Source organism: Pipra filicauda, unplaced genomic scaffold, assembly GCF_003945595.2.
Source record: "Pipra filicauda isolate LSUMZ 115617 unplaced genomic scaffold, ASM394559v2 scaffold283_size971201_pilon, whole genome shotgun sequence".
NCBI lineage: Eukaryota > Metazoa > Chordata > Aves > Passeriformes > Pipridae > Pipra > Pipra filicauda.
The window spans coordinates 554191-802998 of NW_024104402.1; the positions used below are offsets into that span (position 1 = coordinate 554191).

At 37.0% G+C, this 248808-nt stretch overlaps 4 protein-coding genes across 15 annotated transcripts; 2 read left to right on the plus strand and 2 right to left on the minus strand.

Annotated features, from left to right (window-relative positions):
* Positions 1-2733: 2733 nt before the first annotated feature.
* EML5 (EMAP like 5) lies at positions 2734-112653 on the plus strand. Of its 10 annotated transcripts, none has more exons than XM_027738607.2 (44): positions 2735-3127; positions 23299-23458; positions 27598-27696; positions 28257-28325; positions 31560-31745; positions 38983-39118; positions 40923-41124; positions 42195-42332; positions 43086-43342; positions 45779-45991; positions 47596-47763; positions 49577-49683; positions 50091-50209; positions 56294-56480; positions 58266-58371; positions 59447-59540; positions 61426-61526; positions 63402-63604; positions 64668-64779; positions 65746-65873; positions 67581-67722; positions 69498-69650; positions 70468-70599; positions 71874-71962; positions 72777-72953; positions 73805-74006; positions 75653-75779; positions 77367-77381; positions 84048-84056; positions 89544-89622; positions 90648-90777; positions 91459-91557; positions 93571-93591; positions 96454-96627; positions 97561-97769; positions 99708-99865; positions 100926-101040; positions 101534-101722; positions 101891-102063; positions 103277-103439; positions 104347-104450; positions 106053-106206; positions 107034-107134; positions 107458-112653. In XM_027738607.2, exons 1-44 carry the CDS (start codon positions 2931-2933, stop codon positions 107492-107494), a joined length of 5934 nt encoding a protein of 1977 aa, XP_027594408.1. In that variant the 5' UTR covers positions 2735-2930; the 3' UTR covers positions 107495-112653. The 10 variants fall into 10 exon arrangements, 6 of the variants coding, with proteins under 6 accessions (XP_027594408.1, XP_039238744.1, XP_027594418.1 ...); XM_039382810.1 differs by having other exon boundaries at positions 2931-3127; positions 101894-102063; XM_027738617.2 differs by lacking the exon at positions 93571-93591 and having other exon boundaries at positions 2931-3127.
* Positions 112654-116425: 3772 nt separating this feature from the next.
* ZC3H14 (zinc finger CCCH-type containing 14) lies at positions 116426-139930 on the minus strand. The gene is made up of 17 exons (XM_027738645.2): positions 139861-139930; positions 139064-139106; positions 135916-136030; positions 132960-133000; positions 132427-132622; positions 131667-132087; positions 130037-130197; positions 128834-128934; positions 126559-126714; positions 124993-125067; positions 124392-124548; positions 122621-122844; positions 120472-120592; positions 119426-119562; positions 118313-118407; positions 117316-117422; positions 116426-116703 (listed from the first exon to the last, which is right to left on the minus strand). The coding sequence occupies exons 1-17, from the start codon at positions 139894-139896 to the stop codon at positions 116697-116699; spliced, it is 2193 nt and encodes a 730-aa protein (XP_027594446.1). The 5' UTR covers positions 139897-139930; the 3' UTR covers positions 116426-116696.
* A 5003-nt stretch (positions 139931-144933) lies between these two features.
* On the plus strand, positions 144934-190292 carry PTPN21 (protein tyrosine phosphatase non-receptor type 21). Its single transcript, XM_027738529.2, has 20 exons — positions 144934-145354; positions 148752-149125; positions 158615-158784; positions 161389-161486; positions 163830-163897; positions 164352-164422; positions 165717-165804; positions 166007-166095; positions 168462-168549; positions 169111-169190; positions 170330-170431; positions 171080-171140; positions 171703-171787; positions 173914-175379; positions 177611-177748; positions 180145-180366; positions 181536-181664; positions 181980-182214; positions 182752-182912; positions 183726-190292. The coding sequence occupies exons 2-20, from the start codon at positions 148946-148948 to the stop codon at positions 183852-183854; spliced, it is 3660 nt and encodes a 1219-aa protein (XP_027594330.1). The 5' UTR covers positions 144934-145354; positions 148752-148945; the 3' UTR covers positions 183855-190292.
* Positions 190293-196326: 6034 nt separating this feature from the next.
* Positions 196327-235229, minus strand: SPATA7 (spermatogenesis associated 7). 3 transcript variants are annotated; one of them, XM_039382813.1, is made up of 13 exons: positions 235034-235229; positions 224670-224750; positions 223912-224004; positions 222879-222926; positions 211838-211968; positions 204681-205144; positions 203648-203714; positions 203121-203191; positions 202170-202223; positions 200785-200862; positions 199309-199366; positions 198812-198973; positions 198548-198722 (listed from the first exon to the last, which is right to left on the minus strand). In XM_039382813.1, the coding sequence occupies exons 1-13, from the start codon at positions 235212-235214 to the stop codon at positions 198642-198644; spliced, it is 1569 nt and encodes a 522-aa protein (XP_039238747.1). In that variant the 5' UTR covers positions 235215-235229; the 3' UTR covers positions 198548-198641. The 3 variants fall into 3 exon arrangements, with proteins under 3 accessions (XP_027594352.2, XP_027594360.1, XP_039238747.1); XM_027738551.2 differs by having other exon boundaries at positions 196327-198973; XM_027738559.2 differs by having other exon boundaries at positions 196327-198973; positions 224670-224774; positions 235034-235121.
* Positions 235230-248808: the final 13579 nt, after the last annotated feature.

The window sequence follows — 248808 nt, forward strand, 5'->3', positions numbered from 1 at the left end:
CTCGGTGATCTTTGTCCAAGATCAGAACTCAGAAGACTCCAACTCAGAATATTCTCTGAAATCCGTGAATTTTCCTTTCCCTGCGAACACCGCCCGGCCACGTGTGTCCTGCCTGCCACGATCAGCACCTTGGACAGCGCCGTACCCTTCCCGGCCGTCCCGAGTTGCGGGAAGAGGGGGAGGCTCCAGAGGATATTCATTGCCTCTGAACACAGCTTGTAGAGTACCGGCCGTGTTTAGTTTGTGCATCTGCCGAGAAAAAGAATGGAGGGGGACTGGTGTCTGAGTGCCGGTGTACATACGCAACGTATACACGAGTGCCACACTGAGGGAGGGATATCGTGAGGCCCAGTGGCTCCCGAGGCGATGACCGCCCGGTATGAGTGATGCTGCGCCGAGACATACGGGCTGCTAGAGCCAAAGGAATGGTGTGTGTCAGAGCCGAGTGGGGACGCTAGGCAGAGCAAGGATAGAGGAGGAGGTTGGGATACTGCACTGCTTCCTATTCCTGTCCAAAATAGATGCCGAGTGTGCAAACTTCTACTTGCACATTGGCCTATTCACTTTTACTAATCAAACACTCTGTTGTTCTAGTTCCTGAATTTTGAGTAAGATGACAAGACTAACGTTTTAGCTCCAATTGAAGTTAATACCACACATTAGTATTGATCTCGGGAGATCCAGAATTTCACTTTAAGTAACAACCTAAGAAAAGTATGTATTTATAGAGAGTAGAAGCAAGTAAAGACTATAATTATGTTTTTGTATATTCATATTTAAATATACATTATATATGCAGTAAGCAGAAAATGAATAAATTCTCAATTCGTACCACAAAAATACTCCCACTTTCAAATGGGCTTTTACAACAGCAGAAGTCAAATATATCAGATGCCTAATTCTGCTGATAATCAATCCAATTTCCAGAATGAGATTAAGCATCATTATAGACTTTTTCTGTAACTACCTTTCCCATGGGATAGCAACACAGAACAGCCATGCAAAGTTAACATCCAATTAGAAAGAATAATACATTTTGCACTTCTAACAGAAGCTAGCTGGGAATTTTCCAGTCTGTTTCCGTGGCTACTCTCCCATCTTGGGAACTCCTAAGAAACTGTGGTTTCTATCCAAGTTCCAAGGTGCTCTGGGTGTTTAGGAAGCAATTAGAAGAGTGGAAAACTGCTTATGATTTTTGGGGAAGTAACATTTGCTTTATCTGTTGGTTAATATATATGAATTTTTGGCCTGATAAGGAATAAAAGTCCTTTTCTTTCATTCAAAAATTTAAATTTTTTTGGCTGTAAGTTTCAGGCTGCATGAATCTGTCTGCAGATTTCTGCTCCATGCCATGTTGTTTTCAATAAACGTGTGGGACTGGAAGCTGCATCTGAGCCTGGTGTCATGAACATCCTTGTTGTAAGAGCTTGAGAAAAAATATCATCTCTTGGTGTTCTGCACTGTGAAAATATGTTAATACAAAGTTACTTGACTAAAATACTTAAATGCAGGGTTTTTTACAAAATAATTAATTTTCTAAAAAAATGATAGGACTAATATAGTATTACTCAAGTATTTATTATTAAGTATTTATTCAAGAAAGGTTTAAGAGGAAAAACTACCACTAATTAAAATGAAAATAAAGTAGAATGGAAAAATGTCTCCAACGTGAACTTACTAGTTAAAAGTAAATGTTCTGTGGAAGAAAAGTCAGTCTGGCTAATGGAATAGTAAAAGAGAAAAAGAAGTTAAAGGACTGAAGATTCAAAAATAAATCCTCACAAAATACATACAACTTGGAAAGCCAAATCTGTGTCTAAAGTAATAGGAAAAGGGTTTATTTTCAATTGTCAGACCAGAAAAGTTACCCAGGAGCTTTTAGAAGAGATATTCAACTTTATAGCACAAACCTGTTTGTATAATCATGTACTGAGGATTTATTTAGCCAGGGAGATTCTCTATAGAGTGAAAAAGCTGGGAAGGAGTACATTTTCTCGGGCAAAACTCTAGATGTGGCGGGGGGCTTTCCCCGGCACTGCTGCCTCACGCAGCACAGAGAAGTCACTCCCACACCTGTGAGGTCGGAAAGTGGCGACTTCGCCGGGTTAAAACGCTAAGGGTGAAAAGTTGTATGGGGAAATTAAGATGGGGAAGTAACTTTTGTGTGGCACACGAGTAAGGCAGTGGGCTGAAAGGGTTAAATATTCGTCATTAAAAATTACAGTTGGCATTTTCTTCTCGGTTGAAGCGGAGCTGCCGCTGGGCCCAGCGAGAGCGGGGGGTGGTTTTCACTCGCGGCTGACGAGGGGCTGGGGCTCATCCAGCCCCAGCGCTGCCGAGAGCCCGGCGGCGGCAGGGCGGCGGAAAGGCAAGGAACAGGGATGTTCCCCGGACGGGCAGTGAAAACAAAAAAAACCCTAAACTTGGGTGAGGGGGAGAAGACACAGCCGCGCTTAAAGAGAAAATAAAGTAAAATAAAATAAAAGGTAAATTAGAAAAAAACCCGCGTCATGGCAGGCGAAGGTGAAGCGCGTTACCTCCTGCCCAGTGCCCCCCACTACCGGCGGTCGGTCCCCGCCGCGCCCCCTCAGCCCCGCGGGCCCGCCCGGCCACTGACGGCGCCGCCCTCGGCGCAGGCGCAGCCGGGGCGCAGGGGGGGGGCCCGAGCGGCGCCGCGCCCTCGCTCCGCGTCCCGGGCGGTGTCTCGGCGCAGCCATGTCTGGCGGCGCGGGGCGGCGAGGCGCTCTCGGGCGGCGGCGCCCTCTGTGAGGCGGCGGCGGACGCGCGGCGGCGGCGGGCATCCATGTCGGCGGGCAGGGATTAGCGCGGCGGACACCGAGCCGAGCGGAGGGGGCGGCCGGCCCGTCGCCCCCTTCCCGCGGGGTCTCCGGCTGGGGAGAGCCGTACCCGGCCGGCGGGGGCGGGTGGACATGGCTGACCGGAGCGCGCCGAGCTGCCACCTGCGGCTGGAGTGGGTCTATGGCTACCGGGGTCACCAGTGCCGCAACAACCTCTATTACACAGCGGCCAAGGAGATCGTCTACTTCGTGGCGGGGGTCGGCGTGGTCTACAGCCCCCGGGAGCACCGGCAGAAATTCTACCTGGGGCACCAGGACGACATCATCAGGTACCGCCGGGCCGCCTCCCGCCGCGGGCCCCCGACCCCCTCTGGCTGTCCCGACCCCCGCAGCCCGGCTGTCCCAACCCCCTCCGGCTGTCCCGACCCCACAGCCCGGCTCGTTCCCTGCCCTCTCCTCCCGGTGCCCCGGAGCGGGGCGCGGGTGTCCCCACGCCGCCTCCTGCCCCCGGTGCCGTCCTGGGCAGCGCCGGCAATCCCGCGTCCCGTCAGCGCCGCGGGGACCCGGCGAGAGGACCGGGATACATCAAGGACAGTCAGCGCTCCCTCACCTCCCCCCCCGCCCGGGCATCGCCGTGGGTAAAAGCAGCCTGGGAATGGCTTTTGGCCGTCGGATTTCACGGGTCGGGTCGTGTTCCCCCCACTGCCGCCGGTGCGCGGTGCCGAAACTTGCGCGGGCGCCTGTTCCCGGCGCGGCAGCCCGAGGGTCGCGGCTCGGTCCCGGCCGCCCCTGAATGTCAAAGGGCCGGCGGGAGGAGAGGCGGTAATCGCGTGTGTGCCCCGGGCACTCGGGATGCGGAGGAGGTTAATCTGCAGCAAGGTAGACCTTTGGCTGGTGTTAAAAAGGCGACGATTACATGGGGAATTAGTGGCCTGCCTATAACTCACGCAACTTTTAGGGTGATCTTAAAAGAACAGCCTTTCTTGCGAAGTTGAGGCTTCTTCTGCAGCTCAGTAGTTCACTAGGCAGGGAATGTTATCAGGTGCTGAGTTCATAAACAAAAATTAAGAACTGATGTTGTGGAAGAGATGTGCTGGTGTCATTTCTTAAATGTGTTTCCACTCCAAGGATGCTTTCATAAGCCTAGTGGTGCTGTGAGATCAATGAGAGTATTTGACGAGTATGAAGGGCAGATGTGAGCCTGAGTCATCAATCTTTTCCCTTCCAGTAGGTGTCATTGCAGATGGATTTTGAATTCTGATTTCTTTTGCTCTTCATGTTGGGGCAAGAGCTAGCAGCCGATAGTTTTGTCGGTCTTTTGGAGGTTTAAAAGCACAAAATTTGTTTTTATGATGCTTGCTGCTCCAAACCATACCCTCTGTGTGTGTTACTCACATGAGTAACAGGTATTGCCTGCAGAGAGCATAATAGATGTTATGTCTTTCGTTTAAGCTTTTAGACACACTAGAAAAGTTGGTCATTATGGCCACTTTTTTCCTTTGTTTAAATCTTCTTGAAGAAATTTAAGTAGATTTGAAGTATGGCTGGGAATGAAGGGTGTGACTTGTGTAGTATATTTCTCCTTGGTGCTAAATATGTGAAGAAAAAAGTAGTCAGACAATGTACCCTTATAGACCCTCGTACTAGGGGTGTCGAATCAGGAGTTTGAATCACTGTTATTTGCATCATTTAATGCTTTAAAATTCTCAGTTTAATCCAGGAAAAACTGTTTTCTTAGGAACTGCTAGCCATCTATGATGTCAGGTGCTGCGGGAAATCCAGATCCGCAACTTCCTATTGTGCTAAGGAAGCGGTGGCTAACTACTTGTTCTAAGGTCGCCATAGTGTAATGTTACACATTTAATACTTTGTATTCATGAGTGCTTCTGAATGACACTGTTTGTTTCAGTAGCACTTCTATAGCATAAGAATTATATGGTTGAGCTAGGACTGTGGTAACAGTTCCTTGCTCAGTGTCTCTCAGTTTTGGTACAATGTGCTACATTTGGCCAAAATGTGACAGAACTCATTATTTAGAATAGTACTTTAAAGTAAAGAAAAAAATATCTACTGACAGTCAGCTAATCAGAGGAAAAGAGTGTACCCGGTTTGTGTGGGAATGTACTTTGAATTGTGTGATACCATGACCCAGCATACTGGAGTTTCTCCTGCTCTGAATTGTACCGATGTTGAGAGAATATAATTCTGTTAAAGCATTACAGGTTTATGCAGTTAGAATTTTGCATGCTTCTTAAGTGCAAAAGCTATATAGAAATACTAGTATGCCTTAAAAAGAATGCTTGATTTAAAAGCAGCATGGCTATTCCTAATAGTAAGATTAGAACTTGCAGTGATCGGTCTTTCACGTGCTACTTTTTCTAAAAGCAACATGGTACCATTTAAATGTCATCTCACACTTTTCATGACTAAACTTGGGTACCTAAACATACTAGTTCCCAAAATTTAAAGGACTCATAGTATTAGGTCAAGTATTAAAGGTATATAAAGGTCAAGTATTAAGAAATAAAAATTAAAATACCAAAAGGCAGGTGCAAAAATGGGATTATGTAATACAGTAAACAGTGTTACTTGATTTTCTCTCTGAGGATAACAAACTCAACTGTTGATTGCAAAAGAATTCATATGTTTGGTATTTTAATAGGCTTGGCAAGTACTGTCCAAGTGCTGGGACATTTGTGATTTTTTTTTAGTGAAAGCAATGGGAGGATTGAGTGTCTTTTTACAAGTATGGGATCTCACTTGTGAAGCTCTGGTGTCTGAAAATCTTACATGTTTAAAGAATCAAACTTTCATGAGCCCAGCTCCATAGCTACAAGGACTAAGCAGTAAATATTGCACACTACATGGTGATATTATTACTACTCTTCATTATGAGAACTTTTATACCGTTAGCATGCTTTGGATGATATTGTAATTGTGAATATCAATCAAGAAGAGAGGAACTGCAATTTTTTCAGTCAGAGACCATTTCTTTGTCTTTAGTAATAGCAAACAGTATTAGAGTAATGGACTGCTATAGGATATTTTCCATTGTAAAAATTCTTTCTTGCACCAGCAATTAGTGTTCTACTGTGAAGTTTTGCCTCCTTTTATTAAACAAAAGCCTGTAAACCTCCTGTAAGATTTTTTTATATGATTAGATGTTTTAACAAAATTTATTTTCAGTATAATAATCTCAATTTTAATTGCAGTGTGCACACCACGAATCCCTCAGCCTCAGTTAACTATGTAGTGAAAGCAAGAGAGCTCTCTTTCAGTGTTTTGTCCCTCAGTTCTATCAAACACTCTTTTGAAATAGAAGAGGATAATTAGGATCACTTAGGACCTCTATCAGTCTGTTTTTGTTGTTGTTGTTGTTTTTGTTTGTTTTAATTGGACAATCTCAGCTATAAATCCATCTTTAAAAGGACTTCTCTTGCTTTCTGGTGAGCTTTTGCTTTTTATGTTTTGGTTTTTATCTCTTCTGGGAATTACTTTCCAGAAATCAACTCACTATTCTGAAGGATAGAGAGTATCTATCTTATTTGTCTCTTATTTCTTACGCATCTGCATATTTTTATTGTTGAGGTCCAGGTTCCATGTGAACACTTATGGAACATGCCACTTAGATGCAGAAATGCTTTGGAAATTTGCATCTTTTGGGAGTGCTGATATCTGAGTTTCTTGCGTTTTCAGGAGTAAATAAGGAAAAAAATCTTGCACATGAAACCTCAGCTGACTTGCTTTGGCAGTGCTATCTGTTGCCAGCAGCATAACCTGGACATCCACTGTGTTTGCAGAAGATAAGATCCCCTGTCCAGCCTTGGCTGTGTATGTGTAGGAGATACAAATTTTGAATGAACATGCAAATTATTCCTACAGAGCTGCTGATTTAAACTTGTGTTCTCTAGGATTTCATGGGTCACAAAACTAGTTTGTGAGGTGTAGAATGGTTTGCTTTATGATAGACAAGGAAGAAACTGTGTGTTGGTGTGTTCAGGTTAGATCTTGCCGTTGTTCTCTCCATAATTTTATTGATTTAGAGGATCATAGGTTATTTAATGTAGGCTGTCCATCCTGTGTCAGAGAGACCTCAGGGGGATCATATTTAATCCTGATCTGTAGAAAGATTTCAGAAGATGCCCCCTCAGAGTATTATCTTGTCATACGGGAAACTGCTGCTCATGTTGAGGCTCCTTATTTGTCTGGGCTAAGTCCTGTTTATGTATTTTACTTTTTTAATGTAAGGTGAGAAAATTGGAAACCCTGAACTCATCCACCTTTTTAAATGGCTGTCTATTGCCAAAAGCCTTTGATGTCACCTGGTCTAGTCTCTATGTTGACGTGCTCGAAGGACACTTTTAGAATAATTTTTTTTCGTTTTTATTTATTAGCTGTGACCATCTTTTTTGTGACCTTCAGAGTATTGGAATTTTACTGGGACTTAACTTTTCATCTGGCATTGATGATGCCATTGAAAAGTAGAAGCTCAATCTGAGGTTAAACCAGTACATCTTTTTGAGATCTTTAGCAGACTTGACAAAAATGCGTATTTTGCTTTATGTGATGTCTGTTTTGAGCTCAAACTTTGCATTTATTTGTAATTATCCTTTTGTACCATTATTTCTTTGCTGGTGCAAAACAACCGCACAACTGTGCTGGTCACAGAAAGAAGAGGAATTACATTTCTCTGTCAAAAGGAGACAAATGAGGAAGGGTTATTATCTCTGTCCTACTTTTTAATATCCATCATGTGACTAAGTGGGCAAATAATAGTGCTGTTGTATATTATTCCTATAACTTTATAATCAGTAAAGTGTGACTACTTTAGTAAAATGTTTGTGGTACATTTAGGGTTTGTAGCTGGCACATTTTATACTAGTAAAAATGCTTGAATTTCTGCTGATAATGGCACCTATAGCTCTGCTGTTGAGGAGCCATAGGCTGTGTCTAATAAGTTCATTTTCTTTCTTTTCTAAAATCTATATACTTTCCTTCTCTGGGACTAAGTTGGGGGAAAGAAATCGTGTATCTTCTGCCCTAGGACTCGTGCAGAGTTGTGTTTTTAGGGCAAACATAACTTGAAGAATTATTTGGAAAACACTGAAATTCTTTACTATTAGTAATTATAGTACCAGAAACTACCAGATACCCTGCTACAAAGACAGAGGAGAAAGAAATCTTTCTACTTTGAGTTCGATTAAAACATATGGTTCTTTTCCCCCTTTATGCTTCTCTGTATCCAAGACTGTAGAGAGAGAAATTGCATGTTTACAGGGAGCAGAAGTATATGCAAGACAGGTGACAAGAATGGCAAAGCATTTATCTGTATTCTCACAGAGACAGTATTTGGCTGTTTCCAGAAAAATGGTTCACTTGTGTAAATCACAGCTTAAGACAATTTTTCTTATTTTTTTTGCTGTCAACTCTGTAGGAATCATGTTGAACTTTGTTTCCTAAGAAACAAAAAGAAGAAGCCCAACCTCTGGCCACTGAATTGTGGTCTTTCTAGACGCTTTATTTAAGACTGTCGTTTTTTTTGTATTTCAAAATTCAGCTCAATCTACACGAGATTGCCCTGCCTAAGATTCTATGATCTTGCTCCTTTATTCCAAGGCAAAAAAGCTATATCTTTTTAGTGTCAACATTTCTAAGGTTCTAGTGAAAATCAAAATCACTTCTGCTCCCTGGTGTTAGTTCTATTCACCAACTCGGATTTATCTACTTATTGTTGCACTCTCAATGTTAGTCTAACCATCATCATCTAAGAAATTCTTGTACTCTGTCAGCTGCTTTCTAAGACTGCTCCTGGATAATGCTCTCAGGGAGGCAGGTCCAGGCTTCCTCTGTGTGTCTGTCAGCTGTGGTTTGCAAACAGAAATTCTAGCAGTGCAGCAATTAGTCACATCCTAGTTTTGAATGGCAACAGATCTTTTCCTCACCCTCTCTTTTTGTTAACTATGCATTGTTATGACTTTGGATGACTAGCTGTTGGACTTTTTTAATAAAGATGCTGTGTATTTCTACCACCTCATTCTATGAGAGAGGCTTTGTGCCTCTCTTTGGTCCCTTTTCATTAGATTCTAGTAAAGAGAAAAAACTTATGAAAGAAGAGATTATCTTTTCTCAGAAAAAGAGCCAAACAGGTTTCACAAGAATGTAGAAGGAAATTGTTTTGTTTTCATCTTTTGTATTCCCCCAGTAGTCTGACACCCTAGTTCTCAAAAACCTCAACAAACAGTTGAAGTAATTGTAAGTTAAGGTATCTGCTGTCAGATTTATTTTCTTGTTCTTGTCTAGAATAAATGCTGTGTGTCTCTGCCCTAACTCCAGATGACAGTCAAGCACAAATGTTAAACAGTAGGTTCTAAGTATAGCTACAAAATTTTATCAGATGGAATTCTATTAATTGGTTTGGCAGCAGTTCTATGAATTTTCACAAGGAATTTCGTGATTAGTTGTGTATTTCGGATTTCAGGGAATGTAACTGAATGAATAGCACAGTTGCCACATAAGGAGAACTTTTTTAATTATTCATTCCATGTGCAGCCTGTTCTGTCTTTTGAATTACTTAGGTGACAGAGGAAAACCAAGCTTCAGCATGGGAGGAATTGTTTGTCTGTCCTTGAATTTTATGCAGTCCAGATCTTTCTTTCTAGAAACAAAATCTGTTGTTTATTCATTTGCAGAAAGGTAATCTCCCAAATTATTTCAATAATCATAGCCATCGATGAAGGCCATCCCCCTTTGGATCCTTTAATAACTGTGCTGGAGGAAAACAAGAGTAAAATTAATTTTAACGTTATGCTTCAAATGTGAAATGGGTCATGCATAGAAACACATGAAAATGTTGCTTGTATAATGCTTAGGAAACCTACAGCATGGATACATTCTGGATTACTAGGGACAGTGTTAGGAAACCAGTCTTTGTTCTGAAGGCCCAAAGAAAGTCTGTGGTAGGAACAGTTCCCCTCTAGAAGTACTGGTGAGGCTGTACTGTGTCCAGTTCTGGGCTCCTCATTACCTGAGAGATGTGGAGCTACAAGACAGTCCATTGAAGGGCCACTTCGAGATCCTGTCGATGGTTAGGAAACTGGACCATCTCTCCCAAGGAAAGGCTGAGAGAACTGGGACCATTTAGCCCAGAGAAGAGAAGGCTCAGAGGTCATCTGATCAATCTATATAAACAGCTGAAGGGAAAGTGTAAAGAAGATGGAATCAGGCTCTTTTCAGTGGTGCCCAGTGACAAGTCAAGTGACTTCCCAAGCAAAAATAAAAATTGTAGGCCCAAGCTGAACAGTAAGAGCTTCCAGAATTGGAAATTCTGTTCCAAAGCTTCAGTGTTTTGACTACAAACATTAATTTATGATCTTCCCACATGCAAAGTCAAATAAAAATAATTTAATGTAAGTCTAGTTAAGGAAATAATTTTTCAAATTATTTTTTCTTGATGAAAATTAGACATCGAGAAAAGATCGTGGGTTTTTGATATGCAATGGAATGTTTACTGCGAAACCAAATACTCTTAAATAGTTGATTTTTCTGTAATGAAAAACAGGCTTTGGAGTGTTTGCTGGTGGGTTCCTGCTCAAATGTGACACCTGGGGTTCATTCTCCATTTGCACTTGATGGGGGAACTGCCTTCTTCAAAGAATGAAAGCAACATAATGTTGAAACCATGTAATGTGTACCATTCCAAGAGATTTATTACAGCAACTCAAATCACTTGAATGGGTTAATTCACCAAACTGTTGCCTTAATAAGGCATTAAGGCATTTTTCTTTTCTGAATATGATATTTGGAGGGACTGATTTCTTTTTTTCCTCAGAAAGTTTAGATTTCCAACTGAAAAATCATGTCTTTCCCTTAGCCTATTCTTGGGCTTATATGGTGCAATGTTTCATTTGTTTATACTAAAGATAAATCAATTGACTCTCACTTCATCACCTCCAGATGATCTCTAAGGACATAGTTTATATTCCTCCATTGAAGAAGTCATGACTTAATAGGACCTAAATTATATCATAATTAAGCTAAGCAGTCCTCCTATAAGCCTCTAGCTTAAGTATCTTTTGTCTGTCTGTCAGTCAAAATGGCATTTTTTACAGCAGAAGCACTTGGTAGGACAAGGGGTGAGATAATTCCCCTGATGACCATTTTATGCCATGCTTCACAAGGACAAAGTCCCAGTTAAGTGCTGACCAGTTTTTCATGTTAAGTGGTCTCAAGTTGTCATATCTGTAAAAGTCTGGAGGGAAGATTCATGTTCATATCTTAAAGAGATCAGAGGGAGAGAGGAAAGAGCGTGATCTGCCTTTTCCTTGAGGAAAACCAAGTTTTCTGGGTGGTTCTAGGGCTTTTCTGGAACATGTTCTACCAGGCTGAAAGATGTTTTTTGAGGGATTTATTATTGAATCTTCATTACAATTTTTTTTTTTTTTACCAAGAGCTTTGTGCATCATCTTTTAAAAAAATATTTTGCTTGGATTTGGTTTGATAAAATGAAAATATTTTAGGAATACAGAATAAGATATTTCTTTGATTCAGTTTGAAGTGGGGCTAGAGTAAACCTGTTGCTTAATACACCTGCATACCATTAAAAACTATATTTTTCCTAATTAAAGCAACATGAATAGTAATATCAAAAATATCCAACCAGAACTGAACATCTAAACCATACTAGAAGTTGATTAAAGTAGATAACAGAGCAAGGAGCTACAGGCTTAGGAGCTTGCCTTCATGCATCGTGCTTTTCATAGCCAGCAGTCACATCACCTTCTGAACTGATTCTGTCAGCACTCACAGGCAGGGTCAGGTCAGGTCAATACTTAAATGGGAAAACGTCCTGGTGCTGTAGAAAATGCTTTTCTTGATTTGGTAGTTGGGTCTTTTTCTCATAACGGTTGCAAAAAAGTGAGGCTTTGGGACAATGTCTGAGAAGAACAGGAAATGTAACCAAAGGCTTAAGAGTATTTAATTTTTGAAAATTTTGAAGTAATTTCTGCAGAAATTTTGAGCTCTGCTCTAATCTTTCAGCTTTTCCAAATTACAGCCAAAGCAGTTATGTTTCTGTTTACCTATATTTTCAGTGTTTTAATTTGTTAGTCATCCTCTTGATATAGGTAGGAAAGTAGATTATGTTCCTGGCTGAATTTTAACAGCATTATGAGGTTAGCTTATTGTGTTAACAATGTTATTATGATAGTGATAGGCTATCTTAGCCTAGAAACTTGGCATGTTTCAATAATATAATTCTTTTGAAGGGTTTGTATGAAGTCAAATGTTTGGGGTTTTAAATGCAAAATTTGAAGTTTCAGTTAAGACATAAATTAAACTTCAGGTTTAGAAGTTAATTATTGAGAGTTCATTTTTTTCCCTCTGTAATTGTTTTAGGTTGTAAACCATAGTGTACATGTTCTGTATGACATATCAAAAAATTAGTTTAGATTTTACTGTAATTGTTAACACAAGCAATGCCGGCTTTTTAAGAGATACATACTTGAAGCAGAACCTGAAATAATTATGAAGAGATGTTTTTAGTTTTATGTCATCTACATTTTGAGGTTTTTAAAGCTTAAGCTGACACTGACATTAAGCTAAAAAAGCTGGAGAATTTAGTTTTACTTTATATAATACCTCAAGGTTTTTTTTTACTTCAAGATGTAGTTTAACCAGTTTTTCAAAATGTTATTATACCACTTACAGAGATGTGTTTCTGATTTGGGACAGCACTTTTATCTATCATTTAATTTAAATGAAAAGTAATTTATTATTCATAAAAGCGTCAAAGCTGTCTAATCTGGACTGATAAAGATTAGTCATGTGCTCATATTAAAATTTAGATTTGTTACAAACTTAAATTATTATACTGTTATAGTATTATCAAGGAAATTGGTTTATCCACAATATATTTATTTTACTTGGAATGGTTTATTGATTTTGGCATGTTCACATGGTAATCAGAACTACTGAGCACTTGAAATAGCTTTCAAAGAAAAGTTATAATTTTCCTTGAACTTAAGTGTCAGAAAGTGAAAGTTCTCATAGCCATCATTAATAATTTGGTTGAATGTTTAACTGAGATGCCACTGAATGTTCTTTTCAAAAACACGTATTCAAGATTTTCTGCCCAGGGAGATGCTGATGTGTCATCTGTAGTATGAATTTCCCCTGGTGCAATAGTGAAACACCCTACAGAATGTTATAGATATGTATAAACTACCTGCATTAGGGCACAGATTGCTCTGATTACTCCATGGGCTACAAAAGACTTTAATTTCTACAAGAAATAACCAGTATCATTATTTGCATTACTGTTGTAGCTACTGCAATAGTCATGGACTTTAAAAATGCAGTGCTTGATTTGCACAGAAAAGGTCAGAATCAGCCAAGATTGCCTTAAGTCTTGGTAGCAAAAGATATGATTGAATTCTTAAGTCAGGCTTATGATACCTATCGGTTTTATATTGTAAAAGATAGAAACCACAAAGAATTCCAGTGCGTACACCATCTGATAACACCTCTACTGTACTGCATTTAAAACAAGATGTCTCTGTGAGACCACTACTGTTTAAAAAGCAGGTTTTTTTGTTAATTTACCTAGCTGCTAGAGGATACATATATTCTTAAAACTCCAGAGAAATACTGTATTTCTTCTTCAAAATAACTGTCCTCAGCCTAGTTGCAAAAGACTCCCCTTTAACTAGGATTCCTCATCACTGCTGAGAGGCTTCCTGGTAGACTCCTTTTCTTTTGAATAGGATCTGTAAGATGGTGCCTGATGCTTATTCTTTTATGAAAGCCCTGGGTATTCAGATATTACTTCAGAAGATACAGTGAATGATCCTTCCAACCATTTTTCTTAGGGTTCTAATTTCATTTCACTGCTTGATCCTCTTAGCTTTTTCAGGGGAGTTCCTTCATAGTACCTATTGCTTTGGGCTGCAGACAGGGTGGATCTAGACCAGTATCTGTATGCCCAGGTCAGTCTGAATCTTTTGCTTTAAAAACACACATCCTCTCATGTTAGCCATGTTAGCCAAAAAAAAGCCCAAAAACCTAACCAAAACCGCAATCAATCAAACAAAAAAACCCCAAATGTGCAAAAAAAACCTCCAACCAAGCCTTCCATCCTAACAGCAATGTCCAACCTGTAATTGCTGAAATATTCATTGGATCATATTTGATAAATATTTTTGGAGACTCCGTTTTTGGAGGTCTTGGTATTGTTTGTCTGTGGATTAGCACTGTTTTGCATCAGAATGATGTTCCTATGCTGAAAAGCAGTGGATTTCTAAAATAGGAGTAATAATTCCTCTTGAGCTGTGAACTGAAATGCCTCTTTTTCTGAGCCAAGGTAAGCACATTTGTTCACAGGATTTTTTTCCTCTTTATACTGTCCAAATATAAACAGAATTACTAGGTTTTAAGACAGGTTTATGGAAATAAAAGAATGTTAAACATATGCTTTAGATTAGTTCCAAGAGATATTTCTGTGTTTGATTCAGCTGACAGACTGCTGAGACGCATATCCAGTCTCAGAACCAGGACCCTGTCTTCAGAAAATTCTTACCTATGCATCCTTCTAGAACAATCTGTGCCTAATTGGGGCATAGCTTGTAGGATTTGTAGCTGGCACAGGAAAAAACCTGAGCAGATCTTGGCATTCTGTTCAGATTTGAACTTTCCCCTTCCCAAGGACTGCTGCAACTTGGATTGGATGTTTCTCTGGGGTTTGAATTCAAGAATCAAGAGAAATGTGTCCAAAGAGTGAGTGCCATAACTTTGGAGAGAATAATGTCAGTTTGAACAAAGTGATCAGCTTTAGAGGTACCCGAAGGTGGTACTTCTACTGATGGTTTAGCCAAATCTGTGACAGATTACATTTAGGAAAATTTTTCATTTGCCTCTTACATTCTGTTGACTATAGGATCAGTTACATCTTAATTTTCCTCTGGCTTCATAAAAGGTATATTGATAAGATACTTGACATAAAGTTACATGTAAATAAAATACTTGATTAAGGTGAAGAATTTAAGTAAAAAGAAGAGAAACAACACTGAGGCAGAGGACCAGACCTAGTAATAAAGAAAATGTGTCCAAGCTGAAAATCCTGTTTATAAATTGGTCATAGTTATAGTAAAATCATTGTGTTCTCACGTCTAGCTCACACTTTTCACTCCTGATTACATATTGTATTTTTTACTTTGCCGAATTGGAGAATGAAATCTGTAGATACGACGTAGTTTTATAATAATGCTCTAAAAGACTGGATGAAAAAGTATTGCTTTACTGCTTTGATTCTTTCTGTTTATGTGGTATATTTCTTGTGACTAAATCTAGTTGTGTATAATGTTAGTTGCATATAATCTAGTTGCATATAATGTTAAAAATAAAATTTTCCAAATGATAGGATAACGTATTTTACGAACAAAGCTCCTGAAAATGTCAGACTGTGTTATAGGTGCATACAAACATTATACATACATACCACTGGGGAAAAAAACCCAAAACATACTTAAGGGTAGAAATAACTTAAAAAAATCTATGCATTTTAGTATTTTGAGGTGAGTGGTAGTCAGATGTCTCCATTTTATCAAGACAGTCTACGTGCAGAATGAGTGGATTAATTCTATGTTTTGGTTAACTGACAACTGTATAAACCTTCTCTTGACTTTTAGAACTGTGTTAATCCCTGTTCCCTGTTTATAATCTCTCTACAAGAGCAAGCAAGGTGAATGATGCTTTATCTTAGATCAAGACAAGGCATCAGACGGCATTTGGAAATTGCCTGAAGATTTACTGTGGCAAGTGTGACATTTTAAGTGAAATAGCCTTCCAGAGTACTTAAAGAAATAACAGGAATATTTGAGAACTGATAAATGTTTTGGGTTTTTTTTAGATCAAGGTTGCACATTAGATGATATTTGTGTTTTTAGTTACAAGTTCCTCTTCTACTAACTGTTTTTTCAATTGCTGTGTCTTCTGCCATAGAAATTAATACCTAGAAATACATAGAAAATGAATAGCCTTTGAAACATTATTCGATAATAAATTAATGTATGAATAACTGTGGTTTTATCTTTTGCAGGTTACAGCCTATGCTTATGGTAATAAGTATTCCATTCCATTCCCTTACTGGGGTTATTCAACTGAATCAGTATTCTGGAGATAAATATAATTTTTGAGCAGAAGAGTTGTATTTTCTTGAAAGTGTTGCACATGAATGTTCTTCATCCATCTTCTCCATTTAAGTAGTTTTTAATAATTAAGTTTGTGAGCCCACAGGGTCAACAGCTTTCATTGCCTACCAAATACACATTGACTTCTGAGTCCCTTTAGTATTGCATTTTCATATGCTTCTTTCCTGTTTTGTTTATGGGTCTGGTACATATGGGGGTTTTACTTGTTTTAGCAGATGGTCTTTTGTGTAAATACTTTTGTAGCCTCAATCCCATTTTTAGTTTTTTTTCTAAACAAGGGTTCAGATGATGTCCCAGCTTTAAGTGGTATCCTGGCTCTTCTCACCTTTCTGAGTAGGAAGTTAGATGGCGGGATGGTAAATTATAAAGTGTTATAGAGTCCTTGGCTTTCTTTTTCTGTAGGAAAACACCTCTGTCTAACTCCTGTAGAACACCTGTAGGCCTGAACTTCTCAAGAACTTGCGAAGAAATCTGGTGCATCTGCAGTCTCCAGGGTTGGCGAGATAGTGTTCTCTTCTGCTCCAAACCTTCTTTGGTTGACAATGAAATGCAGTCCATTGAAGTACAGAATGTTGTGCTTATCTCAGCTTTTTTCGCTCGCAGCTCTGCTACTGCCTTCTTCCCACTGTTCCTTATTTTAAGCCAACTGCTAATTTTATCAGGATAACCTTTCTGTATAAAAGAACCTTTCAAAAATTGTCACTGATTACTCTGTGACTTCACTCTTGAATATTCAGATGATAAGTTCTTGCACAGAGAAGTTTTTCATTAATATATCCCATAGGAGAGAAGACTGAATAGCTGTTTAATATACTTGGTCAGAAATATGAAAGAAAATTTTACATTCTGTGATTTTTTTTTTCCCCTATATAATACTAGAAGATCTAGTATAAATTTCAAAAATAGTAGATGGAAAATTAGTAGTGAAAAACTGTTGTAAATCTCCTATGGATATGCAATGACTGAGTGAAGAGTTGTTTGAAGGGTTTTAGTGATAATGAAGAAATTTTGTACCTCAAGCAAATTTAATTCATTAACTTCTGAGGTCAGAAGCATCCAAAATAACCTTTTTCTCAAAAGAAATTTTTGAAGTGGTCTTGGCTAAGTAATTTTAACTGTGGGAAGAATTTTTGTCATTCAGTTTCCCTTTCTAGCCTGAATTTTGTTACAAAATTTATTTGAAATTAATTCTGTTCTGATTTTATAGCCATAATTGTCTCAATTCTCCCATAATTAAGTGGCTACAGCATGATAATCTTTACTAAAGTAGTTTCTTAGCTTGTAAACTGTTTAGAATGGGAAATCAGTGTTTCCGCCTTGATTTTAGACTGCCTTGGTTTGTCAGTCTGTGATAGGTTTGTAGGTTTGTATGCTTTTCACCATATGTATTCCAGAGTGAAGGACTGCTTTCTAACTTTGTGACTGACAAATCCTAACCAAATGGTTTAATACTGCTTGCTGATTTGTTAAGGGATCTCTTTCAGGTCATCAGATCTAGTGACCCAAAAGAGCTGAATAGCTGGACTGCCTCCCTCCTAAGTTACTTGCAACTGATTGCACTGCCTCTTCTCTTCACAGATCCTGTGCTTCTGGGTTTTTTTCCTTTTTTTTTGGCCTCCTTTTTTTTATCTTGTTGCTAGTACTAGGGGAGTTATGTTTGTCAGTTTAATTATTTAAAGATATTATTTATTATTTATAAGATATAAACTTAAGTCCATGCATTGTCTTATGAGGAAAGAAGGAAGTTGGATATTTTTTGAGATGAGATTCCATTCCTTGGTAACTTACCTTCAGGCTTTAGTATGTCACATTATTGTACCACCAGTTATTATAATCAGAATTGTTTCTTTCATATGAATAGTTAATAAAGGATAACAGGACATTATTTGTCTCCAAACCATTCTGGAGTGTATGATATTTCTAATTTTTATGTGAGAAGATTTTTTAACTAAGAACATGCAAGTAATTTTGCTGTCTTCTTTTTCAAGGGGCATATTAGAAATTTTTTCCTCAGACTGTAAAAACCTGGTGATTAAAGTGTCAAGATCATGTAGAATTTGTAAAAAACCACCAACCCCACTCAGTTAAACCACAAGGTCTCCTATTGGCACTGGCAAAATCATTCATATTTGAAAAGAAGAGGAATATCTTTATTTTTAATAATTTTTTAATGAATGGTTACTCTTACTAGAAAACTGAAGCCAATCCCTTCCTGAGCAGTGGAGGACATGACTAAGGTAAAATGTGCATCTGTATAAAGGAGCGTACAGTTCCCGTAATCTCTTTCCTCAGTTCTCATATTGGATGAGTTGGGAACTTCACATCGGTGTTGCTGTACTCACTGTTTCACTCTTTGAAGCTCATCTGGGCTTCCCTCTCTCCCTCCACCTTGGGTTTAGGAGCAGATAGGAGCCCAAAGCAATCTTGAGGATTCTCTAGGTTGTTTATAAATGTTTCTCATTAACAAAAAAAATTCAGATCCAAGAGGGGAAAATATGGAATGGTAATGAGATAAACTGCAGCTGGGAATAATCAATGTACAGTTTCAATTCACCCTCCCTGTCTCCAGTGCAGACTCTCTTACTTTGAAGTTAGATGCTTTTGCAATTTAAGGAATCTTCAGAAAACTATATTTGACATTATTGGTGCTGTTACAATAGCTGTATGGAAGACCCAGTAGTGATGCTCTATGATGAATACTGCTTTGTTTTGTCTATGGGAAGTGTGCTCTGACTTGATCTGTTTAAACTTTGATGAGAGATGTTTGCTGATTACAGCTCTTTCTGCTCTAGAAACTTAAATAGTATGACAGAAATGGTTTGTAGTTTCCCGTTACTCTTTCTGGGGTAATGTGAATAAATGACAGCAAACAAAAAATATTCTCAACTGAATGTAAAATTCTGTAAACATACAATGAAAATGTTTTGCTGTATTGACACATAGAAAGAATTTGACAATTGAAATTAACTAATAATTAATAGATATCTGAGATGCTGTTATTTTACTGCAGCATTCTTCTGTGCATTTTTACTGGTGCCCTACTTTTATGAAGCTCAGGAGTAGTCACATGAATATATTCTTGGATTTTCATCCAATATTGTTGCTAAGGAAACATCATCTTTAATACTGTATCCTTGTCTGCAGCTTGTCTGTATTAATCAATGCCTGTTAACACTCAACACAAACCAAATAATAAAAAAAAAGCTTAATTTCTTTTATTATAAAGTAGTTTATTATTGACTATTCTCCTTCAGGATCCCCTGCCACTACAAACCTCACACAAATTGTAGGGTCTTGTCCATGGCTCTGGTCTCATCCCAAACAGACACAGCATGGACAGTTTTTATATTTTTTTTTTCCACAGGCTGCCATTAATATTTAATATAATAATCTATCATAGGTGTTGTACAGTGCACGGATCTGGTAAAAATGGTAGGAAATTCGTACATATTGCTCTAAAAGGGAGAAAGAACCTCTTCTGTATGAATTAAAAAGAGGGACTTGAATGCACCAAAGTGAGAAACATATCCCTTTTCAGTATACTGTTTAAACTCTAGCTGTATTTTCAGCCCAATTTGAATATCTATCTAGGAAAAGACCCGTCATTCAGTCATATCAGTGGAAATCTCAGTTCATTACAAGTCCAGCTATTTGGCTTTGTTGCAATAGTGACAGGCAGGTTTTTTGAATTTTCTGCTTCTGAATTCTTTCAAGAAGTACCAAATTTTATAGCCAATTTCAAAATTAATTTGACTTAGCAGTTTATTAGCCTAATACCTGTTTCATGATAATGTTTGCTTTTTGGACATGTCGTTTGGACATGTTTGGACATATCAGCCTCTTCGGAGGCACTACATTAGATCTAACATCTGTTATTCAGAAGCCTAGGTCAGAAAGGCCAGAGGCAAACAAGAAGTCCTGAAGAACTTGTGTCATTAGGGATATCTGTTTCCTTTTTCGGACAAGCAGCAATATCTCATTCATCAGCTTAGTCATCCCTCAAGGAAGAGGAAAGAAATCAGGCACCAGTTTACAGTCTAGCTGTGTGGGCTAGATGCAAGCACAGTTTCAGCAGTGTAACTTGGATAGGTCATACCAGCTTTCATTACCAGGGCAGTAAAGGGAACACAAGTCCTCTCCTCCTGAGTGCATAGCTTCTCATGCCACTAAGTAATCTCCTCCTTCTCCTTAGGAGAAAAAAATGTAAGAAAATATTCGTGAGAGAGTCAGTGTACTAAAGTCCACAGATCTCACAGTAACAGATTGGAAAGTTGCCTTAGGAGCTGAGCCACACTCACGCTTTTCTACCTGACCTCAGGAACTGATTGGATGGATGGTAAGCAGCTACTTCAGACACCATCCCAATAGTTGTATGCTGTTAACACCTCAGTAGAGGTGTGTTGAAGATCTTACCTGAGGTATGCAGAGACAACTCCAACTCATTCCATGCTTCTCTTTTCCATCTGTTCTGATAGCCTGTGAGATAAAATACTTGCAAGTAGTACTTTAACCTATCCTTCACTCCTTGGTCTGTAGGAAATGGTGAGGAAAGGTATTTTCAGGTAAGTATTTCTTCAGCCTCTGCAAACAGCTCTTTTTCTCCATGTTGACATTTTTTTTAAAAAAACTTGCTGTTTTAAAGTATTTATTGTACATTTATTTTCTTCTACTGTCTAGAAAAGTTATTAGCAATTTATAATAGAGACTGAAGTGGTAGAGGAAGGACATTGGTAATTCTAAAGTGTTGTCTGTTAGGATTAAAATACAGGCTTTGGATCTTAATTTGTGCTGCATTATCCCATATCAAGGCAGAATTTGAGCTCAGTTGTCTAAGCCTGTATTTTGCATCATGATGTAGAAAGAACTAATACTATGATATTGCTATTAGTTATTATTTTCCATTTATTACATAGAAAGAGAGGAAGCATTCTCTATATTCACTTAATATTCTTCGAATGAAATTAGTTGGCACACTTGGGCTAGGACAGTGTTTTTCTGGCCCTTGGCAGTGCCTTTACTGTTGTCCCTTCCATCTGTGATTCATTGCATTTCTTGCTTCTGGTCTTTAGTTAAAAACATGATAAGCTAACTTTTGGTTGCTGTGAAGTGTTTTCTAAGGTGTGGTGTGGGATTGCTTTTGGATGCATGTGTGCTCAAGATGGTGCCTGAGTGTTTTTCAAAGTTGCAGCTGTGGAGTGCTTTTCACTTGTCTAAAAATGCACAGTGCACTAATAGCACAGCTAAGTACAGGATTGAAGAGGTCATGAATCAGACATGAGACTGCTGTGTTTTTTTCTTTTTTCCTCTTAGCTTCTATCTCTCTCTCTTTTTTTCCTTTCCTTTTTTTTTTCTTGCTTATTCTTTCCACTTTGTTTCTCAAATTTCTTTATTGTCCATGTGGTCTAATATCTTTCTTTCTGTGGTGCCATTGTAAAAATTAGATCATTTTGGATGAAGCATTTTGTTTCCCTCTGGATGCTTTTCCTTTTTCCCCATGAGTACACCATCTGCCTGTGCGTTCTCTGGGAGATGTGCAGGTGTTGGTCAGGACTAGGTGGCAGAACTGAAGTGAAGTGTGATAAGTTTTGCCTGCCAGCTCCTTTCTGCTTTATTTTTTAATTGCAAAGTTGCTCTGCCAAATAAAGAAGAAGGGAAAAACTAGAGAAACAACTCTGGAATTGGAGTGAAGCAAAGTGGGGAAATGTTGTTTGCTTGATCCTGGTCCTGAACATAATGTGGAGTAGCAGAGGGCAGAAATTCCCATTAAAGAATTGAAAGGTTCAGAGGCTTTTTACCTTTTTAACTTTGAAATTAAAAGTTCTTCTTAGAGTTGTGCATGTGGAATTTGTCAAGTAGTATCAACCAACTGAATTGCTATATAAAAACAGAAAAAATATAGAAGTGTATATATGGTAATATGACTTCATAAAATATTAAGCATCTTCTAATGTGGTTTTTTTCTGTCTCTTTTTATATATAGAAAATGTATGCAACTTTTGAGTTAGATATTTATTTTTCTGGTAATTTCCTGGTTAGCTTTAACCTTGCTATTTCTTCAATGTTTATAAACTCCCCTTGTCTCCACCCTTTGAACTTCCCTTATTGAAATCTGTGTTCAGGTGTAAGATCATCTTAGCTTTGCAAATGGCTCAACCTTTCTCCTTTCCAAGTGATTTTGAGAAGATAAATACATTTACTATATGTTGTTAGGGGTTCTGTCCAGCAGTCTCTGAAGATCGTTCATTACCCTGTGAGTCATTAGGCTAAGAAGTTTTTTAGGCAAATTAAACAGCCAACTTAGGAAATTTTGTTTTCCTGCTTTACATGTGATATTTCTACATCATTTTGGACTGCTGTACTTAGTCTGTGTAGAATGTCATCAAGTAGCTTGTTTGGGTTTCTGTTAGAATATATTCTTACCTTTCTGTATTATGAAAGCTGACTCTTCAGACCTCCTGTCCTCCCTTGCAGCTTGCTTGCACAAACAAAATGAAGAACTATCTTGCTGACTAGTGTGCTTTCTAGCTTGGTCCCAGATTTGGCAAAATAGTTCTGATGATCCTCAAGTGGACTTTGAAAATACAAAGCTTCTTATAGCTTTGAAATACAAGCTGTAAGAAAATTCTCTACAATGTTAGAAATGCAGAAAGTAACTAGTTATTCAAAACCAACTATTCCCAATTGTTCTACATTAAAATTAAGGCATTTAGGATAATCTTTATTGCTCCTCAGTGTAGTCATCTGAAGTGTAGTTGTTGCATCCAGTCTAAGCTAGTCATGCTTTGACTTGCTGTACAGTCAGTGGAGAGACAGCTTCAGAAGACTATTCAGTCCTCTAATAAAAAGGGCATCAAATACTATGTGGAATGAAATACTTTTGGAGATGCATTGATCCATACTCCATTGGTGATAGATATGTAGATAGTTAAACACTAACTTCTGTTGCCCATTGCTTGTGTTTTTAAATGTTAAGAAAGAGAAAGAAGGGGAAAGTAAGTGTGCATGAAAATCTGACCTAATATAATAAATACTTTTGAAACAGAGGATTAATGGCTACTTTGTAATTAGTTTGAATTTAGAAGGCCTGAAGGTTTAAATTGAAGAAAGGTGGTGGTATGTACTGTATCAAGGGAATTTTACAGCTGCTGTGGAATCTGTGATAATAAATGACTTGTTAATATTTACCATCAATGAGAAAATATTGTAAAATAATTTTTAAGGGAAAATATTAGTGCAACTAACTAGGTAAATATAACTGCATGTTCCATGCAAAAATGTTTTGTATCTTTTTTTGGCAGCCTTGCTTTGCACCCTGAACGTGTGTTGGTGGCAACAGGTCAAGTTGGAAAAGAACCGTACATCTGCGTGTGGGATTCATACACTGTGCAGACTGTGTCTGTTCTGAAAGACGTTCACACACATGGTATAGCTTGCTTGGCTTTTGATTTAGATGGTCAGGTATGTGATTAATATTCTTTTTTCAAACACTTGAATAAATATTTTATCTGTTAGAAATCTTGTCATGTAGCTTTTCTTAAAAAAAGAAAGTATATTGTCTCAAGTTTTATATGCTTATTCTCAAGTTGAGGAAAATAAAATTACATTACTAATGAATGACAAATATTCACATTTGGCAAGAAAAGTATAACTTCAGAAGAGTTTTAAATGAATATAAGGTGGTAGGGAGGTTCTTGTGGTCTGTGGGCCACAGCTCAGGGTTAGACCAAATGGTTGAAGATAGTGGACCCCTATGCAGGGGCACATCATGTGCACAGAGTGGTAGCAGTACTATTGTGTTACTCATCTTGGACTCTAAATATCTTTAGGCAGTATCCCTTTCTCTGCAGGCACTGATGGCTCTCCACATTTTGGTTGGTTGCTCAGACTCATTTGTCCTGGATCTAAGAGTCAAGAAAAATGTTTTATTGGATTATAATTTTGTTACTTTAGAACATTCTCTGAGTAGTGAATTGGTTCTCAGAGCTGCTACCTATAATGGAGATTGTTTTTACCAGACCCTTGCTCCTGTGAGTAAAGAGGCTTTCTTGATTGATGTGTTAGAAATGGAAAATACACATTAGGTAGCAGCTGAAAAGGTATTAACTGTGAAAATCCTTTCTGCAGTTGTGCTTTCCTGGTCTACGAAACACTTTCCCTCCCACTCAGCCTTGCAATGGAATACTCAGATTTAGCTGTATTCTCAGTTCCTTTTGCTTGCTAAAAAGGTCAGTATCTTTTAGCAAGTGGGGAATGTATCGTAGAGACCAGTTTCTATCCTTATTAAGAGAATATCAAATGGAGCTCTATTGAACACGAACAGAAGAAAGCCTACTGATAGTATGTTTCTGTTAAAACATGCTGTAATTGTTGTAGGGAATTTTAAAGTTTGTTGGAATGATCTACAGATTTTATCATTTAGGTTTCTCACTGTTTAGAAAGTCAGCTCCCAGAGTCAGCTTCTTCTTAGAACATTATTTCAACTTCACTGCGATATCTTATCTCTTGTCTGTGTAAACTTGTGTCACTTCCTCACATAAATGGCCGTAATAATTTAAGGTCAAGATGTATCAAATTAGGATTGAAGTCCCCTAATTTTTTTTGAATGCAATTAGACATCCCCTGTGTGTATTGGAGGGTTTTGAAGGTAGATCTGTGATTTGTTCTAGGAGTACCCTGTACTGATTCTTGTGTCTACAGCCATAAATGGTCAGAATTTAGGCTGTCTGCTTTTCTCAGCATTTCTATATGATCACCTTTTTTGTTGCATTTGTTAGAATTTTGCTGTCTTGAAGGAAAGCTGGATACAGATTTTTCAAGACCTGCATCTCCAGAATTGTCTCCCTATGTGTGCTGGTTTAAAGGTAAACCAGCAGGGGAAATGAACCCAACTCAAAAGAGAGATTATAAATCAGAATAACAATTTAATAAAATAATACGATAAATACGTTTATACAGACAAACAATTGGTTTTAACCCACAAAACCCAAATGTATAACCCAGCACCCTGGGGCATGAACAGAGTGGTGTTTGTTGGGCCCCCTGAGTCCAAAGTAAAAGGAGAGGGAAAAAACCCATTGGTGAGAGTGCTGTTGCAGTCTGGTCGAGAGTGGTGGTTGCAGTCTGGTTGAAAAGTGGTGGTTGCAGTCCAGTCGAGAGTGGTGGTCTCAGTCTGGTTGAGAGTGGTGGTCACAGTCCTTCTCTGGATCCCACGAGTGGTTAAAAAAGTCCCAAGACTCCAAGATTATATATCCTCTGATTCAGGCAGGAATACCCAGTACCTCCCTCAGGGCGGAGAGTTCCACAATGGGTGTGAGGACAGGAGCATCCTCCTATCTCGCAGGCCTCTTAACACCCAGCTTATAGCCTGAGGAGTCAGGGGTGCTCTGGGCAGATGGTATAAATGATCTGTTGATAACAGTTTCTGGGAAATGGCCTGGAAGGCTATAGAATACAAGTTTTGGGTTACACCCATACAGTGATGAACTGGTCCCAGCTGTTCTAACTAGGACACTATGAAAATACTATAAACCACAAATCCAGTTCAGAAAGATCTGCAAAACACTTGTTTATATCTTGCCCATCCTTTAAAATCCAAATTTGTCAATCTTTAACCAGGTTGTTTTAGAGGTTTAATATTTGATGTTAAATATACTTATTTGGAATTATTTGGGTAAGGGTTAGGGTTTAGGGTAAGGGGTTAGTATTAGGGCGATGCAGCAATATACTAAAGTCACAACAAAAACGATTGCAATATGGATCACAAGAAAAATATGGTTCCTATTACTGATCTCTGTAGGATTATTGTCATGATGCTGGACATCTCCACTAGGAAGGAATGTATGGATTGAAGTGAGGTCAAGCCTTCTTCAAAGTTTATTTTATTAGTTGTTCAGGTTTTATCTTTCATATCGGGCTGTGCCACACACATGTTCTCCTTCTCACCGACACTGGTCTGGCACAGGAGGACATTATTTATTCTTTATTGTTCTTTGTTAATCAGGGGAACCTGATGATTCACTGGTGCAGCTGTGTTATCTAAACCTAAGGTTACCCTTCAGTCTCCCTGGTGTTGAGAGTTCAACTCACTTTATGATACTTTATTCTCCAAGCTTGCTGGTTTTTTTTTTGCTCTTCTCTGAGGTCTACTTGAGTGTGGGTGTGCTCATTAGAAACAAGATTTTCTAGTTCTTAGGAGAACCAAGAATATTGTTTAATCTCCCTTTTCGAGAGGTCGATGCCTGGAAAGGCTTCACCCACATTTTTATGATGGGTATGCAGTAATTGTAAAACTAGTCTGCATTTATACACTCATTCTGTAGTAGGACTGGAATTGAACTATTTGGAAGTGTAGCTGGAATTGAAACTGATGCTCCTTCCAACAGTGTTTTCAAAAATGGAATAGAAAGGTTAGACTTTGCAGTATTAATAAATAAGAAGCATGGATAGAAATTGTATTTAACTTTTTTATTTTTCTTTTCATAATCTCGGATTTTTTCAGACAGTAAAGAAATTGGGAATAGCTTCCTGTCTTTGGGGTTTGCTTTTGCTTTTACAAACTCACTTTGATAATCTACATAGAAATTGAAAATAAATTTGTCTTTAATGTGTGTAGATATTAACTGCTGAACAGTGAAAAAACTTTGTCTTAAAGATTTGCAAAGCTTTTATTTATCAACATTGAGGTATCACAATTCATGCATAAACTGAACAAATATACTCAATTTTCTTTAAAAACCAAACTCAAAATCACTCAACTTCTTTTTATTCAATCCTGTTAGTCTTTCTGTTGAGAATTTCTATAGGAAAAATAAAATTTTGACTGGTTAACAGATATGACAAAAGTTTTGGCTAATATGGTCAATGATTTGTATCAAGAAATCTGTTCAAGGTGTCTTCACAGTGAAGACAAGACAGGCTGCAGAGAGTAGGAAGATCTCAAACTTTTATTTTTCTGTATTTTTTTGAAAAAATCTTTTTGTCCTTCCTGGTTTTACAGTTTAACTGGTTTCAAACTCTTTCTGAGTATAAAAGACTTCATAAAGACAAATTGTATATTTGGGGTCCTGTTGGATTCTGTTTTGAGAAAAGATTCAGAAATAGTTAATCATACATGTCTTGAAGAATCAAGCAAAAGACTTTTAAGACTTTTAATTGTTTATAATATTTTGTTTGTTTCCAAGAAGATTGAAGAAAATATTTTTTCTTTGTATCTCTTGAAATTGTAATATAAATCATTAAATTCTTCAAGTTATATGCAATTAAATACATATAGTTTAATTAACTTCAGTGATTATTCAGTTTTTACAAATGTCTCCTGACTGTTCCTTGCCATGTGTGCTATATATAATTATGTATAATAAACATTATAAATCATAAATGCATTGTTATCTAAGAAGATTTTCATGATCATGATGTAACTGAAAAGATGCATCTATGGAAGCTTTTGTACAAGATGTAGCTTATGTTTTCTTCTATATCAAAATGTAGGTATTGCTTCTAACTTAAATATGTTAGGAAGTTTTTATCATTCATTCAAAATCATGATTCTATCTTTCATTAATATATTGAGTTATTTGTTTACTTTGGACATTTTTTAGCGTTTGGTCTCAGTTGGTTTGGATTCAAAAAACACAGTTTGTGTATGGGACTGGAGAAAAGGAAAATTGTTGTCAATGGCTCCTGGTCATACAGACAGAGTAAGTATAACTAAAGGATCTGAGTGTCAGTGTAATGTTAGTTTGTTAAACTACGTCCGTGTGTAATTACTAGAGCTATGTCTGAACAAAAAACATTTTGTATTTTAGAAATTAAATTTGCATAAAGTTTGGATATGTATTAAGATATATGAAGATATTTAAAATATATGCATTTATTTCTAAAATAAAATGCATAACTCAGCACTTATTTGTGTCTGGTTTGTTGAGACTGTAAGCATGTAGGAGAAGTGCAGATTTAATACACTTCCTAGACCCATATGGGAAATCAAAATGCAAATAGTTGCTTAAATTTTTCTAGTCTGTAAATGAACCTTAATGTTGTTTTATCATGTGTTTTAATTATTCTAGGGAAAAAAACCCAGAACTCACATGAGCTATACATTGCAATTTCAGTATTCAATGAGAGGATGAAAAAGTAATTCCAATAGATCCATTTAAAGCATTTCAGACTCTCTGTTAATTTGCTACAAGTTTTTACTGTTTACTGTCCCATGCTAGAAAAGCCATCTTTGCTGACATCCTTGGGTTTTTTTATGCAGATATTTGATATTTCTTGGGATTTATACCAACCAAACAAGCTCGTCAGCTGTGGCGTAAAACACATCAAGGTAATGAAATAAATGTTAATTCATAAAATATTTAAGATGCAGTAATATATACTCTATAAAATATATAAAAATAGGATCTAAAAGGAATATATGATGATAATATGGAAAGTTCTCTGTAAGAATAAGTTTACTTTTTAGGTGCAATCCATGCAATCATGGATCACACCTGACTACACTAGACATTTTATGAGATTTATATAGTTGAAAACAGACCCTCTCTGCTCAAAAGAGTTTGTGCCCTGACAGAAGGAAAGCAGTAGGAATGAAACAGTTGTTAGTAGCACTGTATGTCATGATTGCAATATAACTTAAAATTTAGATTGTCTAAAACATGCTGTTTGAAATCCCTAGTAGCATAAGACAGGATGCACATGTTTAAGGTGAGTCCAGGTACTCAAGTTTCTGATTCTTGAACAGTGAATGAATTGTTGCACTACAGAGGGGAAATGAGTTGAAAAACCTTTTCTTACCATTTGAGAGAGTACGGAGAGTAAGTGGAAGAGAAAGGAAAATGCTTGATCTTTCTTTTAATTCTTTTCCCAGCTGTTACTCATACCTTTATCATTTGGAGCACTCTGTACCTGTTACAGGATTCATAATTTGGACAGTTCATGTCTTTTTCAAGCATCCTTTGTTTGATCCATGTACCAACTACTGTGCAGAAAAAGCTTCTTTTTCAGCTTTAACTCTGCAAGCAGGTTTATCAATGATTCAGTGCCATGAAATATGGCTCCTAAAAAACGTCCCTGCACTCTCCCAGGCAGTGTCTTCTGTTTTACCACATAACAGCAGTAGATGGCAGCTTGAAAGTTCTGTATTGCTCTTATGTGTAGGTTCCCATGGTGGGGAAAATGTGTTGCTTTTTACACAATGAACTTTTAGATTAATATTTATTAGTGATTTATGGGAAAAAGTCTTCAATGTGTTGGCTAAATTGCATAAGTCTGATTTGGCAGTGTGTTTAGCATGTCAGTTACATTTTTCCATTAGCTTGGTTAATAATGACCTTTTTTTTTACTTCAGGATCTAAGAGGACTTTTATGCCAATAGTGAGCTAATATTTGCCAGCAGTGATTTAGTATATTTAAGATGGTTCTGTGATGTCAAAACATATCTATTTAGATAAGCAAAAGTTTATTTGAACAACTTTTAAAGTTCTTTGAAGGCTTTTTAAATAGCAATAGCATTTTAAGAATAATTGGTGTATCCTGTATCCTTTGAGAAAACATTAAGCAAAAATCTGAATTCTAGAGATTTATAGACATTTGGATCAGGCAAGAGATTTTTGTTGATGAATATTTTTCTTAAGCCATGCATTCTTCTTGTTCTTTCAGATATCAATAATTACTTCCATGTTTTCAGTACTATTATATTTTTCTCACATGATATTTTATACAAATTATAATACTACTTAAATTATGTAGATAATTCCAAGTGAACTGATACGTCACCTACTTCCACACTGGAGCTAAGTGTTTGATTTATGCAGTGATTGTGTGGTTACTCCTGAAGCTACAATATAATCTATGTCCTGTAGTCTGTACTTTGGTTAAAAAAATGCTGGTGTCATGGTTTAACCCCAACCAGCAGACAAACCCACACACAGTGGGATCAGAGAGAGAATTGAAAGGGTAAAAGCCAGAAAACTCATGGGTTGCGATAAAGATGGTTTGGTAGGGAAAGCAAAAGCCACACACACAAGCAAAGCAAAACAAGGAATTAATTTACAGTTTCCCACAGGCAGGCAGGTGTTCAGCCATCTCCAGGAGAGTTGGGCCCCATCACATGTAACAGTTACTTGGGAAGACAAACGCCATCACTCCAAACCCTCCCTTCCTCCTTCTTCCTCCCAGCTTTATATACTGAGCATGATGTCATCTGGTCTGGAATACCACTTTGGTCAGTTTGGGTCACCTGTCCTGGCTGTCTCTTCTCCCTACCTCCCATGCACCCCCAGCCTCCTCACCAGCATGGCAGTATGAAAAGCAGAAAAGGCCTTGGCTCTGTGTAAGCCCTGCTCAGCAATAACAAAAACATCTCTTTATTTTTAATCCTGTGTTCAGCACAAATCCAAAACACAGCCCCATACTAGCCACTGTGAAGAAAATTAGCCACCTCAGCCAAACCCAACACAACTAGTTAAGATGCAGAGATCTGTCTAATCAACACATGGTTATTTCTGAATTACAATATTGCTGGTACAAAAATTTGTTCATGTATGAACATATCAGTTCAATATTGAGCAATATCAGTTCATTGTAACTGCTTACATTATCTTGTATTAATTGAAGTCTCTGCTCAGAATTTCGAACTGATTATTAATAACGGAGTGACTTGCTGTGAAATACAGTTTCATAAACATCTATACAGAAAACATGCTGAGACAACGTAAGAGTAACTTGTCAGCAGCGATGAAATAAATGCTTTCATGTACTGTACTGTATTACTTCAGCAGCTTCTTGATTTTTTATGCGCACATTTCCATGTTTGGACAGGAGAGTTTGAAATGAATATGCAAGTGTTTCTCTTTTGCAGAGATCTCAGAAACTACAGTGTGTATCATGATATTTAGTTGGCAATTACTGTGCTCTGACAAGAGACTTTGCATGTCTTTAGTTTAGGAGTCATTAGTACATGTTGGGTCACCTAGGAGGAAATTCACCCTCGTATGATTGCTGTAATCACATGCTAACGGTTTATTAGAAGGTTCTTAAAAATCTCCCCCTTAGATGACTGCTTTGTGTGATCAGGCGTTCTGATGAGAAATGATAAGTCAATAATTAAACCAACTGTTTTCAAACAGAACAAATAGCAGCTTTATCAGAAATCTACATGCTTAGATGACATCTTTAAATGTCTAAAGTAACGTAAAGTACAAATGCAGCATTTGCAATGCGGAAGACTTACGTCAAAGAAAGATAAGACAATTCCATTGTGAAATGCTTTCAAAAAATGACTTAAAATACAACTAATTCACAAATTACTATTTGAGAGAATTTTAGTTTGATTTAGTACCACAAAACTCCTTCCCAACTAGCCTGCTATGCTGATTTTATGGAAAGATAAAGTTGGTTAATAGCATAAAAAGTTGTTAAACAACTGGAGAACTGGAGCATGGAAAAGGCTATAAATGATGATGTCTTTTGCATGGAAGGTACTTCTCTTTCAGATGTACATATTAAATTATAGGATATTAGCAAAATACCTGTCTTTCTAAATCACTTTATGTTACAGTTCTGGAGTTTGTGTGGCAATTCATTGACACCAAAACGTGGTGTTTTTGGCAAAACCGGTGATCTCCAGACTATATTGTGCCTCGCCTGTGCAAGGGATGAAGTGACATATTCTGGTGCATTGAATGGAGATATCTATGTATGGAAAGGAATCAACCTTGTACGGACAATACAGGGAGCACATGCTGTAAGTATATCTCTTTAAATTAATATAAAATGTTAAGTAGATTTCTGCAGAGCTGGAAAGGGCAATGCAAGGTCATCTTGTCTGTGTTCCTAAACAATTTCAATGATAGAGACTCAGTATGTCTTATTTGAACAGTTTTTAGAACAGTATACAGCTTTGAAAAGTGGAGACATCTCAATGAAAGTTTAATAACATTTTTCAAAAGTGCTTGGTAACATTTTAATTGAAATGTTTAATGGAACTATAAAGTGATTATAATTTGGCTATATAAGTTTTAATTATCTTTTCCATATTATTTCAAAGTATATAGTTTTGACATTAAAATAGGCAGCAAAAAAACCCACTTGGTGCATTGCAATCTGATTTGTAGATGCCAAACTATGAGAGTCCTCATTTCCTCTCCTGGTAGTAATTTGATAATGTAATGCAAAATTTGACTTAAACTTTGTCTAAGTATCACCTTAAAAAAAAAGCCAACCAATTTGTTTTACCCTGTGAGGCATGAAACTGCTAAGGTCACTTTATAAAGCTATATGATTTGCTGGATGAATGTTAATTTTTGTTTTGGAAAGCACTGTACTTTCTAGCTAATATTTGAAGTTCCCTTTTTAGCAGTTTAAAGTAGCGTGAAAATACAAGCATATGAGTTCCAATATTACGGCTTCAAACTTCTAGGTAAAAATCAATAACAGTTAATTATTCTTGCTTCTAAGAATGTTTTTGTTTTAACTGGCAGTGTTGGACTGGGTGGCATGATGTATGTAATTGAAGTATAAGATTCACTTTTTATGATTTAATCAGGTAGAAAGGAGGGGACTAAGGGATGAATGATATGGGTGTGTTGGAGAGGTTGCAGTCAGTTGTAGTGAGGAGGCTCTTGGTTTACCAAATATTTAGGAACATCATTCAGGATGGTTGCAGCTTTTTGAATGAGCTAATAATTTAAAAGCAACTGCACTGCTTATTCAGAAAGTTGTACAATGACAGTGTACCTGATTATGAATAAAAATAAAGTTATGAAGAACATATGTGTGCAAAACATCTCAGACTATCTTTTGTATTTGAGACTTCTTTATATACATATGTATATATATATATAAACACACAGATATACACACACACAAACATACTGTCCTGTATGCATCTATAGAAATATTAAATATATTCAAGAAAGCATAAATTATGAATCAGGAAGCATGAAGGGACATGTTGGTCTTCAAATATTCCTTGATTCTTACTCTATAACTTCAGTTCTTGTTTTAGTTTTCATATTTACTGTTCGGTAGTGTTCTGTTCTATATTTTCCTAAGATGATGTGGACATAGCATGTGCAGACCTGGATTCCCAGAGGAAAAAGTGCACTTTGTTTCCTATCCAAAACTGATGCCAAAATATTCTCTCCCCTGTTTGGTGCTGTAGGAGACAACTGTCCTGCGTATTAACATATTTGTTATTTGGAGGACTTAGAATTGCAACAGTTTATTTCTCAGAATAATGCAGTGCTTTTCAGCTGTTTTAGTGTGAAATGGCATAACTGGTAAATGTAGGATGATGAGAGCTTGTTGCTTCACTACCTTATGTGCTTTGTCTGTTCTTTGATGACCGCAAGATCAAACTTGAAGTGCTGTGCACCTTATCTTCTTTAGCGTCAGTGGATGGAGCTCAGGTGACCTTGGAGTAGGTCTCATCTAGCCTTCTATTTTTGGCTCTGTCCTGTAGGCTCAACGGAATTGTACTTTGCAGTACTGAAAATTAAGTAGGGACACCAGTCCATGTCTTTGAAATTCATTTTTACAAGAGATTAGAGTCAGTACAAATCTCACCAATTTCCACAGGGGAAAAAAACCCAAAAAAAACAAGAATAAAATGTTACCTTAAAAGATAATATTGACAGATTATTATAATCACAACGTGCAGCAACTTGGAATGAGAGTGCCTCTTCAGCCATACTAAATTATTATCATGATATTTTATGGTTCTTTTGTACCTAATTTTATCAATTATGTCCTTCTTGTCTGTCCTGCAAGAAAATGCAAGTGTAAATAACAGCATTTGTGATGCACATATATTGCTAAAGGGACAGTGTGCACATAGTAGGGAACTGATATAAATTTCTATTCAGTATACTAGTGTTAGAATTGTTGTCCTTGAATGCCTGTTTATCATCCTGTATCATTAGTCCTCAACAGGCTTGAAGTAAACTGTAAACTTTTTGAAGGAAGACATGTCTCAGTAATTACTTAAATACCATGTATTCCTCTCTTGCAGCATGAACAGTAAATATCTGAGATGCTGGAAAGCATTTTCTAAAGCATGTTAGTTATGTGGAGATATAGTCCATCTCCACAGTTATTAAATTATTATTAAGGAAGTTGTCTGCATTAATAAAGAAAACATGTTCTTTTTGTAGGTTGGCTATCTTTGCTACAATTATTCAAGCTAAAAAGACATTTTTTATTTTAAGAATAATTCCATGTGAAAAATAAAACATTCTCTCCCAGTATAAGCAACCAAGGAAGCGGCTAGCAACTTTAGCACTAACAAGCAAAATAAGAATTCTTGATTAAGTGAGTTTATCTGTCTTCTGTCACAGCAATACTGAAAACTGTAGAGACAGGAAAGTAGAATTTCCTGCAGTTTCCTATCTGAGTTTGAGTAGAAACAAAAAGTTGAAAGCAAATAGGTTGGCATGACTGGAGAATTAGTTGGAAAAGGATCGAAGAGTTCACTTAATATAGAAGTAGGAATGAAAAGTAGGAAAATATGGAAATGAGCAGGGCTTAGGAGTAAAGGCACACAGTTCATATGCAGGGAACAATGGATAGCAATGGGAAACTCTAACTCTAGATTTGCTGATGCCTCCTAAATAATAATACTAATAAGAAAAGTTTTAAAAGGGAGAAAGAAAACAGCAACATGAAAACCTGTGTAAATTCACTGGTAATGGTAATACTCCAGGAGGTTATTTGCAGGCAATGCATCTGACTCTGGAAAGTTAAAATATACCTTGACTAATTAAAAAAAATAAAAATATTTTACTAGATGTCTCATTTTTGTACTAGTGCAAAGAACAGACTATAGAATCTTCTACTTACTTTATCATCTTACATGTTCTAAATTCAAGGTAGTCCATGCATATAGATGTTACTTGGATATTAAAACAAAATTGTATGCTTATTTAACAACGCTGTATGTTTTAAAGATTCTTGTGTGATATGACCCTGCCTTGAATAGTAAATGTACATAAGATGCTTTTTCAACAGATGAATAATTAATTTTGAGCTAGTCTTTCAGAGGTACACATTAAAGTTGTGCGGATTGATGTCAGAAACTGAGGTTAAATAACAAGCTCGAGGTTAAATAACAGGCAGTCTGTTAAAACTATTGCACGCCTATGTCGGTTGGCTGGACACTAATTAAATATAGATGGAAACAATATAATGAACTTAAATGAATGGCTTTAAGCAGGTATCATGTACCAACACATGCAGTATTTTCTCCTACTGCTTAGAGTAATCGTTGGTTGAAACATAACTGTCCACTTACATCAGCCAATGAGAGGTGTATAGGCAACTGTTTTAAATTGTTAGAGTACTATGCGCATTTTTAGATTGTTTTATGGGTGATTTGTTAGATAGGAGGATTAAAAGGTAGTGTCTCTCCACTGTAAACTTACTGACATCTGTCTTAAATGTTTGCAATCCATTTCCTTACTATGCAGTATATATTGGGAGAGACAGTGTCTCAGAGTAAGTGCCCAACGTGCATGTTGCTGTAAATGCTTTACAAACATCCAAGTCCTATATTGTATCTGGGAGTAAAAAGGAGACATGGGAGTTCTTTTTGAATCGGTATAATGTCTCTGTTCTCCATGTTGCTCGGTAGTAGTCAGTTGCTTCTGAAGTTTCCTTATGATTTTTCAAGCTTGGTCCTAATTATAGCTGACTGCAGTCATGTGTTTTAGGAATTGTGTAGTCACAGTTAGTGTGGTGGATTTTATATAAACAATTACATTTAGATAAATTAGCACTTGATTTTTGTCCATGGGGGACAAAATAGGTCCGGCAGCAATAGAAAACCAGAAACTACCTCAGTATTGGAAACTTCTTGGATTCAAGCGGTGGCAAAATATTCATGCAGTAGAGACCATCCTTGTCAAGTTCTTCTTTCAACTATAATTTCTGGTAGATCTGGGCATTTATTTCTTTATTTGATCTCAGTCCACTCATTTTTTTTTTTTTGAATTTGAGAGAGAACACAGATGTGATACCAGCTGGTTATGTTGGAAAAAACAGGAAATATTCAGCATTCTGAGAAAACTGCTGATCAGTTTGAGATGTTATTTCCAGAATTTCAAAGTTCATTAGGAAGTGTAATGAAAATTTATAAAAGAAAATGCAGTCTGTATATCAAACTTCATAACTTTTCAGATGGAAGACTTTGATCTACACCTTTTATTTTGACTCAGAAGCACAGTTGGTCTTCGTGGCTCGTGTTCAATTGGATTTAAAGAAGTCAGCGCAATTGTTTGCCTCTCATTACTGCTAGAAGGCTTTTGACCATCAAGAATCACATTATGTTAATAAAAATTTCAGGCTAAAGGATTAAGAGAAGCATGAAGACTCCAAGGTTGATTTGCATTAATAATCTTGACAGTTTCTGAAAGCAAGGATTTAGGGGAGGAATTGGCAGGCCAAGCTACCCCAGTAAAGAATCTGTCTTTTCCCCATGAAGTGTGAGCCTAACAATTATATGAAGAATAGCAAAGCTCAGCTTTTTCCATTAAATACTTACAGTCCCCATTAATAAGGGACCTTTTTTATAGTTTTCATCTAGTTCTCTTATTCCAGTGGCACAGAGACTGAAATGAGAGCGTCCTATTGCATTTCAAGAGATTGAGCAAGCACAACATCTGCCAAATCTCCTTGACAACCAGTATGTCCTTTTCAAGATAAGGATATTCTGTGAAATGGAAAACAGATTAATGCTGGATCCACTTGATCTTATCTTCAGAACACTCAGCCAGCTTCCCACATCACCAAATGTCTGATTATTTTTTTAATACTGACTAATTAAATAATGGATTTTGGAAAGAGTTAATTAGAGAAAAGAAAATAATTCTATTATCAAGGTTGCATTCCAAAAAGAACCTTTAAAAGATTTAAACTTGGGCAGAATTCAGTATATGGTACAAAATGAGCCAAAATTTCTCTAGCCTTTTATTTGTTCCATGACACTAAAATCATAAAGGTTGGAAAAGACCTCCCAAGATCATCAAGTCCAACTGTTAACCCAGCACCACTGTGTTCACCCTATCCACAAGTGCCACATCCACATGTTTTTTGAACACTTCCAGGGATGGTCACTCCAGCACTTTCCTGGGCAGCCTGTTCCAATGCCTGGCAACCTTTTCAGTGCAGAAATTTTTACTAGTATCCAGTTGAAACCTCCCCTGGTGCAACTGGAGGCCATTTCTTCTCATTCTGTCATCCCCCACTTTGCTACAATCTCCTTTCAGGTTGTAGAGAGTGATAAGGTCTCCCATGAGCCTTATTTTCTCCAGGCTAAACACCCCCATTTCTCTCAGCTTCTCCTCATAAGACTTGTTCTCACAATATTAAAGGTTGATGGAGTAAAACAGATAGACATATATGGAGAGAAACAAATACAGTTTGTGTTGTATTTTTGAAAATCTCTAGGCTCCTAAAGAAACAGAAAGAGGATTTTCGGGACGTTGGAGATAATGGGAGTTAACCTTCTAATCTGCTTATGACTTAAAAATTCCACTACATTTCTGTTTAGACACATACTGCTCCTGAAAATGTCACCTGTCATAAAAGTCTCTTTCCTGAGGATGGACATGACATGTTAAAAAAATTGAGTTCTGTCACCACAGTCTTTCAGTTTTGATTGTCATTTGACCTTCTAGTAATGATAGGCTTTTTTTTTTGTGAAGACCAAGAGATTTCTTTTTCCTGAACTTGAAAAATTATATCCTTGTTACCTGATGTTAGAGAAGCAAACATAGTCCATATTTTCTTACGACTAGTCCATTATGATGTTTTTCTTAGTTGTAATTTAAGAAGAAAAAACATGCTGATAGGAGAGAATAGTAACGAGTACCTTGGAATTCTCATAAGTCACAACACTCCCTGATTTGTTCTTTGAGTGTACAGCTTTGTTTTCCCCCAAAAGCCAATCTCTCCTTTGCAAATTGCTTTCATCTTTAGGGTTAATGTGTATCATTACTGTAAAATCCAGACCCCTAACCAAACAATTGGAAATTTACATTTACTTCTTTACTAAACTGAAATTTCAGAACAATATTATAGAAGATATATGTATATTATTGGCTGTTCTACCTTCTTTTGGACAGGACTTAGAGACAGATTTTCTCTTTCATTGTTTCTAATGCTCTCTTGTTTATTTTTGTCATAGCTGAATATTAAATACTTTCAATAAATATGGAGCAATTTTTTTAACTTCTCATAGGCTCATCAGTTAAAGTTGCCCTTTCAGTAACTTTACTTACTGAAGTGTGAGCTACTTCTGAATTTGAGATTAGTAATTAAAAAAACCCCAACAGTGAGTGTGTAAGGTATGTATCATGTTAAATCACATATAGTGTCTATGTGACTACAATATCTTTATTTTAATATTACATATATCATCTTTGCCTCTTTATTATCCTAAAGAAAACATGGATCAATGAGTTGAAGAAAACAGGCTAGGTTTTGTTACCTATTGTTCACCTTTAAAATAACAGCTTATTATGCCTTTTCCAATGGTGTAGAGTAATCGCTGTTTTTCTTATGTTTTGTTTCTAAACTTAAGTTTAAAATCAGTCTTTGTTGGCTTAATATATAAAAAAATCCCAGATGTTTTTTGTCTTGTTTTATAGAAGCTGAGTAATAGCAATAAAGGCCCTAAACCAAGCCTAGCAGAGATCACAGGATATCTTCATGCTGACATTTGTTAGAGTTGGACCAGGTCCTAAGGCAAGAGGATATGAAACTGAGCTCTTTCTAGGAATAAAAAGCAGCATCGCTATGATGATGATTATTAGCATGAAAGCATTCTTGCAATAATTGTCTTACTGTTTGTCACTGAATATGAATTCTGCTTGTTGTGAGTTTGTTTCCGTTTCTGACTCTCTCATATTTAAAGCTTTTATTAGTTGCATACTGGTTTCTCTAATCTATGTATATTGTTAAAAATAACTTTCTTCTCTCTTTAGGCAGGAATTTTCAGCATGAATGCATGTGAAGAGGGTTTTGCCACTGGTGGCAGGGATGGCTGTGTTCGCTTGTGGGACTTAAATTTTAAACCAATTACTGTGATTGATCTCAGGGAAACAGACCAGGGATATAAAGGTAAACAGAAGTTTATCATTTTCAATATACCAATAAGGTAGGAAATTTGTCAGTGTTTTGAACAAGAAGACTTGAAAAACCAAAAAGGTTGTTTCATGTATGTTGCTGTAAACTATTTGCTAGAAATGGAATAAATCATACCCACTAATATGAAGGTCACATAGTCCTTCAAAGTCACTGTAAAACATATGATGAAGATTCAACTTTTTATGCACATTGTCTCTAGACCACAGCAGCTTTTAACAAGGAACAGTAATGCTTAAAGAGAACTTGGAAGAGACAGTAGGATCTACAATGTAAACCAACAGAGTCCAAAACTTGTGTTTGCTAGTTATTCAAATTTTTATTAAAACTATTTGGAAGTTATTTACAGTTTTGTGGTACTTAGAACACTGCTTACATAGAACACTGCTTACATATGCCTACAACTTCAGTTACAGTTTGTCATGCTAAATTTTTACATAGAGTGTTCTAGATATTGTTGCTGTAATGATTTAGGAAAAGAATGCAAACATATACTGAAGCACTAATGTCATTTATAATATTGCTTTTGTTGGAATTTGGTTATCTTTGCCCCCAGTCACTTTGTTATTTTCTAATATCTTGCCAAGAATTTGAAAATGTGGTAGAATGTCTGATGGCAATCAGATACTCAGGGTCAATACATAATATGTTAAGTCTTTGTATGCTGTAATTGACTTTGTATTCCCACCAAGATTGTGAAATACTGCAACAAGATTCAATACATTCCATTTTAAATACGCCCTGTAGTAGAGAGGCTCTGTTTTAAATTTGAATTTACTCAGCTGCTGTTTCTCAGCTCTGTCGCATGTAAATGAAAGCTGTGTTTTGTTCCCCATTTCTTTCTTTCAAACTTGATATCCGCTCTAGATTGTCTTGTTTACTTTTGATGTAACAGGATCTTGCCATGAACTCTTTTTCCTTGTCAAATGCCCATGACAGAGCTAATAGATTTTTTTGAACACTTATCTTTAATAAAATCTATTTCTTGAATTTTTCCCCTTTGCTTTTTTTTCCTTCTTGTATACTTTTGAGGATTACCATAATGACCTGTCCTTTTACTTGTTTTCTTAATTGCATTTTTTGCTGCTTCTATACCTTACCACTTGGTAATTTTTCTTGTGAACATAAACTCAAGATCTGTATCCTTGTGAATGGCTTGCAGCAATTAGCTGACTCTACACATATTCTCCAGGTAGTCACATTGTATTTCAAAATGTCTCCCTCCACCACAGGAAGTTCCAAATTACTGAAACAAGTATCTTAATCATCCTGTATCAAAGATGTTGGTTGTTTCTTTATTTTTTAATCACTGTAGAGAGAATAGCCATATAATGTCTAAATTATAGGACTGAATGACTTTCTTACATATAATGCTTGTTCCACTGATGCTTTTGTCACTTAAATAATGTAGGTTCATCTAGCTAGTACTAAGGGCCATGGTTTGATCAGAAACTGTAATTTATAGTCTCTGCTAACTTTGTTGAAACTTAGAGACATTAAAGGCATAATTTCAGCTGCAAATGTCAGTACTATATTTTTCCTTTATTGAAATAAGGCTCACATTTTATTTTAGAAATTTCTTAATACTACACTTGAAAAGTTTATGTTCCAAGTGCAATTATGTGTTATATGGAATATATAAAAGGAGTAAATGGAGGAGTAAGAGAAGGTGCGTGGATACTTCTTGACATTTTCTTGCTTTTATGTTTTGGTATGTGCTACTTTACCTTTGTTTCATGAATTCTGAGGATGTGTCTCTCAATAACAATCTCTTCTGCAGGTCTGTCTGTAAGAAGTGTTTGCTGGAGAGGAGACCATATACTCGTCGGGACACAAGATAGTGAAATTTTTGAAATTGTGGTGCATGAGCGTAATAAGCCTTTCCTGATAATGCAGGGGCACTGTGAAGGAGAGCTGTGGGCTTTGGCTGTCCATCCTACAAAACCCCTGGCAATGACTGGAAGCGATGATCGATCAGTCAGGTTAACTCTTGTTTATTTGTTTAACTGCATGCAGTTTTATACGAACAAATAATTTTGTAGATAACCTAATTGAAATGTGTGCATTTTAAAGGTATTAAAATGTGGCATTGAAGTGCTCCTACAGTTTAGGGATGCATGAAATTAGTGCTCGCCAGTAATAAAATATAGTGGAGGTATATATTTCCCCCAAAAAACCATGTACAAAATTTGAAAAAATTTCATTTAGACTAATATTGAGCACTCAGAGAGACAAGTATCCTGTAAATGTTCCCTTTCCAGGAGCTATGTTAAGCATTCATAGGTTACAATGAAAAAACTGTAATAAAAACTTGTATTTTACTCTTACCATATTCACTTCTCCACATGCTGCAAATTAACTTTTAGTTTGGGAATTTCATCAAACTTAATGCATGCATTGTAAACACAATATAAATGCTCAGAAAACCCACTAAATTAATCCCTTTTACAAGTTCATATTTTTTTTGTCAAAAACACCTTTACTTTCTTAAAAATATCTTAAGTGTAACATGGTAAAGCAAATCAGTAGTTCAGTTATTAATATTGAAATAATACTCTAAAATTCCAGTTATATCTTGTAAATGATAGATGTTGTAATGTATCTTGTAGTAAAAACTTACATATTATAATATTATTAGTTATAAGGATTTATTAGTAATGACTTGTTAGTAGAGAAAGTTATTTATACTGATCAAAGTCTTTATAATTGTTATTTAATGTTCTTGGCTAAAATGATTAGCAAAACAGTAGAATTTTCACAGGAGTGGTCTGAAAGTATATATTGTCATGTTATCATTTTTTATGTTCAAAAAATCAAACAAAATTAATCTATCCCTGCATTTTCTCATTAGATATTTTCTCACCTTTTAAAATATAAAACTATTCCTTGCTCTGTACAAAATTCACACTTTTGTCCAAGATTTTTCTGGTGGAAAATTATTTTAAAATAGGACACTGCCATGTCCGACATTCTTCAGAAATTGCGGACTTCATCTTACCTATAACAAAGCTGCAAACCCCTTTTTACATTTGAAATAATTACTTTATTTTAGAATTTGGAGTTTAATAGACCATGCTCTGATTGCCCGGTGCAACATGGAGGAACCCATTCGCTGTGCCGCAGTCAGTACTGACGGAATCCATCTCGCTCTTGGTATGAAGGATGGCTCTTTCACTGTGCTGCGAGTCAGGTATGTTACAAATTAAAAGCAGATACATTATTAACTCCTTCAAGCAGATTATCTAATTGTTTTTATAGATTGTATGTATACTGACACTCTAGTGACCATACGTGTGGTCACTTAAATTTTTGTTTTAAATTACATCCGAGCATTAAATTTTAATGCTCGGATTTTTTAAATGTGCTACATATGTTCATGTTGTTCTATAAAAACCCATTTGAAAAAGTATATTGATCTATTTACAGAGAGTGGCAGTGTTCTAGGAAATGTTTTACTTTAGGTTTTAGCTTTATTAATTATTCTTGAATTACTAAGAAATTTTCATTCATAAATTGTTTCCCTATGTTGGAATTTCGCTGTCAGCACATCATGCATATAAAACCAGTGCTGACTTGTTGCTGAAATCCCACAGTTTTAAAAGGAAAATGAGATCTCTGTCTCATGTCAGTGAAGTTTTCTTCCCTGGGTGAATAAAAATCTGGTAACCTCCCTGATGAGGTTTTCTTGTGGACCCAGTTTGAACAGTTCCTTTTGTTTGCTCTCCCTCAGCCCAGTGCAGCACCTTCTTGTGTCACTGTTCCCTTCTCTTTTTTTTGGCCATGAAACCCTAACCAACTCTTAAAAACAGCAGTTTTGTGTTTACACATGGGATAGTTAAGTTCACTTCATACTTTCACAATCTTGTCCATTTTTTAAGACTGGGAACTTGACACTGTGATAAGGCTCTTCTATGCTTATGACATGCTTTCTTTCATACTACAGAGATATGACTGAGGTTGTTCATATCAAAGACAGGAAAGAAGCTATTCATGAACTCAAATATTCTCCAGATGGGAATTTCCTAGCTGTTGGTTCCAATGACAGCTCTGTGGATATATATGGTGTTGTTCAACGATACAAGAAAGTTGGGGAATGTATTGGATCTTTAAGTTTCATTACGCATATGGATTGGTCTTCAGACAGTAAATACTTACAGACCAACGATGGCAATGGAAAGAGACTTTTTTACAGAATGCCAAGTAAGATTCTGAGTTGTCTTTATGATATTTGTTACTTACTATAGAAATAATGTATAGTAGTTTTGTAAAAAAAACCAAATGTAAATCCTAGTTCAAAGCATGTGGTTATAGTGAAAATTTTTTGTAAGTTTGTATAAATATTTGCTATATTTGAATAAGTACAGCATTTTTATGGCAAAGTTACTTAAGTATTTTTATCCTTATATGTTTACTGTCCTTTATAATGCATCTTTTCATGCCAGATATGTTGGCTTATAATTTGTTTTATTTCTTAAAAGTAAATTTTTGCTCTTACTTTTTTAGAAGGAGAAAAACGCAACATTGAAATTCAATTTTGCAATAGCTTAATAGCTTTGTACTTGTGGAGCTTGGTTATTAAAGGAATTACCACTTAATTGCGCTGTAGGTTTTTTTTAAATATGTGAAAATATGTTGCAGCTCAGGAGAGTGATTTTCCTGAACTATGTTTGCAGCAGAACTGAGGAATTTAACTTAAAAGAGCTTTTACACTGAGAAACTTTTTGATAGCCCCATTATTGTGAGTGTTTTCAAGATAACACTCTTGAAATCTTGACTGAACAATCCTTTATTGTTGAAATAATTTCCATCAAGACAGTTCCCTCTGTAGAGGACATATGCCCATATTACAATATCTCAAAGCTTCAAATTTAAGTAATCCTGATTAGAATATGCCAAGGGCAGTATTTATCACAAGGCTTGACTTCTTTCTTCTGTCTATTATATACACTCTTTACATAATGATATTTTCCCTACTCATCATATTTTTAGTAATTATGTATTATCATCACCACTTTTTACATTTTCCCTTCATTGTTGTGCAATATTTATGCTTTACACTGTACATTAGTCACAGATCCATGCAGCTTTTTGTGACTCTCTTTGCTGAAGCATCTAATTAATTTTGATTCTGTGTAATGAATGTGACAGAAGATACATAAGAAAAGATAGTAAGAACTTAGACAGTAACAAATATACACACAGAAGGAGCAATTTGAAGTTATGTAGGCAGCTTTCAGCCTGGAATTTTTTGTATGTTAGAATGTGGAATTTTAAAACTTTGTTTATGAAAAAAGTTGAGCAAAGTCAGTGGAGATAGAGGAATGTCCTAATATTTCAAAATAGTATTCAAATTGTGTAACACTTGAAATTCCACTATAAGTGAGTAAAGGAACTTAGTTTCCTGGTACAAGATCTGTAGGACTTAGTTATCGATATAACCAGTTTTAGTAGTCATTATTTATATGGATTAGTAATTGAAAGAGATTACAAGGTAAACCTTGTCAAAGGTTGCAGTTATTTTATCAGAGCTGAAGGATCTTCAAACAGGGAACTTGAGTTCCTTTCCAGCTTTTGGAGGGGTATATAGTAGTTAAAATTTTTCTTGAGTGTGGGAGGTTTGTTGTTGGTTTTTGGTTCGGTTTTTGGTTTTTTGATTGTTTGATTTGATTTTTTTTGTTTTGTTGGTTATGTTTTTTTTTTTAAGTCTTCATTTCTGATTTGTTCGCCATTTTGCTTTCTTTTCTCTAGGGCTGTTCTTTATTTACTCTGTTGAGTCCAGTACACTTGAATTCTCCCTTGCTAGGTCAATCCTTCTGTTGAAAACTTACCTTCTTACAGTGCTTGCGGCAGCTCTCCCCTGCATCTTATCCCATTCCATTTGCTTCCACTAGGCAGAATCCTAACTACAGTAAGAAAACAGGAAAAAACACAACCTAGTTGTCTTCAATTTTGTTACCACTGAAGACTGAGAAGTGAATTTTGTTGTCCCGCTCAGGTTTCGCAGTTGTGTGTTCAGTCCAGCTCACAGCTTTCGCGTTTGCTTGCGTCGTTCCTGTGTTGCTCCTGCACTCTGCTTCTGGCCCTTCCAGAAGACACACTATTTATTAAATGTGCCTTTGGTCTGACTCCGTTCTTCAACTTTTATGTGAAACTTCGTGGGATTGGATCACTGTCATTATGAATAGAGCTGGTGGTGAAATTGATGTAACAAGGATCCAAGCATAAAATTGGTGTTTTCAGGAATTTACAATGGCCAAATCTAAATGAGTTCTTCATTTTTTTCTCAAAATAATCCAGGTTTCTAGAATCATTCAGCAACAGAATTTTTCTGAACTTTATCTTAAAATGACTACATGTATTTTCTGGAAAACATTTAAAAAATAACACAGCCTCAAGAGATACCAAGAAATTATAAAAGCTGTAAAGTACCAAAACCATGATCTTCTGTTAGGTAGTCTTGAGAAGCCTTACTATTGATACTTTTGGTCAAAATAGGGAATATTAGATCAGGACAGTGTCAGAAGTCCATTTTTATTTTGTCTCACTTGGATTTGATTTCTAAAAGATTTTTAAAATGTTACATTCTTTAAAATTGCACAAGTGAACATTTAAAAGTGACTCTATTTTTGTTCTTAGGTGGAAAAGAAGTAACGAACAAGGAGGAATTAAAAGGCATTCAGTGGGCATCATGGACCTGTGTTTCTGGCCTAGAAGTTAATGGAATCTGGCCCAAATATTCAGATATAAATGATATAAATTCCGTGGATGCAAATTTTATTGGGCAAGTTATGGTTACAGCTGATGATTATGGAATAGTAAAGCTCTTTCGATACCCATGTCTAAGAAAAGGTAGTATCTTTAAGTTCAATTATAAAAGTATTTTTGAATTTTTGTTATTCAAGAAAAATTAATTAGAAGACTGGGGTTTTGAAAATTGTATAAATGGCTAATATTTATTCATGGAAGTTTAGTTAGAGCTCAGAGGTAGAGAACAATAATTAGCTGATGTATTGAGAACTGTAATGTTAACAGTATTTTGTTTGCATTTTGAATGAGCTTTACTTTTATTTTGTGAAATAGTTTTCTTTTTTTTTGGTTAGAATTCTGTGAGGTGACTCAGTATCTACCCTTTTATGAGATATATATTTTTATGTATTTCACCTTGTCATCAAGTAGTTTTCTTCCTTTCTGTGAGTGTGTGATAGAGATTTGGGCTAGGAACTAGAAAAACATAACTTTGTAAATTATTAGAGGTAATAAATAAGTGACCAGTGTATTGGTCCTGTAATCAGGGTATGCTACTGTATGTTATTTGAAATTTTAAAACTTTTCCAGTAGTTTTCTCTAATTTTTTCTAACAAGAAAGGACAAATCTTGTTAAATTGTTTAAACTGAGGCCTAAGGTGAGAGATGTAATTTTCAAGTTTACTCTTCAGGACTGAGTGAACAGAGGAGATATGCATATCTTTTTAGACAAGAAAGGCTTCATTGTTTCAGAACTGTGTGAAAAACTCCATTTTAGACACCATTCATTGGATTACCTCATGTACCAATAAAAGCCTTTTAACTTTAAACATAATCTGGAAATGAAATGGTTTTGAATATCACCTTTTACAAAAAGAGTGGAAAAAAATATGGGGGAATATCAGTCCTTAAAAACAAACAAACAAACCAACAAGCAACACCCAAACCATTTCTTTAAGTACATATTGCTTGAAGACATATCCTAAGACCCATCTGTGCAGTTGTAGCCAGCATTAAATGTGAATGGTGTCTAGAATGGAGCTCTTCAAACAGCTCTGAAACAATGAAGCCTTTCTTGTCTAAAAAGATATCTGTATAATGGAGTGCTGTTAGGAACTTCATTTTAGTAACTGACCCAATGATTGTGTTGTAATTATGTAGTAGTTGGTGAAAACGTTAACTTGATGTAGCTATACTACTACTACCAGTTCTGCTGCTAAACGTGGGAGCATAGGAATTGCTACAAGTGCTTAGCACTCAGATTGCACAGTGAGAACCAGTGCTACAACCACATACATGAGGGTGTTTTCACAGACCTAAAAATACATCATTTAAGTAACTGTATATTTTCAATGTAGAAATAATAATTGTCAAATTCTTGGTTTGTAAAAAATAAAATAAAATTAATACGATAAAATTAAAAAAATATTTAGATCTCGTACAGGATGATCATATCTCTTTTCTTCTTGAATTTGACTTGCTTAAGATATTTTATTTTGAAACCCAAATTTAAAAATTTATCTTAAAGACAGATTAAAATTTTTGAATTCTGCAAAAAGTTGCTGCTATTAATTAAAGTATTACTACTAATTAGAATATATTTATTAAGCTATTACTTGTTATAAGGGTTCATTAATGTGATTTCCTGAGGTGCTTCTGAAACATTTATTCCACAAATACTGAAAGAGATTTTTTTATTCTTGTTCTAGGAGCGAAGTTTAAAAAATATCTCGGTCATTCTGCTCATGTGACAAATGTCAGATGGTCCCATGATCACCAGTGGGTTGTTTCCATTGGGGGAGCTGATCACTCTGTCTTTCAGTGGAAGTTTGTACCTGACCGGAAGTTGAAGGATTCTCTTCATATAGCACCCCAAGGTAAGCAACTCCTTGAAAAAACCACCAACAAAAGGGTGGAAGGAGGGGAGGTTAAAAGAGAAGTAAAATTCTTTGGTGCACTATCAAAATAAATATTCAGAATTGTCAGTCTGCACAAAGTTGTTGTTCTTTAAACTTTGCCGCTGCCTGAAATACCTGATAGAGTTGCCTAATGCTTGCCAATACCCTATATGTTCAGGTTAGCAAGAATGTGAAAAATCCCTTCACTGCTGTATTTCCTGTGCAAAGGAAAATTTTAAAAGTTCAGATCATAGATACAAATTTTTGAATTCTATACATAGCATACTTTACTAAATTGACAACAATTGGATGCCCAGATATCACTGGAAAAATAGACTTTTATACTCATTTGATTAAAATTTTGAAGTGTTTAGATGATGATTTAAGCATTATAGCTGATTATTTAATTTTAGTATTTTTTTAAAGCAGCATATAGATATTTAATATTTGGGAAAAAATGAAGATCATGTTTCCACCAGTGACTAATACAATAATTATTCTCATGACTGAGTTTCCTAAAATCAAACAATTAATTGACTGCCTCCCCTGAAATTTCCTAAAGGAATTTAGAGAGAAGGGAAATAAGTATATAGAGTTACAATGAAATAGACTGTTTCACCATTTAGTTGCTAAGATCAGATGAATATATATCAGTGTGGACTCAGCAAATAGGTAAATGAATACCAATTCTGTGTTGAACTTGTCAGTGACAAATGCAGAAGGAAACAATAGTTCTCTTAATCTCCTAGACAAAGCCTTCAAAAAGCCATTAATTGCTTTTATTCTTCATGGTATGAACTCTTTTTCAACTAATTATTTCCTGTGACCTAAATTTCTCTATTAGCTGCTGCTTCTCAAGATAAAATTTCTATTTTAGTGGATTCCCTGTTCCTGGATATATAGCCTTACTTTTGCCTATCTGACAGGATGTGCAACATACATCTGCTTTGTCACATGATTGATAATTGTCCTGTTAGTGGCTTTCCTAACTCTGTAATCTTCTACCTTTTTTGGTAGCAATATTGGCTTTCTCTAAATCACTGGTAAAAATAATAAGTATTACAACTCCAAAGATAGCTCTTTATTGCATTATTCTATAAACAGTCCTTACTGAGTGGTGATTCTCTTGGCAATTACATTTCGAGACCTGTAAAATCCATTTGTGTTCTAGACTGTCTTTATGTCTGGTTTCTTAATCAAAAATTTTGCAACTTTCAATCAAAGGTTGAAGAAAGTTCAAAATAGATTATCATTTGTTGGGCAGGACATTCTTCTCAGTTTCTGGAATGGAACTCTGCTACAAGATGTAGTCTGGCTTTCCCTACATGTAAAATTTTAAATTGCTATCCTTTTTCTCAGCAGTCACCAAAAATTTTACCACTTTCTTCCCCTATGTAATTTTCTTCCCCACTTATCTATCCAAAGAATTTCTACTCACCTCAGTTGCTCACTTAACCATAAGTGTCTCTTTGGAGCCCCTCTCTTGATAGTTTTCTGCAAGTCTTAGGTTCTGCTTTGTACTCATTACTTCATTCTCTTCTGCTTTCCTTTTTTCCTAACATTAATGTTGATGAAATAATTTTAATGAAAACTAACTTGCTCCTATACCCCCAAAAATTATCATATTTAGGAGTTGGCTCATTTCTAATGTAGCAGCAGAGTTGGTCCTGTCAGTCTGCCAATTATTAGCAGTTATTGTTATAATTAATATATGCATTGATTATCAAAGCAGAAGCATTAAGGTTTGTACTTTAGGTTGCTTAATTTTCTGTTTCTGTTTTCTTGGTGACAGAGAGTCTGGTTGACTCCAATAGTGATGAATCAGATTCAGATCAGTCTGATGTTCCAGAGCTGGACTCTGAAATTGAACAAGAGACCCAGATCACCTATCGTCGACAGGTAAAGGTGTTGGTTTCAGTGGCAGTTGGAATACTTCCCAGGGTTTAAGTTGGTCTTTTATGAAGACTGTTGAAGTCTGAAAACTGGGAAGACTGAGAGCTGCATGGGAACTGACCAAAAGCTCTAGAATTGTTATTACCAGATGCATTCAAAATATTAATTAATGAATAATTAATATTAAGATTATAATTAAGATTAATATTAACAGAGAGAAAATTATTATATGTATTCCTAGCATGCTCTACTGGAGTTTTGGTTGCAATTTAAAAACAAGTTACACTGTACAATCGGTGGCTACAGGTATTGGAGGGGTTTTTCCAGTGATGTCAGGATAACATTTTTGTGGGTGATAGCTGTGCCTGAATTCTCAGAAACATGCTGATTTTTAAGTATGTTCATTCTTAAAGGTTTACAAAGAAGATCTACCTCAACTTAAAGAGCAATGCAAAGAAAAAAGAAAAAGTGCAGCTTCTAAGAGACGTGAGAGAGCTCCAGGGAACAGTATAAGACTACATTTTGTTCATGGGTATGCAAACGAGGATTCTTTAAAATATACAAGCAGACTGTTTGTGTTTTGTAGATTAGTATTTGTAATTTAATAATAAGATGAAAGACTTTCAGGTCAGTTGCTTTGTGATTTACTATTTTTGTTTATTTCTGTAAAAATAAATTCACACTAAATAAATAGAAAGCTTTGATGCCAACTTACTAATTCTGCACATAAATTCTGAAGAGAATTTGCACTGAAACTTTAGCTGATACTTACTCTTTGAATACAGGTGACTAAATAAAGTATTCAGTAGTTTCACCCATACTTTTCAGTATCTGCAAAGTAGTAGTTCTCTTTGTTGTATTATTTTGGTAGCTACAGTAGAAACTTGGTGTAGTTGAAGATGACTGGGTGCCGTATTAAGTGGTGTTTCTAGCAGTATTTTATTAAAAAAGATATATAAACTGTACCTAGTCTGAAACAACTTACATAGTCCTCTGTTAGTTTAGGAACTAAATTTAGTTTTAATAGGTCCTGTAAGTTTGTTAAAATTCAGTTTCAGTCTTTTTGGTGCTAATTTGAGTAGCAGAACGACTTTCAGATGCATCCTTGAAATCTTATGATTTTGTCTTTAGGATTGGTAGTCTCCCATAACTCCATAAGTGAAGAATGTTTATCAGAACAAAGATGTGCTGTTTTAAAGCAAACTGGCATTAGATGTTACTGCATTAGAATAATGATCAGAAATCTAAATTCGCTTGATACAAAACAAAACTAAAACCTTTATTCAATTAAGACATTGCAAATCAGGTAATACTGAGTTTTCCTTTCAAAAGATACCTCTTTGCAGGAATACAGCTTCTTTTCAGACGTAACTAAATGCATAGATAAGTTACTGATACTGTCTGTCTTTATAATGGCACTTAAAGAATTGTCAAAGGGCTCCACATGGAATGATTATTAAATTAATAGGTAATCATTCAACTCAGCAACTTGGTCTGTAGAAGACATGTAATCTGACTAATAGCTTTGGAAATAATGACAGCTGGAAAGCTTGGTGCAGAGTTGGCTTGTGGGTTTTTTTTGGTTGTTTTTTTTTTTTTTTTGTTTTTTTTTTTTTTTTAATTTCTGTTTTTGATGCTCCAGAATTCTCAGTTGAAGATTTTTATATCCATATAGAAAATGCATTAACATGGGTAACTGCTGTATATAGTCTTTAAAATTTGGTCTAAGAATAAAACCAAATGATCCTGAAGAAGATGTAGCACAAGCAAGGGTCCTGGATCTTTGGTATTATTGTTATTTCCTTCACAACAGAAGTGAAGCTTGACCAGAATATCCAGGAATGACCAGAAGTAGAATGTCCTGTTGAGTTCTGTCTGGTTACCCAATGGGCATCAAGAAAACTAATGAAGAATCCATGCTGAACAACAGATTTTTCTCAATGTCCAGGCTGTTAACTTTAAAGTGACCCACATCCAAGTGAGTAATAGGCATATTCTCTGATTCAGGAAGTCTGCTTTTCTTCATCTTTCTATAGCTGCAATGGAAATGACTTGGATGTTCCTTGAAAGTGTAAGATTAGTGGTGCTTTTTTGAATTAGGGTAATAGGAAGCTCTTTTTCCTTTCTTTGTTTTTGAGCTTGTTGGTTTTGTGTTTTGAATTTGACAACTGCCTTGAAAGATGAAATTTTAAAAATCTCTTATATCCTGTAAGAAATCTTTTAAACCTCTGGTTACTTTCTGCTTTAGAAGGGCATAAAAACAATAATACTGATCATATGCACCAGCCACTGATTACTATGGATGAGTGCATCTTTCTGTAGACGAGAGAGATCTGAGGCAGTCATGATCTTTAAGTGCTTTTTTCTGTAAGAGATATGATGCAGTCATGATCAGAAACATATTATTAAATTGGTGTACTAGTTTGGCCTCTTTTTGACTATTCCTGTATTTTAATTTTGCCATGTCTTTGGCAGTGATGGTGGTTCAGAAACATGAAAAGGATACATATTTTAAAATACTCAGAGGAACCTTTTTCTCAGGCTCAATGCTTATTATGCTTTCTTTTTGCTGTCAGGAAATAAGGATGCAAATGTAATACTTATGCCCTGTATTCTTTCAAAGCTATGCTGTTGATTTCACAAGAATGATTTTTTTCTTTAAAATTTTTTTTAAAATATTCATAGAATCATAGAATTATTTTTCAATATTCAAAGATCTAGTTTGAGTTTCAACATATTCATTGAACTACCCTTATCTTACGATGGTAATGGTTTCAAGATGACATGGAAATGCTTTTAAATGAGTCTTGCATGGATTCCTGCAAGTACCTACAAGTAGTATCTGAAGGGAATAGGCTATGAGTGGGTTTTGTTGCAAAAACACCATTGCCATGCAGAATAAGTTTATTTAAAAATAAAAATCACCACCTTTGTACTAAAGACTCTATTCTCAACCATGTTCATTTTGACATTTGGTTCTTCTAGAGATTTTTAGTGGAGGGTTGGACTACATTTGGAAATGTCCCATACATACTTTGAAGAGTAACATAAAACTTTTGAAAACTCTTACAGCATCAGACAAACTATGAACTTTGACTCTTTTCCCAGAGAGGACGTTACTTGTGAAGTTGCCCCTTAGCTGGCTTTAACTGTGGGTAGGACCCAGCTTTAGGTTACAGAATTCACAGTTGTGTGCCTAAAAGTAGAGGGTTTTATGTGTATATCTAAATTTCCATCACCATCACTGGAGATGCAGTCAGTAGTCAGTGGAGCACAGGGAGTGATTTGTAAATTACTTCAGTGGTTTGTTTTCCGCGTGTGAATACATTGATTCTTTTCATGCTTTTTCTGAGATTAGCTAATAACCTTGGTTTTAAATTGGTTTAATAATATGGAGATGTAAGTATTTTGGAACTATGTAAAAGATTCTTAGGGAATGATCTTCTACATTGAAATATGCTTCTTTTCATCTCTGCTCGACCTTAGCCCAATCACTTTCCTTCATAAAAAGTACCTGTGTAGTCAGGGAGTCAGTAAACTGTTGTGTGGGAAAGACCAAATATGTTTATTTGGGTTACAAAGGGTCTTTGTTGGCACTGCTTGATATCTGGCAAAATATGTTGTATTTTAATTGTAAACAACTGATTGTACATATTTTTAATAACTAGATCAAATTAGCTAAAATCAAAACTTCTGATCACAAAAAGGTATAGATATGACGAATAAGAACTATTTTCCTGCATCCTATATACATTTTGGATATTTTGAGTAGTCCTGTGACACATGGCATTAATGTACTCAGTTTCACTAGGTTTAATTTAGGGTATATAGGCAATTGTTATGATGAACTAGGAAAATTCTGAATTTCGGGGTTACACATAGGAGGATCTGAAACCCTTTTACTGTCTCAATGCTTTTTACTTTTATGGGTGACTGGTAAGCTTGTAAGAAATTGCTCAATGTCCAGGATTTCGAAAGCAATATTTCTTTCAGCATACTTATTTTCGTAGCTGTTTTTTAAAAACTATTCTCCTTTAGGGTGCATATTTGCCTTTTTTCTTTTTTATTACTCTGTACTTGCAAAGGAAATCCAGTATGTTTAGCAGAGCACAGTGCAGAGTGAAGCACAGGAAAATTATGTCTAAGCAACAATAGGTTCAGATATCTTCTTTGGCACTGTGCCTGCCTTTATAATCCCTACCCCTCACTGAATGTTGTCATGTCTTTAAAATGGTGATGTTACATACTGTGATAGGTTATTTTTCTTTCTTCATAGTTACTCTAGGTCATTGTATATTCTGTCCCTTTAAAAACTAGTGGCTGGACATCAAAGAAAGGTGCAGGCAGGCAGCACTTTGGGTCGGGCAGAAATCAGCTTCAAAACATCTGCACATGTTGCTGCTGGGGGATGTTGTTAGTGAAAGATGTGGGTGGAAGGAGACCACAGCATGACTGAAGAGTACACACCTGTATTGTGAGTCTAACTTATTGGTCACTTTGAGAAGAGCAGGGAGGAAACATATAGCTGAGCCTCAGATAAAATGGAGAGATTTTTCTAGAGACCTTGAAGGGACCGTAACTCAGGAGACTCTGAAAAATTGCTGGACTAGGACAAAACCTGAAGTTAAGAACCTGCACATGAATACTAATCTAAACAATGAGTTGGAGAGAGACTTATTTAAAAACTTTTATTTCTGTTCTATCACAGTTTTTACTGGTTTAAGATGTTCACTTTTCTTGTTTGCGATCCAATGAGACCCAGCTTTGGACTTCACAGTGTGGCAGACAATACAAAGCTGGGAGGAGAGGCTGGTAGGCCCAGTGTCTGTGCTGTCATCTGAAGGGACCTGGGCAGGCTAGAGAATGGGGATGGGAGGAATTTCATGATCTTCAGAAAGCTCATGAGATGCAACATTGTGCTTCTGGGGAGGAAGGACCTGTACCCTCTGCTGGCCTCTTTAAAAACTTTGTGAGGTGATTTTAGCAATTTTTGTCTAATCACGTATGGTGACATTGTGTGTAATGTAGGTGAGCCAACAGAAATCCAGTGTATTCAAATCTGCTCCAGATATGTGCTATGTTGTTTTCCAGTAATGCATAGATCTAGCACTTGTCAACATGTATCCATGTTTTTTGAAATAGTGTTCATTAAACGAAAGTTGCTCAGCTGCCTTAAAGATTCATTACTTCACTGGTGCATATGACTGCACTGTGTACATAAGGAAAAATGTATATAATTTCATGAACTATCTACCTGTACTGCATAATTTCTGCATAATTTAAAACTTTTAAGTGTCTCATATGTAGTAATTGTCTTAATGCTATACCATTCATTTTGTGTATGATACTGGTATGTGTACAGATGCATCTCTGTCTTATGTGATAATTTAAAGACATGCACTGTTGCAAAAGGGGCCTGCTTTTGTTGAGAAGTGTAACATGGACATTAGAGAACTCTGTTAATTTACAGTTGCTGAGGATGACTGTGTAGCCATTTTGTTTGCCAAGAATGACTTGCTGATCATCTTCAGAGCTTTTTTTTCAACTGGTTCAGTTAGAAGTTGGATGCAAAAATACTTAGGTAGAGCTTTTGATCCCTAAATGAAGATAATTCATGGCCATTTTAAACAATTCGAGTGTCATTCCCTTCCTGTAAATTTAATCATATAGTTAGAAATGTAGCCAGATTTTGCCTGCATCTTTGTAAAATAATTAAAAAGTTGATTGAGTGAAGGTCTGTAAGAAAAGAAGAAGGAACAGAAAGAGGTTAACTGAGGAATTACTAGCATAGAAACAGGATGTGTCAGGAGTATATGAAGTATTGTTTATATCAGCAGAAAGGAAGGAATAAATTTAAATTATGCATTTTTAAATATTATCTCCATTGACTGACAAAGATATTGTTAAAAACTTGCTTGTTTTTTTAGTTTTCTTAACCTCTTAAATTACTTAAAGCAAGATCCTAGCCTTTTTGAAAAATGTAACTTTTGTTTTTTATGGGATCTTGAATCTTAATCACACCTAGGAAGAAACACATGTACTGAGATATACTACATACAGACCTCGGTTGGGAATTGGTCTATTCATGCCAGTTGCTGTATTGCAGTTGCCAGTTGCAGGAAGAAGGCAGGTTTTCCTTCAAAGAAAGAAATTGTTCTAGAAGAAAATTTGTGCATTTGTTTTCTGTTATCAAGTTTCCAGAAACTCTCAGTTGTCCACATTCTTGTGGAATCTTTTTCTGCCTGAGTTTTGAGCAGTAAGAGATAACCAAAACTAATACTTTGGACATTTTCTATTTCATTTAATTATATGTTGCATGCCCAACTTCTCCATGTGGTCTAAAAAAAATACTAGCTATTACTTTCACTTCTAAACTAGCTGTGGAGAGTAACTATTAAATGCCACTTTTAAACTAATGCTAGTAGTACTGTTGTCTGAATAGGAAATTAAATTGTTAAATTGGTATTCCTTTTGGAAAATATGTTATAATCTTACCAAAACAGTAATTGGTAAGTAATCTGAGTTTTACATGTGCAAAATTCATCTTGAATAATTTTATCTCAGGTTCGTTATATATGTTGATGACCTTGGTGAACAAACTTTTTTCTCTAATTAGTTACAGAGGTTACGACTGTCGAAGCAATTTATTTTACACTCAGACGGGTGAAATCGTATACCATGTGGCAGCGGTGGGAGTGGTGTACAACCGACAGCAGAACACACAGCGCTTCTATCTGGGGCACGATGATGACATTCTTTGCCTTGCTATTCATCCCTTAAAGGACTATGTGGCAACGGGCCAGGTAGGATGCATATTTATCTTCCATAACAATGTGAAGTTTTTACTATTGAGTTTAGAAAGGCCTGTCTTGGAAGAAGAATGTCCAGTCTATACTTACTCAGGGGAAGGACTGCTTTTCTGTTGCAGATGGAATCGTGGTAAAAAACTGACACAATAAGTGTTTTTTACAGTTCCTTCTAATCTCATAAGAGTTTTACTTCATCGTTTTTTAAACTTCTTTTAAATTCAGAATAGATTAATATTTTTTTATTCAGCATTATGTTGCCATTTCATGATAAGGTGGAGGAAATGTGCAATTAAGAAATATTTTTTTAGTATCTTGTTTTTTATTATTACATTCATGTATTATTACCAAATAGGAAGTTAGCAGTTGTTACTACAGTCTGGCATTTCATTTTCATGTTATATGTTTTGTTATCACCTATAGACAAACTATTTATTGTTTGTGCATACAACACAGGTATGTATGTTGCTAAAATTCACTTTATAATACTAATAATAGTTCATTTTATAATACTAATTGTAGTTCATTTTATCTTTTACCTGACAGTAATTTTAGGTAAATTCTTTTCACTCATGTTTTCTGACAAGTCTTCCCATAAATATTTATACACTGGGAATTTGAAGGTTTGATCTGATGTTACAGGGGGGGTTATTTATGGTTATGATTTTTATCATTGTTGTTGTTATTATTATAAAGTAAATTGGGAAATATGAACTGAGGTTTTTAGGAGAAATAAACTTTTGCTTATAATGCCCTTGATTTCTGTAAAAATGTTTGAGATTAACATAACTCTATAGGTCAGTTAAGAAATTAAAGCCTTAAATATAAGAATTGATTTTACCTAATTTTGGAGTAGTAAAGGCTATGAATAAAAATGTCCCTGGATTTACAATATTTTAAAATACTTTATACTATGAACAGAACGATACGCTCCATTATATACTGTTTTACATAGAGATATTATATACTGTGGTGTACTATGTTACCTGAAGATATTAGCTAATGCAGTAATCAAATTTCCCATGCCACACTGGTTCAGATTTTCCTGATAGTGGATATTCTGAAAAGCTTTGCAAATATCACATACTAAGTTTGTGACAAAACCAGAAATAGATCCTAGTTTTGTTGAGCCCTGCCCCTGGTCTTAAACACAAGAGACTGTTGCTCTGATTTTACAACCCTTTTCTTGGTGCACTGAGGTGCAAAACCTTTGGAATAGTAATTATTCTTGTAAATACTGAGTAATGATGCTTTTGTACATAGTTGAAAAGAATAAGCTGAATTCAATTTCTTACTAAGTTCTAATTACCTACATTAGTGCCGTTTTAGTGGCACCGTTAGAATCTGACCTGTAGATACTTGTAATGACACCAGTAAGCAACAGAAGTCACCTTGATTTCTCAAACATAGAGTAGCTTACATACTAGCAATAAAAATAACCTTTTATTTTTAGACAGGTAATGATTGATGAAGAATTGATGGAATAAATATGCCACAGTGCAATCAATGAAGGGGTTGTTTTTTGTTTGTTTGTTTGTTTGTTTTTCCCAAGAAGGCTTTGGTTAGTTGGGATTAATGTTCCTAAGCCAGCTGGGAAGTAGTATTTGTGAAGCAGCAAAAGGAACAATGTACTGCTAGCCAGACAGCAGGAATACTAGGAAAAGTTTATCACTAATATTTTTCAAATACTTTTTGGAGTATTTTTCATTATTGCGCTTTTTAAACAATTGTGTGAAGTAACTGAGAAATGAAAAAAAAGTTTATGAATATGTATACTTTCAGGTTGGTCGAGATTCCTCAATACACATTTGGGATACAGAAACAATAAAACCACTCTCAGTATTAAAGGGCTATCACCAGTACGGTGTTTGTGCTGTTGATTTTTCAGGTAATAAGTATTTATTTATTTATTTATTTACACTTTTCCTTTTCTGTGTGAAAATACAAGCTAATCAGTTCTACTGAAAAATTTGGGATTCCTTTACGCTGAAGACTAGGTATTAAAAATATTCTGCGGTGTTAAATGTCAAATGAGAGAACCTGTCTTAAAATGATTATTCATTTAAAAAAACTCCTTTGGAGTCTTGGGCATAGGAAATACAAGAACAGATTCTGTGCTGTTTAACAGCTGAGCTGAGCACTTTGGAATTTTATTTGGTTGTATGATGCAGGTGCACAGATCTCGAGTGTTGTGTCTGCTTTACAACCATGTAACCAAATTTTTGAGCGCATTGATCAGGTGTGCAATTCTTTTTCTTTTTTAATGAAATCCTGAAAGCCATTTGGGTAGCACACTTATACATTCAGAAAGTCCAGTTATGGATTCTTCTGGTCAGAAACCCAATCTCTCTCTCCACCTTATCCTAACATAAGAGACTATTAGTTAAACCCTTTGAGATTTTTACACCCCATACAATGAATTCCTGTACCAAAATTTAATTTCCTCTGGTCCACTGGCTTCTATTTATTCTTTAATAATTTGGATTTACTGGATAGGATCTCTAGACTCACAGTGAAGATGTGTGATCACAAAGATGTATACTTTGTGGTCTTTGATGCTTCTTACTTTTGATTCTCCGTTTTTCAAGATGTGAATCTCGTTTCCCAAATTTTGGCATGGATGCATAGTAATTTTGAAGATGGATATATGTCAGAAAGTCATTGATCATGAGTGAACACAAATAGCTTGTTTAATGGAGGTTAATGTGGAATATGTCAGAGCTTCTCCAAGAGTTTACAAAAGTACTAAATTTAAGGGCATTTCATAAATTTCATGGTGTTGCTTGAGTGCTTTCCTGTTTAGTAAACAGATGACAAGACATGCCTCTAAACACATCATGTGATTATTTACCTGTTTGTATGTTCTTATAATATTTGTGAAGCTATAATATTTTTAATATGGTTTCCTATGATCGCAACATAGTTATCTATCTACTCTCTTAATAATAAATTTATTATTCTAGCGGATGGGAAACGATTGGCTTCTGTTGGAATAGATGACAATCACACTATTGTACTCTGGGATTGGAAGAAAGGAGAAAAGCTTTCTGCAGTAAGGTACGAATTTAGCTATGTTTTAAAATTTGTACCTAGATTTATTTTCAAATGACAGTAAGCAAAATATATTGATTAAAGAATAAAAGTCCTCCAATAACTTAGCAGTTTCTGTCACTTGAGTGATACAGACAATAACATTTATCAAAGCCCTAAAACCTTCTTTGGAAGAAATAAATGAAGCTCTGAAGCCAACAAGAATTATTGTGGTGACAGCTCCACTGGTGAAGAAAGAAGATATAGAAGACAAATTTTATTTGTGTTTCTTTAATTTGACGTGTTCTGAAATAATTTCTTTAAAACTCACTCTATGTACTTCTGTTTGCCTTCTCAAAAATGGTGATGAACATTCTGTTCAGATCTTTTTCATCAGAGGTCACATCTTCGGAGAGTAATCTGAAGTTGTTTTGCAGTTCTTTTTTCTTCAGGGTTCTTTCCTTTTCCTTTCTGAGCAGCCTGATCTAACTTTGAAGTCAAGTCTGCTTGGAGCAGGAAAATAGACTAAATAACTTCCAAAGGTTAAACATTTTGGAAGTTTCTTTGTGTCTGCGAAGATTATTTAATATCTGTTTATTAAATAGAGTTTTAATTTACAAGATAGAATTTTATTTCTAATTTTGAGTAGTGTTTTTGAAACCTCCAACTTTGTTTTTTTTAGGGATCTATTGCTTTAAATAGAGCAGTAACGTGAGAGAGTTTTCCCGCATTCTGTCTGGATTCAGTTTGTGTACTCTAAATGTTGTTCTATGTAGATTTAAAAGAGATTTATTACTCTCTGCAGATACAATTTAAAAAGTGTCAACTTCCTTTTTATCCATTAAGGTCATTATTACTCTTCAATGACGTTTACTATCATTTTATTTTTAAACATGCGTTGAATTTCTTACCCACTGAGGAATGAAAATCCTGAATACATGATGTAGATAAAGAAGAGTACTCCCTTCCCACTTATTTTTCAGAAGCCCAGTTAGCTTGGCTTCTCTGGAGACTCATTTGTCAGCCTTTCACCTGATATTTTCACTTTCAGGTTTGGGTGTTTGTTTGGTTTTTTTTAAATTTCTCCTACCCACACAAAGGAATTGATTGGAATTTTTGAGAGCAGCATCTGTACTTTGAAGATGACTGAGTTTGGAAAGAAACTGTTTCTTGCTTTCTGTACTAGTTCATTCCATGGTTTGAAACAACAGAAAATAAAACATTTTTACCACTTTTGAATGAGGAGCAAAAATTAAGGATTGGAGGTTCTTCTACATTTTAAAGAAAGAAAAAACCACTAGCAAGCATTTCTTTCCATAAATAGCAAACATAGTTGAAAGCTGTTTTTCAAACTATAGGACTGAAGCAAGACATTCGTTTTATAGAAGCTTAGTAAGAAATCTAAAACAAGAGGTTTTAATGTTTTTAGAAACAGCTGAAATTTCCATTTAAGAAGCGTAATAGCACCATATGTTTTATTCTAACAAAAACATAGAACATAAACATAAAAAAATCTATTAAAAGATGTTTTCAAGAAAAGAGACATTGAAACAAGGTTTACAACTTTACTCCTTTAATTTTCATTATCAGCTGTCAGAGATCTAAATGCCATATACCTAAACTTAATGCAAATATATTTTCTTCTGCAAAGAAAATGCATCCTAGTGCATCTCTGAAGTAACATAATTGCTCACCTGCTTTGGAGACTGAAAGGTAATGAAAATAGAATGGAACTCAGTATGTTGGTTCTTTGGCTTTCTTCCTTCTCATAGTAAACTATTATTAATGATTTGAAAGTAAATGTTAGCAATATAGAACAGGCATACATTAAGACAAAAACCCACAAACCAAAGCCTGTTTAAAAATATTAATAGTTATATTTTTATTTAAATTATTTTACTTTGCGTTTCAGGGGAAGCAAAGATAAGATTTTTGTTGTTAAGATTAATCCTTACATGTCTGATAAATTGATTACAGTCGGAATTAAACACATGAAATTCTGGCGTAGAGCAGGTAAGGACACTTTTCAGAATTACAGCATTTTCTGTTACTTAAAGTATAACTATTGCATCTCTTTACTGCATGTTTCATGTATTAAAGGCAACTCCTTTCTCTGTATATGTCAGTTTGCTTTGCCCTAGCAGTAATAATGTTAATTGGCATTATGGCAGTAGTGGGAATTCTTTTTAAGATCAATTTGCAGTGGAGCTAGAGGTACATAAGTAGAAAAGACCCTGGATTTTCTACTGTCTGATTTTATATCTAGTAATAATATAGCATATCTGAAAAGGTTACAGAGCTGCTCTAGAATCATAGAACAGTTTTTGGTGGAAGGACCTTTACAGCACATCCTCTATGAAGAGGCACAAGTATAAATAAATTTAAGGTTATAAAAAATTCACATACAAAATTCAGACAAAGTACTTGAAGATGATACATCTGCCAGTTGAGAGCTGTTTGTCTAGACACTTCTGTTGAACTTGACAATTAAAACCCAAGGTAAAGCAGCTGGCTATTTCTGCTTGAGAAATTTTCAACAGTGAAAAATCCATTCCCTGATATTGTTTGAACTTCATTGTTTCAAATCTCAAATTGTATCTAAAGGCACATGTGCTACAGAAGACTAGCTTTTCTACTAAGCATGTTCTAATTATTCATGCAGAATTTATGCACATCAGCTCACAGAAGTCCTGACAAAGATTAATCATGGAGAGAAAAGCCTCTGACAAAAAAAAATTACACTGGTTTTCCCAATTCTGGCTCCAACAAAAATTAATCAAGATTGCCTGAGAGCAAGCTGTTGATGTCTATATAAATTATTGATTTTGACAATTGAGCTTGCTATCTATAGAAAGAACAAAGTGTCTCAGAATATTTACTGAATGAGTTATTATAAATTCTTTAGAAAGAAATCATAACTATGCTAAAAGCTTGGAGATGGTGATTTTGAATAAAGAAAGGAAACTGTTGAAAATGGTAGTTTTGTCTCTGGCATTGCTCAGTCAGCAGAAATCAAATTCCCCTGATGCAGCAGCCCATCTGTGCAAAACTCCAGTGGAACACTGGCAAGGCAGTCACCGTGAAATGCACTTAGCAGTGTCAGTGTGAGGAGCAGAGTATTGGTGTACCTTAACAAATGCCAGGTTTCTGGAAGCTGCAGTGGAACAGGTGCACTTGATGTGAGAAGTGACACTGAAATATGTGCTTTGGAATAAGTCGTCATGAGTGCTAAGGCAGAGGGGTTCTGAGACTTTGCCTCTCGACATGAAGTGTCAGATCCTGAGGGACTTCTGTGTTACACCACAAGAAATTTCTCTGAGGATTGTAACAATACAAATCTGACTTTCTAGCCAGAAGTTCCTATGTGTTATACTTGTCAAATGATTTTAGATATGAAAAAAATATAAAATTTATATATCTGTAACATTTCTATCATCCAGAGGGCAATATAAGTAAACCTCTAAAATAAAATGAGAAATCCTCTCACAGAAAACATATAATGAAAAGGGTGGGATGTAAAGGTTTAATTTTTTTTTTCTTTCCAGTTAATTCATTCCAAATTTCTATGAACTGTGTGTGGGAGATGTTAGTTTTTTTGTTCAGATGCAAGTTTACAAATGCACTGTGTCTCCATATGTCTATGTGGGTATATATGTGTAATACATTCAAATTCAGATTCAAGTAGTAAGTTAAAAGTAAGGGTTTTTTTTTATGAAAGTTGCCAAATAATATAAAAATTTTATTTTGTGAGAACTCTTCTCAGGCTCAATTTTTGGGGCAGCATGTGTGGACCAGAAGAAAAGGACCTGTTGCTCTGGACAAGGTTGTATAGTTTCTGGAAAACAATCCTAAGCAAATATCTGATGGTTTGTTTTTGGTCTGAACCAGGCGGAGGACTAATTGGGAGAAAGGGCTGCATAGGTGCTTTGGGAAGAACTGATACAATGATGTGTGCAGTATATGGCTGGACTGAAGAGATGGCATTCTCTGGAACTTCCACGGGGGATGTGTGTATTTGGAGAGATGTGTTTCTCATAAAAACTGTCAAAGCACATGATGGTCCCGTGTTCAGCATGCACGCATTGGAAAAAGTAAATAAACTGCTTGTTGTTTTTTTATGTCTGGACAAAGAAGTCTATGATAAAGCTAGACCTTTCCCAACCTCAGGAATCCATGTCCTTATTTCCATTACAGAAAAGCCTTGTGGGGTTCAGATTCAACATAGTGTTTTATGCATGTCTCTTACTTCTGTTATGTAAAAGTTGTTTCTCAAATCCTTGTGGTCCAGTGACATCTTATTCAGTAATTTTCATAACCCCTTACTAAAAAAATAACAGTAACTGACTTAAGATCTGTAAGTTTAAAGGAATATGTGAGCTTGTGAGAAAGGAAGATCATACTTCTACTATTTTGTGCTGTAATTACTGTCTACTCATAGAAGCATTCAATCTGTAAATCATTAAGTACTTCTCCTGATTCTCAGCTTCTTTTTAGCTTAGCAAAACCTTTAAGCATGTGCTTAAATGTGAATGAGTGTTCCAGTTAGACTACTTGAATGTTTGAACTTATGTATATGTTTGTGTTTTGTTAGGTTAGACCAAGGCACTCCACCTCCTAATATTTGAATGTCAGTATAGTAGTGTTGAACAACGCATGTGTTATTCATACTCAGAACTAAATACTCTAAAGGAAAGTACTAATGATTTCAGTAGTATGTATACCTGTTGCTTCATTAAATACTTGTAAATAATTTTTAAAGACAGAATGGCACAAATATGGATATATTTGAAACATTTAAGCACTAATCAAATTTCTGTGAGTGGTACTAAGTTTGGTTTGGAGTAATGAGGTGAAATACCAAAGGGACATGCAGGCTAAATATCAGGAAAAACACTTTATAATATGTTGATTAAATTTATTTTCTAGAATGGTAGAAGCATACAGCCTCTGTACATTGACTGTACGGAACTGTGCTGCTTTCATCAGGAGGAGAAATCAATCATTTTGTTGCTCCTGTTCTTTTCATCTGCCCTGTGTATTACAGTGTTGTATATAGTCCATTTTCAGTATTTGCAGAAATCACTGAAAAATTAAGGAAAGATAGTAATGGATTATAATTTTTGATTATTTATTTCTTTTTTTTCTCCCCCCCAGGGATTTGTCACTGGAGGAAAGGATGGGGTAGTAGCTCTCTGGGATGATACTTTTGAACGTTGTCTCAAAACCTATGCCATCAAAAGGGCTGCTTTGGCCCCTGGGTCTAAAGGTAACAGACTTTTATTCTATTTAAAATACTTTCTTTAGAAAACTTTGTGGAATTGCTTTCCTCAGTAGGAAGAAATTCACATTTGACATAGTGAATACTAAAATGGTTTTTTTGAGCGTTACTGATTGTAAATATGTTGTTTTTCTCTTGGGATAGAATCGTATGTTGTAGCGTCCGTTTGCACATTTGATGGGTGCAGATCATAGTATTTGCCTTATTATCAGCCTAAATTGATTAAGCTTTGAGTTTCTTATCACCCAGGGGATTTTTTTTTTAATTAAAGTTGCAACCAAAAAAGCCTATTGTATTTCTTATGATTCTGAGTATGAAATCTCTTATCCAGTCTTTTTTGTTTTGGAGAAGGGAAGGAATTTAGAATTGTGGTTTTTTGAGGTATTGGTACTTAATTTTCTGTAAATGCAAATGTCTTTTGAAATAATTAATGAACATTTTCATTTCTATTTTTCCTATTTCTATGATTCATTCTTGATCTTAGTGCTAATTTACTGTTTCCCCTATTTGTCATTTCGGATAGTCATTTCTCTTCCATCCCCCTGACTAAAAATTATGTTTACTGAGTTCTAATGTATATGACTTGATTTTCAAACATCCTGAATATAAATACTTATTAATGAAAACATTGTACTCCAGGATATCTTATTCTCATAGCCGTTTTACAAAAAGCTAGATTTGAGGTTACCATAAATGCTAGCAATTTAGTAGTGTAGTTGACACATGCCCATTTTTTCACTAAGATTGCCAGTCAGGCTGATTAAACTTCTTGATGTATTGCTCAATACTCCCAAAGGAGTCCAAACATGTAAGCTGTTCCATGCAGGAATATGTTTTTATTGTTTACTACTGAGTATCTTTTTCTACAGTGAGAATGTAATGTGCGTATGTGTGAGAAACCCTCTTTAAGGCATACTTGAGAGTCTCTGGTCTTCCAACATTTTTATGTTCTAGGTCTCCTCTTAGAAGATAATCCTTCTATACGTGCCATATCATTAGGACATGGTCATATTTTAGTGGGCACAAAGAATGGTGAAATATTGGAGGTGGATAAAAGTGGACCAATAACTCTGCTGGTTCAGGTATATATTAAATATCAGTCAAATATTCATACCACAAACCTAATTTTATTTTTCAAGTAAAAACCTATGAAATAACAAAGACTTTAATTACTAATGAAGTTAATGAGTTACCATCACTTCTAGTTAGGCTAGACCATTATGACTTTTCAATGAGCAAAATAGAGATAGGATTTCATTTACTATTTTGTTCAATGAGTTCATCCTTTCAAACAGACAGAGATCAAATTTCTGTTTAAAAAAAACCAAGAAGTGTGTGAAACAGTGGATCTTCCACTGAATTCTTTATTAACTTTTTCTGAGTCCTAATTACTGCTATTATTTTTAAAGGTTGTCTTCCTTGAGGTTGTTATTAGATTTATTTGTAATTATGTAAAAAATGTTTCAGTCTTCTTTGCCGTACCAAACAGCTGCATTTCTTAAACCTGTCTACAAAGCAGGATTTTACATTGTATCAATCTATGATTCTCTTTCGAAGTTAGAGAAACTCTGCATTATCTCCATTCTGAGTGGCCAGTGCAATAGATAAAGAACTAGTTTTGTTTAAAGAAAATATTAGAATCTAAGGTAAAGAAAAAATCTAATTCATAGAACAATTTGTTGGAAGGGACCTTTAAAGGTCATCTTGTCCAAACCCCCTGCAGTAATCAAGGACATCTTCAAATAGGTCAGATTGTTAGGAGCCCCATCCAGTCTGACCTTGGATGCTTCCAGGCTTGGGGCATCTGTAGGCAACCTCTCTAGGCAACCTCTCCCAGTCTTTCACCACCCTCATCATAAAAAATTTCTTCCTTGTATCTAGTCAGAATATATCCTCTTAGTTTTAAACCATTACCCCTTGGCCTGTTGCTACAGGCCCTACAAAAAGTGACCTCATCTTTTCATAAGCCCCCTTTAAGTACTGAGAGGGTTCGATAAGATTTCCTAAGAGCCCTCTCTTCTCCAGGCTGAACAACCCCTACTCTCTCAGCCTTTCTTCATAGGAGAGGTGCTTGAGGCCTCTGACCATTTCTGTTGCCCTCCTCTGGATGCAGACCAGCAGGTCCCTGTCTTTCTCATGCTGAAGACTCCAGAGCCAGACGCAGTACTGGAGTCTCACCAGAGTGGAGTAGAGAGGCAGAATCACCTCCCCTGACCTGCTGGTCACATTTCTTTTGTTGCAGCCCAGATCACAGTTGCCTTTCTGGGCTACAAGTGCACATTGCTGGCTCTTGTCCAACTTCTTGTCCACCAAATCCCCAAGTCCTTCTCCTCAGAACTGCTCTCAGTCCATTCTCTGCCCAGCCTGTATTTGTGCTTGGGATTGCCCTGAGCCACGTGCAGGACCTTGCCTTGGCCTTGTTGAGCTTCATTGCATGGGTCTACCTGTTACACCTGTCAAGGTCCTTCTGGATTGCATCTCTTCTCCTCCAGCATGTTGATCGCTTCACATCACACAACTTGGTATCATCAGCAACTAGCTGAGGATGCACTCAGTCCTACTGTCCATGTCATTGATATAGGTGTGTGTGAGGATTATTTCTCAGGAACAGTTTTCTGTAGTACTAATTACTATAATTTTCTCAGGTGTTGTGTATTTCTATTAAGATATTCATTATCTTCTAAAGATATGCATGTTCTCTCTCTCTCTTTTTTAAAAACTTCCTTAAATGTATTATTTCATATTTCAATTTAAAATAAAAAGTAATCTGATTAATTGTGTTTTTTCAGGGTCACATGGAGGGGGAAGTTTGGGGTCTAGCTACTCATCCTCATTTACCTATTTGTGCCACTGTAAGTGATGACAAAACCTTAAGAATATGGGATTTATCTCCTAGCCATTGTATGTTAGCTGTTCGCAAATTGAAAAAGGGTAAGATGCTTAGTATAAAAAAATATTTAACTGATTCAGTTGACATTTACAAACTTTATGAATCTTTCAAAAGCAGGACTGAATAAATTCCTTTCTTTGCTCAAAGTATTTTATTAATGCTATCTTCAGGAGTTATGTGAAGCTAATGAATCTGTACAGAAAAAATTCTGTGTAGTACTGTTCTGGAGATTATTTGCAATTGTAACATATTTAAGTCGAGCCAATTATATAAATGCTACATTGCTTATAGTATTGCAAAGTGAAGGACTTCAAATCTAGAAATTTTTGGAATAAATCTTAGATGTAATGTTGAAATTCTCTTCTTTGTGAATGTTAGAAGAATCATGAATGTCAAGGAAGAGAACAATCATAAAATTTTTACTCATTGTTTACTATATAACTAAATTCTATTTTGACAGATGGAAAGTCTGTTGTTAGTGACATCATATAAGGTGACTTTTTTTAGGATTAGACCAGACTGGCTTTAACAATCTTGTAATGATATATATGGTTTACTAGACAAAGGAATACAATAAGTTTTATCTGTTTGGCATTCAGCAACGCAGTTTGATTCTAACATAGTAGGAAGCTTAGCTGAAGATTATTTAGATGATAAAGTAAATGTAAGAAGAGACATGAGCTAGCACAAGCAGAGATTAAAAAAGAAAGTTTCTAGTAGGCAAACTCTGCATAAGTCTTAAAGCTCATATTTCTTAATATTTTTAAGAGTACTTTTGGCAAAAAAAGAATAAGTCTGTGATGACTTTATTTGCTGAGAAGACACATTTTGAGATGCTTTGTCAATATTAAAAAGTTCCTGTGTACTATATAGAAAGAGATGGATACTTCTGCAGACTACAGTAATGAAATAAAATTGAATTGGCTGCAGAATTGAAATAATATTTGATAATTAAAAAATGTAAGATCAATTCAAGAAAAATTTCTGCATAGCTCAGGAATAACTAAGGAGCAGAAAGCTCAGGATGTTGTAACTAATTGCAGGATGATAATTACATGTCTCAAGACATATTGGAATATTCATGTAATTTACAAGACACAGCTCAGGATATTTTTGGTATACATTTCTCATCTGTGTTCAGCTGAATGAAATTAAACTAAAAGTTGAGGATGGAGAAGAACTACAGGATAATGAATGAGGAGCTTTGTGGTGGAGCCATCTAAATGAAGTACTGTTATCTACAAGTTAATCAGAGAAACAAATAGTAAGGGAAAATATTTATGGTAATGGAAAATTCTGGCATGAAAACAAGTCTACGTAAGCTGACTATATATAAATTTAGATTGGAAATTAAACTGCTTTTCAAATGACACTTGACATGTTTATTGGAAGGATTTTATGACTTAGTGACTTAGCATTTGCGATAGCAAATGAGTGGATTCTGGGAGTCCAGAAGACCTTTTCCGGCTGTGCTCTCCTTACCAAAGCAAATGGTAACAACCAACCAGTGCCAGATACTAAGAAAAAGAGCAAACTAAAAATATGCAGACAGTAGTGTTTAATCTGTATTACTAATGTAGAACATATGTCAATTAATATGCAAATAAATGTAATTTAGTTTTCTGGACTGTGTACCTGTTGGTTTGTCAATAGCTTCTGTGTGCTAGTGCAGTTTGGAAATTGTCTTGGCAGCATCAGGAAAACATCCTTGGAAGTTTTGTACTATAAGAATAGTTTTCCTAATGGAAAAATAGATCTAAAAGAAGGGTAATGCACTGTAAATTGAACCTGAATGCCATTTCTGTATTCCTTGTAGGAGGCAGATGTTGCTGCTTTTCTCCTGATGGAAAAGCATTAGCCGTTGGTCTCAATGATGGAAGTTTTTTGATAGTTAATGCGGATACCTTGGAGGATCTAGTCTCTTTCCAGCACAGAAAAGATGTTATTTCAGAGATCCGATTTTCTCCTGGTAAGTACGATTTTTTTAAAATGAAGATTTTTATATTGAGGTTGTTCAAGTGAGCTTTATCACCTTTAAAAGTAGTAGGGGTTTGTAGTACGTTTTAACATGAAATAAATAGGTCAGCAAAACTAATACTATCATTTTGAAAAACACTGGTGGTGAAGTCCTCTGTTGCTCATTTAAGGATGAGATTGTTGGAGTAAGTTTGCTCATAGTAACCTCCTGAATGCGGCAGTCAGTTTTAAATTATGACCATCCAGCAGCCTCCCTAGGTCCCAAGGGTTCCACTTTATGAGCTGCAGCAGTTACTGTTAGCTAATGAGAATGTTGGCAACTGACGTATCAGAAAGTTTCAGCGACTTCTGTTTTCTTATTTTATTCCCTACGGTGCTTAGCACTCCCATTGAGTGAGGGTTTTTTTCCAACAGAATAGCTCTTGTTTAAGAACTCAAATGCATGGCTTACTTCAGTTAAAATACTTATCTCTAGGAGAAATTTGATGCAAATTACTGATACCAATTCTCATGTACCACTATGTTCTGGTTCCCTAAGCCTTGCCACTCTCTGAATGCAATGAATGTTTAAAATTGCATCAAATGGTTTTTATTATTTGAAAATGTAATGATATAATAGTTGTATATTTCATCCTAATTTTGATTACGTGATATGAACATCAGTTTGTTGAGAAATATGCATAAATTAGCAAGCCGATTTCAAAGAATTCTGGGTTGCATATAGCTAAATTTTAGAATGTACTTATGTTTAATTTACAGAGCAATACAATTTTTGAAAATGTTCTGTGTTTGTACTGATGTTGTTTTAGGGGCTGGAAAGTACTTAGCTGTGGCATCCTGTGACAACTTTGTAGATATTTACAATGTAATGAGTAGTAAACGAGTAGGAATCTGCAAGGGAGCCTCCAGCTATATCACGCACATGGACTGGGACATAAGAGGTAAGTAGCATTCATTGTAAAAATGTACTGTGAGACTGATTACATTATAGACTAAATACAGTACATCTACAATATGAATTTGTGGTATCACTGACAGATTTGTTTCTTCAGTTTATGAATATGTTCACAGCATCTGAATAAATATTAAAACCATGATTTTTACTACTACTTATATATTTAGGAGTTGCACAATTTGAAATAAATTAGTTTGTTTCTATAGTTTAGTTTGTTTGGATTTCTTTTTAAATCTTTCCTGTTTATTGTTTGACTTCACAAGGGCATCTAGTAATAGAACAAGGAGGAATGGCCTTAAGTTGAAGGAGGGTAGTTTTAGATTAGATATCAGGAAGAAATTCCTTACTGTAAGTGGTGAGACACTGGAATTGGCTGCCCAGAGACCTTGCAGATGCCCCATCTCTGAAGGTGGTCAAGGCCAGGCTGGACTGGGCTCTGAGCAACCTGGTGTAGTGGTGGGGGGAATGGAACTAGATGATCTCTAGGGTCCCTTCCAACCCAAAACATTCTATGATTCTATGGTTTTACTTCTTTAATAATATACTGCATAATATGGTTGTGTCTGTAGGTCAGGAATATGTATCCTTTTTATTAAATATAGCAGAAAGACTGGTTTTCCAGTCTTCCTGGGTAAATAATAGATGAATAATTTAAATGCTAGATTTAGTCCTGTTGCATTCAAAACCAAGGCTGTGCAATTGTGAATCTATTAGTTCCTGTTCTTATTTCTCTATATAATGACTTTTGAAACAGTCTGATTTAATTTGAAAGAGTGTTAAGAATTAACTTTCTCAGAGAATTTTGAAAGGAGGAAGAGGACATTGGTGAAAATTTCCCTCAGAAATGAAGTAGTTTTAAGGCAAGCAGGAATCACCTGCTTGGAAGCAGCCATTGGCCAGGCAGCATATGTGCTTTGCCATCCCAAGGGCACATGCATCATCAACCAGTTATCATAGACAAGCTTTATCATAGACATTTTGTCTACCATCTGATGGGACAACCATAAAAAGGAGAGAAAAGTGATGCATGATTACATTTTTCAAAGAGAGGAAAAAGGGTTGTGAATTTAAGGGATCAAAAGACCTAGATCTCTTCAGAAGACCATACTTCCAGATCCATTATTTATGTATGCAACTTTTTCCAAAATAATTTGTGTAGTGCTGTTAGCAACAAAGATCTCAAAATAACCTTTTTTTTTTCTTCTATAAAATGGAATCTTCTATTTAATGTTCACATACAATATGTAATATGTTTTATAGGGAAACTCTTGCAGGTCAACACTGGTGCTAAAGAGCAGTTGTTTTTTGAAGCCCCTCGTGGGAAAAAACAGACAATTCCTACTTTGGAGGTAAGGAACTGTACTGCCTTTCTAACTTGTTTGTAAATTAGAGTTATGAAACAGCCATAAGAGGGTATGAAACATACATAAGAGGGAATGATGTATAAAACTATAATTTTTAACTGATCTGTTGAAAAAGCTTCTGTTTCAGCATTTGCTCACCTTTATTCCTTGTTTTAGCCTGTTCAATTAGATAATGTAACCAGACCAATAAAATACATAGGGGATATCACATTTGTCTCTTCTGTTAAGTAACAGACATTTGGCTGACTTAGTCATGAAAATCTCACTAGACTTCTGTGTGCCTTTTCTGGTACCTAAACACCTTTGAAAATTGCAGATTAGTTTGCCCTAATCTTGCTGTGGAAAACATCATGTCTCTCTTTACATAACAATGCAATATAGTACGCATACTACAAATAGGCAAGGGTAGTATATTGTAGCTATAATGTTTTGTTTTCTCAGAGATAGAGCCTTGTCATAGGGCAGAGAGCAAAAATGGATAATTTTCAAATAATATTTTCCATGAGATTGAAAGGCAGTATTAGAATATATAATTTTTTTCCTTTAGCCTGGAAGGGCAGGTAAGGTAAAAATTTTTAAAATATTTCTTTAGGTTTTGGAACTTAAAGTTAATAGAGGTAAAATTACAGATCTCAAATAAAATGCTGAATAATAAGAAAATAAGTGATTAATATGTTAAAACATCATATCTTTTAGACATGATGTATCTTTCAGTGCAAGGACTTTTACTTGAAATCAGATATGGAAGAAAAATGCCTGGGAAGATGCATACTCTATCTCAAATGGGTTGTTTTTGCAGGTAGAAAAGATTGGCTGGGCATCATGGACAAGCGTTTTGGGCTCTTGCTGTGAAGGAATTTGGCCAATAATTGGTGAAGTCACAGATGTAACTGCTTCATGCCTCACTAGTGATAGTAAAGTATTAGCCACAGGAGATGATTTTGGGTTTGTGAAACTGTTCCGATACCCTGCTAAAGTAAGTAATTTTCAGCTGTTTATGGTGAACATTAATTAATAAATCTGCTCTTTCAAAACAGTGAAATCACTCAGAACAAAATAGTGCTTTTATATTCTTCTCCCTATGATCAAAGAAAGGCATTCAGTATTACATTGCAGTTTGCAGTGCATTAAACTTGCAGGTGGTAAGAATAACCATTCCAGGTGAGACTATAGAGCCATCTCATGCAGTGTCTTGCTGCTGACAGTGGCAAATGCACAGGAAAAGTGTAGTAATGGGAATGCTTTGGAAAACAATGAACATCTCTTGCTCACATTTCACTCATGAATTTAAGGACCTTCATGCTGTTCAACCTCAGTAATTTTTTTCTAAGATGAAGAGCTTTAATATTATTTAACCATGCATCATAGAAAAGCCATTACAGAAGCACATTATATTTTTACTACTCTTCCAGAACCTTTCTAGTTTTCCTGTTTATTTATTAGTAAATATGTCTTCAATTTTGAAATGTTGCCATGATAAGGATGGTAACAATGCACAAATACTGACTCAAAATATTCAATGTGAATTTTATTCTAAATCAGTTAGATTATTGTCTCTCTTAGGAAAAGTGATCCAGTGTTAATTGCTGGAATCTGTTTATAAACTAATTCTTACATGCTTGCTATGGAGATATGGTTAACAATTTCATGAAGTTACTATAGCAGAGGGACTTGGCAAATCACGTGATACAATCATATGAAATGAAAAACAGCTGAAGCATGAACTGTAAAGAAGTTAAGACATGTCATTGTGCACTGGCAACTCATTTCAGTTTTGTCTAGCAAACTGGTTAAATTTGATCCTTGCCTTTCTTTTTCCCTTCTAAGGGAAAGTTTGGAAAATTTAAGAGGTATGTTGCTCACAGTACCCATGTAACAAATGTCCGTTGGACCTACGACGACAGTTTGTTGGTCACTGTTGGAGGAGCAGACACCTCTTTAATGCTGTGGACTTATGAGATGGAAGGACATCGGGATAGCAGGCAGTGTGACAGTGAAGAGTCTGATCTAGATTCTGAAGAAGATGGAGGTGGGTAATAATTTATAGAACTAGCTGGATTATGCTATTTCAAGAAGACTTTATTTTATTAATGGAAAACTGCTAATTTGGAAATAATCGTTTTATAGATTGTTTTGACTGTAAGTAGTGAAGAGTCTTCAAAAATGTTAAATAAAATTTCTTTTTGGGGAAAGGACTGTTAAACTGCTGACAAGAAAATGATTGTGAAATGTTTGACTTACTGCTGCTTTGAGTTAGAGTATATAAATAGACTCTTTAAAAGAAAAAAAATTGTGTCAATGTCTATAAAAATAGTATCATCACAGTTTAGATTTAGGCACCAATTCTAAAGGAATTATTTTGGAATCTGTGTAACGTGAGATCATAGTTATTTTGATGTTATAGCATTTTTTCCATAACATGGAAGCGTAGTAGACTGAGGTAGACTGATGTTGATAAATGGAACAATCTATTGCGAGATCATAAAATCAATAGTTATAAAGTATTAATTACATTTTGTAGTATCAATTTCTGCTGGTTTTGCCATACTTAGTGTTCTCCTTTTCATGTTATACTTCCAAGGGTTCATGAGCCTCCAAACTTGTTTTCTCCCAAGCGCAGTTTTTCCTCCGTGTCAATTCCTCAGTCTTCAAGCACTTTTAAACTATCACTGCTACTCTTTAAATAGTTCTATGTAATAAATTATCTTCAGTTTTCATTAAAATCTGCTAAATGACCAAAGAAACACTTTAAATATCAGAGACATAGTAAACATTAATTGGAGAAGAATTTTTATGCACTGTCTTTCTTCTTAAAAATATTGAAGAATACGTCCACAAAGTAATTTAATTACCTACAGGAGGACTTGTCAGCTTTAACTTTCTAAGTCAAAAATTGCAATTTTCAGAGGTTTTGTTTAGCTTCTGTCTGTGACCTGTTAGCACATCTTAGCCCTATAACCTTCCTTAGGCTCTGGTACTTTACACAGAACCCTCTAAAGCTATGTGTTCGAAAGTACTCTAGATGAGAGAGGTCTGTGAAGCTTTACAAGAAAAGACACTGACATCTTTATCCACAAAAGTTTCTCTTGGTCATGTCCTAATAATTTCAGTTAGAGTTAAGAACTATTCACAGTGTTGGCACTAGAAGTCTCTATCTTAAAAAAATAAATAATGGTGGGTGAGTAACAACCCTGTCACTATTTAGCTTTTTTGCCATGTTTACCATAGTAAACATCACCTTGATATGCCTGACTATCCTAAGCATTGTGTAGGAACCCTGTGCAGACCTATAGATTCCATCGTAATGGATGGATCCTGGAACTGAGAACAACCAGGTGCCAAATCTTACAGATCTTAAGAGCAGGTGTCAGGTAGTGAGGTCCTTTGTTAGTGATCCTAGTTAAGGCCAACCAAGCAGAAATGGGATAGCTTTGAACTCTTTAATTATTTTTTCGACGAAGATATTGTAGGGAATTTTTTTCTTAGAATGCCTTTTATTAACAATGTTCATGATTCCCAGCTGCTTTGTTTCTGTTGTGTATTTATGTTACTAATAATAGATGCTATAATTGTTTTTGTAATCCAGTACATTGTTGAAATCTGCACAAATTATGATTTAATTTTTTTTTCTTGTACCTTAGTTTGGTTTGATACTGTTCACTCTGGTTTTGTTAGGTTATGACAGTGATGTAACAAGGGAAAATGAAATTAATTACACCATCAAAGCCTTATCAACAAACATTAGACCAATGTTTGGAATTAAGCCTCATCTGCAACAAAAGGAGCCAACCTTAGATGAAAGGTAATTACTAAATTATAAGCCTCATCTGCAACAAAAGGAGCCAATCTTAGATGAAAGGTAATTACTAAATTACAATTCTAGCCAAGAAATCAATCTGAAAAGATAATAATAGTAAAACAAAATTATAGTGAAGTATATAATTCTTAACTTAAAAGGATATGTATAAAAAGAGTCTGAACATTTCTTTGGAGGAAAGAAAAAGAAAATTCTTACTGAAGGACTAGGCTGTATATATTTTTCAGAGAACACAAAAGACTACAAATGGTGTATGTATATTCTTATGTTTGGGGAGTTTCTTGAGATAATTGATTTATTTGCTGGTGTTTAAGAATATATTCTTTTTGAAACTTAAATACTAAGTGGTATCTAGTGATGACATCATAGGCATTAGCCTGTACAATCTTTTTCATGAAACACAGCTCTCTTTCTTTGTTCGACCAACAAAATACTCTGACAAATTCAGCTCTAATTGCTTGTTGCACTGCTTCTATCTCCACATAACTTGTACCTTCTGTCTACAGTGGTTCTGCATTTTCTGTTAATGAGTCTTGGAAAATGAAGTTGCTTGCTTTGCCGTGTCAGTTGTATTGCTTGGTTCACTGTTATATGCTTTAGAAGTGAATGGGTGAGGAGCAGAGTAGAATAAGACCAGAAGGTAAAATAGATGTGAAATAGAAAACCAATTTATAACCACTAGAACATTAGCTGTTGTAGAATCTGCAACCGAGCACAGGACTCTGAAAGTTGTTGTTTGTTGTCAGCAAAATAGATGTGGACAGTATATGTGAGGGAGAAGGAAAGAGGGATTCCTAACATGGCAATTGAGGAATGCTAATATTAAAGAGAGGGAAGTAAGCAAAACAACACAGTATAATTAGATGTAACGATATAGTGAAATAGCAGATTGGAAATTTCCTGCAGGAATGTGAGGAGTTCTGTTATGATGCTTATGCCTCTTTCCACAGTGAGGCTGGACACATCTGTGATACACTTGTTGAGAAATGCAATTTGATGCCGTGGGAGTTTTTTGTGTTTATTTTGTTTTTAAGTTGTGTTGCTGAAGGAGGGAGTGGGATGCCTGTGTTTAATGCTGTGGTTCCCTGTCTTGCATTTATAATGAGAAACGGTCTTTCTCTTTTTTAATTAGATTATTTGATGTGGAAATCAAAAAGAAATAATGTGCATGGTATGAAAGCTATGATTAAAGATTTTTTTTTTTAAATGAAATTGTAAACCTCTTGTGTTTCTTTCAAGAATTGTTTCTGGAAGCTGAGTGAGTTGTGTTTTTCAGTTTCAAATAAAATATTAAAAGAGAATTAATTCTGTAGTAAGGTAATTAAGTTCTGATTCAGAATGCATAAAAGTTATGAAAGAATTCCATTGATTGTGTTATTAAAAGTCTGGGGCCCTAAAACTTAAGAGAAAAGTTTTTTGTAAAGAGTAAAACCAGGTTATGGTTACTGTATATATTTTAATTTCTGTTTTGCTAAAGTTAATATTGTATAAGATTGGTAAATGTTTTAGTCTACTGTCATAGATATTAATTTTATTTTATTTTATTACTCTTTCCTTTTGCTTCCTATGAAGGCAGGGGGTAGTAAGGTAAGTTTATTTACAAAAAGTCCAGGATTAAATGCATTTTAATAACAAACTGCTTAGGAAAGTAATTGCACTTTGAAATAGAAGTGAAGGATTTATCTCTTTACTATTAAATAGTATCTCATTAATGGGTAGAAAAGAGATAAGGATCAAAAAAATCCATCCAGTTCTCAGTCTGAGTTGACATGAGTGAACACTACATAGAGTATTTGGGAGGAGGTGTTCAAACCTCATCCTCCTTTCCTCAATACTTTGGAGTGACTAAGGAACAGCTTGACTTCGGTAGCCAGAATCAGAGCTTGCCTAACTGCTTGTGGACTTTTGTAAGACTGTATTACAGTGTTTTTGTAGAGGTCCAGCATGGAACAGAAAGTGCAGTGAGCATGTTGCAGAGATGCCTCAAGTGACTGTTTGAGCAGTATCACCATGGCTGCAGTGTTGTGTTGGAGTTAATAAAGCTTCAGGAACGAGAGAAAGATTATTGCCTTGGCAGCAGCATTTTACTAATGTGCTATACTACTTGAGGATCAGAGCTGCTGGGTGTTCATAGTGTTCATATGGGAGTCTCTAGCTTAGGTGCCTGCATTAGGTTATGAGCTTTTGCACATACTCTATTTAGAATATATGCAAACTCAAAAACATGCTCTTACATTTTAGCACAGCAAATCCTTAGGCTGTAGGCCACCCTTCAGGCTTGTAGACTGAAGTGCCAGGCCACTTGGATCTACACTGATTAAGAAAGGAGAAGCCCTCTCATACCTACCTGGACTCTGTTTCGATGAAGTCACATACCTGTGGTGCCAGATGATACAATTGTGTTAAATTCTTGACAACTTGACATAATCAAGAAAGCTGCTACCTTCATCTAAATTTTAGAACATACCACTAGCAACCTCTATCAAATTAATTCTGGTTTTAGACTTTTGAAAAAAATGTGCATCTGTAAAGTCTTTGTATAAGTTTTCAGAGCATGTTAACTTATACAGAGTTTTGCTTTGACCCTGACTGAATGCCAGGTGCCCACAAAAGCTGCTCTATCACTTGCTTCCTCAGTTGGACTGGTGAGAGAAAATATAACCAAAGGCTCGTGGGTGGAAAAAAGGACAAGGACAGATCACTCACCGATTACTGTCACAGGCAAAACAGATTCAACTTGGGGAAATTATTTGAATGTGTTAGCAGTCTAATCAGTAAAAAACCTAAACCTTAAAACACCTTACCCCCACTCCTCCCATCTTCCAGAGCTTAACTTTACTTCTGAGTTCTCTACCTCCTCCTCCCACAGCAGCACAGGGGGACAGGGAATGGGGGTTGCAGTCAGTTCAGCCATTGTCGCTGCCACTCCTTCCTCCTCAGGGGAAGGACTCCTCACACTCTTCCCCTGCTCCAGTGTGAGGGCCCTCCCATGGAAGGTAGTCCTCCATGAACTTCTCCAATGTGCATCCTTCTCATGGGCTGCAGTGGATCCAGCACTTTGCATGGGATGCAGTCCTTCAGGAACTGACTGCAGTAGCATGACTCCCACAGGGTCACAAGTCCTGCCAGCAAACCAGCTCCAGTGTGTGGGCTCCTCTCTCCATGGGGACACAGGTCCTGCCAGGAACCTGCTCCAGCACAGTCTTCCTATGGGGTCACAACCTCCTTCGGGCATCCCCCTGCTCCAATGTGTTGTCCTCCATGGTTGTCCGTCCACTGTGGATCTCCATGGACTGCAGGGGGACCACCTGCCTCACTGTGGTCTTCACAGCGAGCTGCAGGGGCCTGGAACACCTGCTCCCCCTCTTTCTTCACTGAACCTGGTGTTTGCAGCATTGTTTCTCTCTCATATTCCCACTGCTCTTCTCCAGTTGCTGTTGCTAGCAGCTTCTCATAATGTCACCCCGGTAGCCCCTCCTGCTACCCAAACCCTGCTGTGCAAACACAGTACAACTGTTCAGAGTGTACACCGTACATCCACGGCATTCCATGTTATGTGTAAGATTGTTAATGTTGACTGTCAAACATCAGAAGAGATATGATTCTTGTAGTAACACTTTATTGGAATCCTTGTAATCTCAGGATCACAGGTGCACACTAGTGTACAATGTGCTTCTGAGAATGTCTTTCAACTAATTTAGACTTCGTGTATGGAGGAGATTTCTATTCAGAAACTATCTGAACCTCTTTTACTAGAGTGTAGGAAGTGTTTAATTCTCTATGGGAGAAGATGGAGTTAAATACTACAAGATAATTGAGCTCCAAAGCTATGTATAAAGACTTTAAACACCAAACCAAAAATGTGGTTACTACTTAAGATTGTGCCTGACAGCTGATATGTAATTCATAAACCCTAGCTTGATAGTGAAGGTTCCTCTATATAAAAGGAGTGTGACTTTTAGTATCCAGAGTATTAAATGAGATAAAAATAGAGCACTAGAAGAAGTACCTTACCTGAAATCTCATATGCTTCCTAGTTCTGACTCACAAAAGCACATCTGCAAGACCAGGAGCTGTAGTCTGACCCTGTGGCCTGTATTTAGAGTCACGTATTGCTCAAAAATTGATTCACTAAAATTATTTCGATTGTAATATTTATGAGAAAGGTTGAGTTGACCTTGGTTTTTTTTTAAGTAGTAGGATGACATAGGAAATGACACTTTTATGCCATTTAGTCTATAAAAAATTCAAATATATGTCAACATGTGTGTCAAAACAGTGGTGTTTTGCTAAAGTGCTGCAGAAACCAATGAAGGAATCCCTAGAGTCAGAAAGGGACAGCAGGCTGAAGAGGCTGCAAAATGCAGTAGTCTGGTGGGTAGGTAACTTCTCTGTGAACAAACATGTGATTCTGCTTTTGCTGTAGCATAATTATTTTCTTCCAGTGACCCTTAATTCAAAATCTGAATGCAGTTCCCAGAACATGAATCTGAACTAAGGATTACTTTTGATCTTCAACAAATAAAGTTTCCTGTTCTCAGCTTTATGGTTTTGCTCATAAATTACTTTTTTCTTTGAAATAGCAGAAGTTAAAAAAATTTCTTTCTACCTTCACAACAACACAGTTTTACTAAAAGCAGTGGACATTTCTGTGTCTTCATCATTTTTATGGCTAACACATTAACTGGAGATGTGAGTTGCATCAGCTTCTACTTCCAGGTCGCACTGCCTTTATTTTTCTGTCAGGACAAACATGATTTTCCCAAGTTTTTCTGGGACTTTTCTTTTTCTTGTTTAAGCAATTCAATAGTCAAAAGAAAATAAGGGATGGAGTTATTTTTTTTAAACCTAGAGATGCTAGTGCTGTAAAAGTTGATACGCTGAATAGAAATACGTTAAAGCTTTAAATTTCAGGCAACTTTTAAAAAAGACCTTATGGATTTGAATTCAAGATTTCATTCAGATTCAACTGGTTTAAGGTTTGCTTGCAGTGTTGTCAAAGGCCACCTCTACTAATATATACCATTCTCTAGTAGTGAAATTACCATACTATGTCACTGAAATGGGAATACTTATTTCAACTTCAGTTGAAAACACAACATGCCAGTGGCTGTGAGGCAGCACTTAGGTCTGTAATTTGAATTATTTATGATTTCTGAATAATTATGTTTATAGGTAATATTTTTTTCTGTGAAAAGATGTCTACTGTGTCTCTAGCTTGTTTGTGTAATAGCACTATGCATACTCGGCAAGGCAAAATAAATTTGAAAACCATTTTGATCCTTTAGTAAGGATCTTTTTCTACTATTTTTTTTGCTAGATAAATTACTCAGAAAAAAATCCATCATGATTGATTTTGAAAACACAAAACACTTTTGGCTCAGCTACTTCCTGAACTGCAAATCACTGGAGGTTGGGAGATGACTCTGGAGAATATCACTCCATTCTTATTCTGTTCTTATATTCCATGAAGTTTACTATTTATCACTGTCAAAGGGGAAATGCTGTTAATAATGTCACTTACACAAGAATGGCTGTACCAAGAGATCTCAAAACTAAACAACCAGGATTCCAGTAATTTTTCACCATAAATTTTAAAGATTTGCAGGCAGCTAAAACCATTACTCAGTCCATGTGCTGAGATCTCTTGCATGAAAAGATCCCAGTGGCTTATATCTTTCAAAAATTCTTTGGATGTTTTGCATCCACTCCCAGGTAAATTCCAAACCAGGCATTGTGGCAAAACTGATTTTATTTATATATTTCCTTATTTTTTGTCTTGAGGATTTTTTTTGAGTGTTTATAAGGACTTATGGACAGATGTAAAAATGGGAAGGAAACAAAAAATTATTTACAAACTAATCCTTTACAGATTCAGAAGTGAAGAATTTTTACCCAATACAGACAGCAAATAAAACTAAATTGTTTTTCCAAAGGAGTGAGAGAAGGAGGAAGCTACTGAAATGAGATTTCCTTTATCTGAAACTCATAATTATCACCTTGTAATTGCCACTGAAGGAGAAATTCAGAGATTTTAAACAAACATTTTCTATATGTTTTAGATAAATGAACAGAATGCAATTACATTTTTCTGTTTGCTAATCTAGTGACTTGTGATATCAATGTAAATAGCACAAATTCCAGAGCTCTTTTTTAAAAAATCATCTTCTCCTTTTACTTTGTCAACTTGTGTGATCTGGGAGAGGAATCAAAATGAAAAATTATAGCAAGAGATTTTGTGATAGCAGCTTCTTCTTTCTCTCTCTCTTCCCTGTTTGCAGAATAAATTAGATTACAGGAAAGTTTAAATTTAAAGTTAACTTCTTTAAAAAACAACAGTTTAGAAAATGGGCCTTTTTGAAGCCAACCTTTATGCCCATTGAAATGTGTGTTAGTACAGGGCATTACCCTTGAGACTGAAACCCCTGAAATTTCAGATTTCATTCTTTCCAAGCACAAATGTAATTATTGTTAGTTTCTTGTATAAAAAACTGTAGACTGAAACATCATCATGGAAAGGAATAGTCTTCCTTTACCAGTTTGAGGTAATTATTTCTTTCTCCCAAAGATGAACTAAAATTCATGTCTTTGAGGAAATGGAAAAGCCAATTAGCAAAGTATCAAGTTTTACCAAATAATCTTCTTTTTTCAATGCAAAGAGAAAAATCTATTAATTTTGCAACTAAAAAGGAAATGTCTAGAGGAATGATTGCATGGCCCACTGATGGAGGTTGGAAGATTTGTATTTGATTTACGATCTGTGTAGACTAATTTTATCAACAGAACCTAAGAAGTTATCTGAACAGAATGCATTTATTGAAGAAAGGGGTAACTGGAACACAGGCATATTGCTAGATAGGTTGAATACAGCTTCACAGAAGTCTTCTGTATTTCAGTGATGAAGACTGAACAAAAGCCTTTTATGAAATCTGCCTTGTACCAGTTAGGTATCCAGCCATATCTCCATATGCGTAAACATTTACTAGCTAGTAATTTGATGCGTCATATGTGGTCCATATGGTAGAATTGGACATTAAAGAATTGAAACTGCCAAATCAAAGCTAAAAAGTTTCCTCTGACTATATGAAAATTTGTTTCAGTGGACTCAGGAAAATTCTAAGAGAAAACTGAGCTCCGTTCTTGGAGAATTTCTCATTTCCCCTGCATAGAGCTTACTGTGAAAATTATCTGAAGGTATTTAAATTCTGTAGTCATTGAAGAATTGCATGTTATTGACTGTAAAACATGTTTAAGCTACATTTGGATTTTATTGTGAGAAAAGGCTTAGCTGTTTCCTATATGAGGAAACAGTGCATCAGTCTTGCATTACAGGATAAAGTTAGAACTAATTAGAAGAGATTGAGTAAAACACATTAATTTCAATGGGTGAAGAAATCCATTTGTAAATTGGTGAGTTGTTAACATTGTGTTCTTAATTTTCAGGTAAGTTTTTCCTAAATTATTCCCTAAATTATTTTTGCTTCACTTATAAGTGAAAAAAACTAACTCGTGTCCTCCTTGCCGCAATGGAGTTACGTGGTTGTTCTAACCACATCAGTGGAAGTGTACCTGCTAATCAAACGAATGGAAAGTGCCTGTGCATACTACAGATATTAGGAAATAATCTATACATGCCCATATATTCTGATGGTTAATAATAATTTTCAGCTAGTTGAGGTATAGGAGTGTACATCATACCTGACTGAGGAAACCCATCCAGTGCAAAGTATCTTCAGTTAACATAAGCTGGATCAAATAGTCATGAAAAAACAGTATATATCGGCAGAGCTCAATAGCCCACACATTTTGACTGGCTGAGGTAGTTGTATTTTAGTATAACTGGATGTATTTTTATGAGTGAACTTGAATGTCTAATAGTGAGTTGACTATTCTATCAGCTAATTTTGTGCATTAAATTCAAGTGTTGTGTTTGCCAACTCTTTAAACATTTGATATACCTCGGAGGTTTTTGGGTCTGCTTCTGATTTCTTTCTCTTTACAGTAGGAATTATTCCTAAGAATTTTATTCTCATACAAACACATGTTCATAATTCCCATTTAAGCGAATGGGAGTTTTCTATACAAATAATAGATTTACAAAGTCTATGAAGTGAGTAATCCCCTTGTTGTAAAAAGAAGTAAACAAACCAGGAAGTCAATAGTAATTATTTATACGAATAATTCACTGACACTTAACTTTTAGCCAAACTTGTATAAGTAATCCTTTTCTCTTTCCCATCTGCTGCTGAAAAGAGGTTCCAGGTAATGCTTTTATTTTGCTATCTAGTCCATCATATACTATCATCTCCCATTTTCCTTAAATAGCCATCTGTCATGTTGGGTGCTATACCATGCACCTATCACTCTTTAGAATATTGCTGTATTACAAATTATAAATTACAGGTATTCATTGTAGTTGTTTCATAAAATAGGCCAGATTTTTTTAAACCTACCAATATAAAATTAACTCCATAAACTATTAAACTGCCCTGTGTTTTACAAGTAGTGTTTTTCAATAATATTTATTAAAATATAGAGAGTAGCACTCTTTCCCTTTCCAGTTTCCTAGTGCACAGCTGTTTTGCACTTGATGGGACAGACTCACCTGACATGTCAAGGTGTATATATTATTAAATTATATAAGTATTAGATTACCTATATCTGCATTAATAGATACAAACTGGCACTTACTACTCATAGGGCACTTGAAAATATTTATGAGTAATTATTACCAAGAAACAGTATTTATAAACTACCACATTTCATTATCTTCTAATAGAGATCAGACCTCTATAAATTTTTACAAGTGACTTTGAAGGTCTTGCCAAGAGTAAATTGAAAGAAGTCATCCTTACTGTTAAAATTAATTCTATACTTCATACTTATTCTGTTAATAACTTTAGAAACTCAGTATCAATAATGAAAATAGGGAGTGAAATACAACATCATACAAGACAACATGGGTAGCAGTATCAGTAATATTGAAGGTATGTCTAAAAGTGAAAAAGGGATTTCTTTGTTTCACACACTACTTAGAAATGCTTGTATGCAATTGTTATGGTTTCATAACAAGAAATATTAATATATATATACCAACTCTATTTTCATTTTGAAAATAAAGCACCAATATTAAGATATTTTTTTCCCTTATGATAGATGGCTGGAACTCTCCTTCCACATGCTCAAACTGAACCCATCTGTATGTGCATTTACCCCAAAATCTTATTCATGCTCTCCTTCCCATCTTTTGCACACAGTTTTTGAGCACGCAACCAGTTATGCATACAGGCATATGACCACTGTGTGTTGTATATGCCATCAGTCACTTTCCTGCACATTAAATAGCAAGTGAAAAATATCTTCAGCTTTCACACCTTCAAAAATGCACTTGGAAAATGTATTCTTCTGTCCTTCAACATTCTTGCTTTTAAATGCACAAGTTGTCGCCTTGAAACTTAAGTGGGAAAAAAATACTTATGTGCTTGTAATTTGCATTCTGGTTCCACTGCTCTGGATCAGTATAGAGTTAGCCTTGCATGGATAGGTACTTCAATAAATTGTTTAGGTGACTTGTTAGATAATAAAGCTGAGTAAAAGTTGCCAAGTTTTATTGACCAGTGTACATTCCCTTTATTCTGTTGTGTGGTGATGTACAGATGTTAATGTACTCTAATGATTGGCTAAGGTTGATATCAACCTGTATTTGTATCCATGCAGCCTTTGAGTATAGACAGTCTTCTCAAGCAGTTGTTTAATGTGAGACTGTTTTACCTCTTCTCCCATTCTATCATGAGGGATTAGCAGACAGCAAGTGTTATAAAAATGCCATATTCTAGAACGAAGCAGCAGAGAAATGTTGAGTTCCAGTAACATGTTGATGCTTCACAGCTGAGTAAGGTGGCACTGTGATTTTCTTTTTACTCCTTAATATGTCTTTGATAACTGGATTTCTTTTCCTCCAGAAGTCTTTTTGGGTTCTGCAACATACCAATAGAAGCAGCATGCACAACAAACAGCATGGACAGTCTCACATTTCTGCAGTACTCCGTACTATACCTGCTGTTTGATTTTATTGCTGCTACATGGGATGAGAGAAGAGGTAATCTGACAGTGGAAAGCTGATTCTTGGGAAAACTAATGGTTAGAACAACAGAATCACTGGTATACAATCTTCCAATTTTTGGCACTTCGGCATTGTTCCCAATTCCCATGTTTAAAAAGAGAAAGCTACATGTTGCATTTACTTAGTTTAAAAAAAAAAAAGGTTTCAAAGTCAACATTACGTAAGTGGTTTTTAAGAAAACATTTTTGTATAAGTGCTTTTTAGTGAACTTGCATTTTTAAGTGGGATCCTAGTTACCTAATAAATGAGCAGCAATTACGGAGGTGCCAAAGGAATTCAGAAATTTTAATTAGAATTCAAAGTAAACTTGTAGGTAGGAAAAAAAATTGGTTAGCAGCTAAAAGTTAATATCATTAACTTTTTACACAAATCAGGTATTAGATATGTTTCAGTAACTATCATTATTAGCCATAAAATAACAGGTTATGTAGAGTCATGGGTATTTGCAATTCATTTAACTTGTTAATCCTGCTCATTCTTCAGAGACTTTTGATTTCATAGGCAGAGAACTGGTTATTGTTTTGTCATTTAACTTCACAGATTGTAAGTACTAAAAAACTTAAAAATTCCCTTTTGAGCAGTATTTATATTCATATGCAAAAAACCCCAAACCACTTAAAAATCCAAACAAAACTTTATTTGTAATATTTTGGGATATCAGTGTGACCATTTAAAAAAGATATTGGGGAAAAAAATTCTTTTTAGGAGAGAAGAGAGAATCTTAATGTAAATTTACCTCAGGTGTTTAATGAAGCTGTCTGATTTATTCCTCCCTCTCCTTGCCCCACCCCAGCAAATTTTAAGAGGAACTGCACTGTATGAGTTTCTCTTTGTCTCTTCATTTAATTGAATGAATATGGGCAGGTTTTTATTCTCTGTGTCACCGAAATACTTTCAGAAAGCCCATTCTGTGTACTGAATCTGTGCCTTTCAATTTCTGTTCATGCATTTCAGTAGTTTTACTTGATTGGATTTGATTCAGTTTGGGTAGCACACAGCAATGACAAGACTTCTACAGCACTGAGAGATACCTGTTGCCTCCTGATGAGTGTATTTGTAACTGAAATTGCTCATCTGCTGTGAAAGTGGGGAACAAACACAGCCAAACATTTTTTCCTCTTTTAGATGACCTCTCTCCATATATATTTAATATGGTAAACACTGGGGAGTTTTTTAGAAATTTAGAAAATTCTAAATAAAAGTGTATTTTCTTTATATTTTAAAATGAAAAAGTGAGAATTTTACCTAGCAGTGCTATTGTTGTAGTATGACAAACTAGATGAGAGGATCCTAGGAGTCAATGATGGGATAGGACAGAAGAGAAGACATGGAAAATAGCTTGGCAGGCTAGGAATTTCACATCAAGTATAAAAGCTGGTTGAGAGACAGTTGTGATTCAAGAGTGGTCATGAAATTGGATGTTGGGATTGGTGACAGAAATGAAATAGATTCCATGGTTTCTATGCTGGTCAATGTGCTTGTATAGACGATGAAGACACCCAAGACTGTGATTGGTTTGCTTTTCCTCCTCTTTTCCAAAAGTAGGAGATTACTTTTTTACCTTCACATACTGAAAGTCTGTGAGCTAGGCCCAGACTATAATTGAAAAAGAAATTCAAATGTCTTGCTTTTCTGTTGCAAGGTATATGTGAATCCCTTCTATTTGGAAACCTTGGAGAGGAAAAAAAGAACTGAAGACCTTTGAGAATGAAGTCTGAGGGTACATTCCCACCACACAAATTTCAAGCAGGACTGAAAGACTGTATTTAAATGCTGCTTTCTTTTAACTTGTCTCTGAACAAGTAGACCTTTAGTGCATGTCCATATTGGACTCCTTTTCTGACCTGTCTTGCTATATATGGTCAAGGTCCCCAGATTTTGCCTTTACTGCCAGTTTATTAGAAGCCTGTTTTTTAATAAAAAGAATTTTGGGAGTAGCAAAAACCAAGTGTTAGACTACCATTCTTCGTGAAGTTGTAGAAGTCTTTCTCCATACTTAAGTTAGTGATCTCTGTTCTAACTTGCACTTATTTATGAAGAAATAGGAAATATGATCTTTCATCTTCTTTCACGCCTTGAATTTTCTTTTTACCTTTAAATTATTATTTCATACTTTGCTCTGATAAGAATTTAATGCAGCCCATATTCCCTCCCTGTGAAAAGACTCAGAGTGTTAACTAACTATGCAGTGTAAAGTAGCAATATTTCTTGGTATATCTGGACTTGATTTTCTGTTGTAAAGGTTTCACATTTCATAAAATCTAGATGTATGATGCTGAATTTGAGTGATCCAGGCATATGACAGACTTCTTTACCAGAGAGAAATTTTTCATCATCTATTTTGCTTTTGTCATTTTTTTTCCCATAAGTACTTTACAGGTTTCTAAGAGTAGAGGAAGTAACTGGAACATCTCAGAACACAGTTTGTAGTTGCAGTATAATTTGCATTATAATGTGTACAAATATTTTGTTACGTGATATGACATCAATCTATAAATATACTGAAATTAGACAGGATGAAGAAATAAAGCTAAGAAAATGTTATTTTATTTGAATAACTAGTTCAAAATATACAGTGTAAAAACAAATCATATTTTATTGTTCTTAGAAAACACAGTCATTATTTTGAATCAAATTCATCACTCAAGAGCAGGAGCAGAGGTGAAATTAAAAGTGCTTTGTACTAAGAAGGAATATGAAAAACAAGCTAACCTGTTGCTTTATGTGTGATATTAGTTTATTACACTGCCTACTGGATTAAATCGTCTGGATATCATTGAATCTATACATAGAATTTATTTTTAAATTAATTGTTCCTCTTAACAGTCAAGCTTACAGATTTCTTATCACTGCCACAAATGCTGTATCTATGGAATCAATAACCAATGCTCCTGCAAATTACTAGGAATAGTTGCATAATTTTAATAAATAAAGCTCATTTGTTTGTATGTTTCTTTGTATATGAACAGTTGAACATAATGTGAAAGATATGTTGCAGATACTTGTTAAATATAACCAGCTGAGATTTCCTTATTAAATCTGGACTATTCAGAACAGTGGAACATAAATTATGGCTCTTACTCCTGCATTTGCATGGTCGTGGTTTACTGCCAAGTAAGCATTGATCGATATCTCGTATCTGCTGATATAAGAGTGAATGAGCAGGTGCACCTGGAGTTTTTTGCAAATTATTACAAAAATAGGAAAAGTTAGGGTCTACTGAAGGCATGTGGGAACAGGAATGAGTATCCCAAGTATTTAGATTAATCAGGTAATTAATCATTTTTACTTTATTCAGTAAAAATTACTACAGAGAAGATGGAAGTACCTTAAGAACATAGCTTGAAAAAGCTAAGAATATTTTATAAGTGGTCAATCATTTTAAAACAAGCCTTTGCATTAACCCCATGGACTGCTGAAGAATTGTTAGAGAACCTGGCATGTTAAAGGATTTTGGGTTTTGTTTTTCTCCTTTGACAGAGGTATTCCTTTTAAAGATGAATACAAATATGAGTTAAGTAGGATAGGGTATAAATTTTCCCTATGCATTAGCAGGTTGGAAGGTACTGTGTTAGTATGGAATGGGTGACGGACAGCCTTCTCTTATTCACAGTTCTTTATTTCAGACCACCAGTTAGTAGGGCATTGCCACAGCCGGAGAAACTTCAGACAAATAACGTGGGGAAAAAAAAGAGACCTATAGAGGTAAGAAAAGCATTGATCTCCCCTTTCTCTCCTTTTAAGATTTTGTTTGCCAGAACATGTGTCTGTGGATATATTAAATGATTGGTTTATGTTAAATACATCAAAGATGGGAATAGTAACTAGTGGGTAAATAGCAGAAAAAGTGAGAGAACCTGTATTTCTTTTTCTTGCAAATTAAATGGAGTGCAACTTAATTCTTAGTAATCATAAAATCTTTGAAATGTCTGTAGAAATCAATATGTCCTGTGTAGATGACTGGATTGTTAAAAGGTGTATTATCACTAATAAAACTAAACATTTTTTATTCCAAACTTTTTTTAATTTACTCTAAAACTTCATTTAAAATTCATCATTGATAAAAGTTTTAAAATAATTCTAAAAATTCTATTAATGATACCTTTAGCTTGGGAACCTGTTTTTTCATTACATGGCAATTGCAAATAAATATACTCACTTTTGATTACTCTGAAGTGGAAATTTCATCTAACTTTGGAAAATGCAGATCTTTATACCAACTCAAATATTGTCAATGTTATAAAATGTTTGGTGTAGCATAATAAGCAGCCTTTTGACATCAGTGTTCTAGAAGTTTTAGGCTGAAATTCAACTTTCTCAATTGCCAGCTGGAATTACATTGTGGACCAGTGTTGGTCATTCCTTGTTTCTTAGTGTCTTCCGCATTAAAAGAGTTATGCTCTTCACTGCTATTTGTTTATTTATGTGCATGTGTATGAGTATCTCTTTCTGTGTATATATACATATCTGTGCATATACACACATAAATAGTCTGCAGCATCCACCAGACAGATATGAAAGGGTGAGATGACTGTGTATGACAGGAACGAGCAGCAATGTAAACTGACAGGGAAGGCACAATCTCAATTTCTGTTGGTTTGAGACATCGTTAAACTCCTTTTCATTTACTACATAAGGACATAATTAAAAATTAAATCTTACAAAAGATTGTAAAGTTCATAATTGCTTTAAGGCTTTGAGTATCTAATAGATGTGGATATCTTTTTTAGGACCTAATTTTGGAGCTGGTGTTTGGGTATCGAGGCAAGGACTGCAGAAACAATGTGCACTATTTGAATGATGGTGCTGATGTAATATATCATACTGCGTCTGTTGGCATCTTGTACAATGTGGCAACAGGTAGGAGAAAATTCTGAGGGAAAATATTTCTTCACATACATGAAGTTACAATTTATGAAGTAACTAATATGCTTTAAATAACTATGTGGAAGAATTATTATTTGTTGCTGAAAAATTCAGTCTGTAGAGGTGATTCATAATATCTGCATAAGCAAATTAAATATATTGAAATGTTCCTGGTGACTAAACTTTGAAGGAAGTAAAGATTTTATTATTTTGATATTAGTTTTTTAAAATTTGCATGTTAAAATGATTACAGAAACTAAAAGAGCTTAACAACAGGGTCCCTGTAGTTTAATTTTTTTTTCTAAAATAAGTTAATAGTATTTTTATTTGCTTTACTTTTCAGTCAACTGTATCACAAACGTTCATTCCCACTAACCAATTTATTTTAGATAACTTAGTCCTTTTTTGAGTAACAAAATGCCATTTGTTTCTGCGATATTTGAGCAACTTGATGTAGAAAACTTGAAGGAGTAGTTTGGAATTATTGAGTGCTGTGTGTTAAAGTAGAGATAAAAAATTAGGAGTTTCTGTTTTCTGGTTTTAAGCTCCAGAATGCAACATCACCATAATCCTCTTTTCTAAGAAATATTATAAAATTTTCAAATAGTGACCGTGTCTATGTGTGTGAAAGTGTTTTAATTAAAGTTGACCTCTTTTTTTTTTTTTTCTTTTTAGGCTCTCAGTCTTTTTACCAGGAACACAATGATGATATTTTGTGCCTCACTGTTAATCAGCACCCCAAGTTTACCAACATAGTGGCAACTGGCCAAGTAGGTATGTTTGTATTTTTGTAAAAAGAATGAACATAAGAGCATGCAATTAGGGCTTTGTAAGTTCATGATAAATCACAAAAATATTTGATTATGCTATCTCCGTTTGTATGAGTGTTACTCAGTTACCTGTCCTCTTTACATGTTTTTTTTGAATGTAATTTAATAAAGCTGACAAAAAATATTGAGGCATGAAAGAAGATTAAATTTATCTTTTGTCTGGAGTATTATCAAAACTATTTTTTCTAAAATCTTAAGCCCCATGAAATTAGTCTGTTTTTATTGAATGATCAGCTTGTCTTAGGCCTTCCAAGGTGTCATAGCCCATACAAGGAAGCTGAATCAAGCTAACCTTTATTTCTATATGGATTAAAGCCAGAATTCTTCAATTATGTCACACTGTGTAGGTTTTATCTCATCAAGCAGATTTATAATACATATTTGGTGGTTTAATACTACATATTTTTTATATTCCTGGCAGAACCAAAACCCTAATGGTGTTTCCCTACAGATAAATTTAAAAATAGAGGGAAAATGTATATATGTTTAATAGTGCCATTAAAACTGATCTATGAACTAACCAGGTTAAAAAAAAAGAAAAGAAAAAGCAAAAACCACATTGTGCATCTGCACAGCTGATAGAAACTGCTGTTTCTAAATTTTGCAGAATAAGGAGCTTTGTAGTCCTACAATCCGGTTGCAGTTGTTTGTCAGCAGATTCAAACCCACATTGTTTTCTTCAGTGCATAGCATACAGAAAACCCCTTATTGCATCTTAGTCAAAATAGCTTATTTTTTGTGTAGGTGTATTTTAGATGTTTCATCTAAATACAGTCAGTTTTTCACAGTTTATTACCTGCTTTCCTGTGTCTTTTGGATTTTTAGGTGCATGTCTCATTAAAATTGACTCATTGATAATAGTAACTGCTTAGCTAAAATAGCTTCATGTCTTGGTGAGTTTCTTGCCTTACATAACTTTAAACAAATTGTTAATAGACATTATTTTAATGGAAAAAATTGTCAGCAGATTTTTGCCTATGGTTTGATTGCAAAGAACATTTGCAGGAATTCCAGGCCTTTTATTGTCCTTAGGAATTTGATTTTTCAGCATATTTCTTAATCTGGCTCTGCTTGCCGTTCTGTACCGGAAGAATATGAAATTTCTTTTTCTTCAGTGTTCATCTTACCCAAGAAAAACACAGGATTTAATGCCTTTTTTTGATTTCATAATCATTGCTACATCAACTAGCAGTAGAACAATTTTAACTGTTTTGTAATATGGATTAAGGCATACAAATCAGGGGGAGATGACACTTAAAAATTAGACTACAAAACATATAGTTTTAAGAAGGGAATTAAATCAGAAAAATGAGCAGGAAGCAAAATATCTGCAAACAACACTTAGCAATATTAAGGAGTACATACTCCTTAAAGAACATGCTTAACTGCTGCCACTTTTCCTACTGATACGATTGGCGCAAACATAGTAATCTTCAAAAGATTTACTGAAACATTATCTCAAGTATTTTTAAACTGTAATGCTAGGCAGAGTCTTGGTAATACTTCGCAGTACCTGAACCTTTAAAATCTTGATTTCTTAATGCTCTGTAGATTATTGGGTGTATTTGCAATTTCTCAAGGTCAGACCCAAACTCTACTTCTTAGCAGAAAAGCAATCAGCATTTTTTTTCCACTTAATTTGTTAAAATATCGATAACATGTAAAAAACCTTTTTCATTTACTTTGACAGAGACCTAACATACACCAAAAGTAGATTTTTGTGTTGTAACTCAAAATGAAAATCAAAATATATTCATTCTATCATTTGTTTCTGATGTGGCTTCCTTTTATCAGTGATTATTCATCTTTAACACTGAAAGCAGTATTGGTGCTGCTGCAATGCAAAGAGATATCATCAAGGTGTGTGTTAAGAAATTACACAAAATGTGGTGTATATTTTCTTTAGCACTTACCTTATTTCTGATCTAATTATCTTTCTGCTGCTTTTCCATTACAGGAGACTCAGCAGATATGTCAGGTAAGGGAAATAAAATTTTAACATCTTCAGGTCTAGTTAGCCTATCTAGTAGTACCCATCTGCAGCTTTATAGAATCATAAGTGATGTGAATTCATTTTTAGTTTATTAAAACCCTGTATCAGTCATATTACTGTCAGCACTGAATATTAACCACAACAACTCAGCAAACTGTAAATATAGAAACAATAAAAAATGTTAGAACACACTTAAAAACTACTTTTGTAGTTGCATATTCCCTTCTTGCTGCTTAGTGATTAGTGAGTTCTAATACATACTGCTACTGTAGCATTCCTGTGTATGCTTGCAGATTTTGCAGACATGTTGGGGCTGACAATTAATGTTTGCTTTAGACATTCAATTGAGTATAATTTTAATATGCATTTTTAAAGTAAATTCCATTGAGGAGGCCTAGGTGACTGAGTGAAAAAACCAATCACCTTTCACATTTGTGTACAATTGTCATGCAGTTACTACCACTGATCCAAAATGTTGTTATGATGCCAGCTTAATTTTTTCCTGTATCATTTTGGGTCTTTGACAGTTTGACAGTCTTGACTGGGCTATTTTTTATTAACATGTTGTTTTTTCAACTGCAATCTTAAAAATTCATCACCATCGTGTGTGAATGAGTTCATTGTTGAGCAACCATAATCGTCTTGTGAAGAATCTTCAGAGATGCATAAATGTGTGTTCACGTGTGCTAGAAACTATAATAATCTTCGTGTGGACCTAAAGCTTGTTCTGTGAAGAACATATGTACAATGACATCTTTAATGTGTGTTGAATTCTTTTAAATATGCCAAATTGTGCTTGCTCTAAGGATGGGAGGAAGAATATAGGTACCTTTTCCCACACTTTTAAACTGTATAAAAAAAATCAGTGATTATATGGCTATTTATATGAAAGAACATCTTTAGTCCTGCATATGGTGCCTGGACACTTTCCCTCTTTCACTTGCCTTCTTTCTACTGCAACTTCAGTTTGAGCTTGTATATATAACTAAATTCTGTTGTCATTGCTTGAAACAAGCACTCTTACTTTTTTCTTCTTTGTGGAACCATTAGTCTGGAATCCAAGCTGCTGCCTGCCTTCATTTAAAAGTTGAATAGTTTCACTTAAAATTTATCCATGGCTATTTGGCAACTTTCTTACCAAAAACTTTTGATTTTCTAGTTCCAATTTTCAGTTGTCTATAGTGACGCAGGAGTTCTTGAAGCAGTAATGTTTGTAATAGGAAACTCAATTTACCATTCCAGCCTAATAACTAGGTGTAGATTTGCTCCAACTTACTGAAGATATTTTTTGTCCTTCCAGCCCATGGTAACTTTATTGAACTGCTCCCAGAAGTAGCTGACATCTTAGAAAATCTCTCCTATGAGAGTGTTGAGTACTCCAAAGCAGGATGCAGTGTCAGGACAGAGACATTCAGAAGAAGTCCATCAAGTAGGAGGACCCCAGAGTCCATGTCCTCTCTCCTGCAAATCTTGCTCTGAAAGGTTTTGTCAGTTCTTATTCAGGAAATCTAGGTGAAATTTTCTGTCTGCCACCCAAAAGGAAAATTTTGACCAAGGTTATAGGGTATGTGCAGAGGTCAAGGACAATACAGAGATTACCAAGGGGAGTGCTGAAGAGGAAAAAAATGTTCAGAGCCATAATAAAGCTTTCTCTTCCCTCAGCTTCCCGTAAGGACAGCAAGGAGTTTGCTGAAAATTTTGGGACATGCCAGTTGTTGTCAACCCCTGCCCTTTCTGTTTTAATGGCATGTCCATACTATGCTGTAGTACCTTTCAAGAGGTAAAGGTAAAACCATATTGCTGCCGTGAGGGGAAATTCCAATGAGAAAGAAAAGAAATTAGGAAGATTTTTCTAAAGACTGGTTTGGAAGAGGTATGGGATTATGTTCAAGAACTGAGTTTCATGGGGCTAAAATTTTGCCTAGGTCCCTGTGCTTACTGTTTCCTATCACGTGCGTGCCTTCCAGGGCCTACATTTAGCTAATTAAAAAAACAAAGGTTGAAGCTGAAATAGAACATAGATTATGTGAATCTCTGTTTATGACAGGAACCTATGACCTCCAGACTCTGCAGTCAAATTTACTAGAGATCAGAAGTAAAGAATTTTGATAATCTTACTGTCCTGGAAATGCCCTAGATACTGTTCAGAGTTTGCAAATTATGTGTGGATTGCAAGGTCTTTTGAGAAGGCATTACATTTGGGAAAAACCTAGCTGTCATTATGGTAGAAATAGTCACATACATTAGTAGCATGGAAAGACAGTTTTTACTGCAAAGAGCTTGCAGTCCAAAGAATGCAAACTAAATACCCTAATTCTTGTACATCAGTAAGCAGGATGATGATTCAGCTGACACTCTCCTTTGAGGGCATGCATTTCAGACAGATGGCCATTTTGTAGAAAGAAGATTTTGGCCTTGCACTAATTTCTCTGTAGCTATCAGTTGTCTGAAAGACCCACATAGAAATTACATTCTTGATAAGTTGCTTGATATTTATGAAGTTTTTTGAGTTAGCATGCTGATCTAAGTTTTACTAGGAGAAAAACAGAAGACAGCTGGCTGTCAGAGCTTCTTCTGTGCTTCACAAGTCCCATAACAGGTTAAGCAAAGTTTTCATCTCTGGTAATATAATGAGACCAACTTGTTTGTTCTATCTAGTGATCCTGTTTACCGTAAATTGGTTTCCAAAGGAGGCCAAAATCTCCTTTCTTTTCTTTCTTTTTTTTTCCTTGCCTGATCACAACAGTTGTATTTGTCTTACTAAAAAATGTTAACTGTTTAACTTATAAGCAAGTTATAAGACATTTCCAAAATGTATACCAATGATATGTAATTGTATTTGTGTAGCTACAGCTCCTTCTATCCATGTGTGGGATGCAATGAACAAACAGACACTGTCAGTGCTGCGGTGCTACCATTCAAAGGGCGTTTGCTCAGTTAGTTTCAGTGCCACTGGCAAACTGCTACTGTCCGTAGGGCTGGATCCTGAACATACCATTACCATTTGGAAGTGGCAGGAAGGTAGGAAAGCGATTGTTTTTGTAGAATGTGTTTATATTTTCAGAGATATGTTGGCTTGAGTCAAGTGTAATTGTAACATTAAAATATCAGAAGATCAAAAATTATTACAGTAAATGCTGTGCACTATGCTCTGTTCAACAAGAGCTAAATAAATGTATTTACCTATTCTAGTAACTGCTAAATGTATATCCTTTGAAATTACTGTGTAAAGATCAAGATAGTTCACTGATTCCCAGCCCAAATAATTAAAGAAAAATGTAGTTTTCATTCTTTTTTATTATCATTATTATTTCACTCTTCTCTGTTCTTATTCCTCTCTAAAGTCTGATTACTGACTAGGTTGTTATAGAATTATTCCCCAGAATTGCAAATTGCAGAAATGTGGTGCCAGTGCAGCTCCTCTATGCATCTTATGTAGTTGGTGTCTTAAGCTATACTACATGTTTTCAGATCGGCTTTGATCTGTGTTCAGGATTCAGGCTAAAGCGATTTGGTGAGCTGCTTTCTCATCTTCTTTCTGTCTGACAAAGCCATGCCCAGATTATGAATTTGATTCTCTGGTCTTAGGGGTTTACTTCTTCTCTCTTTGAGGATTTCTGTTGATCGACTAGTAACTCTCAGAAGTTTAAAGATCAACTATCAAGTTAATAGAAAATGATCTTTCACAGCTTGTCTAGTGACATCTAATGATGCTTTAGAGATGGACACAATGTCAGGTGTATGTTTATACAATCTTAGGTAAGATGAAGCATTCACTGCCTTTTCAGTCAGAACATGCCTGTGCTCATTCTTAAGAGTTGATACAGATTTAAAATGGCAGCTAAGGATCCTGATTGAGGAATCTTCATATGGGTTAAAATGATTTTAACATTTTTTAATTGGAAATGTGTATTTTTCTTAGCTAGTTCAAAATGTTCATTTTCTTTCTGTCAGGTGCCAAAATTGCCAGCCGAGCTGGACATAACCAGCGTATATTTGTAGCAGAATTCAGACCAGATTCAGATACCCAGTTTGTTTCTGTGGGAGTAAAACATGTGAGGTTCTGGACACTGGCTGGAAGAGCTCTTCTCAGTAAAAAAGGGCTGCTGAGCTCCATAGAAGATGCCCGCATGCAGACGATGCTATCTGTAGCTTTTGGAGCGGTATGTACTTCAACAAACTACTTGAAAATACATACAAACAAAAATGTTTTTATCCTTCTGCCTTTATTCAGTTTAGTGAGACTTTTCTAACCTGCTAATGAGTATGTCAGTTGTTTTATTAAACTCAGTTTAGTATTTCTAATACTTACCTGCTAATTAGGACTAATACCAGCTTTCTTTAGAACAGAAAAGAAAAGAAGATTATGGATTTGTATTTTTTCAAGAGAAACAAATATAGGTGCTTTGGACTGGTAATACACTGCTTGGTATTTAATCCAGGTAAAACAAAACTGAGTCTAGACTGCAGGAACCAAACAGTAGAAATGAGACTAATTTTATGCCCACCCGGAGGTGATTCTGTTATAATCTGTATGTGTTGCTGCTCGTGGGTGATCAGAGAGCTGCGTTGCCCTGGGGCATTCGTTAATGTCTGTGACTGTTAGACACTGTTAGACAACCACAGTAGGGTTTTGTTTTGCTTTGGGCTGTTCTTGACATGTGCAGGCCTTGTTGCTAAGTTCCATGGCACTGCTGTTTCAGGAGTTGCTTTGTATGAGCAGCACTCATCTCTTCAGCTGGGTAGAAAGCCACAGATTTCTTTTGGGAAGTGGTGCTTCACATTCCTTGCATACATTACTGTCCTGTTTGGTGATCTGCCTGTTTGGTCCAGACTGAATTTACGCCATCAGTTGTGCTTTTTGAAACTGTAACTGGCCTGTGGTTTCATTTTTTCATAATGCTGTCTCTTTTCCAGAGGGTGTCTGTCTGATTTAAAAGAGAGTCTTACAAAGAAACAAGATATTTTTCAAATAATAACTGTTACTGATGCACAGCTCAGGCAGTAAAGGGTTTGGAAAACCTCTGTAAACTTTCTTATCGAGAGGCAGATTCTTAGGGTGAGAATCGGGCTGTATGCTAAATGGCCTGGGGTTTGGTATGACATTGTTTGAGGATGCAGAATTTGCAGGGGTTTTGTGAAATGCTGTGCAAACTGAATAAAGCCAAACCCAGTGTGTTCTTTGTATTTCATGTAGGGAGCAGTTCTGGGAGTGCTGTTGGTTGGGTCTCAGAAGAAGCTAGTTCACATGTCCCTAAACAGAAGCTGGAAATGGCCTAAAAGATATGCTGTGAGGACAGAGTATCTGCTCTCAAGTTCATTTCCAATCCTCTTTTACTTTATTAGATACATACACACACACACTCTTCTTTAAAAAAAGGATGTAGAACATCAACCCACTTCAGTTAAGGAAAGTGTTCATGCCACATCTGTCCATGCATAATGATACTCTGTAATACTACATATGATGCTGAATTTGAGGATTGTTCATGTAAGTTACTAAAACAGTTTTGCTCAATAACGGGTTCCTCTTGGTTTTAAGTGTATCCTAATAAATTGCAGTTCAAATTATTTTTGTTACCTTTCAAGAATAGGAAGCAGAAGTAAAGAAGAACAGGCAGATTTTAGTTTTAAGTTAAACTCTTCTTCTTAAACTAATGGATACTGTAATCCAGTGAGTATGTTCACCTAACCACAAAAATTACTGCAAGTGTAATGTACATAGCAAGGGGATGAAAATTGCCTGTTTGTTTGAAATGTCAATACTTACTGTGATTTTCTACTCTTTTACTATATGTTGCACACTTGATAGGCTGAAAGTACAGATAACCACACAGCTGAAGCTCTAAGTCATTGCACTTCTTCTTGCAGTGCAGAGCCTGTTAGCTACAAGAAAGCATGTTTCAGACTTCAAGAAGGAATGTAGTACCTCACTGTTTTGTCTCTAGAGGTTCTTTTTGCTCCTTCTACAGTTTCCTCTTCTACAGCAGCAAATAAAAGCAATTTAACCTAAATGCAAATGGTGATGATCTTTATTTCTGAATGTTTTTCTTCCTGCCTTACTCAGAATCAGATGATGAGTTTATTTTTCCCCTTTTCAGAATAACTTGACATTTACAGGTACTATCAGTGGAGATGTTTGTGTTTGGAAAGATCATGTGTTGATACGAATTGTGGCCAAAGCTCACAACGGACCTGTTTTCACAATGTACACCACATTAAGAGATGGTTTGATTGTTACAGGAGGCAAAGAAAGGCCGTGAGTCTTCCTTCCTCTTTTTTTTTCTGCATGCACATGTACTCTTTGAAAATGGTTTGGATTCATCCCATCTAACAGTAGGCAGCTGAGATATCAGAGCTAGAAGAGTAGTCTCTTTCAGATCCCTGACCAGGTATTAGGAAAAAGAGTAGCCACCACGTCCAAAGTGCATGTAACCCCACATGAGCTCCAGCTACCTATTTTTTCCCATTGATTATAAGAGAAAGCTTAGGGTTGCTAGGATCCTGTAAAACTCCAGCCCCTGACAAGGGTGCCATGCTTAATTACCTAAAGCCAAGGGGTATGAATCAGAATCTAAATGCTGTACAAGAAAAGAAGTTCTTCATCATTTTAACTGCTAGATAACAGTCATTTTTCTGAAGCATATGTGAAACTTCTTCAGGCCTTTATGCTGCCTTTACACTATTTTGTTTAAAAATAATAGGCAAGTGTAAAATAAATTATGTGAATAGATTATTAGTAATATTGCATTATCAATTATACTGCATTGCATCAGTCAGGTGATGTTTTTCCTAGTGCAAATACACAATTATCAAAGAGATAATACAGTTCTACTTCCTTAAGCTGAAAAAGACTGAACTATTATAAGCAAAAGCAGCCTTGAAATCACCTTATATTACTAAATGGTTCAACAGTATTTATCAGAGGATTATTTATGAGAGAAGGCAAAACATTTAGTTTGAAATTTAGAACCATCAAATGGTTAGAATTGAAAGGGACCTTAAATATTCTCTAACTCCAACCCCCATTTAACTTTAAGCACTAAGAAGTTAACTAGTCCTTGAAGGTTGCTCATTCAGACTAAGCTTAGCAGCACCCATCTTTCAACTTGTTCTGCAAAGTAGTACAGTAAGAACATGGAATCAGTATGTCTTGCTTAGCTAGGAGGCTCAACATATTAACATCAACAGTTCAGTAAAAACAAATTAAAAGTGCCTCATTTGCAATATATTACATTAAATAACGTAGTTCTTTCATATATTAATTGTCTTTTTTGTGCCATCCATTATACTTATGATTGTTCCTGATGTCTTCACAGTTCAAAGGAAGGCGGAGCAGTTAAGCTATGGGATCAAGAGCTAAAAAGATGTCGTGCCTTCAGACTAGAGACAGGACAAATGACAGACTGTGTTCGCTCTGTTTGTAGAGGCAAGGTAAAGAAAGCCTCCTGTCTGTAAAATAAAGCTTATAATTTGTAGATTGTTCTGTAAATATCAGATAAATGACTTCTGCTTTCTTTTATAATTGCTATTTGAAATTAAAGGTTAAGTTAGAAGGTGTCTACAATGGATATTGCAGCAGAAGAACATCTACTTCATGAGATCTCAGTCTTACTTAGGATAATATTCATATATATTTTTATTAAAGACTAATTAATTATTTCTTTTTTATTTTCACACTTCAGATATCAAATATCAAATATCAAGTATCATTACAAGCAATAACTCAACTAGCATTATGATTTCTATACAGCTTTGTACTTCAATAAATCAGAGGAGTTTAAAAAATAAAATAACTGATTATTTAACAACTCAATTTAAGCAAACTTTCTTGACAGAACTATAGCTCTAGATTATATCTTTATTGCTGTTCATCATGAGTGGTTAATATATTACATCGGAGATAATTCCTTCGCTATTGTTCAAGGGGAAAATTCTCGTTGGGACAAGAAATGCTGAAATAATTGAAGTTGGAGAGAAAAATGCTGCATGTAACATTCTAATTAATGGTCATATGGATGGACCAATCTGGGGCCTAGCCACGCATCCATCCAGAGATTTTTTCCTTTCTGCTGCAGAAGATGGCACAGTAAGACTCTGGGATATTGTTGAAAAGGTAGGTAGTTGTTTAGTGGTGTTGCAGACTTGAAACTTGGTTTTTAATGTATTCTGAGAATAATCCATCTGATACTGTTATCGTGTTAACAAACTATTAGTGTAAGGTGCTTTTAAAATATGGACAAATAATAACAGTTACTATTTTGGGATTTTTATTTCTTCACAGAAGATGCTAAACAAAGTCAGCTTAGGACATGCAGCTCGTACTGTTTGTTACAGCCCAGAAGGTGATATGGTAGCTATCGGCATGAAAAATGGAGAATTTATTATCTTGCTTGTGACCTCTCTAAAAATTTGGGGGAAAAAAAGAGACAGAAGATCAGCAATTCAAGATATCAGGTCAGAAAATATAATCCCTTTGCCTGTTGCAGTATGCTAGAAATCTCTAATATTTTGAGTTTTAAAAGTACTGTTTTGTGTTCTGAGGAGCATTGCAATGATATTTCAGAGAGCTGGAATCAATGAGAGAATTGTGGAGTTTTTGTGATTACTCTGATACCAGGAATAAAAAGGAAGGAGGAGGTACATGAAGATAAGAGAGAGCTATCGGTCAAAAAGACTGATGGAATGGGCACCAGTGATGGGTGGTGTTCCTTGGTGGCTGGCATTGGGGCTGTTGTTGTTTTACCTCTTTGTTGGCACTGTGGACAGTAGTGTTAAGTGCACCCTCAGCACTTTTGCCAGTGACGCCGAGCTGGCACGCTCGAGGTAAGAGATGATGTGCAGGAGGTAAAATGAGATCAGAAATTTAGAGATGAAGACTGGATTGTGAGAGATAACGGAAATGCCTGTCTGTCAGTTTGCTCTTTGTTGTGTCTGTTAGAAAGGATTTAGAAGTCAAATTTGCCTATTTCTTGAGTGGAGGACAAGAAGTTTCTTCTCTGAGATAAACTGGTCACGACCAGCTAAGGAAAGCTTTTGGAGAGCTAAGTGAGATGAGAGAGAAATATGAGCAAACAGGGACCTTGCAGGAGTTAGGGGGTGGTTGGAATCAGAAAGCTGTCCAAAGGTACGTTTCAGAGAGAACAGAAATAAACTGCCCTAGTAACACAGAAGGGGCTGTGAGGAGTTTTTTCAACTCAGGAAGCTACTGAAGACTAGAAAGGAAAACCGGAGGAAAAAACCCACTGTGTGAAGACAGAAGGTCTGATTTCACATCTTTTCAGTACATTTCATATAGAAGCTCTGGCTTTTCTTCATTTACACCATTTAATTTTTCTAGCTCGTAACCTTGTAAGTTTAGTATCTGAGAGTCAAAGTCATCGGGGCATGTCACAAGTTGTTGGACCATTGAGATGGTCATGACATCAGGTAATGAACAGAAGTATTCAAGAGATGTTCCCAGTTCACTTATATGTGTCATCTGTACCAAAATTATTGCCGCCTTTAACTGGATATGTGTTCTCTGAAAATTTCATTTAAAAAGTTATTGTACTTAGCAGACTAAATGCTCTCTCTAGTTCTGGATAGCAGATACTTGAAATGCAAATGTACCCATGCTCCTCAAATGTTAGAATCTGCTGTAAGTGCCAACCTGTGTTTATCTGTTCAGGTTTAGCCCAGATTCTCGATACTTAGCAGTTGGTTCCAGTGAGAATGCAGTGGATTTTTATGATCTGACTTTGGGTCCCACACTAAATCGAATCAGCTATTGCAAAGATATCCCAAGTTTTGTGATCCAGATGGACTTCTCTGCCGATAGCTCTTATCTCCAGGTATCAATCATTAATTGTTCAAAATACTGAATTAAAAACATACAACAGATGTTCTGCAGGTGTTCTCCTTTGAGTACTTCTAAATTTTGTAACTAAATGTTGGTAATATGTTGCTGTCACTAGACTGTTACTTTGTTGTAGTGATAAGTGGATGCATTAAATTTTGAACAGTATTCCTGGAGATTAAATACAAGAAATAAACATAGAAATGAGAAACAGGATTCAAAATCACTGTGCCTCCCTGCTTTATTATCTCTGATGCTGATGGACCATCTTAAAAGAGGAAAGAGTACAGTCTGTCATTATGCAGGCCCAAGCAGGGCCCTGGACTCTGACCATTACACTCTGTCCAGGGTAATGCCAACGATGGCATTACAAATCATTTTAGTGGTAGCCTTTGTGGAGTGTCACCAAAATCATGGTGTTGCAACTCCCAACCATAGGAGGGCTCAAGAAAGTTCTTAAAATCAAAATAAATTCTGTATAGTTTGCTTTCTATATTTTACTCACATCTGAGAGGAAAAGTAAGCTTCTCTCATCATCAAATCAACACTTACAGGCTGAGAGGAATGCTTTTGCATCAGTTTTAAAGATAGGAATTTATTTTGCCTTATTTGAGTGTACACACACACTAGCACACAATATATAGAGAGAATTAATATGTGCAGAATGTGAGATGTTTCAATTGTTTTTTATTAATCAGAGATTTAAATGTTAAGATATCTTATGCTTTCTCACTGTTGCTTTTTGCGTGTATAGATTTTTGAGAATTTTCAATTCATTGACCAAGTTTTCTTAGGAGTAAGAGATAACTGTCAAGAAAATGCTTTTCAAAGCCCTTTAGATTTATACTTTCATCTTTTGAAACAAGTTAATCTATTCTAAATTCTCTGTGGTCATCTCAAAGGTCTCTACGGGGTCTTACAAAAGGCAAGTGTATGAAGTGCCTTCAGGAAAACAGCTTGTGGACCAAGCTGTGATTGACAGAATAACATGGGCTACTTGGACAAGGTAAATGATTCACATATTTACACCTGTTAAAACACTTGTAACTCCCAGGAGAAACACCTACTGTTTAAAAGCATATTTCATCCCTTCATTCAGTCACATATTTTCTTTTAACACACCCATCTGCTCTGGCAACAGATCAGCAGTACAGCAAAAGGCAGTGCACAGCAGATTCCCTCACCAGACAGGAGCTGTGTGACAGTGAGGATGTCCGATAAAAACTGATCTCTCACAAAGTGCCTTTCTACTCTCTGGCTGTCTCTAGCTCCTTTGGTGCAACTCTTGCAACCTCAGTAGTTTTTTCATTGCACTGTGCAAATTATCTGGAATACTGCACTATTTGCTTCAAAATAGTGATGAGAGTACATATCAAAACCAGAGACAGTACATATCAAAATCAGAGACAATACACAGCTGGGTTAATTCAAGTTTATTTATAGTATGAGACTAATTGTAACTGTATAATAAAGTTGCTATTAACATTTGCAAATTAAAAGGCATGCAAAAGTACTTTTAAATGCATTAAAATTATTATATTTCTTTCAAGATATCACATGAAGAATGATACCATATTTTATTTTTAGTTAAAATTTAAATAGTTTGTTTTCTATTTATGCAAATCTGATTTTTTGTGCCTTATTTCAATCTCCTTTACCTGCTTTCAGTAATTGTCCTCTAATTATCACCCTCAGACAAAAATTGAGAATAAATACCTGAAAGTTTTCCACATATGAACCACTTTAAACAATAATAATCCTGACTTTGCTGCAAGACATAACTAAAACTGTAAGCATTTAAAGGGCTCTGAAAGACTCATTTTCTAGATTTCTGTTTTTTCTTTGGGTAATAAGTTTTTGTCACCTCTTTGATACGAAAACAAGAAACTGGTATTTTCTGACCCAATTCAGTGTGTCTGATGTAAATCATGCCTTTTTGAATGTAGTGTACTGTGCTCTGAATTGAGGGGAAAGAATCACAGAAAAATTCCCAAATCATTCACCTATTAACAAATGCTTGTTTCTGTGCATTCTTGGAAGTATGCATATACATGGTAGGCAGAGCTGAATAAAAGCCTTTTTATAAGGCTTTGCAAAGGCAATTTTCTGGAATCTTAAAATAATTCAATCTTCAGTGGACTCAGAGAAAATTTCAATTGATATAAAAGAGTTACAGAATCAACAGAGCATAGTTATAATGAGAATATACAATTTTTTATTTTCCAAAAGCTGAAACTTATTCATCTAATGCTTTTGCTATGACGTTCTATTTCTATTGTCCTTTCTTTATTCTTTTTTTCTTTTTTTTTTTTTTGTAAATGCCTCACTGGACAATATTAGTACTATTGATTTCACTTCTGCTTCTTAGTGTTGCCATGGGCTACAACATTTTGGGAATTATATCACTGAATCAGTTTCAGAAGCAATTATAGAATGATACAAAAATTAATTACAGAATAAAACTTATAGAAGTCATGTATGTGTGAGAATAAAATGTCAAAATTTCATTTTTATGGAACTGGTTACAATATGCGAGCAGCTTTCTATTTTGTTACTCTATTGTTTTTGCTGTGGTTTTCAAAAGAATCTCTTTGCTGTTCTGTTTCAGTGTTCTAGGGGATGAAGTAATTGGAATCTGGTCCAGGCATGCTGAAAAAGCTGATGTAAACTGTGCTTGCGTCTCTCACTCGGGAATCAATCTTGTAACAGGCGATGATTTTGGCATGGTCAAACTGTTTGACTTTCCATGTCCTGAAAAATTTGTAAGAACTTGTTTTTGCACGTTTAGAGCAACAAGTACTGTTGATATTATGGTCTTGTCTTGTTTCTGTAGAAGACATATGATTGAAATATTTTCTTCTCTAAATTTGTAGCTTTTTAATATAACTTTAGCTCCATAGTCTTGTAAGCATGTTTCACCTCAGAGTTTTCCTACCATTTTGAGCAAGAGCTCTTGCTATAACCTCTTGTATATGCTGATATTGTCTGCCAGCCTGCATTAGCATAGTGCCTTCATACTGAAAATCTCAAAGCCTTTAGTAGTTTCCTCATCTTTGATCCTTTTGACAGATGAGGAAGACAGCTGGTGATTTTAGTCCCATCTGTGTATCTCCATGGATGAAGGGTTGATGTATTTTTTACTAACACTGTCAGTTTGTTTCAGTTTTTATAATTTTAATTTTTAGTGTTCTTTTAATTTGCTTTCACTGTTAATTTTCAAGGTTTGAGACTGCACAGTGTAAACTGCTCACACAATTACAATTAATTTTTTTTTCAGTGTTAAGAATTTTACACAAAATGTACAAGTTAATCATGTGACAAGATATATTTCATGGTATTGTGTCAGCTTGATCATTGTTCCCAATTTGCAAGCGCTCTCTCATTTGGTGATAACTCACTCTGCACTGCAGCTCAGTGGTAGTTCTCCTTCAGGAGATCTTTCACATTCGATAACCTATATAACTTCTGAATGATATAAATATGTGATTCAATAGAAAGGTAGATTAAAAACATGCATGCCTTGTTTGATTCTGGAGGGCACAGAATATTTAGACTGTCTCATTCTGTTGTTGTTTGGGATTTTTTTCAGGCAAAACACAAACGATTTTTAGGTCACTCTGCCCACTTAACTAATATTCGATTTACAAGTGGAGATAGATACGTGGTCAGTGCCGGAGGGGACGACTGCAGGTATGTATCCTTTCCATTACTGTCCAAAAGTACACAGCAGTAGAGATGGACAGTCCATAACAATGTAAAGTTCGAGTTCAGCCTTCAACTTTTATCCATGTGCTTGCTTTCCTGTTCGTGCATGAAGAGAAGGATATTTGTGACAAAATAAATAGCCCAAATGTTAATGCGAACAGTTAAGATTTAATAAGTCAAAACATTAACATCTATATTCAGAGCATCATACTTTTAACTGAAATTTTTCTTTTGGCTGTGTAAGCCATTTCTTTTAACAACATTGTAGTCTGCTGTATTTCATATTTAATATCTGCTTGAAAACACAGCTTATTTGTTTGGAAATGTGTGCATATGCCTCATTGAGAGAGACATGGAGACCTGCAAGAGGACACTGCAAGAAGTACCAGGCATGAAATACCCAGGATTGCAATGTGACGTTCTACTGTGCCCTGCATGTGTAAGAAATGGTGCTGCCCCAAGACACAGAGCACTCTGTCTCTGAAAGACAGGTACCTAGAGTCTGCCAGAAGGATGGACTGTCACAGATATGCTGAGGCTGCTAGATTTGCTTCAGTATCAGATAATCTGGGTTTGTATTCCACTCACTGCCAGATGTTGAAAATGGAATATGTGGATAAACGGAAAAAGTGAATTGTTAATCAATGTACAGTATCACAGCAAGTTCCTGGGATTTTAATCAAGCGATGCTATTTCTGACCTAGTGCTGTACATTGATCTATTTTCAGTATGAATGTTTTTCCTTTAAGTTTTGAGGTCTAAATAGCATAGATAAAAAGAGTATTCCATATTTTATTACTGAAAGAGACAATATATTAACTCTCAAATAAATAGTATTTTAATAAATGTTTAATTATTATAATGGAAATTATATTTCTATGGCTGGTCAAAAGGAAACATCATCTGGTGAAGCAGAAAATAACAGAGCTGATTCCTTAGGACTGAAATATTTCTGTATTTAGAGGCCTGGGTCACAGTCATGTCTGGTGAAAGCCGTTGGATATGCATGATCTTCATGGCTAATTTAGTGTTTTTGTTGCACTTAAACATTAAATTAGTTCTGTGAGCAAAAATAGATTTGCTCACTTTGCGAGTGCCTTTCCCACTACCCAAAAGTCTAACTCCAATTTTTGCCTTGTGAATAAAAGTATTCTCAGTGGAAGAGAGATTATTGCTGTATTACTTGACTGGGCTGTTAGCCTCCATGCTGGAAATGAGGACTAGGGTGAGGATTTTGTAGTCTTCTTAATCAATAAAGCTTTGGATGTCACCAGTGGCAAAAATAGAATTTCATAGCAATATGAATTCATTTTATTTTCTCAGCATCATAAGGGAGATTCAGAGAGAATATAAACTTTCCAAGCATTATATTTTGTACATTTGATCTTTTTAACAGAGTTAGGACTGTCTGGGAGAGGTCTCTACTCAGATTTCTCTTCTGATTGTAAAAAATGTCCAATCATGTGCTTCTTTAAATGGACCTGCTGTCATCTCTAGCATTTATTCTATCCTGTAACATAACTGAGACTCTGAGTTGGGAAAACATTTCAGTGATAAAAAAAAACCTGAACAAAGCTATGTTTTGGGTACAAGTGAGGAAGATTTCATCAGCTGTTTGTCTAAATCATGTCACAAAGATGCATTACAGACAGTTAATTTTCATGCAACATAGCAGGGAACAAAGTCACTAATTATCAGCACTGCTCTCATCATGGCATTCTGCTGTGAACATAAAGCTCTCTTTCTCTGTGTAAGCCAGCATTGCTTTGGCAGTGGCACTTGTTTAGGTCTGTCAGTAGGCTTTGGTATTATTCATCTCTTGCATTTTTTTGTGCCAGATACAAGTAAAAAAGAAACAAACCTCATCTCTTCTTCTGAGCATCTTGTGTGCATGGTGGTTACAGAGGGAATGGGAGGGCTTGCAGGTAGAAAAGAAGGAGAAAAGTTACTGAGCCAAACCTCTGTGTTCTCCTACGTTCAAAAAGGCTTGTTATGTTCTATACAAAGTTAGTTACCCAACTGTCTTAGGTAATATATTTTATATATCAAGCTATAACAAATATTTATTTTAAAGAAGTTTATGAACTAAACAGTTATCAGGTTTCTCAGCATGATGGTTCTTAGCAAAGTCTTGCCAGTCATGCAGCTGCTATTCTACAGGAGCAAACACTGTGTGGATTTGGTCATGGGTGTACAGGGAGATCTTGCTGGTAACATTTTTTACTTTAGGGGAATTACATATGAGAATTGAGATTAGACCTAATCTATCTCATAACCTTGTTTCCTACCTGCCTGTTTTATATGAAAATTAGTCTCTGACATTTAAATCTTATCTATACCAGAGAAATAGGTTGCAGTGTGCTATTCTATGGCTGTGATTCTATCCCTTATTAAACGTGTCTCTGCAGGACTTCTTGACTTGAAGTAAGATTTATCCTGCCTCTATTTTAATGTTGCCTTGGATCATGATGGATGACTGTTAAGAGCTCCCTCATAGTCTGTCCTACTCAGACTGCCAGATCAAAGTCCGTATTTTTCTGTCTCTGAGTTTTCCCCTCAAAATCCTACACTTAATGAGCTCTTCCACAGGCCTTCACCCAAAGAAGGAGATATGTGGATCAAGAAGGTTTGTTTCTCAGATTCCTGTCACTGGTCCTCTTCTCCTCCCTCCCCCTACCTTCTTCATTAATGCTGTGCCTCTCCACTGATAATTTGTCCATTGGTGCTTTTGCCCTGAAGAATCCCCAAGGCCACACCAGAGGTGAAAGACAAGCAAGAACTGGGCGGGCGAATTGCAGCAGGGCTGCCCTGGGAGCTGCAAGGCTGATGGGCTGAGCCTCCAGATCTTGTGCTTCTCCACTCTCTTCCAAACCTCACCGCTACTGTAAAGGGCTGGGATGGGAGCTGGAAGCTGAGGAGCTCTTAAAAAACTAAACTACCAGCATTGTTCTTCCTATTGCAGCCCATATTGGTAGCTAGTATTTTCCCTGGCAAAACCGCTCAGTGGTTTGCCAGGTAAAATGGGATCAGCCAGCTGGGAACGATCACAAATATTGAGGAGAGGAGTGAGCAGAGCCTCAGTTGCAGTTTTCTTCCTGAGGACAATTTGGAGCATATTTTGTAGGTGCTGAAGAGAAGAGCTGGCTGTAAGCATGATCAAAGTTGGCAGCTTTGTGGGTTTTTTTTGGTCTTCTTGTCTGTGATGGTGCTTTGCTACTGTGCCTCATTTGCTGTTTACATTAAATGCTACTGTAGTAACTTGCTCGTTGTTGCCACCTATGCTTGAAGCGTGTGTATGTGGGAACAGACTGTTCCAACAGGCAGTGGGAGCTCAAGGCTGGCTGCTCCACATAAAAGGCAGAGGATGACAGAACCCTGAAGGATAGGTCAGGGAAGAAGCTGGAATGTGGAGGGAGTAGTGACAAACTTTAATTTGGAAGCATCAGAGAGAACTGTGGGCAGGAGGGCTCTGCCTGAAGCTGAAGAAGACCTCTTCTGTGGTTATACAACATCAGGGAAGGGGAGGCGAAAGTTCTTTTATAATTTAATCACTCATAGTGAATAATTTTGTCCTGTGGCTTGTTTTTTTGGTTAGCGGCAAACATACATCTTTGGGATCTTTAGTCATCAATATTGTTAGTAATAAAAGAAATTAACTAGAAAACTGATTCAATAAAAATAAAATGGCGTTTCACTTAAAAAAAATAAATGTGCCCTTGAAAGCTGTAAGTGTGCTTAAAAAAAAAGAGAAAGAGGAAAATCCAGCTCCTACGAGCAAGCAAAATTAAACACGTTTAGAACTGAAAGTTGCCATAGTGCAGGAACTGAGGAATATAGTTGAAAATTAGGTCAGAGAGAGCAAATTAGCCAAATATGTCAAATCATTTAGACTTGAAATCCTAATTTTTTTTTTTTATTCTCAAGGAGGCAGTTGTCATATATGACTTTCTGATTTTGCTAGGGAAAGCAAGAGATGGTGTAAAACTAATATAAGGAAAGGATTTCAGAAAATTAAGCCTATTTTATCACTTGTTGACAGCTGAAGGAAAGCACATATTCAGAGGAACTTTTGACTTTGCTCTATATCAGTGTTTCAGTGTTAGCAAGATTCATTGCAGCATAACTGAACTTCATGCAAGTCCAGGTTAATGCTGACCTACCATCAGAAAGCAGGCACATTGCAGATGGGTTGTCTCCTCAGTAGAAACTAGACTGAAATAAAGGACTTCAATACCAAGAGCAGGACTTTGAGAGCATTCAGGAGTGGCTTAGTTTAAAACCATGACCCACTTCTTTCAGCTGCTGCCTAAACCACTCCAACCCCACTGTTTGCCAAGACACACAGTGCCCTTCAATAAGCCCTGAGCACCTGCCTGTGCAGCATCTCACCTGCTCTCTGGGTTGCACCAACAGTGCTCGAGTCTCCACATGCACATGGGGGTGACTCCAAAGCCGGGCACTGGAGTCCTGTGTTGGACTTGCTGTGCCTGGTGTAGTGGTGTGACAAGCAAAGGATCTCAGATTCAACTGCAGTGCTTTAAATGGAGTGCAAGGTGACGTTCCCTATCTCATTGTCATGTGACAAGCCTTAATCCTTTAATTAAATTCTGTTAGCATAAGCTATAGACAGATGTTGTCTTGTCAGTGTTTTGGACACAGTGGAGCATCCTGTAGACTCAACAGAAAGGGAAGTAAGATTGCAAGTCACAAAATAAATTGCCACATCAGTGATGTAAGTATCCCGTCGTATTGCATTTGTATGGTTTTTTGTTCTCACTGGTTTTTTTATGCTTCCTTGCAATCTGCTCTGTTGTCCTAAATTTTTAGCACCATTTGATTTTTGCTCATGTGGATAGATCCATGTGCTTGCCAAAGCCTGCTGTCATTCTTTATACCAATCACTGTGGTGTGGTTAGACCAAGCCCATTTCTTTCACTATCCTCAGCTTCGCTCTTTAATTAACTTTGACTTCAGATTTGAACTCTGCATATCTCATTTTAAGGAAAAAAAATAGTTTTAGGTGTATAATATGAATAAAAGCCACAATAGGTTTCCTTGCCAAAATGATTTGTAACTAAGAAGTACTAGGTGGGTTTTGTCCAGTCTACTTGATGCTAGAACGGGTAAATGCTTGCCATCCCTTTCTCAGTTTACTAACAGCAAACCAGTCATAACCTTGATACCTTCACCTATTTTGTTTTGGGTTTGTTTTTTTGTTTGTTTTGGTTTGTTTGTTTGTTTGTTATTTATTGACTGTGAAACCAGCAATCCAACCCATTCAGTACTTCTTTGGAAACAAAGAGGAAAAAAAGGAAATCATGGAACATGTGTTCTCTTCCCCACCCCCAGTTTAAAACAACAACAAAAAGTGTAAGCACAGTCACAATAGGCAATTCTTATAATTTCCATGATACTTATAATTTCTACTTCTTTTTGGAATTATGGAACATAAGGTGGAGGAAACAGTAACAGGAAACCAGAAATTGTTTGAGATGGAGAAGAGGCAAATGAAAGGAAAGCGGAGGAAGGAGCACTCATAAATAGGGAAAGGCAAGACCAAAGAATTGATATGGCTGGTGGTGGGTGGCAAACATCTTGTTTCAAATGGAAAGTATTCAGTGGCTCCTTGGAAGTGCAAGGACTGCAGAGCAGCAGACAGCTCAAGGAAAGGCTGCAGGCAACTTTGGTTGCTCTGTTTGTGGGATGATGCAGCCACTCGCATTCATTGCTCTCTCCTCTCCCATTCCTGTGGGATGCCTGTTTAGTGCTGAGGTTCAGCAGCTAATGCAGGTCACCCACAGTGGCAGTGGATGCATGTTGGAACAAAGAAAGTACTTATAAAGATAAAAGTGCTCTGTACTGAGAGCTCAGGCAAAAGAGTTTAAGGATGTATTTTAAAATGCTACTCATCTTTCCACCTAAACCGAACACTGATGGTTTTAATAGGCCTCTTCTGAAATATGTTCTTTAAACAAAAAATATTAAACCAAAGAAATATTATACAGAAAACTCTTCATAACCAAGCTGTATCGATTACTGCCTCTCTTATTTCTTTCCCACTGAAACTTTATTCACCAGTTCTTGGTTCTGTTCCCAGGCATTCACAACATTTAAGAGGACAGACATCAAAGCCATGGGCTCTATTACATTTAACTCAAGATGTGACAGAGAGAGGTAACTGCAGAGGGCAATTCAGATCGTATATGAGCTCAATTTTTCTTTGGTGATTCCTTGCCATGGGCCTCCATATACAAAGTCAGGTGAATGTAATGTAGGCCTACAAATATATCTGAGCAGAAATAAGTCAGTAGAGTTCTTCTGGACCTTTACCCGTAGCAGCTCTTTGTAAGAAGCACAAAACCTGTGTGTGAATAGCTGGACTGAGTTTGGGATGTGAGAGGCAGGATATTCTATACTTGGTATTTTTGGATTTCTCTTCCATAAGCCAAAATATGAGTTTTCTGAGTTTCTGTTGCTGTTCGTGAGGTAACTCCAAGACCCTACAAAGTGATTTTGCCCTTAGCAACACATCTCTATCTTGCTCAGTTTGGGCACAGACGTCATGTGAGAGCTTATTGAAAAACAACAAACAAAAAAACCCACAAAAACAAAAACAAACAAAACAAACAAAAACCCACAAAAAAAACCACAAAAAAAACTCAAACAAAACAAAACCAACAAACTTCAAATGTCTTTTGTGTTTAAAGATGTCCCCCCAATTATTGTCATGGTTGTTCCAGTGATGTAAAGATATGTGTGATTCACATCATTCTACATTTGTAAAAGAATGGGGGAAAAGACGAGGGCTTAAGGAAAAAAAAATGTAGATTATTGAAACAGGCATTGCATTGGAGGTTCTGAAGAAGGGCTATAGTAGGGGGGTATTTTAGTTTCAGTCTTCTGCAGGATTATAAGCTTTTAAAGAAAACAAAAAAAACCCTTGTCATGTAATATTCTCCAATTATTCATCCATTAGCTTTGGCTATTACTACTCTTCTTTCTTCTCACAGAAGCCCTTATCCCAACCCCCCCCCCAGCTGCCAAATAGATATTTTTCCCAATGGAGTGGCTGAGAGAGGTCGGCTTTTACCACAGCTTTGCTTTTACTCGGGTGCTTTGCAATACAAAGCCAATACCAAGCATTATGTTGCTGAAAATTAATTTTCTATTAACTTAGTTGCAAATTCTTGCAACTGGGGAGGAGGGGGGGATCTTTCCATGCAGTGGAGCTGGAAGTGGTACTGCTGTAATGCCACGATTTTTTCAACCACCAGTTGCACCCAGGACATGCTCTACAGTGTATTCTTTGGGAATCCAGTAAATACCCTTTCTAAGGAAACACCAAGCATGAACACAGGCACAAATTGCATGAAATAAAAATGGTTTCCTGTACTTTTGTGAAATGTTGGTGCTGTTGGGTAGTACTTTACACATTTCTGGTCTGTTTTTCCTTTACTTGCTACTGCGTACCATGGTGTTGTGGTTTCGGGTGCGAAATAGCTCGTTTGTTTGTTTGTTTAGATGTATCCAGTAATTATAAGCTTTGTTTCTCCTTTTTAGTTCAGTTACGGGTATACAGCATAGTATATTAAGCAATGGAAAAGCTGCATTACTGATTTGTGAAGAAAGTAAAGGCATTTTTAATGTAAAATTTCACATTAGAATATGCTCAAGACCACAATGGTAACTTGAAATAATGTAGAAAACTAACTAAATGCATTAGAACAGTTCCCTTAAAAAAAAAAAACAAACAAAACCCAACAAAACACTTTCAGCTTTGTGGTTTGATTTTAATTCACTATTTTTTAGCAGAGAAAAAGCAGCAGCTCCTTTTCTCACACTGAACACTGTGCAGTAGGTTATAACCCAGCACAGATGAAGTGCAGCCATGGAGGTGGTTCTGGTGTTCTGCTGCCCTTACAAATTATTGTCTCCTCATCTCACACAGAAAACAGCTTCATGGTGGCAGCTATTTCTGCAAGGGACAGCTAATGAAGGCATTGGGAAATGCTGTAAAAAAATGATGTTCTTTGCAGTCTTTCATCTGGAAATCCATTCCAATGCTCCCTGCAACACCAGACCACATCCTCTCCTCCTCCACTCCCCTGTCAGGTCACCTTAAGAAAGTATTTTACTGTAGGTCTTTAAGCTTAAAATCCAGTTGTCTGTTCAGATTTGTTGTTTCATTATGGAGTGTGTCAGATAATCCCTCTTGCTTTAAAAAAAAAAAAAAAAAAAAAGTATTTTAAACTAGTCCAAAGGTCTGGTCATGTATTACTGTGATAAGGATCATGGGTTTAACTGTACTCCATTTTGGTTTCCACCATGAACAACTAATTCCTGTAACAATGTTGTATGTTTATTTAAAGTATATATATATATATACACATATATATAAATTAAATGTCAGATTTTTGCATTAATTAAGATTTTTTTAAATTTGAATATGAACTTTGAGTACTTTATTTAAAAAAAAATATTTAAAAAATACTTTCCTGGAGTGTTAAGTTTCAGAATTCAAAACTATATTTGTCAAATTTAAGTTTAAAATATGTAGCTAACATTGTTTTCTGATACTGAATGTAAATATTTGTAAAAAGAAATTCTTTTGTATATTTTTGTGCAAATGTAGTTCCCCAAAAGATAAAAAAGATTTAATAAAAAAGTGCATTTATGTTACTGCTCAACATTTTTCATCATTTTAATACCACTTAAACATATATGGGCATGTGTGTGGATTATTTTTTTGCCATAAGGCACAGGAACTTTCTTGAAGGAGAAAATTACAGAATGTGCCCGGTAGGAAAAAAGGATTCTTCAAAAGGAGGTTCAGAGAGGTATCTTCTTTCTTCCTGGTATAAATGGAGACATCTGAGAGCATTTATTTTCAAGTGAAGTGGCATTTCATAGGCTTTTTAAATGGAGCACAGCATCAATAATTCTCTAACTGTTCTGACTTAAGAAGTGGTTTGTTTCCCTTGTTTTAGTTTTCTCCCTGTTTTAGAGAGTGGAAGGGCTATGATGTCTGTTGTGCTGAAAAACACCTAAAAGCCAAAGCATTTGCTCTTTTTCCCTGTGCTGGGGTGGAGAGCTCAGTGCTGGTGCTGGAACAGCAGAGCAGTTGTGTGCACTGTACCAAACACTTGCTGGACAAAAAGTAGTTCTGGTGTGATCTGAATTCAGGAAAAAGCTTTCTGAGCCCTTCTGCCAGCATACTTTCTTCTTCAACACACCTGATCTTAAACAAGGAACATTACCCAAACAGAACACAAAATGTGCTTTGAAGGTTTTTAATGGAATTTAAAGTAAAACTTTTCTTACACAGATGTTTTCTTGTTACAGTAAAAAAAATGTAAAATTGCTCAAACTTACAAACTTGGAAAATTAGAGACATTTCAAGTATGCAATCAACCTTGTTTTATGAAAACAATGTATATTCAAAGTCCAAAATGCATTAATCTTTTCTAGCATCCTGTACCCTGGTGGTTAATCTTCCTTTCCATTACTGTCCAGAGGAGGCAAAGGTCAGTCCCAGGTTGTATCATATTCATTCACTGAGGGAGAAGACAAAACCAATTCCCATAAGTAACAATTCTACCACCCTGTAAAGATGATTTGAGAACTGATCTATGCCCTACTCCTGTAGTGGTTAAAACCTTTGCAGATGAGTAGTTGGAGTGAAAGGCTCATGTGACTTGAAGATCTTTAAGACAGGCCCATAGCTGCAGCTTTGGGAAGTTTGCTACTAATTTATGAAATCATGGACAGATGACAGGAAGGAGCAGCTCTGCCAGAAACACTCAAAGAAACAGCTGAACTTAGTGTGGAAAAGACAGCTTGGACACAAGATAAAACAATGGTAAATGAAGAGCTGATGTTGGATTTTCAGCTTTATTCAAATAAAACTCAGGAAACAAACCATGTCCAGGTCAGGATTCCACTGACTCTGCCCTATTTTAGCTGCAGGGCACTTGTTTAGTGCACTTTAGGATTGCAACACATTAGTTAATGTTTGTATTACTAAAACCAAACAGTACAAAGATGTCTTATAAAGAAAGATGCCTATTCTTCATACAGTTCATCACGCACACATTACTTCTGTAAGTAAAACTACATTAGAGATGTCAAAATATACTTTTTCATGTTAGGTTTAAAGTGTCTCTCACCTGGTTTGAGTTCGAGTCCATTTCAAGGCATGGCGTGGAGGTACAGCAACAGTGGGATGGTAGAAAGTGCAGTCTGGTCTTGTACACTGGGTATTAAACCTACAATGCTAAAAAGGAAAGCATTTCAGAAGGTGCTACTCGAGGCTGGCTGCCTGAACTCCTGAGCCAGCTGAGCTACCCTGGCTACACGTGAGTTTGTATCGCTGTGTGACACATCTGACCAATACCTGAACCCACAGCTACATCCACCAGAGCAATCAGCTCAACCCAAGGACAAGAAAACCCGTTCTAAAAAGTATCAGTTATTAACTGGATGCTCCAAAACTGCCACTGCACTGACAGGTGGAGGTTCCTTTTCTTTCAAGGGTTTAGAGTTCAGTTTGAATTGATCTGTGTGTTCAAGCTGGGAGCATGACATAGCATTATGTGAGGAGCAGGAAAAAACAGAGGATCTGGCTGATAATAACTGGGCACAGAGTCCTGGGGACCCCAGGCATGTTAGCATTGCTAGGGCTTGAAAAAGCACTAAACTTCCGAGTGTAAGAAAATGCAGGAACATAATTCTATAAAAGTACCAGAGTAATGGACTCTTGTACTGTATCAATTACACTGATACACTTCAGGGTACTGGGCAATCTTTAAAGTTGTTGTATATTGCAGCACATCTGAAGGAAGAGTCAAAAGTCTTGACTGTCCTTCCACACAGGCTAAAGGATGTCCCCCTCCTCAGTCTCCAGCATCCTGGCTGGGCATATTTTGACAAGAGCTATGGCCTGTTTGAAGCTCCCCAGCAGCATCTGTTAGAAAGGTTACTTAAAAATATAATTTTCCAAATTCTTTAAGTCACTGGTTCTGCATATTCTGCTTCTGAGCTAAAGTTAAAATGTCAAAAGTAAAAGCAAAAAGTGTGAAATCCTAATGACATTTCTTGTCCCAAAGTAGCACATTTCAAGTCTTTTTCTAGAAAGAAAAGGAAGAGACAGGACATAAATCTTACTTTTGGGTGGTAAAATGGACATTCCATTTTCTTACAAGCAGGAAAAAACTTGCACAGTGGACTACTGGAGGATATGGGCAGTGCAGGCAGGGGTGCTAATAGTAGAAACAAAAAGAACAGGAAGTGAGCCTGGATCAGAATAAATTGCCTTTTAAAGACAGCTCCACACAACCTTAAATATATCAATATTTCTGCGAGAAATTATGTTCTATAATACACCAAAGTTCTGCAAGAAATATGGACGGTGTATCACAGTGCAGGGAGTGGATCTCACCCTGGAGCAAACAAGACTATCAAGTAATCATTTAACTCGGTTCTTCCCCATTTCAGGACAGAAGGTACCATGGTCAAGGCAAAACTTCCAACAAATTCTGGTAGGCAGAGAATCTCAGATGTTAAATTTAGACAGCAGCAAGCCTGTTAGTGGTTCAGCTGATCGGACTGAAAAGCACAGGCACTGCACTTCCCAGGAATACAGAGGAGCTGCTGGAAATGATACAGAAGACAAGCACATTGTACTTGGCAAAGTAACAAAACTGCATTGTACTGTGACTATGGGCTAAATTATTTCCAAAAGATCATGTGGTAAAGGCCCTGCACCTTGGCACTGTTCAAAGGCTCAGCAATACCAACCCATAATCCAAACACAGCTATTGCCTTCACCGGGTAACCTCACCCCTGAAAGTCACCTCATTATTACACCAACTTAACTCCTACACTGGCATTCAAGAAAAAAATGTTCAAAGACAGAAGCCTCTGTTTTCAGCTTGTCACAAGCCTGTGGCACAACATGTGTCCAATTTAAGAAACAAATTTGAGTAAAACTGCAGTGCTGGCTAATCCCTTCAGAGAAATGGACAACTTGTGCAAGTCACCACTTTGGCCTTGCACAGACTTCATATGGACTCTTCCATAAGTGTTGAGGGATTTTTCTGAAAACAAGTTTTGCAGTAACGCTGGATTGTTATTCTTCATCTAGCACTAAGAGGTGAAAGAAAATTAGGTCAAATTAAGCAAAAAATTATTTTTTCACCCATGTCAGTTTCTGTTACCAAAAATACTGTTTTGCCTTCAGCATTTTCATTTGAAGCTCAGAAAACAAGACATGCTCACCTGGTTTAGGAGATGGATGGGGGGTTCGTCGACTGGCGTGAGTGTAAGGACAGTCTGGCTTAGTGCACTTTGCATCGTATTTACAGTTTGGATGGATGAACAAGCATTTATCAGCAAATTTGCAGTTAGGAAAAACTCTAGAGAGAAAAGAAATTGAGTCAAAAGCTCGTATTTGGAGCAAAACCCCCAAACATCTGTTACACATGAAAGTCAGAACACCAGAGAAAGGCAGAACTACAACAGGGCTCGGGCACATGTTAGTCCTCCCAAAGCAGGGCATGAGGGTGTCGTGTATGAGCTGTACAACAACAGATCTGAACTGTTTCCCTGTGGACACTCTTTACATGCAATAAACAACTGAACTACCTCAGTCTCATTAGAGTTTGGTCCCAAGCTACTTGTTACAAGCTAAGACACATTATTCTTAGTGTGCAGCACAGAGCAGCACTGTGAAATCAGACTTCCCAGGGAAGGTGGCAAAATTTCCTGAGTAATATGGTTCATTCCCTGAAGAGAAAGTGTTATTTTGAATTTAGTTACACCAGATTTCAAAAGAAAATTCAAATGTCTGCATAAATGAAGTTACCCAACCAGGTAACAGTTATCCCAAAAGAGACATTGTTTTTCTAGACTGTTGCTGCTTGTGGAAGGGAAGTCAAAGGCACAGGGCACATTCATGAGTTCACCTTTGCTTTCAAATTTAAAGAAACCAATCGCAGCATTACTATGTAATGGTACCTCAGCGTTCAAAAGCACTGTGACAGCTGGCAGAGCCTGTTATTTTACAACACTAATTCCTGCATCTTGAAGCAGCCTCTACACTAAACTAAAGCTTTCTTCTGCAGGAGCACAGCTGCCATCCCTGTGTTCTGGCACGTGGGAGATGGGTGGAAAACAGAAGCAATTACAGTGTGACAATCGAGTTCTGATCCCACCCCGACAGACTTTCACTGCCTTGGAATATTTACTAACACAGAACAGAAATTTGCAGCACCAGAATAAAAATCAAAATAGCATGTCAAGTAGATGACCTTTGTACTACTCACTTGCAAGGTAGTGTGGGGTGATGGTACACACATTCGTCTCCATTTTTACAGGCAGGCCAGTACTTGCAGCGCTCGAGCACCTTCTCCTGTTTCTGTAGCATATTTAACTCTTCCATGTCCACTAGGATGGCAAGGAAAAAAAAAAAAAAAGCTGGGACCTTTATGATTCTATATGCGATTTGGTGTAAGCAATAATCGAAATTCATGGTACTTCCTATTCTCTCTCTCTTAATCAAAAAAAGTAAAGTGACATGACAGTAATCATGACAGTAAAAGTTTATGTACAATCATATTATCTGAAGAAAATTTCTAAAACCTTAAAGTGAAAGGAATCATAATATTGGACTGACAGCTGCCTTTTGGTGATAAAAGATCAAATTTGCACTGTTTACAAGCAAAATATTCTTCACAAATCCAAATTGACTCAGACAAGACAAAGACTCTTCAACTGAACCTGAGTTATGACTGTTCTGCTGAGCCATGAGTTCATTATAGCTATGCTTCCCTTCTCCAAGATAATTTTGCTCTAGAAAATTATTTCAAGAGGTAAAAGTTAAAAATCAATTTTTACACGAATCGGATTTATTAGTATGGGGGCACGTTGTGAAAATAGAACCACTTTCATGTGATTTGTTCAGAAACTTCAGTTACACCCAGACTCCAATCCAAAAAGTATTTTAAGAAATTCCAAGCTGAAACATTTCTTACCTTCACTACTTTTACTGGAACCTGAGATTTTGACTTTCTCCTATTTAACATTACTTGTAAAACCTCATTCTGCAAATTCAGGTAATTGTGTGTAGAATGTTGCTTTTGCCTTATTTTCCCAAATCTGCCTTAATCTTTGGCTTTTCAAAGCTTTCCAGGACTGCTAGACTTCCCTATCTGATTTTTTTATTGACAGAAATTGCTCCAGCTTCGTTCTATCCTCAGCCTCATTTATGCTTTCTCCTTGCCAAGCAATGCCAGCCTGTTGTACAACCACACTGGGTTCTACAGATCACTTCCACGTGGATCTGGTTCCAGGTGAACTTCAGTCACATCCGTGCTACTTACATAGGAATCCTTAACAGAGATAGGACTGTATCAGCAACAGTCTCCTCTACCAAACAGCTTCAGTCAGGAGTAGGAAAGAGAGTACACGTGTAAAAGCATCGATCTGCAAGGAAATACTCCAATGTCCATTTTGTTGTACTACTAAAAATGGGCCAATGGATATACAGCATTCCTTTCTTCTTTAAGACTGCCTGATACGTGTAGTACTTCTGCAGCCAGGGGGACTGAAGGGACATGGACTTAAAAGATCTTTTGCTGCAATTGCATTACACATTTACAGCTGGATCCATGAAATTTAAGGGTTCTCAGTACAACATCAAACACTATTCTTTATTTAGTTCAGAAAATTTGGACACATTGCTACTCTGGAAAATAAAGATCTTCATTTTCATAAGAAAATCAAGTAAAAAACATGAATCCAAGCATGGTCTTTAGGCAAGTATTCAACAGGCCTATGACAAAACAGTAGCCTCTGTGATTTTCATCACCATGTCAGCATTCCAAACAATTCAAAGGTATGGTTCAGCAAGCAATTTCCCATGTTATTCAAAAGAAATGCATAAAGAGAATATAGAAGCCTTCAAGTAAAGTCATGCACTGTAAGTTCTACTTTTAAAGATTATAGCCACTGGACTCTACCAACACCTTCCACTTAACAGGCTCCTTTTGATGTCACAAATCTAGAGAGAAACCTTAATACCATCTGACATATTTCTGAAAGTTCAAGGCATGTCAAAACGTTCACTGTAACATCTCCTGTCCATCAGCATGGAGACAAACCATGAGTCAGCCAGAAGTGCAGATGTCTGGCAATGAAGACCAACTCTTATTTGCAAAAGAAATAAGCCAAATTTTACCAATACTGAGACGTGTGTATATGTACAACCTACGTGTTGTATTGCTCTCATGTACCAAGATAAAGGCTTCTAAGGAGATGCTCCCACTGAACTGCCACATTTCATTTGCATAAAGAATGTTTTAATTTGAAAAATAAACACCATTGCTTTGGTTTCTTAAGAATGATGTATCAGAAAGTTGTAGCCATGATCAAACCACCACATCAGTGTCAGATCCTGTCGGTAAAGATAATTACCATCAGAGTCCTCCAGCTGCCTGGTTACAGTTTGTGTTTGCTGTGCTCGAAGGCCTTTTAATCCTTTGCCAGCACATATGTCTTGGGTAACTGGCTTTAATCCTTCCATTAGACACATATCTTCCTCTTCCTGATCAGAAAGGTATCCTGGTGGACTGGGCACACCATCCAGCGTCACAATGAACTTGGGACTAGCAGGCTTCTCTGGCTGTGCAAGCTGGTCTCTATCAAACAAAGAAATGTAGTAAATTTAGATTTTCTGACTCAAGAGGTTTGAGTGAATGTGAGCTGTACTAGTAACTAACAGTAGTACAAACTTATCTATGGGGAGTCAAGCAGTAACAGACCTTCTTTTAATACTACTGATAATGCACTCCAGTTAGCAGTTTGCCTTCTGATCTCCCTGAGGCACTAATAAGAACTACAGCTCTCAGGTACACTTCAGCTTGTTGCATTCTGCTCAACAGATAGATCCAAAAGCTCATTTACAAGCACAGTTAAATAAAGGAGATTAATCTTGTGGAATTTACAATTGAGACAAAAAAAAAGTGAGAATAAGTATAAGCACCATTCTTGGAATCACAAACCCTTTAACACAGAAAACAGGTATCTCCTCAAAATTATTGACCAATACATTAGGAAACAGTGGGTGTAAAAGTTTTTAAAACTAGGAGGAGAGAATGAAATACTGACACTACGAACTTTGACACTCAATCTGACTGAAAGGTGAGTCTAGCCTACTGTCCTGGATCTGACAGCAGTCAGTGTAGATAGGAGGGAGTATAAAAACAGGGGACACATACATTTTCTCCAGCCTTTCACTATGCCATCCATTTCACCTGAGGGACTTCTTCAATAACACGTGATTCTAACTATTTGGAGAACTGTGGAGTTCTCATCTTTGACAAACAGTGATGGGATAAACTTTGCTTCTCTATGAAATGAGGCTAAAAGCAACTACAGTGTAGAATGTCCTTAAGAGAGAAAACCAACACATTAAAAACATCATTAGCTAGAACTCTGAAATTCAAGCAGTTAGAAACTGACCTATTCACAAGCAAAAATTTACCACTCTCCTCTAGCACCAAGTTTTCAGCTGTGACATTATCAGGTTTTTTGGGTTTGCCAGCTCACTGTTGTTTTTATTTTTAATTAACACATGCTGTTTAAAGCCACTCATGGAAAGGAAACAGCAACAGTTTCTCAAACACAGCAGCCCACTTTGATGAAGTACATCATGTTGTTCTGAGTGATTTTAACTTTTAACAGGTAAGACTATTTGTAATCAGGAACTTTGTTTGAAGCTGACATGAACTTTAAACTTCTCTTGGTCAAACTCACCAGTAAGGAGCTTTAAAGCATCATCCAGGATTCACCAAAATCAATACTGTGTTAAAAGATGTTTCCTTAAGAAATGTTATCTCAGGGTCAAACTAAAGACAATTTAAGCAAAATAATTACTTGACTAAGATTTCAGAAATCAGAACAGCTATGACAAAAGAGCAGGACTTTTCAGTTCCTTCCTCTTTTTTCTTGAAAACCAAGGACATGCTCAAGCTACAGTTGACCTTGGGATTATTTTCAATTTAGAAGGACTTCTGGGAGGTTTTTTGCCCCTGCTTTTTTATCTCTGCTATTCAGTGTCAGTCCATTTTCCATGATTTCATGGCTCCTGACTGGACTGGCAAAGCACAAGTACAGCAAATGACTCCATCTAAACCATGAACAAGCACTTTGACTATTAACAGTCCTAAATGAAGTAACTTTTTACCGTGTCTGTATCAGACGTCCTGAGTGAGCTCGTACTGCCTCTGTGCCCTTCCTTCCCAATTGCTGGTTCTGTGTCGCTATTTCCTCAGATAACTTGGGCTTCTTCAGGATAAATGACCTAGTATCTGTGTGGACCATAGATTCTGCATCACAGTAATCTGAATTGGGAGAAAAATTACATAGAAGAGAAAAAAGTAAGGTTGTAGTTTTACTCTTACCTTCTAGCATATTTTTAATATCAATTTACACAGCCAATAAACTAATTTTGGGGTTTTTTTACATTTCTTCATAGTAGCTTCCAGAAAACATTTTCACTTCCTTGCTAATTCCATAGAGGAGGACCAACAAAAGCCATAGGTGGTATTAGGCCAGCCTAGGAAATTCTATTAAAGAATGGTTGTGCTGAAACAGCATTGAAGGGGGTCCACCCCCCCCAAATCTCTCATGCTTTGAACACCTACTGATATAATGCTTTCACTCCTTAGAAATGTGGAAACTAAAAAATGCTAGAAATCAGTATAATTAAATGAAAAGGAAGTTATATCTTAACATTCGCTGGCCAACAGTATTAAATTTGAAAATAAGGGATCACAAGACTTAACCTTGAGTCACTTGCAAGGTATCTTCAATCATGGGTTCAATCTGAAGCCGAGAAGAGAGCTCCTTTTGTTCAAGTCCTAAAAAAAACAGCAATAAAAAGCATATTTTACTGCATGTCAACATGAAACTATATTTTAGAGAACTGAGGCACACTCTAATTCTTTTGATTTAAAAGCCCTCAAAACTTCAACAACAAAAACCTCCACACTTATAACAAAAAAAAAAAAAAAAGCAAGCCATTCTCATTATGATGAACTCCTTTCTCATTGTTTCAGAAACAGTAACATGGCAAAATCTAAATACTGAAAGATGCTGCTCTTTACCACAGTCACTGTTCAGTACAAACTAGGTCTGTGGGCATGGCAACTTATGAAGGCCAAGTTCTTTCTCCTCATTTGTAGAGGAGTTGACCATTCAGAGAACACACACGGGAGAGCAACTAACAACAAGAGACCACTCTGTGGTCTTAAAAGAGGTGAAACAAATCAGAGCAGCACTGTTCTACATTTGAGCTGTGGTTTGAAGAAATTCCTTTTGCTTTCTGTAGATTTCCTAAGCAAGCTGTCATTTCCATTTCACCAGCAAAAGGGTGAAAATATTTAGGGTGTACATTAACTCAAAGGCTAATAAAGCATCTTCTTACATACTTTAGAGATGCAATTTCAACTATTTTACATTGGCAGAAAGATTCCGAATATGTCTATATGAGAAATAAGGGACTGAAAAAATATATTTTTTTTAAGTAACGTTTACCATTCCTTAAGAATGACATGAGATAATATAATAAAAATCTTACTCAACCCAAATTTTACTCAACAATCTAAATATCTAAGCACATAGAAAGTATAAACTACCTTCTACATTATTTTTCCACTGCCTTACATCTGTGATTCCTTGTGACTAACAGACAAACACCCCTTCCTTTCTTTGTAACAAAATCATGCTGAAAAGACACTAAGACTGCCTTTAAATGTTATGCCATTTTTCTTCTGGAGTATCAAAATAGAAGTAAAAAACAAAGCTGACACAGTTAGCCTGGTATCAGCTGTCCTGTAAGAGCAAATACAGTACTCCTATATTTAAACTAAAAAATAAAACATTAGAACTATTTGTGTGGAAACCATGTGTTGGAAAGAATCTTTCAACACTTCATATGCTGTAAAATTGTTCCAAATACTGTAGAGTATCTTAACTTTCACGTAAACTTTGTGACAGAATTCTTTCTACAAGATACTAAGGAAAATACGCAAAGGATGGGGCAAAGAGAAGTTATCCCAATATAAATGGTTATGTAAAACTATCCTTCAGTGATATGCCAGAGTGCTATAACATCCTTTGCTTACAGATTAACTCCTCTGAGCTTCTGTGTGTCTGTGTGTGTATATATAGAGAGACATAGATATGTATCTATCTGACAGCCATGCTTTAGAAAGCTCCTTGGTTTTCAGGGCAGTTCTGCATGCAACTTTTGACGTGGACTTAAAAATTAAAAGCATTTCTTTTCTCTGCTTAACCTTTGTAAAATGACATTCCCTGGTATAAATTTTTAAAGAATATTATCAGATGACCTTGAATTCCTTCAACTGTCTGCTCCTTTGGCTCTTCTACTTGAAGCTGAGAACTCAGAACAGGCAATCTGTTTTGCACATGAATTACTTCTAACTGAGATTCTTCTGGGCTAATTCGAGTTCTTGGTGCAACTGGAACAGTCTGTTTCTGTGGAACTTTAAATAAACAAACAATGGCAAATCATTTACATACTATCCAATCACACAACAGTACTGTTTTTACATATGGTGCTAAAATAACTAATAAATTCCTACACACATGCACACACACACACATATGCAAAATCCCAAGCATCTGTATCCATAAAAAGCATCTTTAGCTACCTGAAAAATCCTTAGTGTGCAAGCACATTGGTGCATGTGCACAGAGCACCCTGTGAGTAACACCTCAGAACACCTACCTACTTCTAAGAAAAAACAACATGAGAAGGATTAAAGTGACATCAGCAAAGTACTTGTTCATCCACTTCTACATATAATTAATGTGGTATTTTTTAATAGTTTTGAAATCACTTTTCATACTTTTCATATAAACAATCATGGATTATCAATGTGCCTCTTCATATGATGCCAGCTACCCTATGCTAAGATGTTTGCAAATAGAACATAAAACTTAAAGACAGCAGAATCATAGAATCATTTAGGTTGGAAAAGACCCTTAAGATCACCAAGTACAACCATAAACCTAGTCCTCCACTGCCAAGTGCACCACTGAACCATGTCCCTAAGCGGGACCCCTGTTAAATACCTCCAGGGGTGGTGACTCCATCACTTCCCCAGGCAGTCATTTCCACTGCTTTTCAACTCCTTCCGTGAAAAAAAATTTTCCTAATATCCAATCTAAACCTTCCCTGGTACAACTTGAGGCCATTTCCCCTTGTCCTATCACTTGTTACTTGGGAAAAGAGATTGACCCCCACCTCACTACAACCTCCTTTCAGGTAGATCTAAGCCTCCTTTCAAGTAGTTGTAGCATGGAATTCGAGGGTAGAAGGGTGACAGGTTGACTTCTTTACTGGCTGTGAAAAGCTAAGCATACTCTTCCCTTGGCTGAATATCAGATCAGCTCAATTTCTGACAGAAATAGCTAAAAGGTACTGCTCAGTACTAGATTCATTATTTATGAACTTACTGTTTTGTTTTAACTATGTGTTTTAAATTAGCTAACTTCCATATTCCATTCAAAACACTTAGAAAAATAGGTGAAATATTACCTCTGAAGTGGAAGAACCTGCATACTTCAGATAAAATTCACAAATCACCTCAGTATTAAATGACAAAGTGGTGCTTTTTGGTCTCTCCACTAAAATATTCTCACGTTGGCAAGTCAAACTACAAGATCACCACTATTAAAAAAATCAATAGTTTTAATTAATTTAAAATCTTCTGGCTATGTCCCATTTGCTGCTGCATTGCTGTGTACACAGGAAAGAGCTTCCTGCATCACTTCAAAATACCATTTCTTACAGTTAGTTGGCAGAATTTTAAAAAGAGCAGGCAAGAGATGGTGGAAAGCTTTCAGTCTTGCTTCAGATACTATAAAAGTCATGGTTTAGGTAGTTAGTGAATGCTCCTTCCCTGGCAAGAGGCAATGCTTCCTGCTGGTAATGCTAGGTGTATTAACACCCAATGAAACGAAAGCACACGAGACAACAGCTGGATTTGCCCTTCTTCAGCAGAAGATTTGCCATTCAGCCAGGAGAGCTGAATGCCTACACACAGACAACTGCTCAGTTGCTGTGTCAACCGCAACTCAATGCCTAAAACCACTGAACTATAATTGCTGCCTTGCTGTTAAAGCACAATATACCCTGATAAACATCAGTCACATGTTCCTCATTAGTTTGCACTTCTATTACATATATCCAGTACACTTCCATTTTTTTGCTATTTGGCTTTTTCATCCTCCCATCTCAGAAGAAAGGAGGAGAGTGCAGAAAGGGACAAAAGATAAAGTAAATAGCTCAAAGCACCTGCCTAATTCTCATGACTTTCCTCTTGGCAACTGCTCTGGCACTTCCATTTTGTAACTGTTCAATTTACAGAATTACTATCTTGATTAATACATTTTAAATAACTCTTTCCTCCCTTGTTTATGCTTTCATAATTCATCACTGAAGATCAATGTAATGTTCACAGGACATGGTAAACCCCTCACATGTATCACTGATGTGCTATTTAGCACTCTGTCATCTCTAAGCACTATCTTTAGCTTGGATTTATACAGCAGAGCTTGGAAATATTAGAGCTTAGCACAAAAAAAAAAGGTAATTACCAGTGGAATAATTGGTTGTTTTTGTAACTGATTCCTGCGCTTCAGAGATTGCTTTCAGTATTAAATTCTTATTGGCCTGTTTTGAAGGTGGCAATGAAGGTCTAAAGGAAATAAAAAAAATAATTAATTGTACACGAATTGCACAGTAACGAAATCCATGTTAAAGACAGGTATTTCAACAGGTTAACACAGGTATAATACTGATAGAAACGATAATTTAAAAATACTTTATCCAAATCTGTTTTCAGTTTGTTAACCTATTCTCTGAGTGGATGGGTTTCCACAAAATGCTCTCAAGAATGGAAGATGTGTGATTTCATGTCACAGCTTAAGCTGCTGTAAAATCATGCTACATCTGAAAGGTACACACTCTGCCCTTCATTTCCTCCCACCTCTGCCCATCACACATCTGTTGCTATGTTTGTGAAAGCACCAATAATTATGTCCTGAGAAGTAAGACCCAGCTGAAAACTGACTCTATCAAAAACATATTAGCTGTAAAAAAAGGCTTTCTGCTTGTCTTTAACATCAACAATGAGGAAGCTTAAATCAGATAAATGTGCTGTGGCACTGAAGCTCAATTCAATACAGTGTATTAGCTTAAAACAAACCTTACACAGGCTAGCACTGTAGGTCAGTAGAACCATCTCTTCTCTAGTTTAAGTGTTCTTTCTCTATTGTTGAAAATCAGATACAAACAATTGAGGTACTTGGACTGACAGCTGACACTAAGAATTAGGGAGCAGAAAAAAAGGAAAAATCTCTCAAGTCTGTTTGAAAAGTCATAATCACCTTAAAGAACAAGAGATAACCAGTTTGAAAACTATTCCTGAAATAAAATCAAAGCAAGCAAAACTCTTGAAAAATTATTTTACCACAATAAATACCTAGTCTGAAACATGCCAACGTTAATTAATGTTCTTTTGCCAGTAAACTTGACAAAATAATGTAAAAATTCACACTCCATTGCAGCTTATGTGCAATGAAAAAAACAAGTTACAAAATCAGAGGCAAAAGGGTGGTAGAAACAAGCATCTTACCCACAGAGTTGTGAGATAGTACAAAAAAAATATTAAAATGGCTTACTGAATTTTGTCTGTCAATTTTCAAAACTGTAAACAGGTTTCCCCCACTTCCACTTTCTAAGTTTTGTTCATTAAATTCATTCTTGAAACCTCACAAAACCACTGAGATGTGAAATACCTTCTTTCTGGCTTTGCAGGCACAGACACGCTGCTGGAGATGCTTCCTGTTCGCAATCCGTATTCTTCCTCTTCCTCCTCATCTTCCCCTTCATTACAGAACTTTTTCACTTTCACTACTGAGCTCACAACAGGCAACCGTCTCTTCCTGGAGCTTTCTTCCTACAACAAACAGAGCAGCCAAAACAGTTCATATAGCATAAACCATGCATCAATAAACCAGCAAAGAAAACACTGCAATTCTACCCACAGCCAGGAGATGGAGACCTTCCATCCCAGTTGCACAGGCCTAGGACTAGGTGCTGTCTGCAAATACAAGTAACTGCACTGGATAATATGAAAATCAGACACATTTACACAAACATCTCATTTAAAATGTAACTGTAAATAACACTTAGGAAGAAGAGAAGAAAAACTCTTCTAAGTACAGACAAATTATCCAACACCTACAGAAAATCAGGGTTTTCCAAAGAAATTCATACTACCCTTCAAGATGAACCTGTCGGAAGCCTGAGAGAGAGAAGTGAAATCAGTATAAATTACTTTCTCCTCTGTATCAAGTCTAATTTCAGAGAAGTGTAAGGATTCATTTCTAGCAAGCTGACATATTCCAAAGGATGCTAACCACTATATACAGTCAGGATGGTCCAGTTTCCACACTGCAAAGTCCTTATTCTGTCTTTTCTGGACATTATCCATAGAAAAGTAATAGAAGAAAAACATCACAAGACCTTTTTCTAACATTTCCAAGGAGAGATGTGACTGTCATTTAAACAAACCACTATTTTCTCATTTTCACTTCCCCATTCTTAAAAACAAAGACAGCCTCTATCCCTCTATCTTTGTAGAGCATTCTAGATTTCCAAATAAAATTCATTGTCCTTTATACATAACCAAGTAAGATAGAGCTAAGACACAGAACTGTATAAGCAGCAATAAACACAGAGGCACTTGCAATACAAGGTATGTAAAATACGTGCTTCATTACAACACTAACAGCCATAACAATCTTCATTCTCCTCAAAAGAGGCTCTTAATTTAATCATATGGATAGTCTTAAAACTATCAGCTAGGACTATCACCCTGCCAGGCTTAGCCTGGCCTCCAAAGCATGTAGGGCAGCAATCATTTTTTAGTTTATCCTTGTGCAACATCCATCCCAAAGAATTCTTAACTGACATGGTTCTAAACAGTATAATAACCCTAAAAACCAACCTATCTGGGGTTTAGATGTTAATAAATAGTATCCCAAAAGTCATGATTTTCAGAATTGTGTAAAGCTGGGGGTATACATAGCACTGAGAGAAGACCATGCTGTTTCAATGATCTAAATATCAGAATTATTATTTCTGATTCATCACATGCAACTTAACAACGTGCTAACCCATTAGTCCAACTAAGTATGACATGCAGATGTACACGGTAATTAACTCTGAGATGCAGCAAGCTATCAGGTGATGTCAACTATGAAATCTGGTTTTATCAGCGGACCCAAAGGATGAAATCTCAAACCTACTGGTACCAGTGACAGAAGTCTTTTATTTCTTTGAGGTGAAGATTTTCCTGGAAATGTATATAGTAATTTAGGTTCCTGGCAGGAATAAACTTGTTATAGTTTAGATCATACTAACCTCACTGCCTACTTTATCTGCAATGAGTTTGGAGGTGGGTCTGTGCCCTTCCACTAAGCTTCCAAATGCTTCAGGATTGCACAGCTGGCCTGTTTCCAAAGACTTGCAGCTTTGTGTGTCCAACTGCCTGCTCCCCTGCAAGTTGCCTTGTTGTGACAGTCTGGGCACGTGTGCATTGCCATCTGCACTCCTGATGGCTGGTGGTCGGTAGATCTCCGCAGAGGGACGAGAAGAACCGTAAGTCACAGTTACAAGAGGCTTCTTCCGCGACAAAGGATTCTCCTGCACGAAGTTTAGGTCTTCATCAATTAGATCATCTGGTTCAGGTTTAATGTCAATTACAGCTTCAGAAGGTGACAATTCCCTCAAAGGCTTGACTGTAGATGTTAAGTGGGATGCAGCGCCATCTCCACAAGACTGCCTGATAAAATAAGAAATTGCCAACTATTATCTGCAAGTCAAGTCCCGGAAAATGAGAACCATCTTTTAATTAAAGCCAGCAGGGAACAATCATTAAGGTATAATTGTTTATACAAATCTAACACACTAATCAATATTTTTAGTTTGGTTAACTAATTTAAGCCCATCTGTTGCTTAAAGAACTGAATTCTGATTTAATGTTTTTCATCCAACAAATTGCAGCGACGCTTTACTCTTCAAAACTGCTTTCATCTTTCCAAGTGTCTGTACTCTTCAAAATGGCTACTACACTCACACAACTACTGATGTCTGAGTGTTAGTAAGTAACCAGCAGCCTTACCTTGAAGAAGCATTTCTCTGCTCCTGAGAGCTTGTTGTAACTCTTGAGTCATTTCTTTCAGTCCGAGTGCTGGAAACTGCAAGAGGTGGCAAGATATCCTCACGCCTCCTGTCATCACTCACACAGGAAGTGCTTTTGCTGGAAGGCAGGTTGCTTTCAAAGATACTGGATTCTGAAGATTTTACACTAGTTGGTTCTGTGGAGACAGGTACCTTTCAATTTTTATATTAAAATACAGCAATACAGATTTTGCAATAAATGTAGCTAAGAAACTGCAAACAAGGCATTGCACAGACCTGAAAATATAACAAGTTGAAAACATCAGCAAGAAATACAGAGAAATAAATTCTGGACTCACAAAGAAATCTTTACCTCAAAATACAAAGCAATTTTCTAAAAAGTCTGGACCCAAAAGACCATACAAATAAAAAATTAACAAAAGAGCCAAGATCTTTTTGAAACTCATTAAATATGCAACACTACACAGAAACGATAAAACTACCTTCACTCAAGGTTAATTTGTGACTACTTACCAGTAGTCACAGATCGAAGCTTATCCAAAACACCGTGGAGCCTGAAATAGATAGAGGACAGGGAAGGAAGCAAAAGAGAAAAAGGAGAAATACAGAATTTTAATTTACATTCAGAATAATCATCTTTCAGAAAACAACTGCCTTCCCCCCCCCCATAACAAGCACCTCATTTATGTAAGACTACACTTTGCATCAACCTTAAAAGGGAGGACTTAAGTATCTTGCCTCCAGTGTGTCTTAGACATGCAAGTAGAGTGTTCATCACATCATCTACTGTTGGCATTTGGTTGGTTTACATAATCAAAGCCAGTACGTTCCACCTTTCACTAAAATCAATGGATTTAAGTGTCAAAAGGAGTGATGCAAAAAACTTAAGTTAGAAGCCTAAAGCATGGCCTAAAATTATACTTGGTATTCAAAACTTTATTTACACAGCAGAGTTAAATGTAGTTCTAAATATAAACCCAAACAATATACAACTCATATCACTTAACATTCTCAGGATTCTTCCAGCATGCTTTGTATATACCAACAACATTCTCTGAGCATTTCAACGAGGTGTCAAATTTGCCCTTTGCCTGCTAAAAAGGCACCAAGCTGAAGTAATAAAAAAAATCAGAAGGCTATAAAATAATAAGCCTGCTTAAAAATCAAAACACATTACAGCAAGAAGAAAGAGAAAAATTCCCAACACTTAAATGTGTATCTTACTTGGAGTTCAAACCTGATCATGGGCACGTCCATAATTTAGACTGAGTATTAGAAAGCAGCTAAAGAACAAAAACATATTGAAAACTGGGGGAAGTAAGACAACATGTGAATATAATGGAGGCTTACACTCATCCTCCTTGTGAGTTTTCACTAGAACACTCATCAGCTGACCTCTGGTGACGAGTATCAGTTTTCACACTGACCTCAGGACAACTGTGAGCCGACTCTTGGTGCAGAGTAAGAAGTTGTGGCCAACCAATAGGATTGCCAGGTCTGTCATACAACTGCTGCGAGACTTTTGCCAGATGACCCCAAATTACCAACTACAGAGACAAACCAAGGAAGGCAGATCTTGCTGTGTACTGTATTTAGCCACTGTTTAAGAAAGTAAACATTCTGGATTGCCTTTAGGAAAAATAAAGGCATATGAAGCTCCCAACTACAATGCTATTTAATACTTTGTCACCAGTTCCCTCACAGTTTATTGCATAGGTTTCATCTTGTCTTCTTTTCCATTCTTCTTTTAACCATTACCTACTTTGGTACTGGATAGAGCACTCTGACACTGAATTTGTATTTATATATATTATGTGGATACTGAATTAGGATTAAAACAGTCATTACGTTTGGAATTTAAGCAGGAGTCAAAACCAGCTGGTGGTATAATATCTACAAAGTCAATATACAGTTTTAAATACACATATATAAAATAATCTTGATTTCTCTGCTGAAATTTGCTTTCTCTACATATTTATTATTTTTTCAATAAAGTTTTAGCTTCATTTACAAAGCCATAAAAGTATTTTCTTCTATACATTATTCTGTTATTTTTTACTGTATATCAGGACTCAGTCAAAACCCCAGTACTGGAGTTACCCTCATCCACTTGTAAACTTCACTGATTTGTCTGATTCCCAAAACTGCTAAAAGAAAGACAACTGCATGACTTCCTAATACAGTGAAACCCAAAAGCTTTGACTAGGCAGGTCACAAAAGGAAGCAAAGAACATAAATGCCTGTGTACTTTTTTAAAAGGGGTGCATGCTTTATTGTACTTCTTAATTATATTTTTGACAAATGTCAGGAAAAAATTGAAAACTATGTAAGTAAATTCAGATTATATCCACTCAAATAACATTATCACACGGAAATCCATCAGTTTAGATAGTTAATACAGTGAATTGTAATAGCTGACACTAATTTTCATTTTTTGTTACTGTTTATGGTTTCATAATACTCAACTTCTAAAATGTTTCCCTCTGCTGTTTTATAACAAAAGCTCATAGGAACTAATCACATAGAAGAAATACTGAAAGTGATTGTAACCTGTCAGTATGAAAATTTCAAAGGGAATAAACTGAAAAAGCAGGGAAAAAATAGTATTTCTCTCACCTACACAAAAGAAAATAAAGTTCCTTAAAGCTGTATTAGGTAGAAGACTCAAATGATTAACTTGAAAAAATACACAACTCTGAAAGCAACAAAAATCTCTAGAGTCAAATGTCTGTTTGGATCCTCTGAAACATGGAGTTCATGACAGGTTTATACTGTAAACCAAATCCAGTATTAGAAAATCCATGAGGAATACAATGGCTAAGGTTGTCGTGCAACAAAGAATAAATTAACCTACACTGTAAGGAGTTGAGAGTAAGTTGAACTGTTGCTAACTTGTCCTGCTCACAGTAATTCTGCGGTTCTACTTTTGGTTTGCAGAGTTGGGTGGTGGTAATAAACAAATAGCCTGAGAGGTGGGAATACCTAAGCATTTGGTGCTAAGCCTGGTCAAAGACAGTACACAGAATTAGATCCAAAGCTCATCTGTCCTGATATAGTAATTCCCATGCACAACAGCAAACTGGAGCACTATTAACATAAAAGCAAACAAGTTTGTCTTTTACATCCAACTACAGTGAATAACACTCTCATGCTCTGAGAGTGGGCTTTGCAGGAATAAATTTTTTCAAGTCAACATACAGCCCTCGCTTACCTGAGCACTTAATTCACAAATCTGACTGGATTATAAGCAAACAAAAAATGTAAGTCCTCCAGTTCCTTGCCATTTCATTATCACCTCAATAGCCTAACTGTTGATGGACTAATTTACTTATTAGACCTGCAAAGTGTAAATTTTGATCAATGCAAAGTACATCATGAGAAGATAAGTAACTTTTCTAGTGGTCAGGTTTCACTTCTAGAAAGCATTCCTGACTACTGAAGAAGTGCAACAAGTAGCTTGCAAACATACCAGACAGTAAACCTGACAGTGTTGTTCCCAAGGAAAAGGGAAAGGTCTTCTGTCATCTGCTCTTGACTCTTCTTATTGGCCACCATAACCATAATATAATCAGGGAGCTCTTCATCTAATAGAAAGAGAAATATGTTGTTTTGAAGTATAATAAATCACAGAAGAGATAGCAAACACTTTTAAACACGTGACCAGATTTTTTTTCCAGTTTTACTACAAAGAAAACACTCTGCAGGTAGAGGATTAGGTAAGCAAATTAACAAGACTTCCATTTCCTCTGAGGGTCAATACAAGTTTCATCTACAAGTGAGGAATAAAAGATCATGAACTTCACAAGTGCATAAGCTGAAGATAAAAGTATTTAAAAAGTGAGTAAACAGAATAGAAAAAAGGACAAGATAAAAAAGTCACTCTGCTGCCTATATCCTTTTACTTGAATACTAAAAACATCTACAATTTTCATCACTTCAAACGTCACCAAAGATAGCACATTATCCCTGTCAAATTTCCTTTAGTTACAAAACCCAACCAAATAAATATCCATTTCTGATATGTGCATTAAACAAATCAAAATGGTATTAACTTACAGATTCTCTACCTACAAAAACAGAACAAACCCAAATCCCAGCAACCTTGAGAGTGAATCTCCAATCCCCTAACATATGCAATTTTATACAGTGAGAAATCCATTCCCTTGCTGGACTGCTCATTCAGGGTACACCTACCCAACACAATGGATGGGAGAGTGCTTAGAATCCAACATTAACACATGAAGGGTTTGGGGAGTTTGCTATTTGGCTTTTTCCTTTGGCCTAGCTCTGGTCTCTGTTTGAGGCCTGTCTGGTGCAATTGCTGCTCAAAGGCATTAGGTGTGCTTCCTGAGCACGGACATCAATTTAGTTTATCAAACACCTCATGCTCTCCAATACCATATCCTTGACATGAACATAACAATAGTGAGTGAAGACAGTTGGGAAATACCCTTCAAATTGTGAATTTGAACTAAGACACCAATACAACTCATTTCATCAAGTTAAGCCAGTATGCAAGACTAAAAACATCTAAAAAATGAAAAATAGAAATCAAAACCCAAATGAAAGAACTGCCTTTCTTCTATGTCTACGTAAATAATTTATGTTTACCCTAGACTATAGAAATAACATTCATACATTGCACCTGCATGCCACTTCTGCTACTTGTCCCAAGAGAACACATTCCTAGCTTAAACCATATCTTCTTTTTGGTGTTTTTTGGGGGGGTTTGGTTTTGTTGCTGTTGCTGCTTTGAGTTTGGTGTTTTTCTAAATGCAAACTACAAGTTCCCCAAGATGAATTAATACTCATACCTAGGAACTCAGAACGAATTTTATTTATTGGCCAAGCTAATTTTAAACTTGATAAGTTCTTCAGGTGGTTCAACATATGATAAAGTTTCAACATGTCTTGTTGTAGAAGACTTTTCAAAAGAAAAGAACTAGCAGTTACAGAAGGAAACAAAAGCATGGTTCTTATGCAAAGGCTAGAATGAGGGAGAACCAATTTTTACCAGTTAACTAAATGAAGAAATGGAGAGTTTTTGAAAAACATTACTTGAAAACCTGTCCAAAATACTCTAGTCAAGAAAAAAAAAGTGAAAAATTACATAAATTTGGAAACAGTGGTTTAAAAACAAAAAAAGAGGCCAAGGCAAGTCAGACATGGCAATAAAGACTACAAAGTTATTTAAAGAAGTCCATAAGCTAACTGAGAAGAAACTGCAGACACTGAATGCTGACCCTGGGAATACAGGAAACCCACCCTCTGAATACAGGAAACAGAAGGAAAACAAAGAAAGAATAATCAGTCACAGCTGAAATCTAAGATTGCTAGTATTCTAAGAGCATCTTACTATTACAGATAAGAAAGATCTTTTTTCAGAGATGCAGGAAAAAACAGACAAAGAATCCAGGACTGAGAAACTGAAACCCGGAATGATGGTAAAAAAAGAAAAAAAACAACCACCAAAAATGAGTTTCTGAAAACGAGAAGCTTTGAAACAGTGAAAAAAAAGATGACTTTACAATGAAAAAATTCTAAACACAGTTCCTTAGCACCAGCTGAGCCCTGAATGTCAGCTTGCAGGTAACTTCCTTCTATAGAGTCACTACATTTTTCCATAAATACAGTGCCTCCCTTGAAATAGGAAGGAAGATGAATTCAGGATCTAACTACAAACTTTGAACTTGGCCCTGCAACCCACAGGATCTCTAAACTATGCTCTCAATTTCTTTCCTTCACTTGAAATCCAAGAAGTATCAGAGACAACAACAAGGCAGTTGCAGGACTACGGTATTCTGTTTCCAACAGAACACTGTTAAGTTACCAACTTTTACTGTTGCAGTAAAAGTTACTGAACTGCCTCTGAAGTGCAATATCCATCTAATCCTGGATTCAGAAAAAACAAACGCACAAGAAAACCACAGACATTCACGCTGCTCACCTCTCTCCTCACAAGCCAAAATAAAATCTCTCCCTGTCTCTAAGACCCAGATACATGTATTTCATCCCCATTAGTTCAACACAGCTCTTAGTCGTCCCCTTAACAGTCAACTTTTACATTTTGAAGATCTGTCCCACATGACGAGGCCTTTTCATTTCCTAAAACAGTCAATCTGTCTTTGTCCCCTCTCCTAATTTTGACAAATATTTCACCCCAAATTCAAGAGGCTGTTAAAAAGGTGTCTAAGAAAGACTGACTCTATCTCAGAGTGGTCAAAGCTAACTGCTGCTATATTTGCAAGAGTCTTGCTTTATATGTTTCACCTAGCGCTTCAAAGAAATTTCCTTAAATATTCACAACATCATCGTTTGTTTTTCTTTCAAATCCCTTGCCACCATTTTTCCTTTAAAGGGGAGATTGTTGGACTGACTTCTTAGTTAATTTCCTTTTAGTTCTTCATATATTGATATCCATGTACTGCTTCTCTTATGTTTAGACTATACATGTTTGTTTGTCTCATACTATTCCAGCACTTCAGATAACTCTTCTCATGCTTAAGGCTTCTGTATGCAGTAACACAAGTAATAATAAGTTTCCATTAACTATCTGGTTTTTTGCTATGTAACTACAATGGCCTGGAGAAGATTGCTAAACACATGACAAAACTTACCAACATAAGCCCCAAGCTCCTGCAACTTTCCTTTTATAGCACCCTAAAAAATAATGAAATAGCATTTAAGGGATGGATCAACAAAGTATTTCTAACTGCAATGAGGTAGGAGGCTTAGCAAAGTTTTTCTTAAGTGTTTGAACACACTAGTTTAACATGTTAACTTTTCCTATTCTCCCCTGCTCATGGCAGAGACGTTATAATTGTGAGGGACTGACAGCAGAATAATCGGAACTGCCAAGAATCTCACACTCTCTACCATATTTCCTACACACCAGTTCCTGGTGCTTCCAGACAACCTCCAAATCCCTGCTATCCTTTTTCAAGCAGAGACCATCCGGACTCATAAGGTGCAAAGAAAGCGGATCCCGGATGGTTTGACAAAAGGTCACTCCCGGCTCAGCAAGGAAACGGAAACCTGACGGGCTTTCCAAACTGCGACTGCCGAGCGGGAGCAGCTGCCAGGCCCCGCCGGTGCCGGGGCTCGCACCCGGCCGGGCTGTGCCTCTGCCGGGCAGCGCCGGGCCTGGGCCGGGCGGGCTCTGCAGGGCGAGACCCGCAGCTCCGGGGCACAGACGGCACACGGCAGCTGCCCGCCGGGGTACGGGCGGGCCCGGCTCTGCTTCCCAGAAAAAAGACTGTCCTGCTCCCGCCCCTCCCCGGGAGCCCCCAGGGCCGCTCGGCGCCGGGAGCTCTGAGGGGAGCCCGGCGCCTCAGCCCCCGGCCGGGCCTGCCCCACAAGCGGGGCCGGGCTGCTGCCGCGGGCGGAGGGAGTGGCCCGGCTGCCTCTGCCTCACCCGGATCTTGCGGCTGATCTCGGTGCCGATCTCCATGGTGGCTCCGAGCGCCCCCGGCCCGCTCCCGCTCCCCCGGCTCCGCTCCCGCCGCCCCCCGCGCGCGTTCCGAGCGCCGCTCGAGCACCGCACGGCCTCCGCCGGCAGCGCCCCCTGGCGGGCGAAGGCGGCACCGCCCCGGGACTGCGGGACGTGCGGGACCCGGCCTGGAGTAACGGGAATAAAGGCGTTTGTCTCTTTGCTGTGCTTCCGAACAGCTGCGTGCCACAGGATCTGCTCGTCATTACCCGAGGGACACACTCGGCTTTTTTAAAGTTGCCTCTTTTTCTTCATTCCAGGTTTTTATAAAGCCCTGTCACGTGGCTTAGGGTAAGCGAATGCCTTAACACCAACTACAAGGTTATTTTGATGTTAATGCTCTCTCTTAAGGACCACACAAATTGAAGATTTCAATAGTTATTTGCTAAAAACCAAATAAATTATGGTATAACAATACACACAGTATCCAAGTAACTGCTAATGCCATACTACAGCTATATAATAAAAGGATTTTAGCACTGAATTTTAATTTTGTGATCCCACGGTAGACTGATAAGCCTTAAAACAACATGCCTTTTTTTTTTTTCCTAAGAAAAAGGTTGCCAGGTGCCCATCAAAAGTGCTGTATCACCCCCCCTTTGTTGGCTTGGCAAGAGAGAGAAAATATAACAAAAGGCTCGTTGGTCAAGGACAGGAGAGATCACTCAACAATTACTGTCATGGACAAAATAGACTGGAGAAATTAGTTTAATTTATTAACAATCAAACCAGAGTTGGATAATAGGAAATAAAATCAAATCTTAAAACACCTTCTCCACACTCCTTCCTTCTTCCAGGGCTTACCCTTACTCCCAGTTCTCTACTTCCTTCCGCTAGCAATACAGGGGAACAAGAATGGGCGTTACGGTCAGTTCGTCACCTGTTGTCTCGGACACTCTTTCCTCCTTAGGGGTAAGAATACTTCCCCTGCTCCCAGGAGAAACAGCTTACCACAGATTGTTCCCCCAGGCTGCAGTTCACAACATGTCCCAGCGTGGATCCCTTTCATGGGATGCAGTTCTTCAGGAACAGGCTGCTCCAGCGTGGGACCCTCATGGGGTCACAAGTCCTGGCAGAAAACTTCTCCAGCATGGCTTCTTCTCTCCATGGGACCACAGGTCCTGCCAGGAGCTTGCTTCGCCATGGGCTTCCCACAGTTTCACAGCCTCCAGGCATCCATGTGCTCCGGCGTAGGCTGCAGATGGATCTCTGCTCCAGTATAGACCTCCACGGACAGCAGGGGCACGGCTGCCTCATCATAGTCTTCACCCCGGGCTGCAGGAGAATCTCTGCTCCAGCACCTGGAGAACCTTCTCCCCCTCTTTCTTTGCTGACCTTTGTGTCTGCAGAGCTGTCCTCTCACATATTCTCACTCCTCTGGCTGCAATTTGCTTCTGCCCAATAACTTTTCTTCCCTTCTAAACATGTCACCCCAGAGGTGCTACCACTGTGGGTGATGGGCTCAGCCTTGGCCAGCGGTGGGTCTATCTTGGAGCCATCTGGCATTTGCTCGGTCAGACACAGGGGAAGCTTCTGATAACCTTTCACACAAGTTACCCCTGTAGCTCCTCCCCTACCAAAACCTGGCCACAAAACCCAACACAAATATCAACTGGTCTTACTGCTACAAGGGATCAGTTGCAGAGGGACAAAAGCCTACAGGGTAAGGATAGTAGTAAGCAAAAAAGAAGTAATGTTTGAGGCAAACCATTTATCTTTTGCACCAATGTCCCAGCTTCACTTCAGCTGATCTAGTGAGCAGTAACATTGTTGAAAGCCCAGCCTACAGATAAAGAATCTTTTACAAGTAATGCCACTGGTTAAAATAAACTCCAGGCATTGTAGTTAACAGCTGTGTTAATCTCTTTCTGCATCACTGCTCCTGATATAAACCAAATATCATACAGAGATAGCCTAGACTAATTATTGCTAATGATCTGAGCTGTTTGCCTGACTCTAGTTATAACATATTGGTGTTACAGAGAGATGGAACTAGTAACAGATTAGTTTAATCACACCATTTTAACCTTTAAGAGATACATTTTACTTTCTTAAGAAAGTATTATTGGACCAAGAAAAATAATTATTGCAGTGCGAAAATAGGAACTGAGTTTATTTCATTATTAAGGGATTTACTTTAGAAAGAAATACTGTGTTTAAAAAAAGTTTCCTTTGAAAATAAAAAAGGAGCTTATTGCTTCAAGTTCAACACTACATTCTGTGTAAGAAAGCTGCCTGTTTTCTTCTAATAGGAAAATTCTATAGCCTTAGTTATTAACTTAGTAGAACATGTTCAACACTTTACAGCACCTTGTAAGTAAAAATGAATCTTGCACACATGAAATTGCAGGCTTCAAGCATGTTTATTGTTTACTCATTTTTCTGGCACTCCATTCTCTGTATTACCATAAAAAAATATATAAGAATGCATAAAGTCCCAGCTATCTCTTGTTTTTCACAAATAAGAAATGACTGATGAAAAAGCAAGGAGGCTTCAGACACAGAGCCAAACATGGAAGTGATGAATAAAGTAAATTTGTTCAGAGAACAGCTTTGCATCACTTGTAGAATCAGAGGTATTCTGACCGCAGTTCATGAAGTCACTATTTTGCATGGTGTAAATCAAGACATTTTTCTACATGACTTCATTGTTTCAGCATTGTGGGAAAGCCCCTTTAACTAACAGTTTCCGGATTATCCTGCCTGTGTTTTTATCAGGAAGAGTAACTCTCCACTAGGCTGAGGAGTGTATACATGCATACCACTTTTCTGCCTGGAGGGTGGCCGATTCTGCTTCCTCTTCAGCTCACTTCCAACTTTTTGTTTACGTTTAGTCAACACAAAGACCTGATGCTGGACAGAGCTTGCAGAACCAAAATAAGCTGAATATTTGCATCAACCTTTACCCTGTTGGTTGATACACTCAACTGTAATCACATATTTGGACCAAGATCAGAAAAAAAAAAAAAAGCCAACAAAAATCTGCTCCAGAAGGGACAATGTCAATAAAAACAAAATAGATTTATCCTTGTTCCATAATGGGCAGGCCTTATCCAACCCAAGGGGCAGCAACTTTCCCTTGTACTCATAGAACAAGGGCTGCAACATTCAGCTGTAGGATATTAGTCATTTCCTCACATAAATTTCAACAAGAGAGTAAAGAGTACAGCAAAAGATGTATTCAACATCCATGCATGTCGTGAGTGTTGACCGGGGCTTAAAGGAGGAAGCAGAAGCACAGTATTGTGGCCTGAGGCAATCACTCTACATCTTATTGATGTGTCTTTATCAGTCATCCCATGTTTATGGATGTCTTTGTCTCTTTGCACCTTTTATTAGAATTGATAGTTGGAGCAAAGCAAGTAACATAGAGCTGATGAGGAAAAAAAAATGAGACATGGCAAAATGGAGAAGGTGCAGAAAAATACAGAGTTGGGATACAATCTGGGGTTACAAAACTAAAAAAGCATCAGAAGAAAAAAATTATTTAGGTATAAAAATGTGAGGAGCTTCAAAAGAAGATGCAGGCTGTAGAGGAGCATATTGACAACATCCTAGCTGTCTCTTTTAAGATGAGGTGTTGTCTTTAACATAAATGCAAAGAAAGAACATGCAGCAAGAACTAACTATGGAAAACAAGGGAAGTCTAATAAATGCAACTTCTAGGCAGGGACTCAGGCAGGAAATGGGTGTGATGAAGAATTAGAATAGGAAATGTGACGGATAAGAGAATTGAGACCTTGTTTCCAGTATGAATTGTTTAGAAATAGGAGGGGTTGCCTTTGCAACTCTGAATTTTCATGGCTTGAATTCGTCATATGTTGTATTAGAGAGTTTTTTCCAGCAAGTAACCGTAGTTCTGTCCTGTAGCATACACCATTAGGAAAGGGTATCCATTTTGATTAGTTCAAAGCTAGTTTATTTTTCTCAATATAAGATTCCCCCAAATTACTTTTTTATATTTTGCTTATGGACTGCTCATCATAACTGTGACTGATGTATGGAGAAAAAAAAAGAGAGATTTCTCTAAATCTGAGGAAAGACAATTGTGTCTTGGAGAAATAACTCAGAAGAATTCATTATAGTACAAAATTACCTACATATTTCAGCTGAGATTAGTGTCCTCCTGAGTAACATGCTATTTGCATAGTTGACCTGCAGGTTAGACCTGCTCAGACAGTAGCATGTTTGTGCACTTTACATTACCAAAACACTTTCTAAGTTTTACAGTTATGAATCAGCATTCGCATACTTTACTTTTTCCTCATCCCTGACCCATTTCAAGTTTGTATGTACTTTTGCCTGGCTCATACAATGGGAAGAGCCATAATATTCCAAATGGCATGCAACAATTGCAGATTTCACAGGCACACAAACACACAGAGGTCTCCATATACTTGTGAGATTGGAGTGCAGCCCTTGGTACGGTGTTTGCATTAGTTAAACACTGTAAATATTCCTGAATTGATATGCATTTAAAGCTTGCTAAGACAGTTGTTATCAAGGGTGTAATTTCTATTGACACCTTTGGGAGTTTTAAGTCCAGACAAGGGCTGAAAGATCAGCCTCTAGTCTGCATTTTCTTGCTGTGTATCTTACCAACAGCTGAAACTTTGCAAGGACTTTTGTTTTCAGCTGCAGATATAAATGTATGTGCATAGGTCATTTGATAAGGCACAAACTGATTAAACCTTAAAAATATATCCAAGCTACTTGAAAATAAGACCAACAGAATTTTGGTAAGAGATTTGCCTTAATTGGAAAGGCTTAAAATAAATGATCATATGATTAAAAAAAGCAAGGATTGCCTGCTATTTGTTGTAACCCCTATTTCTGTAGTGCCCCTGTAGCCAGAGAAGCAGCTGTTCATTGCTGACATTCTCCCTGCCAGGCATTCCAACTCTCTGAGGTAATGGGCTACAAGCATACGGGCCTTCGCTTTAATTCTTTCAGCGTATCCTTCCGCATGGATAGAGCGAGGGGAACGCCTCCAGGAAAAGAAATTAAATGCACACACACAGAGGCACACAGGGACGGGCGATTTGAAAATATTCCTGAGAACGCAATTTGCGCTCATGCGGCACAGCGTCACATGAAAGAGGCCGCCTGAAGAGCTGGCTGGCACAGGTTTATTTTGTTGTAATATTTTCTTCCACCCCCCAGCTCTTTACCCAGTGGAATGATATCCAGAGCAAGTTTTTTGAGACAGGAAGTGAGGAATGTTTTCACTATGAGTGATCTGAGAAGAAGGTGGGTTAGCCGAGATAGCAGCTGTTTCGGACAAGAGGAACACAGTAAGTCAGTTCCCGAGGAATACAGATGAGATGGCTCCGGGAGAAAAAGTCTTGGAGCACTGAGGGCTTTTTTTCAGCTACACGTATGTGAAAGGAGACTCGGTGTCTTTGGATCGCTCTGCAAGGTAAGGGGAAAACAGCAGGCAGAGTGAAAACATAGCGGCTGAACTTCTCTGCTGTGTAGTGTAAGGGTGAGGAGTTTCAAGCGTTTACTTTTTGAAAATTAAAGGCGGTGGGACTGTGCTTCTGGAGGTAGGGGAGGTTTGAGATACGCACTTATTGCTGCTCTCTCAGTCCAAGAGTCGTGTCAAAGATTAACTGGTAAAACAGGGGGAGAGTGGAGTATTCTGATTATTTTTTCTGGCTCCCCAAATATTTCTGAAATAAATATATGTATTTCAAGCCTTTGAAATAATAGGAGCCCTTTTTCACCATCATATATTGCAGTTTTATTTTGATTACTGTCATTCATGCAGGCCGTTAAAAAAATCTTTGTAAAGTAAAATACTAATAATTGAGGGAGTGGGGAGTGTAGGCAAAAGAGAAAGTGTTCAGTGATCACACATCCGTCATGGCCATGTTGCTGAAATTCTAATATAGCATTTTTGAAACTACAGGATCCTGTTAAAATATACAAACTTTGGTCACTAACAACATTTTTAGCTGTTGCATGAAAATTCCAGGCTTGGTAAATAAAGACCTGTTACTGTAAAGGTCATTAGTTGGATTTGTAACTCCTGGCAGTATGTAGTTCATTTTTGCTAAAGGAGCTTTAAAACAATGCAGATGTGTCTGAATTTAAAGTAATGCAGAAGGCAAATATGAGACCACCTAGCACTGCAGAATGTTCAGCTGCTGAATAAAACCAGCACAGCTGTGTTTGCAGGAACTACACATGGCTAGCAGTAGAAGATACTGAATGATAACTCAGTGTTATTCATCAAACTTGCCTTTATTCTACAGTATTTATTATATGTCAGGAGTTTTTTGTTTTAGTTGGTCCTTTGTGATGTGGTCTGGAAGTTAATTACTTAAGTTTTCCTTGTTATAAATATATTTCAGAAGTCATGAAGATTATGTCAGACATGTCCTGAGTTAAAATGAAATCATTTAGGGAAAATGCTCAGTGGACCGATAAATGCAAACAAGGGATCTTAACGTGAAGAATGCTCCTGGCTGGCATGTTCTGAAAATTCTGCTCTAAACTTCTTCCTACGCTGGCATTGTTACCTGTCTGCATAGAGAAATAACTGAAAGTCTGAGAGTTCCTCATGTCAGCATTAGATGGTTTGAAAATTTCACCTGTGTCGTTGGCCTTTGTTTAATGATTTTTTGTTTGTTTGTTTGTTTCCATGCCCTTAGAATACTTTCTTAAGGACCTGATATGGGCACAAAAGTTTGAAAGTCTTTCGTATTCAGTGGTACTACATAAAACCTGAGATTAAACAGCACTGCATTTCTAACTGCAGCTTTCAAAGAGAGGAGTAAGTTGGTTTTCCTCATTGCTGTAGCGCTAAAAGAAAGTGCGTAACTGTGCAAAGAATGTATTGGAAAATGGGGAGTGGAAGCTTGGGGACATGGGCTGAGGTCAATCGGCCAAAAGTTACTCTAACAGGAATAAACCCAGTGAGAGATTCTGCTGGCAGTGGGCAGGGGACTAAAAGCTTCTGTCTGTAGAGCATTCCCTGCATGCTGCTCAAGCAGGGCTGGATTTGGAAGATCAAAGTGCAGAGCAAGTAATAAAGTTAGGATTCCCTGTATATCCCTGTATTTTTCAGGGAAACCTGTTATCCGTTGTTATTTACTCTACAGCTGCACCCAAAAATAAATTAGTTGGCATTTGGGTCAGGGTTTTTTTCTTATTCAGGTAAGATTTTAAGTGGTATCTGTTGAGGATAGGGATTGCGTAGGATGGTAGAGCTGCTTCCAGATTATAAGAAACGTGGTCATGAAATATGCTTCTGGTCATTCTTTGGAGTAGAGTTGCAAAGATGTCATTAGGGAAAAATGCCACGCTGCCTCCCCTTTCTCCCCATTTAAGGTCTTTAGTGTCTTTCTGCCTCCCTTTCTTCTTTGCTGTGCTGCTTGCAAGGGAATAGAGAGGCTGATACAAGGTTTTCAGCCTAAAGAGTTTGAGGTTGTGTTGGATAACATTAAGTTTCTAGGTAGGCGTATAAAGGTCCAAGCAGTATGTGGTATCTGTTTGTTTATAGCTATACCTTTGAGTTTAAAAACAGGTGTGATAGGAAGACTACTTCTTCCGGTTCGCCCGTTCCAAAGAAATGGGTATCCTCACGTTGCTCCTGTCTGGTCATCCTAAGAGTCCTGGGAAATTGAATTACACCTTTTAATAGGTGCTACTAATACCTACCAGCCTGAAAAAAAAAAAAAAAAAAAAAAAAAGTAGGCTGCTGTTTTCTTTCCGTTTTCAGGCGGGGCGACGCTGCCACTAGAGGTCCACGGGCAGAGACGAGAGAAAGCAGCGTGGCTTTATCCCAGGCGGCAATGCCTGGCACACGGGCATGGCCCGCGTTGCTCCTGCAGTCCTGCTCTGCCTCACACAGCCCCAGGTTGGAGCAGCCTGGTCCAGTGAATGGAATCCCTGCCCGTGACAGGGGGGTTGGAACTAGATGACCTTTAAGGTCCCTTCAAACCCAAACCTTTCCATGATTCTATGACAAATTTCTTAGATCAGGGTGCACGCAGTAAGAAAACACTTGAAAAAGGAGAAAGGCAAAGCTTGGGATGGAGTTGACAGGAGAAGAGGCGTGAAGGTGTTTGGAAAAGGTGGGGAAATGGGTGGCTACCTTCAGCCTGGGAATGAGTATGTTTTTCAAGGAAAAATTAGAAAATAAATGGTTCTCAGAATTCATGTACTCTTTTGGTGAAGCAAAGCATAACCTGAAGCATCATACAGAAGTTTAGCATGAGGAATAATGGCACAGCTAGCTGTAATTCAGGGAAAATTAGAGGAATTACATTTTAATTGTCTGGTAGGAAATGGCTAAGGTGTGAGCTTTAATGCCTCCCTGCCTTTCTTTTTTTCCCCCTTAATCTTTTATGGGGCTTGGTTTTGCATTTAATCCACCAACAGATAGTGGCTGAGCTGTATGATGCTCTGAAAAACAAGCCAGAGTGCTGGATTTGCTTGTAGAGAAAGTGGCTTTGTTCAGTATTAGAAATACCTTAGGCAACTTGGACTTCATAGAAGTCCTTCATTTAAATACCGATTCAGTTTATACATACTTATTTTAAGATATTGCAGCCACATTTGACTAAGACTCATTATTCACTTGTGAGTTTAAAAAAAAAAGAAATCAACTCGCCAAAAACCAGTGTCATCTGTGGAAAAACCAGAAACTCCGGTACTTATTTCATTATTTGAATACATAACAGCTCTGCATTTTGGAAAAGTAGACTGGTTATTTAGATTTAGAAAAAATATACATGTTACCATTCCCCTTTCAGTCAAAGTATTTCTGATTCTTGTATTTATTCTCTTTCTCTTTTGCTCCGTACTAGGATTCCAGTGGATGTCTCTTCTGCTTGTTTCTTGGTGGAAAACTTGCTTGTCTTTAATGGATACTGCTGCTGCTGGTTGATCTCTGGAGACTTTACAGCTTCTTACCTGTTGAGAGGAGACAACTTCCCGTCCCCTCTCAAGGTCCCGGTGGTAGTAGCTCTTTAACAGTAGCCATCCGTGGGGGGAAAAGAAGATGCCTCTACCTTTTGGGTTAAAATTGAAACGAACTCGACGTTACACAGTATCCAGCAAGAGCTGCTTGGTGGCTCGTATCCAGCTGCTCAACAATGAATTTGTGGAGTTTACGCTGTCAGTGGAAAGCACGGGCCAGGAAAGTCTGGAAGCAGTGGCTCAGAGGCTTGAATTGCGGGAGGTAAGTGAACTCTCGAACAAAAGTGTAATATTTGTCTCTTGTGAGAGATATCCTATGTGGTAAATCCTTACCATGTAGGGCAATCAGCTTATTTACTGGAGCAGCTATCCTGTGTTCCCATGGTTTACTCATCTTCTGTTCTTTATGGGGACTTGGATTGCTCCAAAACAGTTGCAAACTGATGTTAAAGCTTCGGGAATGTCCAAGGGGAAAACACGTGAGAAGTGTCAGTGGATAAAGCTTAACGGTGATAAACAAAGCAACTGTTTTTTAAACCTGACAATGCTGAGAATTCTGTTTAAAAAAAAACCAAAAAGCAAGAAAAAATTCTACCTAAACCACATGGTTAGGAATTACTGCAAGACTTGAGTCAACTTTTAGCTAGGGATATGAAAGAGTGTTATTTGTGTGCATGTATTTTTTTTCTGATGGATTAGTGCTGTGAAAAGAACCTAAAGCACAAAATGTGATGTGTACCAGTGACCAATTACTTGTCTTGCTTGTTGAAATACCACAAACGTGTTTGCAGACACTGTCTTGGAGCATGCATGTAGACATACAGATTGAGTACTGGCTTCATGAGGAAACCTGTTTTACACTAGATAAATCTGTATATGTCTGTTCCATCTGACTTTTTCCCAAAAAATTCCTTACCTGATAATTTGAAGGATCCTTTTGCAACTGAAATTTGCTCTTCCTCACATTTAGTGATTATTCATATATCTCCTGTATTGAGTGATTCCCTTCTGAAATACAGAGCTGCAAGATGTTTATAGAAATCTGCATAGATTACCAACATATGAACCAATGCTTTATATTGTTGAGCACCGGTTGTTTCATTGCAGTATTTGAAGGCTCTCAGTCCTGGATAAATTGGCATTTCCCCCTAGAGTCTCAAAAGGTTTAGTTCATTTTGTAGTCATTGAATTGTGACAGCATGTACAATTCTGGGGAATTAGGAGAGAGAAAACTAATAATAAAAGTTTAGTGTTGCTAACGTTGTTCTGAAAAATACGCTTCTGTCCTGGTTATGTGATCCACCATAGAATTGTGTTTTGATTATGGGTTTCAAATACAGGATGAAAACCATGGACTTAGGTAATGAAAACATGAGTAATTGTGAAAATAATTGAGTAATAATAAATGTTTGCATTTATAACTATGATTTTTTAAAATGTTGTCTTTTTATTGTCAAGCGATGGCAACTGTTTGTAACTTTGCTCAAATCCTGAGCAAATATATTTAGGACTCAATCCTGCAAACATTTATTATTTTACACAGCATACATTACTGTAGGATCCTCAATAGGAAATGCTATATGTAGTCATTTGTTTTCAGAAATACTTTTCCTTCTTTCTGTCTGGAGAATCGTACATGAATGAAATAGATGTGAATCCATTAATCTCTAAGTGCTTGCTTTATGTGCACTTGTTTTCAGTTGCATTCTTGTAGAGTCTCCAAATACTTTTTTCGTGTACAGTTATTTTGGAAAATTCGGTTCTCTGCAACAGTATGACTTTTTTTTAAAAATCTTTCTCCTTCTGGCAAAGGGAGAATCTAACTACTCTTGTTTACTTAGAACACATCAGATACCATATATTTAGAATTCAGTTACCATTGTGTGAATAGAGTCTGTTGATTTTATTGATCAACTTTCAGATGTAATTTCTAGGTCAACAGAAAATGTAGAATTTTTACTGTATTTAGGTTGCAAAATGCAAATGCTTTGTCTTCCTGAATGATGGCTGCCAGCTTTTATTGAACTAGTCACAGATCATTGGAGAGGCATGTTTTCTTCAGCTATTCTTCATTATCTCTTTCTTTGAAGTCACTCCTAAAAATCTGTTTAAAAAAAAAAAGAGAGCAAAAGATGCAATTCCCTCAATTAAGAGCCATATATCAGACTAAGGGAGTTGACAGTACACTATTGAACTCTGAGCAGATTCCTTCAGCCATGCATTCTTGCATGGATTATTTTGGCGGGAAAATGTGTTGCAATTAAAGGGAATGGAAAATAGGGATATAAATTACTTTCCAGAACTTGCATTCAAAAAATGTTGTTCTGCCTTTAAAGAGTCAGGTTTGCCAAGCAGATACTGAATCATTCCTGACTACTTGTTTAGTAGAAAGTTTTCAGAAAGAAAAATTGGTTCAGCACTTTTCTTAAAGCTGCAAGGACAACTTTAGTCCTTGATACTGTAGAATACAAAGGATTTTCCATAAGATGTTGCACATTTTTAATGTACAGAGCACCCTTGAAGCACAAGTGTGAATTCTAAGTGTTAAACATGAAAGTATGAGTGTTTATTTGAATGCTGAGACTCGGTGTCATTCTGAAATACAAGGTCAGTCTTGGATTACTGTATATGGCCTACACAGTTAGGACAGGCGGTTCCCATGCATCTTCAAAACAGTTTATTGCATGAGGCATGAGGGGAACCTTTACCTTTTTTTATACATTCAGTGGTAACATTTGTAAATGCCTCTTTCTTTCTGGTGGCGTCTGAAATTACTGAATTTGGACAGTGAACCGAACAGCTTATTTTTAATGGTGTGCTGTCTTTTAAGATATTTGTTTTAACAGATCTTTATTAAATTAATAGTCTTGAAATTATTCTTTGTGTGGCTAAACACTATTTTTCTTTCAATTTTCCAATTGGAACTGCTCAATTTTCAAGTTGTATACTAGTAAGGACTCATAGAGTTTAGGCAGTTTTATGTATGTTGACAATTTAATTTTTTTACTGAATGATAAACTTCATAGAAAAGTGAAATGAATGCATTAAACTAAAAAGACTATTTTCTGGTATTCCCAGAATGTGACTCATCAGCAATGGGTATGTAATCCAACTCTCTTAAACTGAGGAACTGGGGAAAGAAGCCAAAGGGAACAGTGAACATAAGTTACTTACCCTTTGTAGCACAGTCTGTCTTTCATCCTATGAGGGTACTACAACCAAACTTGATTTATGCAAAAAGCTGTCACAGAAAACCATTCTGAAACTACAAGTTTTTAGAAACTGCCGAGAGCTCTGATTGTTAACCACCTCACAAAGCATGTGCAACACTGCTCATCTTACATCTAGGGCAAGAGTATACAAATAAAATCCTTGAAAATATAGAGATTTAAAAAAAAAATTATAGCTAGATATCTCTGAAGTGTTTGGCAGGAGGTGCTATAACTGGTTTCTCTCTCTTGTTGAATTTTGTTTTTTTTTCTGTTTACTGATAACACTTCTAAACAAGCAAGAAGGGGCAAATTCTGCTCCTGTGTACAAGCAGAGTCTGACTTAACTGCAGATATGTGGTAGAGTACAAGAACCAATGGTAGAGAACTTCTGGGAAGAGTTTGTGCTGTGCATATGCAAGTTCCTGTGTTTGTTTTGGACATGAATAGGAAAAGGAACCAAGGTTATCCGGATCCTGAGTGACTTCGAAGTTCTGGAATAGTGCTTCAGAAATGCTTGAACTATGCTGTAAAATTTTGTTCTGAATTCTAAAATATCAGCTCTTTTTTGGAGAAAATACACACACAAAAAAGTTTTTAATTCATTTGGTGATTTCTTTAATGTGTTTTTCATATGAAAAGAGTGTATTTAAAATAAGACCAAGTGCAACCATAAATATTCTTACATCTAAATGTATCATTAACCATATTGACTGGCATATAAAAGTTGGGCCAAGTATGACAGAGGGATTACTGACATAATTATGTTTATGCCTTGTGTCAGAGTCTGACAAATTTGTAGCTGATGCTTGGAGAAATACGAGGAGAAGCAGTGCTCATAGTTGAACTACTGTGGTTGCCTCTCTGAACCAAATTTTCCTTAAAATTAGGAAAGGAAAAATTGTCATGGAGGAATGTATATAAAAATGCAGACCTTCAGTGTGTAATCTGATTAATTTAAAAATGCTACTTCATTGAAAAGCAAACTTGACTCCATCTAAAACATATATTAAGTGTGCTATAATTATAATGTGGGAACAAAGATAAACTGAAGTACAGAGTTACTTGAAATCACTGTTTCAGTTATTTCTTTTTCTGAACAAAAAAAGATATACATTCAGATAAAGGATTTGCAGATAAAGTCTTATTATATTGAGCAGCACAAAATTAAGGTTTTTCCATGAAAACAATAGTGGCAATTAGAAAGCCTTGTCCTTGGTTTCTTTAGCTTTCTTATAAAGTTAGGGTAGAATTTGAATATACCACTTAATTGTATTTTTTTCATTGGGAATTGCTGTACAGTTTTATACTAACTTTGACAGAATAGCTTTTCTTTACTTCTGAAGGAAAGGCACTAGTTTATTGTTTATTATTATTAGACTGCTTTAGAATTTGGATTTTGCCTTTTGTAAAGCAATCAAAATTTAAGCATCTTAGGATGGTGATTCCTCAGGTCACTGTACCCTTGAGGCAGGTAGGTGAATGCATTAATTAAAAGGCACTGTATTAACCATTAGCAAATGATTCTCTTTTCCAGTCTATTTGTATCCTACAAGATATTTTGTGACATTTATAATATAGGATATGAAATTAACTGGGAAATATTTTATTAAATACATAAGTTCAAAGTAAACTCTGAACACTGTTATGCCTCAGGGGACCTCTGAGGGTTACTAGTCCCACCCTCTGCTCAGGAGGGCTGGCTTGGATCAGATGGTTCAGGGGTTGCCTGGGTGAATTTATGTGCCTCCAAGGATAGAGATTTGACACCTCTTTGGGCTGTCGGTTCCAGTGTTTGGCTAGTCTTGTTGTGCAATTTTTTTCCTGATCTAATTGGAATTTCCCACGTTGCAGCTTGTCCCCAGTGCTTCTCATACTTTCAGTGATTACTTACAAGAAGACTTTGGCTCTATTTTTTCTTAGGCAATTGAAGTCCACAGTAAGATGTTACTTTAGTCTCCTCTTAAGACTGATCAGCCCCACTTCTGAGTCTCATTGTACATCATGTCGAAAGATTTAACAGAATCACCTACAGTAATGTAGTTTTATGGCACTCATACCTGATGAAACTCCTCTGCTTACCTTAGGAAGTCTGGTGGACTTCAATCATAAAGTCATTCCACTCCCACCAACTTGTGAGATCATAGAATCACAGAATCAGCTGGGTTGGAAGGGACCTTCGAGATTATCAAGTCCAACCCTTGATCTACTACCACTGCGGTTACTAGGCCATGGCACTAAGTGCCACATCCAGTCTCTTTTTAAAAATCTCCAGGGATGGAGAATCCACCACTTCCCTGGGCAGCCCATTCCAATGTCAGACCACCCTCTCTGTAAAGAAATTCTTTCCAATATCTAACCTAAACCTCCCCTGGCACAACTTGAGACCATGCCCTCTTGTCTTGTTGACAGTTGCCTGGGAGAAGAGACCAACCCACCCCCACCTGGCTACAACCTCCTTGCAGGTAGTTGTAGAGAGTGATGAGGTCTCCCCTGAGCCTCCTCTTCTCCAGGCTGAACAACCCCAGCTCCCTCAGCCTCTCCTCATAGGACTTGTGCTTGAGTCCCTTCACCAGCCTCGTTGCTCTTCTCTGGACCTGCTCCAGCACCTCAATGTCCTTCCTGAACTGAGGGGCCCAGAGCTGGACACAGTACTCCAGGTGTGGCCTCACCAGTGCTGAGTACAGGGGAAGAATCACTTCCTTGGACCTGCTGGCCACACTGTTCCTGATGCAATACTGTGTTGGGCTTTTGATACTTTGTGTTCTTCATAGCTCCTGAACTTTTATGCAAAAATATTTACTATTCCTGTTGCTAGTGTCAGAAAGCAAATAGGTAGAAAATAACTGTGCAGAAATTATATGTTCTTTTTATTTCTATTTGATTTTCTTTAGAGGGGTTGGGTCATGAATAAGTCACTAAAATAAACAAACCTCAAAGTAGTCTTAATCTTAACAGCTTAACATATTTTAAGAATTATGTCATGCCATTCTTTTTAGTATTGGATGTTGTCCTGAGCTGCTAATAATAAAATGTTTTAGCAATGAATAAAAGTGGATTCTATTTTAATCAGTGCGAATATTCCAGGGTGCATAAGCTCCTCTGAAAACTCACAGGATCAAATTCTGCCCTTGAAGTAAAGTGAAAGGTTTGCATAGAAGTCAGAAGACCAGCTTTCATCCATAGTATTTTGGTTGGCTTGTTTAAAGATATGCTGGATTCCAGAGAGCATTTTAAAATGTGGAAACATTTTTGATAGTCTGTTGTGCCAGTTACTACTCTGTTCTACATGTAGGCCAGAAAAAGCAGTCAGTGTTTCAAAGATACAGATCTGTTTAAGTGATCATCATGCCTTAAAAATTGTCTATACCTTCAGTTTAGATTCAGGGTGTAGAACCAGGAGTATCTTACATCAGAGAGTTTCAAACAGCGGTGATGTTAATAGAAGTTTGTGTTCTTTTTCTCCTCACCTTTGTTATACATCTGTGCTTCTGTGAACTTTAAGTACACCAAGGCTGCAAATGAGTTATTCAAACAATTGTTACACATTTTTTTTGCATATTTTTAGTTGGTTTCCAAATGTGTTCGTGTGGTATCCTTTATAGAAGTCTTTCAACTGTAGCTGTTACCCTTTGCTTTTGGTCTCTGCCGTGGCCGCTGCCCTCACACAGAATGTTGTGGTTCCACATTTTAGATTGTGCTCAGCCTGAGGCTGATGTGGTTGACCTGTCAGATGAGTGGGCTGGGCCAGCACAGAAGGCTTTCTTTTTTTGAGCTCTTCTTAGCAAGTGAGATCAAGTAGCTCCTGGCATATAGTTCAACTTCAACTGTTGTTTTATTTTTTGGTCCACTAATTTACTTACATTCGTTGCATTGATAACCCTCAGAAGTTACAGAATGTCAGCATCACAGTCTGACTTTGGCTCCTGCGACTGAGTGCGTGGTGTCAACAGTCTTGTAACGAAGAAGAAATACAACCTTTTACATGTGTTCCTTTCCTTACTCAGTCCACAGGAAGGATTGAGGCGTACTCAGTCATTTGGTACATTTTATTATTTTCTGCATGTGATGTTGCAGTGAACATATTTCTTTCATAATGGAGTTTCTGTGGTACTGCTGTTTGGTTTTTTTTTCCTAACATCTTACAGAATCTTAAGATACTGTCTTCACAATATCATTGTGGGATGGTGGAGGTTACCCCACACACTATGCCTAATGGTTAGTGGATTGAAGAATAGAAATAAAAGGAAATGTTCCTTAAGGTATCAGTAAACTTTGTATGCCTGGACTGAGAAATTTAGAAATCAGCATTTAAAGGATTTGTATTCAGAGCCATATTCCTTGGAATATTCCTGGAAACTCAGAGTATTTATGACTTCCTAAATTTGACTCTTGGCTTTTGGAATTCAGAATTGATGAGCACACAGCATCCACCTGTGAAAAATTTGGTTTGTAGGGTTTGCTTTACAAGAGAACTCTGTTTCTGATGTGGGAGTAGTCTGGTTCTCCATGATGATTTTTAAACTTTCCCAACCATGAAACTATTTTGTCTATATCAGCATGCTGCACTTTCTCCAAATATCTTACTCTATACTGAAAAAGCTGCTTTTTTCTTATATGAATAGTGGTAATTCAATTTATTTTCTGTATTAAAGCATGTCTTTTTATCAGAGAGGACCAGAGTTGTTTTAGAGTTTATAGAAGGAATCTTAAGGCTAAATGGGCAGACTTCATCCTAACATATTTATTTTTTATCTTGTGAATACTAATTTTGCAATTACATGGTAGCATTAATTTTAACTTAGAGGATTTTTTTTAAACATTGGGGGAAAAAAAACCCAGAACACCAAAAACCACTAACAATCACACAGAACTGTGTTGATGGTAATTTAGAGAGAAGCAAAGAAGTATATTTTGCCAGTATGCAATGTCAAAGGAACATTAGAGTCTTAAAGTTGGCTCTAATTTCCTACCTCTGCTATTATCCCAGAGATATTATGGAATAGAGGGTTTTATTAATTTAATGCTACACCTTGAGTTTTGTGCTCCAAATGACTTAATGATCTGTGCTGATACGGAACATTGACTCCATTGCTGCCCGTGAAGTTTGGGATGGGACATACCTGCCTGTGCTGTGGTTGTTGCACGCATAGCCTGTCAGAGCTGTAAGGAGTAGCTGGAGTCCCATGAGGGTAGACTCTTCATCCTGTTTAGACTATAAACTAAGAAAATTTATGTTTATGAATTTTCAGATGTGTATATGGGTGAGTTTTTGCAGGAATGTACTAAAGTGGCCTTTGTCTACTACCATCTGTTTGTTGCTCCCCAATGAGTTTCAGATCTGTGCTCCAAATTATTACCTTCTGAGAAAACAACAGTAAATAGTTTTTTTGCTAGGTAGACAGTCTTTCCATGTCTAATTCACAGAAATTACCGATGAAAAGAAATCATTATGATGAATATTCCTCTGTTTTATAAAACTTCATCCTTAGTAGCTTTCTTTTGTATGTTAAAAACATCTGAATATACGTAAAAAAGTGTTGGATTAAAGGTGTTGGTATTTCTACCATTTCTACATATTATAAAGTATATGTAGCAAGGACTTGGAGAATTTCCATGTAAATGCCTACAGACATAGTTGGGAATTCGTAATATTCACTTATCTTCCTCCCTCAGTTAAAACACTTCTAATTATGATATCTAGTTTTACGTCTGTTTGCTGGTCCAGAACTGAATGAAATAAGTACTGTGGGAGCAGATTTTAATCAGTTTAAACATAGTGGGGAAATTTAAATTTGAATGAGTGACTCTGGAGTGTGGATTTAGAACCATGTTGTGGAGCAATGGAAAAATATTCTGATCCAGACTCCTTCTCAGAGAGATCTAATCCAAGTTAGATTGTGTTGCTCAAGATGCTGTCCAGTGGCATTTTGACTTTCCAGGGGTGACACCCCTCAGCCTCTAGGGGTTGTCTGTTCCAGTGCAAACCATGTTTTGTGTTTGGGCTTGGCAGGAGTTGCCCACTCAAGCTGCTCCTCTGTATCTGCTCATTTTCTTGCTCGTGGGGTGAACCATGCATATGCTTTAATGTGCTTGCCTTTGACTGACCAGCTGTCCTGTGCACTTTTGTCCTTCAGCATCCCATGTGAGCCTGCCTGCCTTTCCCCAGAGAAGCCATGCTTTGCTCTCCTGCTGTCCAGTGTCAGTTTGTATTTGCCTTCCTCCCTTCCCTTAGCTTTCCTGTCACACATGAATGCCTACTGCTAACTTCTGTGAGTTGCCACAAGAGAGTTATGAACTGTTTGCAAGTAAAAAGTAAGTTTAGTATTGTTTTAGGTGGAGAACCTTATGTATGTGTGTTGGTTATCTGGAATTAGTGTCTGCTTTGGATGTTAAATGTCTCTGCAGTTCTCTGAAGTTTTCAATAACCCATAACCTTAGTGTTTTAAACCATTTATTTCTAGGTAGTGGGACTGTCATACAATACATTTTATCTAATATCACAATATTAACTTTTTTCATCTCTGAAATGCCTCTTTCAGATTACGTATTTCAGCCTGTGGTATTATAATAAGCAGAATCAACGCAGATGGGTAGATTTGGACAAGCCTCTGAAAAAACAGCTGGACAAATATGCCTTGGAGCCAACTGTGTATTTTGGAGTAGTGTTCTATGTGCCTACTGTTTCTCAGCTTCAGCAGGAGATTACCAGGTAAACTTCTTACATGTGTCTAAAAATTTGCTTCCAGCATTCTTAAATGTATGGTTTATTTAAAAGTTGTCTGCTTTCCACTCCCTCACCTTTATAGAAATGAAAATTACTTTAGGCAGAATTTATGTTCAAACTGTGTATTTATTTACCTTTGGAATATTTGGAATATGTGATAAATTAAGCAAACAACTATCTTTTTTGTGATCTTAGGAATCTGTTCAAACCTGTTTTAAGTAACAGGCATACTTACATGGTCAGACTTTTAATTGTTTTAGTCTCTTTATGTTTGTCTCTTTTTTTTTTTGTTTGCTTTGAAGAGCCATATGTTGCTTTTGTGGACATCCATCCTGCACAAAGCAGGTGCAGATTTTATTGAGCTATGCTTTCCTTTGTTTTGCTTTTGGTACTTTCTGTACTTTCAGTACAATCCACTGGCAAGCTACAGGCTAAGCTTCAGCTTGTGACTTTTTTTGTGTTTCACTGAGCCATAAATATGGATGCTATTTCTGATATCATGTACACATTTCTACTGTGAAACTGGGGAACATCATGTAACTGATGCTGACTACAGGGGGAAGAGTAAAATTGAGCATGTATACTGGCTAGTTATTCTTATGAGCCTATACATTGGCTTCTAGTGGCATAAAGTGTATAGTTGTTCTGATTTAATGATTATTTTTAATAGGCAGATAAGTACAAAACCAGTAACTGGATTACAAACATGTATTTGTTATTTAAGAAATATGTGCTTGCATTAATTAACCCATTTAAGCTGATAACTTCAAGTGGGCTTTGCTTTGAGTGGGGAGTTGCACCAGATGATCACTCAGAGGTCCTTTCCAGTTTAATTTATTCTGTGGTTACATGAAACTGTGTTTATATACTGTGTTGCTAAAATACCCTGCCAGACACCTTTCCTGCTAAATGTGGTGTGAAAGCTTTTCAGGGAGATAAGCCTCTTGGTGCAGACACTGCTGCTGTTATTTGTTGCTCAATGCTTGGCAACTTTAGTGTTCAATGTGTAATTTCTGAAAGATTATCTTTTTCCAGAAAACTCCAGTTTTGTGCTATTTCTCAGCAATTTTACTGGCTTAAAAATCTTTGATTCAGATTCTGTGTTTGTTGGTGCTCTAGGATGCGTTAGAGTAAGATAAATGTCATGGTGTTGCATTGAATAGCTAAATTGCCTGAAAAACCTTGAATAGTCTTCTCTGGCATTTGTTTAAAGAATATGATGTTTATGCTGGAGCTTTAGCAACAATTTTGCAGTGTACTGCCAGGTAGAAAGCAGACATCTATGTGTCAACCTTATACTCAAGTCCTATAGGATGGTGCTTGCTTTGATATATGACAGTAAGAATCTGAATTAATTTCAGAAATCTGTGGATTTTTTCATGCCTTTTCAATACAAATGAGATTGAGCATGTTTAAGCAACTTATATGTTTAGTACACCAGGAAATGGAAATGTCATAAATAAAAAGAGATGGTATTTGTGCTATTTTGAGGTAGTGTTAAGATTCTTCATCTGTATGTTTACTTTTAATAGTGTTTCTGTGGAAAGGATTTACATTCCACTTCTTGACTGGGAAGACTTGTTTCCCTGAATGCCTTGATATGTGGTGGCTTTTTCCTTTCTTTGTTTTTAAGGCCTGGGTTTAGTCCCAGCTGTTCTTCTGTGTATTGTGTAAGGATGTTATGTACTATTATATGGTGTACTGTTTTGTTATAGTAGGATCTCGAAGAGTCTAAACAATATTTGTAAATTGTCACCGTATTTAACAGGCCAGTAATTAGTGAGGGAAGAGAGCTATCAATTAATATAAATAAAATTTATGTGGCATTTACCTGAGCATTTCTAATCACTGAATGATTTATAGCACATACTTCCATGTTCTTAGTATTAAAGCCTTGCTTCACAAAAGTTGACATACAATATGAGGAAGTCAAGAAGTTTTTAAAACTAGAATTATAGAAGACATATGTATCTCTTGGCCAAGTCTGTGTAGCTGTAATGGCAGTTTTGAGGTGTTTTGGGCTCAAGATAGGGAATTCTTTGGAAAGCTGAAAGGGGGAGAAGAATTCAGGAAAATAGTGGCTCAGACTGTGAACAAATGGTACAGCTAGAAGCAAGTTGCATGTACAAGAGGCAACACAGGGAAAGGTTAGATTAAAGGACAAAATGGTGCCTTGAAAGTGAGAACAAAATGCACTCAGAAGTTGTAATACAGAAAGGAAAGTCACTATCAGGATTGAGAGGATGTGCAGTGCTAGATCTATTGGAAGAGAAGGCAGTAATACAGCAGCAGTTTACTGAACATTGTTTAGAGACAATAATAGCAACATTAAGGGCGGAAGAGGTAAAAATAAAAAAAATATGAGAGTATTGTGGAGATTATTTAAGATCACTGATTCTGGAATAATATGTGAAAGTTAAGGAGGCAGGAGTTAACAAAGGCCTTGAAATAGTGGATCTGAATGATAAGGGTGACTACCCTCCACTCAAACTGGGAATGCAGAGAGGAAATGCAGGCATATTAATCTGCTCTCTCTTTAAACTAAGAAGCCCATGTTAGCTTTTTCTTTTTTTTTTTTTTTCCGTGTAGGTATCAGTATTATCTGCAATTAAAGAAAGATATCTTGGAGGGCAACATTCCTTGCACACTGGAACAAGCAATACATCTGGCTGGTTTGGCTGTTCAGGGTAAGTAAGGAATTGTGCCAACTAGCTAATGTTGCATCAGAAACTTTGATGATATATTTTCTATTGCATATTTTCTGTTTATCACTCAAAGACCCAAGTCGGTAAGCTATGAAAGGCTTGTTCCTTAGAATGTCATCATATGGGCTGAGGAAAGGGAACACTTGCACCAGTGGCCCCAAACTTGGTATTTCTGTGCAGTCCTCAAAGCTGTACCTGGATATCTAATATGTACTTTCAGGAGCTGGATTTGAGTTAGGCATTGGAGTTCCTTTGCGGGCAAAGGCTTTAGATGTCTGCTTACATCAACAGACCCTTCTTCTGTTTCTGTTAATGAAGACTCTGTGTTCTGACATAGTAACAAGAGAAGAGACATGTGTTCATAAATAAGTAAATTTGAATGTACAATTGTACTTGTATCTCCACTTTATCTCCCAAATATCCTAACACATAAGAATATTTCAAGCTAGTATGCAAGACTGTTAGCAATTCCTGTGTTGAAATCATTCCCAAAAACACATTTCTGTGATATCTACATGAAAGTGGCAGCTTTATTTTTCCTAACTAGGGTCAGATGGGACAGAGTATACATGAGGACTAAGTCTGTCTGCACTGACCATGTCTGGTATTCCCTGCTAACATGCTTGTTTGATATTAAATATCTCTGAAGTTTTCAACAGCAACAGCTTTGTTTAGTGTGTTTGTGTATTATTATTTGTGTGTCATTCACAGTGAATGCCACTTCAGTATATCTTAACAGCAGTTGTAAATCTGCCAAAATTGAAAGAAACTTAAAATCATTGGCAGAATATACAACCAAAGATTTTTTTTTTGTATTTTTTTAGTTATATATATGTATTGGTTGTATCACAGTAAAGACGATGATTAAGTTTCTTGAAAATGTAGTTCCCAGTGGAGTAGGATGAATTATATTAGTGCCTTGTTTGTATAACAGTGAATCTGTTAATTCCAAGCCAGGTTTTAATGGTCTTCAACTGAAAAATCTTGCTTTGTTATTTTTATATCTTTGGACAGTGTAAATGTCCCTCTGCTCAGTGGGTTGTTTATAGAAATCTTTCAATATAATCCTCATCCAGATGGAAAGTATTTATCCTTTTAGCTTTCACCTTCCTTTTTCAGTCTTGTTTAAGAGATAAACTGTACGTGTTGATAACACATTGAAAAAACAACTCAGAAAAATTGTAGGTCATAAATTAATGTGCTCTGATGAGTGAAGTAGCTTATACCAGGTAGGTTAGTTAATTTTAGCTGGTGAGTGAACAGAAGCAGTATTTGCAGTTCCAAGTGAACTGTTTACAAGAATGATCTGTATTTGAAATGATTACAATAGGCTACTTCTAAACACTGCTTTACCTCAAGAGCTGTGTTGGTATAGGATGTCTCAAGTGCTGCCCTTTCATCATAAATAACTTGCATATTAACTGTTAATGTTTAATACAAAGTTGGTTCCTAAATGTCTCTAAAATGATACTAATATAGATGAGAATTTGTGTTATTGTAAATAGGATCTGTGTACTCAGGGATTGTATTTATACTTTTGGGAGAAGCCTTTCCATGCAGATTGCTGTTCCACAGTTTCTCCTCTGAGGCTGGTACAGAACTTTTCCAATTTAGACTGTTTTCTTTGAAATGTTAGCTAGTTTTTTTCCTGGAAACAGAAAAAGGGGGAGATTTCTTGGGATGCTCTTTGTCATGACATAAACTGTAAAGTGCTTTCTGAGCATACCCCTGAGTCTGGGAAGGCTTCTAGCTCCCAATTTCTGCATGTCTGGGTGCAAGGAGCTGTGGAAGTCTTGTAAGCCGAAGGATGCTCCAGCTGCTCTGTGCAGTGTTTGAGTAAAGCTGCAAGTTAGAGCTGTCATTGGTGCTGTACCGCAAGTGTCTGACAGGAGGGAGTAAAGAAGATAGAGCCAGAATATTAAAAACTTGCCTGGAGAAAGCTCTGAGACAATCTGCTGTAGCTGACCCTGCTTAGAGCTGGATCTCTGGAGGCCCCTTCTAACCTCAACCATTCTGTGATTAAGAATCAAACTATTTAAACCTCAAAGTACTATGGAACTTGGATTCTGATGGTTTTATAATTTCTTCTTCTTCTCTAGCCACAAGGAGTTTTATCAATTTTTATGAACAATGTAAAAAGATGGGATGTGTTTTTACCTTTCCTCTTCTTAAACACTACTGGTTAGTTTATTCCACTGCTTTACTTCCAGATCGCAGTTCAATAGGATGGAGAGATTCCCTTCTTGGAGATCCTGCTGCAACTAATTGGGTATTAAATAATTTTGTTAAAAATGTTTGACTCCAAAAATTTTTTTATTCTTTTAGCTGATTTTGGAGACTATGATCAGTATGAATCCCAGGAGTTTCTACAAAGATTTGCTTTGTTTCCAGTGGTAAGTACTCACTTTAAATTATTACATTTAAATTCTTAAATTGAAAAATTTAAATTTAAAACTTTCTTAAAATCGGTAAAAGCAAATCATTATTATTAAGACTCCATGATCCATCCAGCTTACTGCTCCCTAGGTCATCAAATTCAGTAAAGGTTTTCTTTGAGATTGGAGTGAGATATCACACCTTATATTACACAGAAGTAAAGATGTTGCAGGACCTTTTCAATTTTATTGTGTATTACACTGAAAAGAAGGTCGGAGTGTAGATGGAAAAGTGAGTAAACCCACTTCAGAACAATGTTTGTGCTTTCTGGGTTTATTTGTGTGCATATTGCAGCACCTAATCTTCAACACTAGAGTGGAGAGTTGATTCACCTGTGTAAGGAAACTATAACCATTTAATTTTGTAGAATTTTTTTTGTATTTCATTGCATAAATGCTCTCTTACCTTAAGGGTTGGCTACAAGAAGAAAAAATATTGGAAGAAGCAACACAGAAAGTTGCCTTACTACATCAGAAGTACAGGTAACATGTCTAAAACTCTTTATTGCCAAATTTTGCTCTTCAGTAGCTCAAAATGTTGTGAATCTCAGAAGACAGTGGGACTAATTTCACCTCTTATGTAAATGAGTTTTTCTCTAATACATCTGCATCAAAGTTACAAGATTTCCTGCTGAATGGAAATGAAAAGAGAACAGAGTATCTAGGAAAATAAATAAGAGGATTTGGCTTGAAAATTAAGAATGCAGGACGATATTAAATAGTGTGACTTCACCTTTATGTTTCTGAAACTCTCTTATATGAAGTTGTGACTGCAGTAAGGATGTTTCTTGATAAACAACTTTGGCAGGTAATGAGGGCAGCGGAAATGTAGAGACAGTAACTGTGCCAGATGTCTTATGATCTTAGGTAAAAGGTAGCTAAGGTACAGTAGACCAGGACAAAGGAAAGTTAAGTTCTCTGTTGTCAGTTCATCAGCAAAAAATGTTTGTGATTATGTGGGTAATACTGAAAATTTTTCACTGTATAATTTTAAAACAACAGTTGGAAATTTCAATTCCATTTATCTTTGAAATGCATTTGTAAAAAGATTGCATGGTTAAGGTTCACCAAAGAAAACTTAATCTGCATAACATTAGGAAAAAGTGAAGAAACAGAGAGATTGATGATTGAAAAAGTATTGAGAGACATAGCAATGACAGGATTTTGCAGGTAAAAATAATGACTTCTAAGAGATAACTGAGGTATGTTGGTGGGTAGGTAAACGCAAGCTTTTTATCCCTGTGACACTACTGCAAGTCTGTGAGAAAACTGTCTTTGTCAGTTGGTGTAAGTACAAGAAACGCTACCTTTACCTAGAGATCTTGTCCTCATATTCTCACACCATTACAGTTAAAACTCTGTCAGCATTTAGAAAATTAATCTGTCTTTCCTGAAATGTGGAACATCAAACTTCATTGTGAATACTGCGGTAGGGGAAATTCAGGTCTTGAACACCTGTGCCGTGGATAATCATTCTGATAAGGTGAGGAAATATGGAGACAATGGTGGATTCGAAAAAGAATGTGATAATTATCTACCATTAGAAGAGATGATAATTTTGACTGGTCTTTGTTGCCATTTACCCCTAAAGATGCCTGAGAGAAAGAAGTTATTAGAATCAAAGTGTAAAGGCTGAGAAAAATATCAGCCACTGGAACAGATAGAAACAACATGATTTGATGATTTCCTGGATGTCTTGGGAATGCTTTTCAAGCTTTGATGGTTTTGATTTTTTTTCTTATTGGCAGTACTAGCTGATTGTTGTTTTTATTTGTAGAGGCCTTACTCCTCCTGATGCGGAAATGTTATATATGCAAGAAGTAGAAAGAATGGAGGGCTATGGTGAAGAGACCTATCCTGCAAAGGTAAACAGGGCTTTGATCTTTGTCTCAGTTGCCTTTTTTTCACTGTTTAGAAGGGTTGCTTCCTGCCAAAAATAAATAAAACCCCAAATCCACACCACTCAGAATTTTCTCCTTCAGAATTATAAAAGCAGTTGTTTTTCTTGTAACTCTGCTTTCCAAGACTTTTTTCTGTATTTACATAACTTTTTGCAACTTCTTACAGGACAGCCAAGGAAGTGACATATTCATTGGAGCATGTCTTGATGGTATCTTTGTAAAACACAAAAATGGTCGTCCTCCTGTTGTATTTAGGTCAGTATTGTTCTTTCTTAAAATATCTTTGTGCACTTCACATTTTATATGTGTTGCTCACAAGCATGAATGACTCTTAGATATGATGTGTATTTAGTAATTTGATAAACCTGAACATAGTCATGTAGTAATCACACTATAGTGAATACTGAATTCCATGGGAATTTTTCGATGTAGTGACTGCAGAATGAATCTCTTTAAGCCAGATTAATTGTAAGAGATGAACATTTAATATACAGTTCCATTGCAAAGCATTTATTGGATCAAAAAAGAGCAATTCTGTGCATATACAGTATCTCAAATCCTGCCATGGTCACGTCAATTTATGTTGAAATATCCAGTTGTAAAATTGTCCAGAAGTTTCTTTCATATATTATAAATAAAATAAATTGTGGAGAGTCACACGAAAACATTTGTTTCATTATTTTGGATTCTTACATTTTTTAGTTTATTATTTAATGGTCTGATAACTTGTAGACAGAGGTGTGACTTACTTAAAATTCAGTCTTCATGTGAAATGGCTTGATCCTCATTTACTTCAAGAGGAGTTGCTTGGGCATCTTTGGGCAGAATTTGGAATAAATTTTAAAAAATACATTTTTAGATTTTTATAAGACGAGTCTCATCAATTTGTAGTTATTGCTAGAGCAAAAAAGGCTTTATTCTAGAATTTAATCTTTGTCTGAATCAGATGGAAATCTTGAAATCCCATGGTCCAACAGTTACTGGAACTTCACTACCAGTTAATTTCTGGGGTTAGAGAAAGTATCAACAGTGCTTCTTTCTCTTAGTAGTTTTGTTTAACAGAATTTATAAATTCAGTACTGTTAAATGTCCTTCTGTCTCTGCTGTTGATAGGAGAGCTTATGCCAAGCTCTTTTTAATTGTCTGGAGTTGTCGAAGTGCTCTACTCTGCTTCCTTGCAGTGTTAGACAACAGCTGTACTTTTCAAACACAGGAGAGAGGAATAAAGCATTGTCCATGCATGTTGCATAATTTCCTAAAGATTGTGAATGTAGTGTCTGTAAACATAGAAAAAAAAAAAGCACATTGGGAAGCATCAGGAAAATATCCATATTCCAGTTTCAGCATCCAGTTTTCTGCTCTTTTACTTGTTTGTTGTATGACTGTTGGCAATTCCACCATGGATAGCTATATCATGCACAGACAAATGACCCATTAGTATAATTTACAAAGGCTGGGTAATGGTTCAAATTGTTCAGGTAATTTCATAATTGTGTTCGCAAATGCGTATGAACCAAGGCTTTAAATCTGAGGGACTTTTATTCTACATCAAAATGGGGACATTAGTTTTCTTTACCTCATGCATATGATTGGGAGTAGCTACAGAAAATGCTGTCAGACTCATCTATGTAATGAAAATGTGAGTCATATAAATACTTTTAGAGAGAGTCCTATATGTACGTCATTCTTTTTCCATGTGTTTATGCACTGCAGAATCTTCTTCTAAAGAATCAATTATATGAGCTTTACTTATACTAACATAATTCTAATGGATCAAGATACATTTATATTTAACAAGAACATGAATAAATATATGATATTATATTTTATTTAATCTAACTTTTTCTCATCTGTCAATGTGCAACGGTTCTAGAAAATATGTCTAATAATGCCTTAAAGGCTTTGTTCAGTGTAGATTTAATTTCTTTTTTCCTGGAATGTCTGATTTGCTTTCAAGGAGTCAGGATGTTATAATTTACTGATAACTAAATTTGTCTAAATTTGATTTGTTTTTTTTAAAGAACACTTGAAAGAATTTCAAGTGGAAGATAAGTAATAAACTTAATACTGTACATGTTGTTAATTTTCCCAAGTTAGTCACATACTGTTTTCCTTTCATCAGCCATGTAATGGATATGGAAGTGATGGTCTGCAACTTGTTCAGATAGATTAATGAACTTTTTCACAGAATCATAGAATATTCTGAGTTAGAAGGGGCCCATCAGGATCATTGAATCCAACTTTAGCCCTGCACAGGACCATCCCCAAGAGTCACACCATGTGCCTGAAAACCTTGTCCAAACACTTCTTGAACTCTGTCAGGCTTGGTGCTGTGACCACTTCCCTGGGGAGCCTGTTCCAGTGCCCAAACACCCTCTGGGTGAAAAACGTGTTCCTGATATCCAGCCTCAACCTCCCCTGGCTCAGCTTCATGCTGTTTCCTTGAGTCCTGTCACTGGTCACCAGAGTGAAAAGACCAGTACTTGCCCCTCCACTTCTCCTCATGAGTATGTCCTCAGTTCTTTCTCCATATTCTTGGTGATGGTTCTGTTCTTCAGTTGCATTTTCTGTGGTTTGAAAATCAGAGCTTGCCAGTAATGTTTTATCCCTTTTGTCTGCAGGTGGCATGATATTGCCAACATGTCCCACAATAAATCCTTTTTCGCATTAGAGCTGGCCAACAAAGAAGAGACAATTCAATTCCAAACTGTGAGTACTTTTTTTTTTTTTGCTAAGACATCAGTAAATATAAACACAAATTAAGACTGATAATTTAACTGAAAGATTAAAACCTACTTTATATATATTTAGCAGCTTTGAATTGTACGAGTGAGTCAAAAGTAATAATACAGTCTTTGGCTAACTTTCTACAGGAAGGCATTAAAAATCAGACATTTTATGTTGAATACATTGACACATAGAATTAATTTTATGCAGCATCTGCCCTTTGATTTGTCAAAAGGCAGCTGATGACAGTCTTATGGAAATCTTTATTAACTATAAGTTGTGTTAGTATTACAGCTGATAAGAGTGTCTTCAACAAAAGGCTTCTACTCTAAAATTTCATAAATCTAATAGTAGCGTTAGGTTGGAGTGGGTGTTTGCACCTGCAAAATAGAGTTTTAGGGAAAACCTAAAACTAAACCTAAAACCTAAAACTAAATAGGTCAATGCTAGTTTCATCTTAAAAATTTCAGTGGCTTGTCTGAAAGCAAGTAAAGGGTATGCATATTTGGCTTAATGCGAATTTTGCTTTTTTTTTTTTGGCAGGAAGATATGGAAACAGCAAAATATGTGTGGAGGATGTGTGTGGCTAGACACAAATTTTACAGACTAAATAAATGCAGCCTGTAAGTGGAATACTTTAGCACAACTCTTGTTGCCTTGAAGCTTCCATTGGGAAGTGAAATCTTCCACTACTGTCCTATTTACATGGTAGCAATTAATGATGTGGGTTAATTTTCTTAATAATTTTTTGAGAAAATAGTTATCAACAGTTTTTGAAACAATTTCTGCTTTATAACAGAGGAAAATATTAAATACTGAAAGCTTACAATCGTGAGTGTTTGGCCTTTGCATCTGGATCTCAGGGCTGTGACAGACTTCAGTTGCTTTGGGATCTAATATTGCTAGTGTTTGTGAGCTACTGGAATCACTAGAGTTTTGGCCTAGGTTTGGGTGAACTGCTCTGAAAGGACACTAGAGGCTTTAAAAGGGCGGGAAGTGTATGTGAAGCACTCCTGAAATGTGCTGGATTGACAGCTGAGAGGTGTGTGGTTCTTTAGATATCCATGGAATCTGTATAGCTCAAGTAGCACCAGTGCAAGGTAAATTTAATCAATTCATCAAATTAAATTTAATTGGGCTGGTCTCCAACTTGTAAACCAATGGCTGGAATCTGAGCTACTTTACTGTTACAGCTTTCCTTCAGTTAAGTTTCTTCAGTCAAAAAATAGGGAATTAGACACAGTGAACATTCTGTCATAAAAGAAGCACGCTTCCCATATGTTTCATTCCTCTTTGTATGTGGGAGATAGCTGTGGAGGGGTGGCTCTGAAATCTGCTGAGGCCAGTGGAAAGATAATGAAATATTTGTGCCACAGGTGACTCAATAGTGTGTTTAATGCTAATTTATTTGAGAAGATTACTGTGAAATAGAGTAAACCTCATACCTCAAAGCTTGTAAATCTGACTGCCTTTTGAGAGTGATAAGAAGTATTGGTAGAAGTAGTGCATTTGTGGGACTTGTATATTGCTGTCTGAATAATGTCAGTTCTATAGTTCTATACTGAATGCCAGTCTCTAGGATTACTTATTGTAATGGTTTCACCACAATATGGTTTTGCATGAAGTTAAGTCCTTAAAAAAACTTTTCTCATTATCTCTACTCTTAAAATTTCCTGTCATCTGGTCCTGCTGCTGAAAACTGTCTTATGCATGCCTGTATTAACTTCAGGGTTTTTTTTCTTAATCTGTACGTACTTTTTAGAGATTCCCTGGACTCTCCACCTGAGGAGGGCTCTCAGAAATCTTCCCTCATTCTTTCCCTTCCACGCTTTCCAATCCTTTCTCGTCCTTCATTTCCTAAAGGGTGAGCTAAACAACATCTTTCTTCCTGAAAAGTAACGTTAATATTATGCTGCTGTCTTTTGACCTCTGTCTTGCTGCAAGACACAGAGAACAGGTGCAGTGTAGGGTGGGGGGAAAAAGGACCTTAAGACTTACATCCTGGAGGCAATCCAACAAATTATGAAAATTCATTACTGTTAGTTTGAATGTTAGAACATATAAATCCTCATGCAGTATGGTCGTGCTTTCCAGTTCCTGTAACATTTGTAATGTTACAATCCCTAAACAATTTTATGTCTGACTTGTAGAACAGGTAACTTACAGTATGAGATTTTATATGGGGTTCAAATTTGGAACTAGCCCCCAGTTATTCCACTGCTTTTTCTGCCCTACTGCAGTGCTTCAGGGACGTCTCCTTTTTATGCTTCATAGAGAAGAGGCAAAGAAATAACTGAGGTATTTTGATCCTGGCTTTGTGATTTTTGCTTTGTGATGGTGGTTTATGCACAGAGCTCTTTCCTTTTGAGACTGTTGGGGAGGACTATTTAACACAGGCCTGGCTCCAAGAAATGTAGAGTGATTTTGATTGAACTTGGGAGTGCTTTCCAGTGTTTGATATATGTCTTGCTGTTGTTAAGAATCATTTCTTACCATAAAATTTCTTCTGCAGACAAACTCAGCCTGTTACAGTGAATCCTGTTAGAAGACGGTCTTCGTCCAGAATGTCTATGGTAAGGAGAGCAAATAGCTTTATGTTTGCAGTGTTATGGATTTCAATTGACTTGGAATCAAATATTAGTTTCCTTCAGTGAAACGAAATGAGCAGTGAAAAAGATGAGTCTAGTATGTAAGGAACTGTTTCTGACTTGTAGAAAAAGCTGCTATGTAATATCTAAATAATGGAATTAAAATAATTGCAGTGAAAAATATTTTAAACACTTCTATTTTTAGTTTGATCACTCTGTCTCTAGGAGACTGTCCTAGATGTCAGATGTCAAGATACAGTCTTGGGTTGGTGGTGTGTTCTTGGAGGACTTTTTTCCCAGCATTTTATTTATTCTTTTTATGACCTCAGAGGAGAAATTTCCATTGCAGATTTAGAGAAATGGTTTAAGACTAAGGCTTTGTATGTGTGTGTGTTTATTCTATATTATAACGTGTATAATATTGCATATAATATGTATAATATTATACATATATAATAGTATACGTTATATATAAACAAAATTTCAAGAATTATTTTTAAAATAAATAATCAGTTTTTAAGTAACAGTAAGATGTTTGCTTTCCTAGCCTAAGCCTCAGCCTTATATGATGCCTCCACCACCTCAGCTGCATTACAATGGTCATTATACTGAACCATATGCATCTTCCCAAGGTAAGTTCATTAAATCCACCACCACACTACACATCTTTGAAAGGTAAAAACTATAATTTGCATTTGTAGCTACTTTATTTAGAGCTGAAGAAATCAATAACGTGAACATGGGGTAGGTTTGTACTAGAACACTCATTGAAGTGCTTGCTGCTGCTATAGACATTTAGGCTAATGTGAAATACCATCATAGAATCCTAGAATCCTTTAGGTTGGAAAAGACCTTTAAGTTCATCAAGTCCAATCATCGTTGCAGCACTGCCAAGTCCACCCTAACCCGTGTCCATAAGTGCCACATCTACATGTCTGTTATATACCACCAGGGATGGTAACCCCACCACTTCCCTGGGCAGCCTGTTCCAATGCCTTACCACCCTTTCTGTGAAGAAATTTCCTAATATCCAATCTAAACCTCCCCTCGGGCAACTTGAGGCTGTTTTCTCTTGTCCTGTCACTTGTTACCTATGAGAAGACACAGAAACACACCTCACTGCAACCTTCTTTCACATAGGTGTAGAGAGTGATAAGGTCCTCCCTGAGCCTCCCTTTCTTCAGGCTAAACAATCCCAGTTCCCTTTACTGCTCCTCCTCCACTTCCTCTCCTATGAGAGATGAGTAAATCTAGTTAATGTAGCTTATACACCAACAAAACACTGTGGTGTCTTGTGTGAGTTTAAGCTGACCTTCACTTTTTTTGGTTCTTGTATCAATGTTATGGCATTTTGAGATCCTTGTCAATATCGATCTCAATAGCTGCAAAGACTAACTGAACCCCCAGACAATTTACAAAATTAAAAAAATTAAAAAAAAAATAAATTGAACCTAAAATGCAGGAAGAGAGGAGGTTCTCTCAGAGTTTGCTAGGCTACAAGGTGGTGGTGAATTCAAAGGCTAAGGAAGTTTGCAAGTTATGGAACTGGTATATGTTTGATTGAAACAAAAAACAAAAAAACCCCAATCAACCCTTAACTAATATGCTCAAGGAATGTAGACACCTAATCTAAGTGGTTTACAGCAGTCATGGCTGCTTTCTCATGTGTTTTTGATTGTTACACATTGTGTCTTTAATTAAAAAACTTGCTGCCCTCAAGGATTGAATCTAATTGTTTACCAAGTTGCCTCAGTTTTGATAGGGTTCTTTCAGTCCTACAAGTTTGCTAGATAAATAATACTCTAACAACTCAGTGGGAAGGGAGTAAGCACATTTTCTATCTGAACAGAGTTACACTAGTCTTCATGAAATACAGGTACTCAGCTACATTCAGAATGTAGCTGAATTCTTTCCAGTTGAGTGTTGGAATTATTGCTGGATACTTGCTACTACACATGTCCTATTTTTGGATGATTTTTTTGCACAAAATGATTTTTGATTGTCAGCAAATTCATTAGCATAAATGCAGCACTTATTTTGGTGAACCCAAAGAGTTAAATTATGGAAGGCATCTAAAGCAATGACTGAATTGTTCTCTTCTGGAGACTAGCAAATCGTACCTCCAATGAAATAATAATTAAATGATTAAGTGTGTCTTGGATGTATAAACTGTTAGATCATATTCTTTACCCATAAGAGTAGCAATAGATGGTGGTAGTTTAAACTGTCTCCAAAATTTCTGGAGAAAAGTTAATTTGACTTTTTTTTAAGATCTACTTATGTCATGAGGGGGTAGAAGAGAGAAGAAGCACAAGGATTTTTTGTTTGGTTTTTGTGGGGCTGTTTTTAGTGTTTTTTCCTTTCTTTGCTGTTTAAACTGATATTACTACATTAGTGCAAATCCATGTAAACATTCTTTTTTTCAAATGGTGTGGTGTAACACTGACAGGGACTTTGTTTAACTTGGACTGAACCTTAGCAAACCTATCCTAAACAGAAGAAAGCCATTCTTAAACAGAGAGTGTTTTCCCATAGGAATCTGAATAATTGAAATAAATATAATAGGTTATTCTGGTCTACATATCTTGGGTATCAACAACAAAAGCTGCGGTTTGGTTTTTTCTCCTTCCTATTTTAATACATAGCTAAGATAAATAGAGGTTCTGAAAACCTCAAACTTTGCTTAGCTATGTCTTAATAGAAGATAACTTTGTTTGATGTCTTGGACATAAAGATTGTTCTTAAACTTTACTTTCAGATAACCTCTTTGTGAGCAATCAGAATGGATACTACTATCACTCTCAGACTAGCTTGGATAGAGCCCCTCATGACTACAGTGGTCGGATCCGCAATGGTAGTGTCTATAGTGCACACAGCACAAACTCCTTGAACAACCCACAGCATTACTTGCAGCCATCCCCCATGTCCTCTAACCCAAGCATTACTGGAAGTGATGTCCTCAGAACTGATTATGTCCCATCACACAGACACAGTGCACTAATACCACCTTCTTATCGTCCCACGCCAGACTACGAGACTGTGATGAGACAGCTCAACAGAGGAATGGTGCACACAGATAGGCAGAGTCATTCAATGAGAAATCTTAACATCAGCAATTCCTATGCTTACAGCAGACCTGATGCCTTAGTTTACAGTCAGCCTGAAATACGAGAACATGCTCACTTTGCTGCCCCACAGTCTAACCATTATCCATTTAACCTGAACTACAGCTTTCATAGCCAATCCCCCTACCCATATCCTGCTGAAAAGCGCCCAGTTGTTGGGGCAGTCAGTGTGCCTGAGTTGACAAATGTGCAGCTCCAGGCTCAGGATTATCCAGCACCAAATATAATGAAGACCCAAGTCTATCGACCACCTCCCCCATACCCGTACCCAAGGCCTGCAAACAGTACTCCAGACCTTTCCCGGCATATCTACATCAGCAACAGCAATCCAGATCTGATCACAAGGCGAGTGCACCATTCTGTCCAGACATTTCAAGAAGACAGCCTGCCTGTGGCACATTCTCTTCAGGAAGTCAGTGAGCCTCTAACATCGGCACGCCATGCGCAGCTGCAGAAAAGGAACAGTATTGAAATAGCAGGCTTGACTCCCAGCTTTGAAGGAATAAGGATTAAAGAGAGGACCATGTCAGCTTCTGCAGCAGATGTGGCTCTTCCAAGAGTTATCTCAGAAGGGTCACAACCCAACATTCTGATGGAGAGAGCAAAGCAAAAAGAAGGTGAGCAAGAAGAATGTGTGAACTGTGATCATAAGAAAACCCTTTCAGATGCCACTATGCTGATTCACAGTAGTGAGGAAGAAGAAGAATTTGAAGAAGAAAACAAGGCTAATACAAGTCTTTCTCCTCTGCCCGAAGATCAAACCCAACTTTCATCTGTTATGGGAGGTTATTCTCATGATTCAGTACTGAAGTACCCTTGTAGCTCTGTTGCTTCATCTGCTGGCCCTTTGCATATTCTTGAGCCTAAATTACATATTACAGAGGCAGAGAAGAGAATGAAAGATATGAGCCCTGTTCATTTACTAGTAGAAAGCCAGGTCCAGAGAAGAGGGGAAGGACTGCTTACTCCATCCATGTCAGAATCTGATCTAACAACATCAGGGAGATACAGAGTAAGGAAAGATTCAGTAAAGAAGAGACCTGTGTCCGATCTTTTGTCTGGGAAGAAGAATATTGTGGAAGGCCTTCCCCCGCTAGGTGTAAGTGGATACCATTCATCTTGTTTTGGGTTGGATGTAGCAGAAGTTGTTTGGGGTTTTTTTGGAGGTTTGGGGTTCTTTTAATCAACCTGAGATGCTTTTAAAATACGTGAATTGAAAGCTACCTTAAGCTTGACCTTTATTTTTCTGTGTTTCCCTGATTAACTTTGCTTAGCTGTCTTTTATCCCCTTCTCTGCCATGTCTGAGTTCTGTTTGTATAGTCCTCCCACACAAATCCAGCTGTGCAACCTCCATCTCTCTGATACACCTAACCTGGCCAGAAACTTTAGAATGAGCTATTTTAAAGTCAGCTCTAGATCCCAATTCTGTCCTATCTGTCCTTGTCTGGAACAGAAGCAACTCTTTCCATTCAACTACCAGCTTTCTAATCTTCCTTTCATGGAAAAGGCATACATAGCTGAATGTTTACTTTAAAAAAAATTTGCTTTCTTCTTCTGACCTAAGAGGGGACCTGACACATTAAACAATAAATTCATTCCTTGCATTCTCTTCTTTACTCCATGCTTTCCCCTTTCCAATCCTTTCCCTTTTGACTTCTCTTCAAGATGTTTTATCCCAGTAAAGGTATTTCTTGCTTGCCGTGCCTCTTTCTCCTACTCCAGAAGTGTCAAGGTCCCTGTGGACTGTACAATTTCACTGGTACTCCTTACCACCCATTTTGTTTTCAGCTTTTGTCCAGTTTTATGTAGTCTGTGGCAGATTTCAGGTACTAATAGAGGAAGATAATTTTTATTATTATTTTGGCCTTTAAAATTGATTGACATTTTGCATATCTGATTTAGTGTCAAATTGTTTTCTGCACAAATTGGACTGCAGGGGAACTACTAGATTTAACTTCTATTGCTGTGGTAACTTACAGCTGATGCTGCAAAAACTAACATATGCAAAAGCTATGCATTGAAATAGTTACTGTTGTCACAATGTTTTGTCTGTCAGACATGCTGTACATGGAGCTGAACACTATGAAATGAACCTTCGTCAGCTTCAATTCATTTTATAATTATGTATGTTTTTCTACATCTCCTTCCTCCTGAAGTTTTATGTGGATATAGGAAAGAAAAGTGATACCTTTCTCCTTGTGTTCACATTTAGATAGTCACTTAGTATGTTCTCCAGAAGATACATTTTCAGACAGTAATGTGTCTACCAAAATCATACCCTGCTTTTCCTTCAGACAGTTATGTAAATGTTCCAGTCAACCTTTGAAATCAAATTGATATTAAAACTTTTTCATTGGAAGTGTTCACTAATATAGTTTCTAGTGCAGTAACATTTAAGAGTGCCAGTGTGTAATACAGAATATTACCTTTTTATATTCATAACTGAGATGAATATCCTAGTTACAGAGCTGGCCCCTACCAATGTTTGCGTGTTTTGCTTTTCAATGAACTTTTGCTGTTGTGTTTGTGTTCATTTTAAGTGAGGTCTCATCCTCTTAGCTTTGTCTTCCTATTTCTTACCACCATTTAGCTTTTGAAAGCATTGATTGTCATTCAAGCAGCATATACACTCCTATTTTTACTGTATTTTTGTTAACAAGTAAACTTTGCAATTGCAGGAATGATGAAGTTTTCTCTTACACTTTTTAAAAGAATAATTTGAATTTATTCTTTCACAGAAATCCCCCTTGGATATTTTTCTCAAATAATGAATGGTTACTTCCATAATTTAGATTCGTGACCTGGCCCAGAACTCAAATCTGTCTGCAGTTCTGTGTTCATGTTTCGTATGTACAGTTTGTTGCAAATGTAATAAAGCATTTAACTATATCCAAATATCTGCAATGTATATGCTCATTTTTATGCCTGCTTGTGGGGAAGAAGAGTGCCTGCAAACTGAATAGTCTAGTAAGGAATAATTTTTATGCATTTTTGGGGTTGGGAAGTGATTTCAGTTCTGTCCAAGAATGTTAATTATCCAGAGTTGTCACCTCACACCCTCAGTTGTGAGCTTTGTAGGGAACAATATTTGTCATTCTCGTGCAGTTTCATTAGCCTGTCTGGAATGAAGACAGACTTGTGTTGTGTCCTTGGAGGAATGTAGTCCCACCCCCCTAATCTCTCACTGCAGTGCTTATCAAAAAAAAGGTCAGATATGTTTGCAGAAGGGGTCAAAGATGTATCCTTTGCTTAGTTGAACGCAGCTGTTTTCTGTTTATAACTTCGTCAGGTATTTAAGAATATTTACAAGTTTATATTTTCTTTTGCAGGGTATGAAAAAGAATAAAAATGATGCAAAAAAAATGGGCCCTCTAAAGCTAGCTGCCCTAAATGGACTGGCATTGACTAGAATGCCTCTGCCAGATGAGGGGAAGGAAGAATCAACAAGAGCAACAAATGATGAAAGGGTATGTTGAAGTTTTTTAGAGCTTGATTTAAGTAGTAATTTTTCAAAATGAAGCGCATATGAATGGTGCTTTTTGTTGACTTTAAAATGCTTCAGATTCAAATCAAATGCTGAGAATAAAACAGTGAAAAATGAGATTTCTGATTGACAAATTATTGCTAGAAGTATTTGGTGTAGCTCAGATTTTTAAGACAGCGATTCAATTATAATTTACCCTTTGAACATAAAGGAAGAAATTATTAGTACTTACTGATATATTTTTATGCAACTCTTTCTATTTTATTTCTTAATTTTGAGTTTTCCAGACCAAAACTTAAGTGTGAGATTGAACTTAGTTGTAATTATTAGTAATTCATACAGAGTTTAGAATAAGTTTTGCAGCTAAATTGCATCCCCAGAGTACAGTTTGCACAGATTGTATTTATCTGTTTTCCTCAGGTGAATCCCATAAAAGATAGAGGGAACTTGTTCTATTTGCAGAAATTTTAAATAAGTAAAAGATCTCAGATCAGTGAGAGGACATCAGGTTCTAGAATTTGAGGATCTTTGAGAAATACAAGACTCCATCTGCTTGTGTCAGGGTAAAAAACCTCAGTAAATATGCTTCAGCCTGTCTCATATATCATTAAACAAGTGCAGGAAAGTGCAATACAGTCAATATTCAGCCTTTGATGGGCTATGTGGAACCCAGCTGTCATCACACATCTGACCAGGGAGAAACTAGATACACCAAGGTCTATGGCGATTATTGTCCCTTCTGTGACCAGTGATCTGTTTAGAATCCAGTTCTGAGCATGGCTGGGGATCCTCAGCTGGAGATCCCCTCTAGCTGAGTTTGTTCTCAGTCACTGGACAGGGATTAGAACCTGAAGGAATAATTGTGCTCTCACCAGCTGCAGTTTTAAGAAACAGGCCAAGAAAATTCATTGCAAATCATTCAGAGTTTGAAGGTTTGGAGTGAGATCCATAGGAGGGACATCTGACTGTTCCGTTTCAACACAGTTTATGTTCCTTTGAACTACATATATTTTGCCTAAAGATGCTAAGGCACAAAAATTAACGTTGTCTTATTGAGATACAGTTCTACCTTTATTACCTGTGTTGGTTATTTCCTCTTACTTACAGCCATCATTTCTTTCTAGATTGATCTTTACTAAGTTCAGCCATATTATTATTCAGCTAGCTCTGCCCAAAAGTGTTGAGGTAAAGAAGAAGCCATGAAGTCAAGTTATGAAAGAGATGTGTCACTACACTTTCTCTTCAGGCAGTCATGTAGAGGCAGAATAGATATCATGAAATGGGATTAGTGCCTAAAACAGTTGAGAAGAGGCAATGCGAAGTAGACACGTGACATGAAGTCCAGAGTACAGATATTTTGGAAGATGAATTTAGTATTGATTCAGTGCCTGTTTCATTGGTCAGCTTCATGTTATTATCAGTTTAAATAAGGGAATTTAGCCTAAAGGTAATAAAGGAGTTCATACAGTTGATGTATTGGTGTGCAAATTGCATATGATTGAGGTTTTACACCTTCCTCTGCAACATTTGGCGTACTTAGTTGATACAAGATACTTTTATGACCTGATACCGCAGAGCAGTTGCTGTGAGAATCTGGGGGCATGTGACATAGATGAAATTTTCTGGCTGAAATCTTACATATTATTCCTCTAATTATTGTTGGCAAAGAGATGCTGAAATTCCAGAAGTGTCTCATGATTTAGAAAGAACTTGGTTTCAAAAGAATAAAGGGGGAGTGGGAAGGGAAGCAGCTTATTAAATAAAACAGATCAAATTATACTATTAGAAAAAATTCTGAATTTATAACTCAGCTGGAGCAAGAGATTCTAAGAAGGCTTTGCTGCTGTATGAAAAGTTTAGTTTTTCTCCATCCAAACAATAAAGTTTGGATGGTTTGTTTATTATTTTTGTTTTTGTTTGTTTGTTTTATTACAAGGTTAAAGGAGACCTTTCAAATGATGGCATCTAACATGCTAAATTGAGCAGGTGGGTTAATAAGTATTCCTTGTTCAAAGGTATTTGAGGCAGTATGCAGTATAGCATAGCTATCTGGTTGGCCAGTTTCCCCCACCCTCGCCCAACTGGGCTGTCTTTATAGAAACTATGAAGTAATTTTTCCTTCACAAGCAGTATTCACATAGGTCTTTGTGACCTAATGACGTATAACAGGCTTATTAGTTTTCACTTGAACAAAATTCCTGCTGGTTAGGGTTGCTTCTAATTTATTCTGGTATATTTGTGAAAACATTAATAGCTGGAAAAGCATTGAAGAAGTATGTAGGAGACAAAAATACATACATTTTATCCTTCATGAATTCTCTGTTAAAACTGACTCACCTTAGAATGACCTTGTATCATTATCCATGTTCTGTCTTTCAGTGTAAAATTCTGGAACAACGGTTAGAGCAGGGGATGGTGTTCACTGAATACGAGCGCATTCAGAAAAAAAGGCTTATGGATGGTGAGTGCTCAATAGCTCGGCTTCCTGAAAATGCTGAAAGGAACCGGTTCCAGGACGTCCTTCCTTATGATGATACCAGAGTAGAGCTAGTCCCAACCAAAGAAAATAACACGGGTTACATCAATGCATCTCATATCAAGGTGAGAGGAATATTGCTGGAGAAATATTTTCTGGTTCATGTGTTATCTAAAAATGCATTTGGCTGTCAATTTTGGTTTGGTAAGATGAGTGAGAATCTCTCCATCTCTCTCTTCCACTTCTCCAGAGGTTTTTTTGGGGAAAGGAGGAACCTGTTTTCCTCATTACTTAGGAGGGTTAATTATTGGAGGGTTCTTTTGCATTTCACTTCTGTATTGATCTACTGTCTCCTTTCTATCTCTGTCTCATCTCTCTGGAGATTGGTGCTAGCAGAAGGCATGTGTATTCTTCCCAGAGTTAAAAAGGCAAAAAGCTTTAAAACAAACTTGGATCCTCTGGAATGGTTATGGTGTTTTTGAACTGCAGTGATAATTAGTTTTTCTTCTTTTTCTGTACTCTCAGACTGTATGTACAACAGGGAGTAAGCTAGCTCCCAGCTTAAGCTTTTTTGGGTGATTAGAGGAATTGATGGAGCCAGAGGGAAATATGCTTTTTTAAAATCTTCGGTTGTCCCCTTCCCCATCCTTAATTCTTTAAACTCTGTTTAAAAAATTGAAGAATTTGCAGGGTGACCTCAAGGACCTTCAAGGCAGCTCATTCATTTTTCAATACATTTACCTGCTTAAAGTGCAACCACACTTGGCTTCATGCTTTCTCTGAAAAGAGTTGAGATCATCAAAGCAGCAGTTGTATCTGTGTTGCTGTCTTTTTTTAATCAATCCATTTGTACACTGACACAGTACCATTGTTTCTCTGCTTCATTCACAAATGTTGAGTGAATCTTCTGACCCTTTTCAAGCAAGATAATATTTTTCGAGGAAACAGAAATTTCTGAATTTTTATTACCTGCAATAGCATTTACAGCACCAGGGTATGCAAGCTTCTCTAAACCTGAATTTGCTACAATACCTTCAATTCACAAAAGAAAAATATAGTTTTATTTTCTCAGTTTTTCATTATGCTTATGATGTAAAGTACATTTATTTAGTCACGTGCCTATACAATTCTGTCTCTTCTGCATCTAATGTGACAAGACATAGCTAAAAATTGGGGCAGATATAACTCACAAGGGGCTCCTACTTCTGCAGTGTTGCCATCTTTTTTCATTTTGTGCATCTTCAGAATTGGAGAAAGGGTTTTGCATAATTACTAATACAATGTCTTTTTACAGATCTCTGTTGGGGGCATAGAGTGGGATTACATTGCTACGCAGGGCCCTTTGCAGAATACATGTCAGGATTTCTGGCAGATGATCTGGGAACAAGGGATTGCCATCATAGCTATGGTGACAGCAGAGGAAGTGAGTATAAATTAAATCTGGTTTCTCCCAAATATTCCACAATGTTTTTTTAATAATCTGTTAAGGGAAGGACATCTTTGCTCTAACAAGACCAATCAAAGACAAATTTCTAGTGACTCCTTTGCTATTCTGTCTTCCTTTCTTTGGTAGAAAGATGAATTTGCAAACTCTTTCTGCTGGAAGGTTGGTTTACTCCGTAAGAAACAATAACACTCTAGTAATATTTAATAGAGGAGAGATACAGTTGTTACTACAGTAGAATTAGTTGTATGAATGTTCTTGTGTTTTTTGTTAAGCAAATGTTTTACTTTTAAGGAAAGTGGGCGAGAAAAAAGCTTCAGATACTGGCCACGTCTTGGTTCACGACACAACACTGTAACCTATGGAAGATTTAAGATAACCACGCGATTCCGTACTGACTCAGGCTGCTATGCAACTACAGGTTTGAAGATTAAGCATCTTCTCACAGGACAGGAGAGAACAGTTTGGCATTTGCAGTACACTGACTGGCCAGAGCATGGCTGTCCAGAAGATTTAAAGGGATTTTTATGTAAGTTATATTTAATAGCTTTGTTTTGGTGTGTGGTTTGTGTTGGTTTTGTTAATACCTTCTAGAATGGCTGCTATATGGGAATTAGCTTTTGATAAGTATCTCAAGCACTCTGCTGTAAAAGGTTTCTTCACACGAGCAAGATATACTGAATTATACTTTTTGCAGGAATATACCTGACAGTTTATTAAAGGGACTGTTTATGTCTAAAGCCAAAATTTACTAGAAGTTGGTATAGATTAAAACATAAGTGCATGACATACTCCACATTTGAGTATGTTGCAACAGTAGCAAGATGGCCGTGAGCCACCTTTAGGGGGGAAGTAGGGGAACAAGACATGAAAATCCTTACAAAAGTGAGATGACCTTTGTAGATCTATATTGCTCTGGTGGAGGTACGACTTGTGATTTAATCTATTTTTCTGTGGGATGTCACTTGTTAAACTACTACTTTTCTGGTGGTCATACAGCATAATAGCATGGCTTACAGGGCTTCATCTCCTAAATGAATTATTCTCATCTTGTTGAACTTAATAGCATACTTGGAAGAGATACAGTCTGTGCGGCGCCACACGAACAGCACTGCGGATCCTAAAAGCTCTAATCCCCCTGTACTGGTGCACTGCAGTGCAGGTGTGGGGCGAACAGGGGTGGTCATACTGTCAGAGATCATGATCGCTTGCTTGGAACACAATGAGGTGATCTCTTTTTCTTTCTCATGCTCTAAATAATGTTAGGTAATAGAACAGAAAATAACCTGCCTAAAATGGCTGTTCGTCTGAGCAGTCTTTGGAAGAGCCCTTACAACTATGCTTGAAAGAGCTCTTGGAAATTCAACAGAAGTTAATAATCTTCTAGAGTTGCCCACATATACACCAAGTACTGGAATGCTCATTTCGTTTCTTGACTCTGTAAGATGTTGAGTCACTGACTGGAACAAGATATGCCCTAGGCTACTGAGCATATTTCAGGATTTCATCCTGACTTTACCACTTCTTGCCTTAATTAGAATGGATAATATTCAAGAACATGCTTTGTAGGCAACCTCTGTGCTTGTTATTATCTTGTTCTTAAGTGTGGTGTACTTGCGGTATCAGTCTCAGCAGAGGACAAAGTTCTAGTTTAATAGAATAAAATCCAGTTTTATCACCTTTTAGCCAGAAGTGAACAGCTGCAAAGTGTTTCTTAATAATATAATATGCCAGCTGAGACTCAACAAACTTAGTGTTTCATTGTGCATCCCTGTCCTAACACTGTGACAGACTTTTGCAGCCATTGTATTTGTGAAGACCAATACCCCATGAGATAGGTATCTTTACCATTATGCATATTTCACAGATGGTCAATGGTGTAGTGCAGTCTATACTGCAGACATGGGCAGCGAATTGTGAGATTAAATTAGAACAGCTGCCCTTAGATCACTTGGTACTGCTCTGAACCTCCAGCTGAGAAAGTGCAACCCAGTTTCCTTGCTCACCAGTCACTTGTAATGGTTTGTTCTCTTTTTTCAGATGCTGGACATCCCACGAGTGCTGGACATGTTGAGGCAGCAGAGAATGATGATGGTGCAGACTCTTTCGCAGTACACTTTTGTCTATGGAGTTCTCATTCAGTTTCTCAAAAGTTCTAGACTTATCTAATCCCTGTCACTTCCTAAGGGACACTGCAAGAGTTTACAGAAAGGAAATCACAGTTGTCCAGACAGACCTGGTGTTTTAAATGATGAATCACACAGTTACCTTTTAGGGCTGCTGTGTGCCTGTTAAACGTAAGTCAGCGTAACAGTCCCTACAAAGTAGGATCTTTGCTGGAGTAAATTCTTCCTATGTTCAGCTGCAGTCATATTAAGGAAGAATTTCACTTGTACTGGTCTGTAGTACTTACACATATTCTCTAGAGTGGTGTTACTCTGGGCAAAATAAGTATCATGGAATGGAAGTACACAGCACAATTTTACTAATATTATGTTTTGAAACATAATTTTTGACTGTGTGAAAGCTAAAATCTGTAGGAGCTCCTTGGGAATGTCAAGGTCTTATGCAGTTTCACTCTGCTTTCAATTTTATATTTAGAACAATACATCTATATTTTTAAAAATGAACTTTTGGTTTCCTCTAGTTTACTTAGAAAAATTAGCAGCTCTTAGATATTTCAAGCTGTTGCTTTAATGACAGTTATTTTTATATTCATAATTTTTAAATTAAAAAACCCAAACCACAAAATTAAAAAACCCAAAAAACCACAAAACTTTTTAAACAGAACAGTGTTTTCAGAGAAGAAGACTGACAACGTTTAACAAACTTCAAAAATCATGCAGAAAGTCCTAGGGGAAGCTATTGGTAATCAGTTGTAGTGCCATGTAATGGAATTGACAAGTGAAAGATATTGGCAACTGTTGATAACTTCCATTTGAGTGGAGGCATTTTTACCTGAAACAAGCAGGGGAAAAATATTTTAAGTATCTATGAGGTTATTGGAAACAAATGGATGAGAGAAAGTACATATTCAGTATTATTCATATGTTTAGAGGACAGTTTGATTTTACTGGCTGAAATCAAAGTGGATGCAAATGTTTTAAGCACTTTTTTTTTCTCTGTTATTTATGTAGTTAAATATAGATAATATAATCATGCATTGTTTCATATGGTAATATACCATTACTAACCTGATATTTTAGGAAGAGCCTTTTAAGTTGATTAAATGAGAGAACCAAAATGGGAGTAAGAAGGTGCACAGTGGTGAAGCAGAGATGGTCATATGAAGCATAATGGAGGAGGTGTGGCAGCTGTGATTGCTGGTTTACACAGTGCAAAGATGACTATTAAAAATGTTAGTGTTCCCAGCCAAGAAAGCCGTTAAAGCATGAGATCCTCCGGATTATTTTGTCAGTACTAGAACAGATTTTGCTAATGCTGTGCAGCATTGCAATGAAGAGTATTTGAGAACACTCGTAGAATGCAAGAGCTGTTAGAGGTAACACTGGAGATGTGGGTATTTTAGTAGCTGTGTAGGTGGCTGAGTCAATGGCTGTGGCATGGACCTGAAGATGAGTCATACCTTTGGTAGTTTCTGTTTTGTCCCATGGGGGCTGATCTAATGACAGTATCCCTAAATAATCCTCTGTCTGTGGTTTTCAGATGGGGACAGTGTGGTTTTAGCTACCTTTCTGTGTTTTGAGATGCTGAGTTGAAAACCTATTCAAAATGAGCTATAGCTTTTAGATATCTGGTTTAATTTCAAAAAAACCCTATAGTAGATCAGTCTGCTGGAATGCTTAAGTGTCCATTTCCCTTGATACCTGCTTAGTGAAATGAAATGAAACTAAAAGTAATTTTGATCAGTGCTGAAATTATTTTATTTTTCTGAGCTCTGACAAGGGTTTGGAAACTATTAAAACCCTTTCAAAATAATAATTGTGTCCCAAAACATTAATTAAGAATGATAGATAGGTTGCCTTAATTTCCTGTATAATAAGCTACTTCCACAAAGAAAAACACACAGTCCAAATGACATTGTGCTAATATGTCATTCTGTACAAAATCTTTTACTTTAAGGCACACTGTATTGATCTGGTGCTTTCAGGTCTGCTTGGAGGCAGTCTGAATTTTTGTACTCTCAGTATAAATTAGATTGAATATTTCAGACTAGGGAAAAGAAATGTTGTTCTTACATAAATTTCCTAGGAATTATTAATTGCCAAATGTAAAACTGGAAGTCCAGAGGAAACCAGTACTCAAGACTGATTCTTTATATATAAATCTTGCAAACAAACCAATCTGACATTTCTGTGTTGAAAGAAGTATTGAAAGAAACAAAGATTCTTAGCTATTTGTATCATGCTGTGTTTTACAAACATGTTTAATTTTTGCCACAATTCACTTCTATCTGCAGAAATCTTTTTGAATGGAAGGGCAGGCTCTAAAATGTAGTTTGTACCTTTTCCATGTCTAAACATTGCACTGTGATCTTCATAACCTCATAAATGCAGTTTTAGTGACATGATGGACAAACAGAACTTCAAGCAACAGCTTTTAGCTAATCAGTAGTTACTGGGGCAGAACATCAGCTGCTAAGCATTAGAAGGAGCAGTTATAAGAAACAATTTAATCCAATAGTTACGGGATTATCTGACATGGGTGAGGAAACGTGTGTCTTCTGTCTTATTTTTCTGTTTCTGTTTCGCTGAAAGAATTTGTGTTCACTTTTTTAGAGGCAGTTGCTCTCCAATCTGATAGGCACAGTCGTAATTTTTATTTTTAAGCATATCACTGCTACCTCCTCCCCTTCAGCTTGCAGTTCTGTCCATCAGCAGTCTGTTTTTGCCTTAATAGACTTGACCTTAATAGACTTGACTTCATGTGAACTTTTCTACTGAAGATTGCAGGATTGTGTTTGTATGTAAGCATATGGCTCTGAGTGAGCATGGAAAACAAGCAGTTTCTCTTCTAAAGATACCAAGTGAAATTAAACTTCACAATCCTCCATAACAAAATGATTTTTAAAACCATTGTTTAGATTTTCAGTTAACTTATAAAAGACAATTCAGTTTTTAGCACTTTGTTCTGAGCTTTGGAAAGGGATGCATTTTTACTTGTAGTTGTGCTGGGTGCTTCATGAAGTGTGGGACGTTAGAAGAACATCCACTGTCCAAATCCAGTCACAGTGAGTCAGAGGTGAATTTATTTGTCAAAGGCTTAAAATTTCACTATAAGCCTGTCCATTTTGCCAAATGTGTTTCTGTTTCTATGGGGATGAAACCAGATTATTACGCAAGATTTGAACGGATTTTGTTTAGTAAGAAAAGTTGTATGAAGACATTCTTGCAGTAAATGGCAAAAATGATGCTGATCTCTAGGGATGTCAGAGCTCTCAGGGAAAAATAAAGGTGCTATATACTGCCAAGAGACAGATTTGACTGTCTTTTGTTGGGTAGGTGGAAGATGCTTTTTAGGATCAAATTCAATGAAGAGTCAGGAGAAGAACCCGCAAATTATAGCAAGGACTTCTGCACGTTTCATTTCTTTCTTGGTTGCTCTGATTGGAGATTTTTGGCCAGTGAATCTTTGTAGTTTTGAGCTAGAAGCTCTTCTCTAAGAAGCTAAGTCAGAGCCCTGTCATTGCAAAGATGTCGCTGACTTAGCTGGATTATCTGTAGGCTGCAGCTCCCTTCTGGCCCTGTTGGGTGAGGGAGAAGCTCTGTGCCACACAGGGGGGTTTTGCACAGCCTCTGCAGCCTGCACAGCAGTGCTCTCCTTCTCTGCTGTACCCTGGGAAGAGCAGGAAAAGTTTTATGCCTTAGTATTGCACTCATTGCAATACCTTTTGCACAAGTGAACAATAAACACTACAAGTGCAGGGTGCTATGGTTTATATGTAGTAATATATTTAATTCAAAGCAGGTGAGCAAGGCAGGGTCCCTGTATTTCTGTGGATGAAGAGCTGCTCTAAGTTATCATTAACGTTTAGGAGAAAAAAAGTAAAATAAAGTAATAACAAATAAAAGTAAAATAAATTTGTACTAAAATGGAAAAGATTCTTGACATTTTAAGAAATTTTTTTCTGGTTTCTCATATAATCCTGTGTGTATCTGTTTGAAGTGGACAACACTTGGAGCAATTTTCTCTAAAATAGCTCCTTTAATTTTAATAAGTAAGACTACCTGAGGCTGCTGCTACGTATTTTCTGTTGGAGCAGCTGTTAAAGTTGAGTGGCTCATAGATTTCAATGGCCTCCGGACCAAACCTGGGAGCTGCAGGGTTGTTTATCATACAAGCTAGCTGTGTAAGGAGACCTCAGTTTTAATATCAGTAGCATTACTAAATCCCTGGACTTAAAAATAGTGAACCCATTATTATATTTCAATAGCTAGTTCAAATTATTAATTTAAAAAAATCAGTGCTTCAGTTGCTAAGAACTCAGTGCTTTAGAATTTAGGGGGTTTTTTTTGTGTGTTTTTTTTTTTTTTTTTTTTTTTAATACTGCAAAGTCATGCAAAGCCAGAGTCCAGTCCTGCAAGATGCAAAATTCCTGCAGTTCTTCTGTGGGGATTAAAATGGGCTTATTGCCAATGAAAGCTTGAGCCCTTAAGGCATGAATACTCACATGTCTGCTTTAAATTTAAATACAGATTACAAGAATTAACCAAAAGAATGCAGCAGGAATGTGCATATAAGAAGGTACAGCACTCAAAGGAAAAGCAGCTGAGAATTCAGAAGAAATTATCTTGTTTTGGACAAGAGAATTCGAAGTTTTGGACATAGACAGTGAGGATTTAAGGAGTGGCAGAAGGCATTTGGAGGAGGATTTGGAATGTTTTGTATCCACAGTAGAGCTGCTAGAAGGGTTTGAGTCATATGGTATGTTTTTCATGGCATGGTAGGGTAAGTGAATATGTAGTCATAGGTGTTATTTTTACTGGCTTTTTAAAATGTGATTTTTTAAACTCCAAATATTTTTTCAGAGGCTCTGTTATTTTTATGTCTCTTTCTTTCCAATTGTATTGAATAAAATCTGTCAGCTCAATTTCTGTTTAATTATTAAAGGTCAGATTTTCAAACCACAGTCTCTGGTTTTACAGATGCAACATGCAGGGGAAATAGGCATTTTTTGTAATTTGGCACTGATGACTTCTAATGGATGCAGGTGAGATGATATGGAAGTCTGAATATGTTATGAATGAAGCCAGGTGTTTACAGTTGGTGTGAGTTGCACCAAGTTAAGGCTGGGCTGACAAAGAGACTCTTGAAATATGGAATTTAACATGTGCTTAGAAGTTCTGTTGCAGTCCAGCATTTGCAATGCAGGGACATTAAAATAACGTAATACTGTGCTAAGGTAAGGGAAAAAAATCTTATTTAACTGCTGTAGCAAATATGTCTGTAAAAACAAGTTAAAGAATAACATTTCTTAATAAGATCCTGCTGGGGACCAGCTAACTTGGTGCATTCTGTTGGAATCACATATGTTACTTTAAGGTCTAACTGGGCTGAAAAAAACAGGATTTGTTAACTTCAATGAGCATTTCAAAAAACTTTTGCTAAATAGCCTTTGGTTCTATTCTTTGCTGTTTTCCACATGATGCTGCATTCAGTGGTGAAGAATAACATCCAGGGTATTTGCTTTGTAGAAGTCTATTCTTCAGCTCTACTTAGAGGATGAAGATAGAAATCAAATTTAAAGAATCGGAGGAATAGAGTTTACAACAGATCCAGCCTGTGGCAAGTCAGAGAGCAAGTCAGTAGATATTGTAACATTCTTTTGGTTCAGATACGCAGCAATCAGAACTACCAAATTATTAGTTTTATGAGTACAGTTTCAGAAGGTGTCTAACTTTCATAAAGGGAATTTAAATGCTGTTTTTCCGTTTGGAAATATTTAGGTAAAATTAGGAGACTTTAATACTTTAAAGACATTGCAAATGCCATTAATTTTTAGAATGGTAGGAAACTTGATGGGGATAACCCCTGAAAAATCCTCCAGTATGTCACCTTGCTAATCCTGGATAATTCTGACAGACAAGGTGTGTATGCTCTTTACGAAGATACTGGCTTAAATTGCTTTGAAATACCCAACGTGTCTGTCCTCTTTATGGCTGATCTGAGAGGACTTGGATGGAAATTTTAGAGGCTTTACTTGGTGAATCAGTAAGCATGTGTGCTCCACACTGCTGAAGTCTCTCCATTCAGTTAAAGCAAATGGGTGTTTGAAGTCCCATCAGCACTTTTGTAGGATTGAATTCTTAATGTCAGAGGAACACGGGATCTGGCTCCATTTACTTCGATTTTCATTTGAGCCAGTATGCAAGGATTTAAATGAGATGTTTTTAAATAGTAGCAAACATGAAGTATTATTTTCTAGTACCAAGCTAGTGGTTTATGTCTATTTTTGCTGTCTTGTCACCAATATTGTAAAAATGTATAATCAAACCAGCTTTAATTCTTGTAAAACTGAAATTGGTTTGTAAAACAATGTATAAATTGTGTTTCATAGACAGAAAAGCTTGTATTACTGAATGTAATATATGTGAAATGAATATATTATAGTCTATTTTTGCCATGGAAATAAATATTTGAAACAGCTATGAGTTTTTATTGTTCCATTATAAAAAGAAAAATCTGAGAATTTAGTGTTCATGTGTAGTCCTAAACTGGGACTTTGCCTTCAGTACACAAAGGTGCGATCCCTCTTCTAAAGCGCTGCAAGTACTGGATATAAAATTTAGGCTATCAAATACTAAGAGCTGTCATCTTTGTGGCAGGAAAGTCTTGTGCCTGCTGCCCTGTCATTATTGTTCACAATGTTCTGCATTTTCTAAAGTCATTTTTGGTACTGAGCTTTCAATTTTCCTGTAACCTTTAAGTGTAGGAGGGATTAAAAAGTTTTGAAAAGTGCAGAACCCTTTCCAAAAGGATGCGAGAGGAAACAGTTGATTGTATGCTTACTATTATTGGACCTGCTACCAACAACTAACACTGAAGTTTTTCTTCATTTTATAATTGGCATTTAGTTAAAAAGGTAGTGGTACAAAGGCTTGCTCTACACACCTGGTGCACCCTGAGGCTTTATAACGCCATATGTGAACTGAATACTGGACATTACAGTTATCCATTGGACAGTTGCATTTCTTTGTCTTTGCTAAATGCCTAGTGCATTGTCCACCTAACTATATCTGAAAGAACCAGGCTTGCTTTTCACTAAAATTTTGTCTTCTAGGTGCACTCAATTTGATGGCATTAATTAGCTGAAGGTAAGACAGTAACATACCAGCTGTCTCTGTACTTGTCTGATCAGTTCCCAAGTCCTGGGGAATGTGTTGCACGAGCAGTGTGAGCAAAGCTCTCTTATTTGACATAGTTTCAAAATCAGAAGAGGGAAATGGGACTTCCTGGGTTCCTAGGCTCCTGATAAAAACACCCAGCAGTTCTGATCACTTATTATTTATACTGGTTTTAGACCTTAGGCAAAGGTCTTCAGAAATCTAAATTTCCTCTAAATTCAAATTGTTTTAAACTGTAGCTGTAGACACTGTAAAATCCCCATTAGAGCCTCCTGTTGGCCAAGCTGGCTGACAGGGAAGCGACTTGATCCCTGGATTTGGCACAGCCAGCCAGCAGCTTTCTTAGGCAAGAGCTTCTGGATATGGTATACGAGAAACTTAGGGGAGCTGATGAGAGAGGTTTCTAGCCTGGGGCCTTGACTAGCCCCTAAAGTAGCTCCTGCTCATCTGTTAGGGCTGTTTAAATTGTGAATGGCCGTGGATACATGAAGGTTACATGAAACTCAGCAATACCTAGTACCTAGCTGGAAGTTTTGCATGTACACATTGCTCAGTTTAGGATATGATGAGAGATTTCCTTACACCCACTCCTTTTCCCTGAGGGGTCAATGACAGCATATAAATGTCCCTCTCCACTATTTTTATGAGCATCCCCTGGATGCTGGACTCTTCATACATCCCCTGGATGTATGAAGACAAGCTGCTCAGTGCCACACAAACATTGTCAGTTTGCTTCCTGCAGCCTGAGAACTGCTTGTGGAGGATCACAATTTGTGAGTACAACAGGAATGTCACTCACGCAGGTACTGACAGGAGAATGGTGCTGCAGGAGAATTGGAGTTGAGTGAGGACTGGGGGACAGGTGGGTGCTCATGAGTTCTGAACTAAGGAGGTTATCTCGTATCACTGCATGACCTGTTGGCTCAATCTGGCTCTTTCAAGGTGAAACTTCTGCCACCAGATCTTGTTTGAGGGATGGCAGTTTTGTGGCTCCAGTGGAACATAATGCTTAGGGAAGTGGTTGTTCTGATACTTAAATGCTAGTGCTGTTGTTATTACAATTTAAATTAGCCTAATTAATTAAAACCAAGTGTAAGTGGAATACAGATGAGCTTGGGACTATTTTGTCACAAAACTTCTTTATCATTAAGAGTTGCACAGGGTTGAAGACATGTTGCAACATTTGACCTCATGGCATTCTTTGGGAGCTTTTCTAAAGCATGGACTTTGGGGCACATGTGTGTTCTTGGGCTCTCCACTTGTAAAACAGCACAACATAGATGTGGGAGCTAGAAGGGGCAGAGCTTACAAAAATGCTGCCCCTTTTCGGATCAGTCACATCTCCCAAACTGATCTGCATGACAGTCTTTCACGTGGACACTTAAATTTAAACCAAACGTCTGCCATTCCTGACATACTAGATTGTTTTCTGACCTGCTTATTTTATGGATTTAAAATATCGGCTGTAATAAACAAAACAACCAGAAAAGACTTGGAGGGCTTGCAGATGAGTTTCAGGTAGTTATTATTAGCCATTTCTAAAATGACAATCATGTGCCTCACATAAGTTAAGAAGAACATCAAATCCTTCCAAGAACAGTCTCTGAATTATCATACCCAGAGGTGAATGAATAATTTTCACTGGTGTTAAGTACCTGTGAAGAAAGGCTATGTCAAACCTGGCTAATACTGATAGTGATTGAAGGAACTACATACTTTGTGTGTGTGTGTATGTAGATCTGATTTCTTCTGTCTGCATGCTGTGCTCTTTGCAACTGATTGATGCTGCAAATGTCTTTCCGTTGACAAAATCTTTAGCAAAAGACTTGATGCAATCAGAAGGTAGTTTGTTTTTAGTTCAATAATGTGGAAGATACTATTTTAGCAGGTTTGCCAGGGTTGAATTTCCTGTATCATAGCAGTACAGAAATAAATTCATTGGTTCTGAAGTGACTGTCTCTGAGCCTCCAGAGTGAGCAAGTGCTCACTCCGTATTTGAAAAATTTGTCTCCTGAAGACCAGAAGGTGTAGGTCTCCATCACTTTAAATTCCATTGTTTGCCGAATGTTTACTTCGTTCCCAAAATTAAGAAAAGCAATTTAAGTTGAAACTATAATCTTAGAAATTGTTCTGCTTCAATTTTTAAACCTATGCTATCTGTGTCATCTCTGGTCTCACTTGTGTCAAACGCTGGGAAAAAGCAGGGTGCCAAATGCCTCTGAGCTGAATTTCTGGTTGGAGAGGCTACACCTCTTAGTTCCTACAAGGAATTCTCAGGCTGACAGGAGAGCTGATGGCCTTTGATATGTTGCTTCACTTTTTTGGCATGTGAGCATGCTTACGAGTGAGAGAAACAGATACTGGGAAGAGCTGGGGTCATCTCATAGTTCTGTTACTCATCTGGACTCTGGCTCTGGCTGCTAAGAGATGTAAGATATGCTGCAGTCCTCACGCAGATACTGTAAGGGGAGTCCTACGGGCTTGCTGAATTCTTGGGATAACTGCGGAGAGCTCTGCACCTCGTGCTACAGATCACGCTGCCTGTCCTCTGAGAATGGGACAGCATAGCTCTGTGGCCTGCCAGGCTGAGGCTGTGTTCGAGTTTCTCGAGTTTCATAGGCCTCCCTACTCCATTTATGTAGCCTTTCCTTGCCCTTCTCAAGGTCTAATTTCATTCTCCCGATGTGGTAGGGCTGGAAGGATTGCAGGGGAGACTGTGTGTGCTGAAGCCTGGGAACAAGAGCAGCAAGGGCACAGCAGCAGCCGCCTTTGCCTGTGCCCTGTGGGGATGGGTTTTTGGCACCTTGGGCATTCCTCCAGCCCAAAACGTGGTCCTGGGTTGAGAGTCTACCTTTTACAGGCCAGTGTCACGTTTTAAAAGAATGAAAGTGATGTTTTGTGTGTTGTCACCTGGGTGTCAGGCACACCTCCTTCCCTTTGCTGTCTGCTGGAATTAGCTAAGTGGTGAGCTAAATGGCTCGGTCCTATTAGGAGCCCAACTGCTCTGGAGGCTTTCTACAGAGAACAGAAAGTCCCATGCACAAGCAGACACTTCATCCTTAATTTTGGTTCCCTTCACTTGAATTAACACTTGTTGCTATTCATCAACTGCCTGACATCCTGCAGTCCTCCTGGGCTTTCTTTAAGGTGGCTGAAATGGAGATGATGTATGGGTGCTCTATGGGTCAGCTGATGACTTGTCATGCCAGTGATAACTGCTGATTCTTTTCCCTTCCCAGTGATGCTTTACCCCTGTGACATGCTCAGCTTCCGCTGGCTCACAACCTGCTACAGGTGTTGAAACTGGATCTCTTGACTGGCTGTGACCCATGCTGGGGCAATGGCTGGTGCAGCACATCAATCTTCTGCTCACCTGTTTGTGTATCACTCACTTTGCTATCTGGAATAGAAACTGAAGGTGGTTGTTTCTGAATGAAGCAGATTTCACTATTAATAAAGAAAACAGGAAGACTGGACTGCTCATGAGTATGTGGTTTGGTGGTTTTGGAGAGTGAGAAATGATTTTTTTTTTTTTTTTAAATCACTGGTTGCTGTTCTGTTCCTTGTAATCTGTATACATACCAGCTGTCAGCTCCTGAAAAAAGAAAGTTAAGTGCCTGGAAAGTGCCAGAAAGAAAAGGTTGATTGCTCTAGAGACATCATGCAGCTGCAGTGCCCTGTACTTGCTTAGCAGTGTATGCTCCTGCCTTGAGTGGTCAAAAACTAAATTGGGATGCTGGAGTTTACCATAGTTCTCTGAAGTACAGCCTAAGTCCCAATTTTATGGGTTTTTCCTTTTCACAGATTTTTAAGTCTCAAATACTCAAATACAAATGCTATGATACACAGGTAGAAAAACTAAGGGAGCTCTAAAACATGTTTGAAGACCAATGTTAACCAGTCTCTACTCTGCACCTGTGTTCTACCCAATAATAGGTCTCACCATTTTTTTAAAAGATGGAATAAGTAATTTCCCTTTTCCCAGTCCCTTTTCCCTATAATGTCTTTGACACTCATTTTCCATTACTACTTCTCCTTCCCCCAGGCTATGGCCTGGGGCTGCTGCCTTTCCCTGGTGCTTGGGCACACAGGAACAGTAGCCGTGCACTGAAGGGCATTACTGGGATATCTTGGTTAGAAGCTGTGCCTTCACTGCAGTGGAACAGCCTGCATTAGGAGCTACAAATGAACACCTAGGCTTAATTTTTATTTATGCTGATGTTCCATTTGCCTTGCTCATAATCCTTGCACAAATCATTGCTGAGAAAAAAAGTAGCCCTTTTTTCCCACTGTCTGATGGAGCCACTTGTACTTGAATTATGAAACATTATCAGTTGAGCTGCATCATTCTTATAACTACTGATGCATAGCTATAAATGATGTAAAAGTGTACAGAAATGCAGAGAAACAGGACTCCAAAGTCATTCTGCAGTTAAGCCTAAATGAAAACTGTGTACAAGGGCTGCATCAGGGATTAAATGATAGCTTGGAGTTTGCTTGAAGGTTTTTGTTTTCTGGTCAGCCCTAAGACATCTAAGCATCTTTTTCTTTGATCCCATTAATCTTTACTTCAGATGACCAAAAGCCCCACTTTGCTTTGTATATAAACAGAATTGTACCTTTTAAAAGGAACAGCGATGACAAAACTGTAGCTTTAAAGATAAGAGGCTGTTTGGCTACAGAGCAAAGTAATATCAGCAGCTTTTGTCCGTTTGAAGAAAACATTGATGTTGTGATACATGTGCTCATTGCCCACATGAATATGGGCAGAAATAGGTCTTTATGTTGCAGATCACAGCTGCCAACTGCTCCTGAGTTTGTTACTTCTGAAGGATTCAGATTGGTAGTGGTGTCGTGACTGCCTTGTTCTGCTACTGCTTGTGCCAAGACCTGAGTATATCATCAAGTAAAAGGTGATGAAATAAAAAAACCCACAACCAACCAACCAACAAAAAACCCTCGGAAAAAAAAATCCAAAGCTTGTGCTGTTGATTAATCTTATGTGATGAGAGTCAGGCTTGCACATCAAGCTCCTTAAACAACTTATAGTTTAAGCACTGCCTTAAACGTGAATAGAAGGGAGAAAGTTTTAAGTGCAGGGCAGCCTGGATTTACTTTTGATCTGTAGATAAACTGATCTTATATAGATAACATTTATCTAGAACGTGTTTTCCCCACTATCTGAAGAAAATGGCTGTACAATGAGAAACCAATTCTGCAGACTGCTGACTGCTCCAGCTACTGCATACTGGGGTGTGTGATTTTCTGGTTCTTTACCAGAAACTTCACTATGGATCCAATAAATGTTCACAGTTACAGTTCAGGCAGACAGATACTTTCTTTGTGAAAGGCCTGCTTTAATGAATTTATTTCCTTATTTAAGTTCCATCTACCCAGAAAACATGTCATTGATGTTCATACAGCTCATCAACAGGAAATATGGTCAAGGAACTGTTTTTATTTGGCTTTGTGTTACTCATACAACAGGAAATGAGTATGTCACTATTTGTGCCTTTCTGTGAGATTCACTGCTGTGGTGTTTTGTTTGGTTTTTCATTTACAGAATTTAAATGTGAAATTCTTATTAATCTTTAATCAGACTCCTGTTGACAACAAGCCAAAGTTTGCTGAGTGATGTTTTTTTATGATGTGAAAGTCACAGTGTATTAATAGGTAGGAAAGAAACCCCCTAAATTTCATTACTGACCAAGAATGGAGAACTCAGAATGGAGGGCCCCAAGAGTGGGTGAAGTCCTGTCTGAGGAGCAAGGAGGCTTTATACTTGCATACATCTAACCAGACTCTTTAGTTTTCTAGCCAGTCCTTCGTATCAGAATTCTTCATACAATAGAAACAATAGTTTCCTAGGGGCATCCTGCCCTTCAGCTCTCTGGGGTAAGAAATAGGGAGTTTCTTTGTGAATGGGAGAAGGGCTGTGATCATTTGTGATTGAGGAAAAACCCATCCCTGCACTGTACTGACTCAGCCCTGTGGCCACATCTTTTCAACAAGACAGGCTCTGATAGAGGGATGCCAAAATCCTCACTTTATCTTACCTGCTTTTCAGTGAGCCAGAGCAGTGAGCCAGTGCTGCAGGCCAGATTAAGACGACAGCCAGCTGAGTGCCCATCTGCCCAGCCACGTGTACAAGGCTAAAATAAACCCTGGTCTGCTGTCATTGTCAACAAGTGCAATTTATTACTGTGGACAAGGCATCCAGGAAAGCGGCTTTTGCATTTTTGGGGAATTATGTTCTGCACTGCAGTGCTGATGATTGTGCCAGAAATGTTTTTGTCTTGCTGGCTTTTCCTAGACTTTTTTTGCGATTGCTTTTTTTTGCCCAAAGTTTATGCTTCACAAGTAAAGCAGTGCTGTGTCTATCAGAGTTACTTCCAGCTGTAACTGGTCATCTCACTTACGGAATCAAGTCTGTGGTAGATGCTCACGAGGCACAGGGGAGGCAGGTGGTGCCTGTTGTGTATGAACTGGTACAACTTGGGCTTGTCCTTGGAGGAAGAAGGTTAAAACCAATCCTAAAAGATACTAGGGAACAGGCTTTATCCAGTTCCTAAAGCTTCTTATAGTTCCTCACCTAGAGCAAGATAACATAACTTGCCAGCTTCTCCTCAGAACCTGTTAAGCTCATTCTGCAGTAACATGAATGCCAGGAAATAGCTGTACTCTCTTTAATCAAACGATGAAATTTGGGCTGATTTTGTGCAATGCATGTTATAACTTCAATTTAAACTTTAACCATAAAGTACACCACCTTTTCTCCACTTGCTGTACAAAGTGCCTGACGTATCTTCCACTAGACTAGTAGTCATCAAGTAGTACCCAACTCAATCTTTTTCCAAAACCAAAGCTTGATGCAGAATGCTATGCTGCAGTTGTCATCAATGCAAGAAATTGAACTGTCTTAGTGGTCCCCTTCAGCTAAGAAATGAAAATAAAAAACTACGGTCAGTTATTTATTTAGCTCTGTTAAAGTTGGTTTTCTTCCTGTGAAATAATTTGATTTTTCATCTGTAGTGTTCTGTGAGTGCCAACATAGTGTACTACATACTGGAATTGTTTGTCCATTCTGGAAGAGGACATTGTTTGATGTTAAATTGATGTTAAGTTGCTGAATTCTTGCAGACTACAAAATCTTGGATCTTTATAGCAGGAGCACAACTGCACTAGCAATTAATTTATTTAAAACAATAAATATTTCATAACTTACTATTACAGCTTTTAAAAATATAAATATAATTTTAGTATTCTCAAAGTTTGTTGCGAGTTATACAATTATAGGCAAAATATACAAAATTCTTTTGATAACTGACCCCTGACACAGAGATTAATTAATGCCCAATTAATAGTATCCTGCTAGAGAGATCTTAGCAATATTTAAACAGAAATAAATTGAAAATAAATAATTTACTACTATTTGACAAATGGCAGTTCACCACAGAAGTAGCTTTATTCCTGTTTAAGTTTTGGCTACTATTACGAATAATCATGTGAGATCTGAAGGGCCTCTGCAAAGCTTTCCTCAAGATCATCAAGTTCCTTACTGACTTCCAAATCACTGTCACAAGCAATCAAGTTTAAAGTTGCCTCACATGTGGGTGAAGTGTCTGTGTGTTCTTCAGATTTCACACAAGAATCAGACTCTGTCCCAGCATCCATAATTTCTGCCACGTCTTCTGAAAAGTCCTCCATGCTCTGTGTCTCCTTTGACATTTCCCTGCATAATGGCGATTCACATTTGTTTGGTTCCTTTAATGATAAATCCATGGTCTCAAAGAACTCTTCACTTTTTGTGGCTTTTCTTACCCTGTGACCTTTACTGGTAAACTCGAGTTCTTCCACAGTATCAAACTCTTGCAGATCCAGTGAGTCAAAGCTTTCACAGCCTTCATGGATTTGCTCTGCCTCGCTGTCTGGGCCGTATCCGAGGTCTGCTTTCAGCACATCCAACATGTGGCGCATTTTGGCCTGGGGGTAAGGAAAGAACAGTGACATTTCTCCAGCCCCACAGCACCTGAGCACTGCTCAAACTCAGGGCTTAATTCTGACAGAAGGAAACAGAGGCTGCTCGCAATCAAGTGACTAAATTACAAGAGTGAGTGTCACCAAACTGAGTTTTTTGTCACTGTCCCTGTGACTCCTGATCTGCCATGATCCATGAATCTGAAAATCTCATTTATGGAGAGAGAGGCTTCCCACTGAGAATTCTGGTTACCTTTATCCTCAAAACTACCACTACACTTTTTGGAAATGTCACCTAAGCCATATGCAGAGAGAGAGACTATTACAGGGTCAACACCTACCTCATCCAAACGGTGCTTATTTTCTTCTATATGGCACTCAAACAGTTGTTCCAGAACCCTACAAATGAAAAATCAAATTACTGCACAGCAATAAAACCATCTTTCAACAGATCTACATAAATTATTGACTATAGTTTTTTTATTTTCATTTCTTAGCTGAATGGGACCACTAAGACTGTTTCAACTATGCTCTGTCAGAAACCTGTGGTTGGTAACCCACTGGACACGTGCTTAGCAGGCAGACCCAGCTTTGGGCAGCAGGTGGTAACCACAGGGTGATTTGCAGCACAATTCTGTGCATATTTGGTCTATTGGGTCAATATGGTGGGAGATGCTAACAATCCAGTGGTGGTTCTACTGGCATGCTAAAGTATCCAAAATCTCTAAATTCCACCACAGTGGCTGACATACACAAGAGTAAATAGAAGGAAAGAGTAAAATCCAGCTTCGGTAAAAAAAATCCAGAGAAAAGTCCTCAGTCATAAGAGTTCTGTTCCATTGCTTAAGTAGAATGAGAAAAAAAATTCTGCAGACAAAGTGTTCTGTGACAACTGAGGTACACAGTCACTGGAACACATTTTCAGAAAGTCAAGTGAATTTAATCTAGTTTACATGAGAAATTATTTTTTAAAAAAATAGTGCAAGAAGGGTATTAAGGGAAGACAACATTACTGTAAAAAAGGACCAGACAAAGACTGCTTTCCAAATTTGCTAATTTTTTTACTTACTATACCTAACATTCTCATTGATAGCCTTGGCATGAGAAGAAAAAAACAAGAGAGTGCATAGATTAGAGAAACAGCTGGGGAAATTATCAACCCAGAGGAAGATCAGAATATTATGAAATTAGTCTGCTTTGAATGTGCAATTACAAAAGTGGGTTAAAATTCTGTACCAGAAATACTGTAGGGTTTTTCACATAAACTGAGAGTTCTTTATCAGAAAGAACTGGTATGGAAAAGAATTTAGGAGAGTACTACTCAAATACATTTATTGTTTAATTATTGAAAAAATTCTGATTTAGCAACTGGTGAACCTTTATCTAAAACAGAATGTAATCCTGGCAACCCATGCTGAAGACTGAATTTGTACTGGAACAGGAATAAGGAGAGAAGGGAGATTGAGGATTTGTTGTTTGAAAGATTAGTAACTCAGTTAATTTAGCAAAAGAGATGCCTCAGAGTGAAATGATTTTTTCTTAGCATTATTCCACCTATGGTTCCAGGTCAGTTTCTAAGAGAAGCTTTGATCTCATGGTACATAGCAGCAGATCAAATTAGATGACCCAAAGGTATATCACAGTTCCTCTTTCTTACACAGAGCAAAACAGAAAAGGAAACAAAACAAAAGCAAGTGGCAACTGTGTATATATATTCTTAAAGGCAAAGAAATGATTACTAATCACCACTTCCCTTTCTTACTGAGTCCATGTGTTTCTAACACAGCATTACAAAACTGAAAAAAGCGGTAACCCACCTGTTAGAAAATAGGCCAAGGCTAAGAATTTCATTTGTTACATCTTCAATGAAAGTTAAATACAAAAGCTCCTCTTCCCTGCAGGGAGAATAGAAAACCAAATGTCAAATGTTTTAAAAAAGAGACACATATGACACAATGTAGTTGGTCTAATCATCTTCATGAGAAAGGCCATTAAAAAGATTGTAGCAGCTGCTATTTTTCATAAAAGATAAGTCTATCAGGACAAACTAAACCTTTCATTCAATCTGCAAAATATGAGACTGTTAGAAAGGTTGCTATGGTGTTTTGTGTTTATGCTAACTTTCTGTTGTGGTATAATTTAGCACAGAGATCCTGAGTGAGGGAATCAGCAAATCCTGGAAAGCATTCAGAACCTGCTTTGCACTCAAGAAGAAAGTGTACAACTGCAGTTTGATGCTCTGGGTAAAGGCTTCCAAAGGAGCTTCTAGAGAATCTGACTGGCTGAAAATTGCTAGTCCTAAATGGAAGCTCCGAAAAATTTAAGTGCTTATTTGACAGCCTCCACTCCTTTCAAACACATCTCTTTGATATACAAAATCTTTTTAGTGTGAGATGTGACTTTCACCTCTTGGAACAAATTTATCTCTATTTGATACCTCTTAAAGCCTTGTTGATGCCAATTGCTCTAAATGGGAGACTCTCTAAGTCTGGAGTTCTGCTTGAAAAACAAAAAAAAAGAAAACCTCAAAAGGAAATATTTCAGTGCTGTTTCTCTTTCACAGTATCTTTTGAAATCTCCCAAAGTATCCATCCAAAATCTACTGAATCATCCTTCAGTCTTAACAAAGAGAAAAAATGGAATACATCTTGCATGACTTTCATTACATAAAATTTGTCATCCAGACTAAAGATTATAATTTTACTTCCCTCGAGAAAGATATCTACAGCTGATCTTTGATATTGTATGCTCAAAGTTAGGCAGGAACAAGCCTGTCCTAAAGCACAAAGAATTAACTGACTTTCCCAAGGCCATTTGATAAAGCATTGGCTGTGTTTCTAAATATAACTCAAACCTCTTCTAATTCTCATCAAATTTCAGTGCAGAAATGTGGTAAGAATGCCCTTCAACTTGGTATTTTATTTGCCAATATTTGCTTCAGATATTACAGACCAAAACAGAAATGGAAAGTTAAACCATAGTCACTGTAAAAGAAGAGAAGTCTATCCTTCTTCTGAAAATATAATGAATTGTCTTAATTTTTAGAATCACATAAAAATTTTTAATTATTTAATAAAAATTCATAGTCATATCAATTCTGCAAATTGCGAAGTTTATTCGGAGTCCTTATTTACTCAGTTTTGAGGAAAGCTTTCTAGTTTGATATTGTAAATGAGCAGAAAAATGGTTTAAGCGTACTTACTGGGCCTCGACAGTCTTCCTTGGTGAAGACTTCTGAGAATTCAACGATGTCTCTCTAATCAGAAGATCAGAGGGCAAGAAAGAGAACAACATTCTAAACTCCCTTTGTACTACCTTGCATTTCATTTTCTTCTAGAGCCATGCTGTGTCACTTCCCCTCGGAAAAAAACCCACCGGAACACCCGCAAACCCTGCTCCAGGAGCAAAATCCATTGCTTACACTGAAGCCTGAAAGACTATAGTTCAAAACTATTACAAAACCTCACTAGATGCAGTGCTCAAAAGACCTCAGTGCTGCTTCAGATGCGATTTGACCTCCACTATTCATAAGAGTGCTTTTTTAACTCAGAGTACATTTTTTCTTCAGACAAAAATGCCTTTGTATGACAAGGGCAGAGACCAAATCAGCAAGTCAGGCCAACATTTAGGTCAGCATTGAGGAGAATAAGCTCAGAGCCCTTGAGTTCTGGCCTGATTTCCAACACTGCTTTTGCAATATTCTAAATCTCAGTGTTATGTTTTCAGAAAAAGATGTGGGAAATACTTCTGGTCTACAATTCTCACATATTGTAGATTCAAAAGGCTGGATGCCTGAAGACACTTTTTCCTAAAGGGAAATACCAATTGGAATACCAATCCAGTATTTAGTTACAGTGTGAGCTCAGATGTACAGAATTAACAGCTGTATTAACGTGTCATCACTCTCACTTCTGACAAAAATACTAATGTATTTTAGAGCGATCTTTCCTAATTGGCTTCCCAGTGGAACTTTGTCGTAAGAAAATAATGAATTTTGAAGTTGGGCCATTTATGTAAAAAACAACCAAACAGAAGTCCTGTGAGAAGAAACTTATACAGAGAAATGGTAGGGAAGGATTATGGCCTAAGGACCAGCTGTATAGAAAGCAAGGAGGAACACTTCAAATATTCCTTCCTGCTGTAAATCAGGCACCTTAGGATGGCGCATGGACAAGCATCTATTCCTCTGTCAGGCTCATCCACAGTATATCTTCTATCTTCAGCCTACAATACAGAGATAAAAAATCTTTATTATCGATGCAAATACATGGAAAATTTAACCATTAAAATGAATCTAATAACTCTCTATGATTAAGCAGCCCTACAGATTTTATGTCTTCTGAAAAACTGGGTAAACAGAAAAAAAGGTACACATTCTTCTGCTGAAAAGTCATGCACCAGTTATCTATGACCTTTACAGATATTTGATAGTGCACTTACAGAAACAACTGAAAAATAAATCAAGATATCTCTTCATGTGCCTCGATATTTTTCCTTATTGTTTCCACTCATTCTTCTGAAACTCTCTCTCCTCTACAGAACTAATTCATCTCATGGCAATACAGAAAACAAAACCTAAATCAGCTGTATACTGCTGAGGCAGCAATGAAGTACATACCCCACAATGATGGTGAGGGGTATGGTTAAGAGAACCCAGATGACTGATAGAGGTATTATTACCTTCAATGTTATCTTCTGCTGTTCAGTCATAACTTTTCTCCCAGACACTTTTTCTGCACATGAAAACCTACAAAATTTAGAAAGGTATTAGATTTCCAAGTAGGCTACTTTCAAAATATGCAGGATTAGAATATCAGTGCCACTGTGCAAATTTCCTGTCCCTCTGAACAGAACCTAGTACCAGACAGTTTAGAACATTTCTGCCAGACTTTCATTCACATAATAAAGCTAAGTTATAGTTCTTTTTGAAGGATAACAATAGTCTTTCACAGGTGGTCCAAATCCATAATTTCACTGCATATTGACAGGGGATAGCTAAGTTATCCAAAATAATTGTTCAGAATTTAGAATGGAGATGATCCTAAAATTAAAAGTGCACCAGGAATATAGATGACCCCCAGCCAGAAAATCAACAGTTGCAACATGGAGCTGAAGTTATCATAATTCCAGTCTTAGGAAATTCCTACTATGAGGTAGTATCAGTAAAACTAGAACTTAATCAAAACTGTTCAATTTGCTAAGAAGCTCAATGCAAGAGAAGGACACTAATTTTGTTTAAAATATTTCATATAAGGTATATATAAAGGTATTTAAATTCAAGTCATAAAAAGACAACGAAGAACTGCATTCAAGAATTTAAAAAAAGGATCTTTGCATGATGTGTTAATTGACAAACTGGAAAGTATGAGACTACAGGGGCAACAGTGGAGAACTACTTGCATGCTTACACTCATTAATTCTTAACAAGACAGAAAGCACAACCACACACCAGAGAGAGCCTAGGAAACAGAGAGGGAATGACTATCACCAGCAAGATCCCACAGTTTGAATTTAGCAGCACTTTATATCCAATTTGTATAGATAAAACCAGTTCCTCCTTAGCTTTTGCTAAGGCATATCTAGAATAACTTCAGAACAATTATTCTGGTTTAATACAAATGTAAATGAAAGCAAAACATGCTGCTTTTATGAAGATACTGTTATGATAACATCTAAATTCTAGAGTTTCAAAATAAAGTTTCAATCTCTGTACCTGATCACATCGGTCTGTGTCTGAACTTCCACACGCTGCTTGCGGGGATTCTTCTTTTTCCTTCGAGCAGGAGTGTAATATCTGTACTGTAACAGGAAAGATTTAGCATCTGATATTAAGGTGCGTGGAGTAAAAGGTTTTCGGCTCTTAGTGAAGTATTCAGAGTGCCTCTCTAGAAGATCCCCGCTGCATTCTTTGGGGCTGCTTCTTTGACATCTCTGGGAATGACTAGTGCTCACAGTGGAGCGACTACATGAAAGTCCAGAGCAGTTTCTTGGTGGCCTTGATGTACTTGAGGTTGAGTAAGATGCCCTAGATGTATTCCGAGAACATTTTGTGGCATATTTTACTCTATTAGTGTGAACCAAGCCACGCTTGCCATAAGGAGACAGTGCTCTACATAGGTCCTCTGCCTGGCCAGCACAGGGGAAGAGACCATCTTTGTCTTCCTCTTCCAAGAAACTCTAGAAAAAAATAAAACAACATTTGATTGCTTTGCAAGTTACCAACTTTGCTCACGATGGTACTCACCAATTATTGTTACCAACTTGGAGGGATTTTCTGTGTAAGAACATCCAATTTTTGTAATATCAAACTGGTTTCAGAGCAGCCCCAGTACTAACAGATTTACAAACCTAATCACAGGAAATAAAGAGAGTAATAAGCAAATAGTTTGCTTCAGTAGCAAAACATTGGTGCTCTGTTACAGAATATTGATGCCTACATCAAACCAAGAGTTTAATCATTTTGTATCGAGTCCAAAGGCTCAATACATTTTTAGAAGTCAAGGATTCATTGCACTGTAGCAAATTATTTTATCTGAGTATGCTCTGTTCATACCACCCAGGGAAGGTATACATTACTCATAATTATCCCATGCTTAAAAATTCAACATTATTCCTGAATTGTATTATGACACTGTGGTAAAGACAAGTAAGACAGAAACACAACTAACTCTAAGTGGCATCTTAAGATTTATTTTTTTTTTTGTTAAATGAGAAAGAACAATTAAATAGAAATTTTATTTCTGTCATAGAGAAAATTTTGAAAAATTTGCAACTTCAAAGCATAAATACCTGGACAGGGCATGCACACTCATAAATGTGCTTTACAATGTTTCTGAAAAGTTAGAAAGCACCTTACCAAAACAGCTGTTGTATATTCCTTTCCTACCTAGGATAGAGCCATGCACTGAATATTCTGTCATTCAGGGAAAATTATGTATGATATTTTACAATCTCCAAGGGCAGGCATTCTGCAGAACTAGAAGATTAAGCCAGAAGCCTACCAGCAAACAAAATTTTGTATAAACTAATTTATTTCAACCACATGTATAACTATGAAATTCTGTTACACACAACCGTGTGATGGAGAAGAGATGACTCACATTGTGTGCACTCAAACTACCTGGCACCATAACTCCCAGAGACAGTGCTTACAGTGCAGCAGTGAGGGACATAAGTTGAGGATAGTGTTATTCTGGAAAATCTCATTGCCGTACCACGCAATCAGTAAAACGCAAGGCAAAATAACTAAAATAAAACAACAACTGACAAAATCCAATTCAAAACCGACAGCTGACTTTTTGAAATTATTATCATACTTTCCTTACACTTAGGCAGTTCATATAGGTCCACATCAGCAGCAACAAAGTGCTGTAAGATTTAAAAGCATGTATACAAGTAGAGGTGTTTCCTAAGAAGAAAATTCAATTTCTAAGACCAACTCAGGTTTTTAACAAACACTTAATATTTTAAATTGAAGCTCAAATATGATGACTATACATCTTGTGGCATATAGTAAACATTATTTAGAGGAATATTAAAAATGCAGATATTTTACCATGAAAATTAAGCCACAGATCACACTGCTGTCATACCATATATTTCCTTCACAACTATTTTCTCTCACATCAGTAAGACCTATCTACAGTATTCCAGTACCCCAATGTCCACAGTTGCTGATGCCTAATGCAAAGAGCTATTTTTTTAGTTAGCTAAAGCAAAATGAGCTCCTCTTGATGGTGTAAGCTGACTTTATTTTACTACTACAGCATAATTAAATGCTGAACTGATAACATGCAGTTACAATGCCAAACAAATGCCTTAGCAAGCAGTATAACGAGGCTTACCAGTGTGATTGTTTGCATACAAAGTACTTGCAATGGTAGCTCAGCACTACAGAAAACAGACAAGACTGGAAAGTTTCAGAATCCACCTATATAGATGTTTTGAAAAGCTAATTCCATATTCTTCACTGTATATTATAAGTAGCTTATTTTTTCTTGTAAATTTTTTACTCTGAGTGGCTAAATTAGTTCATGGAGCTGCACTATAAATCAGATTGTAGAAGCATTTGTGAGCATATGATGACTGGTTCCCTGCCCTATGCAAAATAGTAACTAAGAAAAGGTATGAAGTGATATTGGCCAATTACTCAACTACACCTCATGAAAGTGACATGTTCTATTCCTCTGAAGCAGTTGAGCTGATCCTAAAACAAGACAAAGTTACAGGATTGATGTAGCAATATCCTGAATTTAAGCATTCCTTACATATGAAGAAGCTTAGGGTAGTTCTTTTCCTCCTCAAATGTTTCATAAGTAGAAGAGACCAAGTGACTAGAGAGAACTGGAACCCTACGCTGTATTTGTGTCAGTTGTGAGATGTCCTCACTCAAGTACTGAGAAAGAAGAAAAGTCTTTCAAAGTCCTTATCCTGCTATAAAACTTTACTGCCTAAACTAGGAAGTTTTGCCTTCAAATACAAAAGAAACAATATCAGGAACAAGGAACTATGTTGGTGACTTCAAAAAGATTTAAGGAAATGCCGTTTGCCTGCAATTTGTCTCCAAACCTTCAGAAGATTATTTGTACACCTGTGTTGCTACAGGCAAGTAAACTGTAAGCAAGTATGTTCAATTTCTTCTCTAGTCTGTTATCTATAAAAACATGAGATGTTTAGGTAGGAAACAAAAAAATAAAGAAGACAAAAACATGCCTACAAATATGCAGTAGCACAGTGATTAAAATATATTTCATTTTATTGTTCAGATACAATTAAAAAACTATTCCATGGTAATATCATAGCTTTAGATATTAGAACTATCAAGAACTATAACTACTGTAATTTGGAGTCAAAAATCTTGACTCATATCTTGCTTACCAATATATGTTCCTATTCTACTGATTGTAATTTGTTTTCAAAGATACAAATTTACTCGATGACACACTTCAGCAACCCCTTTGAAAGGTTTCAAAAAGTACATATTTATGCTTCAATTTTATTAGTCACAAAACTTGGGTAAATTGAACAGTGCTTGCACCATGCTTGTATAGAGAGGACATCTGAATCTTCATGGACTCTGTGGAAGAGAAAATTCAGTAAAAACAGATCAAAGCATACTGCTGTCATCTGATGGGCAAAAGTAGTAACACAGAGAAAGAATCCAGATTTCTCTGGAAGTTACTTTTACTTTCTAAAAGAAAAGAAGTCTAGTTTCTCAACTCAAAAGCACTGAAGTATCAGCTGCCCTATAAAAACCAAACTGTGAAGAGAAATCTTGCCAAATCCTTTTTCACATAAAAGGTCCAAGGCAGCTTTCACTGGGGTCACTGAAGTTACACTAAGATGAATTTAAATCTTGAAATTAACTTGTCCTTGTATGAAAAGGTCTTCCAATAGAATAGTTCATCTACCATCATAAAATGAGATCGAAGAGATGCTTTATGAACTGCACTGCCAAGATACAGAAGCTGCAATTTTGAAATAAATGTGTGATTCTTTTAACTTGAGACAGTTCCATTTATAAGCCATTTACATATTGCTGTAAGCAGGCTGAGTGCCCGCTCTCCAATGCCTGGACAGAGAAAAGGTCTCTTTAAAGCTGCCTTTAGAGATGCTGCTGTCATAAAACCCTTGCATGTCATCTGTTACAAACTGAGAAAGTCAAGAGAGAAAACTCGACACAAATATGTGACCAAATTGGACCCTCTACAAATACAATCAGTTTGCATTCTGGCATCAATAATAACTATTCTTCTCTTTCAAAACTATGTTCCTGTTACACTCTTTCCTTTTATGCATGTGTTTGCATTTGTGTGTATACTGTGGTAGGTTCCTACTTTCATCAAATACTGTGATATTATTAATAAGGGGTATTACTGAATGTTCATATGGAAATGTATTAATTCGAGCAACCAGCATGAGGGGTGATTGTCACTACGAAGCCTGAAAGGAAATCTGTACTGAACATTCCTGATGAAAACAACTTTCTTTGATGCTCAGAAGGTTTTTCTGCTTTGTTTAGTCACATCTCTCACTCTGACAGAACTATTCCAAGCACAATACATCTTCAGACTGTTAATAACATAACAGTATAATAAATCTTCAAATATAAGGCATTTGAGCAGGCATTTCACATAACTACACATGTACGTTGCATACAAAATTAACAAGAGAGACTAGAAACAGTTAATGGGTGTTTTGCAATCTGTATTTCATATGCACAAGCAGATGGTCCTAACTAATTCTTCAGAAAACAAAAAAGTCTCAAAAAACAGACTGAAAGGGATCTTGAAATGTCAAAGCAATGGCAACCATACTTCAAACAGTTAAAAGAGAAAATATAACCCCTCCTGTGAAGTAGCCTTCCTTCAACTGACTTTTGGCATGGATTAACTTCTTTTAAAACATCATTAGCAGCCAGAAATGCCTATTAATAAGATTACTTGAACATGAGATATGAAATGCCAAGTTGGTCAAATCATAGATTTTACTCGTGGCCAGCTCAATTCAGGTTTTCTTGCTTCAGAGATAAGTCACGTTGAGCTTCATCCAACTTGACCTGCTGAATAACTCAGATGAATGTTTAAAAGCCCACATCAGTTTGTATAGAAAAATAAAATTAAAAATCTAAGGATTTCAGCATGCATAGGTATCACAATATTTTCTGTCTAATTAGGTATCTAAATACTTGCTTAAAAATTACATATTCACAAAGATACACAACCACAAAGTTAGCAGCCCTTGCAGCATCTGTATCTGTAATTTAACATCCTATTTTGATTAACTTTCACACATGCTGTCACCATCATTATTATGCTACATGGAAAGAGAGGAGCAGAAGAGAAGAACAGCTGTCCCCATGGCATCTTATGCCTCCTTGTCCTTCTACTGTGCTGTGAGAGAAACACTACTGTCTTCGAAGTAATTTAGGTTCTAGCAGTCCCACAGATCCAAAGGCTACTCTATTGTGACATTTCAGAACGAGCCTCTTCCTTTGCTTCTCACTTAGTAGAGAAATTCATGCTGCACCATAAACTTATATCACATCTTAACCCACAGTTCTGGATGCAATTTTCTTATCTCTGACCAAAATACTCTTTTGATGACAATCACTAATTATTTCAAAAAGTCAGTAATGAAGTCTAGTAAGCACTTTCTTTGTTCACTACATATCATAGCAGATTCTCACATCACAGTAACATTACATTTACAACTACATATAAAGGTAAAGAAATCACTGTTATGAATTCAATGAGCACTTAAACCCTTGTACAAAACTAAGAGCAGGCCAGTCATGCTCAAGACACATTACAGCTATTCAGTTTCATAGTTAGCTCAGTGTATAACAAAATACACTAACTAAATCACACAGATTTTAAGATATGTATAACATTTATTATATAATTTAGAGAAATTATTTTTATTTCTTTTTGGTTTTACCAGGCATAAAGCAGAGTCTCAACTCAAAACTGATCCTGTGCTCTACTGTAGCATTATATAGTAATAAATGCAGGTACGTGAATAATGAAAATGATGAAATAAAGGCACCAAACTTGACAGAATACATAAAAAGTGAATGTTAATGAATGAAGCCATTTGAAAATAGGAAGGCAGGTGCATACATCAAAGCTGGTTAGCACATATTTAGCCTACAATCTAGTCAGCCATTAACACTGTCAGAATGACAAGGGTGATATCTTTATATACATATATATGTATGTTATTCTTAAATTGATATACATTTTACAAGAGCTACGTTTTATTAGGCAAGAAGTTATGCATTATGAAAGGAATTTCTAACTATTGTGTTCTTACATTTAAATGTAACAGTGGCAAATCGAGGAGAATTCTGCTTGTCTCCTTTTCTTACATGCTTCTGTTATCTTGTAAGATGCTCATTAAGCACAGGACCACATTCTTCTCTTGCCATTACCTTCTTGGAAACCCAGAGTATTCCAAGTTTGACTGCTTCAAACTTGTGCTGACTCTCACCCCAACCCAGAAATGTCCTAATTCAACAAAACAATTTTTGGAGCAGTTCCACAAGCAGAGGATGTATATTCAGCTTTTTCCTAATGGCACCAGCAATAACATGATTACTGGAAAAATCCTCTATATCATATGCTTTATCAGGCATTAGGAATTTGTTTTCCAGCTGTCACTTATCAATAATATATGCTGATGGCTACAGAAATACAATTAGCATGTCTAATTCATCCTCACAATGCATTAAAGGACATCTAACAATTTAAACAGAGGAACTGTCCCTTGGTGTATGAACAAGGAAATCAATGTATACTTTGGCAAACGAAATAAAGTTTAAATAGGGCTTCATTTCTAGCATGAACGTATGACAGCCCAACTACTTCCACTGCCTACCCTTCTACCAGAAGGCTCAGTTTGCACTTAGTGACTCACTGGTGTCAGTGACACAAAATGGTGTGCCAAAACTTGAGAAAAGGAGCACTCAATCTACTTCACAAGGTATTGGCTACAATGTACCACACCTGAAATGTTTCTACACCAATGCCCATAGCAAAAGGAACAAACAAGAGGAGCTCGAAGCTTTGGCGCAGTCCCAGAGATTTGACATCACTGGCATAAGTGAAAGCTGGTGGGATGAGACCTGTAACTGGAGTGCCCCGTTGGACAGTTACAGGCTCTTCAGGAGAGACAAACAGGGCAGAAGAGGCAGGGGGGTGGCACTGTATGTAATAGGAGGGTTAGAATGTATGGAGCTCACAGCTGTCTGTTTTCTTCTGCGTGAAGTATTCCAGCCCTCGCTCTAGAGCTGCTGCAGAGCAGTGATCAGCTGTTGTTATGGAAGGCAATTATATGACAGTATCTATTTAGCAAACTTAAAATATCTACCTTTCCGAAAGAGGATGGCAGACTTCCACTGTCTCCTGAGCTGGATCGGGAGACAGCTTCACACACACTCATTTTCTCTTCACACCTGGCTATCTTCTTTTTCAGTTTCTCTCTTCTTTGCTGGTCAGCAACTTAGGGAAGAGACAAATTGTTAGATCCAAACTGAAATATTCTTTTTTTTCCTAAGTGATTTGAAAAAACATCATAGTGGTTTCCAATTGCTCAGTACAGTCAGACTATTGAGATACATTCCACTTCCAACACAAAGTAATTATAAAATTTATATCTATTCTTAGAATAAAAATAATGAAGACTATGCTGGTAGCTGAAGCTGTGCCTTAGCTTTCCTGAAGTATTCTTATCTCACAATGGACACCAGTATATAGTAATTCCAAGATCAGAATTGCTAGCAGAGCACTCTGCTCAAAAACTTACCAGCTTGCTATCATTTTTTTACAGCTAAAACTCTTTTGACTGTACTCTCATCCAGGATTTCAGAATAAAACCCATTCACTGTTAGCAAATTTGACATGCAAAAAATCCATGCTAACAGCATGGAGTAGTCTCCCAAATACAGAAACCCACAGCCAAACAAGCGAGTTCATGTTAAGAACATAAAAATTGAAGGAAAAGTCTCAAAGAGCCACTGTCAGATCAGGATGGGGGAATTTTTATCAGTCTACACCGGTCTGCAGTCCAAGACCCCATCTGCAGCGTCAGAAGATAAGTCAGATGCCACCAGATAAAAAAGCCCAAAAGACAGATAAATTTTCTGTGTACAAGTCAGCTAAACCAGTCACCTACATCTGCTATCTTGCAGTCCAAAGATTTTTATATTGTGAGCAACCAGGTGTCACATATGTATCATAGAATCATTTAGGTTGGAAAAAACCTCCAAGATCATCGAGTCCAACCTTTGACCAACCATCAGTTTGTCAACTAAACCACAGCATTAAAGTGCCACATCCAATCGCTTCTTGAACACTTCCAGGGACGGTGACTCCACCACCTCCGTGGGCAGCCCATTCCAGTGCTTGACAAGCCTTTCCATGAAGAAATTCTTCCTGATGTCCATCCTGGACCTCCTCTGGCCCTGTTTAAGACTATTTCCTCTCTTCATGTCACTAGTTCCTGGCAGAAGAGAGTGACCCCCACCTGGCTACACTCTCCTTTCAGGTAGTTGTAGAGAGTAATAAGGTCCCCTCACAAGCTCCTTTTTACCAGGCTAAACAACCCCAGCTCCCTCAGCTGCTCCTCATAGGACTTGTGCTCCAAACCCTTCACCAGCTCTGTTGCCCTTCCGTGGACGTGCTCCAGCACCTCCATGTCTTTCTTGAAGTGAGGGGCCCAGAACTGTACACAGTATTCAGAGTTCACAAAGTTGAAAAATCCAAATGAGGTTGACAAAAAACATTATTAATTTCATTTCCAATCAGGAAAAAAAGAGGGTTTATATAAGCAAGCACACTTTTAAAGTCTGTCTGCTCAATGAAACCTGTTTTAACTCCTGACCACATTTCTCAGTCACTTAACACAGTTCCACAGCGATCAGACACATAGAAAGGCCTTTCAGAATTTCTTCTTTGGTTTCATAATGTAATCATATCACACTCTGCTAGACCCCAATCTTCACATGCACTACTTTACTTAATGCATGGAAATGTAAATAACTTCATGGATTGCTGTGGTACATTCTTCTAGACAGCTGAGACCTACAGCAACCTGAGGACATTTAATCAACCTTTAAAATGCATTCATCTGTGTACACGTATCCTACACACATTTTAATCTCCAGGAAATATTTAAATATGTGTATTCATTTTATTAAAGATTTTAGTCCCCTTTTAAGCTAGAAATGAATCTTTCAGATGCAAAAACCTTGCTCTCATTGCTCAGGGAAATACCTATTTCTCTTTCAGTTCTTACAATGGATATGGAAAATACAAAGTAATTTCTTTTATGGTGGCTGATTAATCCAGCATATGCTATTAGAGTATGTACAATATGAAGTTGCTTTTATTACTGGAAAAATATTAGCTGAAGTTAAAAATGCTACATATACAACTCTGAATTAGAAATACACCTTGTAAAAGATGGACAAAATATACTGTACTATTAAATAATTAAAATAGATTATTTTTCTTCCTACACTGAATTATTATTATGTGTCTATTCTAAATTACTATTATTTCTAATTGCATTTGTCTTAAAAGTTACAGACAAGCCCTCAAAAATTAGCTACAGGTTAGAAGTTTTATATGCTTGAGTTAAATAATGACTTATCCTGGACCAATACAGTGTGTCTGTGTATGCACATGCATGGAAGCTGTAAAAACTCACGTTTTGCCTAGTGCCCAGGTAAAATGGTGATGGCTGATGTGTATTGAATGTGTATCTAGGGAAAAATGCATGAATGAGAGCTCTACAAAGAAAAATGCAAATCACACAGAAGTATGGTAAGTGCAAGCAGGTGCCTGAAACAGCAAGCTCCTTACACTCAAATGCTCAGGTGAAAAGCGGGTTTGCCTAAGACAAGACAAGCTTTATCATTTTACTGCATGTTCCACCTGCATACACCTGCTTAACAGGAGTGTCTAGGCAAAGTGCAAAGCAGTGTGAATATTATTGCAAAACAGAATCTTGTGTTGTCCTTATTCTGCTCTTTACAGGATGAAGACTGAAATTTGACGTACACGCACAGATTCTGCCTTTACTACTGGCATTCAAAGCTACAAAAAAATCTCCTCCAGGACTGTATGTTGGGACTCTTTTTACCCAAAGCATGGTTGATGTCCAAGACTAAGGAATGAAAGAACAGTAAGTATGCCAGCTAAGGCCATCTTTGGATGTCAGAATGATCCACTGGGACTACTGTCATCTGCATGGAAAATGTAATGTCTTTTCCTCACACCCGCAATTTAGTGAGCTTAGCTCGGCTAATGCATTCAGTTTGTTCCAAAAGCCATAAAGTCACTCATGCATACTGAAAGGCAGCACACACATATGCAAAAGAGAATGTCAGAAAATCCCAGAAGTATACCCATCTTACTGCCAAAGTACAAATTTTCAGGCTAGATCAGACGTAAAAGCTAGGAATTGTGAATCCAGCAAAGCAGGATAGAGAAATACTTCTCGAAAAGAGTTAACGTAGATGTAAACAGGCAGCTGGAGGTAAGTTAGGACAGCCTGGGGGCAGTCAGCAAGTGACACAGACAAGTGTGAAAACATGAACACGGCCTACCTCCCCTTATTTCACATGTCCTTTACCCAAGCAGGGACTAGAGAATCCAGTCTTCACATTCGATTTTAGACAGAGAGAAAATTTGCCTGAACCTCTGAGGCACTAATTACAATATTAAAATTGACTGGCGCTGAAGATACTTAAGGCTGTCACACATAACCACTTGTTCTGCAATGTGACTATATTAAACCCAGAAAGAACGAGACAGGCATTCAAGAAGAAATATGCAGTTCTAAAAGGGAGATTTGTCTGTTAATTGGAAATGTTGCTCACTGTTTAAGGTATCTTTACTTCAAATCAATTACAGATACAACTTCTTTAGCTTTCAGAGAGGTTAATAAACTAAATTTGACAAGTGTGTCCTTGGTATCCTGTGAAAGACTAGTGGGAAGTAAACATCAACTACACTTGTTAACTTAATAATTTCACTGCAAGTACCTTTACTGAACATTGGCTCCAGAAACATAACACACATGTAGAGTTAAATATGGGAAAGGTACATCATAGTAAGTACCTTGTGACAAATAAATGAAAAAATGAAAACCATTTGGTTATTTTTCATCTCTTTAAAAACGGAAAACTAAATGTTGAGGAATAAAGAAATACAGACTATGGATCCAAATAATGAGTCCCTTTAAAAGCCTTATTAGAGACTTTGAGATTAATTATATCTCATTAACTACTGTGCTCAAAACCACTACAAAGATGTATAGTAAGAGAAAATGTACTAAAATATAAAAAGTATTAATTTTTGTGTATCAGATAAATTCAGTCTGTGAAACTAGATTCTGTAACTTACTGCATCCACCCCATGAATCTGTTCTCTTAATTTTGTTGCCAGTCAGAGGAAGCCCCAGGAAGACCATGAATTTTAGATGTTAAACTGTAGCATTCCCCATAAAGAGATACTTATAAAACACTGATCAATTTGTTATAGAAGGAACACTTCAGCCTACGCAAATACTCTTTTTGCAGAGTACACTGCACTTCAAAGCGGTGATCCCAAAGCTTTATTTCCCTATTAGAACACTCCCCCTAAAGGCTTGATTCTTTTTTCTTAAGTCTAGGCTGCAGCATTATTTCTGGACATGCACAGGGTTATAAAACAAATGCCATAAATGTGGAAGAAACAAACTAATCATGCATATTGCAGTCCTAGTCAGCTTGAAAGCTCTGCACTTAGAAGAACAGTACAATTTGGAATGCCAGTGGTTGTCCTTTGCTCCGAATTTCCAGTCCCTAAATTTATCGTATGTCATATCACAGTACAACTGGCAGTTAACCTTCAAGTTATTTCATTTTTGATGTAAATAACCCAGGGCAGACCATGAAATATTAAGTTAGATTTAAAATGAGTTCAGCTTGCAGAACAATGTATCCCAAAAGAATTATTCAATACTGAGCATTTCTCCATTGTGTTTTTATATAAGCTATTTTTACAGTAACACACTTCTGGTTATTTTTCCCTTTTGAATTCTTTTCAGATAAACCATACAAACATCATTTCCGCTGAGCTTGAAGTGCCTGCAGCAACCATAATTGCAGTGTTCAGCATATCAAGTCCTTAAGAATTTTTACTATCAGTTTCCTAGCTCTACACAACTCCCCAGTACACCAGGATTTAAGCACACAGTGTGAGATCTCATCAAATGCAAACTGAATTTTGTCACTGGCTATGAAGTTCAGGTTTCTCGTAAGTCTCAATCGAAATTTCTTAACATCGAAGTTTTAATTTTCATAACTCTAAGAGATAACTCTGCAGTCCTTCTTCACATCCATTATCAGTAGCACTGTTTCATCAAATAAGGGAGGAATCACCACAAAAAAGGGTGACAAAGTATTTATTAAAGGCTTGATACTAAAGACTTGCTTGTATCAAACAGAAAGTATGTCTGCTTGAGGGTATGCACTTCAGAAATGTGACACTGCTTGGCAAAGATACTAATGGCAAAATCTGGTAATTGCGAATGCTTGCATATAAAGCCTAACAGTGAGACATAAATCTTTCACAGGCATTTCAGGAGAGGCTAGAACCACAGGATTATCTCAAATCCATTCACCTCTGACCTCATATGAGGTCCTCATCCAGCAGACATCCCCTATATACATCTGCCAGCTGCATGAAGAACACAGCAGTTTGTCAACAGTCTACTACACGGAAACTGTGGAACCCTGCACCAACCCTGTAGAAAACTTCTAGGCCTGCCCCGGTAAACCTCTATTTGTGCACCCTAGAGAGGGGTCCATCTGGCTTAGGTGGGCTTGGACAGTGATTTTTGTCTCAAGGTACTCCTAGGGCAGCCTTCAAGGACAATTTATACATACTGTACTGAAATAAAGCTGAGAATAAATGGAATGCATAATTTTATTCTTGTTCTCTGGTATGCTATAGCTATTTTGTGATCCTCAGTAATGGAAAATTGTATAAAAGCAACAACTCTCCCCATCCACAGACAGAGGGTAAAGCTGGGAAAATTCAATTAAAAATCAGGGACACATTTTCAATGATGATGATGAACTGTTGCAACATCTAGAAAAGGAAATTATGTTTTCTCTATTTCTTGACCTTTACAAGTCAAGACTTCAGGCTCTTATTGTTTATGTGTTTTATTTAACACATTCAGTATATCTGTTGAGCACAACTGGATGGAATTTTGGTCTGCTCAACTCATGATGTCAGATTAGATGATCTTTTTACAACTGCAAACTCTTTGAAAAATGTATTTTTGATCAACATATCTAAAATTACCTCTCATTAAAAAAATAAAACTTTTCTATAGAAGAAACTTTAAAGTAAACAACTTCTGAAAGAAAGAAAAAGTACAATCACTCCAGAAAAGTACAGTTTCATAAAGATTTTTTTTCCCAATGGGTTTTCCTGCTCTCCAAAAAATCGAACTGGATAAATATACTAGAACATTTTGCCAAAGACGAACTTGAACTCTGAAAACACAAACATTAGAATTATCTGAGTGTTTGACTTGAAAGAGCTTATATTAATTGCTCATAACTTTTATTTTAAGAAATACATACACAAGGACAAGACCCAACAGAAAAAAAGACAGGGAGATTTTATGAAAGCGTCCTGTAAAACAGCGGCAACAACAAAACACGTAAGACAGCTTTTCACAGATCTCCGCTTTTCACAGTGTAAAGGGTAGACAGCTACATATTGTGTTCACATGGAAAATTAAGATTTAAATACAGAATTACATAATATTATGCACTTCCTGATATTTCCACTTGAATCTAACCCCTCAAAGAGCAGAAAAACAACATTACTGGTCAGTTTGAACTGTTGTCTCTCCCTATCTCTCACCACCCTCCCTCCAAGTATTCAAGTTCCATCAGGCTAAAATAGATTTATGGTGGGTAACTTCTCAGAATACTTTTTTCCCTTCTTCTTCTCCCCCCCCCCAGTATCAAAGAGACCTGCATTCCCAAGCTCACTAATCACTGGGTTCAGTCCGTACTATCAATATGCCCTGTGGAAAAATCTCTAAACAGATGGGTTGAAAAGTTAGTACTGTTAGAAACCAGGCATGTGTAGCAGCAGCTGTCTTACTTGGCATAGCTTTTGTCAAGTTTTCTGGCTCAAATTCCACAACCACAGACTTCTAATGGCCACTGGTATCACTCAACATGCTTGGACTAATTCTGAACATAGAAGTTTCACATTTCAAGAAGTTTCACATTCTAACAACTATTTTAAGTCAATAAGGCTGATCTAATACACAGGAACATGCTCACTGCTAGCCCAGGGGCATGGCACCTTGCCTACTTCGCTGCCAGCTATGATACCAGGAAAAGAACAGTGGAAACTAAATCCACTTTAAGGACAGAACACATTCAGATGGCCAGGAAGAATGCCAACTACAGTATCATGTTTAATTCTTAAACACTAATGATAGATTCATGGCAACAACCCCAAAGGGAAATACTCACCTGCTATTTTAGCAGTACATGAAGCATATTTTCAGGGGATGTTTTTTAACACTATCTGTGGGAATTCTGATTTGTAACTCTATCCTATTAATAAATCTTATAATTTCAAATTGAAAATTTACCTCTCCACACAAATCTCTTTTGAAATAGAGGGGGAACAGCAAACTTATTTGGGATGCAATAAGTAATAAGACAAGGAATACAAAAAGAAAAGAAAAAAGTTAATCCTATGCTTCGGTTGAAGCAATGACAGGCACAGAAGTACTGGGGGAATAGAGCTGTAAACCCCTCATTCTCAGTGACTTTACAGAGACACCACTGATATTCAATCACACTGAAGTTGCAACTGAGCCTGGATAAATTATGTGTCCCATCTCCAGCAAGAAAACAGCAATTGTTTTGAAAATATTCTAAAAATCCTTTTCCACTACTTTTCTTCCTCAGTACATTTTTAAAAACTCGTACTGTCTGAGCTATTGGCAATCATCGCCACATTAATCTGTTTCACAAAAGGCAGAGGAAGAAAAATTATACTCCAGTGGATTTCTAGAGACTCTACAAATGATATGTTGCACTGAGCTTAACACCTGAACACGGACCACTTGGTTGCGCTATTATTACAGTACAGAAATCTGTAGTTCTTGATGAACAATGCACAGAACGGTAGGAAAAAACGCAACTACTCTAATTTTAGGTATGAAATAAAATCGAAATGATTTTCAATTTCATTCTAAACATCTAGAATTTATGAGAATACTGCAGATACTGAACAAGGTATGCCTGTGTAGTCTTAACCTTAAACACCTTGAAGACAGTGAGACCAATAATGATGAATTTGAAAGTAGATGTGTCCCATGGAATTATCCCTTTGATAACTCTGCACAAATTTCAGCCTGCGTGGTGGAGTTCCTTATCTGTAAAGTCATCTCAGTCAGATGGAACATGTGAAGGAAGCAGGTCAGAAAAAAAATACCAGTTACATGCACACATTGAGTAGCAATAGAAATCCTCAAAGGCTCTTATTGAGAAAGGATCATCTTCAGTATCTGGTACAAACGCACACATGAAAATCCTGGACCTATCTGTTGCAGTTGAGACACTTTTGCCACTGACCATTATTGAACAACAATTTTAGCTGTGGCATCTATAACCCTTAAAATCCACCATCCAAAATATGTCCTTCAAAACTGGAATTGCCAAGATAAATGCTTTCAACCAAGTCCCGACACTGTTTGAATTGGATACATGGAAAAAACCTTTTAGACCCACACATATTGCGACAGTGAAAGAGGTTTCTCAGGGTTCAGAATCTCCATCCCTGGAAGTTTCCAAGACTTTTCTGACTGATCTAGTGTTGGCAGAAGTCCTATCTTGATTAGGAAGCTCAAGGAGGACAAATAAACTCTGACGGTGCCCACTCTGCAAAGTAAAAACACTACACTGAGGAATACTCTAATAAAAATTCTATTGTTTACATAAGCTTGCTTTATTATTTAGATTTTTATCTTTAACTTGGTACTCTAATTTTTATTAGGGAACATAAAGCACCTAAAAAAATGAAACCTGAAAAGTGAGGCAGAGACATAATACTGTCTTGAGAAGCCACTTTTAAGGGAAAAAAATACAACATTATTTATTGCTTTGTTAAACAGATTTTAAAAACTAGTAAATTCATTTTCACTTGATTATTGTGCAATTCTGTTCAGTGCAGAACATCAAGGAAACAAACCGTATGTTAGAACTGAGCTAAATCTAAGGATAAAAAGAAGATCCATTTAACCATGAGGTATACTCATTTCTGTGAGACCAAGAAGTAAATCTAACATTACTTCCAAATGAATCCTGTGCTACTGACTAGGATCCAAATCCTTAACTATGATGTTCAGTTTCACTTTAGGAGTCAGCTTTATTTTGGGAATATAATAAATTCCAACTGAGTAAGAATTAGCACTCCCAAGTTTTAAGCTAGAATACCTGTAGGTAAATCAAGGAATTTTTTTGTAATAAAAGGCTTTATTTCCCCCCCATCTTCCAGGTTTTTTTCTCTCATGAATAAGAAATATCTTCTAGGGCTGTGCTGGTTGTATGCATGTTCTAATAAGATAAAATACAGCAGCAGCACCTTGTTCTTTAGCAAGAATTTAGTGTACCAGTTTTACCAAATAGATGGGTAAAAACAAAAGCAGCAACAACGGTGAAATGTTTCCATCACACTCTGTACAGCAGATTAATGTTCTGTCTGTGACTAGGACAGAGGTACATAGTCAGACAGCAGTCTGAGTAGGATGAACTGGAAGAGAAATGTATTGCACAAAGCCTTGTCATCTGAAATGGAAATTTCCTCACTCAGAGCACACCTGTAAGTGTCAGGACAGTTATCTGTTAAGGTTAAGGCACTGTCACTGTCTCCCAAAATGAACTCATTATTTGAGGAAGCTCATTCCAGTGTGAATCACACAAGCTATCACCTCAGAAGCATTTTATCTGTAAAGACAGCAGACTCTAAAACAAACAGGCATTTGTTGGTGTTGAGAAAAACCCAAGACATGAAAAGGTATGGAAGACTAATTGTTAATTAGGGAACCTAAGAAAGATTCTAGCAGATACAGAAAGAAAAGCTACATGAGTTTTTCATTATAGAAACACACAGCTGTAAATATTCTTCTTACACCAACCCTCTATTTTCATGATTGTTTCAAAGAAAAGCTCAGTAGAGGTGGAGCATGAGAAGTAAGACATTTTTCAGGTGACTCTACAGAATAGGTGATCTGAAATTCCTACTGCAATCAGAGGCTTTAAATATCCCTGCAATACTGTTACTACTTGTGCTGTACCGTTTGAAAGCAGAAGGCAAGCCCACATAGCATCTCTGATCCTGGTGCAGCTCATTGCTTAATTCAGTCTCAACTCTTTATGCCAAAGTACTGAAAAAAGTGCTAATGAAATTGAGCCTGCCAAAAGGATGATTGATATCTTAGTTACTCTTGATACTTTTAAAAGGTAGTATCACTTTGGCTTGATTGAATTTGATACTAACCACAAAGTATTCAGTCATTAGAAGATTTAACTTTCCATCCTTAAAAAAGACTTCCGTTTTCTCCAGTACCTCAGCAGTCGTAACTGAATATGAAATTGGAGAATGAAGAACTTTTTCTAACTGCATTAAAGACAGATAGATAACAGAAATGTATCTTTGATATTTTAACAAACAGCTGCTATTTATCCACTTTGACTTATATATTCATTTAGTTATTCATAAATCAATTATTTGAAAGTACTGCACTTTGGCTAACGCTATGAAGTAAGGCTACAATAATGGTATCTTTAAACAGTGTTAAGAAATTAGACAACTTGCAGAAAAATTAACTGCAGTTTAATCCAGGCTGTGGGGCTGTGTGGTTGTGATTGGCTCTGTTTTCTGCACAACAGAACAAGAAGTTTCAGCCTCGGTTCCCAGGTGCCCACATTCCCAAAATTTCTCTTTACCTGGCACTACTAAGCTCTCTTCTTGAGTGTTTAAGCTTACATCATATCACACAACAGGAGAAAATGTTGAAATTCTCCTTATGTGCTCCATTTTCGTCTGCCTGTGTGGATGAAAAAGATACTAAGCAAAATTAACTGTCATGCTAAGCACAAGTCATCACTGACAGATCCATCTCACTGGTCTCACATTTGCTGCAGATTCTTACAACTAGCTGGAAAATGATGCGAAAAGCGGAATAAAAAAGCAGATACGTGAATGCTTTATTATGTTCTGTTGTTACTCTTCTATTTCTCTGGCTCTTGTTGTGTTAAGTAAGTTTTACAGAAGCTTTTCCAGAACATATATATATATATATATCAAGTACTTACATTTGATGCTGGTCAGCCTACTTTTGGGCACTGAGCAGTCTACAGCTGCTAAAAATAAGAAAAACACCAAATGGGAATGATTCAGTATTTATTTCATATATGTGAGAGGTAGGAAAAAATAGCAATAAACCAATACAGAACAAAGACTAATTTAATTCTTCTCTATTTTAAAACATGATAGTTACCATGTACTTAAAGTATTAGGTTGATATTAATACATTCAGAGAATTTGCAAGATAAAGCTGTTTGGGTAAAACATATATTTAAAGTAAGAATCATCACTTAAATGAAGATTCTTTACACAAGGTTTCTGTACATTTTGTGCTGATGGCATTTACCTGCATACCCAAGGATACTGAATATGTTACATAAGAGATAACACTATATTTGTGAGCATGGACTCTACCAGTAACTTGATTTTCTCATTTGCAAATACACGGTCCTTAAAACTCGCTACTATATTCACTGCAGTAAAAACAAAAGATAATGAAATTTTTTAAATTAAAAAATTATAAAATATATAATTATTAAATTATAAAATATAAATTATAAAAAAGACATAGTGGTCTGAGTTTAACTGAAAATTTTCTACCTTCATTCCTGAAATAAATTCTGTATCTTTGCTATTGTGACTGTCACCATGATTTTCAGTTCAGCACGTTATTTCATTATTTATTAATTATTAGAGTTAATTGAATTAATTATAAATTCATTATTTCAATATATATCAAAATCACAGAATAACTTCAAGAAAAGTCGAAGGAGACCATTAAAGCACTAAATACTGCAAAATTAAGGTAATATATTTGGTAACACTTAAGGAAAAGGTTTTAATACAAAAATTCCAATCTCAATAATATAAAAGTATTATTAAGTAGTGGTTATATCTCCTTGCTGATGCTGGTTTTAGTAAGAAACAGAAAAAACTGTACATTTACTACAATCCAGTTCATTCCTTCTTGATATGAGCCTCTTCTGAAGGAATGAGCTAAATCTGGGGGTAGAAAGTTCAGTCATACATGCAGGTTTTTACCTTTGGCTGAAAGCATCCTGTTATAATGAAACATCATGTGATCTCTGATGAGGTATTGGTTAGTCAGACTTCGAGATGAGTCTATGCAGAAAGCTGTAAGATTAAAATACATTTGAACACTACAAAGGCGAGAACAAGAATACTAAAATTTTAAACTGTTATTAACTTCAATTCAAAGTCATAAAGCTTAAATTACAGTGTGCTTAACTTCTTTGCTCAATGGCAGCCATTTTTCTTTGCCAGTTACTATCACATGAAACCATTGTGTCTCCTTTATCTTTTCGCACTGAGCCCACTAACTCAATAAACAGCTACACAAGTGGCTGAAATTGGACTATGAAAATGTCAGCATGGAAACTTCCTGTTTCTTCCCTCTATGCTCGTTTGAAAAAAAGTGTCTGAGGTGCAAGGATGGCACAGAAACATACACTAGTCCATGTAAACTACTGACTGTAAAGGAATATTTTTAACCTCAAGGATTCTTTAAGTGGTAACCATATATATATTCCAGCTAACACAGATGTGACATCTTTATATATTTGGTTGTCTTGCTACCTTTTTATAGCCAGCAGTACAGTCAAGGCAAAACTTACTCCTTGAGAGCATTTTCAGCAATGCATACTAAATCTAAGTGCTATAAACTTCACCAAATAGCTTGATGAAAAGGTTTTAATTATAATAACATTTTAATAATAAAATAAATTAATTGACATAAGAGGAACCATGTCAGTCTTCTGATGAAAGTACATGTTACTTACCATTACTCTTAGTACTTAAGTGCCCTTTAAATGGACTTGCTGGACCACATCTGGGAATGACAGCAGGTGGGTGTTCACTCACTTTAACAAAATGTCAAACAAAAACTGAAATTAGAAAAAAAAAAATCCCAAAGTGTATTTTTACAAAGACAAAGTTAGAATCTTTCTCCAAGGAATTCATGAATGGTTCTAGTGGACCTTTTTCACTGAGGGAAAAAATCTTATTTAATTGTTCTATTATTACTGAAATACAACAGTGTAGTTAAGTAACTTAATCTAAACACCAAGATACAGGGAGAATGTGATTTAAAAACTGGCACATGAATTAGGAATCTGCAATATCTTTAGAACACTGTTGTGAAATGACACTAAATCTGTATCAACAGATTCAATCTCCTCTTTTACAAAGCACAACAAGTACCAGGGCAATCTTGAATTCCTATAAGGATTTCATACTTTCAAAAGTCAGCCTTTATAGAGTGCAGGCTTCTGTGGCTTTCCAGTATTAGAGGTGGTGTTTGCAATAATAGTGCTCCCACTCCCTTTGCTGGGAAGTTGCCGGACTCGCAGTAAAAAAGAGACAAGAGAAAAAAAAAGAAAATGCTAACTGTCCTGCAATTGTTTTATCTTTATACTGTTTTCTCTAAAGCCAAAGGACAACAATCCTGCTCACCCATATCAATTTCAAATGGCTCATTTTAAATTCCCCTTGTGATACAATTCTTCCTAATTTGTGATTTAAGCATACATAGGGACAAACAATGCTAAATTATTTTTAAAATATTAAAATTCCAAACATATAGCAAAAATTCATTAGATTTAGAATTACTGTCTCCATAATGACTGTAAACCTCTGTCAATAAAGGATTTCTTTCCTGTTTATGTATTATATTTCTCTACCATACACTATTACATATGTGTGGTATTCACAGTATAGCTGGATCCACCCTGAAACCCGCCACTTCCTGAAGTTATAATGTCCACATTTAAAGAATGCAAGTCTTCTAGAGGACTTGAATGTTAGATGATAACATTTCAGCTGATAAAATTTTCACCTAATGATAAAAAACCCCACCCATATATCAGAAATCTAGATTATAGCAGACACCTGAGAATAAGAAGTGTTCTAGTCACAATTCCCCAAAATAACCTAAATATTCCATTATTTTCTGTAGTTCAGAGCCAGGTTATAATTCCAGAGGGAGGCAGACGTGGTATTGTCAGATCAATGCTTACAACAGGTACCTCTAACTCATGTGACAGAGGAGACATTGTTATAATTACAGCAGATTCTCTTCAAGTAAATAAATGACTTTGTCCTGAGTTAAAGATGATAAGAGACACTCAGAAACCTGTTGCTTTTACTGTCTTCAGCTGGAGGCGCAACTGTTCAGCACTACAGAGAATCCAGACGATTTTGAAATGTTCACTTGCTTCACATCACCAGCAGATGGCACAGAATAAATTCTATGGAAAACACTACTGGCTGTTGGTTTTGTCCTTTACAACTAATCTGTATCTGGGGGAAGAGGGTAGGAGGAAAAAAAAGTCAAGACCAGTATTTCATTGGCAAGAGAAACTGTCAGGAAATGAGAGGAAGAAGAACTTAAAAACATTTCTGTGTCCTTTATTTCGGCTGTGGACATGTGGACAGCACCGGAGTCACTCCCAATCCACACCGCAACCCCTGATTTACAGAAGTCCCAAACGCACTGAAAACACAACATCTCTTGTTAAGATGTCACAGCCTTTGTTCAGGCACTATGTTCCCAAATCTCAGTTCCCCCTGCATGTTCTAATTTCTGTGCCACCAAAGAAATTTTTCAAGTCCCTGATCCAACCAGATGGATTTGCAACCCTGTTCCTGCTTAACTGCAGGATAACATGTGTACTCAGCACTTTCACAAGTATCCCTGAACTTCCTTAGAAAATACCTAGGTCATTACAATTTTGACGCCTGTTTCAGGAAGTGAAAAAAACTTAAATAAAAGCATTCACAACTGCTCATATTTTAGGATACCCATGAAATGCCAGGATTGCAGCTCCTCTAGTACTGGACTCATTGAAAACTTGCACACCATTAACAAACAACATCTTCTTGCTGTTTAGAATATTTCCTTGCTGGGTAAAAGTTAATGCTGAACAGTGTTTTGGTTTTTTTTAATATATGGTTGGATTCTAGGGGCCCTCTATTCTGGCAAACTACATTTTCTTGTATTTCCACAAACAGCAGAACTTGTGATGAAGGCTTCCTATGGTCCACCCATGGTATCCTATGGTGCTTGCTCTTATATTCTCTAACTCCCAGGCCAAATAACGTACCTCAGCTGTTCCTGTAAGCTGTGTGTCAGTGAGGGCGTTTGAGGCTCTCTCTGTGAACCACCTGTTTTCACAAAACATGTAGAAAATTTATCACAGAAAAAGGGTCAAAGAAACTAATTTGGCTAAAATAATGTTCAGTTCTACTGAAACAGAAAAGGCAAATAAGCAAATTTTTGGTTCCTTAGGATTCCAGGCTGTTTCACATACATGTTCCTTCAAACGTACATTTTCTACACTGAAGTCAACTTACAATACTCTCCCAATATCTCCAGTCTGAAACTCAAACCTGCTTTTTAAAGTGTCAAATATTTACAATGAAGGTGCATGTTGCTAATGTCAGAGAAAAACAGAAGGATTTGATATGTGGAGAATATTTCTACCTGCTGAAGTAAGGTAGGAAGTGTTAATGGTCAAATGTTTCACAACTATAATTTCACGTTGTCTTCTGACTTGCACAGGTATTTGGTTAGCTTCAGGCTGTGTTTTCAAAGTTATCTGCACAACAGCAGAAGCAACTTAAGTTGAAGGCTTAAATATGTAAAGATCCTTTTAAAGGTGTAGGTTGGATTTTCAGTAAATTACAAGTATTTAGGCCACGTTACTGAGATGTGTTCTTCCAGCCACTGGCTTTATGGTGAACTACAAGGACTCCCTGAAACAACATCTCAGCCTTGGCCATATTGATCACCATAACTGGTCTACTCTGGCCTCAAATCGGGAGGTCTGGAGACACACCATCTATAACGCTGCTGATGCCTTTGAGAAAGCACGCAGGATCACCCTTGAGGAGAAAAGGCAATGCAGAAAGAATCGTGTCTTGCAGAACATACCTTCTAAGGAGTCTTTCTGCTGTGCCTTCTGCAACCGGACATGCCTATCTCGTATTGGCCTTTTTAGCCACCAATGCACTTGCAACAAACGTGGGTAGAGCCCTTCCCAAATCTTTGTTCACGAAGCCCAGCCATGTGTGTACACAGTTAATCAAATATAAACCAAACAAAGGGAAGATAACTACAAAACTATCTTTGATACATGATACGTGTGATCTAAACATAAATTCCCTCACAGATATAAGTGGACTGTCCGCTCTGAATATAAAATCAGGATTCCCATAATGAGCGTTCTCCTGAAGTACAGAGAGCAAACATATTAAGAACTTTTAGAAATTCATTTGTTCTTTTAGTTCCTTGCGTGATATGCAACAAAGAGAAAAAAATAAAAAAAATCTTTCCCTATAATTTTTTCCAGCTGGTATCTAAGTTAAGTAATAATTATATTATTTCAAAGAGATTTTTAAGATATTTTGTTTAAATTATATTTTCATTTTAAATGCATCCTATCTTTAATTCTATTTTTACAGTCTTAAAAATGATGAAAATTGGTGGTTTCTATTTGTTACTTTGCTTCCTGGTTGTTAGTGGATATGGAGAATTTATGGAAATCATTTTTCTAAAGAGCCATTTCAGATTTGGAAAGTGAATATGTACTGGAGAGAAGCCCAGTCTTTCATTACAATGTTCTCCCAGGAAAGATTTTAAACACAAGTATTAGACTTGCTATTTTTATAACAAGTGTGTACTTCAGCCACAGCAAATAAAATATACTGAAAAAAATCAATCAGGCTATCCTTACCCACCAAGACTTGCTACTTAAAAGATAATCCATAAAAAATACAGAGACTGGAGGTGGGATATTGGATATAGGCATCTAAATCCAGCACTACAAGACATAAAGCCTTTACTTAACTGTGCAGAGATGTGTGAACACTATAATTTCCAAAGGGCAGTTCCTAGACCTTAGTTTGGGTTCAAACAACCTTCAGACCAAGATGGATTTAGACCTCAGGTCTCCCCAGCTGTTCCAGAGGAGTATTTTTATCACTCTGTCAGGATATTTTAACCCTTTTGTGCATTGGGGGTTTTTTTGTGGCTCCAAGACTCTTGCCTCCTCTCAGCTGGCAATGTAGAAAGCACCCTTATCTCTAACAGACTAGAACTGCATCGTTTGCGTGGTATTTGGGGATTTGACCCCTCTCAGGCTGATAAGGGCCCAAGCTGACAAATGCTCTGCACAAACGCTCTAGCCACTACACTAAAGGTTTGGTATTCCCACTTCTTCCGCTGACAGCTCTTTTTCCTCCTCTTTTTCCCCAAAATCTCAATGCTCTAAACCTGAAATAGTTAGAGACACCTTTGTTCAAGTGGGTAATTCAGGCAACTACATGCAGAAGGTTTGTGCTGTGAATTTCATGCAAGTCAAGGATGCTCTATCACTACCACCTTTGTTCCACCAACTAGTTTAGTGATCTTTTCAGTGGGCTTCCTGCTATGAATTCACTCTTCTAACTCCATACAACTAACAGTACACTACAGCACTAATGCTGTACCACATGCTGAGGAAGGAACAAAAGTGGTTTAAATAATCTCTGTGAAATCCAAAATGAGTTCAAGCAGTGATAGAAACTCCTTTAAGCATTTAATGTAATATATCTGACAAGGTCATAGTTAAAGGAATGAAACTATGCCCCAAAATACACATTCCTCTCCTTTTGGTACTATGTGAATTTTTAAACTAAAGTATCCATTACCTCTTTATGCTACAGAAATTGTTGTGCATATGAATGCAACACAGAAATATATAGAGTAAAAACTGATATCTGGAAGTACATTAAAAGATTAACCTGATTAAGAAGATCCACACTGGATTTAAACTTAATTTATTTAAATAAGAAACTAATTTTTCTATTTCTAACTATTTGTCTTTTATATTAGCATGATGATATAACTAAAAAAAAAAGCATACCCTAATAATATTACTACTAATGAGGCCTGCTGTCCTATCCATGTAGCTCCCATCTTTCATACCATATCCTCTAAACCCCTTTCATGTCCCCAGTTTGCCACCTTTTCCTTACCTGTGGTCATTCCTCCCCTCAACCATCCCCTACTTGCTCAGCTGTGGCTGGCGAGGTGCTATGAATACTACAATTGGTCATCTAGTTTAAGCTTCTCTGGTTGCTTATCCTTGGCTGACTAGTACTTACCCTTTATTTACATATCTGGGAAAGAACACAGAACAGAATTACTTTCTCTAAAAAATGTGTATTAATTTGTTGGGTTTTCTCCTACCTGGTCACTGACAATACTCCTAGTTCTTAGTCTAATGTAGATGCTTAGTCGGCTTGTAGATGCAGAACTACATAGAACGAAGGGCCAGCAGAGAGCAGTGACCCATCCACAGACTCCTCCTTTAGGAGAAGGGGTTAAAACACCAGTTTTTCACAAAACCAATGCAATCATGAGAGATCTTCAAACGTGGCTTTAGACTTAGCCACTTACGGAATGCAGATAGCATTCCATTTTATTTGAAAGTTACAGTGAGTACTTAATAATCACACCTGTATTTTCTTCCCTATTCCTGCAAGGAAAACAGAAGCCTCTTGGACTCTTTTCTGATTTCAGTGATAACAAAACTCCTACCAATTCTGAGAGTATAAAGTTGTAGATGTGAAGCCAGCTTTAACAGAATCTCATTTAAGATTCATTAAGAAATGGCAGAATTCAGTTAAAAATAGTCATTATAAATTTTCTGTTGCAGAACTTGATAAAGCCCCAAGAAAACACAATGCCCTGATTTCATGAAAGTCCAAATATTCCATCTGAATTTTGCATGGGATCATTTGTGTCAGAGACAAAATATGACAAAAGTGATACACACCTTGACACGCACTACACATAACCTTCTAAGCCGTTAATTAGATGGGTGCTATTTATACACTTAACATGCTGGATTACACAAAAGCTCTTCTTTACATGTACTCCCAGTGCCTAAGAGTTAGGTCCCTCAGTCCTTTACAACTAATAATCTAATAATAGTCTGCATAAATTAAAACCATGCAACCAAAAGTATGTTTCAGTTTCAAGAGTCAAACCCTTCCCTGAAAAATTTAAGAAACCTAATGAAATAGCACAGCAGCCTGAAAAGATACTGAGTCATATTTGATGAAATAATTCTTGAAAAATATTTGTTAAAATTTTTCTAGCTACAGGTGTGGTCTTTAAGGGAAGTTTTGGATGTAAGTTATTGCTCTACTCATACTCCAAAAGCAGAAACAAAGAGCTGTTTGTCAGTAGCACATTTGGCAATACAAGATGCAGTCAGAAGCAAATGAACTTTAGTCAGGTCTCTACAACTACCTGAAAGGAGGTTGTAGTGAAGTGGGTGTTGGTCTCTTCTCCCAGGTAATCAATGACATGATGAAAGGAAATGGCCTCAACTTGTGCCAGGTGAGGTTTAGATTAGATATCAGGAAATTTTTTTTCATGGAAAGGGTTGTAAAGCATTGGCTTAGAAAGCATTGACTGCCTAGGGAAACGGTGGAGTCACAATGCCTGGAAGTGTTCAAAAAACATGTGGATATGGCACTTGAGAACATGGTTTAATGGTGAACACCGGGGTGGTCCTGGCTGATGGTTGGATTTGATAACCTTAAAGGTCTTTTCCCACCTTAACAATTCTATGATTCTATGATCATTTGCTTGGGCAGCATCTCTGGAATTAGCAGTGGCACCTGCAGTTTCTGATTTTTTGGAAGGGTGTGTGAGGGATGGTGTTCCAGCAGTGACTATATGCTGCTACTAAGTGAAAGGTGAACAACTATCAATACTCGTACCACAGTTCAGACACTGCTGTCTTACAGGGTTACTAACCTGAGTTCCCTGGATAGTTATGCCTGTGCAAGAAGGCACATGGTAATCCAGGAGCATATGCCACTATGTGCCATAACAACTCCCCTGGGGGAATGGTGCTACTATTCAAGGGTGCTAGATCACAACCTCATGAGTACATCTTACACAACCAATGTGTGCTCTGACTTCTACTGCTATGTGGAACTCAACATGTCATCCTACAAACATGCAGTTTGAAAGTGTTTCAATATTTACTGTCACACAGACCAAGAGATAAAATATATGTATATATATGTACAATATATGTCTAAACATATAAACACACAATATGTAGATTCTTCTACATGTATGCAAAAAAACTCCCTTGTTAGTATAATCTGTGCCTACAAGAATGGCTCCTCCCTCGTCCCCTTAGTGCTATTAACTTCCACCCTCTCCTATTTCTACCTGGAAATAGATTAGCTGAAGTCTAATGCACAGATAGCCTTGCCCAGAATGCAGAGCAGAGAAACCTTGACCCGCTGTGCTATAGAGAAAGTTGCAGGGTATAATCCGAAGAAAAGAAGCTAGCAGGGTTAATGGTTTGAATACTGTTTACTTTAACAGGTATTTCACTTGAAGTATGTAAGAAATCTTCAATGTAATGGGACCAATTTGGCACTTAAGTCCTTATACAAACTTATTTGCTGAATGGAGATGGGATTAATCACATTAGGTGATTAAAACTCACTTAATAGACTATTTGACTAAACTCAACTTCTGAAAAACTGAACTGATACTACCAAATAATGCTTGAGTTTAATAAGCTGTTTGTTCAAGTGGCAAATGAAGAAATACAAAGAAAAAAAGCAGTTCAGAAGTCACAGATCTGTGTTAACACCCTTTCAGTTCCAGTCAAATTAATGCAAGGATTTACTGCAATGCAGTAAAAATCTAAGTAAAATGGCGTTGTCTGAAAATGTGTGAAGTATTTTAATTTAATTTTAGAATCTTTGAAGCCTGTGCAAACTGCCTAAACATGACAGCAGCCTCCATGCAGAAGTAATGATGACTTTCCCACCATTATAAAAGTGGTATAAATGTGTGTCATTGACTAACAGTAAGCGTATGATTTCATTGCTGTTCAGGTATGTGCAAATCGCTGGCTGTGGGAATTAAACAGCCCAGTGCAGAAGACTGGATTTAAGCAACAAAGCTGGTTTAAAATTACAGTATTCAGATTATTTGAGGTCATACTACAAATCTGTGAGTATATTAACTGACTCCTGAAATTACTACCGTAAATAACTTCGAGGTTTATACCTGGAATTAGGGAAAAACATAACGGATTAATTCTTCAATATTTCTATGGGGGGAAAAACCCCTCAGCCTTATTTGAACTTCAAAAAGACCTACACGCAAATCCTATATAGTTCAATATATTAAAAAAAAAAAGAATTCTATTTGCTCAGTATTCTCACTAGACAAACCAAACCCTGATACAAAACAAATAAAATCTTTTGGTTCTTTCTTTACAATAATGAGGCAAAGTCGGAACAATAAACTTTGCACAGAACACACAAGGGCATGGAATAGGGTATCTCACCTCTTCTGCATTAATGTTTTGGATGGACAGTGTAGATACAACTGTCTTACAGAGAAACCATAAATATGATGTGTTATTCTCTCTCTTTCTTAAACTGTCTGCAAGCAATCCAATGGCTGTTCTGCCAAGTTTGCTCAGGCACACAAATTTTTAGGGTAGTTCAGTGTAAGGAATTATTATCTCTGCCTGTGCTAATCCTTGTTCTCTGTAAGAATCCATCCTGTGTGCCTGTGAACCCAGACACTGGGCTAGCCAGTCACACACTACGGACTCCATCATAACTTTCTATGCACAGAAGCAGTAGCTTCCCCTGTTAACACGCACACAGTAGGTTCTTTCCTACTTTTGAACCTTTTTTTTTTGTTAAACAGAAGTCATTCAAACAAAGCTTGCTGCAATCTGAATGAAATTTAGATCCTACATATTCCCATTTTATAGTCAACAATCAGCATGCTTTCTGATTGTCTATAAAAGTATTCTGACAACCAAAACCAAGAAGACTCAGAAAAAGAATAAATCTGTAATAAAATTGCCTTCACACTATATAAGAGAGCATAAAAATTGGATGCACAACATATTAGTTTTTGCCTGAATTTCATATTCCCATGTAGTATTAGAATTCATTTTCAAGCTCTACTTTGCTATCAGACTTCTGAAGTGACATTTGTCACTGTCTCCAAAGACTGGAACTGACACTGAGATGCAACACGAAAGCATAACGTTATCTCAAAGGCTCTGACCTTATGCAGCTATGTATAATTTTGACATTACAGTGCAGGACAGACTAATTCCTAACATAGTTTTATATTATGCATGTAATCCAGTTCATATCTAAAAATATTTCGGAGTTGGCTCATGCGAACATTTTTGCATGTTTATGCCTGTTTTTATCATGAATGACCAACACCCATAAGACTATAGGAACAGAGCACCAGAGCAGCCCACAGATGGTTAAACGTGTGTAAGGAACCATTTATAAGACCTTCAAAGCTTTTGAGTCTTCTATTTTTCAACTACACTTGCATTAAAGTCCCAAGCCAAAATACTCGGATCTGCAGCCAAATACCATGTGATGTTGAACACACAGGGTACCATCCACTATAACAAACCGTGAATACCAGCTTTGAAGAAGACAAAAGTTGACTCAAAAAAAAGTTGGCACAGAAATTTGGACCTCGCAAACGCAGCGTCGGATCCTGGCCGCCTGACAAGCTGCCGACAGCGGCTCTCGATGCCGGTACAACACAGGAGCACAGCGCGATGACGGCTGCGGGACGGCCAGTTCCAGGGCCCGTCCCTCGGCGGATTACAACCCTTAGAGAGTTTCTAGACACCAGGCTGTCAATCTCTTTCGCAGCCCCGGCACCTGGCTCTTCTCCCCGCCGCCCCGCCCGGGCCCCGCTGCCCACAGCTCGGGGGGCCGGGTGCGAGAGGGACGAGTCTCGAGCCCCCTGACTGCCCGCCGCAGCACCCCGAGCGGCCCCCGCTGCCCCGCAGGCTCCGTGCCCGGCCCCCGCCGTGCCCACCCCCGCACAGCAGCGGGGAAGGGGGAGGCGCTGCCTGCCCTCAGCCCCAGGCGAGACGGGCCGCGCCCCGCACCCCCTCGGCCGGCACGGCCGGGGCAGGCCGGGCGGCAGTGCGTCCCGCCGGCAGGCAGCCCCCGCCGGCAGGCAGCCCCCGCCGGCAGGCAGCCCCCGCCGGCAGGCAGCCCCCGCCGGCAGGCAGCCCCCGCCGGCAGGCAGCCCCCGCCCGCCACCGAGCCCCCGCACCTTGGCTCCGCCTGCCGCCGCTCTCCATCCTCAGCCCATGCCCCGGGCCGGGCCCGAAGGGGCGGCGCCGGCCGGCGCTCGGCCCGGCGGCAGCGGCGGTTCGTCCCCCGCTGCGGGTGGGGCGGGGCGGGACACGGGCCGGGCCCGGCGGGTCCCGCCTCAGCCGCCTCGCCGTTGCCATGGCGGCGGGAGCGCGGTGAGGCCTCGCCCTCGCAGCCCCAGCCCGGGCGGGCCGAGCCGAGAGGGCGCAGGGCCCTGCGGGTCCCCCCCAGCGGGCGGGCTCGAAACGTCCGTTCCAGCGGTGCATTGCAGCCAGGAGAAAGTTTCTGCCCCGTTTTGTCCCTCATTATCTAAGCCTATTTCTTGTAACTTGACAGGAAGTCGAAGAATAATGAATGCCAGGGAGAAACTTATGGCAAATCGCTCATATTTCAGAGAAGCAAGTGACAAATCAAGAGCTTAGAGTGTTCCCAGTGCATTACACTGAAGAATTTAAGAAGCACCTTAGAAATGAACTACAGAATAAACTTTTGATAAGCAGCATTTATCCCATTGATTAATATATGTATGGGCCTCTGGTGGTCTAGTGGTTAGAGTGCCTGACTCTCACCTCTGCGACCCGGGTTCGATTCCCGGCCCCCTGGGCAGGTGGAGCTCGTCAGCCTTGGTAGGCAATCCACCTAAGAGAAGGTCACTCTAAACAAACCTACATCCTGGGGACCTCACTGCCACTGTCCAAGCTTTGCTCGGCCCCGGCAGATGAACCTCAGGACTAAAGGGTGGGCTCAGTTCAGCGCACGCTGTGTCTCACCTAAAAATCCACTGCGCAGGCTGGAAGGGTTAATGACCTTTCCCAAAAATCTTCACTCGCGAAGACTGGCCATTATCAATATATGTATGCTGATGTGCTAGACTTGAACTTTCTGAAGAAGTGATAGGCTTATATTTACATTTTGTTGGGCAAGTTGCTGTTTTCCTTAATGCGAAATCTCTGAGATTTTTTTGTATATTTTGTGTGAAGATTTATCTCACTGACCTGCCAGGGGCACTGCAGTCCCCTCCATAGCCAGACACCTCACAAAAGGGTACATGTAGCCCCAGCTGGAAAGGAATTCACTTTCACTATCTAGAAATTAGTATTAATCACAGGCTAAATACATGTTTTTTAATGTAGTTTGCTGCATCTTCTTACATGCTAGGAAAAATAATTTGAACGCAGTTCAAATCATAACAAAATCAAGGGGATGGTATTTGAAAACAATGTTTCTTCCTTATTTCTGCCACATTTAACAAAATCAAGGGGATGGTATTTGAAAACAATGTTTCTTCCTTATTTCTGCCACATTTAAAGCTCCCATTTAAAGTTTGTGTAGACTCTACCAAAAGCTTTTCAGTAGTTGACTATTGAATGTTGTGATATCTCTTATAATTTTAGATATTCCCATTAGCTATATTAAGTACTCCTTTGATATGGCCTTAGTTCTTATGCTTCATGTTGTAGTGTTCATTTTGGCAGTCTAAACTGTTTTCTGTAAAATAATCTCAAAATGTAGTTGGTGTTAAATTTGTCTGGGATGGGTGAGAGAGGAAATGTATACCTTGGAAACTCATCTGTCCTCCATCCTCTGGTGGTCCTCTGTCTTTCTGTCTGCTTTGTTTTGTAAAAACGTCTATTACTGGGGCATTTCAACTACCGTCAACCATCTTCGTTCGCGTCTCTTATAATTTTAGATATTCCCATTAGCTATATTAAGTACTCCTTTGATATGGCCTTAGTTCTTATGCTTCATGTTGTAGTGTTCATTTTGGCAGTCTAAACTGTTTTCTGTAAAATAATCTCAAAATGTAGTTGGTGTTAAATTTGTCTGGGGTGGGTGAGAGAGGAAATGTATGCCTTGGAAACTCATCTGTCCTCCGTCCTCTGGTGGTCCTCTGTCTTTCTGTCTGCTTTTTTTTGTAAAAACGTCTATTACTGGGGCATTTCAACTACCGTCAACCATGATGTCACAAATACCTTACTTTTTTCTCAAAACAAAGTAATTTGATAGCATTTTGTAATTTTCTCATATTAATCTTGGATGTGAGTTCAATGTCATAGAGAGTATCTGCCAGGCAAGACCTACAAATCCAGAAAAAACTAATCCAACTGTTTTGGGATTTTCTGTTTTGTGTTTTGTTTGGTTGTTTTTTTTTTCTCTGAAGCAGATTTTTGATTGTGTGTGAAATTGGATATTTGGGGAAAAGGCTTCAGGAAATACGTTACCATAGTTCTTGTGTTTCAGGGTCTCTGGTTTATACTTCGATATAATTAAAATAATTAAATCTGTAGATTTTAGAGTTAGAGATAGTCTTTTAACAGTTTCCATTTCAGATACCTGAAGATACTGGAGAGAATATAAGTGTATGAGATTCTCAACTCTACATGGTTGAGATACTCTCTATTGCCTGCACAGATCATGCTACAGAAAACACTTGTCTCTTTTTGCCTTTTTGTTTGTTTGTTTTGTTTTAAATTAGCTGCTTATGGTAATGTTTAAATACTTTTTTTGGTTTTTTATCTGAATTCTGAATTTCAGGTTCCCAAATTCTGTTTGTGGTACTTAACATGTGGTAAGTAGGCTGTTCTGTCCAACCTGAATGACTAATTTCTCATAATCTTCTCCCTAATGTTCTGTACTTTTTTCCACCATGTAGATAATTAAAACAGACAAATTTAAGTGAGAATTTTTAGAAACATATCACAACTATTCCCCTGGTTTCTAGGCAACGCTGAGGGTGTGTAGAGATTTCCACTAATTCTTTCTCAGTCAGCCGTCACAGCATCTTAGAGATGTCCTGGCTCTGAAATTTTTGACCTCAAATGGTAACACATACCAAAGCTCTATGTATTTCTGCTTAGTCTCACTTATGAGCCTTAGGCCGTTGGCCCCCTTTGGTCTGTGAGAGTATGTATATTTTAAGTGTAATTAAAAAGTAACCCAGATGTATAAAAATGTACTAACACATTAAGTCCTATAACATGCACTAAATAAAACAAAACGAAAAAACCAACACAAAACTTTAACAAAAATTGAATCAGTCCTGGACTTTGATCAACTCGAACAAGTACAGAAACAAGTACCATAAATTGCTGCAGTGAGCCTACCATTGTTGAAGAAGCAATAACATGGCAAAACCTGGAAGATTTGTCCTTTCCTAATTTGAAAAGAGGAAACACAGAAATCAACATTGCTGTCTGTCCTTTTCAGCAGGCATTTTCATTTTCCCCTTTTCCTTGGAATGCATTACAACAGAACATGGTTTTAAAATGCACCTAGACTGGGAGGGAATGAAAGCATCAGGAATATGAGAGTCACATTTGCAAGTGTAGGTGGGCATCTGTCCCTACCCTGACACAAACTTAGGGAACTATCACCTTGTCTACTACATCTGCCCTGCATATCGTCCAGTGTAGACACCTAACTGATGTGAAAATGTTCATAGTATTCTGCAATAAATGAACACAGAGAAAAATACTTAAAAAAAAAGGAAATGTCCACTTTCTTCTGCATGCTTAGCCCAGACAGGACAAGTTTCCTCTGAAAAAGACTGTGTGTCTTGCTAGGACCTCAAACAGTTATCTGCTCACTTGGGACAGAGATCTGTTCATAACGTCAGAACTCTGCATTTGTAGGATTTGACTTTCTTGGAAAAATAGTTTGCATGTACACTGAAAAATTAAAATCTGCAAGATTTTTGGAGAGTCTTTGCTTTTTCAAGCCATTGGTTTTCTTTCATGCTTGCTTTTTCTTAAGCTGTCTATCAAAGTGAGCCTACATATTCAGGCAGAAAACAGCCCAACAACCAGATCTGCACACCATATTCACAGAGTATTCTAGAAAAGCCCTAAATTTATCACAGCATGTACTTCATAATGGAAATAAATCTCCTGGATCTATTTGAGTTTTTATTTGGCATAAGTGCAGGTTTGTCACCTGCCCATAGTCTGGTTGTGTGAGTGTTCCAAATCCCTTGTTGCAGCTCACAGAGGGCTATCACTGAGTTGCAGCAATCCCCAGCCAGTGTATCAGACAATTAACCTTACAGTCTATTCCCCTACAACTACCTGGAAATAAAAACATTTCCCTGAAAGATCAGTGGAGGCAGTGCTTTCTAAATGCATTTAAACAGGCTGCCTGAGCAGGTTTCTTTGCTACCTACTTAAGAAATTCTTGTGTTGAATAATTGAAGTAGCTCACACACAGATGGTGTGAGGGAAAAAAAAAACCAAAAGACTTAATAGCTACTGAAATATGTTGTTTGATTGCTTTGTTTTTTGTTTTGTTTTGTTTTGCTTTTTTAAAGGATTCCTTTTCCAGGAGGAATGGTAGGTTGATTGCTGCCTTGTGTTTGCTGCGTGGTCTTTGATCATGTGATTCTTCAAGTTATTTAAAATCATGTGCGATCTTGAAATATCATTGCAGCTTTCTAAATGATGGAAAGTTATGTGTTCTGGCAGGGCTGGAGACTGTCTCTTTCTTCATGGCAATGCATTTAGTTGTTTTGTTATTGTCTGCATGCAGCAGTAGTAATAGATTTTTGTGAAGCTAGGGCTCCAGTGGGGAAGATAATGCAGAAACAATTCAGAGGAGATGATCCATGTCTTGAAAACTGCAGTTTTTAAAACCCTGTAATTTAGAATGCAATAAGGGAGCTAACCTAAAATAAGAGGGAATGTGATAAGGAAGATGAGGGCAACTGTAGGAATATATAATGACATAAAGTTTCTTTGAACATAGTGTTAAACTTTCATACTATTTATCAGCTTAGAAGAAGTCTCCCCTTCTTAGAGAAGAAGAGTTCATACTACTTAGAAGAAGTAGTATGAATAACTACTACCAAAACCTCTTCAGGAAGCTGCTGTGCAGTTGTACTCTATATTCTTTCTCTTCAGATCTACACAGAGTTTTATAATACACCTATGCCTATTTTTAAATGTGGCAAGGAAGAAACCTCTATAAATTGTAGAAGATGTTATTCTCAGCTGTAATGTAAAACTTACTAGCTGTGCTGACCCAAGATCTGCTTATATTTATTCTTACATTGTGTCATTTTCTGTTTATCTACTCTTCTTGTAAAAGTTTGCAAACAGAATGTGTGTAAGTGAAAAACTGTCCTTTAATAGGGCTGACTGCTGAGGACTGTTCTTTTCTCATTACTTTAATTGAATTATTAGGTATTAAAGAATGTAGACTTCAATAACTAATGGAATAATTGGAATGTTAAAGGGAAAACATATGTAAATGTCATAAGTTTGTTATCTAGACCATAAGAAATACTTCACTTTCTATCATCTTTACCTATTGTGCCAGATAGAAATGCTTTGTCATAGTAATTAATGAGAAGCAGGGTGAAAACTTTTTTTTAATATTTCAGTCAAGATGAGAAAAGGACTCAGATTAGTCATATATATATGATACAACTCAGTGAAGCTATTCTTGCTTAGCTGAGATGGATCATCTATGGCTACCAAGCCCATGTCAGGCAGACAGAAGAATGTCAGTGTGGCATTTTGTGTGGCCCATCCATTTTCTACGCAGCTACTACAGCGTGCTCAGGCTTGCCTCGTGCTGTATTAACCCATCCACATGCTTAAACAAAGGGGATCCTCTGTGCTGAAGGGAGTTCTTTCAGCTTTGTGAAGGTCAAGAAGAGAAATACTCGAGGGCAGCTTTAGAATTGCTGACAAAAGAAGACACAGATATACTATGATTTTCCAAAGCCCTTTCATACACTTTCAATATCTGCATGAATGTGAAATACAGTTTTACTAGAAATGGGCTGAAATTCCCAACTGGAAGAGTTTGGGGGTATTATTTCTCTTTAAAAAGCTACCGCAATGTTTATACATTAACTTTATCAAAGCCTTTGTGTTTACACATACTGGAAGATGAAGAAAACAGACTGAGAAAATATCTGGCATGGCACGTTTCATAAGGAATAGCAATTTTAGTCACATTAGCCACTTCTAAATGAAAGAAAGCAATGGGCAAGAAAATGGTAGGAATCCAAATGGAGTGTGTGAAGTTTAACTGTTGCAATTAAATCCTCCAAGAGTAATTTTTCTGCAGAGTAATTTCATTAATACTTAGAAAAAAATATTAGGAAGAATTACTCTAAGTCCTAACTGTTTTATTTTTTAGGACTTCCTTTCATGTAAATGTTATGTTCCAAGGAAAACATCTACTACATGCTAAATTTGTATGTTGTTACTGACATCATAAGACTTCAGGAATAGCCAACATTCAGATTTAGACAGAACCTGAAATTTACTGTTTTAAAATTTGATATAAAACCTTTTTCTCCCCTCCTCCATTAACATGTTACATGTATCAGAAAAGAAAGGACCTTCAGTTTGATGGATATTTCACAGGCCCAAGGGTCAGGATGCTCAGTGTGTGTTTATAGCTTTGTCAGTGCCACGCGTGACCTTGAGTACAGCAATTTTGGTGCCTCAGTAGGCTGCAGTTTGAATCACCTTAATTCATAGCTGGTAGTAAAAATGGAGACATTTAAAGTTAGTGCATATGTCTGTATTTTTGGGATGAATCTTTTTGCACTATGCTTATCATCAATAGAAGGAGAAATAACATAATAAATATCAGAACTGCAGATTACATTATATGGATGAGACCTAAACTTAGAATATTTATCCCTAATGTAATGTCATAGAAGCCAATAGGGCCTGTGATTTTTAATATCAAACATGAATATCTGTAATGGAGTATAGCAATTCCACACAAGACTAGAAGGAATTGAATTTACTCTGAGTAAGCAAATCAGTTTGTTATACAATGCAGAAAGAAAGAAAAATATGACTAGGGTAGGAAGTCTTATGTGTTCTAATGGTTTATTTAATGAAAGACAACATCATTTTATAAATCTCTTCCATAAGCTGTTAAATCTCTGTCTTAAAAGTTGCATGCAGCCCTCTTAAAAAGTTTGCTCAAAAATTCAATTCCTAGGAGGAATACAAAACCTTACATTCATGATCATTGTATATACTCAGTTAATGTTGTGCCAGTATTAGTCTCATGCTATTCTATTAACTTTTCAGAAGTTAGGATTCCCATTCCCCCGGTTCATGTTTTTTTTCATATGTTCTAGTAAGATCTGTGCCAGAAACATTTACCTGGTTCATATGAATTTTATTTTCCAAGACATTCCATGTTCATTTAATATTCCCATGTCTCATTCTTCCTGTGTCATCTGCTTTTCATAACAACAATTCTTTGTCCTCCAAGGAATGCCTTTGCACTTGGTGCTGCTAATACCAATTGTGTTCTAATTTGCAGTATTAATAAATACTTTTCAAATTATAATATATATTGGCAATACCTTTCAATTTCTGTCATTCCCACATCCCATAGGTTGTGACTATGCACAGTTAGCTATTTTACAAAATATACTGTGAAAGTATCAAAAGTTTTTCAATATTGGTCTTCCAGCATCATCACCAATAACTTCAATCCTTGTAGTTTATCTATCAAGAAAACCTGTTTTGTCTGCCTTTTAGCTAAGTGCATCTCAAAACCCCTCAGGTTCTATTTGGTTAATAAACCTATTAGGTTTTTTTGCCTTTATTGATTACTTCCATAAGTCCTTTGTTTCTGCTTTTTTAAAACATATCCTTGAAGAGTGTTGAGGTCAAACCAGCAGGCCTGTCACTACCTGGGTAATTTTCTTCCTTTCTAGATTATACTATATTCACAGTTTTCCAGTTGTTTAGTATCACCTTGAGCTTGGTAGCTTGGTTAGGGCTAATCATGTCCCTCTCTCTCATACAGTTTTCTTTTCCTTTTTTCAGTTTTCTCAGAACTATGGAAGGATTTCTGGAGAAACTTCATAATCTTGCTGTGTCTGATAGATAAGAACCAGTGTCCTCACCTTCATTTTTGAAAGGGCTAAGACACCTACAACCATAAGGCAATACGCTCTTCAGTATGTACCCAGTGAACTGTACATTGATACTGTGGGTTAGAAAATATTAGGAGGTTCTTTCCATCTCAACAGAAGTAATGGGAAAAGAATTTCTATTCATTTTACTGGAACTGTAGTAATTTGATTCTTAATTGGTGTATGTTAACCATATCTCGTAAGTCTAGGGATTGAGGAGATAGCAATTTAAAATACAAGTTGCTTAACTGAATAAAGCTTAATGTAATTTTTAAACAACCTTAGTTGTTCTTGGTCTTAGTGATATTAGCAATTTTTTAGGTGGAATAAAAAATCCGAGAAGGAAGATGACATGTAAAACAAAACATTCATGATCAAAATAAAAAGGAGGTGAATGTAAGACTCCCTGTAAGTCTTTAGATTTGCATTTATAGAGATATATTTTCCTTGTTGCTTTGGAAATGACTGAAGAAAAAACTGGTTCTTCTAGTAAAGATCAAGACAGTAGCAAAAATGTGTGGTATACAATGTACAAATGGAGATGGTGGCAGTTCAGCCACATCAATTCTGCTGCTTTTTCACTGTGTGTAAAAAAATGTCATTTAATTTGCTGAAAGTAGAGTGAGACTGCCTCTTTTGGGCTGATAATTTTCATTTGAAGATTTCACTGGCCATTTGTTTTGAATCTCAGTAGATTTTGAGGAATATGTTACTGCTAACTAACTCATGTTTGCTGTGTTGTGACTGCTGCAACGTTGCTGATTGTAAAACTCGTTTCTCCAAAACAATAAAATGTATGGCTATATTGGTTGACTGTTGTCAGTTCCCATGGCAGCTCTAAAGATGGTATTGGCTGCCAGACTGTTATGTATCCAATGTTTGCAACAGCTGGATTTCCTCCTACCACTATGTGTGAATCAGAAACAACTACAAACAACAGGAAGTTGCCTTTTATTGCTAACCCCTGATCAATGAATAGTGAATGTCATGGCAGAGGATAAAGTAGGCCAAAAGTGTATGTTTGTTTTAATGACATCATTCCTAAAACCAAAACTGAAATATTTTTCATTTTGGAAAACTTCATGACAAACAGCTATAAACTTATTTAAATATCCATCCCAAGTCAGAGTGAAGCAGAACCAAAATGAGTCCTATCTGCCATGGACATGCCACAACTCTGAAGCAGAAAGCATATGTTGAAAATACTAAATATCACCTCATTTTTTTTGAGTTTGTCACTGCTTAAGTGAGTATCGCTTTCAATGTTTCCATGAATTTCCTAAAAGAAATGGGCAAACAATAGGATCCCAGCTCATCTGTAGTGTACTTTGACTGAATGTCTTTACCCAGTTATGAGAGAAACAAAATGAATAATGATGTTTAAAGGCACTGAAAATAATGCAAAAAAATTTACTTTCTAATTAAATAAAGTAGCAATAGGTCTTTAATGAACAGACCTGTGTTTAATTCAATTTTGACCACTGCTTCTCAAGACAGTGGAAAGAAGATAAAAAAGACAAAGAGCATTATGGGAAAAAGGATGTTGACATACAAGGATAAATTGACAGGTATAAATTTCGGTGATTACACAAAATGAAAAATTAAAGAAGCTTTGTGATTTATTCTTTTTGGACTGTTACAAAATCAAGAATGAGATATTTATTATAATTAAAAAATGATGCTATACTGCCAAAAGTAATATGAAACTGCTAGTGTGTATAATTTATAGACATTTGTGGTAGTTGAGGGGGAGGGTGGTTTTATGCAAAGATTTTGTATAGAATAAACTGCTGGAATAAGAGGTATGCTATTATGAAGCAAAAGGATAGTTACAGTTATGTGTATGTCTTGATTCTTATATTATTTCTTTAATAACAATATTTTTCAGTATAGCATGCATTGGCAAAAGCAAATTATCGATCTATCTAGCAAGGACCTGTAATAGCAAACTTTCATGCTTGTTTATATGTTTAGCAGCATCTAATGTTAGTTGAGTCAAATTCCTGTCAATATTTTTATAGTCGTAGCTGCTCTGAATTCCAACCTGGCATTCAGAAAATATGTACCATAAATGTACACTTTTGCGCTACTTCTGAACTCTACGATAGAGTCCACTATAAAAACTTTTTGCAGAAGCTAATTATGATGGTGGCAGAGTCTTCATTCATTCCATCACCTTTCTTTACTCAAAATGCTGGCCAATGTAGTTCTGTGTTAAATTCTTTCCTTCTTTAATTCCTTTAGCATGGTTACAATACTGATGGATAGATTTGGTGGTGTGTGCTTAAGAGAACCACAAGATGCTTAGGTGGCTGTTATTGACTCAGAGTTGCTTGCCTGAATATCTTTGGGAACTTGTGAAACAACTTCTTCGAGACAATGAAAAAAGAAAAAAAAATATCCAGAGTGCTTTCAGACTGCTAATCTGAGTTGTACATGCCTTTTGTAATACAAGTACTTTTGATCTGACTGTTCCACAATAAATCTCTGAGATCTAGAGATTACCTGCATCACATTACTTAGTATAGTAAGAAAGCAGATCAGAATTACTAAATGGAATTTTTATAGACACACACAATGTAAAGATGTAAAAATACAGTGGTTTCTATTGTTCCTTTTAAATGGAAGATCTCAAGGCTTTCCTATGCATTACATACAGAAGTAACTACAGTTGTTTTACAGCTGTAGGGATGCATTCCTGAATTACTCCATAAAAGGCTTAAAGCAAGTGTGTATTCAAAATGTAAATGTATAAAGGAGGCTGCCTGCAGACAACCTACAACTGTTAGCTTAGGAGGTTAATGTACATTACATTTTTCCATTTCTTAGTATAATTCCCAACTCACATAACCTCTTTATTGCCTTTGTATTACCAGAGTATAAATAGTCTAGAACCTTATTATAATTATATATGGTGACATATTTCTTTTAATGGGTAGCTGAATGACTTGTTGGTCTGTAGGCTGTAGCAGATCTGCTGAGTATGAGAAGTCACTGCCTATGGGTTGATTCACAGTGAGCTTCTCACTTTGCTGAGAAAATGTCATGTGTGAATAACACGGCATTCTCTTGCAATGTTGCATCAGAACTGTTGTAATTCCACTTCATCTTCTCCCAGAAAATACTGTAAAACAGTTAATGAAATCGAGAATGGTACTTGTTGTAGATGATGATGTTATATATTAGGGTGAATCTTGTCTTTTCAGTGCTTTCTTTCTACCAAATCCATTAGATTCCACCTGTGGGTTTGTATTGTTATTTCTTTTCTGTGACTCTATATGGATGTGTGTGTACAGTTTGCGTAGAAACTCAAACTGGGATGCACCTACTCTTAGGCTGCATATCTTCAGAAATGCAGCAATAGCTTTTTCCTTGCTAGTATATTAAGACAATCAGTCATGAGCTGTTTTCCTGATTGTTATACTGCCTGACACACTGTTCCTACAATTAATATTAATGATTTTTAATTTACACTCAGAACACAGCCCCCACTCTTCCTACAACAGAATAATAATTTATTGATTCTATTTTGCTTGAAATATCATCCTATTTCAAAGTAATTTTCTCCTGAGAGTTCCAGCACTGAAGATGCCAGTGGTATGCAGATACAGAGACACTGGCAATTCAGAGTGTTAGCCAAACAATGGCTGAACTAGTGATTGAAAACTTTCTACATCTTTGTGGCTGAAAAGATGCATGTCCTGGGCTACAAGGCTGAGGGAAAGTGCAGGACAGCGCTGGGAGTTAAACTCAATAGGAAGCCCCATCGTTCCTTATTCCACAGCTCCAATTCCATTGCTTTCACATTTTTGGAACAGCTTCTTACACACGAGTCATGTGAGAAATGTGTTACCTAATTTAGAAAGTAGTAAAGCTCTTCTGAGTACTGTAAAAGTGATGATGATTAATGCAAGAGTTGTAGTCAGCCCTTCAGATGCTCAGTATAGCTTCTTTCTTCCCTTGCTGTTCAGAGTAGAAAAGAAATAGGCACAACTATAATAGGACTGGTCACCATGAATGGTGTTTGTGCAGGCTGTTCCTCTCTACTTTAACTGTTCTAGAGTTGCATTAATCCTCATATTTCATAGGCTGCTTATACAATATACTGCATTGAAAACACTGAAATGAACAGCTGCAGTTAGTGGCATAATTGATTCTAAGAAATATGAAAGTTTTCAGTAAAAATGGGTGGTAAGACAATGCTTCTGAGACCAGCATTAACATCTTTGCTGTGTATGACCCCTGACCCTGCCCCACTGGCTGATAAGGCTGCTGTCGTGTTTGTGGGAGGTAAGGTCAGAGGACAGGATAAACATTCTTCCATGTAGCTGTATTAGTTCTACTAGTCCTGCTAATTAAGAAGAAAACGTGCAGGCTATGCAGCAACACAGAAAATAACCTGAACTCTTGCCCAAGATCCCTGTGTGTTCTAAGTACAAAGCTTCTTAAGTTTATTTCTTATGTCTGGAGACTTTAAACAAAAGAGCATTAGAAGAACAAGCATATACATAAAACTGTGTTCTTTGGCTCTGTTTTCCTCGATCTACTCAAGCAGTGCAATGTTATACTATTCCTTAAATGACTCCTGCATTTGCAAGTGTGGTTTAATATATTTCTGTAGTGCATTAAACCCATTCACTCATTTATCCCTCATTCTGCTTTCAAAATAAGGAGTCTGTCCCACCCATTTATCCTTACCCTTCTCATGTCTAAGCCATCTATTCTCCAATCTTTCATTTGTATCACGGGCATTGTGGTTTTCCTGTTCCCTTTTGACCTTGCCACTAGCATCGTTGCCCATACTTCTGTCACTATGCTTCTGATACTGATGGCCCTTCATCCACTGCCTCTTACTTTTCGGATATTTTGTGTGCTGTTCTTCCCCCGTGCCTTCTGCTACTTTCTTTTACAAAGTCTGAATTGCCATTGCACTTGGCAGGCCAGATTCTCACACGGGGCCAGGACGGTCATACCCCAGCGGGGCTCACACCCCTGTTTCCCCCACCCGGCCCCCGGTGTGGTGGGACCGGTGGGTGACAGACAGCCGGGAAGCAGAGGGCGTCCCTGTCCAGGGTCCTGAAAGCTGTCAGCAAACTGGGCTGGGTCCTGCCTGTATCCTTCCGTTCGTGGCTCTGCTGCTGGTGTGAATGGCAAAGAAATGTTGGGATCTCCGAAAGCTAACTCCCAAATTTCCTGTTTAATATAGAGGAAGGTTATCAGCTGGCTAAAACAGACCGTCATGTATCTATCAAGTAAGAAATCTTAGAAAAATTACATGAGGGAATTCTATAAAATGAATTTGGTGGCTTGTTTTTATTAATCAGGCTTACTATTTTTGTCAGATATCAGCCTTTGATCTTATGAAGGTTATTCAGGGACATCATGGAAAAACTGGAAGCCAGATTGTAATTCTCTCATGACTACGATTCAGGAGTAATTGTACTGAAGTCAAATTAAACTAATGTGAAAGAAATGTAAGTGGGTTCAGACAGACTCAGTACTGTACAGCTTTTGGTAATACGTTTTTACATGGCATTATCTTTTACTGGAAAAAATTCTACAACATACTAATACACTAATAATGTGCATGTACTTTTTCAGATAGAATAAAAAAGTGAGGTAACTACTTCACTTTTGTCCTTGTTGGCTATACAAAGGGACTGATATAACAGGTGGCTGAAAGCTGGAGTCTGGCTAATGAGGAATGGGTACCAGAAAAGAACGAAGAATGATGAAGATCATTACAAACTGTGAAGCAGGTATTCCCTCATCTGTTCTGGCATTTAGATGATTGATATGTTAGGATATGAGAGGCAGAATCCATAGTGTATTCTGTTTAG

Bases quoted from the DNA above. Each gene is read 5' to 3' on its own strand.
- EML5 (XM_027738607.2), top strand. From the start codon at position 2,931: ATGGCTGACCGGAGCGCGCCGAGCTGCCACCTGCGGCTGGAGTGGGTC. The intron at 69,651-70,467 runs GTAAGTACGATT...ATGTTGTTTTAG, and splicing joins AGAGATCCGATTTTCTCCTG to GGGCTGGAAAGTACTTAGCT. The intron at 101,723-101,890 runs GTAGGTAGTTGT...ATTTCTTCACAG, and splicing joins TCTGGGATATTGTTGAAAAG to AAGATGCTAAACAAAGTCAG.
- PTPN21 (XM_027738529.2), top strand. From the start codon at position 148,946: ATGCCTCTACCTTTTGGGTTAAAATTGAAACGAACTCGACGTTACACA. The intron at 168,550-169,110 runs GTGAGTACTTTT...TTTTTTTGGCAG, and splicing joins AGACAATTCAATTCCAAACT to GAAGATATGGAAACAGCAAA. The intron at 175,380-177,610 runs GTAAGTGGATAC...TTTCTTTTGCAG, and splicing joins AAGGCCTTCCCCCGCTAGGT to GGTATGAAAAAGAATAAAAA.
- SPATA7 (XM_027738551.2), bottom strand. From the start codon at position 235,214: ATGGCAACGGCGAGGCGGCTGAGGCGGGACCCGCCGGGCCCGGCCCGT. The intron at 224,751-235,033 runs GTGCGGGGGCTC...ATTTTGTTAAAG, and splicing joins CGGCGGCAGGCGGAGCCAAG to TGAGTGAACACCCACCTGCT. The intron at 203,192-203,647 runs GTAATAATACCT...TCTGTATTGTAG, and splicing joins AGCAGAAGATAACATTGAAG to GCTGAAGATAGAAGATATAC.
- ZC3H14 (XM_027738645.2), bottom strand. From the start codon at position 139,896: ATGGAGATCGGCACCGAGATCAGCCGCAAGATCCGG. The intron at 124,549-124,992 runs GTTAAGTCTTGT...CTCCCAATTCAG, and splicing joins TACCTTGCAAGTGACTCAAG to ATTACTGTGATGCAGAATCT. The intron at 118,408-119,425 runs GTGAGCATGTCT...TTCTACTATTAG, and splicing joins CCATCCATCTCCTAAACCAG to CACCCCTGCCTGCACTGCCC.